Source organism: Ooceraea biroi, chromosome 14 (assembly GCF_003672135.1).
Source record: "Ooceraea biroi isolate clonal line C1 chromosome 14, Obir_v5.4, whole genome shotgun sequence".
NCBI classification, from domain to species: Eukaryota; Metazoa; Arthropoda; class Insecta; order Hymenoptera; family Formicidae; genus Ooceraea; species Ooceraea biroi.
This window is the reverse complement of record NC_039519.1, coordinates 5,278,292-5,566,649: the sequence shown is the minus strand read 5'-3', so window position 1 is coordinate 5,566,649 and position 288,358 is coordinate 5,278,292. Positions and strand designations below refer to the sequence as shown.

At 36.8% G+C, this 288,358-nt stretch overlaps 17 protein-coding genes, 3 long non-coding RNA genes, 1 other non-coding gene and 1 pseudogene across 30 annotated transcripts in view; 13 read left to right on the top strand and 9 right to left on the bottom strand.

The window, feature by feature from the left end:
* Positions 1-11,517, bottom strand: part of LOC105274802 (fructose-bisphosphate aldolase) — a 26,177-nt gene extending 14,660 nt beyond the window's left edge. Inside the window, exon 1 of one of the 2 annotated variants that reach the window (XM_011331238.3) lies at positions 11,389-11,517. The gene's annotated coding sequence lies outside the window, so the exon portion shown is untranslated. The remainder of the gene's footprint in view (positions 1-11,388) is intronic. The other variant, XM_011331240.3, reaches the window with a different exon arrangement.
* On the top strand, positions 9,194-12,386 carry LOC109610686. 2 transcript variants are annotated; one of them, XM_020030204.1, is made up of 3 exons: positions 9,194-9,431; positions 11,882-12,046; positions 12,116-12,386. In XM_020030204.1, exons 1-3 carry the CDS (start codon positions 9,393-9,395, stop codon positions 12,167-12,169), a joined length of 258 nt encoding a protein of 85 aa, XP_019885763.1. In that variant the 5' UTR covers positions 9,194-9,392; the 3' UTR covers positions 12,170-12,386. The 2 variants fall into 2 exon arrangements, with proteins under 2 accessions (XP_019885763.1, XP_019885762.1); XM_020030203.1 differs by having other exon boundaries at positions 11,882-12,386.
* LOC105274803 (fructose-bisphosphate aldolase) lies at positions 11,390-18,108 on the bottom strand. Its single transcript, XM_020030193.1, has 6 exons — positions 18,070-18,108; positions 16,431-16,643; positions 14,931-15,247; positions 14,498-14,720; positions 12,866-13,045; positions 11,390-12,665 (listed from the first exon to the last, which is right to left on the bottom strand). Exons 1-6 carry the CDS (start codon positions 18,106-18,108, stop codon positions 12,507-12,509), a joined length of 1,131 nt encoding a protein of 376 aa, XP_019885752.1. The 3' UTR covers positions 11,390-12,506.
* Positions 18,109-18,476: 368 nt separating this feature from the next.
* LOC105274804 (ADP-ribosylation factor-like protein 6-interacting protein 4) lies at positions 18,477-20,953 on the top strand. The gene is made up of 3 exons (XM_011331242.3): positions 18,477-18,658; positions 18,915-20,110; positions 20,584-20,953. Exons 2-3 carry the CDS (start codon positions 18,927-18,929, stop codon positions 20,702-20,704), a joined length of 1,305 nt encoding a protein of 434 aa, XP_011329544.1. The 5' UTR covers positions 18,477-18,658; positions 18,915-18,926; the 3' UTR covers positions 20,705-20,953.
* Positions 20,954-21,066: 113 nt separating this feature from the next.
* LOC105274799 (gamma-aminobutyric acid receptor alpha-like) lies at positions 21,067-55,555 on the bottom strand. Of its 3 annotated transcripts, none has more exons than XM_011331232.1 (9): positions 55,270-55,555; positions 42,141-42,285; positions 39,949-40,141; positions 39,543-39,766; positions 28,569-28,651; positions 27,971-28,111; positions 26,842-26,994; positions 26,160-26,419; positions 21,067-21,968 (listed from the first exon to the last, which is right to left on the bottom strand). In XM_011331232.1, the coding sequence occupies exons 2-9, from the start codon at positions 42,245-42,247 to the stop codon at positions 21,573-21,575; spliced, it is 1,557 nt and encodes a 518-aa protein (XP_011329534.1). In that variant the 5' UTR covers positions 42,248-42,285; positions 55,270-55,555; the 3' UTR covers positions 21,067-21,572. The 3 variants fall into 3 exon arrangements, with proteins under 3 accessions (XP_011329534.1, XP_011329536.1, XP_011329535.1); XM_011331234.1 differs by having other exon boundaries at positions 39,985-40,141; XM_011331233.3 differs by lacking the exon at positions 55,270-55,555 and adding an exon at positions 52,973-54,716.
* On the top strand, positions 42,292-47,377 carry LOC113563332. The gene is made up of 2 exons (XM_026974794.1): positions 42,292-44,466; positions 46,836-47,377. The coding sequence occupies exons 1-2, from the start codon at positions 44,323-44,325 to the stop codon at positions 47,082-47,084; spliced, it is 393 nt and encodes a 130-aa protein (XP_026830595.1). The 5' UTR covers positions 42,292-44,322; the 3' UTR covers positions 47,085-47,377.
* Positions 55,556-57,044: 1,489 nt separating the features above from the next.
* On the bottom strand, positions 57,045-58,894 carry LOC105274798. Its single transcript, XR_002192971.2, has 2 exons — positions 58,213-58,894; positions 57,045-58,117 (listed from the first exon to the last, which is right to left on the bottom strand). It is a non-coding gene; the product is annotated as an uncharacterized LOC105274798 (long non-coding RNA).
* Positions 58,895-65,401: 6,507 nt separating this feature from the next.
* Positions 65,402-67,383, top strand: LOC105274792 (farnesol dehydrogenase-like). The gene is made up of 5 exons (XM_011331221.3): positions 65,402-65,749; positions 65,957-66,083; positions 66,351-66,483; positions 66,781-66,921; positions 67,247-67,383. Exons 1-5 carry the CDS (start codon positions 65,446-65,448, stop codon positions 67,313-67,315), a joined length of 774 nt encoding a protein of 257 aa, XP_011329523.2. The 5' UTR covers positions 65,402-65,445; the 3' UTR covers positions 67,316-67,383.
* Positions 67,384-67,827: 444 nt separating this feature from the next.
* On the top strand, positions 67,828-69,954 carry LOC113563372 (farnesol dehydrogenase-like). The gene is made up of 5 exons (XM_026974890.1): positions 67,828-68,342; positions 68,534-68,660; positions 68,928-69,060; positions 69,358-69,498; positions 69,822-69,954. Exons 1-5 carry the CDS (start codon positions 68,039-68,041, stop codon positions 69,888-69,890), a joined length of 774 nt encoding a protein of 257 aa, XP_026830691.1. The 5' UTR covers positions 67,828-68,038; the 3' UTR covers positions 69,891-69,954.
* A 428-nt stretch (positions 69,955-70,382) lies between these two features.
* On the top strand, positions 70,383-76,293 carry LOC105274794 (farnesol dehydrogenase-like). 4 transcript variants are annotated; one of them, XM_026974893.1, is made up of 5 exons: positions 70,383-70,917; positions 71,109-71,235; positions 71,503-71,635; positions 75,314-75,454; positions 75,782-76,293. In XM_026974893.1, exons 1-5 carry the CDS (start codon positions 70,614-70,616, stop codon positions 75,815-75,817), a joined length of 741 nt encoding a protein of 246 aa, XP_026830694.1. In that variant the 5' UTR covers positions 70,383-70,613; the 3' UTR covers positions 75,818-76,293. The 4 variants fall into 4 exon arrangements, with proteins under 4 accessions (XP_026830694.1, XP_026830693.1, XP_026830692.1 ...); XM_026974892.1 differs by lacking the exon at positions 75,314-75,454 and adding an exon at positions 71,939-72,079; XM_026974891.1 differs by lacking the exons at positions 75,314-75,454; positions 75,782-76,293 and adding exons at positions 71,939-72,079; positions 72,413-73,051.
* Positions 76,294-76,470: 177 nt separating this feature from the next.
* Positions 76,471-78,772, top strand: LOC113563373 (annotated as a pseudogene).
* A 162-nt stretch (positions 78,773-78,934) lies between these two features.
* On the top strand, positions 78,935-81,589 carry LOC113561435 (farnesol dehydrogenase-like). Its single transcript, XM_026974889.1, has 5 exons — positions 78,935-79,253; positions 79,443-79,569; positions 79,829-79,961; positions 80,260-80,400; positions 80,724-81,589. Exons 1-5 carry the CDS (start codon positions 78,950-78,952, stop codon positions 80,790-80,792), a joined length of 774 nt encoding a protein of 257 aa, XP_026830690.1. The 5' UTR covers positions 78,935-78,949; the 3' UTR covers positions 80,793-81,589.
* Positions 81,590-81,598: 9 nt separating this feature from the next.
* Positions 81,599-89,057, bottom strand: LOC113563338. The gene is made up of 6 exons (XM_026974806.1): positions 88,935-89,057; positions 88,776-88,857; positions 87,796-88,458; positions 85,887-87,745; positions 85,436-85,812; positions 81,599-81,674 (listed from the first exon to the last, which is right to left on the bottom strand). Exons 1-6 carry the CDS (start codon positions 89,055-89,057, stop codon positions 81,599-81,601), a joined length of 3,180 nt encoding a protein of 1,059 aa, XP_026830607.1.
* Positions 89,058-91,635: 2,578 nt separating this feature from the next.
* On the top strand, positions 91,636-96,557 carry LOC105274796 (farnesol dehydrogenase). The gene is made up of 5 exons (XM_011331230.3): positions 91,636-92,102; positions 92,306-92,432; positions 94,010-94,142; positions 94,657-94,797; positions 95,943-96,557. Exons 1-5 carry the CDS (start codon positions 91,799-91,801, stop codon positions 96,018-96,020), a joined length of 783 nt encoding a protein of 260 aa, XP_011329532.1. The 5' UTR covers positions 91,636-91,798; the 3' UTR covers positions 96,021-96,557.
* A 101-nt stretch (positions 96,558-96,658) lies between these two features.
* LOC105274797 (farnesol dehydrogenase) lies at positions 96,659-101,577 on the top strand. The gene is made up of 6 exons (XM_011331231.3): positions 96,659-96,763; positions 99,278-99,665; positions 99,865-99,991; positions 100,182-100,314; positions 100,619-100,759; positions 101,097-101,577. The coding sequence occupies exons 2-6, from the start codon at positions 99,362-99,364 to the stop codon at positions 101,154-101,156; spliced, it is 765 nt and encodes a 254-aa protein (XP_011329533.2). The 5' UTR covers positions 96,659-96,763; positions 99,278-99,361; the 3' UTR covers positions 101,157-101,577.
* A 3,931-nt stretch (positions 101,578-105,508) lies between these two features.
* Positions 105,509-243,093, bottom strand: LOC105274790 (calcium/calmodulin-dependent 3',5'-cyclic nucleotide phosphodiesterase 1). Of its 3 annotated transcripts, none has more exons than XM_026975112.1 (13): positions 242,250-243,093; positions 236,392-236,914; positions 127,313-127,486; positions 123,343-123,559; positions 121,357-121,470; positions 118,681-118,833; positions 110,659-110,908; positions 110,076-110,333; positions 108,808-108,977; positions 108,255-108,500; positions 107,753-107,982; positions 107,576-107,671; positions 105,509-107,479 (listed from the first exon to the last, which is right to left on the bottom strand). In XM_026975112.1, exons 2-13 carry the CDS (start codon positions 236,558-236,560, stop codon positions 107,388-107,390), a joined length of 2,169 nt encoding a protein of 722 aa, XP_026830913.1. In that variant the 5' UTR covers positions 236,561-236,914; positions 242,250-243,093; the 3' UTR covers positions 105,509-107,387. The 3 variants fall into 3 exon arrangements, with proteins under 3 accessions (XP_026830913.1, XP_026830914.1, XP_026830915.1); XM_026975113.1 differs by lacking the exon at positions 118,681-118,833 and adding an exon at positions 113,804-113,857; XM_026975114.1 differs by lacking the exon at positions 118,681-118,833.
* Trnat-cgu lies at positions 120,451-120,522 on the bottom strand. Its single transcript has one exon. It is a non-coding gene; the product is annotated as a tRNA-Thr (tRNA).
* On the top strand, positions 138,779-144,973 carry LOC105274786. The gene is made up of 2 exons (XR_003407456.1): positions 138,779-140,683; positions 143,890-144,973. It is a non-coding gene; the product is annotated as an uncharacterized LOC105274786 (long non-coding RNA).
* Positions 151,493-167,610, top strand: LOC105274787 (alpha-glucosidase-like). The gene is made up of 9 exons (XM_011331212.3): positions 151,493-152,018; positions 153,103-153,262; positions 153,653-153,990; positions 156,113-156,238; positions 160,619-161,026; positions 161,482-161,737; positions 166,535-166,730; positions 166,944-167,081; positions 167,243-167,610. Exons 2-9 carry the CDS (start codon positions 153,112-153,114, stop codon positions 167,313-167,315), a joined length of 1,686 nt encoding a protein of 561 aa, XP_011329514.1. The 5' UTR covers positions 151,493-152,018; positions 153,103-153,111; the 3' UTR covers positions 167,316-167,610.
* Positions 175,053-185,161, top strand: LOC105274788 (maltase 2-like). Its single transcript, XM_011331214.3, has 8 exons — positions 175,053-175,722; positions 178,794-178,981; positions 179,091-179,357; positions 179,466-179,708; positions 179,868-180,053; positions 182,890-183,145; positions 183,592-183,931; positions 184,131-185,161. Exons 1-8 carry the CDS (start codon positions 175,524-175,526, stop codon positions 184,285-184,287), a joined length of 1,836 nt encoding a protein of 611 aa, XP_011329516.1. The 5' UTR covers positions 175,053-175,523; the 3' UTR covers positions 184,288-185,161.
* A 28,782-nt stretch (positions 243,094-271,875) lies between the features above and the next one.
* On the bottom strand, positions 271,876-275,564 carry LOC105287448 (forkhead box protein E1). The gene is made up of 2 exons (XM_026974805.1): positions 274,945-275,564; positions 271,876-273,198 (listed from the first exon to the last, which is right to left on the bottom strand). The coding sequence occupies exon 2, from the start codon at positions 273,145-273,147 to the stop codon at positions 271,876-271,878; it is 1,272 nt and encodes a 423-aa protein (XP_026830606.1). The 5' UTR covers positions 273,148-273,198; positions 274,945-275,564.
* Positions 275,565-280,797: 5,233 nt separating this feature from the next.
* LOC105287995 lies at positions 280,798-281,748 on the bottom strand. The gene is made up of 2 exons (XR_895531.3): positions 281,339-281,748; positions 280,798-280,982 (listed from the first exon to the last, which is right to left on the bottom strand). It is a non-coding gene; the product is annotated as an uncharacterized LOC105287995 (long non-coding RNA).
* Between the last annotated feature and the right edge of the window lie 6,610 nt (positions 281,749-288,358).

Here is a 288,358-nt window from a genome sequence, read left to right as displayed (position 1 = left end):
GTTAAGGAAAGCTATTCCAGGCATTGTACAACAGGATTACGAGGACGCGGGTCGTTTCGCGCGCCTGCACCAGAAATTATACCGATGCCTCTCTTGCGGCGCGTGTTGTCGCCGCCACGAAGGCTTCAAGCTATTTCAATCTGCAAAACCTTCTTCGGCCGTATAAAGTACCCGATCGTACACAGCCGGCCTCTTGTCTAATAAAAGAAACGCTATTTTAATTTACTCCAGCGGAACGACACGAGCGTGACCATTCCGTGCGAACCATCCGGACAGTCATCGAACGCTTTAAAACCTAATTAAATCCCTCAGTGGGATATTACGCCCGGGTGGAGCACGCGGGGGTTAACCTCTTGGCGGTCACTTAATTGCGATCTTGAACCCCAGTTTAAACTATCTCTAATTGGATTTCGCGTTATAAACGGACTGAATTCCACAGGGGAGGATCTCATAAAAACCGGTCCGCGTGGCAATAAAGAGCGCGGCGTCGTTTTTACCCCGATCTATTCGCGCCGATTCTAGCGTCGTCTCTCGCGAGACGGGTGGCTCAGACATTCCGCCGGAAATAGAGGGTAGAAACGCTTTCAGGAAATCCCTGACGGGTCTGCGCTCGCCTACGTCCTCGCGAAACCCGAGGAGAGCTCCTTTTGTTCCTTTCCGGTTTTCTACCCCTTTTCCGGCGGAAGTCGAGCCACCCGCTCTACGCCGAGAGACGACGCTAGCATCGCGCGAATAGATGCGGGGAAAAACGACCGCCGCCGACTCTTTATTGCCACCGCGGACGGTTTTTATTTGAGATCCTCCCTGTGGATATTTCAGTCGTTTATCGCGAAATCCAATTAGAGATAGTTTAAACTGGGTTGCAAGATCGCAATTAAGTGACCGGCCAAAGATACCCCCGTCGCGTCCACCGCGGCGTAAATCCCACTGTGAGGGATTTATTAGTTTTAAAAGCGTTCGATGACTGTCGGAATGGTTCGCCACGGAATGGTCACGCTCGTTCGTTCCTGCTGGTATGTAAATTAATAGCGTTTATTTTATAGACAAAGGAGGCGCTGGTTAACGATGTGGGTACTTTATCGCTGAGAAGGTTTTTGCAATTGAAATTAAGCCTGAAGCCTTTCGTTGCGCGACAACACGCGCCGCCAAGAAGCAATCGGTATAAATTTTCTTGGTCAAGGCGCGCGAAACGACCCGCGTCCTCGTAATCCTGTTGTACAATTCCTGCGCAATAGCTTCTCCTTAACAGGGTACAAGAAAACCTAGCGCGGACGTTATGGCCGGACCGCCGCACGTGCGAATCTAATGAATCGTATAGCGCCGCGCGCCAACTACAAGCGGTATTAAAAATTTCAGCGGGATTTCATTTTCACCGGGGAATGCGACGAACACAAAAAACACGGTAGCGGAGGCAATGAACTGGGTCGAGCTCACGGTGGTGCCACCGTCGACCTTCGCGAAAATTTTTGTCATCGTTAATTTCAATGGTGGCTCGTTATCTTGAATCATTTCCTTCGCGCGCTCATCGCGGATTCCATCTCGCGGCAGTTTTAATGCGAGAACTCGCGCATCTCGGCGGGGCAGAGTATGTTCGTCCGTTTTGATTTCGGCGCAGTTGCGCGCGATAGAATCAGTTCAGTCGCACAAAAAATGGGTCTCTTTCACGAAATGGCCTCTCCGTGGAGGATTGAAATTTTATTTTAACGTTCCGCGAGCAGTGGATCGCGCGGATTGCAATTGGAAAACTGCCCAGATTGCATCCCTGGTGAGATGAGTCGCCCTCGGAACCGGGCCACAAACGCTGTACCGCCCCTGAAGTGCAGGATGTACGAATCCCGTGCCGCCAAGCTTGATGGAATAAATATTATTTAATCTCCGCGCGCATCGGCGCCGAATGTTCTACAAATTGGAAAACCATCGAAACGCCGTTGCATTGGCCGATTGAACGGACGCGCAGAAACGAAGGAGTTCGCAGCATGAACAACGGTCGCAAATCATTTTTGCTGCAAATATAGACATCGAACAGAAAAACGATTGCCGATACCCTCCCATGCGCAACAATATTTTTCTTTCCATTAAACCTGAACAAAACAGAAATCACGAGAAAAATCTTAATCGCTATTGCTTTCACGACATATTTTACGATTCACTCGTCAACATCGCTACAATTACTTCAAAAAAAACATCTGACATGTACATTTAACAAGACTTCGACGATCCTACTCTCGAAATGCTCCACGAAGAGCACAACGGGCTACGTGCCACACACGGAGCTTGAAAGTTCTTAGAGGTAACGACAAAAGGTTCGACTCATTCATACGGCGCTCTTCACAGCCCGCAGCACGGAAGCGCAAAACGACGGAGAAACCCCTCAGCTCGCCTTCTTCCGCGGGCAAAATCCGGTTCCGGCGTAGTTGCCGGTTTTCCACGCGCGGATTCGACACATCGATCACACGTTGCACGCCTAATAGCTAGCACGGTTGGTTTGAATTACGTCTTGGGGACTGCGAGCTAGTCGAGCTCTAGGTAATTGCCCGAGCATCGCCTGACCGGCACGGCCACCCCTCGCTGGTCCGCCAACCCCTTTTGAAACCGCCGTTTCCCTCTCCCCTTTTCACTCTCTGTGATACGTTCGCATCGGCGAGTCCTCACACGCGAGACACCGTCGACGATTACAGGTCGCTGCACCCTCGGACACGATTGATGGTTACATGTCCGGTTCGCCTTGGCAGATGCGGCCTTGATTACATATCTCTCGGCAGAGCTCGTGGTTCACGGCCTTATCAGTTTCTCGAATCTACTTTCCTCCACTGGTTCAACGTAAAGCCTCGGCTCGTTCCCCTGGACTTCGGTTCCTTGCGCACGCCGTATCACTCAGAATGCAATATTAAACTGTCCCTCTCTTGCCGGTGCACGTGCATCCACTCTCGCCGCCGCGGGCGGAGCGGGAACGAGCGAATAGTCGTCGCGATTTTTACGCGCGTCCACATAATTGAAATACCCCCCATAACCCGTCGTCCACAGAGAGGACGGTTCCCGATGGCCATTACCCTCTTGCCCATCCCTTCCGCCGCGCCGCCTATTGTCAGATTCTCTTCTCTTTGCTGGTAATTTACTGAATCTCCCTTGGTCGCGGAATTTATGGTGGTTGTCCCTTTAATGCCGCTCTTCTCCGGCTGCTCGCGTCGCGAAATATGGTTTTCAATCCGCGTATTTCCCTCCCCCTGACTCGGCGAAGTTGAACGCGAATCTGCTGACGGCCAATTAATGCGCGGCCCGTTTTTCCGCCGAATATTTTTCTAACAAGGACCAGCGGTTGCGCCTTTTCCACGATAGAACGTATCGATCGCGGAACGGAATGGTGATTTTAAATTGTGTCCGCGAGCGGAATTATTTTGCTCCTTGAGATCATCATTCGTTGCGTTTTTTATCTCGTAACCCCCGGCGCATATAACGAGATATAATTCAATCCTTGTTAATGAATGCCCGTGTATTTATTGAAACGCGAGCGCGCCGGTGAACCAGCCGATTGCTTTTAATCTTTTCTGCAGGACGTATTTCGCCAGAGCCTCGGCAAACGTTGAGGGACGTAAGCTTTATTTGCCCAGGAGAGAAACGCGAACTTTTTCGCCAGTCCGACTTGCCGCTATTACTACCAACATAAGAGCGACAGCTCTCTCGTGCGCCAAAAATTTCAAGATCGCAAACTTTTATCGCAAACTTTTGATGGGATTTCTTATCGCGAGCCCAACGCGGATACGTATTTCGCACAATTGTAAAAACCGGCCGCTTACGTAACCGCTTCCTACAAAACTTTAAGAGGCGAATTTCCTGCACGCTACGGGGACACCGTTGCTTTTATACATCCCCATAGTACGTTTATTACGCAACGAATCGACAAAAGAAAACCGAAGTTTTTAATATTATAAGAAATTGTTACGCCGTCGAGCTTTTTTACAATCAGGATTATTAATGTATAGAGAAACTTAAAATAATGAGATGAACGACAGGTACAGATTCAACTGCAATCGTTTGCTCAACCGAATTCTCAGCAAAACACGATATCCTCGCGTTAAAAAGCTTTCGCTCGCCCGACAGGTGGAACACTCTCAAAGCCGCTCTCAAGCGCGGCGGCCGAAAAATGACACGCCCGGTCGATGCCCTCCGTGAAAGAAAGCGGAACGTCTCGATTCTTCATCGCGCCACCCCTTGTCACGCTTCACGGTGCCAAAGAGGGTGGCTTTCGTACGCGCTGGCTAAAGCGTAGCTGCATGCATGAACGATTGCCTTTGAAACGCGCACTATACTTGCCTCGCAAAAGGGGAGAGAGAGAGAGACAATAATACTCACCACTTTAGGCAGAGTTGCCTTGTGACCAGACAGTCGAAGGGGTTTTGTCTCGCGTCTCGCAGAGCTCGCTCTCCAGTTTCGCCGCGCCGTGCCGTGCCGTGCGGATGTTCACCCTTGCCACGATTTGCCGAAAAAGGAGAAAAAAGAAAAACACCGGCTTATGCATTATTCATGGCTATTGTGGGCACTCGCCAGCGGCGAGTTGTACGCGGCATCGCTCGTACGAGGGAGGACCGGACCGTTACAAGCGAAATATCCAACAACGACAGCGTTTGCACGCTTCGCGCTCCGAATCCTAATTGTCCTGGGAACGTTGCACGTCACCGTAAAATCTCACGTAAAAATTACGTGTATCCGTCGCGATCGCCGAAAACGGGCACGCTCAATTAAGACACCGCCGTCGAAGAGGGATATTTTACCTTGCCGCGAAACGCTGCGAGGGAGCGAGGCATATTTGGGGAAATTGCGGCGCGCAGAATTTCACGGATGTTACCCGCCTCGTAAAACCCTCTCGCCGGAACGCGAAAAACTAATTCCGAAGAAATGGCCCGGCCCTTTTCAATGTAGCGACCTTTACTCGCACGGCGCCGCTTTAATATTTGTAATAAAGGTACGTGTGTACTTCACTTTACTTTGGCGACCCCTCCGCGCCTCCGCTAATAATTCCAAACGATCGTTATGCATCGCGCTGCCCCGTTTCGAAAAGTACATACATCCTTAAATAAGGGGGAGAAGAAGGTCTGACTTCATTCCGCCAACCTTTATTGCCAGGCCTAGTGCCTCGGGTATCTATCTGTCATTGGCGAAACAGGCAAGGGAGAAGCCACGCACTCGAGACATCTTCTCAGTATCTGCAGGTTGAAAGCGCCGGGGATACCTTTACAAAATCGCGGGATCCCGCCGAGTCACGCTGATCCCCCATCGAGAGATATGGATAACCAATTTTAATGCCCCGTCTGAAAATAATAACGGCGAACGTTGGCGGCGCGATCTAGAAGAGAGATGTGCCTCCTCCATGACCTTTCAGTATTTAACGATTCTATGTCTCGGAGCTACCTACTACAGCGGTAGATATAGGCCACGGGAGTTGTTTTTTTTTTTTCTTTTTATTTTTTTTGTTTTAAGTTAGATCTCTTTTTTTTTGTTATGTTTTTTTTTATTTTTTAATTTTATATTATTTTTTTATGAGTTCTTTTCTTTTTTGTCGTTATTATGGAAAGATTACTTTCTTTTTTTTAGAGCTGGTGATTTTAACCTTAAAGACCAAGAACGCTCGAGCAGACCCTCTACTACTGATGATGACCAAATCAAGACACTGATCGAGAATAACCCGCGCTACACGACACGTGAATTAGCAGAGATACTGAAAATATCGAAAACCACTGTCCACGATCATGTAGTGAAGTTTGGTTACGTAAGTCGCTATGATGTATGGGTTCCGCATAATTTGGTCGAAAAAAATTTAACGGATCGCATTTTTATCTGCGACTCGCTGTACAAGCGCAACGAAAACGTACCATTTTTGAAGCAATTAGTGACGGGTGACGAAAAATGGATCATTTACAACAATGTAGAACGAAAAAGATCCTGGGGTAAGCGAAATGAACCAGCATTAACCACTCCGAAAGCCGGCCTTCATCCAAAAAAAGTCATGCTCTGTGTCTGGTGGGATTGGAAAGGAATCCTATATTATGAGCTCCTACCACACAACCAAACGATAAATGCAGATAAGTACTGCTCGCAACTGGACGAATTAAAGACAGCGATTCAGGAAAACCGTCCAGAATTAGCTAATAGGAAGGGCGTCGTGTTCCATCAGGACAATGCCAGACCTCATGTTTCTTTGACCACCCGACAAAAATTGTTGGAGTTTGGCTGGGATGTGCTACCTCACCCACCGTATTCACCAGACATTGCACCTTCAGACTTTCACTTATTTAGGTCTTTGCAAAATTCTCTTAGCGGCAAGAACTTCAACTCTTTGATCGACATAAAAAACCACCTTGAGGAGTTTTTCGCCGAGAAACCTAAGAAGTTCTGGGAGAATGGAATCTTCCAGTTGCGTGAAAGATGGACAAAGGTTGTGAAACAAAACGGTGCATACATAAGACAATAAATATTTATCGACATAAAAAAATGTTGTCTTTGAATTTTCCTTCAAAATCGGCACGAACTTTCCGGACGACCCAATATTATCGCATTAACGGTCATTTTCCGCGGTTCAAACCTGCCTCGGCGGTCAATAACGCTGGCGGAAGAACGCGCTGCGGTTAGCCGGCTGGAGGACGTTTGCGACACGCTTGCGCAATACCTTCCAGCTGATCCGCGTACAAGAATGTTGTTCACGTCGCGGAGCTTGCGCGAATCCGCAGGCAGTTCTACGCGCACCCGCTGCTCGGCACGTACTCGGGTGTATTGTTTACGGGTTTCGTAGTGTTAATTTAAAAGATTGGCTGAAGTATAAGACTTGCATTGATTTATCGAAATTAATAATTCGTTAACGATTAATTTAAAACTGCAGAATAAAAGTTGTGTGCTTTAAGGGGGGAGCCTGCTTTAGAACGCTGAAAATAAGGTATATTTTACGAATTGTTTTTGGAGAAACTATACAGCGGATCATTATAAAACTTTGATGCATTTATTAGTACATGTTTAAAGATAAAAAAAATTATTTTTTTATTTGAATATTCGCTTGTAGAGGTCGTCCTGGAGAAATCTTAGTGCAGCCGCGTCGCCGGCATTGCAAATTGGTGAGCATTCTCCTGCCTCCAAATTTCGTCCAAACTGAGAAATTGAAATATGTTCTCGTTATTTATGAATTCCCATCGTCGATGAACCAAAGAGAGGAGAAAAAAGTTGAAAAGTGCCAAAATGGTGGAGCTTAGAACACAAAAGTACGATTTTTAGGCACAGTTTTTGAACTTTTTCATGCAAAAATAATTGTTTAACTTAATGTTTTTATGAATATTAAAGGTTCATCGACGATGGGAATTCATAAATAACGAGAAAATATTTCAATTTTTCAGTTTGGATGAAATTTGGAGGCAGGAGAATGCTCACCAATTTACAATGCCGGCTGCACTAAGATGCCTCCAGGACGACCTCTACAGGCGATATATTCAAATCAAAAAATAATTTTTTTATCTTTAAACATGTACTAATAAATGCATCAAAGTTTTATGCAGTTATTAGTACATGTTTGAAGATAAAAAAAATTATTTTTGATTTGAATATATCGCTTGTAGAGGTCGTCCTGGAGAAATCTTAGTGCAGCCGCGTCGCCGGCATTGCAAATTGGTGAGCATTCTCCTGCCTCCAAATTTCGTCTAAACTGAGAAATTGAAATATGTTCTCGTTATTTATGAATTCCCATCGTCGATGAACCAAAGAGAGGAGAAAAAAGTTGAAAAGTGCCAACATGGTGGAGCTTAGAACACAAAAGTACGATTTTTAGGCACAGTTTTTGAACTTTTTCATGCAAAAATAATTGTTTAACTTAATGTTTTTATGAATATTAAAGGTTCATCGACGATGGCAATTCATAAATAACGAGAAAATATTTCAATTTTTCAGTTTGGATGAAATTTGGAGGCAGGAGAATGCTCACCAATTTACAATGCCGGCTGCACTAAGATACCTCCAGGACGACCTCTACAGGCGATATATTCAAATCAAAAAATAATTTTTTTATCTTTAAACATGTACTAATAAATGCATCAAAGTTTTATGCATTTATTAGTACATGTTTGAAGATAAAAAAAATTATTTTTGATTTGAATATTCGCTTGTTGAGGTCGTCCTGGAGAAATCTTAGTGCAGCCGCGTCGCCGGCATTGCAAATTGGTGAGCATTCTCCTGCCTCCAAATTTCGTCCAAACTGAGAAATTGAAATATGTTCTCGTTATTTATGAATTCCCATCGTCGATGAACCAAAGAGAGGAGAAAAAAGTTGAAAAGTGCCAACATGGTGGAGCTTAGAACACAAAAGTACGATTTTTAGGCACAGTTTTTGAACTTTTTCATGCAAAAATAATTGTTTAACTTAATGTTTTTATGAATATTAAAGGTTCATCGACGATGGCAATTCATAAATAACGAGAAAATATTTCAATTTTTCAGTTTGGATGAAATTTGGAGGCAGGAGAATGCTCACCAATTTACAATGCCGGCTGCACTAAGATGCCTCCAGGACGACCTCTACAGGCGATATATTCAAATCAAAAAATAATTTTTTTATCTTTAAACATGTACTAATAAATGCATCAAAGTTTTATGCAGTTATTAGTACATGTTTGAAGATAAAAAAAATTATTTTTGATTTGAATATATCGCTTGTTGAGGTCGTCCTGGAGAAATCTTAGTGCAGCCGCGTCGCCGGCATTGCAAATTGGTGAGCATCCTCCTGCCTCCAAATTTCGTCCAAACTGAAAAATTGAAATATGTTCTCGTTATTTATGAATTCCCATCGTCGATGAACCAAAGAGAGGAGAAAAAAGTTGAAAAGTGCCAAAATGGTGGAGCTTAGAACACAAAAGTACGATTTTTAGGCAAAGTTTTTGAACTTTTTCATGCAAAAATAATTGTTTAACTTAATGTTTTTATGAATATTAAAGGTTCATCGACGATGGGAATTCATAAATAACGAGAAAATATTTCAATTTTTCAGTTTGGATGAAATTTGGAGGCAGGAGAATGCTCACCAATTTACAATGCCGGCTGCACTAAGATGCCTCCAGGACGACCTCTACAGGCGATATATTCAAATCAAAAAATAATTTTTTTATCTTTAAACATGTACTAATAAATGCATCAAAGTTTTGTAATGATCCGCTGTATAGTTTCTCCAAAAAAATTCGTAAAATTATACCTTATTTTCAACGTTCTAAAGCAGGCTCCCCCCTTAATAACTCAAGCTTTCCATGCTCAAGAGAGGATATGTGGAAGAAATAAATCATCGAGAGTGACGTGATATCTTTTTTTAAATGAATTCTGTATTCTAATGAGCTTCTGGACGTGAAAATATTGAAAGCTCTTTTTAAGCGATGCATACACGAACACAACATTGCATCATTAGAACAGATGTATGTATATTTTAGCGCGACACAGAAATTGGTAGCTCGCCAGAACGCGATTTGCATAGTGATGCGATATACTTAGGCCAATGATAATTTTATGATAGTTGTTGCTATGTGAATGTCAGATTTGTCGAAAGAAAGTGTAGTGTGAAAGCGAGAACCACCGAACAAACCGCTTTCTATTGAAACTTGAACCTGCATACGTTATTAAGATAATGTGTGCGTGTGTGTGTGTGGTTTTCAGAATTTGTGTGATAAAATTTAGAGAAAATTGTAGAAAAAGATTTATATTAATTCTTGATTATTTCTTCTATTACAGATGAAATCGGGATAGTATAAACGTCTCTTGCTTAAATATTATACTTTTATTTATATAACTTATTTTTTCTTTTTTTAATGAAAAATTTTACAATATTAATTTGTTTTGTGCAATATTTATTACATGACAAATATTTTTATATATAAACGAATATATATTTATTTATTTATTTATGTAAAAATGTTAAGTGTTAAAATAACACCTTACAATTAGTTGCCATTTATATTTACGACCCAAAAGAATGATACAGGCGTGCACTTCGTTAATAATTCATCGTGATAGTTTCGTCATCTGTCAAAGTAATTCACCGGTCGTTTTAGCATATAGACAATAGATTGCATAAACGTTGTTGTTTATTCATATCGGATGATTGCAAAATCCGTAGGAATGTCTTTAAAATTTAAAAGCAAAATTTTTAAACTTCGTATAACGTTTTTCTATGTACATACGCTTTAATTCTAATAAAAAGTAGCATAAGTTTCGAGTTACACTTCGTTTAACTATGTAATCTGTTTTTTTTTTTTTGCATTTTATTCATTCTTGTAGGAAAACTATATTTAACGTTTAATGCATACGAAGTCAAATTATGTTCGTAATAATCTTCTTATCTAGTTATCTTAGAATATTCTAATTATACACGTTTCATCAGATAAGATCTTAAAAACTTGATAAACGTTTCATCGCGCATTTAATCCTTTTGAACTGTGACTTCACTATCAATCATCCATGCAGTTCAGAATATTTTGTGAATTTTGAAAATTGTAGTGTTGATATAAGTTTGGTGAACTTAGACTGTATTATAAATATACAAAACGCCGCTGCTTTATTCTTTGTAGCAAAATATTAATAAATAATATAGGCTACAATTTTTAATATATCTTTGCGTCGCACACATATTTTACGCTATGAGAAAATTAATATCAAAATTTTGCATGCTCGAAGAAAATTCTTCACTTTGCGCAATTTGATTCAACATTTGACGAGATGCACTTGTGCTGCAAAAATATCTTTTGCAGATTTGCGCCTAGTGAGTTACGCGTGCGACGTCTACATATATATATATATATATTTCTAATAAGTCATCTTATCATTTATCCAAGATTCCTTGATATATATATATATATATATATATATATGCAAAATTTTGATATTAATTTTCTCATAGCGTAAAATATGTGTGCGACGCAAAGATATATTAAAAATTGTAGCCTATATTATTTATTAATATTTTGCTATAAAGAATAAAGCAGCGGCGTTTTGTATATTTATAATACAGTCTAAGTTCGCCAAAATTATATCAACACTACAATTTCTAATAAGTCATCTTATCGTCCAAGATTCCTTGATATATATATATATATGAAGGAATCTTGGATAAATGATAAGATGACTTATTAGAAAGAATTCTAAAAATCCGACGAGATTAATGATGTCGACAATCGTCAATGATTAGCGAGCGAGTGTGCCGTGCGCGACCGTGGTGACGATCAAATGTCAGTCAAGGTCAAAGTTCGTTATAGATAGACCGAGCATAGAATTTCCGGTATTCTTCAAGATGGAGTAGGACGATCGATACTCCATCTTGGGAAAGCGCATTCCTACGGGAATTTTCTCACGCGATAACGGAGTAACACGTGGACTCACCTGGATGTGGATATGACCTGATTTGTGTCTGGGAACTGTGGAGCGCGCTTTCAACCGGCGTGAAACCCACCCAACGGTTGGAGTGCGACTGAGAGGAACCAGGCGAAACGACGTCGGTTTCAAAGTCTGATTGCGTGTTACTCGCGCGCATGCGTTCTCATGGATTGTTCTCACGCTGGTGCTCAACTGCTCTCGCGGAATCGCGTGAGCAAGCGCGTGATCAGCTGGTCGGCTTAGACCAATCGACCGTAAACTGAATGAAAAAAAAAGATAAGGAAAGTGAAAGTAATATTAGATGAATATGGAATTACGAAAAATACGTCTGACAAATTTGAACGTACAATTCAGTCAATATCTTGCTATTATTAAATTTATTTAAATACAGGCAATTTGCACTTATCATAAAATGCTTTACCACTAATTTGGTTTAAGAAGCTTCTGTTTTATAAATACGAGGTTTTCGGAGCAATTCCCTTGGGTCTTTCCCCTTTAGTGCTACGTTCCTGATGTATGCCACGTGGGGTTGACACGAACCCGTTGGGAGGAGGACGTTGGAACGTTGCCGGGTGGGGATCTGCCGGGAATGACGACATATCGACCAACAGACAGACAAGTTTCCGTATGCGAGAGCTCCGCGTTGAGAACCACCGTTTTAGAGGTCAGTCAAGGGCACCTTGCTCGACATTCACCAAAAATAGAGAGTGCATTTTTTAAAATATCGTCAAAGGTTGACGTACTCGTACGTTCGTGGTCATCATCGGACGTGCCTTTCTTCGCCTAATCATCGGGCTGGCCTATCGCGTGATTGCTTTATCCGCTGATAAAGTGGGCTCGACCCGTTTTCCTTCGTTCCGGCTCTTATCTCTTAAGTCGTAAACAGCGATACGATTATTTCGTATTTTTCAAGTCGTACATTTTTTATTATTCTTGTAACACTCCTAATTCTGTTAATAAGAAATGTACTCTTTAAGGATAAAAATAAAATAAAATGCTCATTCTTTAATATGTTAATTTTTCGACAATAAAAATAATATTGCATAAGTGACTTGCGTATATATGTGTAATAATATAAAATAAAATATTTGATTAATTTGATCATTTGCATAACGCTCTTACATTTAAACAATTTCGACGTCGTTTACGTTGCACGTATCATTTTCCTCAACCTGCAATTGTCCCAAAGACGCTTCGGCGCATAATTTACATCTCTTTAAAAATATCGCTTGAGCCTTTTCCGCGTTTTCTCGATTTCCACCCCAGGCTTTCATTGCTGTATTCTAAGGCAAAGTGGATGGCAAATTTCGAAAATGCTACATGATACAATAATAGAAGATATATTTTAAGCTCTTTCCTTTTTTACTATTCTTCTTTTCTCAAATTCAAAAAATTGTTATCGATATAAAAATAGTTAATTTCGATAAAGAGTCAATGAAAAATGCAATAAATTTTAATTGATATCCTGTAAATGGCAATATACCTGCAAGGCCCGTCCATAACAGAAACTCAGTCTCCACGGCTTTTTCGCAACATGTGCATTAATGGCGTTGAGATTTAACATGGAGTCTTTATCGCTTTGACCGCCGCTCAGAAAAAAGATCGCTGGGATTGCTACGGGGACTGTTCTTTGCAATGCTGTTACTGTGTACTCAGCAACGACCTGTAAAATAATAATAAATGGTTAATTTATCATTAATTTATTATTCTTCGTTTCAATTGCAAGTAAAGTATAATATTTTAACCAGAAGACTGATTTAACGTTACCCATACAGCACGCAAAGATTGCATATATATTGCAGGAATCTTCCACCGCAACGTAGCAACATTACAAATTCACTGCGAAATGTTTCTGCAGCATTGCTATGGGATTGCAGGAATGTGAAAATGTCCGCTTTTCGGAACATTGCAACGAAACATCATAATAATATTGCAATGTAATGAATTTGCAATAATTATAATTATTCATTATTATATACTTTAAATATTTTTATTTATATAACTTCAATATTTTTATTTATTAACATAAATAGACAATTATATGTAATATAACAATAGTAATAAAAAATGAAATAAACATTTTCTCTATTTTTCTTATAAAAAAGTAACTGTTCTTTATAAAAAAAAACTTAAAAATCCTCTTCTTGAGATATTATTTTTCCTTTAATTAAATAATTGAATCTTCTTCGTTTTTGTTTGTATGTTGCCTGTAAAAATAAAATAGGAATTAAAATTCATATATTAGCATAAAATTACATAAAAATATACATATACTGCAAGTATGTATAGAATTATATGTAAAATGACATACTTTGAACTCTCAATCCTAATTTCTGCATCAGTGGCATGATTGTGTATTTCACGAACAGCTTCTATAACAGAAAAAGTTATTAAAAATATTACAACTATTAATATGCAGTTTTCTAATGAATTTCCATAATTTTGAAGTTATAGTGATATAAACCGTGAGATAGGCAAATCGAGATTCTCTATTATAATTAATAGATACAAGATTTTAACAGCACACAAGTGCTATAATGAGACATAATATTATAAAAAAGTACTTACCCTGTTCTTTTACGTAACTACTTTCTTTTAGAATGATGCTCGCGTCATTCAACCACCATGTTCTTTAGACAGTCGAAAGAGACAAACACCGCATGCGCATATTACCGAGTTCAGATTCTGGTCATCATACATCATACATGGTCGAATAGATTTGGACGAATCTCGTTAGGATAGGAAGACTCCAATGTTTTAATAAAATTAATTATTAATATTAATTAATTACAAATTTTGATTGTGCGATGTTTCCGAAATATTAATGTCATGTTGCTACAAGTGTGCTGGCATTTTGCGGATATATATCTCTGCAATGTCTTTGTACCGTTGCATTGCAATTTGCAACGTTGCAACGTTGCTGCAATGTTGGTGCAAGCTTCTGTGCTGTATGGGTAAATCTAAAAGAGTTTTCTCATTAATTTGGGATATCCTAAATTATATATAAAAATAAAATAGGACATTAACTTGAATACCCAAATAAATAAACCTGTTATTAAGAAAGAGAAAAATGCAATATATGTGCTTTATTTTGTTGAAATATGTTGAAAGACACCTGCGGCGCGCATTTTATCGAGTTCTTCATTCCCGACAACACCATTGCCGGCTTCAAAACCATTCCCTCAAGGTATACGTGGTGCTCATTCAAAGTACGAAACAAGATGGATAACACCTCTTCGTGAACTTGCAGGGCCCGATCTATACCGTGCTCGTTGTTGCTCAGTATTTCCGGTTCTACTATAGGAACTATTCGTGTGCTCTGACAGATGCTGGCGAATCTGAATAAAAAGAACACTCAAAAGTAAGCCAGCAAATTTTCTAATGCACAACAGGACTCAATTTTACATAATAATAATTTTCCTAATTGTTTTTTTCTTCAGCAAGTTAGATAATTTAAAAAATAAAGATTTTATAAAGAAACAATTTGTTGCGCAACAAACGCAAATTTTTACAAAATCGTTGTTACAGCATAAATGTTAAGATCGCACCTCGCAAGAACATTCGCATTTGTAATCATTGCTAATTGACTCGGGCACCGTTCCGAGATCGAGAAAACGCATCGCCATTTGGCGAAGTGGCAGCCCTCCTTTTTGTATCGAATGCAATTCTCCCGTAAGTCGTCCAAGCCTTGCGTCGTCTTCTCATTCTCAGTACCGAAGAGTGGTACGAGGCCTCGATCAACCTTCACGCCGGCTACGATCTTCCTTCGACGCAGAAATTCGATAAACTCCACGTCTTCCGACGTTCTCTGATAAACCGTTTCAGGATGCAGAATAACGCCACTTATGTACTGCGAGAGTTGAGCCTAAAGATTTGCGAAATTTATCGTATTGTTGTTTGTCATAATTTTATCTCAATCATTTGTACAATTTTTGTAATAATAAATATTATAATTTTTGTAATAATAATAGAGGAAAGTCCCCGATTATGAGATACCATATCGATTTTGCCGAATGTAAGGAAATCTATAGGCAGAATTTAAAAATGTAATACGTTCTCTTGAAGAGAATTTAATAAGCTTTAGGTTGGTCAAATGAAAAATCTAATTTTAATATTATTTTTTCTGAAAATTAAACAAATTTGAAAAAACAGCTTTACGCAAGATCGCGGAAGTGTGCTCCTAATATAAGATACCTTGAGAAATCGGTGTTAAAAGTGCAAAATACATCAGTATTGCAAGTAAAAAACTTTATTAGATATTTTTATAAAAATACTGCTGCCACAGCCTTCGTCAAATCTTCACGATTCCACTGTCGACGCTTCCTCGTTTCTCTAACTTCCATAGTCAGATTCTATAAAAATTAAATACACAAAAATTCGTAATATAAATTCGTATTAACTTTTCTTTAACCTTAAGTAGTATTTTCTTTCTTTTTATTACACTACATACTCTTCATATTCGAGCAATAATTATCTCATATTAAGAGTACTCTGAATATCTCATTATACGAGCCACGCGCCTAGCGGTTCCGCGATCATGAAATCTAACCTCTACAATTAAGCAATTCAACAAATCGCGTATTTTCCTGTTACTACGATTCTACTCTATCATCGCATACTGAATTTATTGCCAACCATTTCTTTATTATGTAATAAACAAGGTTTAAAGACTTACCTTAAGTTCCTTTGACATGCTCACAATTTCACAAACCTTTTCTTGCAAAAGCTAAACGCAATAACGAACAATGAATTTTTCACTAAATACATTTTACACCAAGAGTAATAAGTTTATGGTGGAATTAACAGATAGTGCTCACTAGTTTAGCAGAAACTCCATTATCTCATAATAGGGGATTCTCCTCTAGTATTATAATAATTTAAACAAGATAATTAAATTAAATAAATTGACAAAAAAGATCTAAAAAATGTTTTACGCGTTGGTAATTGCTGTGCACTATAATGTCCTGATACTATTGCGGTTCAAGCTATATTTGGGCTCTGTTGCGCTATCTCTACATCGCAATCTATCTTTCTACCGCTATCTCGACCTTGTCCGCGGACAGCAGCATCTCCCGATAATCACGCCTTGTGGACTCGGTATTCTCTATACCGATTTCTTGGAACCTCTCGTTTAAACTCGACGGCGATTCGTCACAGGCCAACAATCCTTTTCCAGGCGCAGCTATCGTCTCAACAATTTTTTGTAGCTCCAGACAGAGAGCAAGGTTCAAGTCGGTGCATTTGATAACGGATGACGATATCTGTTGTGCGTTTTACAATCGGTATTGATATAAATCTTTGCGGGAGTCGAAATATTTAGAAATAAAATATTAATAAATAAGCTAGTTTTGGATGGATCTATAGTATCTGATAGCTGTACGCCGGACTTTATAAAATTCTAAAGTATATATGATACGCGAATAGTATATATGACACATAATGACATTAATTGATGACCTGATGACATACAAATCGTCCGACCGATTGGTGATATCTCCGAGAAAGTCCAAACCCATACAGCACGAAAACATTTCAGAAATATTTCAGAAGTATTTCATCTGACAGATGAAAGCATCTCATAAACATTGCAAAATGTTTCTGCAACAGTTATGAGACAACTCCGGAATAGCAAAATGTCCGCGACACTTGCATTCAAAACCTTATAGAAAGGTTGCTGAAAGGTACAGATCAATCTGCAACCTTTCTGAAATATTGCCGAAAGATGATTAAAATAGCTGAAATCTTTTTGATATATTACTGAAGGTTAATTGAAATAAGTTTGAAACTTTCCTATGATGTTGCACACAAATTACAAAGCTCTTATTCAAATCAATTGAAAATACTTCAGAAATTATATTTAAATTTATTATACAAGTATTCAGAAGATTGCAAATACTAAAAAGTTATAATAAAAATTATATATAAAATGTATTTATTATTTTTATTGTACGTTTTTATTTAATATTTGCAATCTAATTAATATAATAAATATGCTTAATGAAAAAAATACATAATATATATAAGATGTATATAGATATACACATACATAGCTAAACCAAGTATTCACCAAGTTTCCCTTTAAAAAGCGTCAATTGTTGGCACATTGACAAAGAGCCATTCTTATATTATATATTTCCCTTTTTCTTCCTCCAAACAGTTGATTAAAAGGAAAGAATTATATAGGTATATAATTCTCTGTTCAACCAACGCTTATATTTGAAAGAAAAAAAGGATACGTGAAGATAATGCATTTTTTGGTCAACTGGTTAGCTTCACTAAAGATCGAACACTTGGTCTAGGTATATATATATATATATAATTTTACTTTTTACAATATTCACATTTTTTCAAATTTATTGCACGTGGTAGGTTTTAGAAACATTTCTGTTGCAACATTTCGTATGACATATTGCGGAATCCTTTGAGAAATGTTGCATATGAAATGTGAAATCTTGAAATGATTTTAAAACCTTCCTGAAAGCTTTCTGTATTAATCGGTGCTGTATGGGAAGAACAAGATTTCTAAATATGCCAATTAATAAAATTGTCTCTTATAAAACCGAATTAATTTTATGCATATATCACTTTTTGAAATAATAGTTATTTATAATTAATTCTATTTTTATACTGCTAAACATACTATATTAATAAAAGACTATATATAATCGAGTATGTCTCAAAAGTTACTTTATCTTTACAGTTACATTCTGCTCCTGATTGCATCATTCTGCTATGTCGGTAAGCTATAATTGACTTTTTAATATATCCAGTTATACATATGTGTTCTTTTTCTCTCCATTATTTACATAGTGGCATTATTATTAGAAATTTGAAATTGAAAGGTTATTAAAAATACGAAAAACTTTTCCTCACACATCGCCGGAATTGTCAAATTGCACATTTATAAGTGCGCAATCGAAATTGCATAATATCGAAATAAACGATAATAATCGAAACTATCGATATTATATAATTAGAGCAAAAACGTATATCCGCGAAAATACTAAAGCTTCGTTCTCATTGCGTCGAAGAACAGCTGCTGCCAATAGAAAGGTAAACTTGCTCGTAAGACCCTAAATAACTCAGGTACGCGAGGCGATCCCCTAAACACCTAAGTTTCTTTTTTCAAGTTTCGTAACGGAACGATGAAGATCGATGAAGACATTATAATTTGATGAAATGCGGAAATTGACGTGTTTTTGCAACTGACAATTTTCCAGTTCTAAAATGATGCTGAGGAGTATCATCGGTGCTTGACGATCGACCGGTTTGCGCGGTAAGACATGGAAAGTTGATAAGTTTGATTGAGGTTATATTTTTGTAACAATCTTACAATGAATGAACATTAAAATTCTGGGAGGAGAAATCTCTTAAATCTTATAAACGATAAAGTGTATTTTCTTATAATAACATTTCGTTATGAATAATATTTTTTATCAATTCAACAAAAGTGCAATAACTTTATCGGCTCGATAACGTAAAGTATCTCGATGGATTTGATAATTGTTTTCAATTAGATTTCTGTCTGGCAGAGTTTTGCAGCGATGGATACCTTCGAGAGGCAAGTTGCGGAAATGGAGTCGTCTGTCAAAGCTAAGGAGGGCAGAGCGAGGCGACGCTCGGCCTCGGCCTACAGCAATGACTCTTCGAGGAACAAGAAGAGGCGAAACGTATGCAGTAAGGATAAGAGACGAAAGTCGAAGCATAGAAGTAGTTCGAATAGTTCCAGTTCTTCCAGTGTTTCAAGTGCGGACAGAAATGCACCGAATAAAGTAAGGAGAAGTACGGAGTACAAGAGTAAGAGGTGCGAGAACGGCATGGAAGTGCAGAGAAGGGGTGAAAAGTATGGCAACAATTATAGATCGTACAATAGGAGATACGGTAGTAACTTCCCAGATAATCAGAGGGGTCGTGACTATCCCAATTCACGTCCTTATAGATACTACAATCATTACGATAGAAATAAGAGAGATATGCATAACAATTATCGTTATCACAGATACAACAGCAGATATAATTCGAGAGTAATTAGCTACGACAGATCGAGGAGGCAGGATTACTACAGAAATAGTGGCAAAGATCTAACTAGTCAGTCCGTGAAAGAGGACTCGAAGGAGCACGTGAATCAAGTACGAGCCACTTCGAAGACTGATAGACCTGATTCGGTGAAGGATAACACGGAGGTGGAGCAAGAGAAAGAGAAGGGAAAATTGGAGAGTGTGCAGGACAAAGATCCGGCAGGCCGCAAGAAGTTGAAGAGGAAGAGGTCTTTGTCGAGTTCCAGTTCGTCCAGTATCAGCAGCAGTAGCAGCACCAACAGCAGCTCAAGTAGTTCCAGTAGCAGCAGCGACAGCACCAGTGATACTAGTAGCAGCAGCAGCACCACCACCACCGAGAGTTCCGAGGACGAAAAGAAGCGGAAGAAGGCGAAGAGGAAGAGCAAGAAGCTGAAGAAAGCGATGAAGAAGCGAAAGAAGAAAAAACGAATGAAGAAGAAATTGAAGAAGAAGCTGAAGAAGTCTGCGCACAAGAAGAAGGGGCACGGTAAAAGGAGGGCTGACGAGGACAAAGAGGCTCAAAGCAACAGGGAGACTATGAACAAGATTATACCAGAAATTAAAAAGCTGACGGAGAAAGCGAGAGCCATGGCACCCATGACGAAGGAAGAATGGGAGAAACGGCAGAGCATCATACGCAAGGTGTACGACGAAGAAACAGGGAGATACAGGTGAATATGTTACTTATGAAATAATTAAGCATTGGAAATAATTATTAATTAAGCTGATACACACCGAATTTTCTCTATCCATATTTGCTTGAACCGTTTGAGTACACTATACGCTATCGTGCTTGAAAACTATTTATTACCTCATTGCCCCTTAACTTGTGGCCTTAATGGCCACACTTACCCGATGGTGCGCGAGGATTCAGTTAATATTATAATTTGAAAAAGTGTTATTTTTTTAAATTGAAACATTTTCTTTCTCGTAATCTTTACTGCAAGAAAGTATAAGAAATCAGAACAACTTGATAGCCGCGCTATTTGATATTTCCTTGCATAAAACACAGAAACGGGATTGCTGCGCACGACATTTTTCAACGTGTATCCTGCAAGAACTCACGGTTAAAATTCTAAAATATCGTTCCTTATTTGATTATACATACATAGTTGTTAAAATGAATTTTTATGTTTTCATAAAGATTAATCAAAGGTGATGGAGAAGTTTTGGAAGAGATAGTAAGTCGAGAACGTCACAAGGAAATTAACAAACAAGCGACCAAAGGGGATGGCGAATACTTCCAGGCACGTCTAAAAAGATGAGAATGTAAAATATTTTTACATATAAAATACACTTACATTGTTACCTATTATTGGTATCTGATAATATACTGTTTTGTATTGCCAGTTCAAAAGCATTTATCTACTGAAAATACATGTGCTCGTACATTATAATCGTAATTATATTTGACAGCAGTGTGAGTGCAATTCAATATTAAGTTTAGATTTTTATATGGCTCACACATAATGTAACACGATATATTCGAAATAAAATTTTCTTATGCATGAGTAGCGAATATTAACTTGTTATACTCCTGAGAAAAGTATTTTGACTGAAACTTATTTAACACGCACTAACAATAATTTTTAGAAATAAGTATTTTTAAACAAATACTACAGAATGCTTTTTCAATTCAGTTTACTCTATTTTTATACAAGCGTGGCCTTTGGACGAGGATGAAGAAAGAAAAGTATAAATCAAATTATTTTATATATGCTTTTCATTTATTTCTTAAATACGTTTATTTGGCAGGAGTATGCTTACCTCATATGTATTTTATTTTCGTGTATCTTTCAATTTCGTTTTTCGCGTTTTTCGGAATAAATATTTAAACGCAGATTAGTGTGCCGATCATATCATGACCATCATGACGGTGAATGTGTTAAATAAATATCAGTATTTTCGCTCTTTTCCTTCGAATTATTTTTACGTTCTCCAATAAGATCTCATCACTTTGTACTAAGGGAAATTACGTGATTACAACTTTCGCACAAATTGCAATGTGGCGTTTTTCATTTTCCTTAGGTTTAGGAAGAAATTACACGTTTGACTTCCCTACTTAATGCACTTCACAAACTTTTAAGAAGCAAGATGTGCGTCCCTCTGCGTGTATCCTGTCTTTGACGAATCCTATCGCGCGGTATTGGAATTGTAAGAGTGAATCCGTTCGCTACGCGAGAGATACGCGTACCAGTAGAAGAGATTGATGGCCAGGAAGAAGACAGGAAACACCACACGGCTCGCGCGGTCGATCTTCGATACCGAATTGTATCGGGGCGTTCTTCGATGTCGTCTCCTAGACGTGGACGATGTTGCTCGTCGAGACGGCAGAGACGGCAGCGGTGGTGGCGTATGTCGGGGTGATGGACTGCAGGTAACGCAAGATATTTGCCAGTGGCCAGTTACAGCAGGATCCTTGTCAGGTATCGAAACGGCCGACAATGGTATCACTTCTATCATACCATCGTCGTTCACTGCGAAACTGCGGTCGCGTCCTCGAGAACTTGTGGAACCCTTCCGACGAGTCTAAAACAATTCTTATATGAATAAAATTGGAGCACTACATTTGTGGAGAAGTTATTGGGTTGGCCAAAAAGTAATTGCGTTTTTTTTATATAAATAAAAGGCGAATTTTTCATGGGAAACAAAAACTTTATTAAACAATATATTGTCCATTTTGTTTGATTATCATTTGCCATTTTTCAGGCAACTTCATGATTCCGCGCTCAAAAAAGTTCTTATCTTTTTCAGCAAAAAACAATTCCAACAACGATTTGATATCCTCATCAGCAGTCAAGGTTTTACCATTCAAGGCGTTTTGCAAAGAACGAAACGAATGGTAATCTGATGGTGCCAGGTCTGGCGAATATGGTGGATGTGGTAACACATCCCATCCAAGCTGCAACAATTTTTCACGAGTGACCAAACTTGTACGTGGTCTAGCGTTATCGTGGTGAAACACAACACCTTTGCGATTCACCAATTCTCGACGTTTCTGTTTGATGGCATCATTTAATTTATCCAGTTGACGACGGTATACGTCCGAATTACTGGTTTGATTCCTTGCAAGCAGCTCAAAATACACAGTCCCACCAGACTGACAGCATAATCTTTCTTTGGTGAATATCTGCTTTTCAAGTGCTTTCAGCAGGTTCATCACGCTTGCTCCATCATCTTTTTCGTTTGACGTTGTTGTAGACGATCCATTTTTCGTCGCCTGTTATCATCCGTTTCAAAAATGGATCATTTTCCTCACGTTTCAAAAGAGAATCGCAGATGTCAATACGCTTAGTGAGATGAATTTCTTTCAGCTCATGTGGTACCGAAATATCGAGCTTACTAATGTATCCAAGTCGTTTTAAATACTTTTCAACACTCGATTTCGATGTGTTAAGATTCTCAGCAATTTCTCATGTCGTTAAGCGCCGATTGGAATCGATCAGTGCCTTTATTTTGTCATCATCAATTTCGATTGGCCTTCCTGAGCGTGGTGCATCTTTCACGTTAAAATCTCCAGATCGAAATTTAGTAAACGAATTTTGACACTGCCGCAGTTTTAAAGCATCTTCGCCATATACATCACATAACTTTTTATGAGCTTGCACAGCGTTTTTCCCTTTTCGGAAGTAATAAAACAAAATATGAGGAAAATGTTCTTTTTGATTTTCCATTTTGAAATCGACGGCAAAGAAACAATTGTTAACGAAATCGTGTACTTTCTTTTTGTAAAACAGGCTTGAACTGTGAGTTGTTAACCTACATAATGAATTTGCGGTTTAGAATGAAGTTAGTTACATTTCAAGACAATGTATGTCTATCTATTGGAAAAAAATGCAATTACTTTTTGGCCAACCCAATATATATTAATATAATATATAATATATAATATATATAATATTGGGTTGGCCAAAAAGTAATTGCGTTTTTTTTATATAAATAAAAGGCGAATTTTTCATGGGAAACAAAAACTTTATTAAACAATATATTGTCCATTTTGTTTGATTATCTTTTGCCATTTTTCAGGCAACTTCATGATTCCGCGCTCAAAAAAGTTCTTATCTTTTTCAGCAAAAAACAATTCCAACAACGATTTGATATCCTCATCAGCAGTCAAGGTTTTACCATTCAAGGCGTTTTGCAAAGAACGAAACGAATGGTAATCTGATGGTGCCAGGTCTGGCGAATATGGTGGATGTGGTAACACATCCCATCCAAGCTGCAACAATTTTTCACGAGTGACCAAACTTGTACGTGGTCTAGCGTTATCATGGTGAAACACAACACCCTTGCGATTCACCAATTCTCGACGTTTCTGTTTGATGGTAATCCAGTTGACGACAGTATACGTCTGAATGAATGGTTTGATTTCTTGCAAGCAGCTCAAAATACACGATACCTTTAAAGTCCCACCAGACTGACAGCATAATCTTTCTTTGGTGAATGTCTGCTTTTCAAGTGCTTTCAGCAGGTTCATCACGCTTGCTCCACCATCTTTTTCGTTTGACGTTGTTGTAGACGATCCATTTTTCGTCGCCTGTTATCATACGTCTCAAAAATGGATCATTTTCCTCACGTTTCAAAAGAGAATCGCAGATGTCAATACGCTTAGTGAGATGAATTTCTTTCAGCTCATGTGGTACCCAATAATCGAGCTTACTAATGTATCCAAGTCGTTTTAAATGGTTTTCAACACTCGATTTCGATACGTTAAGATTCTCAGCAATCTCTCGTGTCGTTAAACGCCGATTGGAATCGATCAGTGCCTTTAGTTTGTCATCATCAATTTCGATTGGCCTTCCTGAGCGTGGTGCATCTTTCACATTAAAATCTCCAGATCGAAATTTAGTAAACGAATTTTGACACTGCCGCAGTTTTAAAGCATCTTCGCCATATACATCACATAACTTTTTATGAGCTTGCACAGCGTTTTTCCCTTTTCGGAAGTAATAAAAGAAAATATGAGGAAAATGTTCTTTTTGATTTTCCATTTTGAAATGGACGGCAAAGAAACAATTGTTAACGAAATCGTGTACTTTCTTTTTCTAAAACAGGCTTGAACTGTGAGTTGTTAACCTACATAATGAATTTGCGGTTTAGAATGAAGTTAGTTACATTTCAAGACAATGTATGTCTATCTATTGGAAAAAAATGCAATTACTTTTTGGCCAACCCAATATATATTAATATAATATATAATATATAATATATATAATATTGGGTTGGCCAAAAAGTAATTGCGTTTTTTTTATATAAATAAAAGGCAAATTTTTCATGGGAAACAAAAACTTTATTAAACAATATATTGTCCATTTTGTTTGATTATCTTTTGCCATTTTTCAGGCAACTTCATGATTCCGCGCTCAAAAAAGTTCTTATCTTTTTCAGCAAAAAACAATTCCAACAACGATTTGATATCCTCATCAGCAGTCAAGGTTTTACCATTCAAGGCGTTTTGCAAAGAACGAAACGAATGGTAATCTGATGGTGCCAGGTCTGGCGAATATGGTGGATGTGGTAACACATCCCATCCAAGCTGCAACAATTTTTCACGAGTGACCAAACTTGTACGTGGTCTAGCGTTATCATGGTGAAACACAACACCCTTGCGATTCACCAATTCTCGACGTTTCTGTTTGATGGTAATCCAGTTGACGACAGTATACGTCTGAATGAATGGTTTGATTCCTTGCAAGCAGCTCAAAATACACGATACCTTTAAAGTCCCACCAGACTGACAGCATAATCTTTCTTTGGTGAATGTCTGCTTTTCAAGTGCTTTCAGCAGGTTCATCACGCTTGCTCCACCATCTTTTTCGTTTGACGTTGTTGTAGACGATCCATTTTTCGTCTCCTGTTATCATACGTTTCAAAAACGGATCATTTTCCTCACGTTTCAAAAGAGAATCGCAGATGTCAATACGCTTAGTGAGATGAATTTCTTTCAGCTCATGTGGTACCCAAATATCGAGCTTACTAATGTATCCAAGTCGTTTTAAATGCTTTTCAACACTCGATTTCGATGTGTTAAGATTCTCAGCAATCTCTCGTGTCGTTAAACGCCGATTGGAATCGATCAGTGCCTTTAGTTTGTCATCATCAATTTCGATTGGCCTTCCTGAGCGTGGTGCATCTTTCACATTAAAATCTGCAGATCGAAATTTAGTAAACGAATTTTGACACTGCCGCAGTTTTAAAGCATCTTCGCCATATACATCAGATAACTTTTTATGAGCTTGCACGGCGTTTTTCCCTTTTCGGAAGTAATAAAAGAAAATATGAGGAAAATGTTCTTTTTGATTTTCCATTTTGAAATCGACGGCAAAGAAACAATTGTTAACGAAATCGTGTACTTTCTTTTTGTAAAACAGGCTTGAACTGTGAGTTGTTAACCTACATAATGAATTTGCGGTTTAGAATGAAGTTAGTTACATTTCAAGACATGTATGTCCATCTATTGGAAAAAAACGCAATTACTTTTTGGCCAACCCAATATATTGTGAATTAAGATTTTAAAAAGGAAAATATATCCGTTGTGTTTTATTATTACTTATTTTCAATTTATTTTAGAAATAAATTTCTTAGACTTCATAAATTCTAAATTTCTGTTTCTTAAAAAATTCTGAAAAAAGAGCCATCTTATACATCACATATATTTCTTAAACATGAATCGATAAATGTAGAAATAAATAATTTCCTTATTTGTTTAACGAGATTTACCGGTTGACTTTTCACCAGCCTTCTGGCTACGTCTTCTTCTTCGCTCGAGCTTTCAGTATCGCTCAGATCAGAGATGAAGTAACACTCGCCCGAGCCGTACTTGGTGAAGTAATGTACCACCGCAAATTGTATTATAGTGGCGAAAATGAAAGCAAATGAGAGAAAGACGAAAAAATCCAGAGCAGTCGGATAGGGAACTTTCGGCAGGTCGGTTCTAGCTTCCAGTCCTAAGAATGTCATCGTCAGCACGGTAGTTATGCCTGAAATAAAATGTGACAATTAAACCAAATATAAATTATTATGCTTAAGAATTTTCTATTGTCACAATTTAAATCGAGAATTTTGAAACATAACATCTATTGTATGTTCACATATCTTTTGAAGATATAAATTAAAAAAGCGGCATTACTCTTCGCTTTTGATGCATTGAAGTTACGAGCTTAATGAGAAATTGTTAGCGCGTTTGCGGTGCATGCTGAATTATACGGTTCACGTGCTTTCGCGCTTACAATTAATGTAAATTCCTTTTGATGCATTTTGTTCGCACCGGTATTATACATCGATTTACGCGTTTACGGTACACATCTCTCACGGGTGTACAAAGCGATGCTCATATAAAGTACACATTACAACGGTCGAAGTCTCAAAGCTTCTAATATTAATGGCAATGAACTACTCTTACCTAGTGACACTCGATCAGCGGTGGCTTCTCTGTTTAACCAGAAGGAGACCCAAGACAAGACGACCAGCAGAACGCAAGGACCATATACCTGTATTAGGAAGTTGCCCATGTGCCTTTGCAAGTGGAAGTACACGTGGAGTATCGAGTAGTTCGCTGAAACATATTGTATTTTAACGTGGCTGAGAGAAGTGGATTTGATAACAGATGAAAGAAGTTAAATACTTAAGAAAATCAGCAAATTATATGTTATACAATATATCTTTAAATATTTTAATAAATTTGTCGTATGCGTGAATGCGTACATGCGGCGTGTCTTGCTCTGTACGTATTTGTATGATTTTTCCAACAAAATCATATATGATTATTGTTGCGATGACATTCTTCCTTAACGCTATTATACGAATTCCTTTTAATTCGCGCATTCAACGACTTCAAGTAAATTTCCTCAATAATTGCACAATTGAATCATGAAGCAGTAGAGACCATGGTGGCTTGGCTGCTTGCCGTTTATTAATCGATAATAATCCAATTAAAATTTGCAGCCAGGTCTAAGGAGCTTCCGAGCTTTTCGGCCGTTCACTGACGCGAACGGACAATGAAAACTTGAGAATGAGGGACAAAGACAGAAAGAAAGAGAGAGAAAGAGAAAGAGGAAGTGAGAGAGGCAGAAGCCGTCTTTTAGAGAAGGGTGCAATTAGTCTACACGACTTTCGATGATACCTCGTTTGCCACGCTACCCCCGCACGTATTCCCTTCTTCGCCTTCGATATTTACGGGAATGCTAGGTGCACGAGGAACACATCCTCCTCGACCAAGCTTTCTATAGAATTTCGGGCTTTCGCCTGCATTTCTTGCTAAAGCTACTTTGACTTGGACTGATTGCTACTGATTCCTTCTCATGTTTTTAGGTATTTAATATAATATAATTATATAATAGTTAAGATACAATATCTCACATATATTAAATAGAATTATATGTGTGTTATAATTATGCATAAAAATTTGTACAGTATTTTATTTTTACCGATTCATGTTATTGTTCAGTTTTTATAATATGACGTAATTGAGGTTTTTGTTTTTCTTTTTGTACGAGAAGACACATTAATCAACCGGACATAGTTTCACTCACCATGTGAGAATCCCGGTGCAGTCGAGTGATTCGCGGTGGGATTGGCGACCAGATCAAATTGCGACAGTTTCATGTCCTCTGCTATAGCGACCTGTCTCGCACTGTTCCACTTGTAGATTACGTCGCGTGTCGTGTAACTAACTGCAAACAGATTACTTTTGTGTTTTGTGAAAAGAATACTCGACGTATTATCTTGCAAAAGACAAGTAGTAACTAAATGTTTCTGAGTATTATTAAGTCGTCACTTACAATTTTTAGAGTTTTATGTAAAATTTAATTTAGACACGGTTTTTTAAATTATTTTATCTCATATATAAATATACTAATATATGCAATATTAAAAAGTACATTTTTAATTCATGATCTTACGTTGTAATAGAGTATCAAATTGGTAAGGCAAAGACTTATGCTGCATAATTTTTTTAAGAAACTCGGGGGATGAATAAATCACTCTCGTTATCTCGACATCAAGATCTTCTTACAGCGTGGATCGATAAGGGTACGAGTGCCGTTGAGGAGAAAAGGTAAGGGATAAGGGAGAGGATAATGACATCCTTGAGGATCACGAAATAAATAAATAAATCTGTACTAAACTCACAGCTGCCGAATTGTAATGGACATCTCTGTGTATCCATCGGAAAGTCCTCGAGATTCATTGGACAGCCCGCTTTGATCGTAAGTCTGAAACAAGACAGAAAATTCAACAAAGCTCAAAATTATATGAGATCAATACATGTAACATCTTTAATTATTTAATTGTTTAAGTTTAGCTTTGCAATTAAGCTCCGAGTAAAATTCTTTGGTTCTGAAGATATATTTCAAGTTGAGTAAACTTTCAATTCAGGTTGCAATTAATTCAAAAACTATACTAATGCCCAATATCAAACAAATAATATTTTTCTTTGTTAGCCCGAATATAAACTTGATACAATTAATATTAATAATCACGACTTAATATAGTGACGTTTATTTCAAAATACTTTGATAGGAATTATTCCTCTCTCTCTCTTTCTCATCAGTTAATATTTGTTTTTGCGAAAACGATTTGAACGGAATTTCCTTTTACTTTGCAGACGAATGCAAATATAAACGCATGAGGGATGGTATCGTGAATCGATGCGAATTTGATCAAATTATCACACTACGCAGTTTAACTCCGTCGAGGAAGTTAGGATCGAAGTATGAGATGATCCGTGACTAATCGGATTCATCACCCTGATACTCTAGTAGTTCGCTCGATCGCTCAATTTGCAGCAGGCATGCGTTCCTGCACCTCAGCATGCATAGTATAAAGTTAGAACGCGTCAAGAATGCTTTCGTTATGTTCCCCCTTCGCGAGTCTTTGAATACTTAAATTTCTTCATTTTTTTCTTCTTCAGTTTTCATTTAATGCAATGTAAATCGTACGTAAGTCATACTTAATATAATCAGAATATTCTATCAATTTTTATACAAAAAGCCATATAAATTTTATGTTTAAAACAATTGGAGCAAAAACTATAATTAAGATCATTATATTTTATAAGAAATATCCTATATGTAATACAGTTTACAATACAGATCAATTACAATATTTTTAAATATAGGTAATAAGATCGCAAATTTACGAAGGATGCATTGTACAAATGGCTTCTGATGAAACTTAGGATTCCATGCTACAATAAACGCATTCATCGTCTCTCTCTTTTTTTCCATTGAGAATTTTAATGAGAAACAGCAAAAGCAAAAGTTTTATTCCTTTGTAATGACGAGTTGCCTCTGCTTCATGAATAACAAAAAGCACGGGGAAAAAAGCGTGAAGTAAAACGAAGACGGATACGACAAAATGAAAAAGAATAGAAATGGCCGATTTCACACGAAAACGCGAGAAAAGATTTAACTATGCAGTAAAGTTAACCGGCCCCGGAGTAAATACTTCACGGCAATTTTCAAGCCAGCAATCGCGGTACGTTCTCAGGACTCTTTTAACAAATTTCTTCGAGAAGACATTTTAAACATGAACAATTTAGCAAAACAAATTTTAATTTCTTCACATCGCAAACGATGTTACACGATAATGACGTAAACAAATTATTAAGTTTATTTCAAATACTTCCTTCGGGATATTTGTGTCCCAATAAATCCGAAAAGATTAAACGACAAGTTTTAGAACAAGTGGAGGCATACAAGAGCAAGTATTTGACATAAATGTGAACTGTCATAAGGAATTAATTCTGCTCAAATAAAAAATAAGAAATTTTATACTTTTCCTGTGCATATATTGGGTCGTCCGGAAAGTTCGTGCCGATTTTTAATAGATGGCGTTGGAACATGTCTGAATATATCAATGTTATTGAAAACATACGATTTATATACATATGCTTAAAGGTGACATTTCAACGCATCTTTAGGAAAAAAGTTGTTTCAGATAAATTGATTCGTATCAGTTTTTTACTCTTTTGAAGATGGAAGAAAACAAAGAACATTTTAGACACTTGATGCTTTTCTATTACCGGAAAGGCAAAAATGCCTCACAAGCAACAAATTCGATATGTTCTGTTTACGGAGAAGGCGCTTTAGCTGAAAGAACCGTACGTAAGTGGTTCGCTAAGTTTAGAGCTGGTGATTTTAACCTTAAAGACCAAGAACGCTCGGGCAGACCCTCTACTACTGATGATGACCAAATCAAGACACTGATCGAGAATAACCCGCGCTACACGACACGTGAATTAGCAGAGATACTGAAAATATCGAAAACCGCTGTCCAGGATCATGTAGTGAAGCTTGGTTACGTAAAGTCGCTATGATGTATGGGTTCCGCATAATTTGGTCGAAAAAAATTTAACGGATCGCATTTTCATCTGCGACTCGCTGTACAAGCGCAACGAAAACGTACCATTTTTGAAGCAATTAGTGACGGGTGACGAAAAATGGATCATTTACAACAATGTAGAACGAAAAAGATCCTGGGGTAAGCGAAATGAACCAGCATTAACCACTCCGAAAGCCGGCCTTCATCCAAAAAAAGTCATGCTCTGTGTCTGGTGGGATTGGAAAGGAATCCTATATTATGAGCTCCTACCACACAACCAAACGATAAATGCAGATAAGTACTGCTCGCAACTGGACGAATTAAAGACAGCGATTCAGGAAAAACGTCCAGAATTAGCCAATAGGAAGGGCGTCGTGTTCCATCAGGACAATGCCAGACCTCATGTTTCTTTGACTACCCGACAAAAATTGTTGGAGTTTGGCTGGGATGTGCCACCTCACCCACCGTATTCACCAGACATTGCACCTTCAGACTTTCACTTATTTAGGTCTTTGCAAAATTCTCTTAGCGGCAAGAACTTCAACTCTTTGATCGACATAAAAAACCACCTTGAGGAGTTTTTCGCCGAGAAACCTAAGAAGTTCTGGGAGAATGGAATCTTCCAGTTGCGTGAAAGATGGACAAAGGTTGTGAAACAAAACGGTGCATACATAAGTCAATAAATATTTATCGACATAAAAAAATGTTGCCTTTGAATTTTCCTTCAAAATCGGCACGAACTTTCCGGACGACCCAATAGAATGAAAAAGATCCTGGGGTAAGCGAAATGAACCAGCATTAACCACTCCGAAAGCCGGCCTTCATCCAAAAAAAGTCATGCTCTGTGTCTGGTGGGATTGGAAAGGAATCCTATATTATGAGCTCCTACCACACAACCAAACGATAAATGCAGATAAGTACTGCTCGCAACTGGACGAATTAAAGACAGCGATTCAGGAAAAACGTCCAGAATTAGCCAATAGGAAGGGCGTCGTGTTCCATCAGGACAATGCCAGACCTCATGTTTCTTTGACTACCCGACAAAAATTGTTGGAGTTTGGCTGGGATGTGCCACCTCACCCACCGTATTCACCAGACATTGCACCTTCAGACTTTCACTTATTTAGGTCTTTGCAAAATTCTCTTAGCGGCAAGAACTTCAACTCTTTGATCGACATAAAAAACCACCTTGAGGAGTTTTTCGCCGAGAAACCTAAGAAGTTCTGGGAGAATGGAATCTTCCAGTTGCGTGAAAGATGGACAAAGGTTGTGAAACAAAACGGTGCATACATAAGTCAATAAATATTTATCGACATAAAAAAATGTTGCCTTTGAATTTTCCTTCAAAATCGGCACGAACTTTCCGGACGACCCAATAGAATGAAAAAGATCCTGGGGTAAGCGAAATGTACCAGCATTAACCACTCCGAAAGCCGACCTTCATCCAAAAAAAGTCATGCTCTGTGTCTGGTGGGATTGGAAAGGAATCCTATATTATGAGCTCCTACCACACAACCAAACGATAAATGCAGATAAGTACTGCTCGCAACTGGACGAATTAAAGACAGCGATTCAGGAAAAACGTCCAGAATTAGCCAATAGGAAGGGCGTCGTGTTCCATCAGGACAATGCCAGACCTCATGTTTCTTTGACTACCCGACAAAAATTGTTGGAGTTTGGCTGGGATGTGCCACCTCACCCACCGTATTCACCAGACATTGCACCTTCAGACTTTCACTTATTTAGGTCTTTGCAAAATTCTCTTAGCGGCAAGAACTTCAACTCTTTGATCGACATAAAAAACCACCTTGAGGAGTTTTTCGCCGAGAAACCTAAGAAGTTCTGGGAGAATGGAATCTTCCAGTTGCGTGAAAGATGGACAAAGGTTGTGAAACAAAACGGTGCATACATAAGTCAATAAATATTTATCGACATAAAAAAATGTTGCCTTTGAATTTTCCTTCAAAATCGGCACGAACTTTCCGGACGACCCAATACTTGTTTGAATGCATCTGAGTAACCATGTGGGTAACCAGAACGCTTGATTGAGCACTCGGTTGAGCACAAAGCACTTCAAGAACTATATGCGAACAGACACAGTCTGAATTAGAGGAAGAATGAAAACGAAAATCGCTCTCGTGAAGTTCCTCGCGAATCAAGCGGGAATTACGGAAGAAGCACCTGACTTATTGAACGGAGCCTTCTAATCTCGCGACAAGTCACCGCAATGTTGTCTGGCTTTTGGTCTGCCAATTAAGGCAAAGCTGCGACCTTAATCTGCTCGTCAGACACTTCTAAAAATACGACATCAACTGCGAAATAGCACGTCGGCACGGAAGTTCCGGGAAATCATTTTCCCGATTCAGCGCGGACTTGGCATGCGCGAGGAGTGTTAATTGAATGTTTGGAAGGAAAATGGTGTACAATTGCATCTCTTGTATGAAAAAAACATCGGAAGCATGATGTAACTTATGCTGTGGCCACATTCGTACTTTATTAAAGGAACGTTGTATTCAAAATGATGAAAAATTATCTTATATAGGATTTTACAATGTTTTATATTCTAATATAAATTGTATTATGTCTACGAATCTATAATATGTATTGCGCCAATAACTAAAAGATATTTGAGTCATAATTTCATAGAACATAGCCCTTGCAAAGCTTGGTCTGCATTTATTAAAAGAATTTCGTGAATCTTTCATGAGTCGTTAATAACGCCATGAACAACTCAAGAATTTTTGATAATTCTTTTTGAGTCAGATCGGTTTTAAAATTGCGGTCATTAATCGTGGACGTATGACGAAAGAAAAACGTAACTTTTGATCATAGCACTTTTTATACCTTGAAGATTTGTGCAACTGTTTTGCCTGCATCGTTTATCTGCAAAACAAGTTGCGCACTACGATTAAAAAACAAACTACGTGTCCATTGTGATGGACATCTGAAATCATCCGATAAGCGGCTTTTGTTTCATCGTTCGTCTCCGGTATTGTCTACGGAAATCTCGACCGCTTTTAGATCGCGTGACGCGTGCACGGCGGAGCGTGAGGCATAATTTTAGAATCTCACAGAGTACGTATGCTAATCGAGCACGTTATTTTCATGCAAACGAGATCTCGTCGGCAAAAGCCGCTAACGTACACGTTAACGTTCGTGTAACTGGTACAGTGTGTCTCAACATTAACGCTTTTTTCCTCTTTTTCCTTCCATTGAATTAATTAGTCTCGTTTCGAGTATATCTACTGATGTGCAGCTAAGATCCATTGTTAACGGTTTTAAAATAAAGCGTTAATAAAGTCAAGGAAATTATTCTCAATCGTCCGGGCTCTCTTCCCATACAGCACCGATTAATACAGAAAGCTTTCAGGAAGGTTTTAAAATCATTTCAAGATTTCACATTTCATATGCAACATTTCTCAAAGGATTCCGCAATATGTCATACGAAATGTTGCAACAGAAATGTTTCTAAAACCTACCACGTGCAATAAATTTGAAAAAATGTGAATATTGTAAAAAGTAAAATTATATATATATATATATATACCTAGACCAAGTGTTCGATCTTTAGTGAAGCTAACCAGTTGACCAAAAAATGCATTATCTTCACGTATCCTTTTTTTCTTTCAAATATAAGCGTTGGTTGAACAGAGAATTATATATCTATATAATTCTTTCCTTTTAATCAACTATTTGGAGGAAGAAAAAGGGAAATATATAATATAAGAATGGCTCTTTGTCAATGTGCCAACAATTGACGCTTTTTAAAGGGAAACTTGGTGAATACTTGGTTTAGCTATGTATGTGCATATCTATATACATCTTATATATATTATGTATTTTTTTCATTAAGCATATTTATTATATTAATTAGATTGCAAATATTAAATAAAAACGTACAATAAAAATAATAAATACATTTTATATATAATTTTTATTATAACTTTTTAGTATTTGCAATCTTCTGAATACTCGTATAATAAATTTCAATATAATTTCTGAAGTATTTTCAATTGATTTGAATAAGAGCTTTGTAATTTGTGTGCAACATCATAGGAAAGTTTCAAACTTATTTCAATTAACCTTCAGTAATATATCAAAAAGATTTCAGCTATTTTAATCATCTTTCGGCAATATTTCAGAAAGGTTGCAGATTGATCTGTACCTTTCAGCAACCTTTCTATAAGGTTTTGAATGCAAGTGTCGCGGATATTTTGCTATTCCGGAGTTGTCTCATAACTGTTGCAGAAACATTTTGCAATGCTTATGAGATGCTTTCGTCTGTCAGATGAAATACTTCTGAAATATTTCTGAAATGTTTTCGTGCTGTATGGGTTCCAATTGCACTCTTCAGAAAAACTGAAGTTCTTATGAAGTCCTTAACTGAAGTTGTATATTTTTTTGCAAAACAATTGTTTTTATGAAATGACAGAAAGGAAATCCAATCTCTTAATAGGGAACTGAAGTGCAAGATCTACTGCCAGACAATCGATTATAAACATGGATCACTGCAATAAAAATAATTGAAAATGATTTTCAATTTTATATCCCTTTATTAATTCAATTTCTCGAGTAACTTGTGATATCGATTAAACTACAATTATCCTCGATCGATGTTTACGTAGGATGGTCTTACGCAAGATGTAAGACAAGTTTAGCTATTTTCTCGCAAGTGCTCGGACGATCTCGATCTAACGTTATACGTCTGGAAAGTGCCCGTGAAGACTTTGCTTTTCCCGTTCACCAACTCAGACAGGTCTAGCTCGCGAAATGTAGACGCATCCAAGAGGAAGTCTGCCGATCGGCGGACAGAGGGGGAGAGAAGGAGATCCACTACACGGCATAGTGTACACTTCATGCTCGACATATTCTCACGAAATTGGAGATCTTGCTTCTCTCTCTCTCTCTTCCTCTCTTTCAGAAATGCAACAGAATACTGCAACGATTCACTCTTCCGTTCATGCGTGCATCGTGGCCCGCCCTTGATGCGCTCTTCGATGCAATCCATCCCTTCTCGGACTAGAAAACACATTCCTACTATTCTTTCTCTCTCTTTCATTTGTATTTGCCTTGCCGATTAGTATACGATGCGCTTATTCTCGTGTTCTCATTATGATCCAAATGTATCAATATTGTTTTTCATCCTTTCAACAAAAAAAAATAGAAAACGAAATTAATAAGTATAATTCTGCAAAAAGGGTATAAATTTGTGAAGGAATAAAGAAGATGTGTACCTTGAAGGGTAAATAATCTTCGATTAGTCTGATGCCGCATGTTAATTGCAAGATTCCGCAAAACAGCTGGTCGTTTACTGTGGAAGATTAATTTAAATGCAAATCTCACAATCGCACTTGATTCTCCACGGCAGTCACGGCACAGTCACAGTGTAGAGTTCTTGATTTTTCATCGCTAGAACGCGAAACTTCGTTAACTCCGCTTTTAAGCGCGTGCTAGAACGAAAATTAATACTTTTTTTACTATATAAAAGAATGCAGTGGAAAATAGAGAATAAAATACGGCGAAAGTAAGGATGCCAGCTGCTTTAGTTCAACCGTGCGTTTATGAACAATTAACGTAATAAAGAAATGTATAATTACTGGTACCTTGATTGGAATTAAAGAAAACATGTTTGTTGTTAAATAATTTTCTTAAATTTAATTTTTTAATTTTCGTACGTGCATCGTAAAGAAGTATTAAATAAATACTTTTTAAAATTATTTTATTTATATATATATATGTCTTTCGTTCTTTCAATATCTATTATATTTTTTTATTATATAAAAATTGTATTATCCAGGAAATATATATGTATATAAAATTAATAAAAATATATTATTATATTTATAAATTCAATAATTTCCCTAGTTTTCTCTATTTTTCATTATACTTGACATTTAAAAATATTTCTTTGGTCGTGCTAAGCTGCAAGACTAATGCCGTTATTCGCGAATCAAGATCGAGGTATACAATACGCTGCTTTTTCTCCGTGAAATGCAAAGAATTCTGTGTATGAACGCGAAGTTCGATACGTCGGCATCAAACTAGGTCGATTATCTATCCACGTGACCTACATCGTCGGCTTGATATGTAAAATTCTTGTAGTCTATCTATGATGATAATACCAGTAACACGATATTTACATTAACAGATATAATTTATAAGATTTTCTTTATTTGATCAATATACTATCTACGGATCTTGGAAATAACAAAATCAGCGAATCCCGACGTGCTTCCATCATCGATAAATTTCGATGGCCAGATAAAGGCAGCAGCAGCTAATAAAGTGTCGGGTAAATAACACTGTGAACGTGATCACGTTTTACAGTCCAAATGGGTTCAGTTGGTCAGAGAAAGGTACACGAGACCTCGTTTTTCGAAGAACGCTCAGGATGAAGCAGAGATTTCATAAAAGCTCTTCTTTCTTTTCTTATCTCTCTCGTTTTGCGGTCCGCCGAAAGAAGTTCTCGTGTAATTATTTACAGACATCTTGTATTGTCTTTGCACTTTGCGCTCAATGTTTATCAAGTAACATTCAATTTCTTTCAAGAGCGAGACAGAAATTTGTGAAAATTCATTAAAACTAAAAATAAATAGTTAGCATGTATCTTGATGACAAAATTTTGATGAAAATCTTGATGAAAAATTTCTTTAAAGAGTTCTGAGTCTGTCAAAAGTCACAGTTCAATAAAATAAAGGTAAAATATCATTCTTAATTGCAATATTATTATTTTTTAGTAAATACTAGTAACATAATAAAAAATAGCAATATAATACCTGAGAATTTATTACATTAATATGTGTGACGTGCTTTATTTTATATTGAAAGTTATCTGGATGAAAAGACTAACACAATATTCAACATGTAACTATGAATTTCCTGGGAAATTAAACCACGTATATCGGTATTATTCCATTCATGTTCGTATTCAAAGCTAAATTATAATGTTATCGACGCGGCCAGTGCATCATGTTATCACAACGAACAGTCGCGTCCCCATAGCAGATATCAAAAATTAAAACTGCAAAACAATATTTTTCGCTTGAAAAATAAAACCACCAATTTACCATGATTACTGTTTCAAGCTTTCTGATCAGTTTTTTAAAAATTTCTCGATTATAGAAGAATACGAGAATAGAGCAAATCAACTCAATTATGATACTAAATTGGAACGACAAATATATGTAAATTAATCGAGTTTTTAAATCACTCAATAATTGGTACTTTATTCTATTCAGTCATGAACTCTTTTTCAAGGAAACTAAGTTTCCTTGAAAAAGAATTGTCGCAAAGTTTAATGAAGCCAAAATTAATGATGCACTTTTAGTATGAACCGCTCGATTTGACAGGATTAAGAGAGAGGGATGAGGTAATGCAAAATGCCAAGTTTCTGACATCGAGACTACACTTTGCGTTGTTGATACAAGCCAAGTATAGGATGCAAAATCGAGCGATTTCTTCTTCATTAATCCATTCTCTTCTCTTGACCTAGTCTTTCGGATTGACTCCATTGTGTATGGCAGAATTAACCCTCGAGTTCGAGATACCGCGAGACCTTGCATATGACACGTCATCGTGAGGAAAAGATGAAAGATTCATAGAGATTTGAGTAAACGTAGATAAAATAACAATCTTATCGCTTTATTCTGATAGTGAAATTAGAAATGATTAATTAATCGTAAAGGAATAATCAATCGAAATTTTAATCTTCCTTGGAATATATATATATATATATATATATATATATATTTCACTATATTACATATATATGCACACACACACACCTACATACACCTACACCCACACGCGCACACACCACATAAAAAGGATTTGGAGTATAAAGAATAATGAACGCAGCAGTTGGAATTATAAAAGAACTAAACGAACCGCAGGGTTTTCTAATTCCTTAGGCCTTGCTGAATCGACGATATTGCAAATTCGAAATTGAATATCTCGGTACCTAACTATCCTAGCACGAAATTTCAAAAACGATTTTAAAGCTTTGAAACCCTACTTTTCGCAATTTAAATCGAAATTGTGCACGACGAGTTTTTTAAAATGGCGGAAAGGGAGAGCATGCGAAATTGATAAATGAAGATTCGAGTTTGCGATGGCACATGGTGTAAAGTAGGTATTGCAGCCCAATGGGACTAAATGCATATAAAAGTATAGAGTTTTATCTTTAAAACGCTTTTTTACAAAGCTCGATGCGATCATTTTTTGTTGAGATACTCCAAATTTACTTAACAGAGTGTTTTCTTTTTTAAAGTTGCACAACTCGGCGAAAAATGATCGCATCGAGCTCGGTAAAAAGCATTTTAAAGATAACACTCTATATTTTCATTTGCATTTGGTCTCATTAGGCTGCGATATCTAATTCACGCCATGCACCGTCACAAACTCGGACTTTCGGTTATCACCTTTGCATCCTCTCATTTTGTCATCCGCCATTTTGAATCAAATGGCCGACCATAATTGCCATTCAAATATTCTTAAAGTGGATACTTGAAGCTTCATTTTGCATTTTTGAACATATTTTTATCTTCATTATTTACCAAGTTATGATCATTTGAAAGTTGGTAAATTTTTCCCTAAATTTTAGTGTACCGCTTTTTTTGGGAGTGAGTGTATATATATATATATATATATATATATCAAATACATTTGTGTGCTATTATTAAGTTTTAGCTATTATTATTAGTTTCAGAAATTAGATGAATTACATGTTTAAAAAGTTTGTAGTAATATCGAGATAATTGAATTAAATATGATCGTACGTACCTTGAACTGTAAAGTACTCTTCCGTCCTGATAAAGTCTGACAAACTTATTCGGACTAGTAATCGTGTGTAAGTAACTGTGCTTGCCGTTGTAGAAGTACGTGTCGGGTTTCCAAATTCTCGCCAACATAGAAATGCTCAATGCCAGTGTTTCTTTACCACCACCTTTAAACGCTAAACGCCTATCGACCCACGATTGCCGGAAGTAACAGTCCATCGAATACGTCTGCGGGGAATTTCAAAATTTGATTAAATCACCTTTATAATTGATATTGATACTAATAATATTTGAAAATCATAAATGCTTTGAACAGATTTTTATTTGCTGTAATCAATTAACTTATGGCTTCTAAATTACTGAAGCTTCGTTCTCGCAGATGTCACGAGATGTATAAAAACATGACTGACCATGTCCACCTCGGAAATGGGACCCATGCTGCGTACCATGATATCAACCTCAACTGTAGCCGGAGGTCCACCGAAATCCGGCCTGATACTGTTATCGTAACCGCGAAGCAGATTGTCCAGCAGGTCGCTAATGTTACTATGATTGTTACTTTGCGTCCGTTGCCTGGCGGAAGTCCTCACTCCCGCAGCCGTTCTAAAGCAAGAGTAATTACATCGAACAAGTAATTGCTGCTTGTTGCGAGATTAACACGCTAAAGAAACGGTCGCTCCGTAATACGAAAATTCCGCAGCGGCGAGAAACACTTTCAAACTTTCTTAAGCGTTCTTCCTACAACCACTGGATACTTGCGTTGTTTCGGCAGCGCTTTCTCAAGAAATTCACCGTTATGACAGCCACAGATGACGTGTAACAAGTGTATTAAGTGTATTAAGACACGTGAATAATAATTGTAACTGTTGCAATTACATTTGCAAAATAATAATTGTTCAATAAAGTAAAAAAATAATGGATAAAGTGCACTCCAATATCTTTATTAAAATAATGATTGTAATGATGATGGAAATGATTATAATGACGTTACGGTAAATAATTCAGTTGATGTGGACGGAAAATGTAGAGGCAAATTGCGCTTGGCAGTATTAATACAGCCGGCATTCAGTACACAAGACTCAACATGCGTGGTTCAAGATTTGAATCACTCCTCTCATAACGAGCAAATTGGCCGGTTCATTCACTCTGATGATACTTGAAGATCGAGTGATTTCCAACGTAAGAGGATGAGAACTAATCGGGAATCGTGCTCTAAATGCCCGAATTCTAGCGTGATCCTCCAATGTACGAATACACTTACCTATACATGCTTGAATATGTATATGCTTAGATGCGTACACAGTAAAAAATAAAATGTTAATTTTAACATTTTTTGCATGTCCCAGAAAGTCCACTCTAAATTTTAAGTTAAAGCAACTCATTCGTCATATGTTACTTCTTGACAAACTAGAAATGTTAAGTAATTAACACAATACTTTACATTTATTTTTGTTACTGTAACTTTAAGTGTGATGTAAAAATAACATACAAAGTAATTGAAAACTACATGGAAGAGAAGTTACAATAACTCATCGGAAAAGTTGATAGAACATTTTCGTTCGTACAATATGAACATTTACTTTTTATGTTATATTAACACATGATAGTAATTATTTCAACTTAAATTATTTTTGATAGAAACATTTAATTTTAGTAAATTTGACTATTTTATATGTCAAAGTTCATGATTATTTGAAGATTTACTTTAACTTCTTTTAGAATGTTAAACTGACTTTGTGACATGTTGATTGTTTAAAATTATTGTGTTAAAAGCATTTGAAATAATATTCCATTTCTAAGAGACATACACAAAATGTTAAGTTATGAAGTTAATGTAACATTAATGTAACATATAAAATTGTTATAAAAATAATAACATATCAGTTGTATGTTAATTTTACATTGAAGTAGTAATCAAAACATGGCAACACAAGAAAATTTTAACATATGGACGCACAATTTTTAACGGTGTATGAGGTAAATCATCGTTTGCCTTTACTCAACCGCGTACCGAATCCTTAGTGCACGCGATTCACGAATATCTCTATTCTATATGCACAAACATATAGCTGACGCAATTAAAGCGGCTGAAACTTGCCTCTGCGAGAGAGTAAATTATGCTGAGGAACTGTATTTACCGTATTTGAAGAGCGACGTAAAACAAAGCCGCGCTCGCGCAATACTTCTCGCAATGTAGCTGCATTTTCGAGATTTTACGGATTCAAATCTCAAGCAAAACAATATTTTTATTTTTATTTTGAGTTAATATTGAAAATTTCGATGCAATTTTGATTTTGAAACGATTAAATCCGAAATTTGAGATAAAAAAGAACACATTAAGACGATAAAGATATCGCTCAGAATATAAGAGTTTATTTGTATTAATATTAATAATACTTAATAATATTAAACATTATAAAACAAAACATAATGCAATGAATTATTCAAATCCGTGGAAATAATTAATTTTAAAACTGTATAAATTTATTTTACCAATTTAAATGAAAAAAGTACGCGCGGTTTGCTAAATAGATTACGTATAATTAATATCATCAAAATGCATAGAGTAAAATGTAATGGAGATCTCGTAGATTAAACTTACAGAAAGGAAGCATAAGAAGTGATGAGATTAGCAAGAGCGAGCAGGACTCTTCGCTTCATAATGTTCCAGGCCGGATCCTCGTTTCCTTCGTGTGGAAACTCCCTCATCAATCCGATTTAACAACAAGATCATTCGATATCTCGCGCTATAACAAAAATTAATAACGTCACTGGACGTAGATGAATGTCACAGCAAATTAATAATGATGTCTATATATTGTTTTAAGTAATCTTGTAAATAAACTTGTCTAGAGAGATTTCTCAAAGATTAGAAGATTGTATCAATAATATCACACAATTAACTTTAATCCGCGAATTAGAATGTCTTTAATGAAAGATCTCCAGGGGAAAACGGTGTCATAAATTTAATTATATATTTTATTATTATTATATATTATATTATTAGTTCATAAATTTTTATTCTTGTTTATTTTATCAAATTTTCATATTCTGGTCACGGCTCATAACGCAATGATGAGCCAATTCAATGATAATTTCTTATTGACAATGCGAACAAATAATCTGGTTTGATTGTGCTTCTGGCAACAGTAAGAGGTCACGTCGTGCGGAATTGTCGCAATTCGCGAATCGTCCCAGGAATTTAGTTATCGATTGTATGAATGACACGCTGATGACGTTTGTGCATAAAACGAACGTTTCTTCTTTAACGACAAACGAGGCGGAAAATAACGACGTGCTGCGAAGCTTCATAATGTCATTAAATTTCACATTACGCTTGCATGCATCGTGAAAATTCGCTCTTGCTCAATAAACATTCGGTGCATCGGACTGCTAAGATCGATCCATGAGAAGCAACATATAAATAGTCTGATAAAAATTGATACGACAAATTGCAACGATCGTAATAGGCACAGTAATTATTTTGTTTGTAAGTGACAAAACTTTACATATGTCTTAAATTTACGATAGCCACTAAACTACATCTCCAACGAAACTACCCAACGGACGCGGCAAAAGAGACCTTCTAAACTTCTGAACGTCTTTTGGGTGTCTTTTGGATTTCTAGTCTTCTGGATTTTCGCATACTTGTTTCGATTTGGGGCGTCGCGACGCGTCGCGTCGTCGCGCAATAACGCTTGATAGACAGACGGGTGTCGAATCAGCAAATCGGTAAATCTTGACGTTAACGCGGTGCATGCGTGTGAGGCACGTATGCGTGATACATCGCTCGCGCGCAACACGTATATATTCGTCCCCGAAAATAGTTTCCAGCGAAAGGCGACGTACGTTTGACATGCGAATAAACCGCAACGTACGCAAACAGTCATTCGTACGTACGTAAATACGGTATACGCTTTTTACCATTCGCAATGCCAGGACTAGCTTGATAATCAGCATCGTTTGCACACCGTAAATCGAGGATTTTAATTACACAACTCATCTCGGAAAAGCAACTGTTCCTGAGTAATTATTGAAATTATAGTTCACAGTCGTTTTCTAAACACATTTAGATAAAAAGCCTGCTGAGATATATTGGACAGAAACTGTAACATAGATGCGTGTAAAGATGGATGTATCCACACGTTATTCGTCAAAATTCTTTCAACTTTTTTAAAACTAAAATATCTTTAAAAACACTTACATGGATTGTCTTGGACAAACAGAAAAGTATATTTTAAAAGAGACGAAAATATTGTTTCATAAATATCTGCTGCGTCTCGATGGCGACTTGCCTGAGTCATTAGAATCGAGTGACGCGGTTTATGAAAACTGAACAGGGAAATAGATTCTCGGTCAATCTTGCTTAGAAAAAAAAAGAGGAACCTCAGAACAGACGAAGAGTATATTGCGTGGAAACAATGGACGACGTCTTGGCGACAACTTCGATGTGGAGTGGATGGTGACATGTCCAAACGAAATTCGTGGTGCTCGTAAAAGGCGGCCCGCATTTACGACGGGTCTATCAAGACATTATATCACAAGAGCAATCGGATGTTTCCTGGCTTTGAACAGTCCTCAGGTAATGCACAAACAAGTGCCACTGCTTATTTTAGAGAATGACGTTAAAAATTAGTGGTTTAATCCTCTCGGTAAATAATTTTATCGAGCGAACTTGAAGCAAAACATGAGATTGAAATTTAATCATCCAGTCAGCAGATTTAAATCCACGAAAGTAATACGGAGGTAGCGATCAAGTAGACTGTCGCTCAGAAAATTAAAAAATGGTGCGACCGTCAAACCCGCGACTTATGGCCCGTGTGCTGGACGCAGTGGCCAATCTTAGTGACACTAAAGGTTCATCAGCCCGCGACGTTCTTGCTTTCATCCGGCAGAGCAACATATCAGCGAAGAACCTGACGGTGCAGGTAATAAATGTATCTGCATGCCACATCGTGCTTTGCATAATCTTCGTCTGCGCGATGTTAATGCGATTCGCATATTAAATTCATGATTCGCGTGCAAAGCTCCTTTAGAATGCATCACATTCGTCCGCGTATGCATTTTAAATCAGCATCGCTTTGTATCTTACGTAAGTTTCCAGTTTAGTATTGAACAACTTAGAACTATTTCTAAAGCAACTCAATTATTAGGGGTGTGATTTAGTTTTGAGGGTTTTTTTGCTCAAAAACGCATGTATTTAAATATGATAATGAACGAATACCTTAATCCAAATATTTTCCTTCGTTTTCTATAACTTTTTCCCATCTTTCTGGCAAGAGATGGATTCCACCGCGATAAAATCACTCTTCTTTTCAGTTGATCCGTTCGTCGACGAATTTTCGCACTTCTTCCAAATTATGAAAGTGTGTATCCTCTAAAGCGTGTTGCATCGACTGGAACAAATAATAATCGCATGGAGCAATGTCCGGAGAATACGCGGGTGCGGTAAGACTTCCCATTCAAGCTCTAATGGTGTTTCTTTCACTGATAACGCAACGTGAGGTCGAGCGTTGTCACGAAGAAGAATCACTTTCCGTCCTTTACTCGCAATTGGTGGTCGTTTTTGGTCCAATGCTTGCTTCAACTTGTACAATTGGTGTCGATAACAATCAGCCGTGACAGTCTCGTGCGGATTTAACAGCTCACAGTACACTATCCCACCAAATACAGAGCATTACTTTTGAACCGTCAATATTGCGTCTCGGAGTGGATGTTGATGGTTCGTCTGGATCCACCCATGATTTTCTGCGTTTCGGATTATCAAAATAGATGCACTTTTCATCCCCAGTAACAATCCGAGACAAAAGACTCTTCTTTTTTTGCCTGGCGATCAACGAAATGCAACTGTTCAACCGGTTCGCAATGGCACTTTCCGATAATTGATGTGGAACCCATTTCCCTTCTTTCTGAATTTTTCCCATTTCATGTAAATGTTTGGCAACTGTTGTACGATCAACATTTAATGCTCTGGCAAGAGATGGATTCCACCGCGATAAAATGACTCTTCTTTTCAGTTGATCCGTTAGTCGACGAATTTTCGCACTTCTTCCAAATTATCAAAGTGTGTATCCTCTAAAGCGTGTTGCATCCACCGGAACAAATAATAATCGCATGGAGCAATGTCCGGAGAATACGCGGGGTGCGGTAAGACTTCCCATTCAAGCTCTAATAGTGTTTCTTTCACTGATAACGCAACGTGAGGTCGAGCGTTGTCACGAAGAAGAATCACTTTCCGTCGTTTACTCGCAATTGGTGGTCGTTTTTGGTCCAATGCTTGCTTCAACTTGTACAATTGGTGTCGATAACGATCAGCCGTGACAGTCTCGTGCGGATTTAACAGCTCATAGTACACTATCCCACCAAATACAGAGCATTACTTTTGAACCGTCAATATTGCGTCTCGGAGTGGATGTTGATGGTTCTCCTGGATCCACCCATGATTTTCTGCGTTTCGGATTATCAAAATAGATGCACTTTTCATCCCCAGTAACAATCCGAGACAAAAGACTCTTCTTTTTTTGCCTGGCGATCAACGAAATGCAAATGTTCAACCGGTTCGCAATGGCACTTTCCGATAATTGATGTGGAACCCATTTCCCTTATTTCTGAATTTTTCCCATTTCATGTAAATGTTTGGTAACTGTTGTACGATAACATTTAATGCTCTGGCAAGTTCTGAAGTGGATTGTGTTGGATTTTCGTCCAATAATGCTTGGAAATCTGCATTTTCAAGCTTTCTTGGTTGTCCCGAGCGTTCTTTGTCCTTCACATCAGTATCACCACTTTTAAAGCGTCTAAACCAGTATTCACAAGTCTTAATTGATGGGGCAGAATCACCATAAGTTTCCACAAGAATTCTATAACCGTCAGTCGCAGTTTTCTTTTGATTAAAAAACAAAAGCAACGCATGTCGAAAATGCTGTTTCGGAAGTTGCATTTTTACGATAATATAAACGTGACTGTTATTGCATCTATTGCTACAATGCTACTAAATGTCATGGATAATGTCAACACTGTAAGAAACAACAGTTATCGGAAACAGCTATTGGAACAAACTGACACTACAGCCATCTGTTGCAAAACCCTCAAAACTAAATCACACTCCTAATAATTAAAATCGAATCAATCAAAATTATGTAGCAAGGAAACCTTAAAACGCGTTCGAGAGAAGAATTAATTCTATTTACAAATGGTCGAAGTCGATTCAATATAATGCATATAATATCCATATTCAATGTAATGTACATATAATATCCAATAATACAAATCCAAGCAATTGACATTCTTGTTGCAGGTGCATCGAGCTTTAAAACACGCAGTGACCGCCGGGCTCTTACGGCACAGAAGCGGCCGCTACAAGGTATTGGCTACCCTAAACCCTATTTCTACCCCTGCATCACCTGCTAATAAGAATCCAGTTAGCAATGACCAGAAAACCAAGGAAAAGAAATTAAAACCCGACGTATGGGCACCTGAGAGTGACATGAAATCGTCTCATCAAACGCAAGAGCGCAAGTACGTAAAATTGTTTATGTGTGACTAACACCTGTCTTTTCTTGGATTCATTAGTGTGTTTGATGATGATTTACAAGTATTTCACGTTTGAATAAGTTCATTAGCCTCTATTGAAAGCTGATAATGATAAATTGTTTGAACAAAAAGGAGACTTATGATCGTAATGCAGAGTTTTCTAGAGAGAAATTGTAATAGGTCGTAATAGCTAATTTTGCTTCATATTCATAAATGTAGGAAAGGATCCACGTCACAAAAACGAAGTAACGGGCATCACAGCAAAGCGAAAAGAAAATCTCGTCGTTCGCCGTCTACTAGACGAGCAAATACAACCGCACGGAATCGAAAGGTGCGCTATCAAAGCTATTATAATATATAATCTCTTTACTGAATTTGAGGAAAACAATATAATATTAGAAATTCTAAAAACTGAGAATAACTGTTACAGTTGCTGTACAGCAAACCAATAATTCTTAAACGGAAAAGTGGTATGAGTTTTTTCATCTTTTGACTTGACAATCTGGATTTTGACATCCCAGCAGCGACAGCGGAAACGCAGGCACGACGACGAAGAATTCGAGAATCTATCATCTGGTCGCTATATTTTGTACGAGTCGCCCGTACCATTGAATCACAAGACGAAGCGTTCGAGAGTATCCGAGCAAGAGCTCGAATCTGACTTCTCTGATGATGAAAGCTATCATGAAAGCCGCGTGAACCGGAAGCGCATTTCTCGAGGTAATTTAAATCACATTAGAGCAGTAGAATTCGTAGTAAATTAGAAGAGTTATGCGCTGTCGCATTTCTTATGATCTTATGCTTCTTATGCATACTACTTGGCAATTGTTTTGGTTCCCAAAGGAATTGCATTTTAGTACTGTTATTTTTTCAAGGTTTTATCATGAACTCTTCTTAAGGGGGGAGCCTGCTTTAGAACGTTGAAAATAAGGTATAATTTTACGAATGTTTTCGGAGAAACTATACAGCGGATCATTATAAAACTTTGATGCATTTATTAGTACATGTTTAAAGATAAAAATTATTTTTTGATTTGAATATATCGTCTGTAGAGGTCGTCCTGGAGGCATCTTAGTGCAGCCGGCATTGTAAATTGGTGAGCATTCTCCTGCCTCCAAATTTCATCCAAACTGAAAAATTGAAATATTTTCTCGTTATTTATGAATTCCCATCGTCGATGAACCTTTAATATTCATAAAAACATTAAGTTAAACAATTATTTTTGCATGAAAAAGTTCAAAAACTTTGCCTAAAAATCGTACTTTTGTGTTCTAAGCTCCACCATTTTGGCACTTTTCCACTTTTTTCTTCTCTCTTTGGTTCATCGACGATGGGAATTCATAAATAACGAGAACATATTTCAATTTTTCAGTTTAGACGAAAGTTGGAGGCAGGAGAATGCTCAGCAATTTGCAATGCCGGCGACGCGGCTGCACTAAGATGCCTCCAGGACGACCTCTACGGGCGATATATTCAAATCAAAAATAATTTTTTTTATCTTCAAACATGTACTAATAAATGCATAAAACTTTGATGCATTTATTAGTACATGTTTAAAGATAAAAATTATTTTTTGATTTGAATATATCGCCTGTAGAGGTCGTCCTGGAGGCATCTTAGTGCAGCCGGCATTGTAAATTGGTGAGCATTCTCCTGCCTCCAAATTTCATCCAAACTGAAAAATTGAAATATTTTCTCGTTATTTATGAATTCCCATCGTCGATGAACCTTTAATATTCATAAAAACATTAAGTTAAACAATTATTTTTGCATGAAAAAGTTCAAAAACTTTGCCTAAAAATCGTACTTTTGTGTTCTAAGCTCCACCATTTTGGCACTTTTCCACTTTTTTCTTCTCTCTTTGGTTCATCGACGATGGGAATTCATAAATAACGAGAACATATTTCAACTTTTCAGTTTAGACGAAATTTGGAGGCAGGAGAATGCTCACCAATTTGCAATGCCGGCGACGCGGCTGCACTAAGATTTCTCCAGGACGACCTCTACAAGCGATATATTCAAATAAAAAAATAAGTTTTTTGATCTTTAAACATGTACTAATAAATGCATAAAACTTTGATGCATTTATTAGTACATGTTTAAAGATAAAAAAATTATTTTTTGATTTGAATATATCGCCCGTAGAGGTCGTCCTGGAGGCATCTTAGTGCAGCCGGCATTGTAAATTGGTGAGCATTCTCCTGCCTCCAAATTTCATCCAAACTGAAAAATTGAAATATTTTCTCGTTATTTATGAATTCCCATCGTTGATGAACCTTTAATATTCATAAAAACATTAAGTTAAACAATTATTTTTGCATGAAAAAGTTCAAACACTTTGCCTAAAAATCGTACTTTTGTGTTCTAAGCTCCACCATTTTGGCACTTTTCCACTTTTTTCTTCTCTCTTTGGTTCATCGACGATGGGAATTCATAAATAACGAGAACATATTTCAATTTTTCAGTTTAGACGAAATTTGGAGGCAGGAGAATGCTCACCAATTTGCAATGCCGGCGACGCGGCTGCACTAAGATTTCTCCAGGACGACCTCTACGGGCGATATATTCAAATCAAAAATAATTTTTTTTATCTTCAAACATGTACTAATAAATGCATAAAACTTTGATGCATTTATTAGGACATGTTTAAAGATAAAAAAAATTATTTTTTGATTTGAATATATCGCCCGTAGAGGTCGTCCTGGAGGCATCTTAGTGCAGCCGGCGTTGTAAATTGGTGAGCATTCTCCTGCCTCCAAATTTCATCCAAACTGAAAAATTGAAATATTTTCTCGTTATTTATGCATTCCCATCGTCGATGAACCTTTAATATTCATAAAAACATTAAGTTAAACAATTATTTTTGCATGAAAAAGTTCAAAAACTTTGCCTAAAAATCGTACTTTTGTGTTCTAAGCTCCACCATTTTGGCACTTTTCCACTTTTTTCTTCTCTCTTTGGTTCATCGACGATGGGAATTCATAAATAACGAGAACATATTTCAACTTTTCAGTTTAGACGAAATTTGGAGGCAGGAGAATGCTCACCAATTTGCAATGCCGGCGACGCGGCTGCACTAAGATTTCTCCAGGACGACCTCTACAAGCGATATATTCAAATAAAAAAATAAGTTTTTTGATCTTTAAACATGTACTAATAAATGCATAAAACTTTGATGCATTTATTAGTACATGTTTAAAGATAAAAAAATTATTTTTTGATTTGAATATATCGCCCGTAGAGGTCGTCCTGGAGGCATCTTAGTGCAGCCGGCATTGTAAATTGGTGAGCATTCTCCTGCCTCCAAATTTCATCCAAACTGAAAAATTGAAATATTTTCTCGTTATTTATGAATTCCCATCGTCGATGAACCTTTAATATTCATAAAAACATTAAGTTAAACAATTATTTTTGCATGAAAAAGTTCAAAAACTTTGCCTAAAAATCGTACTTTTGTGTTCTAAGCTCCACCATTTTGGCACTTTTCCACTTTTTTCTTCTCTCTTTGGTTCATCGACGATGGGAATTCATAAATAACGAGAACATATTTCAACTTTTCAGTTTAGACGAAATTTGGAGGCAGGAGAATGCTCAGCAATTTGCAATGCCGGCGACGCGGCTGCACTAAGATTTCTCCAGGACGACCTCTACGGGCGATATATTCAAATCAAAAATAATTTTTTTTATCTTCAAACATGTACTAATAAATGCATAAAACTTTGATGCATTTATTAGTACATGTTTAAAGACAAAAAAATTATTTTTTGATTTGAATATATCGCCCGTAGAGGTCGTCCTGGAGGCATCTTAGTGCAGCCGGCATTGTAAATTGGTGAGCATTCTCCTGCCTCCAAATTTCATCCAAACTGAAAAATTGAAATATTTTCTCGTTATTTATGAATTCCCATCGTCGATGAACCTTTAATATTCATAAAAACATTAAGTTAAACAATTATTTTTGCATGAAAAAGTTCAAAAACTTTGCCTAAAAATCGTACTTTTGTGTTCTAAGCTCCACCATTTTGGCACTTTTCAACTTTTTTCTTCTCTCTTTGGTTCATCGACGATGGGAATTCATAAATAACGAGAACATATTTCAATTTTTCAGTTTGGACGAAATTTGGAGGCAGGAGAATGCTCACCAATTTGCAATGCCGGTTGCACTAAGATGCCTCCAGGACGACCTCTACAGGCGATATATTCAAATCAAAAAATAATTTTTTTTATCTTTAAACATGTACTAATAAATGCATCAAAGTTTTATAATGATCCGCTGTATAGTTTCTCCAAAAACAATTCGTAAAATATACCTTATTTTCAGCGTTCTAAAGCAGGCTCCCCCCTTAATCGTTTCTTCATTTTAAATGATCGCATAGGCTCAATTTGACCGAAGCAACTTTTTTCGTTTGCATTTTTTATAAAGATGACTAAGAGTTTTTTCTACATATTCCTGTAATATTCCGCAATTCTTAAGTTCTAAGAATATAATATTCAATCTTCCTGAGAGAGAGAGGTAGTTAACGTCGCTCTCTATAACATATACTTGCGCCTTTCTTTATACCTTTCTTTACGCAACCACTTGAAGATTAACTCCATAAAAAATTAATTTTGTACATTACTGAGAAAGTATGGTCCTTGTCAGCCTGAACCATTACAGCCGCTTTGCATAATGACGGTTAGAAAATCCCGTAAAAGACCGACGATAACCAAAATTAGAAGTTAAATGCACATTACACATTAGAAAATATTAAATCACACTGTTATAAAATTCGTAATATCGAGAATACTATTTTCAATAATATCAATATTAAAATATCTTTCTCTACTAACGTATCTCAAAATGCAGCATATTTTTGCAAGAGAATTATTTGATATTTTGATGGCAGTATCGTACTTTTAATATTTATTTCAAGCAAACGAGTCGCTGCATCATCGGCAATCGAAGTGTAAAGAAACGCGGGCGAAGTCCAGGGGTAGATCGACATCGCGAGCTCGTACTCCGCTGCAACGGACGATGCAACCACGGCAGCATACGATCGAGGAAATCGGAAACGACATGTCGCGATACGAAGATGAAGATCACGGATCCACGGAGCGCGATGTGACGCATCAGGAAACGCACGAAGACGTTGAGGAAGCCCGCGAGCCAAACGACAGCAACAGCGGCTTGGAGAACTCGTGAGAAGCGATTGCACTTCTCTACTTCTGCTGTCCCACACTATCGACATGAATCTTCTATTTTCTTTTTGGCGATTATATGTTGATTTATTTATCGTTTTCTAATTCTGTGTACCCTGTCTCGCGCTGTGAGTAATAAATTTTTGAGCGTTTTAATCGTGTAACCATCTTGGAATAAACATCCACGCCTGTTGGAAGATCTTATATATTATGCAAAGTGTCCTACTTTGACCGAGTTGATTTTTAACGACTGATTTTCTGGGTAATTCGAGATCGATTTTCTGTAGCGAGAACGTCATGTCAGTATACAGAGAGATCAATATTCAGATATCTCTCTTCGACACTACTTTGCTTTCGACACTATACTTAATCATATTTTTAAGATAAATATCTGATTTTATATTTTGTTATAATAAATAACAATTAATTCTTCAATAGATACGATAATGAATTGCGTGAATCAAATCATTATGTAAATTATTTCTGTTGTTGCTAATGTAACAAGGAGATATATTTTTCCTAAAATTACCCGTTATTACGATGAGACGTATCGACTTGTTGTTATATATTATATTGTCAACGTACCTATTGCATTTCGAATATTATTCAAAATGCATTGTATGTCTGACCCAAACAATTTCAATTGTATTTCGGAGCAACTAATATTTTGAGAAGAGAAATTGCATTTCGTATTATATATCACTACAAGGTGCATTGTCTTACATTATCTACTTGTTGATATACTGTAGCGTATCCTTGCGTCAGCAATCGATTTATTTTCTCGCCGTCAAACGTGGAAATTAATTGAGAGATAAAAACAGGAACAAAAGTGACAAACTGAACCACCAAATGAACGGAAAACGAAAGGATTCTTCACGACTTCTTTATTTCTTTTCCTCCTTGACAACTTCTTAGCTTTGAAATTAATACTGTCACTTCCAAAATATATATTTTGTAAAAGATAATTCTGTAAAAAAATTACATCACTAGTGGTTACTTATCACTACTAATGCAGAAAGACATTTAAATTAAAAAGAATTAATACAGGATAAATTTATCAAAGCTTGACTATATAAATTCAGGATAAATCTCAAATTCGTTCGCATTATAATAAATGTCTGATAAGTAGCATCCTACAGGAGTTATGGCTTGATAGCATATTTTCACGTCTCTTTTAACGAAGAGACGATTTGTTGCCTAAGGGTGGATTGATATCAATATGATTTACGAAGTTCTTTGACGGAACGCATAAGGATGACTGCTCTGATCCATTCACGAATCTCGTTTGCAATACTTCTTCGTATCATCAAATCGAAGGATAAGCGTTCTCACTTTTGTCGTTGAGAGCCGATATAAATGTATGACAAGCAATGCCTGGAAATACTCGAACAAAGTACGGAAGCTCTCGCGCGCCGAGACGGGATGCTATCGCAAGCGTCACTTTTACGGGATTTTTCTCACTATACTCGACCGAAGCCTCGGTGCGGCGCATTTTTCAACATGACTAAAGCTTTCTGATGTTTATCGGTTTAGCCAATGGCGTTTTGCTAGAAAAGTTTTCCGCAGCGGGTACTTTGCGTTACCGTATTCCGTTCGCCTCTCCACACGGGATGCTGCGTAAGTTCCGTAAAATTTTATTCCATGAAGTTTCTCAGACGGCATTACTTTGTCAGCATCTATTCATATCGGTATACGGAGCAATATTCAAAGAAATCAATTGTTTCACGCGCGAGCAACGTGCAATTATTCACTCGATTAATTAAATAAGTCCTAAAGACTTTTACGATATTAATTATAAATAACTATAAGGAAGAAGAAGAATGATCTTCTTCCTAATTAAAAGAGACAAGAAATAATAACAGCTCCAGCAACAGAAAGAATAAAAAATTGAAAATAAAACGAACGTTGATAATAAAATTCGTTTGAGTTAAGACAAAAAAATAAATTTCATGACAAAACTTGTTTTGATTGAGAATTATTCTGTTGTTATTCACTTTTACTTCTACTGTGCATAGATTTTTTGAACTTAAAAGCTTTTGATATTTGAATATATGCATTAATTTATGCATTACTAATCTCATTTATCAAATATGATATGTTCGCCAAACTAATTTTTAGTACGCTGTAAGCACTCATAAATGCACATTTCCGCTATTTGATCACACGACGGCTAAAACTTTATAAGTAGGTTATAGCATAATGAATAATTAATAATAATATACAGTGAAAGAGGAAATATAAATAAACATTATTAAAGATATCCTAAATAAAAGTCTTTTCTATGAAATGTCAATCTTTAACAATATCTCGATAAAATGTGCAAACATTTTATGAGAAAATAGAAAATGCTCTTGAACGCCAAAACAATGAATAGCTCTTACAAAGCTTTCAAAATTTATTGCGTAGCTATCAATGGGGCCAACTTTGGTAGAATTTTGCAACATGATATTATTATAGATATATCTTCTCTACTTTTTATGAAATAAAAATGAATTTATTTATTACAAACTATGAATGAGTGCAATATATTTTATTTAAAATGAAATTTTTTACAGAATATATATTTTGGAAGTGACAATATTCATTTCAAAACTAAAAAATTGTTAAGAACGGAAAGAAAATAATACTATAACAATAAATATTAATTAATTAAGACTATTGAAACAATTTCCACAGTTAAGTATTTGTCTTCACTGTATTACTCTCACAAAATCAAAACTCTAAAAGTTTTTTTATAATATAAAAGAAGAGGGAAACAAAGAGCAGGAGTGTAAAAATATGATTTTAGCTCGTATATTTACCTACAATTCAAAATTCTTAGAAGAGCACATTTTCAAAAGTTTTGAGATTATCCAAACATTGAGTTTGCCACAGAAATTATTTAACTACCACTGTTTAAAATAAAATTTCACAAATAAAAATACATGTTCTATTTTTATGCTTATAATATCGACGAAAACTGAGAATCAAAATTCTATCAATTTTATTAAGTTTTAATCTCAAGTTTTACAGAAACTTACCAAGAACACGTGTTTGAGTTCTTGAGTTTTCAATATTCTGAAGTTTTCACGAAATGTATTTCGATACATATGATCACAACGATAATAAAGATATCATTTATACAGTCTATAAACTATTAAGACATTTATATTATTAAGGACTGGCTAAGGTACATTAGGCGGAACTGTCTTTGGGAAAAAAGTTATTGTCGATCATCGTCACGATGACATAGCAAACGATTTCGCGATCTCGACCGTACAGGTACCAAAGAATCGCGAGAAGCACGTGGCGGAGCCACGACGCGCACTGACTGCTTCGAACGGGACAGCTGACGAAGGGTGGAAACGCCGCGCCATCCGCTCTCTGCTATCAATCCCCACCAGCGTGCCCCTTTCTCTATCTTCATCCCTCGTGTTCTCAATCATTTACATTTTGCTGATCTTATTGGATGTACTTGGCAAGAATAAATCGGTCCGTAATATCGAACAAGAATACTGTTATTATGAGAATACATGATTTTTTACAAATTTTGACCCAGAATTAAGTCACAATCGCGCGTCTTAATCGATCGTGCTGGTAGTAATCATATTTTAGTAGTTATACTTCTTTTAATACATTTGCCTTACATTTTTTAATCTTTTGCGAAACTTGTTTTCCAATAATATTAAAATGTAACAAATAATTTGTAGCAGTAATGTTGGCGCAAGAAATAAAATATTAATACAACATTAATAATTAATCTTGCTTGCAAGAAAAAAAACATATATTTTGTCCATTATTCTTTAAAAATTATATGGTACAACTATACGAGTTTTTAACTTATCGTTTCTTATCAATCTTGCATTAATATTCTTTTATTTTAAAGACACGTGAAAGAAGGACTGAAAATGGTTTTGTACATGATACAATATAAAGAAATTGCTCCTGTAAGTAATCAATCAATTGGAAGCACTCGACCACTCTGTGGTCGAGAAGTGAGTGCAGAATGGCAGAACTCGTTTCATGACACCATCGCGACGCGGGACTTTGCTTTCGTTCCCAAGGATGCATTAAGGGATTCGCTGGGCTCCATTGAATCTCTGTAATCTCTCTGGAGAACTTCTGACAGTAATTTTGATGAACTTCAGATTTATCAGCGGATCTCGTAACAAATATCATAAATCTCACATTAATTTAAAACCTAAAAATGTTCATATTAAAATATCTTTTTTGTATTTTATTTTTTATAGTATAAACATGATGTAATTGAACATGAACGATTTACATGAAACGTGCATCTCAATCAAATGGAACACTTAAAAGTTCGGGATCCGCGTTTTAATAGTTCCGCTTGGCACGTGTATTTTACGAAGTCTACAAGAAAAACGAACAAAGAAGGATTATCTAAGATTAATGGTCTGTTTCCTAGAAGGACGGGAAGATTCTGTCAGTGAGTTTTCAAGTATACAGGCAGTACAAGTTTGCGGACAACTAAATTCGTACAGTAAGTAAACTGCGTCCGCTTGTCCGGAAGTGCATCGAACATTGCAATCATTTGTTGTCTGCCGGAAATATTGGCGACGTTGTTTCACCATCATTAAGTTGAAGCGTATCGATGATCGGAATAATCTGTAGATCCATTCGTCTTTGTCACGATTCTTTCAGCTGCAGAATAGTAATGTGACATATGCAACATTACACGCGCTTCTTTACATAACATAACTGCATCATAATAAAAATTCAGTAATAAAATAATTATATTTGTTCAAGAGTAAATGTCTTCACTCACAATATTACATAAATGTCCATATTTTTATGAGGAATATGTTAGATTGTATTACAATCTTATGTTTTATATAGAAACATATACATAACATTTTATTAAGTAAAAGTTTTTTTATTATTATGTCAAAATATCCAAAATTAAAATTAAGATACATTTAAGATAAATAAATAATTATACAATCATCTACACATATCTTATTTCTACACATATCTTATTTCTACTTAAAATTAAGATAAATTTAAAATTAAGATAAATTTAAGATAAATAAATAATTATACAACCATCTATATCTACACATATCTTATTTCTACTTTTCTTTTTTTTCTCTAGTGGTTTTTATGAGGAATATGTTAGATTGTATTACATCTTATGTTTTATATAGAAACATATACATAACATTTTATTAAGTAAAAGTTTTTTTATTATTATGTCAAAATATCCAAAATTAAAATTAAGATACATTTAAGATAAATAAATAATTATACAATCATCTACACATATCTTATTTCTACACATATCTTATTTCTACTTAAAATTAAGATAAATTTAAAATTAAGATAAATTTAAGATAAATAAATAATTATACAACCATCTATATCTACACATATCTTATTTCTACTTTTCTTTTTTTTCTCTAGTGGTAAAGATATCGAATTTAGTCCAGGCATGAAGTTTCGAATGGGATAATCGCGCTAGGATAACGAAGTGAGGGCGGAGGCCACTTTATATTGGGATTTCAGCAAAAACGGGTGTCATTCGTTTTCGCAGGATGACCACACGAGACCCGTTCCTGATAAAGCTGCGCGTTGTCTCAGAAGGATCAGAGTTTCCACAACGAAAAATCCCTGTGTAGGGATACCTCATAGGTGCACATATTACATACATATTTCTGTGTCATTCCGGTATATACAATCCCGGTAACAGATGGAGAATATACATTTCCTGTATTATTTATGTTAAATATATCATATATTATTTGGTGCAAAACAAATGCTGCCTCATAAAATTATATTACGCTACCATATTTTACGTGGTATTTTCGTGTTTTCGTTACTTAAAGCTGTTACGTGCCTTACGTCTATTATTACTCCTACATTTCGTGCCTATGGATAAAATATAAACATCAGATACACATTTTTATTATATTGTCAAGAATTTTTTTATTAAAATATAATGCAGTATATAATAAATTATGCACCTGAATTATTTTCTGTCATCTGGAATGAAACTGTTACATTTATTGTGATTTGTTGCTCGCGTGGGAACGAATCGGAATTATTAAACTGCTCGTCAACACTTGAAGAACTCCACTAGCCTTGATTACCGTGACGATGACAGATTCTATAACAGCAAATTTTCAATATGGGAGGATCGCGTTCGGACGTGATTTAATTGCGTGTCAATCTTTCGTGAACAAGGACTCTTGAATCGTACGGACTTCTCCAACGATCGATGCGTCATGCATATGTGCGTGTTAATATCTCAATTCATCTTGTTATGAATTGATTTCACATGATACTTGGGAGTAGTACTCATACAACACAGAGCAAAGAATGTAAGCCTTTAGAGTCTTCCTTGTTACATACGCTCTGCTTAGTAACAACTAGACGATTACATAATAACGTTACATAACAGTTACAGCATAAACAGCATTCTTGCGCATCAAACTTGCGCTTAGAAATTACTTGAAGATCGTTTCTCAATGAATTTGAAACAATGTTTTACTAAACACATAATAATAACATAAAAATAGTCTTTAAAATAAAAGAATATTAATGCAAAATTGATAAGAAACGATAAGTTAAAAACTCGTATAGTTGTAACCATATAATTTTTAAAGAATAATGGACAAAATATATGTTTTCTTTCTTGCAAGCAAGATTAATTATTAATGTTGTATTAATATTTTATTTCTTGCGCCAACATTACTGCTACAAATTATTTGTTACATTTTAATATTATTGGAAAACAAGTTTCGCAAAAGATTTAAAAAAGTTACTTTAGCATAAAGTAACTTCCTCTTTGCATTATCTTTTAAATATTTAAAACTATTTTTATGTTATTATTATGTCTATAAAGATATGTACAGTAATTAATATCTTTTTATATCATTAAGTTTGTGAATTCAATTTGTTATAGAGATACTTCAACTTACAGAGAAATAGTTCTTTCCGAAATAGAACAACAGTTCGTATTTATTATTGAAAAACATAATTTATAACTCTAAGTATCGATAATCTACTTGTAATGCGTGCGATAAGTCAGTTTAATTGACAACCATGAGTTGTCTAACTTGTTATTATTTTTAGAACTATGATCATGCGGTTTTCTTATTTATTACGTAGATTATTATCTACTGTGTGCCTGACACTCGTAGATAGCACAAAATACACAAGAGGTAAGTAATTTTCAAGCGCAATAATGTAATGTCATCTTTGAAATTATCAAAGCGTAAGAGTCATCTAGTTGTTAACTGAAACAATCTGCCGGCAGCATTTTTATTTGCAATCAGCACTTACTTGATCAAGTTCGATCATTTTCGCATAAAAGCGTCACGAGAACGTATTGTAACAATCCAATCGTGATTGCATGATCTCTTTGGCACTTATCCAAAGTCGGAAATCTCGAAAAAAAACTGACACGAACCACCTAAGACAATCACAAGCTTCCGTCATCGAGACTGTTTCTCGATCGGATCAGATGCGCTGGCGAAGCTCGTAATTTCCGGCATCGCCAATGGGGTGCGCAATAATACATTTCAATACACATCCTCGATACGAGTTTCATTTCGCATTACTTCATTAATATGTATATTGCATTTCAATTGTAATTCTAGTCACTGAGATGCATCACGAGTGGTTTATAACATGTTGCGTACTCTGTTTATTCAATTCGCTTCAATGATTCGCACATTTTGATAGACTGTCGTAACACTTTATTATCGTAAGATTGCGATATTCCCTCGAACAACTCTTCAAAATTAATTCAATTACATTGAAGTTGCTTTGGCTTTAAACATGTGATAAAACATATAAATTATAATAACAAATAATATTATAATAATAAAAAAGATATGCATTTTTTATTTTTAGTTGTCCTCTTATAATACTTAATATATTCAAAGTTTGTCAAAAAGAGCAAACCACAGTATATTTCGTATAGTTTCTTGTGAAATATATTAGGCTTAACTGTAATCGTCATAGATAATTAAAACGAAGACTGTTTACTTGAATCAAATTTTATCTAAATTCAGAATTTGAATTTCATTCCTACATAAAATACTTATTCAAAAGGTTTAGTCAATTGTGCATGTCTTATAAATCCTATTTTTCACGCAAATTGCAGAGAAGTTACATGCAAGATATCGAAAAACTAATCATTAATTCTGATCACAGATCACAGATGTATCCTTCATTTCACAAAACGTGCATTCTTTTGTTATAAAACTCGCGAATTTGCACATAAAGTGGAAGATAGATGCTACCATACATCGGACTTGGGGAAAGTAGGCAGAACTTTCTATATGAGAAGACGGCGAACGCGCTACTCTCCGGAACTTATCGGGTATCTCCCTTTTCCCGAATCGTATCGTGTTTCGAACAACAATACCAATCTCGACAAGTAGTATAATAATGCGGTTTGGGACGCAAAGGCAAGCGCAACAACGTATAAGGAAAGATGAATTCGACGAATTCCTTTACATTTGCATTATTATTTTGTAATTCAACGAACATTTTATCACGTGTATAGTTTATATGGATTCGATATTAATATTAATATAATTATTTAAAAAATGTAATTTTATATGAAACTTGTTTACAAAAATTTATCAGCGTACATCAGACATGTTTATTATTATATATTGTATTATTTATTTTATTAATTATGTTATCCTACTAATTAATATTATATTGTAGAGGAAAGTCCCCGATTATGAGATACCATATCGATTTTGCCGAATGTAAGGAAATCTATAGGCAGAATTTAAAAATGTAATACGTTCTCTTGAAGAGAATTTAATAAGCTTTAGGTTGGTCAAATGAAAAATCTAATTTTAATATTATTTTTTCTGAAAATTAAACAAATTTGAAAAAAGAGCTTTACGTAAGATCGCGGAAGTGTGCTCCTAATATAAGATAGCTTGAGAAATCGGTGTTAAAAGTGCAAAATACATCAGTATTGCAAGTAAAAAACTTTATTAGATATTTTTACAAAAATACTGCTGCCACAGCCTTCGCCAAATCTTCACGATTCCACTGTCAACGCTTCCTCGTTTCTCTAACTTCCATAGTCAGATTCTATAAAAATTAAATACACAAAAATTCATAATATAAATTCGTATTAATTTTTCTTTAACCTTAAGTAGTATTTTCTTTCTTTTTATTACACTACATACTCTTCATATTCGAGCAATAATTATCTCATATTAAGAGTACCCTGAATATCTCATTATACGAGCCACGCGCCTAGCGGTTCCGCGATCATGAAATCTAATCTCTACAATTAAGCAATTCAACAAATCGCGTATTTTCCTGTCACTACGATTCTGCTCTATCATTGCATACTGAATTTATTGCCAACCATTTCCTTATTATGTAATAAACAAGGTTTAAAGACTTACCTTAAGTTCCTTTGACATGTTCACAATTTCACAAACCTTTTCTTGCAAAAGCTAAACGCAATAACGAACAATGAATTTTTCACTAAATATATTTTACACCAAGAGTAAATAAGTTTATGGTGGAATTAACAGATGGTACTCACTAGTTTAGCAGAAACTCCATTATCTCATATTAGGAGCATATCTCATAATAGGGGATTCTCCTCTACATATAATCGATTTAGTTGCTTAGTTATGGGAAATGCATGCATATTTATTTATTTCCAGGTTTCGCGTGAAACATAAAAAAGAAAAGAACATTTTCTGACATCTCGTGTAATTCCACAGATATTCTAAAATTCACAAGTCATCGTTTATTACTCATTTTACTTTATCCTCTTTCCCATAACACTGATAACACAATAAATTTATTTAAAAAGATATTTCTGTTACTTGACGGATAAAAGAAACTTAATTTCATACATAAGAAACTTTCTGACAAACAAATGTAATATATATGTAATATATACATATTTCGCAGCAATACCATGCTTGTGGCTCTCCACGTTACATGTTTGCTCGTGTAATCCGACTTTAATCCCAAGCGAGCCACTCGTAGATCTTTAATCCTCTTGTCCGTGAGTAGAAATCTCCGCGCTATCGTTTCCTACCCGAATCTAATCTCCACGAGTCACCCATTTCTTACTCTCATTATATCACTGAACCTCGTCGGTCGAGTGGTTTGCGTTGTTTTGCGTCGTCACTAATTACTTTTCCCATTTCCTTCAGCTATCTTTCAGCCTCTATGACCTGCAAAAATCACACCTCAGGGAGAGTGAGTTAATTACAGCCTTCTGCAACATAAAGTGTTCTAACAAGAAAATATTTAGAACAGTCATTCTTTGATCTTGATAAACGTTAGATATATTTTAAGATAACTCAAAATAACAGACACGTATCTTATTAAATGCTTAAACTTAATTTTGTTTTAATAGTAGTTTAATGAAACGGCCGTTTGCACATTGTCTAAACAATAAATGTATTTATATAATTTAATACTTTTATGTACTAAAAATAATTTTAATAAAAGTTCGAATAAAATTTTAATAAGCAAAGAAAAAAATATATAGCTTTTTATTTATTACATGAAATTGATTATACATATATATAACAATTTCTCAATTCAACTAATATTTTAAAATAAGTTCTAATGTTTTGTTCAATTTTGTTATAATTAAATATGCTCCTCACTATCGTCAGCTGTAGATTATAAATTAGAAGAATAAGGAAAGCGAAGCGAGAGTGAGTTAGAGGTGGAAACTCATTGTGGAGAACACTTCAGACTAGCATCATCAGCAGTATTCAAAATCTTTCCTCTCCACCCACTATCATTGTTCGACCGTTTGGCGCTTTGACCGCGACCTCCACTGCTGTGCACCTGCTTTTTGACTCGAAACTTTGCCGATAACCCATATTCAGCATAGTTATGTGCCGCACGAAAAACTTTAGCCTTGCAACGTAAGCACTACACAGTCGAAACAACCAAGGTCAAGTGCACATTACAAGAAGCAATCAAATGCAAGTTGATTCCATCTCTTAACACTTGATATTCTTATAAACTTTTTATTACAGCATGTTATTAAAATACTGTAATTTTAATTTGATTTTATATATTTTTATGTCGATTTTTGTCAGTTCATGCACAAATAACTACACAGGTGAAGCCAACATTTCCTCTACGCAAAGCAATGTACTATACATTAATAGTAGCAGACCTACGGTCGTAGCCAACCGAGCTAACGAGTTTGCTAATCCCCCAGTAAAGGGATGTCTCCACCAAGCGACCCCATAGATCCTGTTTAAGTTTGCATCGATGAAAGAAGATGTCCGTTGCCAAGATCAGACAAAGACAATTACTTTATGGGATTTGTAAACTCCACGCTTTAATCCACCTATTACTATTACTATTTAAAATTATTTAACAATTTTTTAATTACTTTAAAGACTATCTTTCTTATATAATCATTAACTTTATTTAAATTAATTTCATAATATGTCGATGTTTTATTTCAATTTAAAAGTTCTCATTAATGTCACAAACTTGTAAAATACATATAATGAGCTATAACTATACTAAGCCATAAAGCATAAAAATCATTATCCTTTAGATAAGTGCTCACACACGTGATTAATACTAATATAACATTGTAAGCTATTATCTAAAAGATAATGATTTTTATTTCTTTATAGATTAGTATGTATTTTACAAGTTTTTGACATTAATAAGAACTTTTAAATTGCAATAAAACATTGACATGTTATGAAATTACACGTAACTGCAAGCAAAACATAATTGAACAACTCAGCTGCGTGTCCTTGTCAAACGTACTGTTATATGAAAAACCTGTGATTGCGAAAACGTAAGCTTCAATATCTGCGGATATTGCGGAAAATAAAATTAGTCACTTTGATTGTCCTCGGTGCATGCATAATGTAAAGTACATGTTTGTCATTACATATACGTGTATCAGGAAACGTGATGATTTCTAAGTTGCGCCGTTACATGTTTATGTTCCATAAGTGTAAATGAATTACGATAATACATAATGTTTCTATTATATATATATTTTTTATTTCACTTTATTTTTTACTTTAAAATATAATTTTTGACCTGTAATATAATGGGCCCAATTGCTTAGCTATTTCGTGTTCCATGCTGCAGCCTTCAAATTAGTTCGTCCATAAATTTCACTTGCGCAGTCCTAAAGAAGAGATTTGGACTCGATGTCGCAACCGCAGGCAAATCGCTAGTATGATGCGATCCTACTCGTAACATTGCTATCGTTATATCTCGCTACGCAGATAAAACGTAATAAAACAGTTGCGCAACGTAACGTGACTCGTAACGATAACGACATTGTCATTAAAAGGTAGAGAATCGCCATACTTCAACGTTTTTTTATACATGACGATAAAACATGGATACAACTACATTGAAGTAGTCAAACCGTCAGTTCTTCTCGCAACCGCCAATTATCAACACTAGAAATAAGTCTAGTCATCATCATTACATACCAAAATAAAATATCATTTTAACACTGCGAAACAGTATAGTCCAAAAGATGTTTGAATAATGTTTCTAAGTTATTCAATATGTCTGTGAAGAAACCTTCTTCATGTTATATTGAAATTTAAGTAATGGCATGGTTATTTTTCTTTTTTCTGTAAAACCTTTAAGAGAATCTTTTATGAAGCGATTGTTTTATGCGATCAAACTTCTAAAAGCTATTATAATTATAAATGTACGGCTTGACACAGCTATTATAATTAATTATAAATGTGCAATAGAAGATCGAACTGCCTAAAGATTCAAAGAGCTTCGATATCTTTTCAACAACTACCGTGAATGAAATCATCGTTTTACTTGAGCAATTCTTTTATCAATCTATTTTACAAGTTGTTTTGATTTGAGAGTGGTTCATCAAAAATCAATATACATTTAATATTGTAAGCACTTTTCTTTCTGATATCTCTCTAACATAACGTACATAAAATTGCATTAATTTGCAAAAGTATAATAACATATTTAAAACGCATCTTAATATACAGCAAATGCTTCTTCTGCATTAATATGCAATAAATGATTTTTTTAAATCACTATTTCTGATTTTTTAAATCTCTATAGCTTTTTGTTGTAATTGATTCCTTTCAGTCTCTTTGCTAGATCGACACAACTGAATTGCACTGCTGTCGATAGTGGTGAGGGTAAACGTTCAAAAGAGACTGCGGCACAGGAACTGGTGTGTAATCTTTCGTAGGAGTTTCATCGCGATGGATCGTTGGGTAGGGAAAGTCGCATTGGTCACCGGAGCGAGTGTCGGAATCGGCGCAGCGATCGTGAGAGAGCTTGCGAAAAATCGCATGAAAGTGATTGCCGTCGCGAGAAGATTAGAGAAACTGCAGGAATTGGCGGCAAATATCAAAGGCGAATACAAAACCGATATTTATCCAATGCAATGCGACGTCCAAAAGGAAGAAGATATTCTCAGAGTGTTCAAATGGGCAAACGAGAAACTAGGCGGTGTTGATGTATTAATTAACAATGCCGGCGTGGTATATCCTGAGCCGATTATAGGTAAAGTGCAATCTTTTCCTTTTTTTATTCATTCTTTTTCTTTTCAACATGATTTAGTCGCAAACCCTTTTCGCATAGCAACGAAATTCATAAAATGTCTAGATGTATTATACGTAATATCTCGAAGTCGCACCTTGCGACAATACAAATATTTAAGGTTGACTTTACTCGTAAAAATCTTTTATATTTGTTACTTATTGTTGATAGAGGGAAAAACGGTAAGCTTTCAAAACATTATGAACGTGAACGTGGTGGCAGCGGCAATTTGTTCACGAGAATTGGTGCAATCCGCCAAACGGCGCAAAACACCGGCTCATATCATTAATATCAGCAGGTATTGAACATGATAATCAATGCAATGCAATTAAGTTCATTCTATCCATTGGAATTTCGATGTGTGTAAGTTGTGTAATTTGTATCCTTATCAAATATGGTTTAGTGACCATCTTGTAATAGTTGCATGCGATTTTTCTCCTTTCTTATGTAAAACTATAATCTTATTGGTGTATATGTGTGCATACGTGTTATTAATTCTTAAATTTGCAAATAATAAACAAAATTATTCTATGGTATTTTTAATAGCCATTTTTGTTACTTGCAGCATGGCAGGGCATTGTCCTGAGCTAATTACTTACCCAATAAGTGTCTATCCTGCCAGTAAATCTGCTCTTAAGAGCATGGCAGCAACTCTACGTAATGAATTGATAAACTCCAAGCTTGACGTAAAAGTCACGGTAATTAAACCTTAACATTATCATAATATTATATAAATTATTACATTACTACTTGCAATTGAGTCTACAAGTATGCACTATAATGAATCAGATTCAATATAGTGTTATGCGACAACTCTTTATAGCTTTCTCTTAATTTAACTTATATTGAGACAAAAAGTTCATAATTTTATTTGATACTATTTGATAATATATATTTGATACATTACTTTTCTATTAAATATCGTATGATAATTGCTTTTTTGCAACAATGATAAAACCATGTGTCCTAAACTGTAATAATTCTTTTTTAAATAGAACATCAGCCCCGGAGGAGTAGAGACGGATATGATAATGAATGTTGAATCTTTTATTAAAAATCATAGTATGGGTCTTCTACTAGCTAAAGATATTGCAGATATGGTAGTTTGTGTTTTAAGTGCACCACACCACGTGCAGGTATGACTAGGAAAAAATACATAACTATCATATATAATCTGTTAATTTATAATTTTATTTATAAAATATGTTTAGTAACGAAATGAACATTATGTTTCAAGAAATAACAAATTTCAATGATGTAATTAATACATGATCTATTCTTGAATTATGTATGTAAAAATATTTTATGTCGCCATGTAGCTCAATTTTACAAACGCTAATATATTGTCCGAGGAATCCACATCAAATATTTTAAAAATTTCGCTTTTAAATTAATAGTTGTAGAAGTAAAGAATTTGGTTTCAGATAATTATTATATACACAAACATTTATTCTGTTTCAGATATGTGAAATGATTGTCATACCGTATAAACCTTCAACTAAAGCTTCACCGTTGGTGTTTAATAAATAATTGTACCGTGAATGTTTTGTTATGAAAGTGTGAAAAACATAAAATATATGAAGATTTTATTGGATTAATTCTTCTTTTATTTTATTACATTACAATATATTTATGATAGAAGAAGTGATGCATTTCGGCTAGCCTGGACACACGTTCGCACTTGCAACATCCGTATAATTAACGAGTGCTATCAAATATAATAAATTTTATAAACCCGCAGAACAATAAATAGTAATTAATAATTCGGCCTACTTAGTTATAAACATAAAAAAAACACAAAATTCATTATCGTTGCAAATCGAAAGTAGAAACAGTTTCGCATTGCAAAACAATGTAATGTAGAGATATGCAAATCTTTTAAAGTTGTTCAATAAAGAAATCTTCTTCATGCATAATCAATTTCCTGCATATTTCTAACATGTTTCTGCTATCCAAGCAATTTTTTTGCAAATAGTTGTCGCCAAAATATATTTATGACTTATTTTTAAGATATTTTCAACATGTATACCTGCATTAATTGCAAAGATCCTTATTGTTGGAATAAAAAGAACATTATAATAACAAGTAAATTTCGAAATGTCTACTTTTACATAATTTCACAACCGGTTAAAGTTTTAGTTTCCTCCATGAATAAATTAAACTTAATTACAATACCGTCGGCGTTGGTGAGGCTAAACGTTCAAAAGAAGCTATGACAGTCAGTATCTAATACTTGGAAGAATTGTCGCTGTGATGGATCATTGGGAAGGAAAAGTCGCATTGGTCACTGGAGCGAGTGTCGGAATAGGCGCATCAATTGCGAGAGAGCTTGCGAAAAATGGCATGAAAGTGATTGCCGTCGCACGAAGACTAGAGAAATTGCAGGAATTGGCAGCAAATATCAAAGACGAATACAAAGCCGATATTTATCCAATGCAATGCGACGTCCAAAAGGAAGAAGACATCCTCAAAGTGTTCGAATGGGCCCACGAGAAACTAGGAGGTGTTGATGTATTGGTTAACAATGCCGGCGTGGTACATCTTGAGACGATTATAGGTAAAGTGCAATCGTTTCCTTTTTCTTCTTCTTTCTTTTTCTTTTCAACATGATTTAGTCGCAAAAACTTTTCGCATAGCAACAAAATTTACAAAATGTCTAGATGCGTTATAATAGCTTAAAGTTGCACGTTGCAATAAAGTTGTCTTTACTCGTAAAAATCTTTTATATTTGTTACTTTTTGTTGAAAGAGGGAAAAACAGCAAACTACCATCACATTATGAACGTAAACGTGATAGCGGCAGCAATTTGTTCACGGGAATTAGTGCAATCCTCCAAACGACGCAAAACACCGGCTCATATCGTTAATATCAGCAGGTATTGAACATGATAATCAATGCAATGCAATTAAGTTCATTCTATCCATTGGAATTTCGATGTGTGTAAGTTGTGTAATTTGTATCCTTATCAAATATGGTTTAGTGACCATCTTGTAATAGTTGCATGCGATTTTTCTCCTTTCTTATGTAAAACTATAATCTTATTGGTGTATATGTGTGCATATGTGTTATTAATTCTTAAATTTGCAAATAATAAACAAAATTATTCTATGGTATTTTTAATAGCCATTTTTGTTATTTGCAGCATGGCAGGGCATTGTCCTGAGCTAATTACTTACCCAATAAGTGTCTATGCTGCCAGTAAATCTGCTCTTAAGAGCATGGCAGCAACTCTACGTAATGAATTGATAAACTCCAAGCTTGACGTAAAAGTCACGGTAATTAAACCTTAACATTATCATAATATTATATAAATTATTACATTACTACTTGCAATTGAGTCTACAAGTATGCACTATAATGAATCAGATTCAATATAGTGTTATGCGACAACTCTTTATAGCTTTCTCTTAATTTAACTTATATTGAGAGAAAAAGTTCATAATTTTATTTGATACTATTTGATAATATATATTTGATACATTACTTTTCTATTAAATATCGTATGATAATTGCTTTTTTGCAACAATGATAAAACCATGTGTCCTAAACTGTAATAATTCTTTTTTAAATAGAACATCAGTCCCGGATTTGTAGAGACGGATATGATAATGAATGTTGAATCTTATATTAAAAAGTATGATATGGGTCTTCTACTAGCTAAAGATATTGCAGATATGGTAGTTTGTGTTTTAAGTACACCACACCACGTGCAGGTATGACTAGGAAAAAATACATAACTATCATATATAATCTGTTATTTTATAATTTTATTTATAAAATATGTTTAGTAACGAAATGAACATTATGTTTCAAGAAATAACAAATTTCAATGATGTAATTAATACATGATATATTCTTGAATTATGTATGTAAAAATATTTTATGTCGCCATGTAGCTCAATTTTACAAACGCTAATACATTTGTCCGGGGAATCCATATCAAATATTTTTTAAATTTCGCTTTTAACTTAATAGTTGTAGAAGTAAAGAATTTGTTTTCAGACAATTATTATATACACAAACATTTATGTTTTAGATATATGAAATGATTGTCGTATCGCATAAAATTTCAACTAAAGCTTCACCGTTGGTGTTTAATAAATAATTGTACCGTGCATGTTTTGTTATGAAAGTGTGAAAAACATAAAATATATGAAGATTTTATTGGATTAATTCTCCTTTTATTTTATTACATTACAATATCTTTATGATAGAAGAAGTGATGCATTTCGGCTAGCCTGGACACACGTTCGCACTTGCAACATCCGTATAATTAAAGAGTGCTATCAAATATAATAAATTTTATAAATCCGCAGAACAATAAATAGTAATTAATAATTCGGCCTGCTTAGTTATAAACATAAAAAAAACACGAAATTCATTATCGTTGCAAATCGAAAGTAGAAACAGTTTCGCATTGCAAAACAATGTAATGTAGAGATATGCAAATCTTTTAAAGTTGTTCAATAAAGAAATCTTCTTCATGCATAATCAATTTCCTGCATATTTCTAACATTTTTCTGCTATCTAAGCAATTTTTTTGCAAATAGTTGTCGCCAAAATATATTTATGACTTACTTTTAAGATATTTTCAACATGTATACCTGCATTAATTGCAAAGATCCTTATTGTTGGAATAAAAAGAACATTATAATAACAAGTAGATTTCGAAATGTCTACTTTTACATAATTTCACAACCGGTTAAAGTTTTAGTTTCCTCCATGAATAAATAAAACTTAATTACAATACCGTCGGCGTTGGTGAGGCTAAACGTTCAAAAGAAGCTATGACAGTCAGTATCTAATACTTGGAAGAATTGTCGCTGTGATGGATCATTGGGAAGGAAAAGTCGCATTGGTCACTGGAGCGAGTGTCGGAATAGGCGCATCAATTGCGAGAGAGCTTGCGAAAAATGGCATGAAAGTGATTGCCGTCGCACGAAGACTAGAGAAATTGCAGGAATTGGCAGCAAATATCAAAGACGAATACAAAACCGATATTTATCCAATGCAATGCGACGTCCAAAAGGAAGAAGACATCCTCAAAGTGTTCGAATGGGCCCACGAGAAACTAGGAGGTGTTGATGTATTGGTTAACAATGCCGGCGTAGTACATCTTGAGACGATTATAGGTAAAGTGCAATCGTTTCCTTTTTCTTCTTCTTTCTTTTTCTTTTCAACATGATTTAGTCGCAAAAACTTTTCGCATAGCAACAAAATTCACAAAATGTCTAGATGCGTTATAATAGCTTAAAGTTGCACGTTGCAATAAAGTTGTCTTTACTCGTAAAAATCTTTTATATTTGTTACTTTTTGTTGAAAGAGGGAAAAACAGCAAACTATCATCACATTATGAACGTAAACGTGATAGCGGCGGCAATTTGTTCACGGGAATTAGTGCAATCCGCCAAACGGCGCAAAACACCGGCTCATATCGTTAATATCAGCAGGTATTGAACATGATAATCAATGCAATGCAATTAAGTTCATTCTATCCATTGGAATTTCGATGTGTGTAAGTTGTGTAATTTGTATCCTTATCAAATATGGTTTAGTGACCATCTTGTAATAGTTGCATGCGATTTTTCTCCTTTCTTATGTAAAACTATAATCTTATTGGTGTATATGTGTGCATATGTGTTATTAATTCTTAAATTTGCAAATAATAAACAAAATTATTCTATGGTATTTTTAATAGCCATTTTTGTTATTTGCAGCATGGCAGGGCATTGTCCTGAGCTAATTACTTACCCAATAAGTGTCTATGCTGCCAGTAAATCTGCTCTTAATAGCATGGCAGCAACTCTACGTAATGAATTGATAAACTCCAAGCTTGACGTAAAAGTCACGGTAATTAAACCTTAACATTATCATAATATTATATAAAGTATTACATTACTACTTGCAATTGAGTCTACAAGTATGCACTATATTAAATCAGATTCGACATTGGTTATGCGACTTCTTTATCTTTCTAAGAATTTAACTTATTTGGGAATCATGATTTTCTCATGATTAACTCATGACTGTATTTGATACTATATGTTTGATACATTATTAATGTTCTATTCAATATCGTATAATAATTGCTTATTTTGCAATAATAAGGGTAACAACATGTGTTTTACAATGTAATAATTTTTTTCTAAATAGAACATCATCCTCGGAACAGTAGAGACGGATATGACAGCGCATTATGCGTCCTATATTGAAGAGAATAATATATGTGTTCTACTAGCTAAAGATGTTGCAGATACAGTAGTTTGTGTTTTAAGTACGCCACATCGCGTGCAGGTATGACTAGGAAAACATATATGTATAATTATCATATGTAATCTGTTAATTTATAATCTCATTTATACAACAAGTGTAGCAAAGAAAGGAACATTATGTTTCAGTAAACAACAAATTTTAAGTGATATAATTAATACATAATGTTCGTGAATTATATATGTGGGAATATTTATGGGGCAGCTCAATACGACAAACTCTAATATTATTTGTCTGGGAATGCAAATCAAGTGTTTTTAACAGTTTGTTTGTAAATTAATAGTTGTGGAGGCAAAAAATTTGTTTTAAGATAATTAGCATTCCGTATTATTTATACAAACATTTATTATGTTTCAGATAACTGAAATGAGTGTAGTACCCCACTTACCTGCAAGGAAAGCTTCAGAGTTGGTAAAATAATTGTATTGCGCACGTTTTGCTATGAAAGTGCGAAATACAGAAAATGAATGAAGATTTTATTACATAGGATTTATAAAACCGCAGAACGATAACTAGTAATTAATAATGGGGCCTGCTTATTTATAAACATAAAAAAACGATATTACATTATATTTACATGCATTACTATTATAAAGAGAGAATATACAGGTACACACATGTATGTAAACCTACAATACAAATATTGTTGTCATTTACAATAAATTATAGTTAAATATAGTAAATGTAACCGTTTTTATCTCTCAGTGCATCATTGTAAAACGTACTATTACAAAAGAAATCTATGATTACAAAAGAAATAAGATTCTTCGACGTACATGATAGAAGATAATCAGTATATTTAGTTATCTTTCGTGCATACATAATGCGCCTTTGTCATTGTGTATGTATATAAGTGTCATTATATGATAAGATATTTTCTAAGATGCAGTATTACATACACATAATACATGACTATAAATAAATAATGATGATGTGTAACAATATTAAGAAACTGAGAAATCGTCGGTAAAGAAATAGGTATATAATAACAGGCCCTAAAATAAAAGTCAAAATAAAGGTAAAAGTAACAAAGACAATTAAGAAAAGTTTATCACAAGGATAAGATTTCACAATTTAAATATATTAATATTAAAAATATGTGGAGGTATGTAAAAATAATTTTACATACATTGTAAAAATAATTTTACATACCTTCACATATTTTTAATATTAATATATTTAAATTGTGAAATCTTATCCTAATGATAAACTTTTCTTAATTGTCTTTGTTACTTTTACCTTTATTTTGACTTTTTATATGTTTTTTTAGATTTACACACACATACACGTATAATCATTAAAACAATACGTAATGTGTTGCGCAAAATATGAAGCTCCTCTTTATACATATAAAAAAACAAACCTTCAACATTATTTGCATGATGAAACATAACTCATGCAACTACGTTGGTATACCGTCAATCGTGAAAACTGAAAAGTTCTATTTAACACAGCAACTTAACCATGAATAAGCACAAAATTCATTATCGTTGCAAATCGAAAGTAGAAACATTTTTGCATTGCAAAGCAATACAACGTAGAGATATCCAAATGTTGTAAGTTGCTCAATAAAACAATCTTCTTCACGCATAATTTTCTGTGTAATTTTATCGTTTTTGTACATAAACAATTGTTTTGGAAGTTGACACAAAAATATATTTATGACATATTTTTAAGATATTTTCAACATGTATACCTGCATTAATTGCAAAGATCCTTATTGTTGGAATAAAAAGAACATTATAATAACAAGTAAATTTCGAAATGTCTACTTTTACATAATTTCACAACCGGTTAAAGTTTTAGTTTCCTCCATGAATAAATTAAACTTAATTACAATACCGTCGGCGTTGGTGAGGCTAAACGTTCAAAAGAAACTATGACAGTCAGTATCTAATACTTGGAAGAATTGTCGCTGTGATGGATCATTGGGAAGGAAAAGTCGCATTGGTCACTGGAGGGAGTGTCGGAATAGGCGCATCAATTGCGAGAGAGCTTGCGAAAAATGGCATGAAAGTGATTGCCGTCGCGAGAAGACTAGAGAAATTGCAGGAATTGGCAGCAAATATCAAAGACGAATACAAAGCCGATATTTATCCAATGCAATGCGACGTCCAAAAGGAAGAAGACATCCTCAAAGTGTTCGAATGGGCCCACGAGAAACTAGGAGGTGTTGATGTATTGGTTAACAATGCCGGCGTGGTACATCTTGAGACGATTATAGGTAAAGTGCAATCGTTTCCTTTTTCTTCTTCTTTCTTTTTCTTTTCAACATGATTTAGTCGCAAAAACTTTTCGCATAGCAACAAAATTCACAAAATGTCTAGATGCGTTATAATAGCTTAAAGTTGCACGTTGCAATAAAGTTGTCTTTACTCGTAAAAATCTTTTATATTTGTTACTTTTTGTTGAAAGAGGGAAAAACGGAAAACTATCATAACATTATGAACGTGAACGTGGTGGCAGCGGCAATTTGTTCACGAGAATTGGTGCAATCCGCCAAACGGCGCAAAATCCCGGCTCACATCATTAATATCAGCAGGTATTGAATATGACATTATCAATGAAATGCAAGTAAGGTAAATCTATATATTGAAATTCCGATATACGCAAGTATTGTATATTTTGTGTCGTTATCAAATATAGTTTAGTGACGATCATGTAATAGTTTCATGAGATTTTCCTCCTTTCTTATGAAAAACTATGATCTTATTAATGTATATGTGTTACCACTTCTTAAATTTGCAAATAATAAACGAAATTATTCTGTAGTGCTGTTAATAGGCATTTTTTTTATTTGCAGTATAGCAGCGCATTGGCCTGAGATAATTAATTTCCCAATAAATATCTATGCTGCCAGTAAATCTGCTCTTAATAGCATGGCAGCAACTTTACGTAACGAATTGATAAACTCAAACCTTGATGTAAAAGTCACGGTAATTATACCTTAACTTAAAGTTCTAATATTATATAAATTATTACATTAATACTTACACTACAGTTGAATCTATAAGTACATACTATATTAAACCAGTTTGACATAGTGTTATGCGACTCTTTATATCTTTCTGATAATTTAACTTAATTTAACACTAATGATTAACTCATGATTGAATAAGCTCACGATTTAATTGAGACTATTTGATACTATATGTTTGATACATTAATGCTGTATTAAATATCGTATAATAATTGCTTTTTTTGCAACAATAATGATAAAACCATGTGTTTTAATATGTAGTAATTTTTTCTAAATAGAACATCACTCCCGGAACAGTAGAGACGGATATGATAGAATATTATGCATCCTATATTAAAGAGAATGATATCGGTGTTATACTAGCTAAAGATGTTGCAGATATGGTAGTTTATGTTTTAAGTACGCCACATCGCGTGCAGGTATGACTAGGAAAAAATATGTAATTATCATATGTAATCTGTTACTTTATAATCTCATTTATATAACATGTTTAGCAAAGAAATGAACATTATGTTTCAGTAAACAACAAATTTCAGTAATATAATTAATTCATAATATAGTCTTGAAATATGTATGTAAAAATATTTTATACGGCCATGTAGCTAAATTTTACAAACGCTAATATCATTTGTCTGGGAAATCCAAATTAAATATTTTTAAACTTTCGCTTTTAAATTCATAGTTGTAGAAGTAAAAATTTGTTTTTCAGATAATTATTATTTACACAAACATTTATTGTGTTTCAGATACATGAAATGATTGTAGTACCGCATAAAGCTTAGACTAAAGTTTCACCGTTGGTCTTTAAATACTTGCACGTTTTGCTATGAAAGTATGAAAAACATAAAATGATGAAGACTTTATGAGAACAATTTCCAAAATTGGTGTATGCGAAATTAAACGATATATGTAATATAAAAGGATCACATCGATAATCAGTCTATTTAGTTGTCCTTCGCGCATATATAATGTATACGCATTCATTATATATGTATATGTATATATCATTATGTATGATAAGATATTTCCACCGTTCTGTATGATAAGAAAATGCGCTGTTGCATATGAATATAAATGAATCATGATAACATGCAATAATATTATTAAAATCAAAAGTCGATGAAAAGATATTAGTAAATAATAACGGACCTTAAGAAATAAAAGTAAAAAAGGATAATTAAGAAATTCTTTCATAAGGATCACTTGTCACGATTTAAGAAATTAACAACAGGAAATAAAGTATATATTTTTACTTCCATCTATGGTTATAGCTCTACTTCTATATAACTTCACAATCGGTTGTACTCTCCCTTCCAGTTTCCTCGATAAATCCAACTTAATTATATGCAATATCGTCGATGTAAATGAGGGAAATCGTTTAAAAGAGATTGCGCTATGAAACCGACATCTAATACTTCGAAGGATTTCCACTGCAATGGATCGTTAGGAAGGAAAAGTCGCATTGGTCACTGGAGCGAGTGTCGGAATCGGCGCAGCAATTGCGAGAGAGCTTGCGAAAAATGGCATGAAAGTGATTGCCGTCGCGAGGAGATTAGAGAAATTGCAGGAATTGGTGGCAAATATCAAAGGCGAATACAAAGCCGATATTTATCCAATGCAATGTGACGTTCAAAAGGAAGAAGATATTCTCAAAGTGTTCGAATGGGCCCACAAGAAACTAGGAGGTGTTGATGTATTGTTTAACAATGCTGGCGTGGTATATCCTGAGCCGATTATAGGTAAAGTGTAATCTTTTCCTTTTTTATTCATTCTTTTTCTTTTCAACATGATTTAGTCGCAAAAACTTTTCGCATAGCAACAAAATTTACAAAATGTCTAGATGCGTTATAATAGCTTAAAGTTGCACGTTGCAATAAAGTTGTCTTTACTCGTAAAAATCTTTCATATTTGTTACTTTTTGTTGAAAGAGGGAAAAACAGCAAACTATCATCACATTATGAACGTAAACGTGATAGCGGCGACAATTTGTTCACGGGAATTAGTACAATCCTCCAAACGACGCAAAACACCGGCTCACATCATTAATATCAGCAGGTATTGAACATGATAATCAATGCAATGCAATTAAGTTAATTCTATCCATTGGTATTTTTATGTGTGTAAGTTGTGTAATTTGTATCGTTATCAAATATGGTTTAGTGACGATCTTGTAATAGTTTTATGTAATTTGTTTCCTTGTTTATGTAAAACTATGATCGTGTGTACATATGTGTTACTAATTCTTAAACTTAAAAATAATAATCGGAATTATTCTGTACTACTTACTATTAATAGCCATTTATTTAATTTACAGTATAACAGGACATCATGCAGAGCTAATTAATTTACCAATGAGTGTCTATCCTGCCAGTAAATATGCTCTTACTGGCATGGCAGCAACTCTACGTAACGAATTGACAAGCTCAAACCTTGACGTAAAAGTCACGGTAATTAATCCCTAAACCTTATCATAATATTATATAAATTGTTACATTACTACTTGCAATTGAGTCTACAAGTATGCACTATAATGAATCAGATTCGATATAGTGTTATGTGACAACTCTTTATTACATCTTTCTCATAATTTAACTTATATTGAAACAAAAAGTTCATAATTTTATTTGATACTATTTGATAATATATATTTGATACATTATGTTTCTATTAAATATCGTATGATAATTGCTTTTTTGCAGCAATGATAAAACCATGTGTCCTAAACTGTAATAATTCTTTTTTAAATAGAACATCAGCCCCGGAGCAGTAGAGACGGATATGGCAATGTATTTTGAATCCTATATTAAAGAGCATGATGTAGGTCTTCTACTAGCTAAAGATATTGCAGATATGGTAGTTTGTGTTTTAAGTACACCACACCACGTGCAGGTATGACTAGGAAAAAATACATAACTATCATATATAATCTGTTAATTTATAATGTTATTTATAAAATATGTTTAGTAAAGAAATAAACATTATGTTTCAAGAAATAACAAATTTCAATGATGTAATTAATACATGATATATTCTTGAATTATGTATGTAAAAATATTTTATGTCGCCATGTAGCTAAATTTTACAAACGCTAATACATTTGTCCGGGGAATCCATATCAAATATTTTAAACATTTCGCTTTTAAATTAATAGTTGTAGAAGTAAAGAATTTGTTTTCAGATAATTATTATATACACAAACATTTATTATGTTTCAGATATGTGAAATGATTGTCATACCGTATAAACCTTCAAGTAAAACTTCATCGTTGGTGTTTAATATATAATTGTACTGTGTATGTTTTTCTATGAAAGTGTGAAAAACATAAAATGATGAAGACTTTATGAGAACAATTTACAAAATTGGTGTATGCGAAATCAAACGATATATGTAATATAAAAGGATCACATCGATAATCAGTCTATTTAGTTGTCCTTCGCGCATATATAATGTATACGCATTCATTATATATGTATATGTATATATCATTATGTATGATAAGATATTTCCACCGTTCTGTATGATAAGAAAATGCGCTGTTGCATATGAATATAAATGAATCATGATAACATGCAATAATATTATTAAAATCAAAAGTCGATGAAAAGATATTAGTAAATAATAACGGACCTTAAGAAGTAAAAGTAAAAAAGGATAATTAAGAAATTCTTTCATAAGGATCACTTGTCACGATTTAAGAAATTAACAACAGGAAATAAAGTATATATTTTTACTTCCATCTATGGTTATAGCTCTACTTCTATATAACTTCACAATCGGTTGTACTCTCCCTTCCAGTTTCCTCGATAAATCCAACTTAATTATATGCAATATCGTCGATGTAAATGAGGGAAATCGTTTAAAAGAGATTGCGCTATGAAACCGACAGCTAATACTTCGAAGGATTTCCACTGCAATGGATCGTTGGGAAGGAAAAGTCGCATTGGTCACTGGAGCGAGTGCCGGAATCGGCGTAGCAATTGCGAGAGAGCTTGCGAAAAATGGCATGAAAGTGATTGCCGTCGCACGAAGACTAGAGAAATTGCAGGAATTGGTGGCAAATATCAAAGGCGAATACAAAGCCGATATTTATCCAATGCAATGCGACGTTCAAAAGGAAGAAGATATTCTCAGAGTGTTCAAATGGGCAAACGAGAAACTAGGCGGTGTTGATGTATTGGTTAACAATGCTGGCGTGGTACATCCTGAGCCGATTATAGGTAAAGTGTAATCTTTTCCTTTTTTATTCATTCTTTTTCTTTTCAACATGATTTAGTCGCAAAAACTTTTCGCATAGCAACAAAATTTACAAAATGTCTAGATGCGTTATAATAGCTTAAAGTTGCACGTTGCAATAAAGTTGTCTTTACTCGTAAAAATCTTTCATATTTGTTACTTTTTGTTGAAAGAGGGAAAAACAGCAAACTATCATCACATTATGAACGTAAACGTGATAGCGGCGACAATTTGTTCACGGGAATTAGTACAATCCTCCAAACGACGCAAAACACCGGCTCACATCATTAATATCAGCAGGTATTGAACATGATAATCAATGCAATGCAATTAAGTTAATTCTATCCATTGGTATTTTTATGTGTGTAAGTTGTGTAATTTGTATCGTTATCAAATATGGTTTAGTGACGATCTTGTAATAGTTTTATGTAATTTGTTTCCTTGTTTATGTAAAACTATGATCGTGTGTACATATGTGTTACTAATTCTTAAACTTAAAAATAATAATCGGAATTATTCTGTACTACTTACTATTAATAGCCATTTATTTAATTTACAGTATAACAGGACATCATGCAGAGCTAATTAATTTACCAATGAGTGTCTATCCTGCCAGTAAATATGCTCTTACTGGCATGGCAGCAACTCTACGTAACGAATTGACAAGCTCAAACCTTGACGTAAAAGTCACGGTAATTAATCCCTAAACCTTATCATAATATTATATAAATTGTTACATTACTACTTGCAATTGAGTCTACAAGTATGCACTATAATGAATCAGATTCAATATAGTGTTATGCGACAACTCTTTACATCTTTCTCATAATTTAACTTATATTGAGACAAAAAGTTCATAATTTTATTTGATACTATTTGATAATATATATTTGATACATTATGTTTCTATTAAATATCGTATGATAATTGCTTTTTTGCAGCAATGATAAAACCATGTGTCCTAAACTGTAATAATTCTTTTTTAAATAGAACATCAGCCCCGGAGGAGTAGAGACGGATATGGTAATGAATTTTGAATCCTATATTAAAGAGCATGATGCAGGTCTTCTACTAGCTAAAGATATTGCAGATATGGTAGTTTGTGTTTTAAGTACACCACACCACGTGCAGGTATGACTAGGAAAAAATACATAACTATCATATATAATCTGTTAATTTATAATTTTATTTATAAAATATGTTTAGTAACGAAATGAACATTATGTTTCAAGAAATAACAAATTTCAATGATGTAATTAATACATGATATATTCTTGAATTATGTATGTAAAAATATTTTATGTCGCCATGTAGCTCAATTTTACAAACGCTAATACATTTGTCCGGGGAATCCATATCAAATATTTTAAAAATTTCGCTTTTAAATTAATAGTTGTAGAAGTAAAGAATTTGTTTTCAGATAATTATTATATACACAAACATTTATGTTTTAGATATGTGAAATGATTGTCGTATCGCATAAACCTTCAACTAAAGCTTCACCGTTGGTGTTTAATAAATAATTGTACCGTGCATGTTTTTCTATGAAAGTGTGAAAAACATAAAATGATGAAAACTTTATGAGAACAATTTACAAAATGGGTGTATGCGAAATCAAACGATATATGTAACATAAAAGAAACACATCGATAACACTGGTCAACACTGATTTTGTTGCAAAAAACCTATGCTACATGACTTCACAGTATTGTCACATGGTTTTTTGTTTCATAACATTAAAGTTTAAAGTTCAAGCTTTAATTTGAGCCCACATAGAGTATTCTATCACGTCCCCGTTCCTTTGTGACAGAGGTTCAAAAAGTGCCAAAAACAGGTTTTTTTTAACTATGTGACCTCATTTTTCTCAAAAACGTAACGTGATGGAACATTTTGGGTTTCAGATTTGTAATCTACAGGAAAAATCCTATCGAAATGACCTGGCATTCCTTTTGTGACATAAAAATGGTCGAAAATTGTTGACCAGTGTAATCAGTCTATTTAGTTGTCCTTCGCGCATATATAATATATAATATATACGCATTCATTATATATGTATATGTATATATCATTATGTATGATAAGATATTTCCACCGTTCTGTATGATAAGAAAATGCGCCGTTGCATATTATATGAATATAAATGAATCATGATAACGTGCAATAATATTATTACAATCAAAAGTCGATGAAAAGACATTAGTAAATAATAACGGACCTTAAGAAATAAAAGTAAAAAAGGATAATTAAGAAATTCTTTCATAAGGATCACTTGTCACGATTTAAGAAATTAACAACAGGAAATAAAGTATATTTTTACTTCCATCTATGGTTATATCTTTACTTCTATATACAGGGTGTCCGATAAGTAACTTCTATTCCGAAAGAGGGTGGTAGATTGGGTCCAACTGAAAAGAAAAGTCGTATATCATTTTCTAAAATTCGCAATAATAACCGAGTTATTAACCGATTAATATTAACATATAAGAGCGCGAGGAGCGAGAGGCCGGACTCAGTAGGTATTTACTTCTTAGATCTCCTAGCGACGACGGACGCGTCCGATAGCGAGAGGCGGAGTAACGCGGCGGCGAGCGGTGAGCGGCGAACGGCGAGCGGCGAGCGATCATGACATAATAATACTGCGCCGAAAAAAGTGTCCTTCCGGTGACGGCAAGATGATGTGCTATCTTTTCCACACCACCTTGCGGTAGATAGCTTGGTGCGTTTTTTTATAGTGGTTTCCCCGGTAGGCCTAATCCACTCTCGTTATTTATCACTCTCGTTATTAATGATCATTAATATAAAAGTTGCTCAAAATGCCTCCCTCCTGCTTGTACACAAAGTTCGGCCCGATATGGCGCACCGTGCAACGCGCGACATTGTTCGAAGGGCCGAATTGTGTGTACAAGCAGGAGGAAGGCATTTTGAGCAACTTTTATATTAATGATCATTAATAACGAGAGTGATAAATAACGAGAGTGGATTAGGCCTACCGGGGAAACCACTATAAAAAACGCACCAAGCTATCTACCGCAAGGTGGTGTGGAAAAGATAGCACACCATCTTGCCGTCACCGGAAGGACACTTTTTTCGGCGCAGTATTATATGATCAAACTAACTCCTGGGTGAAGTTCGATCATAATTATGCGTATGCTTCGTCCGAGTAGATAATGTAGTCATGTTCCATGCTACTCCCTCTTCCAACAAGCATCTTTAAAGCTTCGCGCCAAAAAACAAAGATTCGCGCTCGCGATTGCCGTCGCATTAGCGCCACCTCGCCGCGCAGTGCGTCTTCATGGTTTAAAGCACATCACAAATCGAAAAGGGGGAAGAAACACGAAGTGTACAGTAGTCCCTGGGTGAGGGTGGGAGAGTCTACTCGGACGAAGCATGCGCATAATTATGATCGAACGTCACTCAGGAGTTCGTTTGATCATATAATTATGCTCTGCATTCGTCCGAGTAGATAATGTAGTTATTCAAAGCTGACGATTTGTGATCAGTTGAGTTTATTCCTGCGAGACAGCCGGGAATAGTTATACACGTATGTAACCCTGAGTATAGGGTTTAAAGAAGGGTACAAAGTATACATACATAATAATAACGCAAAACAGAACAGTAAACTCCGGAAAACAACAATGTTAACTTAAACATATGGAGAATACGAAAAGTAAACAGGTCAAACTAAATATAGCACGAAATGTAATCGTAAATAAAAGTTTTAACTGTTTAAGATAATCGTGCGTGCCACATCTGTCGATGGCATAACAGGCCTGTTATAAAAATTTGCGAAAGTGGAGGAATTCGGAGACCAGCCTGCCGTTTTACGAATATCCTCAATGCTAATACCTCGTCGAGCCGCCGCTGAAGAACTAGCATGGCGAGTGGTATGCGTAGAAAATATGGAGGTATCAATTCCTCCCTCAGAGAGAGTCAATCGAATCCACCGACTAATTGTCTGAGAGGATGCTCTCCGTACGGGCTTCTTGAAGGGAACAAATAAGGCCGAAGGAGGCTCTGCCAAAGAGCTTCCGGATTTTTCGGTGTATAAGCGTAGGAGTGGAACGATTGATAGGGCAGGCTGGTCTTCAAAATGATGAAATATCATGACCGGTTGACATCGGTTTATCCCCGAAGTCTTAACCCGGTCCGGCGCCTTAATAATAACGGAATTCTCTAGGAACTGTATATTATCGCGTCGTATGAGAGATAACGTCTGTACCCTCTGAACCGAGGCGAGAATTAATAGTGTGGCTAATTTACGAGTGAGCAGTTCTAAGCTCACGGTTTCATGGGGCCATAGCGAGGCCAAGTACGTAATAACAGGCGTTGGATCCCCTGTTAAGGGGGGAGCCTGCTTTAGAACGCTGAAAATAAGGTATATTTTACGAATTGTTTTTGGAGAAACTATACAGCGGATCGTTATAAAACTTTGATGCATTTATTAGTACATGTTTAAAGATAAAAAAAATTATTTTTTGATTTGAATATTCGCTTGTAGAGGTCGTCCTGGAGAAATCTTAGTGCAGCCGCGTCGCCGGCATTGCAAATTGCTGAGCATTCTCCTGCCTCCAAATTTCGTCTAAACTGAAAAATTGAAATATGTTCTCGTTATTTATGAATTCCCATCGTCGATGAACCAAAGAGAGAAGAAAAAAGTTGAAAAGTGCCAAAATGGTGGAGCTTGGAACACAAAAGTACGATTTTTAGGCAAAGTTTTTGAACTTTTTCATGCAAAACTAATTGTTTAACTTAATGTTTTTATGAATATTAAAGGTTCATCAACGATGGGAATTCATAAATAACGAGAACATATTTCAATTTTTCAGTTGGGATGAAATTTGGAGGCAGGAGAATGCTCACCAATTTACAATGCCGGCTGCACTAAGATGCCTCCAGGACGACCTCTACGGGCGATATATTCAAATCAAAAAATAATTTTTTTGTCTTTAAACATGTACTAATAAATGCATCAAAGTTTTATGCATTTATTAGTACATGTTTAAAGATAAAAAAAATTATTTTTTATTTGAATATATCGCTTGTAGAGGTCGTCCTGGAGAAATCTTAGTGCAGCCGCGTCGCCGGCATTGCAAATTGCTGAGCATTCTCCTGCCTCCAAATTTCGTCCAAACTGAAAAATTGAAATATGTTCTCGTTATTTATGAATTCCCATCGTCGATGAACCAATGAGAGAAGAAAAAAGTTGAAAAGTGCCAAAATGGTGGAGCTTGGAACACAAAAGTACGATTTTTAGGCAAAGTGTTTGAACTTTTTCATGCAAAAATAATTGTTTAATTTAATGTTTTTATGAATATTAAAGGTTCATCGACGATGGGAATTCATAAATAACGAGAAAATATTTCAATTTTTCAGTTTGGATGAAATTTGGAGGCAGGAGAATGCTCACCAATTTACAATGCCGGCTGCACTAAGATGCCTCCAGGACGACCTCTACGGGCGATATATTCAAATCAAAAAATAATTTTTTTGTCTTTAAACATGTACTAATAAATGCATCAAAGTTTTATGCATTTATTAGTACATGTTTGAAGATAAAAAAAATTATTTTTGATTTGAATATATCGCTTGTAGAGGTCGTCCTGGAGAAATCTTAGTGCAGCCGCGTCGCCGGCATTGCAAATTGGTGAGCATTCTCCTGCCTCCAAATTTCGTCTAAACTGAAAAGTTGAAATATGTTCTCGTTATTTATGAATTCCCATCGTCGATGAACCAAAGAGAGAAGAAAAAAGTTGAAAAGTGCCAAAATGGTGGAGCTTGGAACACAAAAGTACGATTTTTAGGCAAAGTGTTTGAACTTTTTCATGCAAAAATAATTGTTTAACTTAATGTTTTTATGAATATTAAAGGTTCATCAACGATGGGAATTCATAAATAACGAGAAAATATTTCAATTTTTCAATTTGAATGAAATTTGGAGGCAGGAGAATGCTCACCAATTTACAATGCCGGCTGCACTAAGATGCCTCCAGGACGACCTCTACGGGCGATATATTCAAATCAAAAAATAATTTTTTTGTCTTTAAACATGTACTAATAAATGCATCAAAGTTTTATAATGATCCGCTGTATAGTTTCTCCAAAAACAATTCGTAAAATTATACCTTATTTTCAACGTTCTAAAGCAGGCTCCCCCCTTAAGGCGTACTTCGGTTTAGAGGGCTTTAAGACGGATACTCCCTTGAAGAAGCGTCTAATTCTTTCGTCGGAGCCAATACTACTATTCGTTATCAGTGATATTGCTGATCGATATGAATTGAGGGTCCCGTAAGACGTAATATTATGAAATTGTGCGGCTAAAAACTTGAGAACTAGCGTTGTATTAGGCTGAAACCAGTCAATGTCGCGTTCGGCGCAGAAGGACCACCAGAGCCTGATAGGCTTATTATATTGGGCCAGAGTCGAATTAGCAAGAGACGCCAGGGCTACCTCTATCGACTCCTCCGGAAATCCTTTTCGGCGAAAAGCTTGCCGGACAATCTCCCTGCAATCAGGGGAATGTTGTGCCACGTTGGGTGTTGACTCCTGAAGGGAGAAATTAAAAGGTTAGGATCTGGTTCAAATGCAATTATGTCGGAAATACATAATTTATGAAAAACTGGGGACCACGGTTGAGCTGGCCATCTGGGAACCACTAAAACACCTACTGCTCCATCATTGACTATTTTCCGTAAAACTTTAGTAATTAATACGAAAGGTGGAAAGGCATAAAAATAAAATTCACTCCAATCTAGCGTAAAAGCATCAATGGCGGTCGCGAACGGATCCGGAAACCAAGAAACGAAGGTCTGGCATTTTGCGTTGATATAGGACGCAAAGAGGTCGATGTCGAAAGGACCGAAATGCTCTAAAATCCTGTCGAAAGAGCGGGAAGTGATCTCCCACTCGGTTTCAACCGAAACGATTCGAGATTCTCTGTCGGCCACGACATTATCGGCAGATCGAATGTAAGATGCAAAAAGATATAAATCGCGGGACTCACACCATTGCCAAATCGACTTTGCAAGAGCCGAAAGTTTCGGAAATCGCGAAGAACCGCCCCTGTTGATGTAAGCAATCGCTGTCGTATTATCGACCCGGAGTAATATGTCTCGGGAGTGGAGATTGTCCACGAAAGAACGGAGGGCGTATTCCACAGCCTGCAATTCGAGAAAATTGATATGCTCATCTCTATCCTGGTCGGACCACCAGCCGTGCGTTTGCTTCCTACCCATAGAGGCACCCCAACCGGAAGGTGAAGCATCTGAAAAAATTACGTGAGAAAATTTTCGTCTTAGTAACGGTCGTTCAATCGGTGGGGAGCGCAACCTGTGCAGCCACCACCTGAAATCAGGCTGGAGTGATGTGGGTAGCATCATACGAACGTCGTAATCATTATTAGAGTCTATGCAAGCGAGGAACTTTTTTCTCTCAAAGTCTCGAATGTATACGAAACCATAAGCAACTGTTCGGCAAATGGAATTCAGCGTTCCTATGAGCCTTGCAAAATCTCGAATCTTGCAAGATTGTTTATTGGAGAATTTGCGCAGATGTTCAAGTATAACTATTCGCTTGTCCTCTGGTAAGGATATAGTCATCTTGGAGGAGTCCAATATAAAACCTAAATACTTCCTCCGCCGGCTTGGGACGAGCTCGCACTTTTGCGGATTAATGAGAAAACCCAAATGAGCAAGCAACTGGAGAGTTGCGTTGACGTTCGCGGCGCAGTCCTGAAAGGTGTCACCGAACAGTAAAAGATCATCTAGATAAACGATAGACAAATAACCCCTCTCGCGTAATGTTGCGATCACTGGTTTCATTATTTTTGTAAATATGTACGGGGCTGAAGAAAGACCAAATGGTAAGGCAGAAAATTCAAAGATTTCCTCCTGGAACGAGAACCGTAGGTACTTCCGGTGGGTGACGTGAACTGGAACCAAAAAATAGGAATCTTCCAAATCGATCGAAGCCATAAAAGAACCCGGAGATAGCAATCGGGTGGCCGTCGTTAGGTCCTCTAGCTTAAAATGAGGTGCAAAAATATATTCGTTAAGAGGTTTGAGATTCAAGATAAACCGTTTGTCGCCGGAGGCCTTGTCGATCAAAAAATAGGAAGACAGATATTGGTCTGGTACAAAGTCAACGCGTTGAATAGCACCCTTCGTAAGAAGACGGTCGATCTCTGCTGCACAAAGAGAGCGTTCGGACGCGCTCAACTGTGGTTCCCGTAAATATGGCCGAGAAGGAGGGATTTGAGAAAAGGGAAGTTTGTATCCCGATATTGCAGTCAAGATCCTCTTCTCATTAGTAATTTGGGACCAGGCGTCTACGAATCTAGCCAGACGACCAGCAGTGCTCACCTCTAACGGTGGTATCGAGAGCTCCTCGTGCGAGACCTCGATCGGTGTCTCGTCGGTCGCGGCGCAGCCTTTGCCTCTCGACGAGACTTCGGTTTGTAAGCAAAGGCTTTCGCATTTCCCTGCGAAGAAGACCTTGGTTGAAATTGAGGTTTCGCCGCACTCGAAGTACCTGGTTTTGAAGCTGGTGGGTGTAGAGTAGTCAGGCCTTTCATTAATTTATTTGCCGCTGTAGCTTCCTTCATCTTGTTTAAATATTGCTCGCCAAAAAGCTGAGTATCAATAGAAGTCTCTAACGCGTTTCTGGCCGATGGAGTCAGCATCGGAGTAATCAAAGCACGTCTATTCCTCGAAACGTGATGTATATGCGAGAGCAAACGACCTGTATCGCTCGCCCACTCAAAAATGCGCTTGCCATCCCATTGCTCTTCCGGCTTCAAAAGTTCGGACACCAAATGTGCCTGAGCCGTTATAGCTGCTGCGACCATACCTTGCGTGATGACCTGGTAGTCGTCTCTCTTAACGGAAGTCGATGGCATAACCTGCTCCACTTCCGTGTTGAGTGTAGGAGCCTTAGCAAATGGCAAGTTCTGCGGAACGGGGTACTTCTTGCATAGCGCAAGAGTCGTCTCTTTGGGCAAGCCGCTGATAATAATGGCCGACCAAGTTTTCGTAATAAGATCATGGACGGATGGACCCGTAGCGGCACTATCGAGATTGGCGCCCATCAAATTCATTTTGAATGCGTCAACATCGTGCGCTGGATCTACCGGCACCGGAGCGGTGGAGGAATTCTCTGGAATATGTGGCAACTCTGGTTCGCCCCCCTGGAGAACTGCTGAAAGGAAATATCATACAACCGTTTAGACGTGTCTCCATGTACAAGCTCGTGATCATTAAATGATCCACGGACAAGACCATACTCCTGGTACTGGTTCGTAGTCCGAGCCTGAAGGGCATCAAACAGTCTCACAATCATTGAATGATCGACGGACAGGACCATACTCGTGGTAGTGGTTCATAGTCCGAGACTGAAGTATGTCATGCATGCCGGGCGTGTCTCTTGGACAGCCGCGTGATCATTAAATGATCGTTGGACAAGACCAAACTCGAGGTAATGGTTCGTAGTCCTGACATACAATATGTAATTACCCTGTGTGATGCCGGAAGTCTCCACAACCTCAGTCGGCGAATCGCTGATCGCCTCGATGTCCGGTCCCTCCGGAGAAAAAGACTGTGGGATGAGAGGTTAGAATGATGATCATGGATCTCTCGCCGCCTCTCCTGAAGCGGGCTGGACTGAGTGAGCACCTCTAACAACTTGTCCAATTTACCTTCCAAATCAGAAGCTCTCGGACGGTCCAAAGGACACGGGAGGGTCACGAAAACGCACGCGGGGGATTCCCCGTGCACGGTCTGACCGCGGAGATCCATATCGGCGATTTTCCTTGTAAGACTCGCACTCACTCTCGTAAGGGTGATCGCGTCTACGCGATTTGGAACGAGAATGTTTCCCCATTTTACGAAAATATGGGGAGCACACGCGGAAACGATGCGCGTTGTTCGGGAGAACAAGAAACACAATGAAGACGCACTGCGCGGCGAGGTGGCGCTAATGCGACGGCAATCGCGAGCGCGAAACTTTGTTTTTTGGCGCGAAGCTTTAAAGATGCTTGTTGGAAGAGGGAGTAGCATGGAACATGACTACATTATCTACTCGGACGAATGCAGAGCATAATTATATGATCAAACGAACTCCTGAGTGACGTTCGATCATAATTATGCGTATGCTTCGTCCGAGTAGACTCTCCCACCCTCACCCAGGGACTACTGTACACTTCGTGTTTCTTCCCCTTTTCGATTTGTGATGTGCTTTAAACCATGAAGACGCACTGCGCGGCGAGGTGGCGCTAATGCGACGGCAATCGCGAGCGCGAATCTTTGTTTTTTGGCGCGAAGCTTTAAAGATGCTTGTTGGAAGAGGGAGTAGCATGGAACATGACTATATTATCTACTCGGACGAATGCAGAGCATAATTATATGATCAAACGAACTCCTGAGTGACGTTCGATCATAATTATGCGTATGCTTCGTCCGAGTAGACTCTCCCACCCTCACCCAGGGACTACTGTACACTTCGTGTTTCTTCCCCTTTTCGATTTGTGATGTGCTTTAAACCATGAAGACGCACTGCGCGGCGAGGTGGCGCTAATGCGACGGCAATCGCGAGCGCGAATCTTTGTTTTTTGGCGCGAAGCTTTAAAGATGCTTGTTGGAAGAGGGAGTAGCATGGAACATGACTACATTATCTACTCGGACGAATGCAGAGCATAATTATATGATCAAACGAACTCCTGAGTGACGTTCGATCATAATTATGCGTATGCTTCGTCCGAGTAGACTCTCCCACCCTCACCCAGGGACTACTGTACACTTCGTGTTTCTTCCCCTTTTCGATTTGTGATGTGCTTTAAACCATGAAGACGCACTGCGCGGCGAGGTGGCGCTAATGCGACGGCAATCGCGAGCGCGAATCTTTGTTTTTTGGCGCGAAGCTTTAAAGATGCCTGTTGGAAGAGGGAGTAGCATGGAACATGACTACATTATCTACTCGGACGAATGCAGAGCATAATTATATGATCAAACGAACTCCTGAGTGACGTTCGATCATAATTATGCGTATGCTTCGTCCGAGTAGACTCTCCCACCCTCACCCAGGGACTACTGTACACTTCGTGTTTCTTCCCCTTTTCGATTTGTGATGTGCTTTAAACCATGAAGACGCACTGCGCGGCGAGGTGGCGCTAATGCGACGGCAATCGCGAGCGTGAATCTTTGTTTTTTGGCGCGAAGCTTTAAAGATGCTTGTTGGAAGAGGGAGTAGCATGGAACATGACTACATTATCTACTCGGACGAATGCAGAGCATAATTATATGATCAAACGAACTCCTGAGTGACGTTCGATCATAATTATGCGTATGCTTCGTCCGAGTAGACTCTCCCACCCTCACCCAGGGACTACTGTACACTTCGTGTTTCTTCCCCTTTTCGATTTGTGATGTGCTTTAAACCATGAAGACGCACTGCGCGGCGAGGTGGCGCTAATGCGACGGCAATCGCGAGCGCGAATCTTTGTTTTTTGGCGCGAAGCTTTAAAGATGCTTGTTGGAAGAGGGAGTAGCATGGAACATGACTACATTATCTACTCGGACGAAGCATACGCATAATTATGATCGAACTTCACTCAGGAGTTAGTTTGATCATATAATACTGCGCCGAAAAAAGTGTCCTTCCGGTGACGGCAAGATGGTGTGCTATCTTTTCCACACCACCTTGCGGTAGATAGCTTGGTGCGTTTTTTTATAGTGGTTTCCCCGGTAGGCCTAATCCACTCTCGTTATTTATCACTCTCGTTATTAATGATCATTAATGTAAAAGTTGCTCAAAATGCCTTCCTCCTGCTTGTACACACAATTCGGCCCTTCGAACAATGTCGCGCGTTGCATGGTGCGCCATATCGGGCCGAACTTTGTGTACAAGCAGGAGGGAGGCATTTTGAGCAACTTTTATATTAATGATCATTAATAACGAGAGTGATAAATAACGAGAGTGGATTAGGCCTACCGGGGAAACCACTATAAAAAAACGCACCAAGCTCTCTACCGCAAGGTGGTGTGGAAAAGATAGCACATCATCTTGCCGTCACCGGAAGGACACTTTTTTCGGCGCAGTATTATTATGTCATGCATCGCTCGCCGCTCGCCGTTCGCCGCTCACCGCTCGCCGCCGCGTTACTCCGCCTCTCGCTATCGGACGCGTCCGTCGTCGCTAGGAGATCTAAGAAGTAAATACCTACTGAGTCCGGCCTCTCCTCGCTCCTCGCGCTCTTATATGTTAATATTAATCGGTTAATAACTCGGTTATTATTGCGAATTTTAGAAAATGATATACGACTTTTCTTTTCAGTTGGACCCAATCTACCACCCTCTTTCGGGATAGAAGTTACTTATCGGACACCCTGTATAACTTCACAACCGGTTGTACTCTCCCTTCCAGTTTCCTCGATAAATCCAACTTAATTATATGCAATATCGTCGATGTAAATGAGGGAAATCGTTTAAAAGAGATTGCGCTATGAAACCGACATCTAATACTTCGAAGGATTTCCATTGCAATGGATCATTGGAAAGGAAAAGTCGCATTGGTCACCGGAGCTAGTGTCGGCATCGGCGCAGCGATCGTGAGAGAGCTTGCGAAAAATGGCATGAAAGTGATTGCCGTCGCGAGGAGACTAGAGAAATTGCAAGAATTGGTGGCAAATATCAAAGGCGAATACAAAGCCGATATTTATCCACTGCAATGCGACGTCCAAAAGGAGGAAGATATTCTCAGAGTGTTCAAATGGGCCAACGAAAACCTCGGCGGTGTTGATGTGTTAGTGAACAATGCCGGCGTAGTATACAATGACCCGATTATAGGTAAAGTGCACTTTTGTTTCTTCCTATTCTTTCTTTTTCTTTTTAACATAATCACTCAAACATCTTTCTCATAATAACGAAGTTAATAAGATATCTGTCACAAATGTATTATAAGATACTGAACCAGATCTTTTTGCAATATGAATAAATAGAATTAATTTCATTTATAATATTTTAATATATTTTCTCTTTTTTGTAAAAAGAGGGATCAACAAGAAACTATCGCAATATTATGGAGGTAAACGTGATAGCGGTGGCGATTTGTTCACGGGAATTCGTGAAGTCTATCAAACAGCGAAATACATCGGGTCATATCATTAATATCAGCAGGTATTGAATATGAGAACATCCAAAATATAATTGAAATAAATCTATCAAAAAATTCGGTTTATGCTTGTTCGATTTGAGTCTTGTAATTTGCATGATTATTATAATTTAATGATTTTATTTTACAGTGATTTACAAATTAAGAGGAGACTTTTGTTCATTCTTCCTTATTTATAATTATAATCCTATCTATATATATATCCCTATATTAATGAAGACGTCACTTGCTTGAGAATTATACTGTAAATGTTAATAACAATGAGCAATCCATGAAATTATTATTCACGGACCTCTATTACCCAGCATTTATATCTACATAATGCTTATATATGAAATTATTGCATATCATTATACATTATTACGTAAATTGTGACAGAGAAACAAAATTAACTGACAAATTCTAACTTGGATATTTCGGGAGCGACAAATTCGGAAAATGTTCCAGGACGAAATTTAAGCTAGCAACAACCTTTAATTCTTATAGTTAAAGGTACTCGTATCAAGGCCGTTCAATCGCTACTTGCAACTGATTATAGAATGACAAGTCATTCTACGATGAAAGAGAATTGGGGCGCCACACATGTGACGCTGATAGCGAACGTTTTAATGGTAGTATAAATTAAACTCGTTTTGTAAATTGAAGAATTAGGTCCGTTCTACATTAAGTCGTAAGTCGGAGTCAGGTGTCGCAAATTGTTTGTCGTATGTTGAATGTCAGATCCGATTGTAGAATGACTTGCCACTCCACAAGAGTGATTAGATGATTAGATTAGATTAGCTTGGAAATAACTGCAGTTATAATTGTTACTTGGTCTAAAGTTATGTCGCTATATTTCAACGCATTTATTAAAATTAATATTAATATTAGCGTTACCCAGTGTGCACCACGTGGAGGTTGCTGATCGGATTTGCACACCTTGTGGCCCTGAAAAGGGCCGGTTGCTTCGCTTTACACTAATCCATGAGATGTTCAAAATGTCCTCCAGCATTTTCTAAACATAATATACTTCTTCTTCTGAAATTACGTACTGCTTCTTAGTGTAAAGCAGAGCAATCGGCCCTTTTCAGGGCCACAAGGTGTGCAAATCCGATCAGCAACCTCCACGTGGTGCACACTGGGTAACGCTAATGCTGACGGTAAACAGTAAAATACTAAAAAAAAAACTTCAGTGTCTGTTATAAAGCGAGTTATTATCATTGGTCCACCAAAGGTTGAACCTGTGTTTTCGGGATGAGGAGGGCATTTAAAAAAAAATGTTTCCAACAAAAGTTACTTACTTTTCGACGGAGAATCAGAATCTGCAATAAAAAGTATGGGTTTCTGTTTAAAAAATTGGACTTGACCTTTAAATGACCTTGAAAATGACCACGAATGACCAATCTGTTACCTCCACTGAGTGGCCCCCTTCCAACCCTGCAACTTTTGTCTGAAACATTTTTCTCTAAAATGCTTCGTTTCCGAGATATAAGTCTGTAACACCTTAACTGCCCCACCCTGTATATAAAGCATGTCTGTAATGGTTTCCTTCTCCACGGCGCGATAGCGAACGTGTTAATGACCATTTTTTCTTAATTTGCAGTATGACAGGGCACCGTGCAGAGCTAATTAAGGTACCGGCAAGTCTCTACTGTTCCAGTAAATACGCTATCACTGGCATGGCAGCAAGCATACGCAACGAATTACTTGCCGCAAACCTTGATGTTAAAGTCACGGTATTTGAACTTTATGAATGCGCTAAATATTATATTAATATCTAATCTTATTATATTAATATCCACATTGCAGCCCTACATTGAATCAAACATGACATAGTATTTTGCAACATAACTGCTCAATTATTCAAACCTATGTATAGCCATGATTAACAAACTGTTATTATTCAGAATCCCCATGAGATCCTTTAAATAATATTGATTTCTACATTGGACTTCACTAAAAAACTTAGGATATGTTTGAAACTCTTAATATTTCTTTATTTGTGGAAATTAAGCTGTGAAAAATGTTAAATGGTGGCTCATTATTAATCAATAAGAGCAATCAAGAAATAAAATAAACTTATTTTGCCACCCATTATAACAAACAGTTAATTAACAATTAATTGTTAATGAAAATTAACAAAAAATAATTATTTAATAATGCTCTTCCAAATGTACAATAATTACATTTGTTGCAATAATAATAATAATAATAGTAAATTTTAAATATATAATACTTTTACAAAAATAGAACATCAGTCCCGGTGCGGTGGAGACAAAAATGCTATTGACTTGTTATCCCCAAGCCAAAAGGATGGGAAACCCAATGATGGCAAGCGAGGATATTGCAAAAGTAGTAATCTGTGTCTTGAGCATGCCACAGCACGTACAGGTATAATTACTGAAAAGATTTATAATAATTTTGAAACATTTTGTTAATTTGCAATCTCACTCATAAGCATGCAAGTAAAGAAATGAAAACCGTTATGGTTTAATGAATACGTCTCAGTAATTAATCGTTCGAGCAGTTTTACAGCCGAGACTGACAATTAGTCTCACAGTCGCAGTTCTACGTTTCATGTCAAAAAACGTTAAATGATATGATTGCGATTATCTAAAAAATTACCAAATTGCTCTGCTTTTTTGTGATAAAGATACGAAAGAAAGAATTTTGATTTAATAAAACTTTTTCAAGTTATAACACTAACTGTGCACTGCAATAGGATTGGAGCACATTATGAGCAAAATCTGTTAAAATAGTGCGATGGCATTTCTTAACGGAAAACGGTAGAATCGCGGTTATCCTACGTAGCACTCAAACGATTAATATATACAGGGTGGCCATTTTAATTTATACAGTCGATTTTTTAAAACACTAAAAGAGATACGAAAAAATGTTTCAGACAGACATGTCACGATTTCGAGGGGGACATAAGATGATACCATTGGTTTGACCTTGAATAGTCGTTTGAAGGTCACGCGAAGATCACCTTCAATTTCTTAAATTGAAACCCCAACTTTTTATTGCAGATTCTTATTCTCCATCGAAAAGTAAGTAACTTTTGTCTGAAACATTTTTCCGAAAAATGTCATCTTATGTCCTTAAAATGTCCTCAAAACTCATCTTGAAGATCATTTTAAGGACATAAGATGACATTTTTCGGAAAAATGTTTCAGACAAAAGTTGCATGTTTTCTCGCGTAGAATCCGAATCCGTAATAAAAAATACCATGTCTCATTAAAAAAAAATTTCAGACCGGAAGTTAGAATTTCGATAAACAATGACCCGTCTAGTTGTATCCACATTCTCTGTCGTGTATGGAGATCAACGTTCGAACAGTGTATTGTCGAATACCGATTTACGTAATCACGTTTGACATTGTCGATATTCGATATCATGTTATTAAATTGTATATGTGATAATATTTTACGTCGACTTGTAGCTCAATTTTATAGACACTAGTATGTCAAATATTTCAAAACGTCATTTTAAATTAAGTATTGCTCTGTATTATTAACACATTCGCAATGTTTCAGATATTGGACATACTAGTGGAACCACGTACTAGAACAGGTATTCCAGTGCTAGATTACACTGATGATACTGCGTCTTAACAGTCGCACGATACCAGTTCATGCAGAAGACGGAAGCCTAACGTGGAAGACACAAAACTTCAGTTGTCAATAACGGAGATCGGAAGGCATTATATAATATATTCAATTGCACATACACGCGTATACATTTATATGTATGCATCTATGGAACATGTAGCATGCATCAATTAAATAGTGAACGGTGTTCAGTTATATAATACTATATACTATTAATAGCAACAGAGCGTAGTCAACTAACCGAACGAGTTTGCTAATCCTTCAGTAAAAGATTTCATCGAGCAAATCATTACATTGCATTGATTTTATCCTTTATTCCCTTGATTCAAGGAAAGGGGAGATATCCGTAGTCAAGATCAGATAAAATAAATTAAAATAGATTAAATAAATTAAATAAGAATTAAAAATAAATTAAATAAGATAAAATAAATAAATTACATTTGATTACTATTAATTAAAGGTTCTGTTATATTTGTAGCCGAAACGTAAAGCGAAATGTAATATCTGAATAATAAATAAAGCCGGAAGGTTTGAGATTCGCAATGTTTATGAGATGGACATCCTACATGACAACAGTAATAATGCTAATATCTATTGGCTAATATCATCATTATCGATGACGGTGTTGGAGGGGAGCCGCGAAGAAAACTCGCAGTATGCGAGAGGAGACTGCATTCCTTGTGAGAATACGATAAGGAACAGTTGTGATTATAGATTTACGCGCGAAAGTGAAGAAAGATTTCGAGGTACGTTTTGTGATTACTGTGACTCCCGGGCTTTCTTTTGATTACTGTGTTACCAGACTTTTGACTTTTGGGTTTGCAATTATTTATCCTGGCATCACTATCCCTTACGCTTGTGAGCTACATATTTTACAAAGATAAAGTTGGAGCCTAGGTACCACATTATATATACGAAAATAACGTAATGCGCGTTATGATGATATATCGATTTCATGATATTTCGATTGCATTAGAATTATTGGGTCATTAAGTATGAAACTTTACAAATAGAACATAAACTTTTGCATTTTTTGGCACATGGACATGATTTATTTTCAATCGAAGTATGCGCCCATGTTATCTACACACTTCTGCCATTTTAGTGGTAGTTGGTCTGTGCCTCTACTATAGAAGCCAGGAGTACGGGAATCGATGAAGTCGCGGAAGGCTGTTTCGACTGCCTGTTGAGAATTGAAGAATTTTCCTACCAAGAAGTTGTCCAAATTCCGGAAGAAGTGATAGTCGGTAGGTGATAGATCTGGTGAATATGGTGGATGACGAAGAGTTTCCAATTCCAACTCCTGTAGCTTTGCCATGGTCAGTCGTGCAGTGTGCGGTCGAGCATTATCATGCAACAGGATTGGCATTGACCGATTGACCAATTTCGGTTGTTTAATAGCAAGTTGTTGCATCATTTCGTCCAGTTGCTTGCGATATACTTCAGCCGTTATCGATGTACCAGGTTTCATAAAGTTGTAGTAGATAACACCTGACCTGGACCACCAAACAGTCACCATAAGCTTCTTCTGTGTAACGTTGGGTTTCGCGTGATGTCTCGGTGGTTCATCAGCGTTCAACCACTGATGTGAGCGTTTACGATTGTCGTAGAGTATCCACTTTTCATCGCAGGTCACAATTCGATTAAAAAAAGATTCATTTTTGTGACGGGAAAGCAAAGAAAGGGAAGCCTCTAGACGTTGCGCCTGCTGCGCATCGGTCGATTCGTGCGGGACCCATTTGTCCAACTTCTTTATCTTACCAATTGCAGCTAAATGAACAATATGGTGGGTATAGAAACATTGAATATCGATGCCAATTCACGTGTACTTTGAGATGGATCGGACTCTACTACGGCTCTCGAGTGATCATTATCCACCTTCGTCTTTGGTCTTCCACGTGGCTCATTAGCGAGGCTGAAATCTCCACCTCTGAAGTTTTTGAACCAATTGCCAACCGTTGCTTTAGTAGTTGAACCTTCACCAAATACAGCGTTGATATTACGAGCTGTCTCCGACACTGTGGTTCCACGGCGGAACTCATATTCATAAATCACACGAATTTTGGACTTTTCCATAGTTCTATAAAAAAGAATCGACCAATAAAACTAATGAAGATATTTGAACAAACAAATATGACATTTGAAGAGCGAACATACATCTATCACACTAACCTAACCTGATACTGACGTCTGGCGCCAAATTTGAGATAACAAATGTTAAAGATGGCGCTTTTACATTTGTAAAGTTTCATACTTAATGACCCAATAGATTGCAGCCACGAGAAACTCAATGCGATTGTTCCAATCGAATATTCCGCAAGTTTTCCGCATAATTTGCAATTCGATTATTATCGACTACAAGTTAAACGTGCTGTTATTAAGAAAAACTATGATGATGAAATAAACTTCTTCTGCGGATATCACGGAAGATAATTAATTCCTTCGGTTGTCCTTCACGCATAATTTGTACACGTTTATTACATATCATCATACCTATCAAGATAACTACGGATAATAACTGATCGAAACGCTTATATAATTTTGGATACACAGTCACAGTCACAATTATGGCATAACCGCGTCAAGGTTCCAACTTACTCATTTATCTTGTAAAATATGTGGTAGCTCATAATACCTAGAGGCATTTTACGAAATGCGCCGTTACACATATTCCATAAATATCAACAAATTATGATATATGCAATAATGTTAGAATGAGAAATTATTAATAAAATAAATGGTAATAATTAAATGATAATAATAAAATATTGTTCTCGGATTGCACGAAGATTTTCATGTGACCAAACATGATTATTTCTTTGACTGAGAATACCTTGTGTAGTAATATAAATATAGTCTCATCTGTCTACAAAATGTTTTATGAAAATTATGGATCATTATTTCTTTGCAAACACAATGCCTGTTAATGACCTATGATCGTCAAAAGAAATGAAAAAGAAATTTCAACATTATTCATTCCTTTACTTCTATAATTTCAGAAGTCAATATCTTTTGAACGAAACATTTGTGAGCATTTCATTATTATTTAAAAATTTATTTTGAATTAAATTGTCAGGATAATTAATTTGAAAATAAATTTCTAATAAATTTCTAATGAATTGTGTAATAATACAATATAACAAGCAAGATATATTAATGCAATAAGTAATTCTCCAAATCTTTACTTCTGAAGAACATTTCACAATCGGTTGAGATCTCCCTCCTAGTCCGCTCACTGAATTGACTGAACTTAATTACAGTGCCATTGGTGTAGGTGAGGGTAAACGCTAAAAAGAGAGTGCGGTGATTGAACCAGTGTAAACCTTTGAAGGATTTTCGTTGCGATGGATCGTTGGGAAGGAAAAGTCGTATTGGTCACCGGAGCGAGTGCCGGAATCGGCGCAGCAATTGCGAGAGAGCTTGCGAAAAATGGCATGAAAGTGATTGCCGTCGCGAGGAGACTAGAGAAATTGCAAGAATTGGCGGCAAATATCAAAGGCGAATACAAAACCGATATTTATCCAATGCAATGCGACGTCCAAAAGGAAGAAGATATTCTCAGAGTGTTCAAATGGGCAAACGAGAAACTAGGCGGTGTTGATGTGTTGGTTAACAATGCCGGCGTAGTATACACTGACCCGATTATAGGTAAAGTGCACTCTTTTGCCTCTTCCTATTATTCTGTCTTTTTCTTTTTGACATGTATGATTCACATTTTTCGCATAACAACAGTTGACAAAATATCTATGTATGTTATATGCAATATATTGAATATCTTGCAATAGTGATATACATAAAATTAGTTTTATTTATAATCGTTTTTATATTTATTATATTTTGTTAAAAGAGAGTTCAACGCAGCACTATCAGAATATTATGAACATAAACGTGATAGCAGCGGCGATTTGTTCACGGGAATTGGTGAAGTCTATCAAACAGCGAAATGCATCGGGTCATATTATTAATATTAGCAGGTATTGAATATGAAAATAAGTAAAATATAATAAAATATAATAAAATAAATTTATGTAAATTTCTACTTACACTTATTGCGTAATTTACGTGTCCATTATGGTTTAATAAGTTTTGCAGTGGATTAACTATAGATTTCTGTTCTCTCATTTTTCTTTACATATAATTTCATTATTGTTTATAAATTTTCAGTATAGCAGGACATTATGCAGAACTGATTACTGAACCGGTAAATCTATACTCTGCCAGTAAATACGCTCTCACCGGCATGGCAGCAAGTCTACGCCATGAAGTGGCTAAGTCAAATCTTAATATAAAAGTCACGGTATTTAAATTTATTTATAAATTCGTTAATATCGTAATATCATCTTAAAATTTTATCATATTACCTTTATATTATAAATGTCAATTTAATATTAGTTAATCGAAAAGATTTGACTAATGAAAAGTAAACTTATCTTGCTATTGTAACTATGCTATAGTAACTTGTATTGATTATATAACTTCATAATTTTGTTCGGTATTATTTAACAAATACTCTTCTAAATGTCGGAATCGTGATTACATGTTTTGGAATAATTGTAATTAATTATATATTTTGGAATATCTAATAAAATTTTTCCAATTAGAATATCAGCCCCGGTGCGGTAGAGACGGATATGCTTTTGAATAACTATCCCCAACTGAAAGAAATAAATATTCCTATGATATTAAGCAAGGATATCGCAGATACGGTAGTCTATGTTTTAGGCACGCCGCAGCAGGTGCAGGTATATAATTATTGAAAAATAATGTCTAGTAACTTCGATCTAATTTAGTAATTTTGCTCAGTTACATTCTTGATGATGAATTTGTGAGCAGCATGCATAACATTATCTTTCGATGTATAACATGCCTAAATAACATAATTAATATATATTGTGTTATTAAATTATATGTACAAATATTTTATGCAGCGCTGTGGCTCTATTTTATAGGCAGAGGCACTAGTATTATTTGTTCAGACATGCATGTTGGAACTTTTTTACTATCGTTTCAAAATTAAGAATTATGAAGGCTGATTTTGTTTTAAGATAAATATTGATTCATACGTTTGCAATGTTTCAGGTTTGTGAAATGATTGTGTTACCACATAAGGTTTCACACAATCCACTTTCATTCAAGTAATTGTACCGTGCCTTAATACTCACATGAGGCTCATAAATGTCTTTTTATCAAAAAGGGAAAAGCAAAAAGGAATGAAGATTTTTGTAACTTCTCCATCCAACAAATAGAACAAACTAGGAAAAAGGATTGCAATTGTTATATTTATATATTTGTTATATATATAATAAATATTATATAATAACTGCATTTTATCAAATTAAATCAATAACGTTTAAGTAATCGAGTATTTTTATTTTTCCGTAGAGTTACGCAGAGTACAATGCTAATCATACACATGATGTGTCTTTGTGTAATATATTAATATATCTCTCGTTACATTTTATTACATCACATCGAACGGACATGGTGCTGGAGTAACCGGTTATGTACATATCTTTGTATTAAGTTGTGCTGGAAAATATAAACCGAGAATGTACAGTTATTGCAATTCGTGATGACACATATTTAGAAACAATTAGCGTCAGTGGCATGGCGCGTGCGTCACCACCCTCCGTCGAGATTTACAATAATCAGGATTAACGAGATTACGAACGGTGTACGGATGTATCGTATCGAAATCGGTAAAGGTTGACTCAGGAGAGAAGGAAAATTCATTGGGTTGTATTCAGCTTAATAATTAACGGAGTATTGGTCGAGTATTTTGATGTGTATATAACACTTCTTTGTATGCCGCTCGACAATTTTCGCGTAAGTCACGTTCGACTCGAATCACCCGATCAATAAATCGCTTACTTATATCAATGTATTCAATAGGTGCTTCGTATCAAGCGTAATAACGTGCACGTGACGCCGTGAAAATCCCGACGCCGCCTCTATCCTTCCTCTTTCATCGTTTTAGATTTCGAAATCGTGGTCTCGTATTATGCGCATATCGTATAAGGAAAGGCCAGTATCAAGTTAAAGAAAACTCTAGGTACAAACGACCGAGCTACGTGAATAAACGCAAATGGTTGACAATATGTGGCAAACTTAGTCATCGTTTCGCAAAATCGAGAATCGCGTGTCGCCACGCGTTCATTAACAACGATGAGCGACACGCGAGCACAAGCGAGCATGAACGTTAAATATTATGAGCAGCTTTATTCACGCGGCTGGTCGATAATTTTCTCTTAATACAATTGAATGATTCCTCAATGTACTTTAATCCTATCACGCGTTTTGGCCCCTCGTCCGCTGCAGGAAGAAAAATTCAACAATATACCGGCCGGCGCATAGCCGGTGATTAATATTTGCACCTTAGGAAAGAATTACACTAATATTACGATGCTTTATTGCCAATAATACACACATGACATTCGCGTCTTCGTAACAGAAAGCAGAAAAGATGTACAATAAGCCTCCAAAAGTCTTGCTTACTTAAGGGGGGAGCCTGCTTTAGAACGCTGAAAATAAGGTATATTTTACGAATTGTTTTTGGAGAAACTATACAGCGGATCATTATAAAACTTTGATGCATTTATTAGTACATGTTTAAAGATAAAAAAATTATTTTTTGATTTGAATATTCGCTTGTAGAGGTCGTCCTGGAGAAATCTTAGTGCAGCCGCGTCGCCGGCATTGCAAATTGGTGAGCATTCTGCCTCCAAATTTCGTCTAAACTGAAAAGTTGAAATATGTTCTCGTTATTTATGAATTCCCATCGTCGATGAACCAAAGAGAGGAGAAAAAAGTTGAAAAGTGCCAAAATGGTGGAGCTTAGAACACAAAAGTACGATTTTTAGGCAAAGTTTTCGAACTTTTTCATGCAAAAATAATTGTTTAACTTAATGTTTTTATGAATATTAAAGGTTCATCGACGATGGGAATTCATAAATAACGAGAAAATATTTCAATTTTTCAGTTCGGATGAAATTTGGAGGCAGGAGAATGCTCACCAATTTACAATGCCAGCTGCACTAAGATGCCTCCAGGACGACCTCTACAGGCGATATATTCAAATAAAAAAATAATTTTTTTGTCTTTAAACATGTACTAATAAATGCATCAAAGTTTTATGCATTTATTAGTACATGTTTGAAGATAAAAAAAATTATTTTTTTATTTGAATATATCGCTTGCAGAGGTCGTCCTGGAGAAATCTTAGTGCAGCCGCGTCGCCGGCATTGCAAATTGGTGAGCATTCTGCCTCCAAATTTCGTCCAAACTGAAAAGTTGAAATATGTTCTCGTTATTTATGAATTCCCATCGTCGATGAACCAAAGAGAGAAGAAAAAAGTTGAAAAGTGCCAAAATGGTGGAGCTTAGAACACAAAAGTACGATTTTTAGGCAAAGTTTTCGAACTTTTTCATGCAAAAATAATTGTTTAACTTAATGTTTTTATGAATATTAAAGGTTCATCGACGATGGGAATTCATAAATAACGAGAACATATTTCAATTTTTCAGTTTGGATGAAATTTGGAGGCAGGAGAATGCTCACCAATTTACAATGCCGGCTGCACTAAGATGCCTCCAGGACGACCTCTACGGGCGATATATTCAAATCAAAAAATAATTTTTTTATCTTTAAACATGTACTAATAAATGCATCAAAGTTTTATGCATTTATTAGTACATGTTTGAAGATAAAAAAAGTTATTTTTGATTTGAATATATCGCTTGCAGAGGTCGTCCTGGAGAAATCTTAGTGCAGCCGCGTCGCCGGCATTGCAAATTGGTGAGCATTCTCCTGCCTCCAAATTTCGTCCAAACTGAAAAGTTGAAATATGTTCTCGTTATTTATGAATTCCCATCGTCGATGAACCAAAGAGAGGAGAAAAAAGTTGAAAAGTGCCAAAATGGTGGAGCTTAGAACACAAAAGTACGATTTTTAGGCAAAGTTTTCGAACTTTTTCATGCAAAAATAATTGTTTAACTTAATGTTTTTATGAATATTAAAGGTTCATCGACGATGGGAATTCATAAATAACGAGAAAATATTTCAATTTTTCAGTTCGGATGAAATTTGGAGGCAGGAGAATGCTCACCAATTTACAATGCCAGCTGCACTAAGATGCCTCCAGGACGACCTCTACGGGCGATATATTCAAATCAAAAAATAATTTTTTTGTCTTTAAACATGTACTAATAAATGCATCAAAGTTTTATGCATTTATTAGTACATGTTTGAAGATAAAAAAAATTATTTTTTGATTTGAATATATCGCTTGTAGAGGTCGTCCTGGAGAAATCTTAGTGCAGCCGCGTCGCCGGCATTGCAAATTGCTGAGCATTCTCCTGCCTCCAAATTTCGTCCAAACTGAAAAGTTGAAATATGTTCTCGTTATTTATGAATTCCCATCGTCGATGAACCAAAGAGAGGAGAAAAAAGTTGAAAAGTGCCAAAATGGTGGAGCTTAGAACACAAAAGTACGATTTTTAGGCAAAGTTTTCGAACTTTTTCATGCAAAAATAATTGTTTAACTTAATGTTTTTATGAATATTAAAGGTTCATCGACGATGGGAATTCATAAATAACGAGAAAATATTTCAATTTTTCAGTTCGGATGAAATTTGGAGGCAGGAGAATGCTCACCAATTTACAATGCCAGCTGCACTAAGATGCCTCCAGGACGACCTCTACGGGCGATATATTCAAATCAAAAAATAATTTTTTTGTCTTTAAACATGTACTAATAAATGCATCAAAGTTTTATAATGATCCACTGTATAGTTTCTCCAAAAAAATTCGTAAAATTATACCTTATTTTCAACGTTCTAAAGCAGGCTCCCCCCTTAAATTGTGTATGACAATTAAAGAAGTTACCGGAATGAAAGTCTTGCTTTAGAAAAATCATACGAGCTTTACGGTTGAGCGTAGCACACAAAGCTAATTTTTTAATAGTCCCGGGGATTTCCCCCGCAGTAAACTATATGCTATCTTCTAAGTTTTTGATTTATTTCAAGTAGTCAGGCCACGCTGTAACGTTAGAAAAGGATGAAGTATTACGTATTTAGCAGCAAAACGTATTCACATAAATTCAATGAGGGGAATCAAATAAATAGTAGGACGGATATGTTCAACTTCGAAACTAGAGAGATTATTCTATACATTTTCTATATCAATATATATATGTATATAATATCTCTGTGACGATAAAACGCTTCATTCGAAAAAATCTGCTAATCTTGTTTTCTAGTTTACACAATATAGCGATCTCTCCACTGAATCTTATCTTAAGTCACCACGTACGTAGAATCGGAGTCAATTTCTCATCGGCAGATACTTTCTTTTATCAGTTGTTATATAAATTTAATAAGTAAGTAAAATTAGATTTATTCTGTTGTCTACGATCTGAGAAAGAGATTAATTATCATCTCTTCATTCCTACAATTTGATTAATATGTATGTGTCAAAAAAAGAGAAATATATATATATATATATGTACGTATATATTCATCTATAAATCACAATGTGAGACTTGCAAGAAAAATAGCAGCACCTTTTGTGAGTACAATGAAAATCGGAAAAGGCCAATGTGATCGAAAAATTTGTGACGGCACCGGAGGCTCCGATTCCCTTAATACGCATAGTATGGGATGACACAATGCGTCGACATGATAACACGCATGATTGTTTCATCATCGTGTCAAGAATTAACGCGCGCAATCACGACGCGCACTCACTCACAGATATGTTTAATTACAAGCTTACGTACGGACGTGCGCATCGTTGCACGCGCGCGTATCTACGGCCGCAACATCGCGAAAAGTCCAACAAAATAACGTTTTTTCTTTTTTGCCCAGGTACGTACACGGGCATGCGCGTGTATGCACGTACACGTACATGGAAATATAGTATACGTCAATTAAACAGTAGCCGCACTTAATTAATTAATTGTTCTTCTTTTTTACATTACATACATACACATTAAAGCTGCTGCACCAGTACACGTGTATACGGATACACATCTAACGAATATTATATACGATATATATACAAGGACGTTTCTACGATTCCGTTCTCTCACGGCTAATTAAGTAACACGTAAACGATCTCGTGCAAGCCACGCTCCCGGTCCCAAGCGACACGTTGCAAAGTGCCAACGTGACACCCCGCATTCTGCGTCTGCAGAGACCGCATCAAGGACGCAGAGGTTTCGCGTTATTCGCGGAGTCTTACTCATTTACGTAAAAATGATTGAACAAGAGTGTTAAAAAACAAGATCCTTGTGCAATACTTATGCTCTTGTGCGACGTTTGTCGGTAGCGGACGAAGAAAATTATTTACGTGAAATTTCTAATGTTTTTGTCCGATAAAGTTTTGTCCTATAATCACCATCGATAATTGTAATTAGTTTAAAGCGTGAGTTTATTTGTAGGAAAATTTAATCGTTACGTATTACTGATTATTGCTTCTCTGCCTGTCTAGAGAAATCAAGTTAAATACATCTTCGGAGAAATGCATTCGATATTCTTCGAATATTGAATCAGTCCAGTATTTAACAGCCAATAGGCAGACCTTGCTCGCTTGGATTAAGTGATAATCGCTTGTACCGCGTTAAAAGAAATCAAATGTACTTTGAAATAGTTTTCCGACATATCCGTTTCCACTGAACGTTCGCTGATATTAGGAAAATTTTCATTTTTCCATCGCTCGACGCTCGATTGCGCTTCGAACCGCTACGCTTTTCTTTTTTACAATGTGTGTGTCTTTCATAGTTCATATCTATTCAAAAGGATTATCTTATCGCATTATATACAATCCTCTCGCTTATAAAAAACATTTAACAGAATTTTCAGTTATAAATTAAGAATTAAAAATATCTTATTTAAATATTAGTAAAATACTAACGGAAACAATATTTTGCACTAACGTAAGCGCGAATAAAAATCTTGCAAATTGACAGGAAATGTCCAATCATTTACATCGACGGTGATTATCTTGGAAAACGAAGCAACTATAAACGAGATCAGGTGATTTTACGCATATTATCGCGTGAATCGTAAAACACAATTAGTTGAGATTGATCTACGCGAAGAGAGTTCTACCAGAGCAGAGGGATATAAATACGGGCCTTTGGTGCCAATCTAAACCAACTATTCTTCAACGTATTACGGAAATCGTCGTTTCCACTCATCTAAATGTGTACGACATACATACGTCTATTTGTACTACCGAATGACACTTTCGTAAGCGTAATAAAGAGTCCACAATAAGCTTATGATAGACGCCACCCGATGAAATCACAAGCGTCCGCGTCGCCTAAAATTACAGAGACTCTTCAGAAATATGATCGCCCGTTGTATCTTTCATTCCTCGGCGGCCGCCTGCACTCCCCCGCTGTCCTCGCGATTATCGCTGGCTTTTTGTTCTTGCTCCTTTTGCGCTTTCGCTTCCGCATCTGCAAGGAGAACGTCGACACGTCGTTGCGTTATAAATCATACCGGAATACAATAATAACCCTCACGTAATATCGCTGCATTTTGTAATAACGCACCTCGAACGGCTTGCTCCTTCCAGATCCTTTTATTTTCAGCGAGGCACGGGATCCAGGGCTTGCCAATTTTGAATCTCCTATTTTCTGCACTCGAACCTATAATATACACCATTGTAAGATCGCGAATCTGTTAATAGTGTAAATATTAATAACAATATGTATCAAAAATATTCTTACCGTTGCTGGGTTCGTCTCCCGTAGCTTCCTTCACAGTGAACGGCGCAAGGACGATTTCCAGCATGTCGCTGCAAACTTGCATACTAGGTTCGACGATGAATTCTATGAATCCTATTTGAGATTCGGCTACCAACGTGTTATTGCGATCGCACAGAGGAGAAAACGGCAATCCGAGTTCTCTCTCCTTGTCACCTTGCCTAAAGAACTCCTCCAGAAGTTGCATCGTCCACCTGTGTATCAGGGATTACGACATTACAAATTATGACAATTACATATCCATGGTTTTCTTTTATCAATATCCATAAGATTAGTTTTATTCTGTTTATTACAATATAATTTAATGAAGATAAGAATTTTTTAAAAAATTCTTAAATTTTTTTATTTAAAAGATACGCATAAAGATATTGCAAGGACAACTTTTCTTCGTTTCTTTTTCATGCAAATGAAAAAACTTCAAAGTGAAGAATAAAACGGTTAACGTTCCTCGTAAAAGAAGCCTCACCTGTGATGAAGATCCCATCTTTTAGCGGGATGCGAAATGTCGCAACAATGGAGGACCAAACTAACGGCTTTGCTTTTATCCACGCTTGGCTCTGCTAAACTTAGCAAATTCTTCATATTCTTTAACTGTTGAAAATGAAAACTCATGTCGGTTGCGAGAACCATGTCGATCACGAGCGATCGGAATTCTCGAAATTCCTCTCTTGACAGGTTCTGCAATATGTTGCAGTCATTCTCTTTAAGTATCCTGAAATATATAACACATTGAAAAGCACTAACAGAACCAGATAGGATAAAGTTATTAAAAAAAGGATTGTTTTTTGATACATGTTAAGAATTACAAAGATTACGTGTAATTAATTAAAAACTTAAATTACGGGCGCAGGTGTATGTATGTGTGTGTCTGTCTAATAAAAGTTATATAATTATTCTCACTTGAATAGAAACTTTTTCGCAACAACTTCTAAAAGATTATTATCATCTAAAATTTGATCTAAATTACATATTGCTTCGAGGAACAATCAATGCCGATCGGAAGTTGAATTTGCACGTACCGGAAACTAGCCGAGATGTGGTGATTTTCCAGTACCGCCCGATCGTTATACAGGAGCGCTGTATCGCTGCCGGACATTACGTGGAAATTGTTTGTGGTCCCAGTGTGCTCGTAATCATGAATAATCGCTGCCACGAGGGTGGCGAAAATTTCGAGATCGGTCAGCCAATTCTGCAACGAATAATATTCAGCCTAAGGCTGTATCACGTACAATGCGCGCCGAATAAAGCATCGTCAAGGAAAACGGCAGAGGATCTACTCGAGTAGAAAGAATCCCTCCTTTTTGTCGAGCTGGTCAAGGTTTCAGTTCTTAACAAGAGCGATAGAAATTTCGTTTCTATTATGCTGCATTTTTAGAAAGGACATTGCGAAACAAGATTTGTTAACACTACAGCGAAAAGATGTATACAGGGTGTTTCCTAAGTAAGTAGACAAACTTAAGGAGGCTATTCCTTGGCTTATTTTAAGAAGAAAAGGTCATATAAACGTATGTCCTAAACTGCTTTGTTTTCCAAAAAAGTACATCACTGTTTCGTTCACTTTTCGGATAGCGTGCTTTTGCAGTCGAGTCAACAGCGGTGGGGATGGAGTGGGGATGGTCTCGCGGCGCCGCAAGTGAGCACTCGTCTCAGACTGCGCCGCGCGGCCCGCTCCATCCCCGCCGCTGTTGACTCGTACTGCAAAAGCACTCTATCCGGCATCACCGCTATCACGTTATCTTCGACGCAAACTTTATTAGTTCCTATTAAGTTTAGTAATTTTATTAATTATGGTAAATTACACAAACGCCGAAATGGCAGATATGCATTTCGTATACGGTCTTGCTAATGGAAACGCTCGTCAAGCGAGACGTATTTACAATGACAGATACTTTTTTTTGGAAAACAAAGCAGTTTAGGACATACGTTTATATGACCTTTTCTTCTTAAAATAAGCCAAGGAATATCCTCCTTAAGTTTGTCTACTTACTTAGGAAACACTCTGTATATCTTTTCTCATCAATTAAATTAAAGAATAATTTAAACTTGTACTCATTCTGATACTTCAACTTTAAATTGAAATGAAGAAAAGAGATACTTGAGAATACCAATACGCGAAAAAATTTATTAATTAGTATAGCTGAATAAATAATTTGTCCTGTACACAATTGCAGTCAGAAAAATGGAAATACATTTAATATTTTTTCTTTTATATATTTTATATATTAAAAATTGAGTCGAATAATGTAACGGAGAGAAGTACTAAACGCGATTGCAAAGATACACTCACCATTAAGCCCGTCTGACACAGGATGTAATGCATCGTTTGCGCAACGTCGGCAGCATGTAGGTTGTTGTGGTATGGGTTCTGATGCCTGCAATAACCCTCCTCGACTCTTCCAAGAAAGCACTCCAAAACTGCGGGTGATACTTTAAACTTGTGTATCATACCGTATCGATTGAGGAGATCGTAGCCCAGGTATTTCACCGGCGTGCCCAGAGCGGCCTCGTTCAAGGAAAACAGGTCGAACGACCAGTCGTCTAAAGTCTTGAAAAAACGAGCAACTTGAAAATAAAGTTTGCCTCGCAGACGCATTCGAGAGAATCGTCGATTTTAATTTTGATAATAATTAGCTCTCTCTATAAATTTACCGAATTTACAGCTTCCTCTTTAATTGATACCCGCTAATTAATTTTTCCGAATTAATTGCTCGAGGTAACAACTTCTCATCGAAGATAAAGAGAGGAATTTTTTGCGACAACATCCAGATTTCTATCTCCTGTGACATTTTATTCCCGCTATTGAAAATCACTCATATTTCACAAGAGCGCGAACGCACGTTGCAGTCGCGGTTTGTCGCGGCGTGGATTACCTTAAGTACTTTCACGACTTCCGGCGGAAATTGCATGAGGGCGGTGTTCGTGACCCTCCTGTAGATCCGATCGACAAATATGCCCGCTCTGATAGCGTGGGCGACCGAGCGGAATTTCGGTTTCTCGTCCGCTTTCCGCCTGGTGGTGGCGAGCTGCCTCGTGAAAGTCGACGCCAGCCACTCGCGCACTTCCGGCGGGACCGCGTCCGGCTGCACTTCCGACAGCTCGTCGTCTTCGTCCGCCAGTCGCCTACAGGAGGAAATCGCGGGACGCGATGTTAGATCCACGACGAGCTGACATATTTCGACACGATCAAAACGCCTACCTTCCTTACGCTCGATCGAGCATCGAGCCGAAACACTCGATATCCTCGAAAACGAGCACTGTGCTAACTCGCTAAAACTCGCGTTTCTGGCTCGAACATGATCGTGAACGAGCCGTTCTACTTTTTGATATACTCCTACGCTGTCCCGCGATTTATGCTATTATATCTAGCTTTCAATCTCATATGAAACATATCGTGGGAAAAATCGAAATGATAGCCCGTCTAAAGATCGCTAATTTTCTGATTATTGCATAAGACGAATTCCGCGTGAATTAATTTCTCATTCATAAGGATCTATAGAAAATAAATCACGGTTACATCTGCGATATTTCGCATATTATGCTACTATACGCTCTATGAGCAAATGCTATATGCATACAGAATATCTTTAAAATTTATCAAAAAGTGTTACAACTATAATAAATAATATTCAAATGTATTGTAAAAATGTTTTATTACGGAATTTTTTAAATATTTTATTTTGTTGAAAATAGTATTAAAAGAACGCATGCTTTTTGATGTTCTTGAAATATTTTTTGCCGTATTTCGAGCGACTAACTAAATTCTCTGAATGTATTGTATGAATATTACTTTAGTCTGTATAATTTAAATTCATTCGCTAACTGTAATTAAAGTATCGAATTTTAACTTTCAACCAAAATCAAAAAGTTACACTACTTAAGTTAAGTGGACGAATTAAACAAGAACGTTGCATCAAAAATGAGATGGGTGGAATGAAGGGTTGTAAAAACTGAGCGGTTTAAATACACCACTGCAGTCTCTCGAGCGGTGTTCGTATCCTTGATCTTAAACCTGGCTCAGTGCACAAATAGTAAGAGTGATTTAATGAGATCTAGTATAGCTTGAGCGAAGCTGCGACAGTCAGGTCGGTCGACTTGCCAAGTGATTGTCGGGAGTGTTCTTCAGTGCCAACATCAGTGTGACGACAATAATAGCGCAAACAGCAACGTTACAAAGTGCACGATGTATCGTGGTTTCGTTTGAGAGTGCAGTCGCGACGTATCCATCGATTTGTGAATGCAGGTTACACAAAACACAAAACATCCGGAAAACGGTTGCCAGTGAGATAGGTGCGAGATTTGAATCAATCGATATCACTAACGATCACGACATTTAATTAAAAAGATACAGCTAGAGACAGAGTGGAGAAAGCGGAATGTGCACGTGTAGATATTCCGTGCACAGTCGATAAATTATGATAAACGTCACAGATAAAATCTCAGCATGAGTCACCTATGACTTTGGTCGCACGCCAGGAAGCTTTGCACGTCTGCATGCACATCGCTGCCAAAAGTCGCATTATGTGTGAAGTGGAGTATCCCTTGCAACTACGGCTTTTTTTCTTTTGGAATCGATTTATGGCAAACTTTACAAAACGTCTTTCTGCAAAACACTTGGATCGCTCGGCGAAATGTACAGGGTGTTTCCTCTAACTGTAGCGCTTAGAATATCTCTGCTTCCTTTGATGATATGAAACAAGTCGAAGGACGAAATTGTTCGATTCAAAGAGACTAGTACTCTGGTAAGAAAATTATTTTTTTTAGTGTGACCTTTCACAAGATATCAAGGTCATCAACATTTTTTTAAACGAGGTGGTATATTTTCCTTAACGAAATGATGTAGCTTGTAAAAAATCAAATTCAACCATACAGAATATGTTGACCTTCAAATGACTTTGAACCACAAAAATCACGTTTAGGAAAAGAAACTCTATTTATTGTATGTATAACTACAAAGATATACCTTTTTTACAGATGTTCGAAATGATCACCGTTTACTTCCATACACTTTCGAATTCGATGAATAAACGATTGTTTTACGTTTTTGAGAGATTCCGGAGTAATTGCGGTGCACGCACGCTGAATTCTTTCTCGCGTATCTTCAGGTGTTGTCGGAATATCGCGATAAACTTCAATTTTTAGGTGTCCCCAAAGAAAAAATCAAGAGGCGTAAGATCTGGTGATCGAGCCGGCCAAGAAATTCTTTCACCACGTCCAATCCAGCGATCAGGAAATGATTCGTTGAGTATGTTCCGTGCGAATGAAGGTCAACATATTCTGTATGGTTGAATTTGTTTTTTTACAAGCTACATCATTTCGCTAAGGAAAATATACCATCTCATTAAAAAAAATATTCATGACCTTGATATCTTGTGAAAGGTCACATTAAAAAAAATAATTTTCTTACCAGAGTACTAGTCTCTTTGAATCGAACAATTTCGTCCTTCGACTTTTTTCATATCATCAAAGGAAGCAGAGATATTCTAAGTGCTACAGTTATAGGAAACACCCTGTATACGAAATATATGCGCGCATCTAGGTACATTTAAATTTAATATATATTAGTAAGTTTCTCAAATTGAATCTAAAGTTCGGAATCTGAATCTCAAATCTGGTATTTTCATTAAAACAGATTTGCATTAAAATTGACTGCGACACGCGCAGGGCGCGTTTGTTGGCTATTTAGACTTTCTAGAATTTAACTTGCCAAGTCTTTAAAATTTTAATGTTAGCCGACTCCGTGGCTATCGATCACCGAAGCAACCGTCTTAGAGTTCAGCCTGTAATATTCATGACTCGAAAGAACCTCCTGGGGTCTGCTACGCCATGTGCGGTGTACGCAAACGCATCGTCGCGTATAGCTGGAGATAAAGCGACTTTTCATGCCAAGAGAGCTTGATGGCGGCGCAAGCTCCAAGAACGAGGTGCAAGAGGAAGAGAACGAGAGAGTGCGATCCCGCGTGTATGCATTTTCGCGGAAGCTTCACGCTCGGAAGCGGAAATTTTGGAGAAACGAACCTACGGCGTACACCCGGTCTGCTCGCAGCGGCTGACTCCACACGCTCGGCATCTCTATAATGTGAAAAAACACGAGGGAAAAACATATATATCACATGAATAGGATTCACATCGATCTAAGCGTCTCGCTACATCAAGCAAACATCCCCGCATGCCGTTCTCTGCGTGGGGTGACTTGAAAATATCCCTCCTCCTTTTCCGCACGGTCTCTCCGGTTTTATTCGCTTCAGCTGAAGATCAGCTTCCGGTGGTAGCCTTTCATCAGTATCCTCGCAGCCATTCTCACAATACTTTTCGAGTCACTCCCATATGTACACGTACACGCGCACACATACATGTACGCGACTGGCACACGGTATGTACGTCGCGATAGGTTTACGGAGGTTGTCCGTTATCGAGGATCACTCGGTGATAGACGGTCTCCTACGTATACATGCACCTCTTCCGACAAGACCAATGCGAGCCGGTAGGAAACGGTCGATTATCGAACGATGCATGTTGCACAGCAGGCAGATACGTCCGACAAATTGAGCGGATTACACCTAGGAGGAAAGTCTAGAAGAGCAAATAGATAGACTAGAGACACGGAATGAGAGACAGACAGGCAAATAGTAACGTTCTCATGCTGTGCCCGAGAAATATGTTACAATATCTCGTGTTTCCGTGATCAGTCATTCCCCTCGTCGATTTGTCCTCTCGACAGACTCAATCGTGTATCCAAGATGCAAAAAAAAATAAAGAACAGACAGAAAGACATGTACATCTACAGGGTGTCCCGGGTTTTAACCGACAAACTGCGGGAGCATATTCTACTAGTGGAAATAAGAAAAAATTCTTATATCGAGTTTGCTTAGAAATGCTTTATTACAAAGTTATAAACCAATATTGAAAAGAAATATGAGATAAGTAACAACGGAACATAGTGTAGAATTTGCAAGGTCGAAGATGTTTATGTTACGTGTATTCACGTGTATTCATGTTCACTATGGTGAACCGATTCAGTATGATTGTTACTTTCACAACAGTAGCTGTTAGATTTCAATCGTCGTGTCAACTAGCAATTACTATCAGAATGCCAAAAGTGTTTTCAAACGAGGAATACACCGATATTCATTTCGTGCACGGATTCTGTGACGGAAATGCACGAGCTGCCGTACGAGAGTATCAACGTAGATTTCCTAACAGGAGAGCACCAGATAGATTTAAAGCAACGAATTACTAATTCAGTTACTGAGATACAACCAAATTTTCAGGAATGTCGTACCGTAACAAATTCTGTACTACGTCGATGTCTAGCTTGTATCGATGCGCAAGGACAACATTTTGAAATGCATCACTAAATCATTGCGTAGATAATTTTTATTTTTGTGAAAAAATCCGTTGTTACTTATCTCATATTTCTTTTCAATATTGGTTTATAACTTTGTAATAAAGCATTTCTAAGCAAACTCGATATAAGAACTTTTTCTTATTTCCACTAGTAGAATATGCTCCCGCAGTTTGTCGGTTAAAACCCGGGACACCCTGTATATAATAAATATATATATTATTATATTTATTACATAATTATATACAGGGTGTCCCGGGTTTTAACCGACAAACTGCGGGAGCATATTCTACTAGTGGAAATAAGAAAAAATTCTTATATCGAGTTTGCTTAGAAATGCTTTATTACAAAGTTATAAACCAATATTGAAAAGAAATATGAGATAAGTAACAACGGAACATAGTGTAGAATTTGCAAGGTCGAAGATGTTTATGTTACGTGTATTCACGTGTATTCATGTTCACTATGGTGAACCGATTCAGTATGATTGTTACTTTCACAACAGTAGCTGTTAGATTTCAATCGTCGTGTCAACTAGCAATTACTATCAGAATGCCAAAAGTGTTTTCAAACGAGGAATACACCGATATTCATTTCGTGCACGGATTCTGTGACGGAAATGCACGAGCTGCCGTACGAGAGTATCAACGTAGATTTCCTAACAGGAGAGTACCAGACAGTTCTGTGTTTAGTAATACCCATTTGCAATTACGTAATTTGGGTTCATTTCGACCTATGAATGAATATGATGATGTTCGTTCAGCTCTAAGGCACCGACGACGCTCGGAAAGAATCTTAAATCTTTTTGATAATGCTCCTACACAAAGTGTTCGACGTGCTTCAGCTCTACTGCAGATATCACGAAACACTATTTGGAGAACATTGCGTGCTGATGACAGATTCTCATATCATTACACACCTGTACAAGAATGACTTCCAATCGATTATCAGAAACGAGTCGAATTTTGTAACCGGTATGTGAATGCAGTAGAAAGGGACAATCTTTTCTCATCAATGATATTATGGACAGATGAAGCGACCTTTACAAGACGAGGCATGTTCAATTCTCATAATAGCCATGTATGGGCTCATAATAATCCACATACTACCAGACAAAGAAACTTTCAACACGAATTTTGATGTAATGTTTGGATGGGTATGCTTCATGACCGGCTTATTGGTCCGTTCTTTTTACCTGACCGATTGAACGGAGAATCTTTTCGAAGATTCCTATCAAACGATTTACCAATTTTGATGGAAAATGTGCCACTGCAGTTTCGCCAAAACAGCTGGATACAGTTAGACGGTTGTCCATCGCACTATGCTAGACAAGTTAGAAACTGGTTAGACGAACATTACGCTCATAGGTGGATTGGTCGAGGAGGAGCGGTTTTCTGGCCTCCAAGATCGCCCGATTTAACGCCTCTTGATTTTTTTATGGGCAACTTTAAAAAATAAAGTTTACAGTACAGAAGTAATCTCGCTTGAAGATTTAAAGCAACGAATTACTAATTCAGTTACTGAGATGCAACCAAATTTTCAGGAATGTCGTACCGTAACAAATTCTGTACTACGTCGATGTCTAGCTTGTATCGATGTGCAAGGACAACATTTTGAAATGCGTCACTAAATCATTGCGTAGATAATTTTTATTTTTGTGAAAAAATCCGTTGTTACTTATCTCATACTTCTTTTCAATATTGGTTTATAACTTTGTAATAAAGCATTTCTAAGCAAACTCAATATAAGAATTTTTTCTTATTTCCACTAGTAGAATATGCTCCCGCAGTTTGTCGGTTAAAACCCGGGACACCCTGTATAAATGTGATTATACATGATGTGAGATGTGGAAGCAATATATGTTACATCCCGTGTTACACACCCGGTTATTTGCACGAATTCAGAAGTGTCGGCAAATAAGTGAGTATCTCGACGAACGTTCATATGGTGAAACCGCAGAACAACTAACTGTGTTGATTTGTGTTCACTCGTACGTAATAAGGCGCAAAATGTTCAAGTTGCGCATCAATTGCACTGTACTAATTGTGCCGATTTCAAACTCATGGCAGACTAGTAGTATTTTAAGAGAATCATCTAAAGTCTATTCGCAATATGATTTGTAGAAACATGCTAATTGTCTCTTCTATTGTATTTTCAGTGTCGAGCTATTAGAGAGTAAATTCCTGTACTACTGAAACAAGCTTATCGAAGGAAGGACTACGCGTAATGCGTTTTAATTTTTGTGCACACAAACTAGGCTAGATAGACAACGTACGAAAGAACTATCGACTAGAAATAACGCTGCGTGATTCCATTTTTACTCTATAATATATATATAGTATATCTATAGTATAGTTGGATATTTTACAGAGGAGAGCGACAACTCAGATAATAATTCCGTTTAAAAACATCTTTTAATAATAAAATTGAAAAGCGCAGAATTCTCCATATGATTGAGCAATCATACAATCCAATCCATTCACTGCGAAAAAGCTTCAAGTTATTTAAAACATCTTTTCTTAATTTTATTTATAAAAGAATAGATTTATCTGACTAGGAAATATTTAACAATTTTATCGCTATCACTTTTCCGCGATATTAATTATTTATTAATTGTATAAATCGCGTGCGCAAAATTTGAGTCAGTAACGAGTATTGGCAGATTGACATTTAGTGATTAAATAAATACCGGAAACTTGCAAATGACACGTAAATAATTATTATATGAAATACTATATATATCATAAAAATAAATATAAAATGAATAGGAGAATTGATTACGTAATAAAATTAGATTGAACTTTTATATAAAATTAACTTTTTTCGACATACTCTGTAGATTTTTCGATTTATTTACAAATCATCGTGCATTGTATAACAACAAAGGACTTAAATTATAGCCTGTACTCTCTCATTATCATAATTGGCTCAGAGCTCCCCTAAGTACTAAATTACGACAAATTTTCCATCCCTCCGTGTTAAGCAACCCTTGCCCGATGCTAACGTTCAGCATTAACTACAGCACTTTTGACATTTAACCTAATTTAATTTGCTAATGCAATATATTTCTAATTAGTTAATAATATCGCTCGTAAAACGATAATGACAGATCAGTATAATTTTATACATTTTCGGTAATGAAAAAGAGAATAATATAAATTTAATCATATCACAAATAACAATTAAATACCACCAACAATTATTCAAGTGACAAAAAACAAATTATAATTTGTCATTTGTACTCTTCCGTTCCATCTCTTGAATATTTTGGGAAACTCATTACACACCATTGTACAAACGAAGTTTCTTTTTCTCCAAGTTTGTCGCTCGTCCTCATAAGGGAAATATCTCGCCTCTCGGGACGCGCGAACGCGAACCTAACGTTCGATAAAAAGGGACGACAAACAGCATCGACGGCATGGAACGGACAATGAGAGAGTCAACGGGCGTGTGGCAGGAAACACGGGAGAGAAACGGGGTGGAAGGGTTGCGTGGCGGGAACGAATGTGTGGACTTGTAACGGGGGTCGGAAATGTGAATGTTTCGCAACCTTGCCCATACGGGGGTGCGAAGCTTCCGTTTCTGGGTTACCACCGCGTGGCCCTGTGGTCCGTCCGAGTCCAAGGTGCCCCCTAGGGATGAAGACGTCAGGCCCGCCCCCCTACGTGATGACCGAGCGCACTCATTCCCGCCTGAACTCACCCTGCGGTAGTGCTTGTTAGTTCATGTGTAAAAAAGATCAGGATAATACAAGATTACAGTTTGCTTTTTTTCTATTTCTTTCTTGTCTTTTCGCGCTCTCAGTATCATGATTCGTCACTGCATCGTCGCACTGCTGCGCTCTCATTGACACGATCGCCTAGTAATACGTAATACAGACGCTATATATACAGGGTGGCCCATTTTAATTTATACAGTCGATTTTTTAAAACACTAAAAGAAATACGAAAAAATGTTTCAGACAAACATGTCACGATTTCGAGGGGGACATAAGATGATACCATTGGTTTGACCTTGAATAGTCGTTTGAAGGTCACGCGAAGATCACCTTCAATTTCTTAAATTGAAACCCCAACTTTTTATTGCAGATTCTTATTCTCCAGCGAAAAGTAAGTAACTTTTGTCTGAAACATTTTTCCGAAAACTGTCATCTTATGTCCTTAAAATGTCCTCAAAACTCATCTTGAAGATCATTTTAAGGACATAAGATGACATTTTTCGGAAAAATGTTTCAGACAAAAGTTGCATGTTTTCTCGCGTAGAATCCGAATCCGTAATAAAAAAATATCATGTCTCATTAAAAACAAATTTCAGACCGGAAGTTAGAATTTCGATAAACAATGACCCGTCTAGTTGTATCCACATTCTCTGTCGTGTATGGAGATCAACGTTCGAACAGCGTATTGTCGAATATCGACAATGTCAAACGTGATTACGTAAATCGGTATTCGATTTAAGAAATTGAAGGTGATCTTCGCGTGACCTTCAAACGACTATTCAAGGTCAAACCAATGGTATCATCTTATGTCCCCCTCGAAATCGTGACATGTCTGTCTGAAACATTGTTTCGTATCTCTTTTAGTTTTTTAAAAAATCGACTGTATAAATTAAAATGGGCCACCCTGTATAAAAAAAAAAAGAAAATATCTAGTGGAACAAGAGATATGAATATAATTCGATGCGTCGTGCTTCACGGCTGCATAGTAATCTCGATGGCCGTCATTGCTGAAATTAAGGATTGCGAGACACGTAAGCGGGCTATTCGTTACCTCCGTTGCGATGCACATGGTCACAAGTGCGTGAGCGAAAAGTTAAAGGAAAGATTAAGCGTTCAGCTTGAAGCGGTATATTGTCGAAGACTTCTTAATAATCCTCGGGACGGAAATGTATACAAAGTGCAAGGTGGCCGGCCGCGTGCGATTTTTACGCACTCAATGCGCGGTGCATTTTGTACGTGCGTTGCTCGAATGACATACTATTAACAAATAAAAGTTTCTGATGGTGTCGTAAGAATGAAATAAAGACGCGGGAAACGTTGCGTTTCCTGAGAACCTACGCGGAAAAATGCAAAAATATATTAAAACAATTGAAATATCAGGATTGCAATTTTGCATAACTGTAGAACAATCTAATATTTTTACCACTCAAAACAAATAAAAAAATGCCCAGATAATAATAATCAGACGAGCCAATGGATAAATTAGCAGGTAAACTATAAAGTAATTAATTATTACAAAGATGCGGCTTCGACTGCCTTTCCGCATTAACCGAACAATTTGTATAGCAACCTGGAAGGCGGGGATAAAAACAAAAATATGTCTGCCTCCTGTGAGGATTGAACTCACGACCCCTGGTTTACGAGACCAGTGCTCTACCACTGAGCTAAAGAGGCATCGGTGTCGAGTCCTCTCAAGCGAACCCACAGGAATTACCCTGGAAGCGAAGAAGTTAGTTCCTTCGTAACTGCATTGCGATACTTTGTTTCGAGAGAAGTAACATCGACGCTCTTGCAGCGCGCGAAGCTTCGTCGTCCGTACGATTAATCCCCGTACACACGCACGTTTGGAATGGCGATCCTTTTGTCACGTACAACCGCGGCTGAGTCCGATCGCCGAGTAATTGGACAGGGGTCGTGAGTTTTATCCGGCACGATGCGAGAACAAAGGGCTCTTGTTACGCAATCGGAGACGCAATCAAATTTGAGTTGCGAGCGGTAATCGAAGCGGGATTGCGTCGTGCGTGTTAAAGGTCACATCACGGTGACCGAAATGGTGACGAAATGGACCGGGAATTAATAGTTAGTTCATAGTGAAAAGCCCGTTGTCGGAGAGCCACGTCTCGCAGAACAATCGAATCAAACGTTATTGATTACCGTGCAAAACGCAACACGGTCGGCTACACGTACGCATACCCGTACACATCCGATCGACACAACAGGTGCCGACAACAATTAACAAGTTACACCGCGACAGTCCTCCGAAATAATCTCATCCCCGCCGTGCTCGACTATGACGGTCAAAAAGTGCCTGTACTGAAAAAGAGCGATTATTAACCGCGAGACATTGGGTGGAGGTGCCTGCAAATTTCCCGGCAGAAAGAAACAGCAGCACTTTTGAAGTAATTTCAGGCAGCGATTATAAGTATAACGAACCATTGTGCTATCCGTTCGTCCATTCGTTCGTTCGTTCGTTCGTTCGCGTGAGAGAACTCTCGGGGAAGAACTTACTTGGTCTCGTCGATGAAAACAGCTTCGAGTACGCGAGCTGCGTAGTGCAAGTTTCGTTGGAGTAGTTCGGCGGATATCTCTCCATGTTGTAGCTGCCTCAATAAACACCTCAATCTGCAAAAGAGAACGGTATATCAGAGTCATTCCCTGCGCGCAAATAACGTGCTTTCTAAACTAGACATTTTCATTCAATCGCTTTCCGATAATTGCGCGACAAGTCGAGACTGCTAACGCAATTCCGTCTAACTCTTTCTTCAAAAGGGCAAATATATATATTCCCGGCGCGGTGCAATATTCAGCGCAAGGATGGATAAAATATTATACAGGGTGAGGCACCTAAAACAGGCCACTGAATATCTCGGCTGTTATTGGTGATAGAAAACAATGTGTCAGACCAAACTTGCATGGTTTCGAGGGACACATAACTTGTTCTAAATAGTTTTTTATTAGGGGGGCAATTGGCATATTGCCTAGAATTCTCTGCTATTGAAAATACCGTAAATTCAGAAATGAAAAAGTTCTAGCCCTTAGAAATGTTTTCTTTTCCGAGAAGTTCTGAGTTGTTGATATCTATATTTTTTATATTGCCTAGAGTTCTCTGCTATTGAAAATACCGTAAATTCAGAAATGAAAAAGTTCTAGCCCTTAGAAATGTTTTCTTTTCCGAGAAGTTCTGAGTTGTTGATATCTATATTTTTTATATTGCCTAGAGTTCTCTGCTATTGAAAATACCGTAAATTCAGAAATGAAAAAGTTCTAGCCCTTAGAAATGTTTTCTTTTCCGAGAAGTTCTGAGTTGTTGATATCTATATTTTTTATATTGCCTAGAGTTCTCTGCTATTGAAAATACCGTAAATTCAGAAATGAAAAAGTTCTAGCCCTTAGAAATGTTTTCTTTTCCGAGAAGTTCTGAGTTGTTGATATCTATATTTTTTATATTGCCTAGAGTTCTCTGCTATTGAAAATACCGTAAATTCAGAAATGAAAAAGTTCTAGCCCTTAGAAATTTTTTCTTTTCCGAGAAGTTCTGAGTTGTTGATATCTATATTTTTTATATTGCCTAGAGTTCTCTGCTATTGAAAATATCGTAAATTCAGAAATGAAAAAGTTCTAGCCGTTAGAAATTTTTTCTTTTCTGCGAAGTTCTGAGTTGATGATATCTATATTTTTTATGTTGCCTAAAGTTCTCAAGTTTAAAATTTTTTTCTTCTCAGAGGAGTTCTGAGTTGATGATATCATTATTTTTTATATTGCCTAGAGTTCTCTGCTATTGAAAATACCGTAAACTCAGAAATGAAAAAGTTCTAGCACTTAGAAATTTTAGCCTTCAGTGACCTTGAAAGTTCTAGCACTTAGAAATTTTAGCCTTCAGTGACCTTGAATGATTTTGACCCGTAGATCAATGTGCGCATCTTCAAACGCTCTACTAGATGGTACGTAAAAAAACATACCATTTAAAAAAACGAAGTTGACCTTCATATGACCTCTACGCGTCCACCTAATAAAAAACTATTTAGAACAAATTATGTGTCCCTCGAAACCATGCAAGTTTGGTCTGACACATTGTTTTCTATCACCAATAACAGCCGAGATATTCAGATGGCCTGTTTTAGGTGCCTCACCCTGTATACATATAAAGCAATATTAACATTCGATTAATAAATTATTATAGGCAGAGCGCATGCCGAACTTAACTCGGCAACGAATAATTCTTGCGGATAATTGTTTCATACATGCTAATTGAAATAAATAATGTGCAATGTGTATTCTTGATTCGAAATAATGATATGTACTCCGAAATCGAATCGTGTTCACAGATTAAACAAGAGATGTATGTTATCCTCAGCAATACTCGAGAAAGTACGTGAGATCAAAATTGTCGATTGCGATATCAATGACTGACCAATGATCAACCATCATCTAAAGCTAACGTGTATAGATCTGCGAGAAGTGTCATCGACATCTCTGTCGCGACAAATGTGATACCTGAGAGCAGCTTTGTCGCACGCGTCGGGAGTGTCAACGGCAGGAAGCGAGTCCGTCGTAAGATCGACATTATCGAGGATCTCTTCGAGATCAACGGAATGGCTCGATAAATAGGGGTTGTCGGGATTGTGCGGCGGCGGGGAACTTTCGAAACTCCCACCGCTGGCGGTTCTGCTTTTGCCAGAGCTCCGACGTACTATCGTCAAAGTGCCTTGTTCTGAAATACAATAAACGTAATCGTTCCAATTAATGCTACTGAACGAGGGAGGGAGCTGCTAAATTACGGAAACGTTTTCACGGTCAAAGAGAGCAGCAATGGCACAAATCGTTTGTAACGAAGGGATAACCAGTTAAAAATATTTAATTAAAAGGATCCTCATATTTTATTTATTATTTCATTACTCCAGACAGTATTCTGTACTTGGTTTTCGCCAAAGTAATTCTGCATCAAAGATTGAAGAAAAGCTTTTCTTTACAGATTCATGCGACCGTTCAAAAACCTTGTTTGTGTGCCGTATGTTAAATACGGTATTGTGACAAAAGTACCAAAGTAGCTTTGGAATTGTAATTGCAAAGAAAACCTTGTGATTTGTTTTATTAAACCCATACGTCGCACAATGGGGCCAAATCCCGAAAAGCTGGTCAAAATATGAAAGCATTGTTCAATTTGCACGAAACTTTGTATCCAAGGGTTTTAGAGGTCGCTGATTACGAATCCGAAGTCAAAATTGCAATAATATGCTGGCTCCAATATGGCCGACGTATATTTCAAAAATTTTTTAGAACGTAAAAAGTACTGTTAAACTTAGAACAATATAAACAATGCTCTACCGTTATATTTCGATATACAGGGTGGCCCATTTTAATTTATACAGTCGATTTTTTAAAAAACTAAAAGAGATACGAAACAATGTTTCAGACAGACATGTCACGATTTCGAGGGGGACATAAGATGATACCATTGGTTTGACCTTGAATAGTCGTTTGAAGGTCACGCGAAGATCACCTTCAATTTCTTAAATCGAATACCGATTTACGTAATCACGTTTGACATTGTCGATATTCGACAATACACTGTTCGAACGTTGATCTCCATACACGACAGAGAATGTGGATACAACTAGACGGGTCATTGTTTATCGAAATTCTAACTTCCGGTCTGAAATTTGTTTTTAATGAGACATGGTATTTTTTATTACGGATTCGGATTCTACGCGAGAAAACATGCAACTTTTGTCTGAAACATTTTTCCGAAAAATGTCATCTTATGTCCTTAAAATGATCTTCAAGATGAGTTTTGAGGACATTTTAAGGACATAAGATGACATTTTTCGGAAAAATGTTTCAGACAAAAGTTACTTACTTTTCGATGGAGAATAAGAATCTGCAATAAAAAGTTGGGGTTTCAATTTAAGAAATTGAAGGTGATCTTCGCGTGACCTTCAAACGACTATTCAAGGTCAAACCAATGGTATCATCTTATGTCCCCCTCGAAATCGTGACATGTCTGTCTGAAACATTTTTTCGTATCTCTTTTAGTTTTTTAAAAAATCGACTGTATAAATTAAAATGGGCCACCCTGTATATAACATTAATATATATTTTTCTTTCGTAATATGCTTCGATATATATTATAACTAAAAAACCTTAGGTAACCAAAGGTAAAAAAAAGTACGTCAAGTACATAAAAAGTCCCACCTTTTACGCAACAAACAGTTTAAAAAAACTATTTATAAAAATCAAAACTAAAATATGAAATCAATAGTTAACTAATCAAGTACCTCGAAGCAATTCAGTTTGAGTATTTTACCCAAACGTTTTCCATGCATACTCTCTTATCGCATGACGACATTGAAGTACTTGGCGTGCCAGGGTCATGTATTCTTATAAATTTGTACAGTATCTTGATAAGGTTCTGTATTTTGTATCTTGATGATTTTCAATAATGACTCGCAAATGATTGTACGTCTCTTATAGGTAGAACAGTACGTTTTAATGCGATTCTTATTACAAAAACGTGCGCGAAACCGAGTGGCACCTGGTGGCAGCTGGATTTTGTTTTTCTTATTACATAATATTGGGTCATTAAGTATGAAACTTTACAAATGTAAAAGCGCCATCTTTAACATTTGTTATCTCAAATTTGGCGCCAGACGTCAGTACCAGGTTAGGTTAGTGTGATAGATGTACGTTCGCTCTTCAAATGTCATATTTGTTTGTTCAAATATCTTCATTAGTTTTATTGGTCGATTCTTTTTTATAGAACTATGGAAAAGTCCAAAATTCGTGTGATTTATGAATATGAGTTCCGCCGTGGAACCACAGTGTCGGAGACAGCTCGTAATATCAACGCTGTATTTGGTGAAGGTTCAACTACTAAAGCAACGGTGGGCAATTGGTTCAAAAACTTCAGAGATGGAGATTTCAGCCTCGCTAATGAGCCACGTGGAAGACCAAAGACGAAGGTGGATAATGATCACTTGAGAGCCGTAGTAGAGTCCGATCCATCTCAAAGTACACGTGAATTGGCATCGATATTCAATGTTTCCATACCCACCATATTGGTTCATTTAGCTGCAATTGGTAAGATAAAGAAGTTGGACAAATTGGTCCCGCACGAATTGACCGATGCGCAGTAGGCGCAACGTCTAGAGGCTTCACTTTCTTTGCTTTCCCGTCACAAAAATGAATCTTTTTTTAATCGAATTGTGACCTGCGATGAAAAGTGGATACTCTACGACAATCGTAAACGCTCACATCAGTGGTTGAACGCTGATGAACCACCGAGACATCACGCGAAACCCAACGTTACACAGAAGAAGCTTATGGTGACTGTTTGGTGGTCCAGGTCAGGTGTTATCTACTACAACTTTATGAAACCTGGTACATCGATAACGGCTGAAGTATATTGCAAGCAACTGGACGAAATGATGCAACAGCTTGCTATTAAACAACCGAAATTGGTCAATCGGTCAATGCCAATCCTGTTGCATGATAATGCTCGACCGCACACTGCACGACTGACCGTGGCAAAGCTACGGGAGTTGGAATTGGAAACTCTCCGTCATCCACCATATTCACCAGATCTATCACCTACCGACTATCACTTCTTCCGGAATTTGGACAACTTGTTGGTGGGACAATTCTTCAATTCTCAACAGGCAGTCGAAACAGCCTTCCGCGACTTCATCGATTCCCGTACTCCTGGCTTCTATAGTAGAGGCATAGACCAACTACCACTAAAATGGCAGAAGTGTGTAGATAACATGGGCGCATACTTCGATTGAAAATAAATCATGTCCATGTACCAAAAAATGCAAAAGTTTATGTTCTATTTGTAAAGTTTCATACTTAATGACCCAATAGTATAAACTATAATCTCAAATAAGTTTCGTTGCAGAACTCCGCGGAACTCATACCTTTTTCTTTACATTTAAAAAATTTTTACATGCAATTTTACATTCAATTTCACTACAAATATTTGTAAATTGTTATTTTGTACATTGATTGTGTAATAGATGTTAATATTCTACTTACTACTAGCAAAAGATTCCAGTTTGCAGATTTAAAATTGGTTAATTTTACGAATTTTGACGTCCTCCTAAACAGATCAGTATTTGTGCGCGCTAGATGTTGTTTGTGCGAAGGTCGACTTAGTAGTGGATCATACACGCAAATATACACGGTCGACTCCTCTTAACTGCGTTATTTGACCTTTGACTTAGTCTATCGAACCTAATACTTTAAATTCCCGAAATAGAAACTTTATTTTTCGACTTTTGGCCAGCTTTTCGGGATTTGGCCCCACTGTGCGTCGTACAGATACAATCACGTTTCTTAAAGTCTGAAACTTGTGGTTTGGAATCCGCTTGTGCAGACATCTCGTCGGTAAATCGCATCGTCGATGAACGCGAGGGGTAAAGTCTGTCTGTTGAAGCATATCTCGGGGGGTAATACCTCGAAAACTTACTGGAGAGTTGGCCGTTCCGACCGGGGGAGGTGGAGGGATGGCGTGGTCTCGTGGACGTCGCGCCGCTCGCGCTGGTGCAGCCGGTAGCAGCCGCGTTGTTCGCGTTCGCCGCTACACCGGCCGAGGCCACCCCGATATCATCCCTCGTGACCCGTCTGTCCGGCGGAGATGCAACTGCAATTTCGAAAAACCAGAGAAAGGTAGCATATAGCTCGTTATCGTCATCGATTGGTTAACAGTTTTAATCGCGCGGTACAAATGCCGACAAAGCGCGTGGAAATGCACACGATGCGTGGTATGCTTGTACACACGCACGCATCCATCGATCAGCACGAGAGAGGAATTATAGTACGAGCGTACGTTTTTCGATAATTGAAGCTTCTCCTTGTTTTCGAGCGCATGATTTAATCACGCGTAATCTTTGTGTTCCGCAGCTCGTCAATCTTTTGCAGCGCGCTGACGTGCAAAGTGCCATGCGCCACACATAACAGCAATCCCTTTTTTATTTTATTTCCAAAAGAAACAAAAAAGTATCTATTTTATCAATATCACAAATAACAAAAATGCGAGATGATCTGTGGTAATTAAAACTGTTAAGTTGAACATCTCGAAACGAATAAATGGTTCTCTGCGAATGTTATTTGCCTGAAATTGCAAAATGTGTGTCAACAATCATAAAATGGATGGTTCCTCTTAAAGACCTAGAGTTATTAGCCATTTAAAACGCCGGTGTCCTTTTAGTGCAGTTTCCATACTGCAGAAAAATTTTATGTTTCATCATCCCGGGCTAGGAAAGTGCAGAAGTTATAATCGACTTGAGAGCCAGTTTTATTGCCTTATTCGGGCATAAATATCCAACCGTAAAAAGATTGCATGAGACGGAAATCTAGATAGTCGCGGAACATATTTGCATATCTAGGAATAACAAAGATATTCCCTGTACATCCACGTGCGCTTTTCACCACCCAGATTTTTCATACATTTTTTATCTTTATTTTTATTGGAGATTATTTTTATTACAGAGATTTTCTTATTTTTATTAAAAAAGGTTTACGTGGTGCACGTACGTTGCGTGAATACTGCACGATCAGAGCATGCATGAAATCATATCTAAGCGTAACACGTTCGCAGATGAAATCTCCAGATTAAAATCCTTCGATAAGTCGAACGTTTTCACGTGCACGTGGCGTGATTTCAACACCAGAATTGGCTTCTACGTGCAATGTAATCGTCATCCTTCTGCCTTCCGCGAGTAACGGTGCAACATCACGAGCGCGGATCGTCATAATTACACGAATCTGTCGAAAGCATTGCTACAAAGTGTAAGGCAGTGCCGCTGCAGTGAAACCGCGGCGGTGGAGCGACTATCGATCGGTAGAGTTTGTCTATAGTCTGCGAATTAGTCTCATAGCCGATCGATCCCACACGGGAGTTACCGTCCTATTATGCTAATCACAAGTTGAAGTGTTTCTAAGCGCGAGCCCTGCGTTTACCACACGATCTAACGCAACACGGGACGAACACGATCGGGCAAGCAACATCGCAGTGAATTATTTGGTGGAACACCAAATCCTACTCTGACATGTTTGGAGTAATTCGACATGGAATATAAAATAATATATTCATCTGTAAATGCGGCTTTAACGATTGGCAAAAGAGTAATATGAAATGGGGATTGTAGAGAGCGGTGTAATTTAAGGGGGGAGCCTGCTTTAGAACGTTGAAAATAAGGTATAATTTTACGAATTTTTTTTGGAGAATCTATACAGCGGATCATTATAAAACTTTGATGCATTTATTAGTACATGTTTAAAGATAAAAAAATTATTTTTTGATTTGAATATATCGCCCGTAGAGGTCGTCCTGGAGGCATCTTAGTGCAGCCGGCATTGTAAATTGGTGAGCATTCTCCTGCCTCCAAATTTCATCCAAACTGAAAAATTGAAATATTTTCTCGTTATTTATGAATTCCCATCGTCGATGAACCTTTAATATTCATAAAAACATTAAGTTAAACAATTATTTTTGCATGAAAAAGTTCGAAAACTTTGCCTAAAAATCGTACTTTTGTGTTCTAAGCTCCACCATTTTGGCACTTTTCAACTTTTTTCTTCTCTCTTTGGTTCATCGACGATGGGAATTCATAAATAACGAGAACATATTTCAATTTTTCAGTTTGGACGAAATTTGGAGGCAGGAGAATGCTCACCAATTTGCAATGCCGGCGACGCGGCTGCACTAAGATTTCTCCAGGATGACCTCTACGGGCGATATATTCAAATCAAAAAATAATTTTTTTTTTTTAAACATGTACTAATAAATGCATCAGTTTTATGCATTTATTAGTACATGTTTAAAGACAAAAAAATTATTTTTTTATTTGAATATATCGCCCGTAGAGGTCGTCCTGGAGGCATCTTAGTGCAGCCGGCATTGTAAATTGGTGAGCATTCTCCTGCCTCCAAATTTCATCCAAACTGAAAAATTGAAATGTTTTCTCGTTATTTATGAATTCCCATCGTCGATGAACCTTTAATATTCATAACAACATTAAGTTAAACAATTACTTTTGCATGAAAAAGTTCGAAAACTTTGCCTAAAAATCGTACTTTTGTGTTCTAAGCTCCACCATTTTGGCACTTTTCAACTTTGTCTTCTCTCTTTGGTTCATCGACAATGGGAATTCATAAATAACGAGAACATATTTCAACTTTTCAGTTTAGACGAAATTTGGAGGCAGGAGAATGCTCACCAATTTGCAATGCCGGCGACGCGGCTGCACTAAGATTTCTCCAGGACGACCTCTGCAAGCGATATATTCAAATCAAAAAATAATTTTTTTTATCTTCAAACATGTACTAATAAATGCATAAAACTTTGATGCATTTATTAGTACATGTTTAAAGACAAAAAAATTATTTTTTTATTTGAATATATCGCCCGTAGAGGTCGTCCTGGAGGCATCTTAGTGCAGCCGGCATTGTAAATTGGTGAGCATTCTCCTGCCTCCAAATTTCATCCAAACTGAAAAATTGAAATGTTTTCTCGTTATTTATGAATTCCCATCGTCGATGAACCTTTAATATTCATAACAACATTAAGTTAAACAATTACTTTTGCATGAAAAAGTTCGAAAACTTTGCCTAAAAATCGTACTTTTGTGTTCTAAGCTCCACCATTTTGGCACTTTTCAACTTTGTCTTCTCTCTTTGGTTCATCGACAATGGGAATTCATAAATAACGAGAACATATTTCAACTTTTCAGTTTGGACGAAATTTGGAGGCAGGAGAATGCTCACCAATTTGCAATGCCGGCGACGCGGCTGCACTAAGATTTCTCCAGGACGACCTCTGCAAGCGATATATTCAAATCAAAAAATAATTTTTTTTATCTTCAAACATGTACTAATAAATGCATAAAACTTTGATGCATTTATTAGTACATGTTTAAAGACAAAAAAATTATTTTTTGATTTGAATATATCGCCCGTAGAGGTCGTCCTGGAGGCATCTTAGTGCAGCCGGCATTGTAAATTGGTGAGCATTCTCCTGCCTCCAAATTTCATCCAAACTGAAAAATTGAAATATTTTCTCGTTATTTATGAATTCCCATCGTCGATGAACCTTTAATATTCATAAAAACATTAAGTTAAACAATTACTTTTGCATGAAAAAGTTCAACAACTTTGCCTAAAAATCGTACTTTTGTGTTCTAAGCTCCACCATTTTGGCACTTTTCAACTTTTTTCTTCTCTCTTTGGTTCATCGACGATGGGAATTCATAAATAACGAGAACATATTTCAATTTTTCAGTTTGGACGAAATTTGGAGGCAGGAGAATGCTCACCAATTTGCAATGCCGGCGACGCGGCTGCACTAAGATTTCTCCAGGACGACCTCTGCAAGCGATATATTCAAATCAAAAATAACTTTTTTTATCTTCAAACATGTACTAATAAATGCATAAAACTTTGATGCAGTTATTAGTACATGTTTAAAGACAAAAAAATTATTTTTTGATTTGAATATATCGCCCGTAGAGGTCGTCCTGGAGGCATCTTAGTGCAGCCGGCATTGTAAATTGGTGAGCATTCTCCTGCCTCCAAATTTCATCCAAACTGAAAAATTGAAATATTTTCTCGTTATTTATGAATTCCCATCGTCGATGAACCTTTAATATTCATAAAAACATTAAGTTAAACAATTATTTTTGCATGAAAAAGTTCGAAAACTTTGCCTAAAAATCGTACTTTTGTGTTCTAAGCTCCACCAGTTTGGCACTTTTCAACTTTTTTCTTCTCTCTTTGGTTCATCGACGATGGGAATTCATAAATAACGAGAACATATTTCAACTTTTCAGTTTAGACGAAATTTGGAGGCAGGAGAATGCTCAGCAATTTGCAATGCCGGCAACGCGGCTGCACTAAGATTTCTCCAGGACGACCTCTACGGGCGATATATTCAAATCAAAAAATAATTTTTTTTATCTTCAAACATGTACTAATAAATGCATAAAACTTTGATGCATTTATTAGTACATGTTTAAAGACAAAAAAATTATTTTTTGATTTGAATATATCGCCCGTAGAGGTCGTCCTGGAGGCATCTTAGTGCAGCCGGCATTGTAAATTGGTGAGCATTCTCCTGCCTCCAAATTTCATCCAAACTGAAAAATTGAAATATTTTCTCGTTATTTATGAATTCCCATCGTCGATGAACCTTTAATATTCATAAAAACATTAAGTTAAACAATTACTTTTGCATGAAAAAGTTCAACAACTTTGCCTAAAAATCGTACTTTTGTGTTCTAAGCTCCACCACTTTGGCACTTTTCAACTTTGTCTTCTCTCTTTGGTTCATCGACGATGGGAATTCATAAATAACGAGAACATATTTCAACTTTTCAGTTTAGACGAAATTTGGAGGCAGGAGAATGCTCAGCAATTTGCAATGCCGGCGACGCGGCTGCACTAAGATTTCTCCAGGACGACCTCTACAAGCGATATATTCAAATCAAAAAATAATTTTTTTTATCTTCAAACATGTACTAATAAATGCATCAAAGTTTTATAATGATCCGCTGTATAGTTTCTCCAAAAACAATTCGTAAAATATACCTTATTTTCAGCGTTCTAAAGCAGGCTCCCCCCTTAAGCGAGATTAAAGCGAAGCGGTTGATTCCCCCAAAATTAAACTGGCTTCAACCCCCTGCTATAAAATCAGGGATTCCCTCGCACGATGCTTCGCGCCTTGATCTGGCCCGAATAATATAATTCAGTGTTTGAATCGGGATTATTACGCACGGCACGGTGCGTTCCCATTTCCGTCACGCGGCAAGTCGCCGAATCTGCATTCAAACATAATTATGCATACACTACGGTCTGCAGTTAATCAAACAGCATTGTTCAAGTATTTAGTTCCACACACACACACGCACACACGTATCATTATTTTAAATTGTTATTTAATATAAACCATTTTTACTAGCCCTTGCGTTCTCACTTCAACGCGTATTGATAGATGGTGTGAATCAAAATTATTGTCTTGCTACAATAATATGATTATTGTAGATACGAGCATTTTATAACAAAATAGGATTGATTTCCAAACAGAGCAGCATTGTGCGAATAAATTGTCTCGTTCGAATATCGGTTCTGGGAAAATTCTACCATCCTCACATTCGACGACACGTGGCTATGCATCAAAGGGAATTTCGGCCAAAAATAATCGCCTACGTGAACAACACGAGATACAACCTCGCAGAATGCACGAGCTGCTAAAGCAAACGCACAGTGACCATATTTTCTTTAATCGAATCAAAGTCTAATAATAATATTAACAATGGCATTATTAACATATTTATGATCATATTCTGATTTGAAAATTTTATTTTCACTTTTCTCTTACAGCCTTGTTTTCTACAGTTTTAGAAAAATAAGACAATAACAGAAAAATGTAAACTTTTATGCCAAAGCAGTTATGCTTCATATCTAAGATATATGGTTTATTATCTCTGGTTTATGTCTGTATATTATCCAACGGCTGATATTTTACGACTTTTCCCTCGCTAAGAACACCAAAAGCTACCAGCTGTCCGGCATAAAATGACGCTCGAGTTAATCGACGCTGCGGAAGGCCATGACAATCTTCGTTCGCCTGTCTTGATATTAGAAAGGACGACTCGCTTTCAATTTGGATCTCATGTTTACTTTCATAAATTGATCGAGAATATTTTCGCGAAGTCCCAGCGAGCGCGCGGCTGCAAAAGTAATTTTATTTGAGTGAGTTTACAGAACGTGAAAACGTGCGCTCAAATTAGTAAGCGGAATTTCGTTAAAATTCACTTGTGAATCCCATTTACACTTCCGTCTTGTCATCGCGACGAGCACCACCAACGTGAACACGCATATTTTCGAATAATAATTCTGCAAGATTCCATTACTTTCCAAAAATCTTCCAACCTCAATGTATGAATGTTGTTGACGACGCCCGACGAGAGTTATGAAATTATTCGCCATAAGCGGATGAGCAAATATACACAGACACAGCTGGTACATACGTGAATTATTGCGTTTCGCTTGAATAATACACGAGGAGCGCTGCGCGGAGCAAATATATGCATTTGACGAAAGTATAGAGTGCGATATTTATATCCGTCTCTTTTTCAATTTGCATTTCCATTTTTATGGAGAGAGAGTGCACGGAGAGCGCGCTTGCATCCAGCGACACATCAGATGCGTATAAAATCGAAGTTATAACCGGCATCATCGACATGTACGTGCACGCGTTGCGCCAACAAATTGTAATCTAAGTTACACCCTCAGAAAGGATTTCTGATAACAAGACGAAAAATATTCTTGACTAATTTAATCGTATTACAAGTATAAAAAATATGAAAATAAAACAATTCTTAATTTAAATCAGTAATTTCTATTCTTCTCTCTCGAATTAAATAAGATTGTCTTACTGTCTCGAGACAAGAGTAACATGTACAAATTTATGCTCATATATTCTTGTATGTATTGGGTTGGCCAAAAAGTAATTGCGTTTTTTTCCAATAGATGGACATACATGTCTTGAAATGTAACTAACTTCATTCTAAACCGCAAATTCATTATGTAGGTTAACAACTCACAGTTCAAGCTTGTTTTACAAAAAGAAAGTACACGATTTCGTTAACAATTGTTTCTTTGCCGTCGATTTCAAAATGGAAAATCAAAAAGAACATTTTCCTCATATTTTCTTTTATTACTTCCGAAAAGGGAAAAACGCTGTGCAAGCTCATAAAAAGTTATCTGATGTATATGGCGAAGATGCTTTAAAACTGCGGCAGTGTCAAAATTGGTTTATCAAATTTCGATCTGGAGATTTTAATGTGAAAGATGCACCACGCTCAGGAAGGCCAATCGAAATTGATGATGACAAAATAAAGGCACTGATCGATTCCAATCGGCGTTTAACGACACGAGAGATTGCTGAGAATCTTAACATATCGAAATCGAGTGTTGAAAAGCGTTCAAAACGACTTGGATACATTAGTAAGCTCGATATTTGGGTAGCACATGAGCTGAAAGAAATTCATCTCACTAAGCGTATTGACATCTGCGATTCTCTTTTGAAACGTGAGGAAAATGATCCGTTTTTGAAACGTATGATAACAGGCGACGAAAAATCGATCGTCTACAACAACGTCAAACGAAAAAGATGGTGGAGCAAGCGTGATGAACCTGCTGAAAGCACTTGAAAAGCAGATATTCACCAAAGAAAGATTATGCTGTCAGTCTGGTGGGACTTTAAAGGTGTTGTGTATTTTGAGCTGCTTGCAAGGAATCAAACCATTCATTCAGACGTATACTGTCGTCAACTGGATCAATTAAATGATGCCATCAAACAGAAACGTCGAGAATTGGTGAATCGCAAAGGTGTTGTGTTTCACCATGATAACGCTAGACCACGTACAAGTTTGGTCACTCGTGAAAAATTGTTGCAGCTTGGATGGGATGTGATACCACATCCACCATATTCGCCAGACCCGGCACCATCAGATTACCATTCGTTTCGTTCTTTGCAAAACGCCTTGAATGGTAAAACCTTGACTGCTAATGAGGATATCAAATCGTTGTTGGAATTGTTTTTTGCTGAAAAAGATAAGAACTTTTTTGAGCGCGGAATCATGAAGTTGCCTGAAAAATGGCAAAAGATAATCAAACAAAATGGACAATATATTGTTTAATAAAGTTTTTGTTTCCCATGAAAAATTCGCCTTTTATTTATATAAAAAAAACGCAATTACTTTTTGGCCAACCTAATATTATATATATTATATATTATATTAATATATATTGGGTTGGCCAAAAAGTAATTGCGTTTTTTTCCAATAGATGGACATACATGTCTTGAAATGTAACTAACTTCATTCTAAACCGCAAATTCATTATGTAGGTTAACAACTCACAGTTCAAGCTTGTTTTACAAAAAGAAAGTACACGATTTCGTTAACAATTGTTTCTTTGCCGTCGATTTCAAAATGGAAAATCAAAAAGAACATTTTCCTCATATTTTCTTTTATTACTTCCGAAAAGGGAAAAACGCCGTGCAAGCTCATAAAAAGTTATCTGATGTATATGGCGAAGATGCTTTAAAGCTGCGGCAGTGTCAAAATTGGTTTATCAAATTTCGATCTGCAGATTTTAATGTGAAAGATGCACCACGCTCAGGAAGGCCAATCGAAATTGATGATGACAAAATAAAGGCACTGATCGATTCCAATCGGCGTTTAACGACACGAGAGATTGCTGAGAATCTTAACATATCGAAATCGAGTGTTGAAAACCATTCAAAACGACTTGGATACATTAGTAAGCTCGATATTTGGGTACCACATGAGCTGAAAGAAATTCATCTCACTAAGCGTATTGACATCTGCGATTCTCTTTTGAAACGTGAGGAAAATGATCCATTTTTGAAACGTATGATAACAGGCGACGAAAAATCGATCGTCTACGACAACGTCAAACGAAAAAGATCGTGGAGCAAGCGTGATGAACCTGCTCAAAGCACTTGAAAAGCAGATATTCACCAAAGAAAGATTATGCTGTCAGTCTGGTGGGACTTTAAAGGTGTTGTGTATTTTGAGCTGCTTGCAAGAAATCAAACCATTAATTCAGACGTATACTGTCGTCAACTGGATCAATTAAATGATGCCATCAAACAGAAACGTCGAGAATTGGTGAATCGCAAAGGTGTTGTGTTTCACCATGATAACGCTAGACCACGTACAAGTTTGGTCACTCGTGAAAAATTGTTGCAGCTTGGATGGGATGTGATACCACATCCACCATATTCGCCAGACCCGGCACCATCAGATTACCATTCGTTTCGTTCTTTGCAAAACGCCTTGAATGGTAAAACCTTGACTGCTGATGAGGATATCAAATCGTTGTTGGAATTGTTTTTTGCTGAAAAAGATAAGAACTTTTTTGAGCGCGGAATCATGAAGTTGCCTGAAAAATGGCAAAAGATAATCAAACAAAATGGACAATATATTGTTTAATAAAGTTTTTGTTTCCCATGAAAAATTCGCCTTTTATTTATATAAAAAAAAACGCAATTACTTTTTGGCCAATCCAATAGAATAATTTGATATTAGCGCCACTTTATAGTAGGCTTTGTCCATGTCGAGGCATCATTTTCTCACAGTCGCTCGTCGACTCGGCGCTCTGCGTCCTTTATTCCGATAAAACGGCCAATATTTATGTGTTGCAATCGAAAATCGGGAAAGTGTTTCTGTTATTTACAATGAATAAGTGCAATACTCTACAAGAAATATTAAAAGATATGGAAATGTAAGTAAGTATATACAATATACTTACTTGAGAAATAAGATTCGAGATAAGACATTTCCATATCTTTTGCACTTATTCATTGTAAATAACAGAAACACTTTCCCGATTTTCGATTGCAACACATAAATATTGGCCGTTTTGTGCAGATTCTACAAATTCTCTTAGAAGAATAGAATAAGATGTCTTTTAGATCTGACAATATTCTGAAATCAAGAATATTTTGAACTTGCTACAAATTTTTATCTAAATCCTTCTGAGAAAATTAATGAGATAGCACCAAGATTATTTGAATCTAGATTTTCGAATTTTCTATTCAAGATTAAAATATGCTTCTTTTCAATAATAAATATGATTGTCGTTATAGCGATCTTATTTTATGATAGATTAAAGAGTAGTAGCATTAAGTCCAGAAATCTTTTCTGTGGGTATACTCTCGCTGGATATTTTCAAAAGCGCTTCAAGTTGACCAAGTAATGCGATATTAGCGAGCTTGCACAGCGTCGGTTCGCTGGCCAGGCAAAGTCGGCGGAAACTAATTTAGCTGTCGGCGAAATATACTGGAAAGCCGCCGCAAATGTGCGATACAAACACAATCGATGTGCCACCACAGTAAATCGATCCATTAATCGCCATCAGTATCCGCAACCGCTTCTCGTGCCAACGTTGTGCCGTAATATAGGTACGAGTCGCGCGAAATGCTCGGCTCGGTACTCGGCGATCTCGCGATGATTCGTGGAGATATCATCGATTATACATGCGACACTTCTGTCACGCGACTCCCATCCATCTCGTTGTCGTTACCTCACTTGAAAAATGCATTAGCCTGATAGATATCCGTCGTACCAATCGTACTACAGACCCGGAACACCGGGAACTCGGAACGCCGGCGAAGCATCTTATGCAAATGCCGCCAGTCCGTAAAATGTTTATTGGCTACACAACGTTGGCGAAGCAAGTCTACGTAGTTCCATGTAGCTATACGTTTCAGCGGGTTGTATACGGTATACATATACTGCGCGAAATTTGGAACTGGTGTTCGAGGGTTCTTTTCCTCGCGACCGGTTCTCTAGCTTTAAGGGGATCCTGGAGTCGTCTGTATTACCGGCGGAATTGGTCGATCTTACTGTACTAATTACTCTTTAATGATTGTATAGAATGAAAAATCCTTCTCCACGATTAAAGTATACAAAGAAATATACCGAGCGAAACTCGACTTTATGTTAAAAACGACAAAAAAATTTACAGTTTTATTATCGGCTTATTGTGACGTCACCTCGTACATTAATGTTCTTAATATAAATGTTTTGCAGTTTGTGTGGCCAAAATTCGATAATCGCAAGGACGGAACAAAATGAAAGAATATGGGGAAGCTTTTAGAAATGAGTTTAGAAGCCTAGTGTAAAAGTAATTAGTGCAGAAAGATTCGTGATCATTTCGTGCCTACGTATGCCTGTGAAATCGTGGCTGAATAAAAAATTGTGATTTTTTTCCGTTTGGAAAGTTAAGTCCTGCTTTTCACATTACATTATTGTGTACTTTCATCGTGGAAAAGGATTTTTCATTCTGTGAATTCAATAAAAAGAAAATGCAGGAAAATCACCGATTCCGCCGGTAATTCAGACGCCGCGACGGAGTTCACTGGTCACTCCAGGATCCCCTTAAGTCGCCTCTACTGTTGGCGTTAAGGCACACGAGCGGAGAACAAAGTCTTCGTCGAACACGAATGTATCGCGCGTCGTCGCGCGAAAGTAACGAACGTTATTCAATTTTCAGCACACAACGAGAAAACTGAATTTCCGAAGACGCGATGAAACTCGGTTAAAAAGTTCGGATTTTAGAGGTATAAAGACGATTTTCAAGACACATAGGGGCACGTAGATCTCACGTATTAAATAAGGTAACGACAGATTTTGATGAAAGTCGATAGTCGATGTTAAAAATCGTTAAAGCTGTCTGAAGCAACGCCAAACATTTCAAATCATTCGAGCACCAGTGAGTACCGAAGAAATGTAACGATTGTAAATATATTTAAATATATTTAAGGAAAGAGATCATGATAATATTAAAAAAGCATATTGTGTGGAAATGTGCACCCTAATGATCTTCATAATCTTACACTTCCCATTGTTCGGAAGCATTTGAATGTCGCGCTCATTGTATTTGAACTGTGTCGCTACTGCATTGTGTTGCATTAGCAGTAAGGGAAAAAGACTAAGACAACATTAATGAGGATGGTGATAATAGAGCCAAATCTGTAGTGTTACCATTTGTAAACGGTCTTAGTGACATTCTCCACAGGGTTTTTAAAAGCTATAACATTAATGTAATACACGCGATAAATAAGAGATTAGACTGTATCATAAATTCTGGCAAAGACGCGTTACCCGATAGTAACAAAACTGGTGTAGTTTACCGCTTGAAATGTAAGGATTGCGATGCCTGCTACGTGGGCCAAACAAAAAGGCACCTGGCTACGAGGGTCAAGGAACATGGAAGCGATATTTCGAAACGTGAAGGTAATTGCTCAGTTGTCAGCAGACACAGAGCTTCCTTGTTCCATGACTTTGACTGGTCAAAGATAGACATTCTACACCAAGAACAACATTAACATAAACGCGGAGTGGCGGAAATGATTTTTATTAAAAGACATCACGATGCGATCAATCTACAGACGGACACTGATAACTTGCCGGGTGTTTATGATCCTATACTGAAAAATATTTAGAACTGTTTTGATTCGTCACCGAAAACATCATTCTTCGACTTGTCATCATCGAGTACGGACGTGATTCTTTGTCATTGTTCGATAGTTTATGCGATGTCCTTTTTTTGGTTAGTATGTTATTCTGTTGTAATTTATCGAGGTGAATTTTTATTGTAATCATATTGTGTGCCTGTTTAAGTTATTAAATTGTAGTGTAATTTGCGTTGTTGATTGGTTATAGGAAGAAAACGACATTGTAATTATTAACTGTATGTACTAACTTGAAACCTGAAGAGGGCCAGAAATTCTGGTCGAAACGTTGTTTTTCACTGAACAATAAAGTTGCCAGTGGTGTCGACATATCATAATTCTGTTAAAAAGACTAAGGTTCTCAGCGTCCACGGAAATGCAATATTTCTAGATTTTTAAGTCGTATTATATTATTCTTACGTTTTATGTGTAATCAATAATAGTGAAGATATAAAAACATTTTTTGGGATCCATCTAGCAGCCGGATACGAATCGCGCGTTGAGAAAGAATATTTGTTATAAGGCGAAAACTACATTGTATAACGCTAGTATTCTTGTATAACGCTAGAGGTTAGAAGTGTCTGTCGGTGCTATCTGCAACGAAGCATTATTAACAATGGCTCAGACTAAATTAAGTAAGTTAAAAAAGCGTTGGTATGATTAAGACAAGCTTGACAAGATTTAAAGCAGTTTTAGATAATTATTCACCACATCACGATTACAGTGCATTTAAAATTCATCGGAAAAGCAAAGTCTTTATTACCAGAGTTTGAGAACATTCATTTATACAGGGTGTCCCGGGTTTTAACCAACAAACTGCGGGAGCATATTCTACTAGTGGAAATAAGAAAAAGTTCTTATATCGAGTTTGCTTAGAAATGCTTCATTGCAAAGTTATAAACCAATATTGAAAAGAAATATGAGATAAGTAACAACGGATTTTTTCACAAAAATAAAAATTATCTACGCAATGATTTAGTGACGCATTTCAAAATGTTGTCCTTGCGCATCGATACAAGCTAGACACCGACGTAGTACAGAATTTGTTACGGTACGACATTCCTGAAAATTTGGTTGCATCTCAGTAACTGAATTAGTAATTCGTTGCTTTAAATCTATCTGGTGCTCTCCTGTTAGGAAATCTACGTTGATACTCTCGTACGGCAGCTCGTGCATTTCCGTCACAGAATCCGTGCACGAAATGAATATCGGTGTATTCCTCGTTTGAAAACACTTTTGGCATTCTGATAGTAATTGCTAGTTGACACGACGATTGAAATCTAACGGCTACTGTTGTGAAAGTAACAATCATACTGAATCGTTTCAACATAGTGAACATGAATACATGTGAATACACGTAACATAAACATCTTCGACTTTTCAAATTCTACACTATGTTCCGTTGTTACTTATCTCATATTTCTTTTCAATATTGGTTTATAACTTTGTAATAAAGCATTTCTAAGCAAACTCGATATAAGAATTTTTTCTTATTTCCACTAGTAGAATATGCTCCCGCAGTTTGTCGGTTAAAACCCGGGACACCCTGTATATAATTATATAATAAATATAATAATATATATATTTATTATATACAGGGTGTCCCGGGTTTTAACCGACAAACTGCGGGAGCATATTCTACTAGTGGAAATAAGAAAAAGTTCTTATATCGAGTTTGCTTAGAAATGCTTCATTGCAAAGTTATAAACCAATATTGAAAAGAAATATGAGATAAGTAACAACGGATTTTTTCACAAAAATAAAAATTATCTACGCAATGATTTAGTGACGCATTTCAAAATGTTGTCCTTGCGCATCGATACAAGCTAGACATCGACGTAGTACAGAATTTGTTACGGTACGACATTCCTGACAATTTTGTTGCATCTCAGTAACTGAAGTAGTAATTCGTTGCTTTAAATCTATCTGGTGCTCTCCTGTTAGGAAATCTACGTTGATACTCTCGTACGGCAGCTCGTGCATTTCCGTCACAGAATCCGTGCACGAAATGAATATCGGTGTATTCCTCGTTTGAAAACACTTTTGGCATTCTGATAGTAATTGCTAGTTGACACGACGATTGAAATCTAACGGCTACTGTTGTGAAAGTAACAATCATACTGAATCGTTTCAACATAGTGAACATGAATACATGTGAATACACGTAACATAAACATCTTCGACTTTTCAAATTCTACACTATGTTCCGTTGTTACTTATCTCATATTTCTTTTCAATATTGGTTTATAACTTTGTAATAAAGCATTTCTAAGTAAACTCGATATAAGAATTTTTTCTTATTTCCACTAGTAGAATATGCTCCCGCAGTTTGTCGGTTAAAACCCGGGACACCCTGTATATAATTATATAATAAATATAATAATATATATATTTATTATATACAGGGTGTCCCGGGTTTTAACCGACAAACTGCGGGAGCATATTCTACTAGTGGAAATAAGAAAAAGTTCTTATATCGAGTTTGCTTAGAAATGCTTCATTGCAAAGTTATAAACCAATATTGAAAAGAAATATGAGATAAGTAACAACGGATTTTTTCACAAAAATAAAAATTATCTACGCAATGATTTAGTGACGCATTTCAAAATGTTGTCCTTGCGCATCGATACAAGCTAGACATCGACGTAGTACAGAATTTGTTACGGTACGACATTCCTGACAATTTTGTTGCATCTCAGTAACTGAAGTAGTAATTCGTTGCTTTAAATCTATCTGGTGCTCTCCTGTTAGGAAATCTACGTTGATACTCTCGTACGGCAGCTCGTGCATTTCCGTCACAGAATCCGTACACGAAATGAATATCGGTGTATTCCTCGTTTGAAAACACTTTTGGCATTCTGATAGTAATTGCTAGTTGACACGACGATTGAAATCTAACGGCTACTGTTGTGAAAGTAACAATCATACTGAATCGTTTCAACATAGTGAACATGAATACATGTGAATACACGTAACATAAACATCTTCGACTTTTCAAATTCTACACTATGTTCCGTTGTTACTTATCTCATATTTCTTTTCAATATTGGTTTATAACTTTGTAATAAAGCATTTCTAAGCAAACTCGATATAAGAATTTTTTCTTATTTCCACTAGTAGAATATGCTCCCGCAGTTTGTCGGTTAAAACCCGGGACACCCTGTATATAATTATATAATAAATATAATAATATATATATTTATTATATACAGGGTGTCCCGGGTTTTAACCGACAAACTGCGGGAGCATATTCTACTAGTGGAAATAAGAAAAAGTTCTTATATCGAGTTTGCTTAGAAATGCTTCATTGCAAAGTTATAAACCAATATTGAAAAGAAATATGAGATAAGTAACAACGGATTTTTTCACAAAAATAAAAATTATCTACGCAATGATTTAGTGACGCATTTCAAAATGTTGTCCTTGCGCATCGATACAAGCTAGACACCGACGTAGTACGGAATTTGTTACAGTACGACATTCCTGAAAATTTGGTTGCATCTCAGTAACTGAATTAGTAATTCGTTGCTTTAAATCTTCAAGCGAGATTACTTCTGTACTGTAAACTTTATTTTTTAAAGTTGCCCATAAATAAAAATCAAGAGGCGTTAAATCGGGCGATCTTGGAGGCCAGAAAGCCGGTCCTCCTCGACCAATCCACCTATGAGCGTAATGTTCGTCTAACCAGTTTCTAACTTGTCTAGCATAGTGCGATGGACAACCGTCTAACTGTATCCAGCTGCTTTGGCGAAACTGCAGTGGCACATTTTCCATCAAAATTGGTACATGTGAATACACATAACATAAACATCTTCGACCTTGCAAATTCTGCACTATGTTCCGTTGTTACTTATCTCATACTTCTTTTCAATATTGGTTTATAACTTTGTAATAAAGCATTTCTAAGCAAACTCGATATAAGAATTTTTTCTTATTTCCACTAGTAGAATATGCTCCCGCAGTTTGTCGGTTAAAACCCGGGACACCCTGTAGAATAGGTGAAGATAGCGATAACAACTCTAGACAATTATCGAGGATAATTATTACGTTACAAATAGCGAGAGTGTTGGCAACTGTATCCAATACTTGCGTGTTAAGATGCGCAAGTAATGCAATTACACTTTTGCTGACAAATAAAAGACTTTATTCTTTACTGTTGCACAATGTGTACGTCATATCGACCAAGAAAAAAAAGAAAGAAGAATGTGCACATAAGAAGTCGAACTCAACAAAAGTAACATATCGATTCCTACGCCATCTGACTCATTTAAAGTTCAAATCGTCGACACTCATGTATGTCTAAGTTTAAATATTTTACGTACTTTTATACAGAAACGTTTGTAATAATTATCAACTGTATCAACTGTTGAATGCTGAATCATGATATACTTTATCAGATCGACTTTCTCTCTCAATATATTGGATCAAGCATATCGAATATTTCTATATTGTAATGTAATAATATAATATGTCAGAAGAAAGATATATGATGCAGTGAAACTTCATTATTTCAAAGAAAAATGGTTGTATCGATTCCACTCTTGTGATAATATCATTGGCTTAACACATTGCGAACTGCAAATTGTTTTTATACTGCTAATATCCAGCGGTTAGCTTCTTTTCTTGTGTTAGAATTTTTTCTTATTCTTTTTTGTTTAAATTATTTATGAGTGGTTAATAATTAAAAATCATTTTAAAAGTCATCATGTTAAATACTTATTTTCAACAAATATTGTAAAATTATATGCGCAATATGAAATGCGGGATATCTCGTCATCCGTCCGCAATGTGTTAAGATCGTAACGACAACGTAATGACTCTCGACAAACTACTCGTTTATTAAAAATGTCGGTGGCTTCTGGATAAATGTGATTAAAGGTGTAAGAGTTGATACGGCTTCGTTCCTCGGGCAACAAACCAGAGTCTCGCGAATTACGCGGCCAAGAGTCTTCCTTCTTCTCTTTCTTTTCTTATATCGCTTCTCTTCCCCTTTAGATCTTTAGATTATCTTATTATTAATCAATGCGCTTACGCTGCGAGATCCGAGATCCGAGAAGCGATAAACGTTGGCAAGTGATAAAACTAAATAGAACGAGTTTAATCGAATTCAAATCAAAATTGTTTTCGATGAAAAACAAAGTGACATATGTTACGGTTTATCAAAAAAATATTTATGTAGATGCAATCGGAGAAGCAGATTTGTCAAAACTTATCTAAATCTTTTAATATTTACGATAATAAGATATTATTATAGATAAAGAATTAAATTCGAGTTTCTCGGGGTGTTCTAGAGGTAATATCTTATTATGTAATATTCACTCTCTTTTATATGCATACTAGCAACATAGGCGCGCGCTACGCGCGCTATTTTATTTTTCAATATTAATAATGTTTTCGAATAATAATATTCTATTATTTATTATATAATATATAACACAAATCCTATTCTAAAAAAGGCGTTAAAGGTGTTATTTATTTCATCGTGTTTCATCAATACAAATTTGACAGAATTGGCAGCTGTCGTTTTCACGTTCCTAAAAAATAATAAATTAATATAACCGCACTAACAGCCACTATGACATTCTGACATTCGCAACGCGAAGTTCAAGTCACACGAAGTTCGAGCCAAGCGAGAGAACCAATCAGCGTCGCGGAAAAGAGGCCTCAATATTTGATAAAAAAGAACTTCACGAAGTTAACACGCCTTTTTTAGAATAGGAGATTAAAAGAAAACAAACGAGCAAATAAAATAAAATAAAATATATTTAGCTGATATGTAATTGCATGTTATATGTAAGACTGCATGTTCCGAAAATTGCGATCAGATTTCACGATAATTAAGTGTTGGACAATACCCAACCCTTGCAAATGCAAAGGTTATTTCAATTCCTCTCTCTCTCTCTCTCTCTCTCTCTCTCTGCAACGACCATTATGTTACACATATAATTGCTGGCATGTAGTGTAATTACGTTGCACATGGATAGAAACAGCTGAAGAAAATTATAGCTCGGAGATTGGCTTCAGCAAGTTCACCGTCATTTTCTTATTAGTCCAAAGTAACAAGTATATCTTCCTGGCGTCTGCGAGGCGTCTCACTAATGACAAGAGAGACTCGAAATATACGTGTTGTTAAGATCAATGAATAACTCGTCGTGGATTGTCTTACCGTTCGTGCAGTCATACTTCATACGTATGTGTAAATTATTTTTGACAGCTACATATATAAAATTTCACAGTGACAACTTTCTCAATACAAATAATTATGAAATTTGTACAATTATGAATTTATAAATTATACCTTTACAATTAAATTATAAATTATAAATTGATGAATTTGTATATAAATTGTAAATTTATAAATTTATAAATTACAAACTTATGGATTTATAAATTATAAACTTACAATTAAACTGTAATATAATTTATAAATCCATATACATTTTCGGTCGACGGTTTATTTCACGAGAGGATCAAGGTGAAGCATTTAATATCTTTTGATATGAGCATGTTCTCTTTTTGCAAAGTTAATGATATTATGATATAAACGACAGAAAATGATTTTTGATGAAAATATTATATATGTTTTGGAAGTGATCAGCCAAGAACTTTTCTCTCTAACTTCGTCTCGTTCAGAGAATTTCTTTTACTTCAACATTCCACAGTGGAATATCGTCGTCGCATAATCCTCTCGTAAGATCGCACACCAGGGACGCAAACTCGAACACGAAATCGTATATTGCGCAACGAGTCTCTCAAGATTTAAAATGTCCCTGCTTATCGACCGAAACAATCCATTATATTTCAATGTTATGTAATTATCACACCGCATATGTATGAATTTTTATTATATATATATTTTGTACATATATATAATATAAGTATATTAAACCAAGCGTGTAAAATGTATAGTAGAGTAATTCCCACGCGTAGGGCAATTTTTTTCATTATCTTAATGGGTGACTGTTATCGTAACGTTCTACACAATGCAATTTTTTTATGGAAGTAAATTACGTATATATGTTTGTATGTGTAGATAATGCAATTCTTTTATGGAAGTAAATTATGTATATATTTGTATGTGTAGATAATGAAAATGTTAGCAATCTACAAAAATGATGCTCTATGCTATTATTTAACAATACATAACGCGATTATAATATGCATATAATTATTTATAAAATAAATACAGCGCACATAATAAAAGAAATAACTGAAATGAATGCATTAATTACGCAACACATTAAACCGTATTAATTGACGCAGTAATCTATCCTGCAACCATTTTCCACGTAAAATTTTTAAACTTGATTAATTTTTAAATTTGATTCGAAATAGAAATCTGCCTCGATACCACGTTGATAATAATCTATAATTATCTTAAATGAAATAAATAAAGCTAAAGTCACATATTTTTGATATGAAAGTGAAGGATAGAAGATGTAGTATCGCGTCAAAGGTGGAAAACGCGAAACTGGGGAAAGCTTATCCCGTTCGTAACTTTCTTACGTGACGCGAAAGGTGAAAAGGGTCTTTCCTATTCGATTTTCATATGTTGAAAAGAATATGTCGGGGTTATGCCATCGGCTCAGGATATCGTTCTTCCTCCCGCACAAGAGACAAGAGACTTTTTCAAAAATATGTTTAAAATTTGTGCATCTAGCTTGTTAACATCTAATAAAATTAGTTGCGCGAAGGTACTAAACACTATTTTGATACTATCGGAATACAAACAGTGAACTACACGCCATCCATGGAAAAATTGATAATGACGGATGTACGATAACATGCTCGTCGACTGCCGGATGCAGAAACCTAATTCAAGTTAATTGGTAAGATGAGGAAGATAAGGCACGAAATACCTCTTTATCTGTTCTTCGCGAAAAAGCTATCCGGAGCTCGAATCTCATTCATTATCGATCGCTATTAATAAGTTAGCACTTAGTAACTCGCACATTGATAGCAAGTGAAAATTCGCATGTGCGGATATCAGACTGCTTAAAATGTCGCATCCGACACAGAAAAGCTCAAGCTAAATTGAGCAGTTTTAAATTCAATAATACTTTGGACAGATTTTAATACCTGAAAAATCTGAAAATATTACTATACACAAATCTGTATTAAATAACATTGAAAGGTTGAACCTCATTGACCTTTTCTTGTGATTGGAAAAATTTTATATAAGTAACTTTGATCGTTATCGCTTAAACGTCAGTGGAAAATTTTCAGTTTCTCAAGCTTGCGTCCGTTTGTCGATTTCACCGAGCCACTCGCAGTTGCTGGCTTTATCCCGCGAAGTTTAGCTAGAATCCGTGATCGGAATCAACTGCAGCAAAGCCAAAACTCAAAGAACTCGCGAATTCGCCGTTCGCGTCGGACGGAAATAAAAGATAAAGTAAAGATTGCTGGCAGCGGCTCTTTAGGAAACGCCGACAGCGCTCGGCGTACATACGTATTCACGTAACGCAAACGTGTACGTATACCTGGATTATTGATTATCGCACCGTGCAGAGCTTCCTGACGGAACGGAGCCTATGCCTGGACAAAGACCATAATTTCGAATGCCATTTCGTTCGCCCGTGTTTCATTGCCTCGCTTTTTCTTCCCTTCTGTCGCCCATCGTGCTATGCGAACCAGATAACATTCGCGGAGATTATATCCACATTGTTAAATTTAGCGACATTCAGGAAATCTGATTTCCAATCGGTTGCTAGATGCAAAATCAGATTGAGTATGATTATGTATTCCGCGCTCTTTTGTGCAGTATACAGGGTGGCCCATTTTAATTTATACAGTCGATTTTTTAAAAAACTAAAAGAGATACGAAAAAATGTTTCAGACAGACATGTCACGATTTCGAGGGGGACATAAGATGATACCATTGGTTTGACCTTGAATAGTCGTTTGAAGGTCACGCGAAGATCACCTTCAATTTCTTGAATCGAATACCGATTTACGTAATCACGTTTGACATTGTCGATATTCGACAATACACTGTTCGAACGTTGATCTCCATACACGACAGAGAATGTGGATACAACTAGACGGGTCATTGTTTATCGAAATTCTAACTTCCGGTCTGAAATTTGTTTTTAATGAGACATGGTATTTTTTATTACGGATTCGGATTCTACGCGAGAAAACATGCAACTTTTGTCTGAAACATTTTTCCGAAAAATGTCATCTTATGTCCTTAAAATGATCTTCAAGATGAGTTTTGAGGACATTTTAAGGACATAAGATGACAGTTTTCGGAAAAATGTTTCAGACAAAAGTTACTTACTTTTCGATGGAGAATAAGAATCTGCAATAAAAAGTTGGGGTTTCAATTTAAGAAATTGAAGGTGATCTTCGCGTGACCTTCAAACGACTATTCAAGGTCAAACCAATGGTATCATCTTATGTCCCCCTCGAAATCGTGACATGTCTGTCTGAAACATTTTTTCGTATCTCTTTTAGTTTTTTAAAAAATCGATTGTATAAATTAAAATGGGTCACCCTGTATAGTCGACTATAGTCATACGTGCAACTCGTTCTTCGATTCCTCTGAGAATGAGCCGCGCCCGATGTACACGTATTTGCAAGTTCTGAATAATAAAAGCTCGTAATTAACGCACATCGTTTTTTGTCAGATTGCCAAAACAAATATCGAACAAGTCATAATTACGGATTCGTGTGCAATCTTTCGTTGATTTAATATAATTTCGTTTGAATGCATATTTACTCTGAAACGCAACACCAAAAACGATATTTTTTATATGCAATTGCTTTTTATTTTAAGCAGTTTTATTATTTGCGGAAAACAGTGAAGTAAATCTTGAGAAACCAAACATGTGAACAAAATTCTGATCCGTCTCTGAAATATAAAAAGGAAAATCGCTTCGAATTTTTTGAAATAATAATTTACTTCAATAAATTCAGTTCAATTCAGAATTTAGAGTTCTGTTCATTAAAAAGTACCAAATCTCTTTTCGTGCAAGTACTGAAAACAAAAGCTGATTAGAATCATATTTTTGCGCACATAGCTTTTGAGAGGCGTACATAATTCACAATCTCTCTTTTCGTACAATAAGTCTATAACTTCATCATTCGTCATCCGATTAGTATACCCGACGACACAACACGGTACATTTTTAATCTAGTCATTAATGTTTAACGAAGTGAGGTTTCGTGCATTTTCGCGCTCTATACATGAAACATCCTGCAACCGTGCTAATGTTTTTAAATCAGGAAATTAAGTTTTTGTTTAAACCTCTGCTGCTGCGCTTGTAGCGTGGCGAAAGAAGAAATCTTTTTTATTCTTTTCCATGTGCGCGCACAAATGTTTGTTGCATTTTTACTTAGCAAACCAAATTTGCAAGTTGCAACAATGGTTGATATATCAGTAAAGGTTGCAACAAACCACTGTATTCGTACAAATGTATCCCAATTTTCGAGCACTCCGACACACATGAAATAATTTTTATACAGAATACTCGGAGCGTATAAACCGTCGATGTTCTCTGTAGAAAAATATTCAGCGAAAGAGATAGAGAGAGCTGAATAAATACGACGAACTGTAAGCGGCTTTAATTTGCGTTTTTGGATAAATTAATGTTACCTCGAAAAGAAACCTATAAATGTAAAATATCAATCATAACATTATTTTTCTTCTACAAGGAACTATTCTATTGTACCAGCTGTATGAATAAATGTAACAGGAGGATGAAAACAGATATTTTACGTTAATTATGTATAAAAATGAATATAAAATAAATTATGAACTTATTTTTAACCAGTGCTGCATCACGGGTTATATCATTTTGTTAACAATAATTGCTTACGTAACGCAGTATCGCTGTTGAATATTTCATCGCTGATAAATTTTTCGTTTCATGAAGCAGAACTGATAGCTCTGCTAAAGTTAATTCGGTTTTTATATCACATTATGTGTCAATAGCGATGGAGATATCATCGTTTGCATGTGGAAAATGAAAATCAACTACTTCGAAACGTGTAATGGCAAAATTTGTCAATAATCGTTACTTTTATCGGAAAGTTTAACAGAATGTCCTACAATTTCTACATCATTCTCTATTGCACATTTTGATACCATTTCATAAATGACTTTAATAAATAAACTTAATCGCATAAAATCATATTTTAATTTACGACGTCAATAACAAAGTCTACTTGTGAAAGCAAACCAGTTTAGTTTTTGAACAAGCATGTATAATTAAACACGTACAATCAAATTAATATAAAAATATTTTTCCATCTGTACAATAAATTAATGACTTCTCTTTCAACTTGAATATAAATTCGCTTTATTTCCTTGATCTAATGCTATAATATTATATTATAAGATATCATATTAATATATCATTATTAATAAATATAGAATTGATATTGATATAATATCATCCAACACATAATACATAAAAATCTAATCTAAATCTTTTGCAAGAATATTGTACACCAGTGTTTCTTAATCAATATTTCATCAATTATAAAATTAATAATATTTCTTTCAATATTTCTATTAAGTACTATTTTTATTTATATTTAATATGAAATAATAATTTTATTGAATAATTGTATACAGAATAATTTATTAAATTCATAAGCAATCAAGCATACAATGCATTAAATTATAATGATGGATTCTTTGAAACACATTTGAAAAAGTTACTCCATTAAAAAGATTACCTTCAAATGGATCAAAAAATCTGTCACGATAAAATTTAATACGTTTGGAGTAGAAAGTTCTGTATACGCACTTGTATTAAATTGTTTGCTTATTTTCTGCCGTTGAAAAAGGTTCGAGAATATAGTTTTGAAAAACACTGCTCCAGACTTTGTAGCATCGATAACTTTATCTTGAAAGAATTAGATAATAAACCAATTTTGCCAAAGATACGCATCAAATCTAACAAATCGATTACAGGAAACGTGTCAACATACACTTCACGCAGTATACATCTATTGTACACACGTAGAAACCCTACCCCAGGTTGAAATTATATAATACGCCTATAAAAGGGGAAAGATTAGTTTTTACTCTGCCACAGTAAATCTTACAGCAGGTGTAGGCGTGCCGAGCATCCTCCATTAGCTCGGGGATAACCATTCGCGCCAACGGATTGTTATAGTGAGTGTGCAAATTTATAGAAACGGCTTAGTTCGCGCTTAACTAGCACAACTTTTCGCAAATTCTTTAGTGACAACGTGAGAACGATCTGTTTTACTGTTGTTTTAACTTGCAGAGAAAACAATTGAAGAGTAATTTTACAAAATTTTAAAAGAATTTCTTATACATATAATTACTTTGCTTCTACCAATACTGAGCAAATTTTTAATGTGACTTTGAATTAATGATCGTTAAGATATGAGCAAAGTTACACAAACATCAAAGTGACAGATGTTTTGCACAAGGTCGTGTTGTTTTATAAATAGTATTATACAGGGTGGCCCATTTTAATTTATACAGTCGATTTTTTAAAAAACTAAAAGAGATACGAAAAAATGTTTCAGACAGACATGTCACGATTTTTCGGAAAAATGTTTCAGACAAAAGTTACTTACTTTTCGATGGAGAATAAGAATCTGCAATAAAAAGTTGGGGTTTCAATTTAAGAAATTGAAGGTGATCTTCGCGTGACCTTCAAACGACTATTCAAGGTCAAACCAATGGTATCATCTTATGTCCCCCTCGAAATCGTGACATGTCTGTCTGAAACATTTTTTCGTATCTCTTTTAGTTTTTTAAAAAATCGACTGTATAAATTAAAATGGGCCACCCTGTATATACGTGCGTAGTAAATATCGCGACTTCACAGTGACTGCATGTATTTGTGATAACAAGTGAAGAGTAATTCGAATCAAGAAACTCTTGATTTTCGCTTATTTTCAAAAATATTTCTAAAATTATTGCTATAATAATAGAATTATTTTATTATATGATTACGACGTATCATTGCGAAACTAATTTATTTAAATAGATAATCATTTTGGCTGTTGTATTAGAAACTGGGTGCTTTCAGGATTTATCATCTGAAATTATCTATATAAAATCTCTTGCTTGCTTACCCCACAAATATGATATTAAACTTTTACTATCTCTCACATTTTCGAAAAAAGTGTGGTTTCTTTTATCACCCAGGGACTCATCCTGCGTGTATGCGCATTATTACACATTTATACGGATAAATAATCCATAATCATTCATTTTTAAGATCCAGCTGATGATGAAGTGGATAATAACGTTTTGTGCAGTATTCCTATCGTCCAGCTTGGGACATAATGAACCAGAATGGTGGAAGTCAATGTCGCTTTATCAGATTTATCCCAGAAGCTTCAAGGATAGCAATGGCGATGGTGTTGGAGATCTTGCTGGTACGTAGCACTTATCATTAGTATCCGATTATCCATAAATTCTGTCAATAATTAGCCTAATTAATAGTAATATAAATATAACTTTCTAAACAATAAGATAATATATAATATTTTAAAAATATAACAATATACAATGGACGAAATAGATAATTTCGCAACAATTATTTATTGTAAATTTTCCGTATTTGACGTTAATCGCTTTGATAATTCAATTTCGGATTAAAAACCTGTGAAAATAGCGTCCATTTATGATGGGAAACTAAATTTTACAGTCAATAATAATGGACTAACTGATAACAGCTGATTGCCTAATCCTATTTCGAAAAATTAGTTCGTCGAGAAATACTGTGTTAAAATACGATGCGAAAGAACTGTAATTTTTGCGCGTAGGTATCACGAGCAAGCTGGAACATTTTACCGACATAAACGTCGACGCCTTTTGGTTATCTCCGATCTACCCCAGCCCGATGGTCGATTTTGGCTACGACATTTCCGACTTCATCAATATCGACCCAATATTCGGTACCATGGAGGACTTTGAGAAGCTCACGAAGGCCGCACACGACGCGTCTATCAAAGTCATCATGGACTTCGTTCCTAATCACTCGTCGGACAAGCATGAATGGTTCCAGAAGAGTCTGCAAAGCATCGAACCCTACACGGATTACTACGTGTGGCATAAAGGGAAGGTGTTGCCCAATGGAACGGCCACGGTACCAAATAATTGGGTAAGCATCGAGTAATCCGAAGCTGTGTCCGACAACGAACAACGAAAGACCATGCGGAAACTTTAATGACGCGAATGGTCGCCGTCGCTAAAAGCTGGCGAATTAATCCGAGCACGAACACGCGAGCTACCTCGTTATTCGGATTTCCGCTCTCCTTTCGCGCTTTCCCAGTGGATCTGAGTCCGGGTCTTATCATTAATCCTTTGTCTCGTAGCATTTCAAGTACGATGTAAGCAGCGGCTAACATTACAGAACTGTGTTAAAGCTAAGCTCGTAGCGATTGTGCTTCATGTAATGTGTTTATTAAATAATACGCATTATTTCTGAAACACGCGGACGATCTTGTGGCGCAGCAACGACTTCAAATTCTACATTCGGAGAAATTTCTTCAAATCCGGTTAACATTCTACAATAAAATTATACAGGGTGGCCCATTTTAATTTATACAGTCGATTTTTTAAAAAACTAAAAGAGATACGAAAAAATGTTTCAGACAGACATGTCACGATTTCGAGGGGGACATAAGATGATACCATTGGTTTGACCTTGAATAGTCGTTTGAAGGTCACGCGAAGATCACCTTCAATTTCTTAAATTGAAACCCCAACTTTTTATTGCAGATTCTTATTCTCCATCGAAAAGTAAGTAACTTTTGTCTGAAACATTTTTCCGAAAACTGTCATCTTATGTCCTTAAAATGTCCTCAAAACTCATCTTGAAGATCATTTTAAGGACATAAGATGACATTTTTCGGAAAAATGTTTCAGACAAAAGTTGCATGTTTTCTCGCGTAGAATCCGAATCCGTAATAAAAAATACCATGTCTCATTAAAAACAAATTTCAGACCGGAAGTTAGAATTTCGATAAACAATGACCCGTCTAGTTGTATCCACATTCTCTGTCGTGTATGGAGATCAACGTTCGAACAGTGTATTGTCGAATATCGACAATGTCAAACGTGATTACGTAAATCGGTATTCGATTCAAGAAATTGAAGGTGATCTTCGCGTGACCTTCAAACGACTATTCAAGGTCAAACCAATGGTATCATCTTATGTCCCCCTCGAAATCGTGACATGTCTGTCTGAAACATTTTTTCGTATCTCTTTTAGTTTTTTAAAAAATCGACTGTATAAATTAAAATGGGCCACCCTGTATAATATTATTTTAAATAATTGAATAATTTGTTATATCAGCGAAAGTACGTGTTGTAAGGAAGGAACTAAATTTCTCCCTTCTTTGTTTTAAATATACTATAATATTGTATATGTAATAATCGAGAGCTACGACGTAGGATAAAATTGTTAATTCATTAAACCGACAAGATCGCGAAACTTTGACAAAGAATTGTCGGCGCAGTGCAAAAGCTGCTCGCAATATTTTCTTTCACGACTCGTATCTTTCTTCTCAAAGTCGATTTTATTATTCTTTTCATTATTTGCGAACGGTTTTCCGCTAACAACGCACAGCGCGATCTTATTATTCTTTTTCCTCGACAAACGCGGGAGTCACAAACAGGACAAGTCACAAAATAATATATAAGCAATATAAATAACATTATCGATTACGTTTAAAACTGCTACAGTTATAAAAATATTACGAAAAAGATCATCTAATAGTATATCTCATTAAACATCGATGATTTCGAGAGAAATTAATCGTCCAGATCGATTTCAGCTACGACAAATGTCTTCAATAACGTTTAAATTCTGATTCGATGTCGACGGTCAATCTGACGAAACTCCCAAGAGAGTTTCGTTGAAGCGATTCTTCTTTCTTACCCGTCGCGAGCGGATTACGCGGGTTTCTAATGCTTGAAAAGTAGACCGCGTTGCGTGCTTGGCACTCTAGTTAACTGACAATCCATCATTGCGGTTATGAATGACGGTATGCGAGATATCTCGCCGGCAAAATTTCCGAAGCTGGCGCCGTCTACCTGTAACGCGGCATAGCGAACCGAGCAATATTACAGCAACATTCCGTACGCCACGTGAACGTCAGTTCGCAGCAACATTCTTCGGAACGTTTCGGAATGTACTCGACGTTCTGTGTCGGTACGCAGCCTTAAAGGTACAATCGGATAGCCGGAATGACTGAACAATTATTCGCACTTATTCACAGGTGAGCGTGTTCGGTGGACCAGCATGGACTTGGCGCGAGGAACGACAAGCGTATTATTTCCATCAATTCGCCCCGGAACAGCCGGACCTCAATTACGAGAACGAGAAAGTAGTGAAGGCTACGCAGGTACGTGCTATTCACGAAACAACCATAATCAAGTTTGCAACGACGCTCCATATCGAATTGTTCCGACGAGCGATTAACTGGGTTTTGTAGCATGAAATTCATCGCCATTTCGAGCTACTATGATACGTAGTATACAAGCTTGCAGCTTCGGCAGCATTAATCTACCATAAAATAGCACAAAAGTTCCGATTGAACGTAAAGAGCCCATTGACCAAAACAATTTCGGGTAATTATGTACTTTAACGGACCCAGCCCCGATGACCTTGACCTTGACATATGTTGTCTAGGTCACCCTCCTGAGTGACCTTGAAGAGGTTTTAGCCGTCGCTCGTTGTTTATTAAAAAGTTATTAACAAAAGAAGTTTAATAAGTTTGCACGAATTTTCAGCTGTCCACGCGAAACAAGGACTTGAGTTTGACATGTATTACAAAGGTCACCTTCCTGAATAACCCGCACTAGGTTTCACCCTTCGCTCGTTGTTTGTTGAAAAGTTATTAACAAAACTGTTTAATGAATAAAGCATAATTTTACGATACCATATACGTTTACGAAAGAGTATATTTGATGGAATTTTAGCTTTAAATCAGAAATAGGTTTGGGTTAGGTTATATTTTCCGAAACTGGAGCCCCGGACACATACGCTCGTTTTCAGCCCGCTTCGCGGGAGGGGCTTTGCCCCTCCCCCCGCCGGAATCCGTGGCGTGTACCAAATGATCAAAATCTGCACGGTGAAATCTGTTACACTGGCCCCGGCGGGGGGAGGGGCAAAGCCCCTCCCGCGAAGCGGGCTGAAAACGAGCGTATGTGTCCGGGGCTCCAGTTTCGGAAAATATAACCTAACCAGGTTAGGTTAGGTTAGGTCAAGTTAAAGCAGAGAATACTTTGTATTTAACTGTTTGTGCTTTTGGTTAAAGTGAAGAATACTTTGTACTTATATTAAAAGAAACTATTCTATATATTAACAATTCACTGCTTTAAATGACTTTCCTTTCTTCGTTCATGTACATATTCGTCGTTTATATCTTTCAATATTCAATATTCTTTCAAAATAACTACTATATTTTCGAAATTTCTGTTGTTAGTAACTTTTTCATAAACAACGATCGACGACTAAAACCTAGTGCGGGTTATTCGGGAAGGTAACCTTTGTAATATATGTCAGTATCATGTTCTTGCTTCACGTGGACAGCTACAAATTCGTGCGAAATCATTAAACTTTCTTTGTTTATAACTTTTTAACAAACAACGAGCGACGGCTAAAACTTCTTCAAGGTCACTTAGGAAGGTGACCTTGACAACATATGTCAAGGTCAAGGTCATCGGGGCTGGGTCCGTTAAAGTACATAATTACCCAATTTCGTGTCTAACAGATTTGAGGAAAATTCGATAAGAGGCTTGCTCGATCGTGGAGGCTCGATATGGAAAAACAGCGGTAATTAAACGTGCAGTCCCTCGCGATCAAAGCCGCGATATCGGATTATCTTGTTATCCCGTTGTCTCGGATAGCTACGGTGGCAAAGTAGGGGCGGATTACAGCATCGTCGATGTCATCGGGGGTGAAAATAAATCCGACCTATGTGCATATCGCGCAAGGACATCGCCTTTTCCGTCATCGTTCTATCCGCGCGCGCGCGCGGCAGATTTTCCACCCCCCGTGACATCGCCGGGCGGAAAGGAAACATCGTTCTATTATTTTCTTTCGGTTTTATCCCCCCGCACTCTCGGCAATCTGTTCGTGAAAATTATTCGGATTTCAGAGCAACCGTATGCGGTCGCAATCGGAAAAACGATCGACGATACAGCGCATTGTCGTGGAACACCGCACCATTGCGAGTTATTAACTCGCGCGATAAATCAACGTCCGTGCAAAATCGACGAACGAGTGTTTTCCTCGATGGTGGTCGCCGCGCGGAAAGCGGATGCAATTAGTCGCCCGTTGCGCGAACTCGACGAGCGTGAAATTACGCTCGCGCGGAACGGATCAGGAAGTGGACGCACAATTCGCCAATTTTTCAAAGACGCGACCGCTTAAAATGCTGCGCAACCAACGCGCGCTAATGCGACTTACCAGTGGAAGATGATCAATAATAATCGTCCGCCTGCACGGTGACAAATGTCCAGCGAGCGCGAAGCGTGATAATTACGATCAATTTAACAAAACACAAGCCTGCCGAGCCGGAATAATAACTTTCAAATGAAGTAGTTGCACGTAATTAAAGGCAAAAAGTCAGATTTTTCAATGTTTTTTTTCTATTTTTACTACAGGACTGAGAGAAATAGAATTTGAGTGCGTGATAGTTTCAGGATGTTGTAGAATGCATTTTGTTGTAGAATATATTCTACGACAAAATCCCGCGCGCGTAATACGAGAAACAACGAAATGACGGAATATATTCAGCCGTAATACTGAAAGTTGTAAAGTACACTGGCACATGCAATAAAACCTGAATTGGACAAACTATCATGCAACGAATAGCGCAGTGATGCTCGCGTGATGCAAACTGCAATAACTTGTGCGCTGGCCTTTAAAACTTTTGCGAAATTTCAAGTCGCGGAAGATACGCGGAGCGTACGCCGCATGTAATTTATTCGATAATTAGGAAAATATTTTTCGCTCGCTACATTCTTTTCCTTCAAATGTTACGGCAATTAAAAGTTATATAACGGAAATTTTGCTTGGCGCTACACCCATTACTTACGCATTCGGTAGATGTCGAGATTTTATTCAATTTTTCGCTGTTCCGCGCGAAATTGCTTCACGATGAGAAGCGTCTCCTTACCGTAGCCTCAATTCCCCCAAATCCCTTATGTCACAAAATTTTCCCGGTACGCGTCACGCTCATAACGTAAAGTCAGATGGAGCTGGGAAAGAATTATGGCGTTACTCCCCTTCGTAAGTCGGTATATCAACAGATTAGCTAAATAAAACCGCATCTTAAATTTATTTCGACATCATTCTTCAGTAGATCGATAATTTAATAAAACTCACTTTAAATTTGATTACACACTAAAATTGTTACATCGTCTAACATATTTCTTTTATCAATTCGATATGGAATTACAATGATAATCGCACAAATTGCTTATACTACTAGAACATGATTATAATTAACGCGTGACACAATTCTGAACGAAATAGAAAAAAACTTAGATAGAACAACAAGTTTTTTACACAAAAAATATATTGCGTCCGTGAATTTAAACAAGAACATTTACATTGTACTCAACAAAGCTTGCAGTTATAACATGTGCTCTAGTTCATCGTCGATTCGCATAACTAAACCGCATTATCTACCTATACATGCCTAGTGAATATCCTCTAACAGGTATTTATAATTTCGCAGAATAAACTGCCATATCGTATCTCGCTATTTGTCATTTGTTAAACATGAGTAAAGCGTAGTAGCATCTTCCCTCAATTGACAAATATTAATGCAATTGTCATTTGTGTAATTTCATATCGCTTCGATACTAATCTAAATCCTACACACGCACACATTTTCCTTCAAATTTTCATTTTCCAGTTCTATCCCTCTGCTTTCAATTATTTGCGCCGTATCACGCCGCAGATTGTATTCACATTTTCCATATTTTTGTGAATTCTGATACCTGTAAAGCGAAACTACAAAACAGTTTTAGATGTAAAACAGAGCGAAATAATTACACTTTTCTATACACCGCTTGTCATTGTTCCGAATGAATGGTGCAGCGTACAATATAATGGTTTAATACAGGGTGTTTCCTAAGTAAGTAGACAAACTTAAGGAGGATATTCCTTGGCTTATTTTAAGAAGAAAAGGTCATATAAACATATGTCCTAAACTGCTTTGTTTTCCAAAAAAAGTACATCACTGTTTTCGTTCACTTTTCGGATAGCGTGCTTTTGCAGTCGAGTCAACAGCGGTGGGGATGGAGTGGGGATGGTCTCGCGGCGCCGCAAGTGAACACTCGTCTCAGCTGCGCCGCGCGGCCGCCGCGAGACCATCCCCGCTCCATCCCCGCCGCTGTTGACTCGTACTGCAAAAGCACGCTATCCGGCATCACCGCTATCACGTTATCTTCGACGCAAACTTTATTAGTTCCTATTAAGTTTAGTAATTTTATTAATTATGGTAAATTACACAAACGCCGAAATGGCAGATATGCATTTCGTATACGGTCTTGCTAATGGAAACGCTCGTCAAGCAAGACGTATTTACAATGACAGATACCTTTTTTTGGAAAACAAAGCAGTTTAGGACATATGTTTATGTGACCTTTTCTTCTTAAAATAAGCCAAGGAATATCTCCTTAAGTTTGTCTACTTACTTAGGAAACACCCTGTATATTTTGCAGTAGAGCTTTGACGGAGCATATTGTGCTTTCTACTTTGCCCTCAGGACGTCCTGAGATTCTGGCTCAACAAGGGAGTGGACGGATTCCGTATAGACGCGGTGCCACATTTGTGCGAGGATTCCAAGTTCTTGGACGAGCCGCTCACGGGTAACCCGAATCCTAACGACTACGGCTATACGCATAAGATATACACGAAGGACCAGCCGCACACGTACAAAATAGTCAAAGGATGGCGAGAAGTGCTGAACGAGTACTCGAACAGAGTTATGATGATCGAGGCTTACACAAGCATGTCGATGACGATGAAGTATTACGTGTACGGGGCGCACTTTCCCTTCAATTTCGGCCTGATCACCGATACGGATAAGAACTCCAAAGCGAACGATTTCAAGAGGACGATCGATAAGTGGATGCTGAACATGCCCCTCCTGGACGGAACTGCTAACTGGGTGGTAAGTCGAGCGAGAGGAACGTCCTCGGCTCTCTCAGGCCTATTTCCAGATATCACCCGATTAGAGTCCCGACGTGTTCGAGCCAATCGAGATCCTAATCATTCATCGCCATGAGAGAGGTGTGACATTTTACGCCTGAAGCGCATAACTTGTCACCGAGCGGTTATTACCTCCCCCCCCCCTCCTTCAGATCTTTAAATGGTAACGTGGAGTGGAAACGAGGCTAAAATCATAAATCATTTCGGAACAAATAATATCTCCTGCGTGTATTTGCTTGTCGATCGCGTAAAGCCATCTTTCGTTTCTTATTAAACAGCTGTATTTTTACATTTAAAATGTTTCATGGTAAATGTTTCTGCTTTTCTTTAAGCATTTACAGTTAGATGTAAAGTTTTAATCTTATTTTAAAAAATGATCGTTAAGGCGGATTCTATTAAATTGAGTTCTCCCCGCAGGTTGGTAATCACGATAAATCTAGATTAGTGACCCGTTACGGAGAGTACCGAGCACAAGCTGTAACTATGATGGCACTATTGCTTCCGGGCGTGGGTGTGACTTATAATGGCGAAGAAATAGGAATGGAGGACACGTGGATCTCATGGGAAGACACCAGGGATCCGCAAGGTTGCAATGCTGGTAGAGAAGGTTTCGAAAAGGCGTCCCGGGATCCCGCCAGAACACCATTCCAATGGGACAATACTACCTCAGCTGGTAGGTCATGCTAGTAACTTGTAAGATCATTGCAGCAATCCACCGATTGTACTCGGTGGAATACAATTTAAGTTATCTTCGCGGGAAGCAATTACAAAAACTCATGAAAGTAATTCATAAGATGAACAATAAACTGGAAAACTTAAAATTAACTTTAGTCGAAAACAAAGGTAATTGCTTTACTTGAATTGTTGGCTGCGTGAAACAGTTTCACTTCTCAAGTCGATTAACAATTTAAAGGTATGAGAATGTTCTGCACTATTATATTGATTCTGGAATTTCAATATTGACAAAATTATTAGGAGTGTGATTTAGTTTTGAGGGTTTTGCAACAGATGGCTGTAGTGTCAGTGTGTTCCAATAGCTGTTTCCGATAACTGTTGTTTCTTACAGTCTTGACATTATCCATGACATTTTAGTAGCATTGTAGCAATAGATGCAATAACAGTCGTGTTTATATCATCGTAAAAATGCAACTTCCGAAACAGCATTTTCCACATGTGTTGCTTTTGTTTTTTAATCAAAAGAAAACTGCGGCTGACGGTTATAAAATTCTTGTGGAAACTTATGGTGATTCTGCCCCATCAATTAAGACGTGTGAATACTGGTTTAGACGCTTTAAAAGTGGTGATACTGATGTGAAGGACAAAGAACGCTCGGGACAACCAAGAAAGCTTGAAAATGCAGATTTCCAAGCGTTATTGGACGAAAATCCAACACGATCCACTTCAGAACTTGCCAGAGCATTAAATGTTATCGTACAACAGTTACCAAACATTTACATGAAATGGGAAAAATTCAGAAAGAAGGGAAATGGGTTCGACATGAATTATCGGAAAGTGCCATTGCGAACCGGTTGAACATTTGCATTTCGTTGATCGCCAGGCAAAAAAAGAAGAGTCTTTTGTCTCGGATTGTTACTGGGGATGAAAAGTGCATCTATTTTGATAATCCGAAACGCAGAAAATCATGGGTGGATCCAGGCGAACCATCAACATCCACTCCGAGACGTAATATTCACGGTTCAAAAGTAATGCTCTGTATTTGGTGGGATAGTGTACTGTGAGCTGTTAAATCCGCACGAGACTGTCACGGCTGATCGTTATCGACACCAATTGTACAAGTTGAAGCAAGCATTGGACCAAAAACGACGACTAATTGCGAGTAAACGACGGAAAGTGATTCTTCTTCGTGACAAGGCTCGACCTCACGTTGCGTTATCAGTGAAAGAAACACTATTGGAGCTCGAATGGGAAGTCTTACCGCACCCCGCGTATTCTCCGGACATTGCTCCGTGCGATTATTATTTGTTCCGGTGGATGCAACACGCTTTAGAGGATATACACTTTGATAATTTCGAAGAAGTGCGAAAATTCGTCGACGAATGGATCAACTGGAAAGAAGAGTGATTTTATCGTGGTGGAATCCATCTCTTGACAGAGCATTAAATGTTATCGTACAACAGTTGCCAAACATTTACATGAAATGGGAAAAATTCAGAAAGAAGGGAAATGGGTTCGACATGAATTATCGGAAAGTGCCATTGCGAACCATTTCGTTGATCGCCAGGCAAAAAAAGAAGAGTCTTTTGTCTCGGATTGTTACTGGGGATGAAAAGTGCATCTATTTTGATAATTCGAAACGCAGAAAATCATGGGTGGATCCAGGCGAACCATCAACATCAACTCCGAGACGCAATATTCACGGTTCAAAAGTAATGCTCTGTATTTGGTGGGATAGTGTACTGTGAGCTGTTAAATCCGCACGAGACTGTCACGGCTGATCGTTATCGACACCAATTGTACAAGTTGAAGCAAGCATTAGACCAAAAACGACCACCAATTGCGAGTAACGACGGAAAGTGATTCTTCTTCGTGACAAGGCTCGACCTCACGTTGCGTTATCAGTGAAAGAAACACTATTGGAGCTTGAATGGGAAGTCTTACCGCACCCCGCGTATTCTCCGGACATTGCTCCATGCGATTATTATTTGTTCCGGTGGATGCAACACGCTTTAGAGGATACACACTTTGATAATTTGGAAGAAGTGCGAAAATTCGTCGACGAATGGATCAACTGAAAAGAAGAGTCATTTTATCGTGGTGGAATCCATCTCTTGACAGAGCAGTAAATGTTGATCGTACAACAGTTGCCAAACATTTACATGAAATGGGAAAAATTCAGAAAGAAGGGAAATGGGTTCCCCATCAATTATCGGAAAGTGCCATTGCGAACCGGTTGAACATTTGCATTTCGTTGATCGCCAGGCAAAAAAAGAAGAGTCTTTTGTCTCGGATTGTTACTGGGGATGAAAAGTGGATCTATTTTGATAATCCGAAACGCAGAAAATCATGGGTGGATCCAGGCGAACCATCAACATCCACTCTGAGACGCAATATTCACGGTTCAAAAGTAATGCTCTGTATTTGGTGGGATAGTGTACTGTGAGCTGTTAAATCCGCACGAGACTGTCACGGCTGATCGTTATCGACACCAATTGTACAAGTTGAAGCAAGCATTGGACCAAAAACGACCACCAATTGCGAGTAACGACGGAAAGTGATTCTTCTTCGTGACAAGGCTCGACCTCACGTTGCGTTATCAGTGAAAGAAACACTATTGGAGCTTGAATGGGAAGTCTTACCGCACCCCGCGTATTCTCCGGACATTGCTCCATGCGATTATTATTTGTTCCGGTGGATGCAACACGCTTTAGAGGATACACACTTTGATAATTTGGAAGAAGTGCGAAAATTCGTCGACGAATGGATCAACTGAAAAGAAGAGTGATTTTATCGTGGTGGAATCCATCTCTTGACAGAGCAGTAAATGTTGATCGTACAACAGTTGCCAAACATTTACATGAAATGGGAAAAATTCAGAAAGAAGGGAAATGGGTTCCCCATCAATTATCGGAAAGTGCCATTGCGAACCGGTTGAACATTTGCATTTCGTTGATCGCCAGGCAAAAAAAGAAGAGTCTTTTGTCTCGGATTGTTACTGGGGATGAAAAGTGGATCTATTTTGATAATCCGAAACGCAGAAAATCATGGGTGGATCCAGGCGAACCATCAACATCAACTCCGAGACGCAATATTCACGGTTCAAAAGTAATGCTCTGTATTTGGTGGGATAGTGTACTGTGAGCTGTTAAATCCGCACGAGACTGTCACGGCTGATCGTTATCGACACCAATTGTACAAGTTGAAGCAAGCATTGGACCAAAAACGACCACCAATTGCGAGTAAACGACGGAAAGTGATTCTTCTTCGTGACAAGGCTCGACCTCACGTTGCGTTATCAGGGAAACAAACACTATTGGGGCTCGAATGGGAAGTCTTACCGCACCCCGCGTATTCTCCGGACATTGCTCCATGCGATTATTATTTGTTCTGGTGGATGCAACACGCTTTAGAGGATATACACTTTGATAATTTGGAAGAAGTGCGAAAATTCGTCGACGAATGGATCAACTGAAAAGAAGAGTCATTTTATCGTGGTGGAATCCATCTCTTGACAGAGCATTAAATGTTGATCGTACAACAGTTGCCAAACATTTACATGAAATGGGAAAAATTCAGAAAGAAGGGAAATGGGTTCCCCATCAATTATCGGAAAGTGCCATTGCGAACCGGTTGAACATTTGCATTTCGTTGATCGCCAGGCAAAAAAAGAAGAGTCTTTTGTCTCGGATTGTTACTGGGGATGAAAAGTGCATCTATTTTGATAATCCGAAACGCAGAAAATCATAGGTGGATCCAGGCGAACCATCAACATCCACTCCGAGACGCAATATTCACGGTTCAAAAGTAATGCTCTGTATTTGGTGGGATAGTGTACTGTGAGCTGTTAAATCCGCACGAGACTGTCACGGCTGATCGTTATCGACACCAATTGTACAAGTTGAAGCAAGCATTGGACCAAAAACGACGACTAATTGCGAGTAAACGACGGAAAGTGATTCTTCTTCGTGACAACGCTCGACCTCACGTTGCGTTATCAGTGAAAGAAACACTATTGGAGCTCGAATGGGAAGTCTTACCGCACCCCGCGTATTCTCCGGACATTGCTCCGTGCGATTATTATTTGTTCCGGTGGATGCAACACGCTTTAGAGGATACACACTTTGATAATTTGGAAGAAGTGCGAAAATTCGTCGACGAATGGATCAACTGAAAAGAAGAGTGATTTTATCGCGGTGGAATCCATCTCTTGCCAGAAAGATGGGAAAAAGTTATAGAAAACGAAGGAAAATATTTGGATTAAGGTATTCATTCATTATCATATTTAAATACATGCGTTTTTGAGCAAAAAAACCCTCAAAACTAAATCACACCCCTAATAGATATTACCATTTGAAAGTAATAATATCTACGAATGTAAATTCCAAACGTTCTCTCCTGCGAAGAGTAACGATTAATCTGTCAACAAATAGTGAGAAATTCCATTACATAACCGATTAAAACCGGTTCGTACTAAACGAAGTGCGTCGCTTCAACGTCAGTCTGGTGTCACGATCATATTAAGGATCAACGTGACATGTTTGTCAGGTCACGCGCGTCACATATCAAGATTTCGAAAAGAAAGTGGGTGACAAATTCGTGATGAAACAGGTTGCCTGCAATCACCTGCCATTCCGGATTTGTCACTCATAATTTTAAGAAAACAATTCATCAATTCTCAAGAAAGATCAGCATGTTGTATTATTACATGTAACAATGAAAACTTATTTAAACAAATGTAATGCAAAATTATATGAATTTGTCTGCTAGAAGGAACGTTTATTTATAATTTCAGGCTTCTCCACGAACCCGAAAACATGGCTGCCAGTTAACAAAAACTATGTGACACTTAATTTAGCGGCGCAAAAGGAACAAAGCAAGTCTTATTATGCTCTGTACAAAGCGGTTTCTGCTTTGCGAAAATGGCCAGCGATTAAACAAGGAACTCTGGTCACGAGATTATTAGGCGATAACGTATTTGTCTTTGCTAGGTAAGACGCCACGAGATATAGCGACAATAAAGAAGTATACAATTATCCAATAATACTTTTTTATAAAAATTTAGAGAAATAGGAAAATATTTTTATTTTCATTAACATATAATACTTTAACGTCTCACTTTTCGTAAGATATTGCAGCGGTAAAGCAAACATCTAAAGTGAAACATCAATAACGACAGCAAGAAACGCTGTTTATTATTCCAGGACAACCAGTGGAGAGCGATCGGTTTACGTGGTGGTGAACTTCGTAGATAAAGAAGAAACTATTGACTTGTCAACGCTTGTTCACGCCAATCGATTGAACGTTTATTACGCCACTACGAATGCTCATCATCTCATCGGGTAAACATACATTTTTTTATACACAATATATTGCGCACGCAACATGCGTTACTAAACCGTGCAAAAATCGAGAAAGTTTATTACCTTTTATTTAATAACTTTTATTACAGTTTTATCTATAAATATGTGACTAATCTCATTGTTTCTTTTGCAACGTTTAGAAACATCATTGAAGATATTACCACCTTGAAGATTCCCGCATCAGCAGCCGTGATATACACTACTCTAAACTAAAGTCGAGTGAGAAGTTATCAAATTTCTTACAGCTTGCCGCTCTTATTTCTTGCTTGTATTTCTATATCCACGTAACGTTGCTATTTTATTTATTAACGTTTTGCACAGAATAACGTTTCTAGACAGCTCAGAATCAAATATTAAAGAAAAAATAATAGACACTCATAAGGTGAAGATAAATGATATTATTATCAATTGTTTTAAACTATACAGATTCAGGTATATTATAATTATAATAAATATTACATTTTTCAACTAATATAAAATATGAATAAAGCTAAATTTAATTTGAAAAGTTAAAGAAAAGTGAGCATTTTGTATTTTATATTATTAAAAGCATTTTTACACTTGTCTTACCTTCACACATCGTTTGTACATGAATGCGCATACGCGATGATATCCGGTTAATACTGATCTCTAGTGGCCGATTTTATCGGCGTTCTGTGCGTTGAGCATCCCAAAGGTTGTAAATTGAAAATTTAATTTTCCATTTCACTTTCCTCAACATTTAGCGATGTCCACCGTCGACAGCTGGATTATACAGGGTGTCCCGGGTTTTAACCGACAAACTGCGGGAGCATATTCTACTAGTGGAAATAAGAAAAAATTCTTATATCGAGTTTGCTTAGAAATGCTTTATTACAAAGTTATAAACCAATATTGAAAAGAAGTATGAGATAAGTAACAACGGATTTTTTCACAAAAATAAAAATTATCTACGCAATGACTTAGTGACGCATTTCAAAATGTTGTCCTTGCGCATCGATACAAGCTAGACATCGATGTAGTACAGAATTTGTTACGGTACGACATTCCTGAAAATTTGGTTGCATCTCAGTAACTGAATTAGTAATTCGTTGCTTTAAATCTTCAAGCGAGATTACTTCTGTACTGTAAACTTTATTTTTTAAAGTTGCCCATAAATAAAAATCAAGAGGCGTTAAATCGGGCGATCTTGGAGGCCAGAAAGCCGGTCCTCCTCGACCAATCCACCTATGAGCGTAATGTTCGTCTAACCAGTTTCTAACTTGTCTAGCATAGTGCGACGGACAACCGTCTAACTGTATCCAGCTGTTTTGGCGAAACTGCAGTGGCACATTTTCCATCAAAATTGGTAAATCGTTTGATAGGAATCTTCGAAAAGATTCTCCGTTCAATCGGTCAAGTAAAAAGAACGGACCAATAAGCCGGTCATGAAGCATACCCATCCAAACATTACATCGAAATTCGTGTTGAAAGTTTCTTTGTCTGGTAGTATGTGGATTATTATGAGCCCATGCATGGCTATTATGAGAATTGAACATGCCTCGTCTTGTAAAGGTCGCTTCATCTGTCCATAATATCATTGATGAGAAAAGATTGTCCCTTTCTACTGCATTCACATACCGGTTACAAAATTCGACTCGTTTCTGATAATCGATTGGAAGTCATTCTTGCACAGGTGTGTAATGATATGCGAATCTGTCATCAGCACGCAATGTTCTCCAAATAGTGTTTCGTGATATCTGCAGTTGAGCTGAGGCACGTCGAACACTTTGTGTAGGAGTATTATCAAAAAGATTTAAGATTCTTTCCGAGCGTCGTCGGTGCCTTAGAGCTGATCGAACATCATCATATTCATTCATAGGTCGAAATGAACCCAAATTACGTAATTGCAAATGGGTATTACTAAACACAGAACTGTCTGGTACTCTCCTGTTAGGAAATCTACGTTGATACTCTCGTACGGCAGCTCGTGCATTTCCGTCACAGAATCCGTGCACGAAATGAATATCGGTGTATTCCTCGTTTGAAAACACTTTTGGCATTCTGATAGTAATTGCTAGTTGACACGACGATTGACATCTAACAGCTACTGTTGTGAAAGTAACAATCATACTGAATCGGTTCACCATAGTGAACATGAATACACGTGAATACACGTAACATAAACATCTTCGACCTTGCAAATTCCACACTATGTTCCGTTGTTACTTACCTCATATTTCTTTTCAATATTGGTTTATAACTTTGTAATAAAGCATTTCTAAGCAAACTCGATATAAGAATTTTTTCTTATTTCCACTAGTAGAATATGCTCCCGTAGTTTGTCGGTTAAAACCCGGGACACCCTGTATGTCTAATTATACAGGGTGTCCCGGGTTTTAACCGACAAACTACGGGAGCATATTCTACTAGTGGAAATAAGAAAACATTCTTATATCGAGTTTGCTTAGAAATGCTTTATTACAAAGTTATAAACCAATATTGAAAAGAAATATGAGACAAGTAACAACGGATTTTTTTAAAAAAATAAAAATTATCTACGCAATGATTTAGTGACGCATTTCAAAATGTTGTCCTTGCGCATCGATACAAGCTAGACATCGACGTAGTACAGAATTTGTTACGGTACGACATTCCTGAAAATTTTGTTGCATCTCAGTAACTGAATTAGTAGTTCGTTGCTTTAAATCTATCTGGTGCTCTCCTGTTAGGAAATCTACGTTGATACTCTCGTACGGCAGCTCGTGCATTTCCGTCACAGAATCCGTACACGAAATGAATATCGGTGTATTCCTCGTTTGAAAACACTTTTGGCATTCTGATAGTAATTGCTAGTTGACACGACGATTGAAATCTAACAGCTACTGTTGTGAAAGTAACAATCATACTGAATCGTTTCAACATAGTGAACATGAATACATGTGAATACACGTAACATAAACATCTTCGACCTTGCAAATTCTACACTATGTTCCGTTGTTACTTATCTCATATTTCTTTTCAATATTGGTTTATAACTTTGTAATAAAGCATTTCTAAGCAAACTCGATATAAGAATTTTTTCTTATTTCCACTAGTAGAATATGCTCCCGCAGTTTGTCGGTTAAAACCCGGGACACCCTGTATGTCTAATTATACAGGGTGTCCCGGGTTTTAACCGACAAACTGCGGGAGCATATTCTACTAGTGGAAATAAGAAAAAATTCTTATATCGAGTTTGCTTAGAAATGCTTTATTACAAAGTTATAAACCAATATTGAAAAGAAATATGAGACAAGTAACAACGGATTTTTTCAAAAAAATAAAAATTATCTACGCAATGATTTAGTGACGCATTTCAAAATGTTGTCCTTGCGCATCGATACAAGCTAGACATCGACGTAGTACAGAATTTGTTACGGTACGACATTCCTGAAAATTTTGTTGCATCTCAGTAACTGAATTAGTAGTTCGTTGCTTTAAATCTATCTGGTGCTCTCCTGTTAGGAAATCTACGTTGATACTCTCGTACGGCAGCTCGTGCATTTCCGTCACAGAATCCGTACACGAAATGAATATCGGTGTATTCCTCGTTTGAAAACACTTTTGGCATTCTGATAGTAATTGCTAGTTGACACGACGATTGAAATCTAACAGCTACTGTTGTGAAAGTAACAATCATACTGAATCGTTTCAACATAGTGAACATGAATACATGTGAATACACGTAACATAAACATCTTCGACCTTGCAAATTCCACACTATGTTCCGTTGTTACTTACCTCATATTTCTTTTCAATATTGGTTTATAACTTTGTAATAAAGCATTTCTAAGCAAACTCGATATAAGAATTTTTTCTTATTTCCACTAGTAGAATATGCTCCCGCAGTTTGTCGGTTGAAACCCGCGACACCCTGTATATATCTACCCACAAACCTTTAAGACATGTAACACCTTCTGAACCGTTTCTGAAGTATTCATTATTTCATGAAAGGAATTCCACGCATTCCGGGCGGGATCAGATCAGTTTCAGATTTCAAACCAAAAGTAACAATCGGTTACAACGTCCAAAACTGTAGCTAATATAATCTATATAGAGAACCTGATAAAAAACTTATTCCCTATATGAATATGCGAATATTTCAATTTATAAATGAATTTTATATTTGATATTTGACGTATTAAAGTATAATTAATTCCCAAAAAACTCGCACCAAAAAAAGTTATAGTTTTCTCTCCAACAGATATTTTAATTTATATCGTATTTTAATTTATTCATGCAATTATCTTTGATATTATAAATATAGTTACATGTTTGGCATTTAACGCATGGACAATTTACATTCTCATGTTCATTATAATTTAGACACTTGTGATTCATAAATAAGCAAGGAATCAGCCGAGTTACGCTCGAAGATTAACATGATTATCCAAATCGAATAAAGTGCCTTTCGCTTTGATCTAGAGCTATTAAGCTCGCGCAAAGTCTACGTGACACTCGTAGCGATCGTGAGTGGCATCTGCAGTCGCACATTTCAAGGTGAGGATCGCTCCAAACCGAAATGTAGATTAGCGGTCTTCGCATAATTACCACGAATAGAAGCCACCTCAAAGAGAGCGCGTTGCGACGTACTCGCGAATCTAATTTCGTCCGTCGTTTTTCCATTCTGCGTGCACGCATGATTCCTCGACGGAGAGCTCTTCGACTTTTAATCATAAATTTAAAATAATTCCGAGAGAGCAACGTAAAATAAATGTCTATACAGTCACAGATATAACCAATGAATTTTATTTAAAGTACTCCGTAATATTCAAACTCTGACATGTTAATTTTATTGCATTTTTGCATTGTTATTACCATTATTACACATCTAGTTATCTTTATATTATTTATTTAACTCAGTACTACAATAATCATATTTTAAGTACTGGGAAATATGCGAAGCTTAGTGTTTCTTATCTATTTCTGAACTAACAATGCAATCAGGAATTAATGGAACTCGTGACTACTCACACTTGGACGAAATTCACGTGTATTGTATCTCGAACTTTCTTCGCCTCCGCGCTACACTCGGAGAAAATTTAGTTCTCTCGAGTGAAAACGAATTACAACAATTCCAATTATTCAATGAAAACGAGATGAGATTTAGCGGAAGAAGATGGAAAGAATACAAAAAGTTTTGTCATTTGCTGGAATATGATTACTTTTGTCATAGTGATTAAAAAAACTGGATACTGATCATAACTTACGCAAAGTATGTATTATGCAAATCCAAACGAGCAAGGTTCACGAATTCACAATAAGCTAGCTGAATGTTTTGCAGAAATAAAAATCAAAACACCGCACACAAGACGTAGTATTATTAAGATAATATCATCTCATATCAGATTTTCTTTATCTATCTATTCTTTGCCTATCTGTTGCTTATCTATTTTCTATATAAAAATTAGAACAAATATCAAGTACCACTAAACGTGCAATATTACAATCCGATTGTTATGTTATCGCTATCTTTTATTGTATAAAAATCAAGTGTTGTATTTGAAATCTCTCAGACTTTTTAATGCGCGTTTAAAAATCTTTTAAAAATGTTTTTGCGTGATTTAGATAATTAATTATAATATCACGCATATTTTATATCCAAAAGCTGCTACAAAATATTATTACATTAAATCATATAAGTGTCTTTATACAAGTGCCTAATTCATTAAAGATATGGATATTATTCACGCGCATTGAAACGAAATAATACTTGCTGACTAATATCTAAATAATTTTTAAAAATCATTTAACAAGTATAGATAATATTAATGGTGTAAACAAGTATTTTCATGTATAATTGATAAACAGTACATACAATACATAAATTAACATAAAAATTCTACTGCTTATTGTCTTCAAAATATTTTCGAGTTACAGAAATGTGGTTATGTGAAATTAATCTGAAAAATATATATATATACATATAATAACGCTATGCATTCCACAATTATATTATAAAAACATGTCAATCAGTTGATTGGGCTAATGTTAATATCCTCCACCAACAGAAACATCTTAGAAAGCGTGAGATTGCTGAAATGGTTTTCATCAAAGGTCATAATAATTCCATCAATATCCAGAAAGATACTGAATGTTTACCCGGTATATATGACCCTTTTTGACAAATATAATATCTCGTTGACACACTTGCTTGTTGACTACCATCAACTGTAGACGTACTTCGCCGCAATTCCATCTTGGACAGATTTCTCAAGTCTTTTTCAGGCAGTAAGTTTTATATGTTTTTAAATGTTTGGTATTATTTTATTAATTTACATGTTACAATCTCGGTTTTAGAAAAAGACTGTGTTATACTCGATAAGGACCAGGTGAGTGGTCGAAACGTTGTGTATTTAATTGTACATTAATAAACTGCTAGGATTGGTCGACAAATTAACTTTTCGCTGAATGAATCAATGTTAAACAATGTCAATCAGTGTTAAACATCAGAGCCTGATACCGCAGTAGGTATCGCGTACGATTATCTATGTGTCATGTAAATAAAAGATAAATACTCAGTATCATGAACAAACGATAACTGCGCAAGAGTTTTACAATTTTGCCATACGCATTGTTTGCGTAATTAAAACCACCAAGAAAGTCAATAATTAAATCCTAAATTTTCTTTAAGGGACAATTTCCTCAACTTAATTAAAAATTAGATCCTTTAATTTCCAGTATACGGACCGGTAATATAAGCTCTAATTAGATTTCCTCGCAAGAAAAAAATGTAAGAAAAAATGCTTGACGGATAGAAAAGCAACCAAAATGGAATCATCGTTATTACTGCGCGCACATACACAGTAAAAAATAAAATGTTAATTTTAACATTTTTTGCATGTCCCAGAAAGTCCACTCTAAATTTTAAGTTAAAGCAACTCATTCGTCATATGTTACTTCTTGACAAACTAGAAATGTTAAGTAATTAACACAATACTTTACATTTATTTTTGTTATTGTGACTTTAAGTGTGATGTAAAAATAACATACAAAGTAATTGAAAACTACATGGAAGAGAAGTTTACTTTTTATGTTATATTAACACATGATAGTAATTATTTCAACTTAAATTAGTTTTGATAGAAACATTTAATTTTAGTAAATTTGACTATTTTATATGTCAAAGTTCATGATTATTTGAAGATTTACTTTAACTTCTTTTAGAATGTTAAACTGACTTTGTGACATGTTGATTGTTTAAAATTATTGTGTTAAAAGCATTTGAAATAATATTCCATTTCTAAGAGACATACACAAAATGTTAAGTTATGAAGTTAACATTAATGTAACATAAAATTGTTATAAAAATAATAACATATCAGTTGTATGTTAATTTTACATTGAAGTAGTAATCAAAACATGGCAACACAAGAAAATTTTAACACATGGACGCACAATTTTTAACGGTGTACGCGCGCGATGTTCCTCGGATTATCGCGACACGTCAGGAAGCTAGCACAATCCGTCCAAGTAGAAATGTTAAGTAATTAACACAATACTTTACATTTGTTTTTGTTATTGTAACTTTAAGTGTGATGTAAAAATAACATACAAAGTAATTGAAAACTACATGGAAGAGAAGTTTACTTTTTATGTTATATTAACACATGATAGTAATTATTTCAACTTAAATTATTTTTGATAGAAACATTTAATTTTAGTAAATTTGACTATTTTATATGTCAAAGTTCATGATTATTTGAAGATTTACTTTAACTTCTTTTAGAATGTTAACTGACTTTGTGACATGTTGATTGTTTAAAATTATTGTGTTAAAAGCATTTGAAATAATATTCCATTTCTAAGAGACATACACAAAATGTTAAGTTATGAAGTTAACATTAATGTAACATAAAATTGTTATAAAAATAATAACATATCAGTTGTATGTTAATTTTACATTGAAGTAGTAATCAAAACATGGCAACACAAGAAAATTTTAACATATGGACGCACAATTTTTAACGGTGTATTTCTATAATAGCCCTGCAAACTTCGCAGCGCTGCAAATTTAAAACTATCTTATAGTATAATTCCTTTGTTACACGCGGAGAATAAAATTCGTATTAAGATAAAGAAAAATGCAATTTTGAGCGTTCAAGTCGCTCTTTCTTAACATTTTTTTGCTGTTTCGCAAATGATAAGTCTGTCGGGTGCAATAGGAAACCGGGCCCTGATTACTTCTCCGCCCAGCATCCCGCCGGCGGCGGCCTCGGAAAAATCATGCTTTGCGGAATCTCATCCGCAGCGAACAAGGGAACGTCATTTACAATGCAGTACCAGCCAACCTTAGATAATTCTATCTTTCCCCCTTGAACGACTCCGCAACTATCGTGAGTCCGTGAGATTTTTCCTTACTTGCTCGATAAGTCATCCTCGTGAATTCTTTTTCCATGTCTGCTTCGCATATAAACCACGATGTCGTGGGAAACGCGCTACGTAATCGTAAAGATGCTCGAGTCGCAGCAACGCGTTATTCTCCTCGGTCTGCTGTTGACGGCCGCTCCGACCTTGGGAGACATCCTGAATCGAGGATGGTGGAACCATACGATTTTCTATCAAATTTACCCTCGCAGTTTTATGGACACCGACAACGACGGTGTGGGTGATCTCGAAGGTAAGAAAAACGGAAAGAATCAGCGGTTCGACGGGCGTCAGAGCCGCATTCTGTCGCTCGTATCTCGACTTCCAGCCATGTTGCGTCTTCCTCCATGTAATAAATAATTTTCATGATAAGCATCACGAAAAATACGTTGCGACACGCTCGTTCACACGTAATTACGTATAATTACACGTCATTTGAGAAGATGGAATGGTTTTGTAACGTGAGGACATAGATCGTTGCATTACTCTCGGGTATTATAGTTGAACCATTGTGTCCACGTGTCGCATATTCAATGTGCAGATAAGAGGAGAAACGTGCTTAGCGTAACTATTAGGTTGGCAAATAAGTTCGTTCGGTTTTTGCTTCGGTGCAACTTCTTTCCAATTCACTCTTGTTTTTCTCGATACTATCGCGCAACTTCAGAGTGCATTTAAAAGTACATGTTTCACATAACCTTTCTGTAAATTTTGGTTTGACTAACATCAATATTGTGTGTGCTGCGTAGCTGTAAAAATGGAAGTAAATAACGTGCATTATCGTCATATTTTGCTCTATTATTTCAAGAAGAGCAAACGAGCTGCAAAGGCTCATAAAAAGATATGCCGTGTTTATGGAGATGATGCCTTAACAGAACGCGTATGTCAAAAGTGGTTCGCCAAATTCCGTTCTGGAGATTTTGACGTCAATGATGCGCCTCGCTCCAGTCGCCCGATCGAGATTGATTCAAGTAATGTCAAAGCTATCATCGATAAAAATCCATCCCAATCGGTGCGAGAGATTGCTACAGCACTTAATATATCTCATATAAAGCGTAGAAAACAATTTGCGCCAACTGGAATACGTTTCTCGGCTCAATGTGTGGGTGCCGCATGAATTAACCGAGGCCAACTTGGCCACTCGCATATCCATCTGCGATTTGCTGCGGAAACGTCAAGAAAACGATCCATTTTTGAAGCGGTTAGTGACAGGAGATGAAAAATGGGTCGTCTATGAGAATGTAACGCGGAAAAGATCATGGGGACACAGCAGCGAGCCACCACAAACAACCTCGAAGGCAGGATTGCATCCGAAGAAGATCATGCTCTCCGTATGGTGGGATTTCAAAGGTGTCATTTACTACGAGCTGTTACCGTCAAGCAAAACGATTGATTCAACCATATACTGCTCGCAGTTAACAAAATTGGACCAAGCACTCCGCAAAAAACGTCCAGAATTGATAAATCGAAAAGGTGTTGTCTTCCACCACAATAACGCCAGACCTCACACATCATTGACAACTCGGAACAAATTACTCAGTCTTGGCTGGGATGTTTTGCCTCATCCTGCGTATTCACCGGACCTGGCCCCTTCCGATTATCATTTATTCCGGTCGTTGCAGAACTCTTTGAACGGAAAAATCTTCAAGGATGAAGAGAACGTCAAAAGACACCTGGATTGGTTTTTCGCCGATAAGCCTCGGATGTTTTACGAACGCGGCATAATGAAGTTGGTGGAAAGATGGCAAGAAGTCATCAATAAAAATGGTCAATATATAATTGATTAAAATTTATTTCGTGTATCAAAAAAATTGTATTTTATTCCACCTTAAAAAACCGAACCAACTTATTTGCCAACCCAATATATGTCTCGAGGGTTTTTATATTTTCAATCGTGTTCGGGGTCCGGACCACGGTCAAACCAGTTTTGTAATTAGACTTCGATTAAGATTTCGTCGAGTCTCGCGTGGCAAATCGAGCGCCGGATGTTCGCCGCGCGCTCTCCGGATCCAACACATTTGCGTCGTTCGCGATCGAAAATCGACCTCGTGCGGGCGCGACCCCGACGATCTCGCTCGCACGGCTTAAACCATCACGTGCGATGGACAGAGACGAAAGAGATCGCTTGTTTGGTCGCGCGTGCCTATTCTTCTCCACCGAAGGCGACAAACAAGAGACGTCGCTGTCGATCGCTCGTCGAGAACAAAGCCAGGTAAGATTCCGCCTCGTCCGCTAACGAATCGTAGTCGCGGACAGGACTCGTCTATTTCGCCCAAGTTCGGCCGCACGTTAAATCGTTCGAATTTCTCGAGATCGAGTTCGGAGTGCATCCGTGGAACAACGTCGCGTTCTCCGCTGTAGCAGATACGCGCGTTCCCGATCTTCGACGGACGATACACGCGCGCAGATTCGCGTTCTCTCGGGACAATCCGTGACTGACTTTTTGTTCATTTTTTTGACCGCGTTGCAATGAACTTGTTAAACGAGCATTCCGCGGAATTAGTGAACTCCTGTCACACGCCCCAGTCCTTGCCGTGATCACCGAGCGGTCACTTTTCACGTCGCACGTTCTCTCCCGAACGGAATCAGCAGTCAGTGCCGGAATCCGACCACGAAAGTTGGATCTCGCACAAATTGCAATCCTTAAATATTTATTTTTTAACGTTATGTTGCCTCTATATTTTCTCATCCAACCTGAGAAGACCAATTTAAATAAATAGTATTAAAATGTTATTAAATATTAAATGTTATACGAGTATATGCTACGTAGTATACGCAATAAATGCTACGACTGTAAGACATAAAGAAACATGGCATGGAATGTACATACATCATGTGATAGCAATTGCATTCACATGCGCTGCATGCGACTATTTTTATTTCGGTGTTTCAAGATTGGTTATCTCAAAGTGCATTCAGTAGTATCGTGACATCCATAAAAATATTCTACAACGGCTTTTATCAATCATTTTATATCTTTCTTTATCATGTATTTTTTAAATATTTATTATTAGTATATAATAATAAAATTGTAGCCTGGCTATCTAAGAATATTTAAAAATAAAAAAATATAAAGAAAGAAAGATAAATAAAACAATGTTGTTTTATTTATCTTTCTTTCTTTATATTTTTTTATTTTTAAATATTCTTAGATAGCCAGGCTACAATTTTTTACGTCATAACAAATGCTAACATATTGTTTTATTTATCTTTCTTTCTTTATATTTTTTTATTTTTAAATATTCTTAGATAGCAAGGCTACAATTTTTTTACGTCATAACAAATGCTATTGCAGATTTATTACATCAACTCCTTTTTCTATTACAGGCGTAACGAGTAAACTAGAACATTTTGTGGACTCTGGGATAGGAGCGATATGGCTGTCGCCTATCAATCGAAGTCCTATGGTCGATTTTGGATACGACATATCAGATTTTAAAGATATCGACAAAATATTTGGTACACTAGAGGATTTCAACAATCTTGTAAAACGCGCCAAAGAACTTGGATTGAAGGTAAATAACAGGAATAAATCGATCATCATATTCTCTAAGCCACATTTCATAGTAACAATTTTATCAAATTTTGTTAATATGTAATAAAGTAATATGTAATTCAATCAAGGTTATTCTTGATCTCGTACCCAATCATACTTCGGATGAACATTATTGGTTCCAAGAGAGCATAAAACGTGGCTCCAAGTATGAAGATTATTACATATGGGCAAATGGAAGAGAAAACAACGCACAACCACCAAACAATTGGAGAAGTGTATTTAGCGGATCAGCTTGGACATTCAACGAAGTTCGCAATCAATGGTACTTTCATCAATTTCACGAAAGGCAACCAGACCTGAATTACAGTAATCCCAACGTGCAAGAAGAGATGAAGGTATATTTACATTTCGCGAGATTTTATTAAGCTCTATCAATGGTTTTCTAAAAGTAAATGAAAAATGTAAATGCACGTGTATGTAATATATGCAATGTAAATACATAGGAAATCATCGAATTTTGGTTGAGAAAAGGGGTGGATGGATTTCGCGTGGATGCGGTGCCGCATCTATACGAGATAAATTACACTAGGGACGAACTTCGAAGCGGTAAGCCAGGAGCAGAACGAGACGATTATGATTACCTACGTCATACATTCTCAAAGGATATACCGGAAACGTACGAATTAGTACAAAGTTGGAGAAAAATTCTAGACGATTACGCCCATCAATATAACACGAGCGAGAAGGTATATATTTATCTTTAATATTTTTAATATTGTTAAACAATTTGAAATATATATGTTTGATATATTGTAAGACAATGTACACATTGTCTTAAAAATCCCAGAAATAATTTAATATAATACTCTAATAATAATAATAATATTCATTAATTTTATAACAAGGTGATGATGACTGAAGCATACACGTCGTTAGAAAACACCATCAAATATTACAATTACGGTTCTCACATTCCTTTCAACTTTAATTTTATCATGGATGTGGATAAAGATTCAAATGCTACTGCTTTTAAAAAGATAATAGACGAATGGATAAACGCAATGCCTGCAGACGGCGTCGCTAACTGGGTGGTAAGAAAACATTATTCTCATGTACTCTGTTTTACATCACGACGATGAAGATACAAAAATATTTAATTTTCCAACTTCGCATTTAACATATATCAAATTTGATTAACAAACATAAAGATGTTAATGTGGAAGCTCTTTCTCCTTAATGATGAAAAGCTTAAAGATAGATGATGACATGACAACTGCATAAACTTATTTATTGTTGTGTGAGAAGTTTGAGAATTATTACGCCCTATTGAATAATTCGCGATAAATGCTGTGTTATACAGGGTGTCCCGGGTTTTAACCGACAAACTGCGGGAGCATATTCTACTAGTGGAAATAAGAAAAAATTCTTATATCGAGTTTGCTTAGAAATGCTTTATTACAAAGTTATAAACCAATATTGAAAAGAAATATGAGACAAGTAACAACGGATTTTTTCAAAAAAATAAAAATTATCTACGCAATGATTTAGCGACGCATTTCAAAATGTTGTCCTTGCGCATCGATACAAGCTAGACATCGACGTAGTACAGAATTTGTTACAGTACGACATTCCTGAAAATTTTGTTGCATCTCAGTAACTGAATTAGTAGTTCGTTGCTTTAAATCTATCTGGTGCTCTCCTGTTAGGAAATCTACGTTGATACTCTCGTACGGCAGCTCGTGCATTTCCGTCACAGAATCCGTGCACGAAATGAATATCGGTGTATTCCTCGTTTGAAAACACTTTTGGCATTCTGATAGTAATTGCTAGTTGACACGACGATTGAAATCTAACAGCTACTGTTGTGAAAGTAACAATCATACTGAATCGTTTCAACATAGTGAACATGAATACATGTGAATACACGTAACATAAACATCTTAGACCTTCCAAATTCCACACTATGTTCCGTTGTTACTTATCTCATATTTTTTTTCAATATTGGTTTATAACTTTGTAATAAAGCATTTCTAAGCAAACTCGATATAAGAATGTTTTCTTATTTCCACTAGTAGAATATGCTCCCGTAGTTTGTCGGTTAAAACCCGGGACACCCTGTATGTCTAATTATACAGGGTGTCCCGGGTTTTAACCGACAAACTACGGGAGCATATTCTACTAGTGGAAATAAGAAAAAATTCTTATATCGAGTTTGCTTAGAAATGCTTTATTACAAAGTTATAAACCAATATTGAAAAGAAATATGAGACAAGTAACAACGGATTTTTTCAAAAAAATAAAAATTATCTACGCAATGACTTAGTGACGCATTTCAAAATGTTGTCCTCGCACATCGATACAAGCTAGACATCGACGTAGTACAGAATTTGTTACGGTACGACATTCCTGAAAATTTTGTTGCATCTCAGTAACTGAATTAGTAGTTCGTTGCTTTAAATCTATCTGGTGCTCTCCTGTTAGGAAATCTACGTTGATACTCTCGTACGGCAGCTCGTGCATTTCCGTCACAGAATCCGTGCACGAAATGAATATCGGTGTATTCCTCGTTTGAAAACACTTTTGGCATTCTGATAGTAATTGCTAGTTGACACGACGATTGAAATCTAACAGCTACTGTTGTGAAAGTAACAATCATACTGAATCGTTTCAACATAGTGAACATGAATACATGTGAATACACGTAACATAAACATCTTAGACCTTCCAAATTCCACACTATGTTCCGTTGTTACTTATCTCATATTTCTTTTCTATATTGGTTTATAACTTTGTAATAAAGCATTTCTAAGCAAACTCGATATAAGAATTTTTTCTTATTTCCACTAGTAGAATATGCTCCCGTAGTTTGTCGGTTAAAACCCGGGACACCCTGTATGTCTAATTATACAGGGTGTCCCGGGTTTTAACCGACAAACTGCGGGAGCATATTCTACTAGTGGAAATAAGAAAAAATTCTTATATCGAGTTTGCTTAGAAATGCTTTATTACAAAGTTATAAACCAATATTGAAAAGAAATATGAGACAAGTAACAACGGATTTTTTCAAAAAAATAAAAATTATCTACGCAATGACTTAGTGACGCATTTCAAAATGTTGTCCTTGCGCATCGATACAAGCTAGACATCGACGTAGTACAGAATTTGTTACGGTATGACATTCCTGAAAATTTTGTTGCATCTCAGTAACTGAATTAGTAGTTCGTTGCTTTAAATCTATCTGGTGCTCTCCTGTTAGGAAATCTACGTTGATACTCTCGTACGGCAGCTCGTGCATTTCCGTCACAGAATCAGTACACGAAATGAATATCGGTGTATTCCTCGTTTGAAAACACTTTTGGCATTCTGATAGTAATTGCTAGTTGACACGACGATTGAAATCTAACAGCTACTGTTGTGAAAGTAACAATCATACTGAATCGTTTCAACATAGTGAACATGAATACATGTGAATACACGTAACATAAACATCTTAGACCTTCCAAATTCCACACTATGTTCCGTTGTTACTTATCTCATATTTTTTTTCAATATTGGTTTATAACTTTGTAATAAAGCATTTCTAAGCAAACTCGATATAAGAATGTTTTCTTATTTCCACTAGTAGAATATGCTCCCGTAGTTTGTCGGTTAAAACCCGGGACACCCTGTATATGTTAATTAGATAGTTTTATGCAATGAACAATTTGAATGTTATATCTAAATCGTTAAGAGTAAACTATAAATTATATTTTACAAAGATACATGTACTAATTCCATAATGCAATTATCAATATACATGAATTTATGTATTAGCCTTTAACTATTACAGTAAATTTGTACAATTGCATGCTAATTAGTGTACTTTATAAATACTGAATGCAATGTGATTGTATGTGATAATCTACAAATAGAACAATATATTCATAGATGGGAAATCACGATCGCAATCGCACTGCTTCGCGTTTCGAAGGAAGAGCAGATCAAATGACGATGTTAGCCATGATACTGCCGGGTGTAGCGGTAACATATTATGGTGAGGAAATCGGAATGGTTAATAAAATGGACATAAGTTGGGAAGATACGCAGGATCCCCAAGCGTGTAACGCAGGCGAAGAAAAATATAAAAGTCGGTCCCGCGATCCAGTTCGCACACCATTTCAGTGGAATAACAACATAAATGCAGGTATGAATCAACCAATCACGAACAATTAGAGAGAAATGTATCTTTTCTTTAAAATTAGCAATTTTCCATCATTTAGAATTTTAGAACATATATATCATAAAAAGAGAGTTATTTTTTTATTTCACATATACAACGAAGTATCCCCTCGTTCATTAAAAGAGAATATTATTAAATTTGAAATTATAAAAAATTATTCGAGAAACTAAAGAAAGAAAGGAGGCAAATATATTATTTAATAAATTAGGGTTGAATATTATTAAAAAGTGATTAAGTATTTTCACTATATCTGTAACTAAGTATTTTGTAAAAAAAGATCATCGAATATTAGTAAATTAATTAAATATTTGCAAAAATAGATTAAAATAATGAGATCTACTCTTTAAATGATAATTACTTAAAACAATTACTTGACAAAAGTAAGTTATTAATGTTATTATATATAACAGGTTTTAGTAATGCCACAAAGCTTTGGTTACCGGTCCATGAAAATTATCGCAGTTTAAATTTGCTTCTACAAAAAAGTAACAATGACACTCACTACCATGTTTATCGCACTCTAACAATGTTACGTAATACATCGGAAGCGCTCAAATTTGGATCGCTATCTACTGAAGTCATTAATGACACCGTTCTATGTGTCCTGAGAAAAACGAAGAGAGAAGCCGTGACATTATTGATAAATTTCTCAGACAAAGACAAAAAACAGGTTGATTTAACAAAATCATTAGCGGAATTCGAGAATGGTGTAGTTGGAACAGCTAGCGTGGGCTCCGGAATAAAACAACAGTAAGTATCAATATTTGATGTTTCATTGATAGAGTAAAATTAATAATATATAAAAAAGAAGTAGCAAACAATACATTTTACATGAGGTTTAAAGTTATAGATTTATATAATGTGTTACACAACACATTATATAAATCTATCATTATATAAAACACTCTGATTATGGAAAGACTTTTCTTTTATCTCTGTGCATTTTCAGACATCCTGTCGAGTTGAAGAATATCACTCTTCCGGCGAATGCTTCGATAGTTCTTCTAACTAACGTCAAATCTTCCGATTCCAATTCAGCAATGCAATATGTTGTTTCTCTACAAACAATCCTATTACCGATATTTTTAATAATGTTATACGGATAAGAAATTCATAAAAATGATTTTGATCAACTCGCTCGCGTTACGATCACGATATTATAATGAAAATTGACTTCACTAATTATACCAAGAAAGTGTCGCGCGACTTGATTAATTATAATTATTAACAATGTTGTCGTTAAATTTGTACTTTATGTAAAGTGTTCTGTAGGAAACATTGAATACAGCAATACGGTAAGCAAACATCATGCCGGTTGCATAACATTCTCGTAGCGTAACAATTATTTTCTAACGTGCATGTCAATGTCGAAAGTTTCTCAATCCAGTACGTTCCTCTGAATTTAACGCGCGATCATAAGCTTTACTTCTGTTTTGTACACGAAAAAACATTTCGCAGAATACAAAGTTTATCTCGACCTCGCGCAAACAAATCGATAATTCGTTACACGGATGGCACAACTGGAGAACCAATTTTCGCATCTAATCCTGCCTGATGAAAAAATATCTGCGTACGCGGGAACCTTCGTGAGAGGTTGGCAACAGGATCAAACAGCGGATGAAGTTCGACAAAATAATCTGCCAAGACGTACTTCCTTCAACGGAATCACATTTTATCAACCCACAGTTCTAGATTCTTTCCTTTCACGGTGACATGTGATTGAACTCGATTAGACGGCGATATCTTGATTTTCAAAGAAACGCTATTTTTTAAGAATACACACTCCGACTCTGTAATCGAGCCGATTTTTTAAGTACAATCTTGATACACACGAATAGATGAATAATTGAATTATGTTCATCGAGAAATATTACAAATCTCAGTGACTAATATATGTGTGAAGGGCTATCCTGCACGGCAATATGTAAATATAATTATGTAAATTTTATATTATAATATAATAATAATTCATATTATAAATAAATGATAGTTTCTAATGTAATACTTGTAAAAGTTAAAAAGTGCGACTTTCCCTGCAAGTCTCTCTTCAAATATTTATATTAATATTATTTTATGGTCCACACGAAGAGAAAGGGAGGGATATATAAAAAAAACAGTAACGTTATTCCCAACTGCTGCCTATATCGATATTAAAATCCTCGTGGCTATTTTTTTACGTAATAACCAATTGTCAATGGTGCATACTATCCATTAAAAACGCCACTAACGAAAAATCGCAATAGCACTTCAAAAGTGTCAAATATTGATGTTCACGTGTCAACAAAATTTACATATCGGAAGTTGCAAAATTCGGTTGATACCGATTAAATACGCCGGAACATATGTATGAAAAACGATATGCACATAATATATAATCAATACATGTTATGACACACGTATCATGTCATATATTTTTCATATATATTATATCGGGTTGGCCAAAAAGTAATTGCATTTTTTTCCAATAGATAGACATACATTGTCTTGAAATGTAACTAACTTCATTCTAAACCGCAAATTCATTATGTAGGTTAACAACTCACAGTTCAAGTTTGTTTTAGAAAAAGAAAGTACACGATTTCGTTAACAATTGTTTCTTTGCCGTCGATTTCAAAATGGAAAATCAAAAAGAACATTTTCGTCATATTTTGTTTTATTACTTCCGAAAAGGGAAAAACGCTGTGCAAGCTCATAAAAAGTTATATGATGTATATGGCGAAGATGCTTTAAAACTGCGGCAGTGTCAAAATTCGTTTACCAAATTTCGATCTGGAGATTTTAATGTGAAAGATGCACCACGCTGAGGAAGGTCAATCGAAATTGATGATGACAAAATAAAGGCACTGATCGATTCCAATCGGCGTTTAACGACACGAGAGATTGCTGAGAATCTTAACGTATCGAAATCGAGTGTTGAAAACCATTTAAAACGACTTGGATACATTAGTAAGCTCGATATTTCGGTACCACATGAGCTCAAAGAAATTCATCTCACTAAGCGTATTGACATCTGCGATTCTCTTTTGAAACGTGAGGAAAATGATCCATTTTTGAAACGTATGATAACAGGCGACGAAAAATCGATCGTCTACAACAACGTCAAACGAAAAAGATCGTGGAGCAAGCGTGATGAACCTGCTGAAAGCACTTGAAAAGCAGATATTCACCAAAGAAAGATTATGCTGTCAGTCTGGTGGGACTTTAAAGGTATCGTGTATTTTGAGCTGCTTGCAAGGAATCAAACCATTCATTCAGACGTATACTGTCGTCAACTGGATCAATTAAATGATGCCATCAAACAGAAACGTCGAGAATTGGTGAATCGCAAAGGTGTTGTGTTTCACCACGATAACGCTAGACCACGTACAAGTTTGGTCACTCGTGAAAAATTGTTGCAGCTTGGATGGGATGTGATACCACATCCACCATATTCGCCAGACCCGGCACCATCAGATTACCATTTGTTTCGTTCTTTGCAAAACGCCTTGAATGGTAAAACCTTGACTGCTGATGAGGATATGAAATCGTTGTTGGAATTGTTTTTTGCTGAAAAAGATAAGAACTTTTTTGAGCGCGGAATCATGAAGTTGCCTGAAAAATGGCAAAAGATAATCAAACAAAATGGACAATATATTGTTTAATAAAGTTTTTGTTTCCCATGAAAAATTCGCCTTTTATTTATATAAAAAAAACGCAATTACTTTTTGGCTAACCCAATATTATATATATTATATATTATATATTATATTAATATATATTGGGTTGGCCAAAAAGTAATTGCATTTTTTTCCAATAGATAGACATACATTGTCTTGAAATGTAACTAACTTCATTCTAAACCGCAAATTCATTATGTAGGTTAACAACTCACAGTTCAAGCCTGTTTTAGAAAAAGAAAGTACACGATTTCGTTAACAATTGTTTCTTTGCCGTCGATTTCAAAACGGAAAATCAAAAAGAACATTTTCCTCATATTTTCTTTTATTACTTCCGAAAAGGGAAAAACGCTGTGCAAGCTCATAAAAAGTTATCTGATGTATATGGCGAAGATGCTTTAAAACTGCGGCAGTGTCAAAATTCGTTTACCAAATTTCGATCTGGAGATTTTTATGTGAAAGATGCACCACGCTGAGGAAGGCCAATCGAAATTGATGATGACAAAATAAAGGCACTGATCGATTCCAATAGGCGTTTAACGACACGAGAGATTGCTGAGAATCTTAACGTATCGAAATCGAGTGTTGAAAACCATTTAAAACGACTTGGATACATTAGTAAGCTCGATATTTCGGTACCACATGAGCTCAAAGAAATTCATCTCACTAAGCGTATTGACATCTGCGCTTCTCTTTTGAAACGTGAGGAAAATGATCCATTTTTGAGACGTATGATAACAGGCGACGAAAAATCGATCGTCTACAACAACGTCAAACGAAAAAGATCGTCGAGCAAGCGTGATGAACCTGCTGAAAGCACTTGAAAAGCAGATATTCACCAAAGAAAGATTATGCTGTCAGTCTGGTGGGACTTTAAAGGTATCGTGTATTTTGAGCTGCTTGCAAGGAATCAAACCATTAATTCAGACGTATACTGTCGTCAACTGGATCAATTAAATGATGCCATCAAACAGAAACGTCGAGAATTGGTGAATCGCAAAGGTGTTGTGTTTCACCATGATAACGCTAGACCACGTACAAGTTTGGTCACTCGTGAAAAATTGTTGCAGCTTGGATGGGATGCGTTACCACATCCACCATATTCGCCAGACCCGGCACCATCAGATTACCATTCGTTTCGTTCTTTGCAAAACGCCTTGAATGGTAAAACCTTGACTGCTGATGAGGATATCAAATCGTTGTTGGAATTGTTTTTTGCTGAAAAAGATAAGAACTTTTTTGAGCGCGGAATCATGAAGTTGCCTGAAAAATGGCAAAAGATAATCAAACAAAATGGACAATATATTGTTTAATAAAGTTTTTGTTTCCCATGAAAAATTCGCCTTTTATTTATATAAAAAAAACGCAATTACTTTTTGGCCAACCCAATATTTTACAATGTATTAGCATGTTATACTTTTTTCATAATCTTTCATGATCTTATAAGTATTTCTCTTCGTTTTAGATTATTTAGAAAGTCTCCCACTAACGCGACTAACGTTACGTAAAAATAGAAAGAAATCGATTTTATTCCGGTATACTTGAAACGGGCATTGCCCTGTAATATACGCGCGAATAAACTTGCAAAATTCGCAACAAGCCGACACACAATCGCGATTGGCATGAGCATGGACAATAAGCGGACCGCTTATCGGATGGAGTCGTCATCCCGCGGCATCCGTTCTCGACGCCGCGCTTTCAATGCATGAATTATGCATTTTGCTGGAAACGTCGATATTACTCTCGCACAGAAGACGTTCGAACCGCACTATCACAGCAGAAAATGATTTATTGTTCCCAATCCCTCCAGCATAAACTTAGAAACTTTCGTTGTAATTGAAGCGATCGCCGTCTGCAGATGCCTTCCGAATGGCTGATAAACCTTTAAATAATTCTCTACTTATTCTGATAAACCTTTAAATAATTCCTTCTACTTATTCTACTTTTATACATATTCAAAGCCGTTTTATTTTTAATTAAATCAGCTCCTGAAGCAATTTATAACTACATTGCAAATAAAATGAGATACGAGTAATTCTGAAAAGAATTACATCAATTTCCACGGGTTTTCTTAGTGTGCAATCGTATACAGAAAGCGGAGTGTATTTAAGAGAGGACTCTCTCGACCCAGACGCGGTATAATAGTGTCATACAGGCTTTCTAACTAGAACTCCATAATGATGCCGACCATATCTTCGAAGGAGAAAATCGCCTCAAACTTGCCAAGGATGCTGCACGTAGGACTTACATAATAAACGCCAGGAGGAAAACGGAATTCTCTCTAAGCCGATAAAGAAAAGTCCGTTAAACAAGCGTATCGCCTCTATAGATTGACTGGACTAGCTCTCATAAATGTTTCTGCACTTCCTCATGGTTTCAGAAGTAGACGAAGGTATTACGTCGAAAAACAAATTACCGTATCAAAGCGTCACCTTCCTACTATTGGCAATAAATCGTCCGTCGTGCTGGACTTCCGTTCGTTTAATTGCTAGTCTCCGAAAGTCGATGAGGTTTGCTGAGGACGATGACTGCCTTAAAAAGCCCGATACGTGCAATCGAACACGTAGGCGTTTTATTTCATCTCGCTCTCATCTTCTTCATCTTCCAAACACGCACGGAAAATGCAATGCATCGTACACTCGTAGAATAGCAGCCAAATCATGCAAGAGGAAGAACTCGGGAAGTTCGGATATCGTATTTCACAGATCTTTCAACTTTGCGCAAAAATACAATGTGATATTCGAGGCAAAATTCAACAAGTGTTCACGGCGATAGCGATTTATTTCATCGAGCAAAAACGTGATACGTATTACTCGCGAATAATACATAATATTACTCCACACTATATCCCGTAACTTTTATAACTAAAATAGCGCTTGCTTTAAATGGAGAAATTATTTAAGGATAGCTACCTCCAACATGGAAAAGAAACAAGTGTAACCGTAAAATAAAGTTCTATTGTGGCGTCATGGATTTTTTAAAGCATGGAACGTTGTCGCGACGGTAAAAGTTAAATGAGTTCCAGCTAAAAATCATAAATCCTGTTTCCCGTGAGATGAATCGAATAAAAGTTCATACATACATGGTACGACTGCTGCAGCGGTATTAATCTTACAACTTACTGCAAAGCCAGGTAATTATATAACTATCATAATAATAATAAATCGAAGGCTATTGATTCTAAAAGTTTAACTTGTACATACGTACTTTGTCATACTTTGGCGTTCTTATTGCTGCTGTTACCTCGCAGCCTGGTTTAAAAATTTACGGTGCTTACGCTTAACAGGCTTGAATTTAAATTGCCTTCAAATAATTTTGTATAACTTTATAATATTTTTTATGCCACCGCTACATAGACCAATCGTCAATTAGTTTGCTTTCGTTGGCAATATCATGGTAAAAAAAGAAAGTTTTGGTATAAAGTATTATATTAATAAAATGCAAATATACTTCTTATATTTTTTAGTAAGTTATTAATTGATCTCTGCTTCTCTCACGTATAATCTTTTATACAAAAACTTAAACTAAAGAATAATTTTCTTATAATTCCACAGAGGACCGTATCACAAATATTTTATTTTAAATCGTATAATGTCACAAATCTTATCACAAATATGATAACATTTTCTTATGTATAATTACCAAGTATTTAATACTCGAAAAGATTATTCAAAGTTGATGTATAAATGTTTGGACAGTGGAATCCTGCGACCCGTAACGTAACTGACAACGCAGAACAGAAAGTTTCAAGGTTGACTACGCCAAAGGAAGATGGACAATTTAAGGTTCAGTAAGATTTCTAACGAAACAAATCCCAATGGTGCGACCGACATGGACGAAATTGTTCTCCAAGTTTAGTCGTATTCTACGTAGTCGCTTTGCAGTCCAATGGGAGTTCGAAGCTCTTACCAGTATTTGGTCGATCGTCGAAGCCTCTTTCTGCTTATCCGAAAATTCGCAGTGACACGCCGCCGCATTGGCGGACATGAAAAACGGAGATAAGCTTTCGAAATGCAACGGCGATATTTATTCAATAAGCTTTTGCATGCTTTTCTTACGCGGAGTTATAAAATTGACAAGTACGATGTGCTTTTTAGAAAAATCATGCAAAATCACTACACAACGTCGGACATAATATGAGCAATTCAATCGTTGAATATTTAATATTTCAAGCATTTTTTCAAACTAAACACATCTCACTTATTAATTTATTTTAAAGAAGGATAAAAGTAAGAGATTTTTCGAACGTTGTTACTCAAACTCGTCGTTGCAATCCATTTCTAATGGATGAGTATCGTCCAATATCATCCAATTAACAGTTGGATGACAAATATATAAGCACGGCAGTGTCAATGCTATCTCGTACAATGGGTATCGCTAAACTGGCGGGAGTTTTATTTCTGAAATAATAGGAAGACTCACCGAACCGTGCCGGCACGTGCGCAGACCCGTAATCGCGGTGCTTCCCGAAACAGAGACGAAAACTAAATCTCTTACAATTTAAAACGAGGTCAGACGATTAGGACCCTTCCTGCATTAAAGCGGGCAGCTCTCGCGTCGTTGCTGAGCGACGGAAGACAAATAGTGAATCAAGATGCAAACGTGCCGGCCGTGTTGAATTATTTTGCGTGTTGCTAATTTTCGTTGACGAGCGGCACTGTTACCGGTCATTAATTTACGAGCACTCGTTAGAGAGAATTGGCACGGGAAAGCAATTTCGACGATTCGCCCTGTCGCATGCCAAATAATTTTTTCGATCGAAAATGACAATTCGGTTAAACCGACAATTATTTCATTTTCCAGGATACCGTTCTCTTTTCCCAAATTGCATTGCGTTGGCTTGAATATAAATTATTATATTCGTATATACGATGCAAGCAGAAGCATATTGAATAAGAAAATGGAGAAAAGCGTCCGCTATGAGGACGAGAACGGTGCTTGGAGTCTCCTCTTCTCAAAGAAAATGACAAATAAACTAGCTCGAGGAGATCGATGGTGCTTGTCTGCCGTTTTCGCGTTTCCTCCGCAAGACGTTGCCTCAGGACAATTTAACGAAGCTGGCAAAGTTAGAGGGAAAGTCAATATTCTCTTGCCCCTTTCTCGCGAGCTCGACGGCGTCGCACGCGCGCACGGATTTCGATTGGTTACGCACATCATCAGGAGAAAACGGTATCCCGAGTGCGAACGCAAACATCGACGGCTTTTTTCGAGCACGATTCGTCCGCACAATCATGTCTCTACTCGACGCACAAAAACAAGTGAGTGGAAAGTTAATCGACGGGACACATCGAAAAGTGGGTGCTCGAAACGTTACGCTACAAATACAGCCGCTTAATTACGAAGCGCGAGCGACGATTTTCTTTTTATCGACGAGGTGTAGAATTCAATAACTTGGCTGTCACGCTAATAACGTCCATCTGCTTGTTTTTTTTCTATTTCTCGATGATTTCATTAAGAAGTTTGCCACCATGATCGGTCACCGACTCCCGACATGCCAATAGACATTTTTAAGACGTGAATGATATTATAACATGCAATTATTTATATTTGCAAAATATAACGGTTGTTTGCTAACAATAAAAAAGCATAATGGACAAAGTGCATTTGTAGAGAACTTAATATTTGCATTTATCAAAGTTATGGAAATAATTATATGGACATATTACGGAAATCTTAATAATCCACTTGGCATAAATTAAAAGCTAGCTAAAATATTCGTCTAAATTATTCTTTTAAATTATAGTAAATCTGTTAATGTGTGATTTGATACCTTAAATTTTTCGAGATTAACACGAATGATGCAAAAATGAAAAAACGAGGTAAGCGAAAGATGTAACGTTCGCAGAAAATAACGAACTGCACGACAAGCTTCTACGCACTTTCTGAATGAGAGCACGTAATTTCGTATTCATTACATTCCGCGGATATAAATCATGCAAGAGTCGTGCAACACGCGGGCAATTAAGTGATCGGATAAAACGCGACGTTTATGTAAAATCGATCGAACAAGTGGACGTTAGCGGACACGCGTAAGCATGACCGTCATAATGATGCATAAGACAGGAGTAATTGACGTCATTCTACATGCTCGTAAAAAGAGCAAATACATTCGTGTATATTTTATATTTTACATAAGAGTCGTACATAACAGGATTTTCAGTTTATGCAGAATCAAATGTTTGTCGCAATGTTAAACAACTAGAAGTTTTGCACTGCTTTAGACTTTAGAGTAACGTTTAAAACCGTCGCATAGAGAGGCCGCAAAGCTTTTTTCTTTCCTTGTCGACGTAATTTAATCAACTGATTCACGCATTACACACCCATAACTACACGCTTCTGCGTCGCCTAGTGTCACGGGAAATTAATGGATGATGTAGCGATTCGTGCCTGATAACAGGGATCGCGCTAGGATGGAAATAGAACGTCAGCTTTCTCTTCTACGAAATGTCACTAGATTAATTAAACCCACAAATTGGAGACACCGCGTGGCAATTCTATTACATCCCTCGCCTCATATTAGGGTAAACGAATGGGAGCTGGAAGAAATTTAATCGCACAAATAATATCGTCGTAAGTAGCGGCCGGACCAATTTCCCGGGCAATAAGACGGCATGAAAGTCGTGTTCAGTCGAGTGTACGAGGAACAATGCAAAGATCGACGCCGATAAAAAGCATTAATCTCATTAAGTGGTACTCGTCACTGGCCCCGAACTTTGTAACCGGAGACCGCGCGGATCAAGAGATTTTCCAGAGAATATCCGCATTCAAGACGTTCTTCTGCACAACCGCGAAGAGGAGGAACAAACGTTTTTATATCACGTCCATATACAGGGTGTTTCCTCTAACCGTAGCACTTAGAATATCTCTGCTTCCTTTGATGATATGAAAAAAGTCAAACGACGAAAATGTTCGATTCAAAGAGACTAGTACTCTGGTAAGAAAATTATTTTTTTACTGTGACCTTTCACAAGATATCAAGGTCATCAACATTTTTTTAAATAAGATGGTATATTTTCCTTAACGAAATGATGTAGCTTGTAAAAAAACAAATTCAACCATACAGAATATGTTGACCTTCATTCGCACGGAACATACTCAACGAATCATTTCCTGATCGCTGGATTGGACGTGGTGGAAGAACTTCTTGGCCGGCTCGATCACCAGATCTTACGCCTCTTAATTTTTATTTATGGGCAAGTTTAAAAAATAAAGTTTACAGTACAGAAGTAATCTCGCTTGAAGATTTAAAGCAACGAATTACTAATTCAGTTACTGAGATGCAACCAAATTTTCAGGAATGTCGTACTGTAACAAATTCCGTACTACGTCGATGTCTAGCTTGTATCGATGCGCAAGGACAACATTTTGAAAGGCGTCACTAAATCATTGCGTAGATAATTTTTATTTTTGTGAAAAAATCCGTTGTTACTTATCTCATATTTCTTTTCAATATTGGTTTATAACTTTGTAATGAAGCATTTCTAAGCAAACTCGATACAAGAATTTTTTCTTATTTCCACTAGTAGAATATGCTCCCGCAGTTTGTCGGTTAAAACCCGGGACACCCTGTATACAGGGTGTTTCCTCTAACCGTAGCACTTAGAATATCTCTGCTTCCTTTGATGATATGAAAAAAGTCAAAGGACGAAAATGTTCGATTCAAAGAGACTAGTACTCTGGTAAGAAAATTATTTTTTTACTGTGACCTTTCACAAGATATCAAGGTCATGAACATTTTTTTAAATGAAATGGTATATTTTCCTTAGCGAAATGATGTAGCTTGTAAAAAAACAAATTCAACCATACAGAATATGTTGACCTTCATTTGCACGGAACATACTCAACGAATCATTTCCTGATCGCTGGATTGGACGTGGTGGAAGAATTTCTTGGCCGGCTCGATCACCAGATCTTACGCCTCTTAATTTTTATTTATGGGCAAGTTTAAAAAATAAAGTTTACAGTACAGAAGTAATCTCGCTTGAAGATTTAAAGCAACGAATTACTAATTCAGTTACTGAGATGCAACCAAATTTTCAGGAATGTCGTACTGTAACAAATTCCGTACTACGTCGATGTCTAGCTTGTATCGATGCGCAAGGACAACATTTTGAAAGGCGTCACTAAATCATTGCGTAGATAATTTTTATTTTTGTGAAAAAATCCGTTGTTACTTGTCTAATATTTCTTTTCAATATTGGTTTATAACTTTGTAATGAAGCATTTTTAAGCAAACTCGATACAAGAATTTTTTCTTATTTCCACTAGTAGAATATGCTCCCGCAGTTTGTCGGTTAAAACCCGGGACACCCTGTATACAGGGTGTTTCCTCTAACCGTAGCACTTAGAATATCTCTGCTTCCTTTGATGATATGAAAAAAGTCAAACGACGAAAATGTTCGATTCAAAGAGACTAGTACTCTGGTAAGAAAATTATTTTTTTACTGTGACCTTTCACAAGATATCAAGGTCATGAACATTTTTTTAAATGAAATGGTATATTTTCCTTAGCGAAATGATGTAGCTTGTAAAAAAACAAATTCAACCATACAGAATATGTTGACCTTCATTTGCACGGAACATACTCAACGAATCATTTCCTGATCGCTGGATTGGACGTGGTGGAAGAATTTCTTGGCCGGCTCGATCACCAGATCTTACGCCTCTTGATGTTTTTCTTTGGGGACACCTAAAAAATGAAGTTTATCGCGATATTCCGACAACACCTGAAGATACGCGAGAAAGAATTCAGCGTGCGTGCACCGCAATTACTCCGGAATCTCTCAAAAACGTAAAACAATCGTTTATTCATCGAATTCGAAAGTGTATCGAAGTAAACGGTGATCATTTCGAACATCTGTAAAAAGGTATATCTTTGTAGTTAAACATACAATAAATAGAGTTTCTTTTCCTAAACGTGATTTTTGTGGTTCAAAGTCATTTGAAGGTCAACATATTCTGTATGGTTGAATTTGTTTTTTTACAAGCTACATCATTTCGCTAAGGAAAATATACCATCTCGTTTAAAAAAATGTTCATGACCTTGATATCTTGTGAAAGGTCACATTAAAAAAATAATTTTCTTACCAGAGTACTAGTCTCTTTGAATCGAACAATTTTCGTCGTTTGACTTTTTTCATATCATCAAAGGAAGCAGAGATATTCTGAGTGCTACAGTTAGAGGAACACCCTGTATACTGGATATACGGCACACGAAGGAGAACTCTCCTGACGAAATAAATCTGTTAACATTTCACGTGGAAAGGATCTGACAACAAATAAGAGCGCAGGGGAAAACTGAAAAGAAAAAGAATAAGCAGTTCTCTTATTCTTTGTCTTAAAAAAAAGAATAAGTCCTTAAAACGAGACACTCCTTTTATTAACCGCGGGCGACCCGTATTTTTTATGAATGACCTATTTTAAATTCGCTTTAATATAACAGTAGTTTTCGAGTTGCATCGAGTTGCAGTAGCGGCGGCTGTACATGTACGCGTCTCATATTATAACATGCGTTCTCCTCTCTGCCGCTTCCCTCGTCCCCTCTCTCTCTCTTTTTCTCTCTTTTTCTCGTTTTATTTCTCTCGTATTCTCAGAGAAAAATAAGGCTAACCGGGAAGGGACGCAAACATGTTTCGCTCTTGTTTTCTGCCGCATTAATGCATGCAAAGCGTTCCACGCGGCGCGGCAGTCCGGCGACGGATTTACATAATTCTTAATAACTGCCCTCGCACATCGCGTGCGGTTTTTCGGTGGTGCGGAGCCCGATACGTTACACTCTCGGACACGCGATACTACGCTGCGACGAGATGCAACGAGACGCTGCACTCGAAATACGCAGTACGCGCGCGACGCTGCTCGTTAATTATTAATACCGAGATTATAATTGCAACGAGCCGGGACCGTGCCGGCCATCAAATGAGTCACGGAGGCGAACGCCGGATTAATTCTAAATTAAATTGTTAGCGAGTATTAATTACACCCGCCGAAGGATCTCGCCAGCGACGGATTAAACGCGGATGTAATCGTATCATTTTATACGTGGAGCAGCAGAAGAAAGACATCGAGACAATCCGTTCATGAATAATGTATCGCTGCCTAGAGAATCTCTGGTTTAGACGACCGTAAGTTCCGTCTAAAGTTCTGTGCAGCGCGGAGAAAGAATAAGAGAGCGAATTTCTGCGTGCGAAATCTGATATTATATAAAAAATGACGGTATACGCGATAGGTGTTTATAATATATGTGTAAAATAACGAAATGCACACTATATCAATTCAAACTCGTTTAACTGATCCGGTGCTACTCGGAAATAAAAAATTTAAATTTATGTTTCTTACATGTTTATTATCTCTTTTGTATCGTTTGTGAGTTTCATACTTGACAGAGACAAAAGGTACAAAAGACGCGAAGAATATTTTTTTTTATTGGTCGAAAGCCGTTTGCGAAAAGCATCAAAAATCGAAACAGCGCGTAGTAGAGAGATCAACTTTGCGTTGTTCAGAGATACAAGTACCGAGAAGGAATATTGCGTCCGATTTTTGCGTTGTTGCGCCATGTCGATAGTTTTGTTGGGGTCACACACGAATTTGCCAGCTTTTTTTATTTAAAATTACTTTATCTCCTTGATTGTATCATGTACCACGTCTCATTATCTTACTCTCACACTTGATTACTATATACATATACACATACAAAACTTAAAAGCAAGGAAAGAAAATTTTATCCAGTACCTTCTCTCTCTGCGTTAATCATGTGCGCAAAAATCATTTATTTTATTCAAAGTATTCAGAACATATAAAATATACATTGAATATAATACAATAATCAAGTAATGGATAGACTTCCGGAGATTTACTCTCAGAATCGCTCGAAAACTCTTATCACAGCTGCTTAGATAGCTGGAATATCATCGTATTATAATGTAAGCCCTTTTCAAAAATTTGAATTGTGGAAATATAATAAAAATATAATAGAGTTTCAAATAAATAATTTATCTGGTTCGGTTCCTTTTGCTTACTGCTGCGTTTTCATGTAGGAATTGTGAATCAAACTTGGCAGAAATATCGTAAATAATATTTACAAACCGCTTTAATAAGCTTCGCTATTAAATTACAGAACAATCAAACATGAAAATTCGATTTCACACATCTCGCAATTCAGCGATCTCATTTTTTTCACGATTTACGTTGCATATAAAATGAAGTAAAGCAACATGTAATGGAAAAACAATATAATGTCGAAATTTCCGTCGTAAATAAAAATTAAATGATTTCGTAAATTTTATCCCAGTGCAAATATTAAAAAATATTATTGTAAGTTTGTTAAAGAAAAAGCTTATCACATCGCCGGTATGTGCATGTGTGTTAAAATGCAGTCGATAAGGGATACACGATAATAAAGGAGATAAGATTGACGAGAGTAATATGATCTGCACGGAGATAGTGCAATGAATCAAAGCTGCGCGAGGTTCCTAATGCAGGAGTCTAGGCGGCCTATTTCGTCAGCAGATTACTGCCATGTGCCGCCATGGAATTGAAAGGATTTCATCATGCGTTCGTGAATGCATAATTTCAGCGCTAAAATGAAATAACAATAGAGTAGAAATTTTCAAAAAGTCGCGCTTTTTGCACACGTATTGTGTCAGCATATTAAAACTTAAAAGTTAAAAATTAACAGTTTCTTTCTCTCTAAAATAGAACATTTTTCTAATATATGTATATATATATTTAATATACAGTAAAACATTATATTTTATTATTAAATCTAAATGGAAAAATATTTATACACACAATGCGTGAGTAAGCAAGTAAGTTGCAGGATTCAAAAAGAGGAATAATGAAGCTCCATATCTGTAAAATAATTCAAATATCTTAAAAACATTGTAAAACTCTCAAAAACAAAGTGTAACAGTAACTTAACTTTTCGAAAGTAAAATGTGTTGAAATATTGATTTCGCCAAGAGTATCTAGGCTCGCGAGCTTTCCGATGCTTCGAGTTTAGCACATAGGAAACCTATAATTGGACCTGGAAGACCGATAGCTTTTTTGCAGGGTCACCAAAGTATAAAACTTCCACGAGAGTACACAAAGATCGATACTCAGGCAGATTGCGCTCAAGCAGATTTTAACTGGCTTAACTCGTTCAAAACCAAATTTTTATTCGTTAAGAGAAACATTTAAGTTTCTCGTGAACTATTTAACGAGGTGACTAAAAATGCATCAAAACAGCATTAAAAACTGTTATCGTAGTTGTATTTTTGTTCAATTCGCACTGTACTCAACGATTATCATTTAATAGTAACATAATATATGAATGTAATTTAAAAAATTAAGTATTTTATTTTTCCATAAATCTGGCACATCACAATCTTCAGATTTTTGGTGCTGGAAAAATGTTTGTCGAAAAACATTCAGTCAGATGATCGTGCGTGTGTGGAAAACGCACCACGGTGCAAGTAATGGCATTAACGCCGAACTCTGCGCGAGACTTGGCACGAATTTCGTAAAATTACAACAAGACCTCTCCAATATCCTTCACGTTCTTCGTACATGGCTGAATTAATTAAACCAGCGCACTTGAAACATAAAACTCCTTGCACACAAACGAGTTCTTCGTGTACATGCTGTGCGTCTACCAATTAACGCTACTATCTCAATTAAAAAGTTATCATTCATTGCAACTTTTGTTCGTTTGCAACCAAACGTGAATGGATAATCTCATAGCACGTTTCAGTTTTCACGCATAACTGACGTAATTGAAGTAATAACGCAATACAAATCACTGATTAGAAGCAAAACGTTATTTTTTCAAACATTGTTGATAACACGTTAATGATTGAGTCACGTTTTACACAATTTAAACTAAAATTGTTTTACTATGAAATTATTTCATTATTTTAGAAGTGCATTATGCTCAAGAACACGTTAAATTAATATCATATATCCTTCCAAAGTTATTATCACTTGAATAATTTATAATCCACGATTTATAATTAATTATCATATGGTTAACATTTCTATAATTATACATAGTAATGAAACGCGAGTTCAAGCACGCGCACAATCTTAAACATGACTAGACGTAAGACATTAATATGCGAGTACAACATCGCTGTAAAAGCGCGTAATGATAATGTAACTATATTACATGCGCTACATCTCTCACGCAAACTCTAAAACACTAATTATCCTTAGGATAACAAATGAAATGCCGCGTACTTCAGAGTTGTTTATAGAATATTTTCACGTTACTACAAATTTAATGCTCCTAGAAAATATGAAATGACAATAATTTAGCAAGAAAGAGAAAACTCGAGAGAATGAAAAAGAAATATATATATATTTATTTCTGTTTAAACAGAAAGGATAAAAAGAGATATAAACATAATTCAGTGCATTTTTAAATATTAGTAAAAATATACGACATAAAGAAATTTTGATTAAATTATTATATTGTTCGCCAACATTCATATTGGCTCGGTTACTATTATATCCACGAAGCATTCCACTGCTCTCTTCGCTTTCATTAAATTAATAGTTAAAACGTGTTACGAACATAAATTTTAAACCGCAAATTCGAGTTCAACTCACTGCTGCTGAACGTAACAATGTTCTGACTTTTGTCGGTACTGATTTGGATAAAATAAGATTAAATCTTTTTTCATTATTTTCTCCTTTTTCCTTTGATCCTCCATCTATTGAGCAAAGCAGAGATATATTCTACATCGCTCATAAATTTTGATACAAGATTCTTTGTTATACGAGCAATCATTCCTTCCATTTTTAAGACGAGAGCGATAAAAATATGCTTCATATAAATGTATTATATAAAACGATTATAGAGGAGAATCCCCTATTATGAGATATGCTCCTAATATGAGATAATAGGGTTTCTGCTAAACTATTGAGCACCATTTGTTAGTTCCACCATGAACTTATTACTCTTGGTGTAAAACGTATTTAGTGAAAAATTCATTGTTCGTTATTGCGTTTAGCCTTTGCAAGAAAAGGTTTGTGAAATTGTGAACATGTCGAAGGAACTTGAGGTACGTCTTTAAACCTTGTTTATTATATAATAAGGAAATGGTTGGCAATAAATTCAGTATACAATGATAGAGTAGAATCGTAGTAACAGGAAAATACGCAATTTGTTGAATTGCTTAATTGTAGAGGTTAGATTTCATGATCGCGGAACCGCTAGGCGCGTGGCTCGTATAATGAGATATTCAGGGTACTCTTGATATGAGATAATTATTGCTCGAATATGAAGATTATGTAGTGTAATAAAAAGAAAGAAAATACTACTTAAGGTTAAAGAACAGTTAATACGAATTTATATTACGAATTTTTGTGTATTTCATTTTTATAGAATCTCACTATGGAGGTTAGAGAAACGAGGAAGCGTCGACAGTGGAATCGTGAAGATTTGGCGAAGGCTGTGGCAGCAGTATTTTTATAACACTATCTAATAAAGCTTTTTAATTGCTATACTGATGTATTTTGCACTTTTAACACCGATTTCTCGAGGTATCTTATATTAGGAGCACACTTTCTCGATCCTGCGTAAAGCTCTTTTTTCAAATTTTTTTAATTTTCAGAAAAAATAATATTTAAATTAGATTTTTCATTTGACCAACCTAAAGCTTATTAAATTCTCTTCAAGATAACGTATTAAATTTTTAAATTCTGCCTATAGATTTCCTTACATTCGGCAAAATCGATATGGTATCTCATAATCGGAGACTTCCTCTATATTATTTTATTACATCATTATTATTGATTTACTGTATTACAGTTTACTGAAATATCTATTTCGATTTATCTTTGATGCTACGCATCGTTTACTTAACGCTTGATTAGGTATCACACATTCGAGACGTTATCGCGTCTCTTCGTGCGATCTCTACTCACCGATCACATAAAGCTCTTTTTTCAAATTTTTTTAATTTTCAGAAAAAATAATATTTAAATTAGATTTTTCATTTGACCAACCTAAAGCTTATTAAATTCTCTTCAAGATAACGTATTAAATTTTTAAATTCTGCCTATAGATTTCCTTACATTCGGCAAAATCGATATGGTATCTCATAATCGGAGACTTCCTCTATATTATTTTATTACATCATTATTATTGATTTACTGTATTACAGTTAACTGAATTATCTATTTCGATTTATTTTTGATGCTACGCATCGTTTACTTAACGCTTAATTAGGTATCACACATTCGAGACGTTATCGCGTCTCTTCGTGCGATCTCTACTCACCGATCACGTAAAGCTCTTTTTTCAAATTTGTTTAATTTTCAGAAAAAATAATATTTAAATTAGATTTTTCATTTGACCAACCTAAAGCTTATTAAATTCTCTTCAAGATAACGTATTAAATTTTTAAATTCTGCCTATAGATTTCCTTACATTCGGCAAAATCGATATGGTATCTCATTATCGGAGACTTCCTCTATATTATTTTATTACATCATTATTATTGATTTACTGTATTACAGTTAACTGAATTATCTATTTCGATTTATTTTTGATGCTACGCATCGTTTACTTAACGCTTAATTAGGTATCACACATTCGAGACGTTATCGCGTCTCTTCGTGCGATCTCTACTCACCGATCACGTAAAGCTCTTTTTTCAAATTTGTTTAATTTTCAGGAAAAAATAATATTTAAATTAGATTTTTCATTTTACCAACCTAAAGCTTATTAAATTCTCTTCAAGATAACGTGTTAAATTTTTAAATTCTGCCTATAGATTTCCTTACATTCGGCAAAATCGATATGGTATCTCATAATCGGAGACTTCCTCTATATTATTTTATTACATCATTATTATTGATTTACTGTATTACAGTTTACTGAAATATCTATTTCGATTTATCTTTGATGCTACGCATCGTTTACTTAACGCTTAATTAGGTATCACACATTCGAGACGTTATCGCGTCTCTTCGTGCGATCTCTACTCACCGATCACGTAACTATATCCGTCCAACGTTAGGACGCACTTGCGCGTATTTGGCGAGGACGGAATGCAAGGCACTTGCCTACGTGAGATCCGCTTGCCGGGGCTGCACGAAGTGCTGACTGCCCCCGGGTCCGAGTGGCACTTCTGCACCGGATCTTTGCCTGGTCTGGACATTATCGAAAATGTCCGAGTATCTTATTTCCTCAGCACCATTCTCATTTGCGTGAAAGTGTACAAGGCTCGCACATACGACACTTTAGTAACATGGATTTTGTATCCCTCATCACTGCCGCCATGATAAATGCACCCCCTTAAGTGTTTCCAGTCGACTCCGCTACAAGGGTGAAATCTTCTTTTTATTCAATTCACCGTGATTCAATACTATCAGACACGATGTTACTGCAACCCGTCGCAAAATTTACATTCAGAGTAGCTTAGTTTATATATAGAGGCCGTTCGGTTCATCGCCCACAGCGCGGCGAATACGTCCATGAAGCGGTTTCACACGAATTTCAGACTCTCCCTGATAAACCGTTGCACCAGTAGAGGCTTTTGTTGAGGTTCCATCTATCGTTACACCGCTTGCAATCCAGAAATAGTCAGAAGTAGTGTCAACTCGATATCTTCATACCAGCATCGCTGCATGTGCAGTTGGATTTGCTGAAGCGCATACGAAGTGCGAAATATTATTCATTCTCAAAGTGACGACAACATATTCATTTCGGTTCCATACTCGTGGGAGGAAAGCCACCACTTTCTCTTAAAAGCGCCTGAAAATCGTATCATATGGACAGAATGCACCTTGTCCTTATTTCTCTTTCCCGACACCGTTGTCTGTTGACATCGACGCCCTGGAGGCTAGCTCACCACGTATCATTGCAGTCCTTTTGATTCCAAGTCTCCACTACCAAAGACTGTCTTGTTTTAGCGTTCGAGTGACAAAGTTCCATACGACCCGTCCGTCGTCGTACGGAAGCAGGAACGAGCACGCAATGCAATTCCGCCAAAATGCCGGTCGAAGAACGCGTCCTCTAATCACTCTTCTGGTGTTCCAGTCGACGGCGCGCAATTGCCGGCCGGGGTTCCTCGAGACGACGTTTTCACGAGGCAGCGCAGTCAACCCCCACGCGTGCCCTTGACATCCTCGAGGAACCTTCAAGGAAACCCTTCGGAAGAGCGGTGCCTCGCAGAGCTGACTGTAGAGCGATCGCGTCAACGTCGTAAAAAATTCACGAGGAGGAACTTCGGATACACCTCGTCCAGACTCGTGCCGGCGGCGGATTCACCGGCACCGCTCGTGACGTGCATGCGAGTCCGCGCCGCGGCTTTTGCCGTGACAGATGGTACGGAGGAAGAACGGGCATCGGACGATCGATTCACGTTACCATAACGTTAACCCTCGCGGGCTGGTTACCCGCACCAGTGCACCGGCGCGCCCAGGCCGACTCGCTTCCGGTCGTGCGGCACGCACGATTCCTCGCGTACGGGCGCGATCGGAAAATGCACGGTAGTTGGAGTCATCGTGCCTCTACGTCACCATGCCCCTCCTCTGAACGCTGAACTCGTGTGCGGATGAACTTTCGGTTCGCTGCACCGGGACCGTAACCCGCGAAGCAACTTCCGAAGTTCTCCGCTCGCGGCTTTGTTCGTTGAACCCGGGTCACGTCGAAACGCTCCCCTCGTTATCGCGGGAACGAGAGCACGTACGTTTTTCCGAAAGTATCTACACCGTGAGTGTAACAACGAAACGAGTAGCTGGCTAAACCCTGCGCGACAATAAGTCGGACAATCGAGTCGTCGAGAAGCAATGACTGATACCGCAGATGCCGCGAGTGGTGCTCTTCTTGCAGCCGGCGTTCCTCGCGGTGCCGGCCAGCAGTGGAAACCCGCAGTGGAAACGGAAAGCCGGAGGCGGGCGCGCTGCACCGGTGGACGATCAGTGGAGGAAGCGCGCGCTTGATCGGCCACCGGGTCAACGACGGTAGCGTGCGAAGGGCGCGAACGGAACGGAAGTCGCGCGCGCGATTAGCCGGGGGAACAGGTACGCGCACCCGACCTCAACCACGGTGCCGCTACAACTGAACCACTCGAAACCTCCACCTCTCGTCGCCGTCCTCCCTTCCCTCTGCCGCGTCCCGCTCCCGACACCCCGATGGCTCACTCGGCCTCTCTCTATCCGACCACCTATCCGTCTTCGTATCTCATTTTCGCTCTCCGCCGTGGCTTCTCTCCCCCATTCGCGCCTTCCTCTTTTTCCCTCCCTAGCTTTCGCATCTCTCGGCTTTGCCCTCTTTCTCGTGATTAAGGTCCGCTTTGCTCCTTCTCCGCTCCACCTGACGTCTGATCTCTTCGCCCTGAGGTACGCGTGCGTGTCTACGCGTCTCCCGACACTTTCTCTGGCGTTTACCTCGCCATCGGTCCTACGTAACGATGCCCGAAAGCAACGGGCGACCGATCCCGTCCGCCGCATGCCTTCTTCGCTTTTTGTTACCTTCATTTATCCATCCATCCGCCACTGGCGTAGTCTGGAGGGTAGCCGAAGTGGGCAACCGCAATCTAGACGTCTAGAGTATTAAGGCCGTACCCTGTGTGCCTTCAGTCTTGCCAAAAGCGATTTAATAACATCGCTGAATTTCTCTCTCCTATACCTCCCCCATTTTCATCAAAAGTTTAATATTATATTACAAAGTGTCTAAAAATCTCGCATAGAGAAAGTCTAGTGACAAAGAAATATTCTAATGAAAATTTTTGTTAATTTCATCGAAAAAGATCGGCCTCTATGTAGCAAAGTAATGTGACATAAAGGAATTGCAACGCAACATAAATGAGAAATTATCGCGAGAGATTGGACACGCACTCAAACACGTGGAATTATCTATCATTTATACGTCCTTTGGTTCTTTGACAGAAGAATCCATTGGCGTGATAATTTGATATTCAAAGAACCGACACACGTGACCAAAAATTCGTGGCTATTTTAACTCTCAATCTCCTACTTTATGGTCGTAAAAAGCTGGAAAGAATGCTATGTACTCATGTGAACATTTTCAGCGTAAAAGTACGCTTGCTTTAACTCTATGCAAATGTAGGGTTGAAAGTTTCAAGAATACAAAAATGTACTTAAATTCTTTTCTTTTCTCCTTCAAGCTCTAAAAGCCTGAGAGAAATTAAAAGTGAAAAGAATATTCAACAAATATAGTTTTATATTATTTAATGATTTCATTTTATTAATAGATTTTGCGACAAATTCGAAAGAAGCCAATTCAGATAAACTAAAGAAAGAACGAACGAACAAGATTCTATTTATCCTTTCAATTTAACGGAACAGATCGCCCGAATTCTTTACAACTGCCATCAATATCGCGCTACAAGAAGGCTTCAAAGGTCGGAAGTGCAGCAACTACCACCGTCAGAGCTCCAGGGTTTTTTTGACGCAAGATGTCTTTCCACCGACTATCGCTTTCGCGCTTCTTTTGTGGCGCAGCGTTCACTCGTACCCGCTCCCCATTCTCTTTTCCGCACACGATAACTCTTTATCTTGCTCGTGCGATGACCGAAATATCCAGGGACATGTGAGTTTCACGTGATTAGCCCGTCTGCGCGACACCACCATCCATGAAACGTCCCCTATTATGCCACAGATTAACCGCTTATCAGAATACATCTCCAGGGAAAACGAGCAGGCACTGAAAATCTTACTCTGCAAAAGGAAATTTTTTTCTGAAAGATGATTCGTGATCGTCATATATCTTGCGATGCTGAGTCCAAATGTGAAGATAACACGCCGAATAAATCAGACGGCAATAAAAATTAAGTAGGCTGAAACGCACAAAGTGGAAACTGTCTCAGAATAATTAAATGTTGTCTGGACAGGACGAATCGAAAATCGAATAATCGAAAAAAATAAAGCTATTTGAAATTGTGACGGATGTAGATTAAATAATTATTGCACAGTCATGTAAGATATTGTCTTAAAGCTTCATGTACAAGCAATTCTACGTTGAAAATAATTCACTGTACTCAAGTGCTCGTAGTCGCGGCAATAACAGTTCTCAACAATTTTTCGAGATAACAAATTCTTTGTGGCGGACGTCTTGGCACGCGAATTTACGATTTCGCGGAGTCCTACGAAACCAATCCCTCTCGCCCTTTCTTGCCGTCAAGATTACAACCCTAAGGGGAACAGCGAATTATAATGAAACGGTATAATAGCGGGCCAGACAGGTTGTGCAGTAGCCAACGTTTATTATGAATGCAAATGCATTCTGCTCGCGATATTCTTACCCTGACAAGAGAAAGGAGGGGGGGGGAGAAGAGAGAGGGAGGCAATTTCGATTACAGCTAGTCGCGCGTGTCTGCGAGGACGTCAATTTAGCGAGAAGATAATCCTGCTGTCGAGTGCCGGCCGTACCGACCCTCTTCAACACGAGCCCCTGCCTCAAGAAACCCTTCATCGTTCCCCCTTAGGTGTGTGAGACCATCACGACTCTCATCCGCCGTCTCTTTTCCTCGCTCCTTCCTCTTTGCCCTATCTGGTTCCTCTTCCTTGTTACAAACGTCGGTAATTATGTACTTTAACGGATCCAGCCCCGATGACCTTGACCTTGACATATGTTGTCAAGGTCACCCTCCTGAGTGACCTTGAAGAGGTTTTAGCCGTCGCTCGTTGTTTGTTAAAAAGTTATAAACAAAGACAGTTTAATGATTTCGCACGAATTTTTAGCTGTCCACGTGAAGCAAGAACATGATACTGACATATATTACAAAGGTTACCTTCCCGAATAACCCGCACTAGGTTTTAGTCGTCGATCGTTGTTTATGAAAAAGCTATTAACAAAAGAAATTTCGAAAATATAGTAGTTATTTTGAAAGAATATTGAATATTGAAAGATATAAACGACGAATATGTATATGAACGAAGAAAGGAAAGTCATTTAAAGCAGTGAATTGTTAATATATAGAATAGTTTCTTTTAATATAAGTACAAAGTATTCTTCACTTTAACCAAAAGCACAAACAGTTAAATACAAAGCATTCTCTGCTTTAACTTGACCTAACCTAACCTAACCTGGTTAGGTTATTTTCCGAAACTGGAGCCCCGGATACATTACGCTCGTTTTCAGCCCGCTTCGCGGGAGGGCAAAGCCCCTCCCCCCGCCGGGGCCAATGTAACAGATTTCACCGTGCAGATTTGATCACCTGGTACACGCCACGGATTCCGGATTAAAAAGTTATTAACAAAAGAAGTTTAATAATTTTGCACGAATTTTCAGCTGTCCACGCGAAGCAAAGACTTGAGTTTGACATATATTACAAAGGTCACCTTCCCGAATAACCCGCACTAGGTTTTAGTCGTCGATCGTTGTTTATGAAAAAGCTATTAACAAAAGAAATTTCGAAAATATAGTAGTTATTTTGAAAGAATATTGAATATTGAAAGATATAAACGACGAATATGTATATGAACGAAGAAAGGAAAGTCATTTAAAGCAGTGAATTGTTAATATATAGAATAGTTTCTTTTAATATAAGTACAAGGTATTCTTCACTTTAACCAAAAGCACAAACAGTTAAATACAAAGCATTCTCTGCTTTAACTTGACCTAACCTAACCTAACCTGGTTAGGTTATTTTCCGAAACTGGAGCCCCGGACACATTACGCTCGTTTTCAGCCCGCTTCGCGGGAGGGCAAAGCCCCTCCCCCCGCCGGGGCCAGTGTAACAGATTTCACCGTGCAGATTTTGATCACCTGGTACACGCCACGGATCCGGCGGGGGGAGGGGCTAAGCCCCTCCCGCGAAGCGGGCTGAAAACGAGCGTATGTGTCCGGGGCTCCAGTTTCGGAAAATATAACCTAACCCAACCCTATTTCTGATTTAAAGCTAAAATTCCATCAAATATACTCTTTCGTAAACGTATATGGTATCGTAAAATTATGCTTTATTGATTAAACATTTTTGTTAATAACTTTTCAACAAACAACGAGCGAAGGGTGAAACCTAGTGCGAGTTATTTAGGAAGGTGACCTTTGTAATACATGTCAAACTCAAGTCCTTGTTTCGCGTGGACAGCTGAAAATTCGTGCAAAATTATTAAACTTCTTTTGTTAATAACTTTTTAATAAACAACGAGCGACGGCTAAAACCTCTTCAAGGTCACTCAGGAGGGTGACCTTGACAACATATGCCAAGGTCAAGGTCATCGGGGCTGGGTCCGTTAAAGTGCATAATTACCCAAGCGTCTTTTTGCCCAGTCGTCTCAAGCACATCCGCACGCTTTCATTTTTCCTTTCCGCTATTCCGCTCGGCGGAATCATCTGCGTGTCGTACAAACGCGTGCATTAATTCGACCGGATGTACGACGCAATGGAGTAACTCGTCGAACGTGTTCGCGTCTGACGAATTGATGTGCTCGTCTGTACTCGCTGGAAACATGACCACACTCGGTTTGCTCGCAGGTATACAGTCGATGCGGGTGGCTCACGTACAACGTAAGCGCAGTTCGTCGCCTACGCAGCAGTGGCACAGTATAGTCCGATAAAGGAAAGAAAAGCGACAGTGGAGAACGCTGTCTTCGACACACATTCGACGATTGATTGATTTTCAAGCCAGGCCGCGCACTATGTGCAAACACCACGGAGCAGCGCGCGAAATTTATTCCACGCTCGTTCCAACAATTTCCTTTGATGTTGCTCTGTGTTTGACGCGTAACGATGCACTTTTCGATGTTGTTTCGCTCGCTTTTCAAACAAGCTTTCCCTCTCCGTGCTCTTGTAGTTTTAACAGAACAATACACAATACGCAATATTATTATAGGAATTAATCTACATCATGCAATGCGATAAATTTATTTCAATTATCAAGTTGAGAAGTAATAGCGCATGCAAATCAGACTAAATCCACAATTTCGTATTCTATGATGAGTAGCCTTGTAAATAAGGACTTGTTTTCTAAAAAAGTTTTATGATGTTTTGCGTTCTCTAAAACAAATTTGCGATGTTTTTCACCTTAAGTCATCGATCCTGTATGCAGAGACCAGTTTAATTTCCTGAAACAATGAAATCCTTTACAAGGCAATATCATCCAAGGTACCGGCGACTGATCGTCGCCACGAGTAATCGTAAAGTCGCGCACGGACGATTAAATCAATTCACGGGAGGCTTTAAATCCCGCGACGATATAAAGACGTTGCGATGCTGCGCGAGCGACGCATAATCCACCCGATGCCACGACTGCCGCCGATATTCCCGCGATAAAAACGCCACGAGTCGCGATAATGCAAGGTTTACCTCTATTTATCACACGGTGCACTTAATGGCGACGGCTATGTACCCATCAATTAATATCTTGTGTGCCCGTCAAACGGTTAGAAGAGAAATGCAATGGCGGATCAGCGAGTTAAACCGATGTCGGAGAGAACCAGCCAACTATGCGCGAGACTGTATATTCCCCTCCGCAAACGCGCGTACGTCCTTTACCGACTTAATGTCGCGCCAATTATCGACTACCACCATCGGCCCCGATAATAGACGTTACATAATAGCCGGATTCGTCGGATGGTATTGACGACGATCTTGCTGATGGGGATACATCCGTCAGCAACACGGTAAAATTGATATGATCGCGGTTCTCTTCATATCTTGAGTCGACGTATTAATTTCGCGAGCACACACACCGCTCGTGGCAGCAACAACTTTTATTGAGATACGCCGCGGAGATACTCCTTAAGGGGGGAGCCTGCTTTAGACCGCTGAAAATAAGGTATATTTTACGAATTGTTTTTGGAGAAACTATACAGCGGATCGTTATAAAACTTTGATGCATTTATTAGTACATGTTTAAAGATAAAAAAATTCTTTTTTTATTTGAATATATCGCTTGTAGAGGTCGTCCTGGAGAAATCTTAGTGCAGCCGTGTCGCCGGCATTGCAAATTGCTGAGCATTCTCCTGCCTCCAAATTTCGTTTAAACTGAAAAGTTGAAATATGCTCTCGTTATTTATGAATTCCCATCGTCAATGAACCAAAGAGAGAAGAAAAAAGTTGAAAAGTGCCAAAATGGTGGAGCTTAGAACACAAAAGTACGATTTTTAGGCAAAGTTTTTGAACTTTTTCATGCAAAAATAATTGTTTAACTTAATGTTTTTGTGAATATTAAAGGTTCATCGACGATGGGAATTCATAAATAACGAGAAAATATTTCAATTTTTCAGTTTGGATGAAATTTGGAGGCAGGAGAATGCTCACCAATTTACAATGCCGGCTGCACTAAGATGCCTCCAGGACGACCTCTACAGGCGATATATTCAAATCAAAAAATAATTTTTTTGTCTTTAAACATGTACTAATAAATGCATCAAAGTTTTATGCATTTATTAGTACATGTTTAAAGATAAAAAAATTCTTTTTTTATTTGAATATATCGCTTGCAGAGGTCGTCCTGGAGAAATCTTAGTGCAGCCGCGTCGCCGGCATTGCAAATTGCTGAGCATTCTCCTGCCTCCGAATTTCGTCTAAACTGAAAAGTTGAAATATGTTCTCGTTATTTATGAATTCCCATCGTCGATGAACCAAAGAGAGAAGAAAAAAGTTGAAAAGTGCCAAAATGGTGGAGCTTAGAACACAAAAGTACGATTTTTAGACAAAGTTTTTGAACTTTTTCATGCAAAAGTAATTGTTTAACTTAATGTTTTTATGAATATTAAAGGTTCATCGACGATGGGAATTCATAAATAACGAGAAAATAGCACGGGTGTTTACTGGCAGTTAAGGAGACTTTTAAATGCTTTGTTCTTCATTATCAATAATTTATGATGCGCGCACGCGCGCGTGTATGTGAGAGAATATATTAAAATAAATATTGTTATACAATAAAATTATTTCAGTAGTAAAAAGTAATTTCTATAATATATTCGATTAAAGGGGGAGCCTGCTTTAGACCGCTGAAACTAAGGTATATTTTACGAATTGTTTTTGGAGAAACTATACAGCGGATCGTTATAAAACTTTGATGCATTTATTAGTACATGTTTAAAGGTAAAAAAAATTATTTTTTGATTTGAATATATCGCTTGTAGAGGTCGTCCTGGAGAAATCTTAGTGCAGCCGTGTCGCCGACATTGCAAATTGCTGAGCATTCTCCTGCCTCCGAATTTCGTCTAAACTGAAAAGTTGAAATATGTTCTCGTTATTTATGAATTCCCATCGTCGATGAACCAAAGAGAGAAGAAAAAAGTTGAAAAGTGCCAAAATGGTGGAGCTTAGAACACAAAAGTACGATTTTTAGACAAAGTTTTTGAACTTTTTCATGCAAAAGTAATTGTTTAACTTAATGTTTTTATGAATATTAAAGGTTCATCGACGATGGGAATTCATAAATAACGAGAAAATAGCACGGGTGTTTACTGGCAGTTAAGGAGACTTTTAAATGCTTTGTTCTTCATTATCAATAATTTATGATGCGCGCACGCGCGCGTGTATGTGAGAGAATATATTAAAATAAATATTGTTATACAATAAAATTATTTCAGTAGTAAAAAGTAATTTCTATAATATATTCGATTAAGGGGGGAGCCTGCTTTAGACCGCTGAAAATAAGGTATATTTTACGAATTGTTTTTGGAGAAACTATACAGCGGATCGTTATAAAACTTTGATGCATTTATTAGTACATGTTTGAAGATAAAAAAAATTATTTTTGATTTGAATATATCGCTTGCAGAGGTCGTCCTGGAGAAATCTTAGTGCAGCCGCGTCGCCGGCACTGCAAATTGGTGAGCATTCTCCTGCCTCCAAATTTCGTCTAAACTGAAAAGTTGAAATATGTTCTCGTTATTTATGAATTCCCATCGTCGATGAACCAAAGAGAGAAGAAAAAAGTTGAAAAGTGCCAAAATGGTGGAGCTTAGAACACAAAAGTACGATTTTTAGACAAAGTTTTTGAACTTTTTCATGCAAAAGTAATTGTTTAACTTAATGTTTTTATGAATATTAAAGGTTCATCGACGATGGGAATTCATAAATAACGAGAAAATAGCACGGGTGTTTACTGGCAGTTAAGGAGACTTTTAAATGCTTTGTTCTTCATTATCAATAATTTATGATGCGCGCACGCGCGCGTGTATGTGAGAGAATATATTAAAATAAATATTGTTATACAATAAAATTATTTCAGTAGTAAAAAGTAATTTCTATAATATATTCGATTAAGGGGGGAGCCTGCTTTAGACCGCTGAAAATAAGGTATATTTTACGAATTGTTTTTGGAGAAACTATACAGCGGATCGTTATAAAACTTTGATGCATTTATTAGTACATGTTTGAAGATAAAAAAAATTATTTTTGATTTGAATATATCGCTTGCAGAGGTCGTCCTGGAGAAATCTTAGTGCAGCCGTGTCGCCGGCATTGCAAATTGCTGAGCATTCTCCTGCCTCCGAATTTCGTCTAAACTGAAAAGTTGAAATATGTTCTCGTTATTTATGAATTCCCATCGTCGATGAACCAAAGAGAGAAGAAAAAAGTTGAAAAGTGCCAAAATGGTGGAGCTTAGAACACAAAAGTACGATTTTTAGACAAAGTTTTTGAACTTTTTCATGCAAAAGTAATTGTTTAACTTAATGTTTTTATGAATATTAAAGGTTCATCGACGATGGGAATTCATAAATAACGAGAAAATAGCACGGGTGTTTACTGGCAGTTAAGGAGACTTTTAAATGCTTTGTTCTTCATTATCAATAATTTATGATGCGCGCACGCGCGCGTGTATGTGAGAGAATATATTAAAATAAATATTGTTATACAATAAAATTATTTCAGTAGTAAAAAGTAATTTCTATAATATATTCGATTAAGGGGGGAGCCTGCTTTAGACCGCTGAAAATAAGGTATATTTTACGAATTGTTTTTGGAGAAACTATACAGCGGATCGTTATAAAACTTTGATGCATTTATTAGTACATGTTTGAAGATAAAAAAAATTATTTTTGATTTGAATATATCGCTTGCAGAGGTCGTCCTGGAGAAATCTTAGTGCAGCCGCGTCGCCGGCACTGCAAATTGGTGAGCATTCTCCTGCCTCCAAATTTCGTTTAAACTGAAAAGTTGAAATATGTTCTCGTTATTTATGAATTCCCATCGTCGATGAACCAAAGAGAGAAGACAAAGTTGAAAAGTGCCAAAATGGTGGAGCTTAGAACACAAAAGTACGATTTTTAGACAAAGTTTTTGAACTTTTTCATGCAAAAATAATTGTTTAACTTAATGTTTTTGTGAATATTAAAGGTTCATCGACGATGGGAATTCATAAATAACGAGAAAATATTTCAATTTTTCAGTTTGGATGAAAGTTGGAGGCAGGAGAATGCTCACCAATTTACAATGCCGGCTGCACTAAGATGCCTCCAGGACGACCTCTACAGGCGATATATTCAAATCAAAAAATAATTTTTTTTATCTTTAAACATGTACTAATAAATGCATCAAAGTTTTATAATGATCCGCTGTATAGTTTCTCCAAACAAATTCGTAAAATTATACCTTATTTTCAACGTTCTAAAGCAGGCTCCCCCCTTAAGTCGTAGCTCGTTACGGAAGTTGAGCTGCAGCGAAGCTCTCTGACCTCGCGGAAGACATGGCTTTTGGCCTTTCTCGCTAGCTGAACGTATACGGCTTATCTTTGTGACCAAAGCTTAATCTTCTGTAAAAGCGTGCTTCGCTTTTGTTTGTCAGAAACGCCTACGAACGGCAGATCGTGCCTCCGGCTATAATCACGAAGATGCTTAGCGACTGTGAAACCCTGTCGAAATAAATCGATCAGTTCAGAATATATATGTAATCACCTGTAGCGAACTATGATCGTGAAAATTTATTAAATTGACAGTATCAATACGTAAAGATATTTTAAGTGACGAATATTTTAAGTTAACGAGAAAAGGTCGAGCGAATAAATTGGCGATATTGTGCTGCACAATGCATTGTTTGATTAATAAAGGCTCGGTACGATAATGTCGCGAGCATGAATATATTATAATTATGACATTTACATAGAGGCATAGACGTACATTAATTTCTTGATTGACATATAATTAATATACGTTAATTAATGTTAACACGCAACACGTCTTTGAGTACATACACCGCACATAATTTCTTTTTGCGTGAGCATTTCTGCGTGCGTACGTGAAATTAGATCAATTAATACAATTACAGAGAGCTGCAAACATTAATTCTTTTCATTCGTTCGTCTACGATTGTATTATATATTAATTTAATTTAATTTTAAACGCGCGCGCCGTCATAATCTGATTAAACGTAACGTCGGAAAGCATCTAACGATGTTATAACTTTTTCACATGCTCCGCAATTAATTAGATATTGAAATTAAAGTGGCTCACCGTTCTCCGTGCCGCAAGAAACTACTGCCGAGTAGAATTAACGCTCAAACACGAATGCAATTCAACGCTCGTACGTAGAACAGTGGCGCGAGTTTAATATTCCTAAGTCGCGCTGATTTTCAATGAAAAAGATAAGCGCCAATTATACATGGAAAATTGTGGTAAGTAATCGTATTATCATGCATCAGATTAATATTAATTTGCTATTATAATAACTTACCATGCAATTTACTATGTGCAAACATTAATTCTTTTCATTTTGCTGCATCATTCGATATCCAAGCAGCAGAGAGATTTACTAAACTGATTCCGCGTTTCATGATAGTCGCGATCGTATCGGAACGAACGCATTTTCGTTGCCGTTGCAATGTTCATTTTTTAATGCACATTTAACTTTGCCAATCGCGATCTAACACGCAAAACGATAATATTTTTCATATTTTCATTTCTTATTTGATGCAGTATTTATGAGACTACGGCACACACGACTGCATTTTCTACTTGTTCGCTTATTGTCGTAACCGCGATACGTGCCGCAAGAACATTAAGTGTGCACGACGAATTTTTCAAGCCACGCAAACACTCACAAAGATCAACGGTCTTTAATGTTATCTCATCTCGGTGCCCGGGCTTAAGTGAAACTACACCGCAAACGCGTAAACTCCGGCCTAATTTTGCGCAACCCGAATTCAATCAAGATTTAGTAAGCTCTCTCGTCGCTAACCGCTTCAATTTAAGACCAGCGGGTATCCCGAGTATCCCGAACTATAATCCACTGTAAAAGGACACAGCAATTGAATACCACACCCTCAGAAAGGATTTCTGATAACAAGACGAAAAATATTCTTGACTAATTTAATCGTATTACAAGTATAAAAAATATGAAAATAAAACAATTCTTAATTTAAATCAGTAATTTCTATTCTTCTCTCTCGAATTAAATAAGATTGTCTTACTGTCTCGAGACAAGAGTAACATATACAAATTTATGCTTATATATTCTTGTATGTAGAATAATTTGATATTAGCGCCACTTTATAGTAGGCTTTGTCCATGTCGACGCATCATTTTCTCACAGTCGCTCGTCGACTCGGCGCTCTGCGTCCTTTATTCCGATAAAACGGCCAATATTTATGTGTTGCAATCGAAAATCGGGAAAGTGTTTCTGTTATTTACAATGAATAAGTGCAATACTCTACAAGAGATATTAAAAGATATGGAAATGTAAGTAAGTATATACAATATGCTTACTTGAGAAATAAGATTCGAGATAAGACATTTCCATATCTTTTGCACTTATTCATTGTAAATAACAGAAACACTTTCCCGATTTTCGATTGCAACACATAAATATTGGCCGTTTTGTGCAGATTCTACAAATTCTCTTAGAAGAATAGAATAAGATGTCTTTTAGATCTCACGATATTCTGAAATCAAGAATATGTTGAACTTGCTACAAATTTTTATCTAAATCCTTCTGAGAAAATTAATGAGATAGCACCAAGATTATTTTAATCTAGATTTTCGAATTTTCTATTCAAGATTAAAATATGCTTCTTTTCAATAATAAATATGATTGTCGCTATAGCGATCTTATTTTATGATAGATTAAAGAGTAGTAGCATTAAGTCCAGAAATCTTTTCTGTGGGTGCACGTACGCATCCGCGCGAGTATGCGAGCCACATTTGCTGCTCGGCGCGGGCGAGTTCCATCGGTTGCATCAGCGAAGCGGATTGCAACCGCGTTCGTACGGTTTCGTCGCTTTTTGGCAGAGACACGTATATACTGACGTGTCTCTGGGAGAGTTGAGGCTTGTTGCATAAACGGTGCGTTAATGAGTGAATTTATGATTAATTGTGAACGTCACATGTCTTCTTCCCACGCGAGAATTCTTCGTTATCGATGTAGAGAGATAAAAATGTTGTTACGTATAATGCATGACAATACACCCTCAGAAAGGATTTCTGATAACAAGACGAAAAATATTCTTGACTAATTTAATCGTATTACAAGTATAAAAAATATGAAAATAAAACAATTCTTAATTTAAATCAGTAATTTCTATTCTTCTCTCTCGAATTAAATAAGATTGTCTTACTGTCTTGAGACAAGAGTAACATATACAAATTTATGCTTATATATTCTTGTATGTAGAATAATTTGATATTAGCGCCACTTTATAGTAGGCTTTGTCCATGTCGACGCATCATTTTCTCACAGTCGCTCGTCGACTCGGCGCTTCTGCGTCCTTTATTCCGATAAAACGGCCAATATTTATGTGTTGCAATCGAAAATCGGGAAAGTGTTTCTGTTATTTACAATGAATAAGTGCAATACTCTACAAGAAATATTAAAAGATATGGAAATGTAAGTAAGTATATACAATATGCTTACTTGAGAAATAAGATTCGAGATAAGACATTTCCATATCTTTTGCACTTATTCATTGTAAATAACAGAAACACTTTCCCGATTTTCGATTGCAACACATAAATATTGGCCGTTTTGTGCAGATTCTACAAATTCTCTTAGAAGAATAGAATAAGATGTCTTTTAGATCTCACGATATTCTGAAATCAAGAATATGTTGAACTTGCTACAAATTTTTATCTAAATCCTTCTGAGAAAATTAATGAGATAGCACCAAGATTATTTTAATCTAGATTTTCGAATTTTCTATTCAAGATTAAAATATGCTTCTTTTCAATAATAAATATGATTGTCGCTATAGCGATCTTATTTTATGATAGATTAAAGAGTAGTAGCATTAAGTCCAGAAATCTTTTCTGTGGGTGCACGTACGCATCCGCGCGAGTATGCGAGCCACATTTGCTGCTCGGCGCGGGCGAGTTCCATCGGTTGCATCAGCGAAGCGGATTGCAACCGCGTTCGTACGGTTTCGTCGCTTTTTGGCAGAGACACGTATATACTGACGTGTCTCTGGGAGAGTTGAGGCTTGTTGCATAAACGGTGCGTTAATGAGTGAATTTATGATTAATTGTGAACGTCACATGTCTTCTTCCCACGCGAGAATTCTTCGTTATCGATGTAGAGAGATAAAAATGTTGTTACGTATAATGCATGACAATACACCCTCAGAAAGGATTTCTGATAACAAGACGAAAAATATTCTTGACTAATTTAATCGTATTACAAGTATAAAAAATATGAAAATAAAACAATTTTTTATTTAAATCAGTAATTTCTATTCTTCTCTCTCGAATTAAATAAGATTGTCTTACTGTCTCGAGACAAGAGTAACATATACAAATTTATGCTTATATATTCTTGTATGTAGAATAATTTGATATTAGCGCCACTTTATAGTAGGCTTTGTCCATGTCGACGCATCATTTTCTCACAGTCGCTCGTCGACTCGGCGCTTCTGCGTCCTTTATTCCGATAAAACGGCCAATATTTATGTGTTGCAATCGAAAATCGGGAAAGTGTTTCTGTTATTTACAATGAATAAGTGCAATACTCTACAAGAGATATTAAAAGATATGGAAATGTAAGTAAGTATATACAATATGCTTACTTGAGAAATAAGATTCGAGATAAGACATTTCCATATCTTTTGCACTTATTCATTGTAAATAACAGAAACACTTTCCCGATTTTCGATTGCAACACATAAATATTGACCGTTTTGTGCAGATTCTACAAATTCTCTTAGAAGAATAGAATAAGATGTCTTTTAGATCTCACGATATTCTGAAATCAAGAATATGTTGAACTTGCTACAAATTTTTATCTAAATCCTTCTGAGAAAATTAATGAGATAGCACGAAGATTATTTTAATCTAGATTTTCGAATTTTCTATTCAAGATTAAAATATGCTTCTTTTCAATAATAAATATGATTGTCGCTATAGCGATCTTATTTTATGATAGATTAAAGAGTAGTAGCATTAAGTCCAGAAATCTTTTCTGTGGGTGCACAGAGAAGATTCATCGGAGAGATGCAAACCGTTCTGCATGGACGTTTTACCCCGAAATTGTGTTTGTACGATAAAATCCAGAACCAACTTTTTCACGCAGAAGATTTTCCTCACTCGCTGCAGTTGATTAAAATTCACCAACTTCTAACTCGGATTCGGTCACGTACACCTCGAAATTTGCGTGAGGAGCTCTACTGCACACTAATAGAAAAACTTGGCATGAAAATTCAGTTTGGTTTATTTGCACATTTCGAATGACTCGATCATCGCAGGAAATGTCCTCAGCGCGTGCTTATTCCTTTGTTGCTCAAGAAAGGTATGACGGATCTCCTTCAGCACAGAAGTTTGCAGCAACATTGCAGTATTACTGCAAAGCTTCTGTGCTATAGGGGATGTACCGTTGACTTGCACCTGTACCTGTACCTGAAAACGACAGCCTCTTGGTATATTTCGGAGAAATGTTGCAGGTGTTACTCAACACGTACGTCAAGCCTGCACCGTTAAAAATTGTGCGTCCATATGTTAAAATTTTCTTGTGTTGCCATGTTTTGATTACTACTTCAATGGAAAATTAACATACAACTGATATGTTATTATTTTTATAACAATTTTATATGTTACATTAATGTTAACTTCATAACTTAACATTTTGTGTATGTCTCTTAGAAATGGAATATTATTTCAAATGCTTTTAACACAATAATTTTAAACAATCGACATGTCACAAAGTCAGTTTAACATTCTAAAAGAAGTTAAAGTAAATCTTCAAATAATCATGAACTTTGACATACAAAATAATCAAATTTACTAAAATTAAATGTTTCTATCAAAACTAATTTAAGTTGAAATAATTACTATCATGTGTTAATATAACATAAAAAGTAAATGTTCATATTGTACGAACGAAAATGTTCTATCAACTTTTCCGATGAGTTATTGTAACTTCTCTTCCATGTAGTTTTCAATTACTTTGTATGTTATTTTTACATCACACTTAAAGTCACAATAACAAAAATAAATGTAAAGTATTGTGTTAATTACTTAACATTTCTAGTTTGTCAAGAAGTAACATATGACGAATGAGTTGCTTTAACTTAAAATTTAGAGTGGACTTTCTGGGACATGCAAAAAATGTTAAAATTAACATTTTATTTTTTACCGTGTGGAATCAGACTGACGGTGACTAGTTGGCTTCCCCGGCACCGGACGAGCGTTCTGACTTTCGATCAGAGGCTGACCGTAACCAAAAGCGTGCGCGAGGCGTTACGGCGTTATAAACGGCGATCTGAAATCGTCACGCAATTTTCGCGGCGCGCGCGCCGCTTCCCTATCGCTGTGAAATATCGGATAACACGTTATATGTAGCGGAGGCCGGGTTTATTCCCGTTTTTCGTCATTGCCACGTTATCGCGCGCACGGCTGGGAGCGTACGTAGACGGGTCGATAGATAAACACCCCGGTACACCCCGTCCGAGAGCGGACAGCCCCAAGACATCATTCAAGATGCAGGCGATCCGCATCGCGATCGCATTTTTCCCATAATAATCGGCTGCGCTTGGGATTTCATCACGTTCGCTCATCGTGCATTTCGCGCTGGCGATGCAATGGCACAAAAAACGCGGGGCAAGGAAAGAATTAAAGGAATCCTACGGCGTGAATGCACGTCCAGAACAAGTCATTAAGTCGCGAGGTGATTCCATGAGCGATTCCCCGAGTCCCGGAGGACACCCGCTCGTTTCACGGACGCGCGGGATTAAATTGGGCGCTTAATTGAGGTTTAAAACGAAAGTGGGTGTGGAACGAACTTCGATTCACACCGGTGCAGTTCCCTGCAATATCCTGGTGTGTGCCCTACCGAGAGGCTTCCAGCGTACACCGTCTGCTCTCAAACGAAATGCCAGACAATGCGATCGATTCCCGTCAAGCTCTGCTTTACCGACCCTCACCGGAAATTACAGCAAGCTACGACATTTCCGGTTAATTCCACGGGCATTAACAAAGGGGATATTAACATTCGACAGAATTAAAACCGCGCGTTTCCCCCAGTTATCTGCTCTTCATTACGGGCTTACCGCCATTCCGCCTCGCCCCGATGGCAAGTGACGAAACTCTCCTCAGAATACCAACTCTAAATCAATTTTATATTTACCCCAAAGTAAAAATAAAATTCAACCGCGCATCCAAGAATGTAAATGTCAGCTGTACACGCGTCACATATCCAGAAAACGGCATTGCACAACTAAAAAAAAAGAAAAAAAGCATGACATTTGTCGAGGGTGCCAGCGCGAGTCAAAGAAATTTTTATTGTCCTTTAATAATCCTACGGTGTCACTATTGCTTGCAAAATGTAGTGTCAAGCGACTTGATTATTAATTCAATGTTCGGTAAACGCGCGGCGATGCGCGAATGGCGGTCTATTTGCCATCAAATCAACCCCCGAGCGCGACCCTCTCGATGGCCATATTGCTCACGTCGATAGTATCATTAAACGATTAGATAACCGAATGCTCCAGCGGCGAATGCTCAAAACGTCCGCTCTATCGAGTCCGACAGCGCCGGAGCGTGGCGGAGAAACGCGCATCCGCAATGTCTTCTGTCGCGAATAAACTCCGACTGAAATCAGCGTGCGAGCGATGACGACACACTTTATTTGTCCAAGCACGATGATGCGGCACGCAAGAACGCGGCCTTCACCTTTTAAACGCAGCGGAAGATACGTCAATGTCTCCGACAAATGCATCGTTCGCGCACGTCAGCAAATACGCGCGCACAGATAATTCATCGCGCGCGACACGTTTATTGCCGTTTGCCGCTCTAGTTTTAAAGACAGGCATATTTGTAGCCGAGGACTCCGTCCCGCGTGTACGCATTTTTTTATTGCCAGCTGGGCGCTTTAACGGCGCGCATACTCGTCGCTATTGTGCATGGTTCCTTCATCAGAGGATATTTCGCATAGCAGGGCGAATATTCAGCGCGACCGTGAATATTTTATTGCTCTAGGTATATTCTTGTGCACACGTGTGTGTGTTTGTACTGTGTGTGATGCCCGGTAATAAGTGGACACGTGTACATCGCACGAACAGAGACGAACGTCCGAAAACGACCTTCTTCCGAAACGACTTCTCTTCCATCAAGATTGATTGACGCCTTTTAATTAATTTCTAGAGCTTCAATATAGTCAAGATATTAAATAGGACGTAACTCTCAGACCAAAGTAAAATCCTTTTGCTTAAATAAAAAATGAAAACCATAAAACAATTAACTGTAACTTTAAGATTTTAGTCTAGCAATACTCTTACATTTTTTAAATTATTGATATCCTGATATTTAAAAAACTCGTTTCGGTTTGTGGTAAATGACATAATTACATATGTGGTCTTCAAATACTTATATTTTGAAAATCGGTATGTACGAAACGACGAAATGTCCAATGTGACAGAATGACGGCGTATATTTCATATAAATATGTCTGATTATTAATCAGGTAGCAGAAGCGTCAAATTAACTGAGGAACGAGAACAATATATCGCGTCGAAACGCAAAACCCGTAATATCGTGGTGAACAGAGCACTGTTCAGTATCGATCGAGAAGGACGGAGTCGGAGAAAGCTCTACCATCGACATTTTAACTGGCAAGCGGCCAGTCCCTGCATTTTGCGAAGAAGAGAAATAATGACGCGTCTGCGAAAATATAAGCGCAGACTTAAAGTTCGTCATCTTTCATATTGGCTGTCACGACTGGAGATTTCTCGATCGAACGTCCTTTTTATCAAGAAGACACCTTAGTACTCCAATAAATAACTGCAAGTGCAAGACACTGCAGGTTACTTAAGATAGATAGCTATTTGTGAACGCTCTGCTATAAAGGATCTTATAAAGAAGCTCCTTTATAAAGAATCTAGAACAAAAATAAAATATCACGATGGGAGAATGTCAGGCAGACTCTCTGAATGGCGAATTGCACTCGCATCGTGATGGAAAATTAAATATTATGATCAGCTCGAACGTAACGTGCATCAACGCACATTACATCCGTTAACGTATTTAGCGAGCGCGAATGTCGCTCATTATCACTAGTCACGTATTAATGTTCACTCGGAATCGATGACTGGGTGTTTGTAAAAGACTCCATTAAAATTCATCAACCACGTTTTGGTCAAGGTTTCGGCCTAGATTGTTCAGCTGGTCTCAACAAACGCGGTGTCAATTTAGATCATTAATCTCAGCACGCGCGTACTCCTTAACGTAAGCTGTCTATCTCTTTTCTGAGAGAGAGAGAGAGAGAGAGAGAGAGAGATTCTGTGTTCGAAGCAATTTATAATTATCTACACAGACAAATCTCCTTATATTATAATTTTGAATAATCAATCAGGAACATGCAGCGCACGCAACTACAGCATCGAGATTGCTTGAAGATGTACACATCAGCTGAATATTTTGTTACTTCTATCTAATTTCTAACGAGTACCAGCCTGAGGCGTCTTATCTGAAACTTAATTACCCCGCACCGTCCCATCAAACTAAAGTTATTACGGAAGGCCTATCTAACATGAACGATCTTGACTATCACGATAATATTGTACGATGCATACCCGTATAGTTGCACTGTGTGGCACATGTATCCCACCATTACATATGTTATATGCATCTCACTATTCTCGAATTATCACTGCAGAGATGCACCGTTGTCACCTGGCGCAATCTGCGTCGCGGAACAGTTAATAGTTAATTATGGAGTTGGTTAAGTTCCTATGTGCATCGCAGCCGGTGTTGTTGAACCTGATGAGCCTTCGCCGTAGAGTGAGGTACTAATTAGGATCCCCCTTTGACCCTGTCGTTCCTGAGTTCTTGAATCATGAAATCCCTCGCGGCAAATTTCGTAGGATACTTAACGATGGGAAGTGCGCAAAAAAACCTCCACGAAAGTAGGACAATTCTAGTATTTCGGAGTAATGTGAACGCGGATTTTACGAAACGTTTTTGCTGAGAGACTATAAATCACTGGAGTAAAATGGAGCAAACTTTTCCGCGCCTTTATTTACCGCGAGAATCATGCTTTGAACAATCAGATGGAGATTATTATTCAATGAATGGCGAAACTCATTATAGGCCTGCAGTATAGACGAATTAAATATAACCGAGAGAAATCTACAAGGATAAAATATTATTCAAAATTCTTCTCTTATGGTCCGACTCTTTAACAAGAGAATGACGGTTATGATCAATAAAAGTAACCTCTTTATAAGGTAAAATAAAACACGCCATTCTCACGAGAAATACGAAGGTAAACATTATTTAAGGACTCTAATGGGTCCTCTTATCTTATAGCCATCTTGACAGGAAAAAGCGACGCAAAGGATTAAACGATCGATTATGACAATTTCAGCATTAAACACATGTGTTCAGTATTGCATACTTTATACGTTTTTTTTTTTCAATATTGCCATTTATCATGGAAAATAAAGTTAAAGTTTTGTTAAAATCCAAGTATGAATTACTTTTAGTTCATTGTTCTTTAAACATCATGATATTATATAAACGTAGAGGAAAGTCCCCGATTATGAGATACCATATCGATTTTGCCGAATGTAAGGAAATCTATAGGCAGAATTTAAAAATGTAATACGTTATCTTGAAGAGAATTTAATAAGCTTTAGGTTGGTCAAATGAAAAATCTAATTTAAATATTATTTTTTCTGAAAATTAAACAAATTTGAAAAAACAGCTTTACGTGATCGGTGAGTAGAGATCGCACGAAGAGACGCGATAACGTCTCGAATGTGTGATACCTAATTAAGCGTTAAGTAAACGATGCGTAGCATCAAAGATAAATCGAAATAGATATTTCAGTAAACTGTAATACAGTAAATCAATAATAATGATGTAATAAAATAATATAGAGGAAGTCTCCGATTATGAGATACCATATCGATTTTGCCGAATGTAAGGAAATCTATAGGCAGAATTTAAAAATTTAACACGTTATCTTGAAGAGAATTTAATAAGCTTTAGGTTGGTCAAATGAAAAATCTAATTTAAATATTATTTTTTCTGAAAATTAAAAAAATTCGAAAAAAGAGCTTTACGTGATCGGTGAGTAGAGATCGCACGAAGAGACGCGATAACGTCTCGAATGTGTGATACCTAATTAAGCGTTAAGTAAACGATGCGTAGCATCAAAGATAAATCGAAATAGATATTTCAGTAAACTGTAATACAGTAAATCAATAATAATGATGTAATAAAATAATATAGAGGAAGTCTCCGATTATGAGATACCATATCGATTTTGCCGAATGTAAGGAAATCTATAGGCAGAATTTAAAAATTTAACACGTTATCTTGAAGAGAATTTAATAAGCTTTAGGTTGGTAAAATGAAAAATCTAATTTAAATATTATTTTTTCTGAAAATTAAACAAATTTGAAAAAAGCTTTACGTGATCGGTGAGTAGAGATCGCACGAAGAGACGCGATAACGTCTCGAATGTGTGATACCTAATTAAGCGTTAAGTAAACGATGCGTAGCATCAAAGATAAATCGAAATAGATATTTCAGTAAACTGTAATACAGTAAATCAATAATAATGATGTAATCAAATAATATAGAGGAAGTCTCCGATTATGAGATACCATATCGATTTTGCCGAATGTAAGGAAATCTATAGGCAGAATTTAAAAATTTAACACGTTATCTTGAAGAGAATTTAATAAGCTTTAGGTTGGTCAAATGAAAAATCTAATTTAAATATTATTTTTTCTGAAAATTAAACAAATTTGAAAAAAGCTTTACGTGATCGGTGAGTAGAGATCGCACGAAGAGACGCGATAACGTCTCGAATGTGTGATACCTAATTAAGCGTTAAGTAAACGATGCGTAGCATCAAAAATAAATCGAAATAGATAATTCAGTTAACTGTAATACAGTAAATCAATAATAATGATGTAATAAAATAATATAGAGGAAGTCTCCGATTATGAGATACCATATCGATTTTGCCGAATGTAAGGAAATCTATAGGCAGAATTTAAAAATGTAATACGTTCTCTTGAAGAGAATTTAATAAGCTTTAGGTTGGTCAAATGAAAAATCTAATTTAAATATTATTTTTTCTGAAAATTAAACAAATTTGAAAAAACAGCTTTACGTGATCGGTGAGTAGAGATCGCACGAAGAGACGCGATAACGTCTCGAATGTGTGATACCTAATTAAGCGTTAAGTAAACGATGCGTAGCATCAAAGATAAATCGAAATAGATATTTCAGTAAACTGTAATACAGTAAATCAATAATAATGATGTAATAAAATAATATAGAGGAAGTCTCCAATTATGAGATACCATATCGATTTTTCCGAATGTAAGGAAATCTATAGGCAGAATTTAAAAATTTAACACGTTCTCTTAAAGAGAATTTAATAAGCTTTAGGTTGGTAAAATGAAAAATCTAATTTAAATATTATTTTTTCTGAAAATTAAAAAAATACGCAGGATCGAGAAAGTGTGCTCCTAATATAAGATACCTTGAGAAATCGGTGTTAAAAGTGCAAAATACATCAGTATTGCAATTAAAAAACTTTATTAGATAGTTTTATAAAAATACTGCTGCCACAGCCTTCGCCAAATCTTCACGATTCCACTGTCGACGCTTCCTCGTATCTCTGACCTCCATAGTCAGATTCTATAAAATTAAATACACAAAACTTCGTAATATAAATTCGTATTAACTGTTCTTTAACCTTAAGTAGTATTTTCTTTCTTTTTATTACACTACATAATCTTCATATTCGAGCAATAATTATCTCATATCAAGAGTACCCTGAATATCTCATTATACGAGCCACGCGCCTAGCGGTTCCGCGATCATGAAATCTAACCCCTACAATTAAGCAATTCAACAAATCGCGTATTTTCCTGTCACTACGATTCTACTCTATCATTGCATACTGAATTTATTGCCAACCATTTCCTTATTATATAATAAACAAGGTTTAAAGACGTACCTCAAGTTCCTTCGACATGTTCACAATTTCACAAACCTTTTCTTGCAAAGGCTAAACGCAATAACGAACAATGAATTTTTCACTAAATACGTTTTACACCAAGAGTAATAAGTTCATGGTGGAACTAACAGATGGTGCTCACTAGTTTAGCAGAAACCCCATTATCTCATATTAGGAGCATATCTCATAATAGGGGACTCTCCTCTACATAAAAACATAATTAAAAGGAAAGCACGATATCTAAAAAATACCTATAAAGTAATCAGTAATCATCGCATCTGTATATTAATCAAACTGTCTCGACATCTGTCAACGGAATAAATAATAAATCTAGTCGACAAGTTGCATAATTCTAAGCGCGCAATGACTATCAGGCCGCTCGGCGCAGTATGCTTCTATTATTATCTCTGTTATTATTCAAGACAAATACTTGTCCGTTCACTCGGTTCGCCGTTTCTTATTTACTTACGATCCGACGATCATGTTCCTTTACTAAAGCTCGCTCTAAAACGTTCCGTTTCCATTACGAACACGCATTCGCGGTTTACGACGCGATCGACGAGCAGAGTAATACATATACATGTATAGCGAGCGAATACGCGAAGTGGATTGCAGGGAAAATCCGATGCGTTTTTTCCTGTTAAACGAACCAGTATTGTATCGACATGCGGCTAATATGGGAATGGAAAAATGTCGATCCAATAATATCGAGAGAGCGATATCGCGCAAATACGCATCGCTTGCGTGCGGCCGATGGCTTCCGATGTCGCCGAATGACGTCGTCGCTGGCACGTAATCCCATTCATCTTGTCACCGAGTCTCTAAATTCCTGTCGATATTTACCTGGTTCAACTGCCGTCATCGTGAATAGATGCATCAACAATGTGCACCCCCGCGTTCCAATTCTATTTTATTACTTGACTACCGTCATGGGACTACGTGCCCTCCGATACATTATATCGCGACTACGTCATCGAGGAACCGACTGTTCCCTGTGTCCAAGTCCGAATAAAAAAAATAGTCGAGGCCTGCGGTCCGCAAAAAAACGACGGCGCGAAAATTACCGCGGGCTCCCTCGTCAATTAACTTATCTCCAACTTAATTAAACGGAACGCCGATTTTCATCGGGAAAATCAATGAGACCGCCGGCTGCACCGAAAACGATGAGCGCCACAATGCTGGAGATAAACTCGGTGTTCATCGAAACAGGAAAAACGTATAGATAATAACTAGTGAACTGTAAAAACTGGCAAAACCAGCACACGTTATACGGATTATTTTGGAATCGAAAACGATTGAATCCAGCGGTGATGTATTTTCAACCAGAATTTCCAATAGAAATTAGTATCACAAATATCGTATTTTTTGTAAAGGGTATATGGAATAGTATGAGAAGGGGATGTAGAGAATAGTTTTTATAAATCACGTAAAATCCGTAAAATAAAATGAAGCTTCTTATTTTAAATCTGAGAAATATCAGATATACTTGGCGTCGCGACGCTGCCGCGTCGCTTGATATATTCCTACACAAGTATTTTGCTATTAATACGTACTAACCGGAATCGTGTTAATTTGCTCAATTGCTAGAATTAAAATAAATTAAATTCCACAGATTAAAGTATTCCATAAAAAAGCATGCAGCTCTTTGTTACATCTTTTATAATAGATTATTTTCATAAAATTTAAATTCAATAATAGTTTAGTCTTTTCGTCAAAAGCACGGATCATTTTCCGTATCAGTTGCACAGGATAAAAGATTCTCGCGTACTGCTCAGTGGAAGTAGACTATGCACCGTGCATTGCGCGAATCCTATCTCAAAGAAATGCCACAGGAAGAAACCGAGAACAACTGAAGCTTTTTTATTAAGCTTCCATCTCTCTGCCAGAGTCCTATGGCATTCCAAGACTGAAACGATATTTTCTACAGTTGCAACGCTCAGCCGCTTATCAAGCTTATTTCTGTTGAAACGGATCTCTCCAAGTAATTCCGAGTTTCACACGGATCACACATAGATATCTAAACTAATGACAGAGAGATCCCGAGATCCGCGGGAAACAAGGTCGATGAGAAATTTCGTTTATCAAGAGAAATGGTACTATTATCGTCTCCGGAAGAAGGGACCGTATGAAACGGTGCGAACCGGAAAAGCACGAGACGCCAGTATATTCGTCCAAATGATAAAAATAGCGTGTTCTACCGTAACAGAAATTGGAAATCAATATTTAAGCCCATTCTTAAGGTGTCGTGACCAAGCTGGATTTGCGTGCGCCACCGAATAGATAAGAAGCCCCCCAGAATGATGTTATACGCGAAATCGTGCATCCTTATCGAACGAGAATATGTAGTGGATTACTCACTGCCGTAGCCTGCACAGTAACAAACACGCCTCGTCATCCGTTCATTCACGTGATCGGAGTTGATGCACTACATAATTATCGAAAACTCATTGTAAAAGTGTCCATAACTTTTTCTCGAGTCTATTGAACATATCGTTTCAATTTCTGTAATCGTTGCATGCCGTTTTGCGGTTTCCAGCAGCGGAAAATAATGTTGAAAGAAAACGGAGCGCTTTTAGAAAAAGAGAGAAGAGAGAGAGAGACACGACAGGATAATTATGAATAAAATCGTTTGGATTTGGCACGCGTAATGCGATCAACCGTATGTAACCGCGGAAATAGAATTTGAAGATAATAAAATGCGGTTAATGAAGAGCGCGATGACAAAGCTTTTAACATCAAGAGGTGATTTTTATCTGTCCTCTTGTAAAATGGTGCAACCGCATCGCGCACGCGGCAAAATGTAGTTGAAGTGTTGGGACAACGACTTTACGTGATTAATTAGTTTATACCTCGCATACATCCACACACTGTACATTTAACATTTCGTATACCGCACTTTGCCGCTCACCGCTGGCATTTGCATCCGAGAAGCTAAAGAGGTGATTTCATTCACAACTCGCAAATACATTTTGCGATATTATTTCCCCACGGAAGAAGCAAAACGGTCTCTTCTGCACTTTTTTCGAACAAATCAAATAAATCCGATCATTCCCTAGGCAAATAAACGTAAAATACGATGACATTGCGATGACAATGACGTTGAATTATAATGAGAATATATTGGGTTGGCCAAAAAGTAATTGCGTTTTTTTCCAGTAGATGGACATACATGTCTTGAAATGTAACTAACTTCATTCTAAACCGCAAATTCATTATGTAGGTTAACAACTCACAGTTCAAGCTTGTTTTACAAAAAGAAAGTACACGATTTCGTTAACAATTGTTTCTTTGCCGTCGATTTCAAAATGGAAAATCAAAAAGAACATTTTCCTCATATTTTCTTTTATTACTTCCGAAAAGGGAAAAACGCCGTGCAAGCTCATAAAAAGTTATCTGATGTATGTGGCGAAGATGCTTTACAGCTGCGGCAGTGTCAAAATTCGTTTACTAAATTTCGATCTGCAGATTTTAATGTGAAAGATGCACCACGCTCAGGAAGGCCAATCGAAATTGATGATGACAAAATAAAGGCACTGATCGATTCCAATCGGCGTTTAACGACACGAGAGATTGCTGAGAATCTTAACGTATCGAAATCGAGTGTTGAAAAGCATTTAAAACTACTTGGATACATTAGTAAGCTCGATATTTCGGTACCACATGAGCTGAAAGAAATTCATCTCACTAAGCGTATTGACATCTGCGCTTCTCTTTTGAAACGTGAGGAAAATGATCCATTTTTGAGACGTATGATAACAGGCGACGAAAAATCGATCGTCTACGACAACGTCAAACGAAAAAGATCGTGGAGCAAGCGTGATGAACCTGCTGAAAGCACTTGAAAAGCAGATATTCACCAAAGAAAGATTATGCTGTCAGTCTGGTGGGACTTTAAAGGTATTGTGTATTTTGAGCTGCTTGCAAGGAATCAAACCATTCATTCAGACGTATACTGTCGTCAACTGGATAAATTAAATGATGCCATCAAACAGAAACGTCGAGAATTGGTGAATCGCAAGGGTGTTGTGTTTCACCACGATAACGCTAGACCACGTACAAGTTTGGTCACTCGTGAAAAATTGTTGCAGCTTGGATGGGATGTGATACCACATCCACCATATTCGCCAGGCCTGGCACCATCAGATTACCATTCGTTTCGTTCTTTGCAAAACGCCTTGAATGGTAAAACCTTGACTGCTGATGAGGATATCAAATCGTTGTTGGAATTGTTTTTTGCTGAAAAAGATAAGAACTTTTTTGAGCGCGGAATCATGAAGTTGCCTGAAAAATGGCAAACGATAATCAAACAAAATGGACAATATATTGTTTAATAAAGGTTTTGTTTCCCATGAAAAATTCGCCTTTTATTTATATAAAAAAAAACGCAATTACTTTTCGGCCAACCCAATATTATATATATTATATATTATATGTTATATTAATATATCTTGGGTTGGCCAAAAAGTAATTGCGTTTTTTTCCAATAGATGGACATACGTGTCTTGAAATGTAACTAACTTCATTCTAAACCGCAAATTCATTATGTAGGTTAACAACTCACAGTTCAAGCTCGTTTTACAAAAAGAAAGTACACGATTTCGTTAACAATTGTTTCTTTGCCGTCGATTTCAAAATGGAAAATCAAAAAGAACATTTTCCTCATATTTTCTTTTATTACTTCCGAAAAGGGAAAAACGCCGTGCAAGCTCATAAAAAGTTATCTGATGTATGTGGCGAAGATGCTTTACAGCTGCGGCAGTGTCAAAATTCGTTTACTAAATTTCGATCTGCAGATTTTAATGTGAAAGATGCACCACGCTCAGGAAGGCCAATCGAAATTGATGATGACAAAATAAAGGCACTGATCGATTCCAATCGGCGTTTAACGACACGAGAGATTGCTGAGAATCTTAACGTATCGAAATCGAGTGTTGAAAAGCATTTAAAACTACTTGGATACATTAGTAAGCTCGATATTTCGGTACCACATGAGCTCAAAGAAATTCATCTCACTAAGCGTATTGACATCTGCGCTTCTCTTTTGAAACGTGAGGAAAATGATCCATTTTTGAGACGTATGATAACAGGCGACGAAAAATCGATCGTCTACGACAACGTCAAACGAAAAAGATCGTGGAGCAAGCGTGATGAACCTGCTGAAAGCACTTGAAAAGCAGATATTCACTAAAGAAAGATTATGCTGTCAGTCTGGTGGGACTTTAAAGGTATTGTGTATTTTGAGCTGCTTGCAAGGAATCAAACCATTCATTCAGACGTATACTGTCGTCAACTGGATAAATTAAATGATGCCATCAAACAGAATCGTCGAGAATTGGTGAATCGCAAGGGTGTTGTGTTTCACCACGATAACGCTAGACCACGTACAAGTTTGGTCACTCGTGAAAAATTGTTGCAGCTTGGATGGGATGTGATACCACATCCACCATATTCGCCAGGCCTGGCACCATCAGATTACCATTCGTTTCGTTCTTTGCAAAACGCCTTGAATGGTAAAACCTTGACTGCTGATGAGGATATCAAATCGTTGTTGGAATTGTTTTTTGCTGAAAAAGATAAGAACTTTTTTGAGCGCGGAATCATGAAGTTGCCTGAAAAATGGCAAAAGGTAATCAAACAAAATGGACAATATATTGTTTAATAAAGTTTTTGTTTCCCATGAAAAATTCGCCTTTTATTTATATAAAAAAAATGCAATTACTTTTTGGCCAACCCAATACATATTGCATTTCTTCTCTGACACGTCTGGCTACCGCTTAAACGCGCAACCAAATAATGCAGATGCATTTCTTTGTCGCTCGTATGCAGTCGACCTGCGACCTGGAGAACGATGCACACAATGATAGTCCATAGTATCTTATTTTACGCTACAGTAAATATTGACAAGACGCGACTCTTTAAATTCCGCTTTCGCATTCGCGCCATAGCGAATTTATCTTCGCGCCTGGCAGCTCGTGAAAACTCTCCGAGAGAAGAAGTGACCCGTGATACTTGACGTCGACTCCTTTTATTCATTTTGCATCAGTTTTCGACCCTTTCTTCGCGTAACTACTTGCCGATAAAGTAGCAGTTAGAAACTACTGGAAATTCTTCTGGACATAGTTCTAAACTGTGTTTAAAGTCCGAGTATTATTCACATTCGCGATCTATACACTCATTTTTGCTGTAATACTCCTTGCAATAAAGTAAAGAATCTGTACATAATTGAGATATAGAAATATTTTCAATTCAATAATGATATATAAGCTGAATATTTCAAAGTTGCGAAAAATTAAGAAATTTTATGTAAATACTGAATATTCAGCGCAAATTTAAGAAATCTTGCAACACTGTAAACTTAAAAATGTTATTCCTACACACTTGAAATGTATCTTCGCATTGTTACTCGATTCATATATGTTAAAATAAAATAAACGCGTTATTTTCAAACTACACATTTCAAATGCATTACATAACACACTTAGGTTTGCAGAAATTAATAAAGAAAAGATTTGCATTAGAGATGCAAAACTCGTTAAAAGTTTTATCATAAAATTTAATATGATGAGAATAAATCCGCATTGATACACACCAACAATATATTTCTTTATTAATGTCTCATTTTCGTTGAAGGCATTAAATTATACATTGATACGATTTAAATACTCATCATAAAACGCAAATTATACATTCAAACACTTATATGAATTTATTTTATGGCTTATCGGTATTATGTATCTGATAGGACAAGCCTGTGATATTAATATCTTTCTCAAGTTGCAATGAACTTAGAGTTCACAATGTGCGGAAAGATACCTCTATATAATACAGTACACGTTGTAAATTAAAGTTTCACGACTTGGCGACTATTGTTCGCCGATCAATGGATTCGCTGAATCCTACGTCCCACATATACGTTCATATCAACGTAACGTTGGATTTGATTTCCCATAAAGGATTCTACGCCCGTTCGATAGTTGACGAACGATGTTCTCATTGGTATCTGTAACGCGCGTTCGAGAATGCTCTTTACGCATCCGCATAATAAAATATGCGGTGCACAGTTAACGGTTTTATTTAACAACGGTATGAAAACGATAACATAATCGCTGTATGTATAAAGAAAACACACCCTCAGAAAGGATTTCTGATAACAAGACGAAAAATATTCTTGACTAATTCAATCGTATTACAAGTATAAAAAATATGAAAATAAAACAATTCTTAATTTAAATCAGTAATTTCTATTCTTCTCTCTCGAATTAAATAAGATTGTCTTACTGTCTCGAGACAAGAGTAACATGTACAAATTTATGCTTATATATTCTTGTATGTAGAATAATTTGATATTAGCGCCACTTTATAGTAGGCTTTGTCCATGTCGACGCATCATTTTCTCACAGTCGCTCGTCGACTCGGCGCTCTGCGTCCTTTATTCCGATAAAACGGCCAATATTTATGTGTTGCAATCGAAAATCGGGAAAGTGTTTCTGTTATTTACAATGAATAAGTGCAATACTCTACAAGAGATATTAAAAGATATGGAAATGTAAGTAAGTATATACAATATACTTACTTGAGAAATAAGATTCGAGATAAGACATTTCCATATCTTTTGCACTTATTCATTGTAAATAACAGAAACACTTTCCCGATTTTCGATTGCAACACATAAATATTGGCCGTTTTGTGCAGATTCTACAAATTCTCTTAGAAGAATAGAATAAGATGTCTTTTAGATCTGACAATATTCTGAAATCAAGAATATTTTGAACTTGCTACAAATTTTTATCTAAATCCTTCTGAGAAAATTAATGAGATAGCACCAAGATTATTTGAATCTAGATTTTCGAATTTTCTATTCAAGATTAAAATATGCTTCTTTTCAATAATAAATATGATTGTCGCTATAGCGATCTTATTTTATGATAGATTAAAGAGTAGTAGCATTAAGTCCAGAAATCTTTTCTGTGGGTGTAGCGAGAGGGTTGACAATCGTCGTGTACCAGTTATAAAAGACACTGGTCACGTAATCGCGTAAACTATGTCTAAACAAAACAGGAGGACAAAACAGTTTAATCAAACAAGCTTGGAGTTATGATCGATGCCAATGGTAAGTATGAAAATGGAAGGCCAAGTGATAATCAATGATTACATCGCGATTAATCCGTGCACCCTCAGAAAGGATTTCTGATAACAAGACGAAAAATATTCTCGACTAATTTAATCGTATTACAAGTATAAAAAATATGAAAATAAAGCAATTCTTAATTTAAATCAGTAATTTCTATTCTTCTCTCTCGAATTAAATAAGATTGTCTTACTGTCTCGAGACAAGAGTAACATGTACAAATTTATGCTTATATATTCTTGTATGTAGAATAATTTGATATTAGCGCCACTTTATAGTAGGCTTTGTCCATGTCGACGCATCATTTTCTCACAGTCGCTCGTCGACTCGGCGCTCTGCGTCCTTTATTCCGATAAAACGGCCAATATTTATGTGTTGCAATCGAAAATCGGGAAAGTGTTTCTGTTATTTACAATGAATAAGTGCAATACTCTACAAGAGATATTAAAAGATATGGAAATGTAAGTAAGTATATACAATATACTTACTTGAGAAATAAGATTCGAGATAAGACATTTCCATATCTTTTGCACTTATTCATTGTAAATAACAGAAACACTTTCCCGATTTTCGATTGCAACACATAAATATTGGCCGTTTTGTGCAGATTCTACAAATTCTCTTAGAAGAATAGAATAAAATGTCTTTTAGATCTGACAATATTCTGAAATCAAGAATATTTTGAACTTGCTACAAATTTTTATCTAAATCCTTCTGAGAAAATTAATGAGATAGCACCAAGATTATTTGAATCTAGATTTTCGAATTTTCTATTCGAGATCAAAATATGCTTCTTTTCAATAATAAATATGATTGTCGCTATAGCGATCTTATTTTATGATAGATTAAAGAGTAGTAGCATTAAGTCCAGAAATCTTTTCCGTGGGTGCACGAGAGCTAGAATACATTAATTTCTCTCGGCTTTACTCTGTCCCGCTCTACTTTAATTATTATAGCCAGTAGCTGATACGATCATTTTACGAGCAATTAGAGCACGACACAATTAGAGCGTTTGGTATTCGCCCAGTTTCAAGCAACTGCTAATTGATTTAATTTGAAGCAGGCAGACTTCTCCTGTCTTTTAGTGCGAAAAGGGCTCACATTGTGTGACAATTACCTATAGTGTACGTCGCGCCATCCAGCTGAAACGTGGCACTCTTGCATTTCTTGAAGAGCTTTTGATGCGAGAAAGCCGGAAGCTTCGGCAAAGGGGGTGGCGGCGGCGGCGGCGGCGGGGGTGGATCTTTAGGACCGTGTCTCACGGCTCTCCTTTCACTCTGGCTCATTTCTTAGGCGTAAAAGAAATGCAATCACTATCTTCTCGCCCGATATTCCCGACAACAAAGCACGACAAGCAGTCGAGCAGCTTTAACTGTTGGATCAGTGCATGACTCAGAACACAGTCCCTCGGGATTCACGGAGGATTTTCAATCGCCGACCTCGATACAATCCGATTGTGACGACGCATGGATTATCCTTCCTCGATCCTTGGAATCGTCACTTCTAATTTCTCCCCCTACGTCGCTGAAGCTACTTTTCTTTCATTTTTAAAGTCGTCGCTCTGTTCCATTAACGCGATTATTTCAAGAAAGTTTTCTTCAATTCCAGTATAAAAACGTTTATTCAATACTATCAATTTTCTGCAAAAGAAGGGAAACTTTCTGTCAAATGAAATTCAATCTGTACAAGATTTTTGCATGATCGATCAATCAATTATCAAGGAGTCGAAAGTTGCTATTTCAATTTATAGCGTTAAAATTCCTGTTAGTTCTACGATACAGAGGAGGCGATTTGAAGTAAAGGTGACAGATCAATATCGGCAAAGTTGCATTTACTGAAAACCGACAGATGTATGCTAACAAGCAAAGTTACATAAATTTTACGGTGAGCACACGTGTCTAATATCACTATAACAAAATTAGTATTTGCGTTTAAATATATGTATAGCTCAACATGCTTCAAGTACCCTGATTGCTAAAGCGTGCTCTCGACGTAGATAGTAAAGGACGCGAGTATTCATGTACTTTGGAATGCTTGTACCTTAGAACAATCCAATTTGTGCCCGATACACAGCCATCTGCGCGGTATTGCAATTATTAATGCGTTGTACGGTAGCTATTATATTAATTAAAATAGTAACGTTATTCATGCGTGCGCCACGTATGCCTGTATTAAACAACGCGGAAATGATTTCAAAATATGAAATTATACATTAATTAAAAATGCAAAATGTAGAATAACGGTTTCATAGTTCTCATACTATGAGCAAGAACAAGAAAAAATAGATTAAAATATAATTCCACGATCAAAACAATGTTTATTAGTTTTTATTTCATTTTATTGTTATTACTATTATTATTTTATTTTATTATATTAATTTGTATTGTTTTATGCGTTGCGCACGTACATGTAAAAAAAGGAAAGGAAGCGATATGCAAGACAGCGATAAGAATGAATTACACGAGATTAAAAAACCCGCTGAAAAAACTAATCTCGAGTAATTCCATTATGGTCTTCAGCGGGAAAACTGCATTAGCATATAATTGTATACATTTAAATTAATACAGCATCACTCTCATATATTATCGTCCAAAGATAGAAGAAGAACATTAAAGATAAAGAGAAGCGCGCGGATCAAACGCGCTAGTGTTCCAGAGACGAGGCGTAAATCGCAGCGATTTGAGATTGTCGATCGGTCAATTTATCTGATGCGCCCTGCGGCGTCAAATTCATTCGCAAGCCCAATCCCAATAAACTCGTTCCTCCCTTGCCCCGTTATCTTTTACCTCGTTTTACCCCGTGCTCGATCCTCATCGCGGCAAAAAAGAGAAACGAATCAATCGCATCGGCGAGCGAATCGATCATCTGTACACTCGCGCAGCGAATGATCACGCGCAACCACGGTTTTCTTCCCTTTCGTTTTTTATTGTGTCGCAGAATTTACGATCGAGACGTGTCTGCGCGCACGGGATACAAATACCCGGATGCGATATCCGCGTTTTCGCGTTTCTCCGCCGGGCCAATTTAAATTTCCACTACATTCCGCGGAACGAGCCGGAAAATCTCCCGGCTCGTCTCGCGCCGTCCTCGCCGCATTCGCCGAAGAATTTATCACGTGTTACGTCGGTTATGGCACATTTTGGAAAGCCGGGGAAAGCGAGCAAATTCCCGCGCGGTAAACGTATCCACGATGGTGTACGATATAGGCGATATAACGTCGTATAAACGAGAAATGCGGCCGCGATCCTAATTAGATGCGTGTTTCCGTACTGATAGCTACTTAACTTTGTTCCTTGACTTTAGTTATTTGACTTGAGCAGCATCTTCTAGATAGAAAATGCATCGTATAATTGTATATTATACAGGGTGTCCCGGGTTTTAACCGACAAACTGCGGGAGCATATTCTACTAGTGGAAATAAGAAAAAATTCTTATATCGAGTTTGCTTAGAAATGCTTCATTACAAAGTTATAAACCAATATTGAAAAGAAGTATGAGATAAGTAACAACGGATTTTTTCACAAAAATAAAAATTATCTACGCAATGATTTAGTGACGCATTTCAAAATGTTGTCCTTGCGCATCGATACAAGCTAGACATCGACGTAGTACAGAATTTGTTACGGTACGACATTCCTGAAAATTTGGTTGCATCTCAGTAACTGAATTAGTAATTCGTTGCTTTAAATCTTCAAGCGAGATTACTTCTGTACTGTAAACTTTATTTTTTAAACTTGCCCATAAATAAAAATCAAGAGGCGTAAGATCTGGTGATCGAGCCGGCCAAGAAATTCTTCCACCACGTCCAATCCAGCGATCAGGAAATGATTCGTTGAGTATGTTCCGTGCAAATGAAGGTCAACATATTCTGTATGGTTGAATTTGTTTTTTTACAAGCTACATCATTTCGCTAAGGAAAATATACCATCTCATTTAAAAAAATGTTGATGACCTTGATATCTTGTGAAAGGTCACATTAAAAAAATAATTTTCTTACCAGAGTACTAGTCTCTTTGAATCGAACAATTTTCGTCCTTTGACTTTTTTCATATCATCAAAGGAAGCAGAGATATTCTAAGTGCTACAGTTAGAGGAAACACCCTGTATACAGGGTGTCCCGGGTTTTAACCGACAAATTGCGGGAGCATATTCTACTAGTGGAAATAAGAAAAAATTCTTATATCGAGTTTGCTTAGAAATGCTTCATTACAAAGTTATAAACCAATATTGAAAAGAAGTATGAGATAAGTAACAACGGATTTTGTCACAAAAATAAAAATTATCTACGCAATGATTTAGTGACGCTTTTCAAAATGTTGTCCTTGCGCATCGATACAAGCTAGACATCGACGTAGTACGGAATTTGTTACGGTACGACATTCCTGAAAATTTGGTTGCATCTCAGTAACTGAATTAGTAATTCGTTGCTTTAAATCTTCAAGCGAGATACTTCTGTACTGTAAACTTTATTTTTTAAAGTTGCCCATAAATAAAAATCAAGAGGCGTTAAATCGGGCGATCTTGGAGCCAGAAAGCCGGTCCTCCTCGACCAATCCACCTATGAGCGTAATGTTCGTCTAACCAGTTTCTAACTTGTCTAGCATAGTGCGACGGACAACCGTCTAACTGTATCCAGCTGTTTTGGCGAAACTGCAGTGGCACATTTTCCATCAAAATTGGTAAATCGTTTGATAGGAATCTTCGAAAAGATTCTCCGTTCAATCGGTCAGGTAAAAAGAACGGACCAATAAGCCGGTCATGAAGCATACCCATCCAAACATTACATCGAAATTCGTGTTGAAAGTTTCTTCGTCTGGCAGTATGTGGATTATTAGGAGCCCATACATGGCTATTATGAGAATTGAACATGCCTCGTCTTGTAAAGGTCGCTTCATCTGTCCATAATATCATTGATGAGAAAAGATTGTCCCTTTCTACTGCATTCACATACCGGTTACAAAATTCGACTCGTTTCTGATAATCGATTGGAAGTCATTCTTGTACAGGTGTGTAATGATATGCGAATCTGTCATCAGCACGCAATGTTCTCCAAATAGTGTTTCGTGATATCTGCAGTTGAGCTGAGGCACGTCGAACACTTTGTGTAGGAGTATTATCAAAAAGATTTAAGATTCTTTCCGAGCGTCGTCGGTGCCTTAGAGCTGAACGAACATCATATTCATTCATAGGTCGAAATGAACCCAAATTACGTAATTGCAAATGGGTATTACTAAACACAGAACTGTCTGGTACTCTCCTGTTAGGAAATCTACGTTGACACTCTCGCACGGCAGCTCGTGCATTTCCGTCACAGAATCCGTACACGAAATGAATATCGGTGTATTCCTCGTTTGAAAACACTTTCGGCATTCTGATAGTAATTGCTAGTTGACACGACGATTGAAATCTAACAGCTACTGTTGTGAAAGTAACAATCATACTGAATCGTTTCAACATAGTGAACATGAATACATGTGAATACACGTAACATAAACATCCTCGACCTTGCAAATTCTACACTATGTTCCGTTGTTACTTGTCTCATATTTCTTTTCAATATTGGTTTATAACTTTGTAATAAAGCATTTCTAAGCAAACTCGATATAAGAATGTTTTCTTATTTCCACTAGTAGAATATGCTCCCGCAGTTTGTCGGTTAAAACCCGCGACACCCTGTATAACCGAATTTCTCTTTGTCACGAGCACATCTTGAAAACAGATTAACGCCGTCAAGTGCAAGTCTGAATCAAATAATGTAAATACGACGACGCGCCGCTAAAACAAAGCACGTTATCGGATATGAAAAGTCGAGTTCACGTAGCGTCACAAGCTGTCGTTTTAAAGAAATTTAATTCACGAGGGCAAAGCTTTTGCTTTTAGCTAATTTAGGTCGAGTGTAATGACAGACACGATTATAAAACGAATGAAGCGAGCGATGCATTGTTATGCAGCAAATACTTTCGAACGCGAAAATAATCATTGCTTTCCCATTTTTTTAAGATTATTACTGTGACTGTGTGGTAAATCGGTGTGTCCATATGTGACGAATTCTCCACTTACGGCTATTTGTTTTAATCATGTAGCATATCAAATATTCTTTAAAGTATTAGGAATCGATTAATATTTAATGTTTCATAATACGATCAAGAGTGTGTAATTAATATTAATTTTGCATTCATCAATAAAGTTTTAGATTATTTTTCCGATACTAGAGAGGATTTCTTTATATATTTACATGAATCTATGAAAATCTATGAAAGATACATGAAAACATTCATTTTATTATTATTTAGATACAAGTAAAATTTGTTATCAAAAGCAACATGTTATAAATCAAAGAAAATATTGGTTTATCAACATCTGTAATATTTGCATCATTAATATTAAATCCATTACTGCAAATTCATGATTAATGAATTTCTTGCTTATGTAATAGCTAGAAATATGCGTCTGTAATTTTAACATACCAGCATCCAAAATTACGGGGAATTACCGCGCAAATTACAGAGTCGCAGGTTAATGAGCATCGTATGACTGATGAATAATTACTCGACTGAGATAAATAATTACAACGAATAATGAATATAAGTCGGTTAAATCGTAGAACTCAACAGAAATTTTTCGACAATCGCTCGGATAAATCGCCCGCTTGAATAATTACACATTATAAGATTTTCTTTTTCGTTAATATATCCATTCAACTTCAATGCAATCAGAAAATATTGTGAAATATAAACCAGTTTTGAAATTTTTCATCCACAAGATTACGGAGAAACCAACTCTGAGGATTACGTCTTTATTGTCCTAATTATTAAAAATTAAAAAGCAAGTGGCGCGAGAGTGAGTTCACAAATTGTAGAAAAGTTCTGCAAATGTAGAACTTTTGTAAAAAGTTAACGTGCATCACAAAACGTGATAAATTTTATGTCAATACGCTATTTATTATACTATCAAGTATCTTCCTTCATATCTTACACTTCACTCGCTCGCACTATTAGTATCAACAGACAAACGGCGGCTAACGTGTTCGCGCGTGACGCGCAGAAATATTAGAACTGTCGATGTCTCGTATCGCGCTCGCAATCCGACCTCGCTATTCTTTTTTCTTGACAGTCGCGTGCAAGTTTTGCGCGACATTTCCGCACGGGGCGCGCGAAAAATCGGCGGAAAGCACGGCGGAGCTTTTTCCGACGCGAGATCGCGGAGGAGACTCCACGTGCCCCGATCCGCGGTGCGACTCGGACGGGACTCGAAAGCTCGCCTCGAAAATCTCGCGCAAGCGTGCGGTGATGCGGCTCGATGAAAGCCAATCCGCGTAAGCGCGTCTCTCTACAAAGCGGAAAGGAGAAAACGAAAGCGAGAGCGAGGCGGGAGTGCGCAAGTGCGAGCTCGGCGACTCTCGTTGACGGGCACTGTCGTCGATCCTCGCGAGAAATTTCGAGTGCATATATTTTTCGCGAGTGGAGACGAATGCGAGCGGGGCTCTAGGCTGACCTTCCTAAGTGGCGCGCTAAATCTCCCGACTGTCGGCGTAAGTAACGAATCGCTTCATCACGTCGGCCGCCTGATTTTAGATTCGCGCTTAATAAAGGTTTCTTCAAAGGCCTACGTGGACAGATTTGGAACGATTTTTCAGGAAGTTTCCTTACTGCGTAGAAGGAATAGACAGATTTACTGAATCTCGCAACAAGCGCAATAAAATTTGCATTATGCTTAAAGTCTTTTCGCAATCCTCGCAAATGCGTATGTATTGGGTCGTCCGGAAAGTTCGTGCCGATTTTTAATAGATGGCGTTAGAACATGTCTGAATATATCAATGTTATTGAAAACATATGATTTATATATATATGCTTAAAGGTGACATTTCAACGCATCTTTAGGAAAAAAGTTGTTTCAGATAAATTGATTCGTGTCAGTTTTGTACTCTTTTCAAGATGGAAGAAAACAAAGAATATTTTAGACACTTGATGCTTTTCTATTACCGGAAAGGCAAAAATGCCTCACAAGCAACAAATTCGATATGTTCTGTTTACGGAGAAGGCGCTTTGGCTGAAAGAACCGTGCGTAAGTGGTTCGCTAAGTTTAGAGCTGGTGATTTTAACCTTAAAGACCAAGAACGCTCGGGCAGACCCTCTACTACTGATGATGACCAAATCAAGACACTGATCGAGAATAATCCGCGCTACACGACACGTGAATTAGCAGAGATACTGAAAATATCGAAAACCATTGTCCACGATCATGTAGTGAAGCTTGGTTACGTAAGTCGCTATGATGTATGGGTTCCGCATAATTTGACCGAAAAAATTTAATGGATCGCATTTCCATCTGCGACTCGCTGTACAAGCGCAACGCAAACGTACCATTTTTGAAGCAATTAGTGACGGGTGACGAAAAATGGATCATTTACAACAATGTAGAACGAAAAAGATCCTGGGGTAAGCGAAATGAACCAGCATTAACCACTCCGAAAGCCGGCCTTCATCCAAAAAAAGTCATGCTCTGTGTCTGGTGGGATTGGAAAGGAATCCTATATTATGAGCTCCTACCACACAACCAAACGATAAATACAGATAAGTACTGCTCGCAACTGGACGAATTAAAGACAGCGATTCAGGAAAAACGTCCAGAATTAGCTAATAGGAAGGGCGTCGTGTTCCATCAGGACAATGCCAGACCTCATGTTTCTTTGACTACCCGACAAAAATTGTTGGAGTTTGGCTGGGATGTGCTACCTCACCCACCGTATTCACCAGACATTGCACCTTCAGACTTTCACTTATTTAGGTCTTTGCAAAATTCTCTTAGCGGCAAGAACTTCAACTCTTTGATCGACATAAAAAACCACCTTGAGGAGTTTTTCGCCGAGAAACCTAAGAAGTTCTGGGAGAATGGAATCTTCCAGTTGCGTGAAAGATGGACAAAGGTTGTGAAACAAAACGGTGCATACATAAGTCAATAAATATTTATCGACATAAAAAAACGTTGCCTTTGAATTTTCCTTCAAAATCGGCACGAACTTTCCGGACGACCCAATAGTATAATATTCGGGTGATTGGAAAACGTATACGAGGCTACGATGCGCCGAACGGAAAACAAAAAGCGAGCGCGTGACCGAGCGAGACCGCGAAGCCGCGACGGCGGGGCAGTTCTCGTATGGCGAGCGAACGGATAAGACGAGTTAAGGGCGCGTATTGTTTCCTACGATCCTATTTAAGAATAATTTGTGTAACCGTATCATTGCGCAATCAAACTTTGTTCTTACGCATTCAAATAGAAATAAAGATTCCACACGTATTTCTCAAAAGATTAGATTTTCCACAATTTTGTTATCCTTCATTGTTTATATTAATAGATGCCAAACTTTTCAACGATAGGGAACAATGCAGTTTGAACGATAAACTGCGTCGCGTGAAAATATCATTCTTAATGTTAAAGGGATACCGTAATTGCACTCGTGCATGCCTCTAGTTCGAAATAGCACTTGGCTTTATTTTAACGGCGGCGTTCTATAAACCCCCAGCTCGATATTATTATCGAGAGAGATGCTCGAGCTGCGTGAAGCGCAAGAGTCGCAGACAAATAAACCGTTTTAGAAAACAGCGCGCGGAACGATTGCCAGAAATTTGAACGGTTAACCTTGAATAGTCGTCGCCAGTTTTGTATTACGTGCCAAGCACGGAAATAATGAGCGCGATAAATGCACGATGAAAGAAAAGTGCTGCGGAGTGGCACGAAGCGACGATTCGTTCAACGACCGGATTCTCCTTTCGGCTACATCCTACCCACCCGCTATTCTTGCTAGTATCGATCTAACGTTTATAGGACAAAACGTAACCCTCATTCACATCTAACACCTTCCCTTCCAACAGCGAAGTGTACGTGTTACTCGTATGTATTTCTTCTTCTATAAATGCACGGAATTAAATAAAATACGAAGCGAATCAATTCGCGATATCATCCTTCTTGGGCGCAACTAAGCGAATGCAGATTTCTCATCGAGTAAATCCGATTATTTTTAATCGCGCCATGATGACGATTAAATCTCTCCCTCTGTCCCCTTCAAAAATTGTAACAATCTTTCATTCTAAAAACTATTTCAAATAAATGCTCCTTTTGCGTGAGATGCATCATATCGATTTGATACGCCTGGCAGACACTATATCATCACTTTAATGAAGCTGGGGAATTAAGGAGAAATCGGATAAGTATAGGCGACTGGCAGTTGATATAAAATTGTGCGGCCAACCAGATAGGTGAATGGCGGTATCATCGCGGTCGAGGCGGACGACAGGACGAGCGTTGCGGCCGGCCTATAGCTAGCTGGTCGGGTAAAGTCGTCCGACCTCCGGGGTGTAATTTAATTCAAGGGTCGGATGAGCAAAGATAGATACAGGGGCGAGGGTAGACGAGGTAGAAGCGTGGTAAAGAGGCCGAGTCAGAACGAGGGGTTAGTGGGTGAGAAAGGGGAGCGCTAAGTGACCGTGTCGGAGGAGGAAAAGAGAAAACGCCGAAAGACGGAGGCGGAGAAAAGAAGCGGCAGAAGCCGCTGCGAGAAAGAAAGCGGCCCGCGAGCGGCGGGCAAAGTGAAGGCAGACGAGAGGAATATCGAGCCTGCAAAACAGCGTCGACGGAGACACATCGAGGGTGGAGGATGATGTTTGGATTCGCGCTATAATGGAGGAAACACTTGGTGATGTCGAAGGTCATGAGGAGATATTTCCCTCGATCTCTCAGAGCCTACCCTCCATCTTTCCGTAAGATGGATCGAGATCTGAACTGGGAGCGGAGAAAATCTGAAGAGAGGGCCTGATCAAAGAATACATTTCGCGAGAGCCGCGATGATATTTCGATTTAAGAATCGTTATGTTTCATGGAATTGGCACAGCTAGATTTATCTAGGCGTCTGTTTCGATTTTTATATGATCACATATTAGGAGTGTGATTTAGTTTTGAGGGTTTTGCAACAGATGGCTGTAGCGTCAGTGTGTTCCAATAGCTGTTTCCGATAACTGTTGTTTCTTACAGTGTTGACATTATCCATGACATTTAGTAGCATTATAGCAATAGATGCAATAACAGTCGCGTTTATATCATCGTAAAAATGCAACTTCCGAAACAGCATTTTCGACATGCGTTGCTTTTATTTTTTAATCAAAAGAAAACTGCCGCTGACGGTTATAGAATTCTTGTGGAAACTTATGGTGATTCTGCCCCATCAATTAAGACGTGTGAATACTGGTTTAGACGCTTTAAAAGTGGTGATACTGATGCGAAGGACAAAGAACGCTCGGGACAACCAAGAAAGCTTGAAAATGCAGATTTGCAAGCATTATTGCACGAAAATCCAACACGATCCACTTCAGAACTTGCCAGAGCATTAAATGTTGATTGTACAACAGTTACCAAACATTTACATGAAATGGGAAAAATTCAGAAATAAGGGAAATGGGTTCGACATGAATTATCGGAAAGTGCCATTGCGAACCATTTCGTTGATCGCCAGGCAAAAAAAGAAGTCTTTTGTCTCGGATTGTTACTGGGGATGAAAAGTGGATCTATTTTGATAATCCGAAACGCAGAAAATCATGGGTGGATCCAGGCGAACCATCAACATCCACTCCGAGACGCAATATTCACGGTTCAAAAGTAATGCTCTGTATTTGGTGGGATAGTGTACTATGAGCTGTTAAATCCGCACGAGACTGTCACGGCTGATCGTTATCGACACCAATTGTACAAGTTGAAGCAAGCATTGGACCAAAAACGACCACCAATTGCGAGTAAACGACGGAAAGTGATTCTTCTTCGTGACAAGGCTCGACCTCACGTTGCGTTATCAGTGAAAGAAACACTATTGGAGCTCGAATGGCAAGTCTTACCGCACCCGCGTATTCTCCGGACATTGCTCCATGCGATTATTATTTGTTCCGGTGGATGCAACACGCTTTAGAGGATACACACTTTGATAATTTGGAAGAAGTGCGAAAATCCGTCGACGAATGGATCAACTGAAAAGAAGAGTGATTTTATCCATCTCTTGACAGAGCATTAAATGTTATCGTACAACAGTTGCCAAACATTTACATGAAATGGGAAAAATTCAGAAAGAAGGGAAATGGGTTCCCCATCAATTATCGGAAAGTGCCATTGCGAACCATTTCGTTGATCGCCAGGCAAAAAAAGAAGAGTCTTTTGTCTCGGATTGTTACTGGGGATGAAAAGTGGATCTATTTTGATAATCCGAAACGCAGAAAATCATGGGTGGATCCAGGCGAACCATCAACATCCACTGAAAGATCAACTGAAAAGAAGAGTCAGTTTATCGTGGTGGAATCGATCTCTTGCCAGAAAGATGGGAAAAAGTTATAGAAAACGAAGGAAAATATTTGGATTAAGGTATTCATTCATTATCATATTTAAATACATGCGTTTTTGAGCAAAAAAACCCTCAAAACTAAATCACACCCCTAATACATATTAATAAAGATCATTGAAGTAAACTGGCACACGTCGCGCACCTCATATCGCCATGTGCGATGCGTTGAGTGTATCGCTGCAGGCGTTGAATAATCGGAGTGATAATCTGACGATCCGTCGCGCCTAATTAATGGGGCATGACAAATGCTGATCCGATGGCACGTGTCCTCACGATACGTCGTGGTTGATGAGTATTAAGTGGACGGTAGCAGATCGGCCTGGACAGGCATTAACCACGTATTATAGTGCAGCGCAAAACCATAAACTACCGTGTATAAAAACTGCATATGAATTTATGTAACCAAGCTGTTCCTTGATATAAATATTCCTCGGAGTAAATACGAGGATAATAATGATGAGCTTAAAACTCACTCGGAGGGTACTTTTCAATTGATTGCACGGACGAAAACGTCATCAAGCAGATATGCATGTATTTTTACCGCTAAACGACGCGTGCATGTACAAAAAGAAACTCTATTTTCTGCATTTGCATCCTCGGAAATGAGAACGTGACACTTGTGGGCGGAACGTAAATTATGTGGACGAAAAAGGCGGCGGTTTGTGCGGTTATTCCATTACGCGATATATTACGATATATTATACGTGGATGTAAAAAGTGGAGCACCTCGCGATCGATCATAAATAATGTTATGCTTCACCGAGAGTTTTATCTCGCAAGAATAGATGTAAAAGTTTAGATGCGCCACTTCGCAAAAAATATATTCGCGATATCGATATCCGAAGACGAACATGCACTCTGCGACACGTATCATTAGTGACGTAAGACGATTGTTCTTCCGAACATTTTTCACTCGACGTGGTTCTCGGCTCTCCGCCAGCCAGAGAGCGCAAGAAACGGCTCTGTCATCTTTATTCTGTCGAATTGGTGACCGCGCGACAATAATTCTGGCGTGGAATACGCTTACGCGTCCGCATGACCTTAATACCACGACTGCATGTGACACACGAAATAAAAACATTGGCTAAATGCATGCGTTAAAAAAATGGGTATTAAATAGAGGAACGGATGCGCGAGAGGAGATATTAAATCATTACTTTGTTCGCTACTTACACAAAGCAAATACCAATCAAAATATCAATTCCGCGAAAATAATTACGAAATAAATTAAATCGCATCGAATGTAATAAAACTCCAAACATCGATACTGTGTTCAAATATAAAAAAGTGCAATCCATTTCCGAAATGTAAATGTAAAAGATACAGCGCATTGTTGCGTTTCATTTTATCCCGTTTATTTGTTTATGTATAAAGAATCACGCGGATTGTCATCCCTGACAATCGGCGTCAACGTCACGTATATACAGGGTGTTTCCTCTAACTGTAGCACTTAGAATATCTCTGCTTCCTTTGATGATATGAAAAAAGTCAAAGGACGAAAATTGTTCGATTCAAAGAGACTAGTACTGTGGTAAGAAAATTATTTTTTTTAATGTGACCTTTCACAAGATATCAAGGTCATGAACATTTTTTTAAATGAGATGGTATATTTTCCTTAGCGAAATGATGTAGCTTGTAAAAAAACAAATTCAACCATACAGAATATGTTGACCTTCATTTGCACGGAACATACTCAACGAATCATTTCCTGATCGCTGGATTGGACGTGGTGGAAGAATTTCTTGGCCGGCTCGATCACCAGATCTTACGCCTCTTGATTTTTATTTATGGGCAAGTTTAAAAAATAAAGTTTACAGTACAGAAGTAATCTCGCTTGAAGATTTAAAGCAACGAATTACTAATTCAGTTACTGAGATGCAACCAAATTTTCAGGAATGTCGTACCGTAACAAATTCTGTACTACGTCATGTCTAGCTTGTATCGATGCGCAAGGACAACATTTTGAAATGCGTCACTAAATCATTGCGTAGATAATTTTTATTTTTGTGAAAAAATCCGTTGTTACTTGTCTCATATTTCTTTTCAATATTGGTTTATAACTTTGTAATAAAGCATTTCTAAGCAAACTCGATATAAGAATTTTTTCTTATTTCCACTAGTAGAATATGCTCCCGCAGTTTGTCGGTTAAAACCCGGGACACCCTGTATACAGGGTGTTTCCTCTAACTGTAGCACTTAGAATATCTCTGCTTCCTTTGATGATATGAAAAAAGTCAAACGACGAAAATGTTCGATTCAAAGAGACTAGTACTCTGGTAAGAAAATTATTTTTTTTAATGTGACCTTTCACAAGAATCAAGGTCATGAACATTTTTTTAAATGAGATGGTATATTTTCCTTAGCGAAATGATGTAGCTTGTAAAAAAACAAATTCAACCATACAGAATATGTTGACCTTCATTTGCACGGAACATACTCAACGAATCATTTCCTGATCGCTGGATTGGACGTGGTGGAAGAATTTCTTGGCCGGCTCGATCACCAGATCTTACGCCTCTTGATTTTTATTTATGGGCAAGTTTAAAAAATAAAGTTTACAGTACAGAAGTAATCTCGCTTGAAGATTTAAAGCAACGAATTACTAATTCAGTTACTGAGATGCAACCAAATTTTCAGGAATGTCGTACCGTAACAAATTCTGTACTACGTCGATGTCTAGCTTGTATCGATGCGCAAGGACAACATTTTGAAATGCGTCACTAAATCATTGCGTAGATAATTTTTATTTTTGTGAAAAAATCCGTTGTTACTTATCTCATATTTCTTTTCAATATTGGTTTATAACTTTGTAATAAAGCATTTCTAAGCAAACTCGATATAAGAATTTTTTCTTATTTCCACTAGTAGAATATGCTCCCGCAGTTTGTCGGTTAAAACCCGGGACACCCTGTATACAGGGTGTTTCCTCTAACCGTAGCACTTAGAATATCTCTACTTCCTTTGATGATATGAAAAAAGTCAAACGACGAAAATGTTCGATTCAAAGAGGCTAGTACTCTGGTAAGAAAATTATTTTTTTTAATGTGACCTTTCACAAGAATCAAGGTCATGAACATTTTTTTAAATGAGATGGTATATTTTCCTTAGCGAAATGATGTAGCTTGTAAAAAAACAAATTCAACCATACAGAATATGTTGACCTTCATTTGCACGGAACATACTCAACGAATCATTTCCTGATCGCTGGATTGGACGTGGTGGAAGAATTTCTTGGCCGGCTCGATCACCAGATCTTACGCCTCTTGATTTTTTTCTTTGGGGACGCCTAAAAAATGAAGTTTATCGCGATATTCCGACAACACCTGAAGATACGCGAGAAAGAATTCAGCGTGCGTGCACCGCAATTACTCCGGAATCTCTCAAAAACGTAAAACAATCGTTTATTCATCGAATTCGAAAGTGTATGGAAGTAAACGGTGATCATTTCGAACATCTGTAAAAAAGGTACATCTTTGTAGTTATACGTACAATAAATAGAGTTTCTTTTCCTAAACGTGATTTTTGTGGTTCAAAGTCATTTGAAGGTCAACATATTCTGTATGGTTAAATTTGTTTTTTTACAAGCATCATTTCGTTAAGGAATACACCATCTCGTTTAAAAAAATGTTGATGACCTTGATATCTTGTGAAAGGTCACAGTAAAAAAATAATTTTCTTACCAGAGTACTAGTCTCTTTGAATCGAACAATTTTCGTCGTTTGACTTTTCTCATATCATCAAAGGAAGCAGAGATATTCTGAGTGCTACAGTTAGAGGAAACACCCTGTATACGTCAGTCTGATATAATCTGCATCGCTCTACTTCTGTTTCCCACGCATTCGACGATGCATTACGCGCCGGATCCTGTTTGCCGTGATGCATTCGTGATTGCGCCATAAAGACGGCGATATGCATAATGCCATCCGTCTCGGTAGCAACAGTCCGGCATCGGTGATCGTAAATTTGCAAAACAGCAACTTCGTCGCTTACTGCAGCAATCTTGGAGGATGCATAATAAATGTAAGGGAGAGGCACAAAGCAACATCGCGCCGAGAGAACTCGCGTGGGCGGCGAATATGTTGCGAATCGTATTTTTGCAAGATTCAAGTTGGCATGAAATCACCAACGGACAAAGCAAGGCGAGTAACATTTGATGTGAGATTTGGACTTGGCCGATATTCTCTCTCTCTCGAAATGCACTATATTTCATCAAGAATATATCGATTGTATACACATGTAAGTACACACTATATATTCGACGTTTGGTTAAATCCACGTAAAATAGAGATCCCCGGAGACATTGAAATGGGAACGCCCGCTTTTAGCTTTCAGAATTTATTGGTAAAGTAAAGGAAAAAATCCAAAGGAGAAGAGCCTTGAATAAACGCCGGCACCGGCATCGTAAACTTGCAAATATTTGACTCGAAAGGTGAAATTCAACGTAAAATCAATATCCATTACGTTTTCACCCGGAATCCCTTCGAACGTCACCGACCACTCACGCATTCATCGATCAAAATTGCATATTACCTCGCGTACTTTCATCCGGTGGATCGCAAAGATCTCGCGCAATAATATTAATCGTTCTCCGGTTTTCGCAGCAATGCGGTGAATGCAGTTCATTAAGTTACGTAGATTGCGAAATTATTTTCCTCTTCCTAAAGAGCCAGCGCGCTAAACAGCAATAACTCGTCAGGAAAGGCAGAGAGATCTTATCGCGCCAACGTCTGGCAGAAATCGCGATCGAGGATAATGAAAGGCGAGGATAACGATCTTCTTTGGTACGATAATATCACTGAAAGCGAAAAACGCTGTTAGTCTCAACTTCCGATATACCTAACTATCGTTCGTCGTCGTTGCATGTATTACACTTGTCCGACGCGCTAGTCCTCGGTCGTTGGTTACAGCATCATGTACCAATTAATATTGAATAAACTTTGCGTCTTAATAATCTGACATCGTATTCAATTTCACATTCAGACTTAGCGAATTTCGCCTTATTCTGCGACCAAATTTTGTCGATTTCGAACTCGAGCCAACGAGTACTTGGCGAAGAACTGCAGTAAACAACATGTATATCTAGAGGAGCATATCTTCGAGGCGTCCTTGCAAGATGAACAAAAGAGGCAAGCTGATATTATCGGTGCCTGTAAAATATCTGATTGCTCCGTACAACGAGAAATGAAGATAGTGCAACGGTCTGAATGTTCGGTAAAACTTCCATATCTGCGCGTCGTTTATAGCCGAAACGATGCGATGGTTTATGGAACAGCCTCCTACCGCAAACAATTTAAGGGGAAGCTGGAGTTGCTAGTGAACTATTTTTTCACTATAGCGATGGTAATTGCAGTTTCGAAAATTCTCTTTATTGCTTGTGCAGAATAAAAAATCCTTTTCCACAAATGAAGTATAGATAGAAAGAAAGCCCGCTCTACAGGACTTTATACTCAAAATGGAAAAAAGTTAGAAAAGACAAATGCAAGTTTTTAACTTTTTTCCATTTTGAATATAAAGTCCTGTGGAGCGGGCTTTCTTTCTATCTATACTTCATTTGTGGAAAAGGATTTTTTATTCTGCACAAGCAATAGAGAGAATTTTCGAAACTGCAATTACCATCGCTATAGTGAAAAAATAGTTCACTAGCAACTCCAGCATCCCCTTAAGGGGAAGTGAACTATTTTTACACCATAGCGATGGTAATTGCAGTTTCGAAAATTCTCTTTATTGCTTGTGCAGAATAAAAAATCCTTTTCCACAAATGAAGTATAGATAGAAAGAAAGCCCGCTCTACAGGACTTTATACTCAAAATGGAAAAAAGTTAAAAACTTGCATTTGTCTTTTCTAACTTTTTTCCATTTTGAATATAAAGTCCTGTGGAGCGGGCTTTCTTTCTATCTATACTTCATTTGTGGAAAAGGATTTTTTATTCTGCACAAGCAATAGAGAGAATTTTCGAAACTGCAATTACCATCGCTATAGTGAAAAAATAGTTCACTAGCAACTCCAGCATCCCCTTAATGCAGTTATCGCACGTACGTACGTATGTAGGTGGAACAGACCCGTACTCGTGACTTCACGTGGGTGTACAAAAGGACGAACGATGCGGAAGATGGCGATTCAGTACGTACGCATCCTCGAGATGCAATCTACATGGGTGCAATAATGGCGTTTAAGCATGGTTTATTGACCAAATGTCGTAATGGCTTATATTCGAAATAATGAAGACAAGAACAAATAGTAATTTACTATTACGTTACTATCAAGCTTGATTGCTCAACAATTGAAGAAGATCACGGAAAAACATGTCGTATTGTTGCACTATTTATGATAATTATTGACCAATCAATATACCTTATATCTTTTCTTCTTTAAGTAACGTGATCTCTTGGACCATTATGCTTAAATTAAAGTAACAAGGATGAAGCAATAGTTACGGTTCCATAAAATCGCTGCATATCAATTAAAGATTAATGAAAGATAATTATTTAAGAAAATTTCTCTTAAATTGTTTGGTATTATATAACTTGTATCTTTCAGAAGTACAATCTGTAGTATTAGGCCCTTTTGCCATTTATTCTGAATCGAATTTTAAACGTCCTTTCGTCTGTGTTATTTCCTATCTTGTATTTTGAATAATATAATGGCCTCATAAATAATTCAGCATTATCAGGACGTGTTGGATAAACGGAACGGCCAAGTGTTACCCCAAGAATGTGATCATTCCGACCTTGGCAAGGGCTCCTCAGCAGGGTCGAATTCAACGCGAATTCTTCGGAAGTTTATCGCACGGTCAGGACCATCTGCGATTGCAAGAGCTTTATTAAAATATCTCGCCTTCGCCTAGCAATATTCTCTTGGAGCCCTTTGCGACCCTAATAGTACAAATACGTGGAGTGCCATCGGCAAAGAACGTAACCAAATTATAGAAAATCGCCATAATTTTTATGAAAGTTCTCGTTGCAAAGAAAAAGCCATTTATGTCATAATAGCGTCGCAGAACGTGAAAGAACGAAGCAGATAGGAACAAAAATGTAAAAACTTGGATGGGAGAAAAAATAACGGAAAAAACAAGAAATCTTTTTCACAAAAGGCTGCTGAAACGAAATTGGATAACAAGAAGGAAATCTGATAACAAGAGTAAAGCAAATTTGATACTATTGCGCACAGCGCCCATTAGCCTTATGATCATGCTTGAACTATGGTCCCTTCTTCCTTATCATCCGGCAGAAATGATAAAATACAATACAAAACCTGATAATGATTGCAGTTTCAACGGTGGGTAATTTACCGACCTAAACTGTGGGGATGGCAAATGATTTTGCCCAGCAAAGAAGAAAGTCTCTCATAAGGGAATACTGGCGCCCACTGGATAGTCGTCTTGGGCAACCTCAGTGACATTATTGATTTTCTTACAGGCTGTGCAAGATATAATATAAAGCGCGAAATTTGATTGGAACGAATAATAATAAAATTTAAATTTTCTCAAATACAATTTGAGAAATGTGCATGTGAAAATAGAAAATGATAGAGACATTAAAAATTATCTATTTTATAGACTTTATTAAGCAATATTCTTTTTTCTTTCAAAAAATATAATGCAAACAGAATAATGTAATTTAACAATAAATGCAATCATCAGAATTTGATAACTTTATCATTTTGGGAGTTGCTTATCCTTAATCGTCACATCGATTATTTTAGAATATATCTTTAATAATCCTCTATCATTTTACATTCTTATATTATATATATCTTGTCACGAAAAATTAATTTCTATCATAAACGGGAAAAATTTACATGTTTTTAGCTCATAAATTGTCGCTATAAATAAAATGTATTAAAATGTTCGTTAATATAAGCTACTGTAGTTGTGCGATATATGCAAATGCTTATAGGTACTGCGCATTTGCGGGACATACCGATTGCCATTTACATAACGATGATTACATTAGCGATTTACAAGCGTTTGAATAATCCATAATCACATTTGGTAATATGTGGGCTCTTTCACATTATTCAGAAAGCCAATTAGGAAACAAAGAGCGGCCAATAGCTAGGAAAATTTCAAAGTTTATCAAACATTCCAAAAATAGATGTGATCATGATTTGTAAATTTTTTAAATTTTTAAATTGCCAAAAAGTATGACAAATATTATCTTCATACAATTTACTCCGTAATGTTGCAATTTATTTTGCATGTTTCAATTTATCAGAACTAAAGCTATTACTTTAATTAATTAATTACTTAATTATTGACCACAGAAGAGATTTTTAACCAAAGTATATAATTATCTCGACATAATCGCAACCACATTAATTTTATTTTATTAAATATCGAATACTGGTATTAAGGACTTAGAAAATTAATGTTTCGTGCATCAAATTGATTGTCATCGATTGAGACATTCTCGACAGCATCTCAGAGTGAGATCTCGATATATTTCATACTACCTCGCTTCTCCGGAAATAAAATATCCGTTACGTGGGATTCCATTATTAAAAAATATTCGATATTCGTATTAAAAGCTAACGCATGTAACTCTTAACGTTTCATTTATCTGTGCGTTTTTAGCTAGCGGAATCACGGTAGTTGCAATCATATTCATTCAATTGAAATGGAATTCAGTAACACAAAGACACGTCGCTTGAAAAGTTAATGCGTTATGCGCCAAGTTGACTGCGGTTAATTGGAACAACCTCGATAACTCTCGGCGTACTGTCTCAACGATCCTTCCCTGCAATTATCCAAGTCCTAGTGCAATTTCCTTTGTTCCCGCGAAACTGCGGGAAGATCACAGATATCATTATCACGTATTTATTTAGTACTACGGTACGTCGTTAAAGAAATCATTTCTAATCAACAAAAGCTTTTCCGACAATTATGAGTTCTTTAACATGGACAAATAAGGAAACGCGAAACGGATGGAACAATAAATGCAATCTCACAAAATGTATAAGTTTCTCATAAGCAATAAGAAGAACGCGTATCTGTGTAACTCACAACTATCGGAAGTCGAATTTGAAATCTTTTGTTGAGCAGATTTTATTTATGAAATATATTAAATATATGAAAGTAAAGATTGAAATATCTAGAGCTATTTGCCGCAAATATCGAAATTACCAACTCCTGATTCAAAGCGACAAAACTATTTCTCCTATATACAAATTTGTCTTTATTAATTAATTAATCCCTTTAGATCCGATTAATATTATGGACCAATCGCATTATTTGTTGCAGGAAAACGTACCACAGAAATGATGTGGACAATAATGCTGAATACCGGAAAATATATTACACTATGACGATATTAGCAACATTTTCCAAATTCGAAATTGCATCACGTCAAAATAAATGATTCACGCGAGTCGGTGCAAGTCTTCGATCGAGTTTCGAGATATCTTTCTCCCGTAGGTCACTGCAAACACGTTTTACGATAATTCCAAATGAAAGGATGGAGTATTTTTATATTCCGAATCGCAGATCTCAGTAAGATACGTACTATTTTTAACAAGATTGAGGACTATCTCCAATTAAAATACGGATACGTCACAATCAATTTTCACTATATCTTCAGCTGTACATACAGGGTGTCCCGGGTTTTAACCGACAAACTGCGGGAGCATACTCTACTAGTGGAAATAAGAAAAAATTCTTATATCGAGTTTGCTTAGAAATGCTTTATTACAAAGTTATAAACCAATATTGAAAAGAAATATGAGATAAGTAACAACGGATTTTTTCACAAAAATAAAAATTATCTACGCAATGATTTAGTGACGCATTTCAAAATGTTGTCCTTGCACATCGATACAAGCTAGACATCGACGTAGTACGGAATTTGTTACGGTACGACATTCCTGAAAATTTGGTTGCATCTCAGTAACTGAATTAGTAATTCGTTGCTTTAAATCTTCAAGCGAGATTACTTCTGTACTGTAAACTTTATTTTTTAAACTTGCCCATAAATAAAAATCAAGAGGCGTAAGATCTGGTGATCGAGCCGGCCAAGAAATTCTTCCACCACGTCCAATCCAGCGATCAGGAAATGATTCGTTGAGTATGTTCCGTGCAAATGAAGGTCAACATATTCTGTATGGTTGAATTTGTTTTTTTACAAGCTACATCATTTCGCTAAGGAAAATATACCATCTCATTTAAAAAAATGTTCATGACCTTGATATCTTGTGAAAGGTCACATTAAAAAAAATAATTTTCTTACCAGAGTACTAGTCTCTTTGAATCGAACAATTTTCGTCCTTTGACTTTTTTCATATCATCAAAGGAAGCAGAGATATTCTAAGTGCTACAGTTAGAGGAAACACCCTGTATACAGGGTGTCCCGGGTTTTAACCGACAAACTGCGGGAGCATATTCTACTAGTGGAAATAAGAAAAAATTCTTATATCGAGTTTGCTTAGAAATGCTTTATTACAAAGTTATAAACCAATATTGAAAAGAAATATGAGATAAGTAACAACGGATTTTTTCACAAAAATAAAAATTATCTACGCAATGATTTAGTGACGCATTTCAAAATGTTGTCCTTGCGCATCGATACAAGCTAGACATCGACGTAGTACGGAATTTGTTACGGTACGACATTCCTGAAAATTTGGTTGCATCTCAGTAACTGAATTAGTAATTCGTTGCTTTAAATCTTCAAGCGAGATTACTTCTGTACCGTAAACTTTACTTTTTAAACTTGCCCATAAATAAAAATCAAGAGGCGTAAGATCTGGTGATCGAGTCGGCCAAGAAATTCTTCCACCACGTCCAATCCAGCGATCAGGAAATGATTCGTTGAGTATGTTCCGTGCAAATGAAGGTCAACATATTCTGTATGGTTGAATTTGTTTTTTTACAAGCTACATCATTTCGCTAAGGAAAATATACCATCTCATTTAAAAAAATGTTGATGACCTTGATATCTTGTGATAGGTCACATTAAAAAAATAATTTTCTTACCAGAGTACTAGTCTCTTTGAATCGAACAATTTTCGTCCTTTGACTTTTTTCATATCATCAAAGGAAGCAGAGATATTCTAAGTGCTACAGTTAGAGGAAACACCCTGTATACAGGGTGTCCCGGGTTTTAACCGACAAACTGCGAGCATATTCTACTAGTGGAAATAAGAAAAAATTCTTATATCGAGTTTGCTTAGAAATGCTTTATTACAAAGTTATAAACCAATATTGAAAAGAAATATGAGATAAGTAACAACAAATTTTTTCACAAAAATAAAAATTATCTACGCAATGATTTAGTGACGCATTTCAAAATGTTGTCCTTGCGCATCGATACAAGCTAGACATCGACGTAGTACGGAATTTGTTACGGTACGACATTCCTGAAAATTTGGTTGCATCTCAGTAACTGAATTAGTAATTCGTTGCTTTAAATCTTCAAGCGAGATTACTTCTGTACTGTAAACTTTATTTTTTAAAGTTGCCCATAAATAAAAATCAAGAGGCGTTAAATCGGGCGATCTTGGAGGCCAGAAAACCGCTCCTCCTCGACCAATCCACCTATGAGCGTAATGTTCGTCTAACCAGTTTCTAACTTGTCTAGCATAGTGCGACGGACAACCGTCTAACTGTATCCAGCTGTTTTGGCGAAACTGCAGTGGCACATTTTCCATCACAATTGGTAAATCGTTTGATAGGAATCTTCGAAAAGATTCTCCGTTCAATCGGTCAGGTAAAAAGAACGGACCAATAAGCCGGTCATGAAGCATACCCATCCAAACATTACATCGAAATTCGTGTTGAAAGTTTCTTCGTCTGGTAGTATGTGGATTATTATGAGCCCATACATGGCTATTATGAGAATTGAACATGCCTCGTCTTGTAAAGGTCGCTTCATCTGTTCATAATATCATTGATGAGAAAAGATTGTCCCTTTCTACTGCATTCACATACCGGTTACAAAATTCGACTCGTTTCTGATAATCGATTGGAAGTCATTCTTGTACAGGTGTGTAATGATATGCGAATCTGTCATCAGCACGCAATGTTCTCCAAATAGTGTTTCGTGATATCTGCAGTTGAGCTGAAGCACGTCGAACACTTTGTGTAGGAGTATTATCAAAAAGATTTAAGATTCTTTCCGAGCGTCGTCGGTGCCTTAGAGCTGAACGAACATCATCATATTCATTCATAGGTCGAAATGAACCCAAATTACGTAATTGCAAATGGGTATTACTAAACACAGAACTGTCTGGTACTCTCCTGTTAGGAAATCTACGTTGACACTCTCGCACGGCAGCTCGTGCATTTCCGTCACAGAATCCGTACACGAAATGAATATCGGTGTATTCCTCGTTTGAAAACACTTTCGGCATTCTGATAGTAATTGCTAGTTGACACGACGATTGAAATCTAACAGCTACTGTTGTGAAAGTAACAATCATACTGAATCGTTTCAACATAGTGAACACGAATACATGTGAATACACGTAACATAAACATCTTCGACCTTGCAAATTCTACACTATGTTCCGTTGTTACTTCTCTCATATTTCTTTTCAATATTGGTTTATAACTTTGTAATAAAGCATTTCTAAGCAAACTCGATATAAAAATTTTTTCTTATTTCCACTAGTAGAATATGCTCCCGCAGTTTGTCGGTTAAAACCCGGGACACCGTGTATATTCAAGTAATCCAAAGCGTTCAATTGAATCGAGGAAAAATAGCCGTACGTGCCAAATGCACCGTACATACGTGTATCCCACAAATATGTGCATCAGACTGGTATAACCGATGCGATTATTGATACGAATGACACCCATTGTTCGCCGAACGTACGAATCGACCAAATGCACCGATTTAAAAAATAGCTTTGGTCGATAGAACGGTCGCTTCAGCTGACCGAACAAACGAATAGGACGCGGGACAATCGATCTACTCTACAAAAGGGACGCTCCACGTGTGATGCTCGCGATAATTCCGATAAAAATTGCTGTTCTTTTCTACATGTTAACCGGTGGAAATGTTCGCGCGACGGCCTTTCAACGTTTCTCAGGAGCGCTTTGCTCCATGTAACGTCGGTCAAAGTACCTCGCTATCTGCACAATCCCGCAATCTCCGAAATTCGCTTTTAAGCGACCGCAGAGCGATCTTGGCGTTCGACCACGCGCACGGAAGCGGAGATGCATAATGATTTGATTTGCGCACATGCAAAATCACGAGTGCGAGCTAATTCCGGAAACGAGTTCCGTCGACGTTTGCCTCGACGGGCGGTTACAACGTTAGTTCACCATTAGTACGGGTCGATCGAATGACCCCGAAAACTGCCGACCATCCAATAACTTCCTCACGATCACCAGCCTTGCTTTTATCGGCCTCATTTGCAAGTCTAAAATCCCTTAACCGCCGTGAACAATTGAAATGTTGTGTTTATCGGAGCGTTTAGAAAATCAATTCCTTGTTGGTGAAAAACCGATATTGCAAAGCATGCGGAAATATTGTATTCCCTGCAGACATCCAATGACGATACGACTTATTCGCTGAGACATTACGCCGCGTGGAAAATCATTTTTATTCCATAGAATCTCTGCTTCTATTGGGTTGGCCAAAAAGTAATTGCGTTTTTTTCCAATAGATAGACATACATGTCTTGAAATGTAACTAACTTCATTCTAAACCGCAAATTCATTTTGTAGGTTAACAACTCACAGTTCAAGCTTGTTTTACAACAAGAAAGTACACGATTTTGTTAACAATTGTTTGTATGCCGTCGATTTCAAAATAGAAAATCAAAAAGAACATTTTCCTCATATTTTGTTTTATTACTTCCGAAAAGGGAAAAACGCCGTGCAAGCTCATAAAAACTTATCTGATGTATGTGGCGAAGATGCTTTAAAACTGCGGCAGTGTCAAAATTCGTTTACTAAATTTCGATCTGCAGATTTTAACGTGAAAGATGCACCACGCTCAGGAAGGCCAATCGAAATTGATGATGACAAAATAAAGGCACTGATCGATTCCAATCGGCGTTTAACGACACGAGAGATTGCTGAGAATCTTAACACATCGAAATCGAGTGTTGAAAAGCATTTAAAACGACTTGGATACATTAGTAAGCTCGATATTTCGGTACGACATGAGCTCAAAGAAATTCACCTCACTAAGCGTATTGACATCTGCGATTCTCTTTTGAAACGTGAGGAAAATGATCCATTTTTGAGACGTATGATAACGGGCGACGAAAAATCGATCGTCTACGACAACGTCAAACGAAAAAGATCGTGGAGCAAGCGTGATGAACCTGCTGAAAGCACTTGAAAAGCAGATATTCACCAAAGAAAGATTATGCTGTCAGTCTGGTGGGACTTAAAGGTATTGTGTATTTTGAGCTGCTTGCAAGGAATCAAACCATTCATTCAGACGTATACCGTCGTCAACTGGATAAATTAAATGATGCCATCAAACAGAAACGTCGAGAATTGGTGAATCGCAAGGGTGTTGTGTTTCACCACGATAACGCTAGACCACGTACAAGTTTGGTCACTCGTGAAAAATTGTTGCAGCTTGGATGGGATGTGTTACCACATCCACCATATTCGCCAGACCTGGCACCATCAGATTACCATTCGTTTCGTTCTTTGCAAAACGCCTTGAATGGTAAAACCTTGACTGCTGATGAGGATATGAAATCGTTGTTGGAATTGTTTTTTGCTGAAAAAGATAAGAACTTTTTTGAGCGCGGAATCATGAAGTTGCCTGAAAAATGGCAAAAGATAATCAAACAAAATGGACAATATATTGTTTAATAAAGGTTTTGTTTTCCATGAAAAATTCGCCTTTTATTTATATAAAAAAAACGCAATTACTTTTCGGCCAACCCAATATTATATATATTATATATTATATGTTATATTAATATATCTTGGGTTGGCCAAAAAGTAATTGCGTTTTTTTCCAATAGATGGACATACGTGTCTTGAAATGTAACTAACTTCATTCTAAACCGCAAATTCATTATGTAGGTTAACAATTCACAGTTCAAGCTCGTTTTACAAAAAGAAAGTACACGATTTCGTTAACAATTGTTTCTTTGCCGTCGATTTCAAAATGGAAAATCAAAAAGAACATTTTCCTCATATTTTGTTTTATTACTTCCGAAAAGGGAAAAACGCTGTGCAAGCTCATAAAAACTTATCTGATGTATGTGGCGAAGATGCTTTAAAACTGCGGCAGTGTCAAAATTCGTTTACTAAATTTCGATCTGCAGATTTTAACGTGAAAGATGCACCACGCTCAGGAAGGCCAATCGAAATTGATGATGACAAAATAAAGGCACTGATCGATTCCAATCGGCGTTTAACGACACGAGAGATTGCTGAGAATCTTAACACATCGAAATCGAGTGTTGAAAAGCATTTAAAACGACTTGGATACATTAGTAAGCTCGATATTTCGGTACGACATGAGCTCAAAGAAATTCACCTCACTAAGCGTATTGACATCTGCGATTCTCTTTTGAAACGTGAGGAAAATGATCCATTTTTGAAACGTATGATAACAGGCGACGAAAAATGGATCGTCTACAACAACGTCAAACGAAAAAGATCGTGGAGCATGCGTGATGAACCTGCTGAAAGCACTTGAAAAGCAGATATTCACCAAAGAAAGATTATGCTGTCAGTCTGGTGGGACTGTAAAGGTATTGTGTATTTTGAGCTGCTTGCAAGGAATCAAACCATTAATTCAGACGTATACTGTCGTCAACTGGATAAATTAAATGATGCCATCAAACGGAAACGTCGAGAATTGGTGAATCGCAAAGGTGTTGTGTTTCACCATGATAACGCTAGACCACGTACAAGTTTGGTCACTCGTGAAAAATTGTTGCAGCTTGGATGGGATGTGTTACCACATCCACCATATTCGCCAGACCTGGCACCATCAGATTACCATTCGTTTCGTTCTTTGCAAAACGCCTTGAATGGTAAAACCTTGACTGCTGATGAGGATATCAAATCGTTGTTGGAATTGTTTTTTGCTGAAAAAGATAAGAACTTTTTTGAGCGCGGAATCATGAAGTTGCCTGAAAAATGGCAAAAGATAATCAAACAAAATGGACAATATATTGTTTAATAAAGGTTTTGTTTCCCATGAAAAATTCGCCTTTTATTTATATAAAAAAAAACGCAATTACTTTTCGGCCAACCCAATATTATATATATTATATAGTATATGTTATATTAATATATCTTGGGTTGGCCAAAAAGTAATTGCGTTTTTTTCCAATAGATGGACATACGTGTCTTGAAATGTAACTAACTTCATTCTAAACCGCAAATTCATTATGTAGGTTAACAACTCACAGTTCAAGCTCGTTTTACAAAAAGAAAGTACACGATTTCGTTAACAATTGTTTCTTTGCCGTCGATTTCAAAATGGAAAATCAAAAAGAACATTTTCCTCATATTTTGTTTTATTACTTCCGAAAAGGGAAAAACGCTGTGCAAGCTCATAAAACTTATCTGATGTATGTGGCGAAGATGCTTTAAAACTGCGGCAGTGTCAAAATTCGTTTACTAAATTTCGATCTGCAGATTTTAACGTGAAAGATGCACCACGCTCAGGAAGGCCAATCGAAATTGATGATGACAAAATAAAGGCACTGATCGATTCCAATCGGCGTTTAACGACACGAGAGATTGCTGAGAATCTTAACACATCGAAATCGAGTGTTGAAAAGCATTTAAAACGACTTGGATACATTAGTAAGCTCGATATTTCGGTACGACATGAGCTCAAAGAAATTCACCTCACTAAGCGTATTGACATCTGCGATTCTCTTTTGAAACGTGAGGAAAATGATCCATTTTTGAGACGTATGATAACGGCGACGAAAAATCGATCGTCTACGACAACGTCAAACGAAAAAGATGGTGAGCAAGCGTGATGAACCTGCTGAAAGCACTTGAAAAGCAGATATTCACCAAAGAAAGATTATGCTGTCAGTCTGGTGGGACTTAAAGGTATTGTGTATTTTGAGCTGCTTGCAAGGAATCAAACCATTCATTCAGACGTATACTGTCGTCAACTGGATAAATTAAATGATGCCATCAAACAGAAACGTCGAGAATTGGTGAATCGCAAGGGTGTTGTGTTTCACCACGATAACGCTAGACCACGTACAAGTTTGGTCACTCGTGAAAATTGTTGCAGCTTTGATGGGATGTGTTACCACATCCACCATATTCGCCAGACCTGGCACCATCAGATTACATTCGTTTCGTTCTTTGCAAAACGCCTTGAATGGTAAAACCTTGACTGCTGATGAGGATATCAAATCGTTGTTGGAATTGTTTTTTGCTGAAAAAGATAAGAACTTTTTTGAGCGCGGAATCATGAAGTTGCCTGAAAAATGGCAAAAGATAATCAAACAAAATGGACAATATATTGTTTAATAAAGGTTTTGTTTTCCATGAAAAATTCGCCTTTTATTTATATAAAAAAACGCAATTACTTTTGGCCAACCCAATATTATATATATTATATATTATATGTTATATTAATATATCTTGGGTTGGCCAAAAAGTAATTGCGTTTTTTTCCAATAGATGGACATACGTGTCTTGAAATGTAACTAACTTCATTCTAAACCGCAAATTCATTATGTAGGTTAACAATTCACAGTTCAAGCTCGTTTTACAAAAAGAAAGTACACGATTTCGTTAACAATTGTTTCTTTGCCGTCGATTTCAAAATGGAAAATCAAAAAGAACATTTTCCTCATATTTTGTTTTATTACTTCCGAAAAGGGAAAAACGCTGTGCAAGCTCATAAAACTTATCTGATGTATGTGGCGAAGATGCTTTAAAACTGCGGCAGTGTCAAAATTCGTTTACTAAATTTCGATCTGCAGATTTTAACGTGAAAGATGCACCACGCTCAGGAAGGCCAATCGAAATTGATGATGACAAAATAAAGGCACTGATCGATTCCAATCGGCGTTTAACGACACGAGAGATTGCTGAGAATCTTAACACATCGAAATCGAGTGTTGAAAAGCATTTAAAACGACTTGGATACATTAGTAAGCTCGATATTTCGGTACGACATGAGCTCAAAGAAATTCACCTCACTAAGCGTATTGACATCTGCGATTCTCTCTTGAAACGTGAGGAAAATGATCCATTTTTGAAACGTATGATAACAGGCGACGAAAAATGGATCGTCTACAACAACGTCAAACGAAAAAGATCGTGGAGCATGCGTGATGAACCTGCTGAAAGCACTTGAAAAGCAGATATTCACCAAAGAAAGATTATGCTGTCAGTCTGGTGGGACTGTAAAGGTATTGTGTATTTTGAGCTGCTTGCAAGGAATCAAACCATTATTCAGACGTATACTGTCGTCAACTGGATAAATTAAATGATGCCATCAAACGGAAACGTCGAGAATTGGTGAATCGCAAAGGTGTTGTGTTTCACCATGATAACGCTAGACCACGTACAAGTTTGGTCACTCGTGAAAAATTGTTGCAGCTTGGATGGGATGTGTTACCACATCCACCATATTCGCCAGACCTGGCACCATCAGATTACCATTCGTTTCGTTCTTGCAAAACGCCTTGAATGGTAAAACCTTGACTGCTGATGAGGATATCAAATCGTTGTTGGAATTGTTTTTGCTGAAAAAGATAAGAACTTTTTTGAGCGCGGAATCATGAAGTTGCCTGAAAAATGGCAAAGATAATCAAACAAAATGGACAATATATTGTTTAATAAAGTTTTGTTTCCCATGAAAATTCGCCTTTTATTTATATAAAAAAAACGCAATTACTTTTCGGCCAACCCAATATTATATATATTATATAGTATATGTTATATTAATATATCTTGGGTTGGCCAAAAAGTAATTGCGTTTTTTCCAATAGATGGACATACGTGTCTTGAAATGTAACTAACTTCATTCTAAACCGCAAATTCATTATGTAGGTTAACAACTCACAGTTCAAGCTCGTTTTACAAAAAGAAAGTACACGATTTCGTTAACAATTGTTTCTTTGCCGTCGATTTCAAAATGGAAAATCAAAAAGAACATTTTCCTCATATTTTGTTTTATTACTTCCGAAAAGGGAAAAACGCCGTGCAAGCTCATAAAAACTTATCTGATGTATGTGGCGAAGATGCTTTAAAACTGCGGCAGTGTCAAAATTCGTTTACTAAATTTCGATCTGCAGATTTTAACGTGAAAGATGCACCACGCTCAGGAAGGCCAATCGAAATTGATGATGACAAAATAAAGGCACTGATCGATTCCAATCGGCGTTTAACGACACGAGAGATTGCTGAGAATCTTAACACATCGAAATCGAGTGTTGAAAAGCATTTAAAACGACTTGGATACATTAGTAAGCTCGATATTCGGTACGACATGAGCTCAAAGAAATTCACCTCACTAAGCGTATTGACATCTGCGATTCTCTTTTGAAACGTGAGGAAAATGATCCATTTTTGAAACGTATGATAACAGGCGACGAAAAATGGATCGTCTACAACAACGTCAAACGAAAAAGATCGTGGAGCATGCGTGATGAACCTGCTGAAAGCACTTGAAAAGCAGATATTCACCAAAGAAAGATTATGCTGTCAGTCTGGTGGGACTGTAAAGGTATTGTGTATTTTGAGCTGCTTGCAAGGAATCAAACCATTAATTCAGACGTATACTGTCGTCAACTGGATAAATTAAATGATGCCATCAAACGAAACGTCGAGAATTGGTGAATCGCAAAGGTGTTGTGTTTCACCATGATAACGCTAGACCACGTACAAGTTTGGTCACTCGTGAAAAATTGTTGCAGCTTGGATGGGATGTGTTACCACATCCACCATATTCGCCAGACCTGGCACCATCAGATTACCATTCGTTTCGTTCTTTGCAAAACGCCTTGAATGGTAAAACCTTGACTGCTGATGAGGATATCAAATCGTTGTTGGAATTGTTTTTTGCTGAAAAAGATAAGAACTTTTTTGAGCGCGGAATCATGAAGTTGCCTGAAAAATGGCAAAAGATAATCAAACAAAATGGACAATATATTGTTTAATAAAGGTTTTGTTTCCCATGAAAAATTCGCCTTTTATTTATATAAAAAAAACGCAATTACTTTTCGGCCAACCCAATATTATATATATTATATAGTATATGTTATATTAATATATCTTGGGTTGGCCAAAAGTAATTGCGTTTTTTTCCAATAGATGGACATACGTGTCTTGAAATGTAACTAACTTCATTCTAAACCGCAAATTCATTATGTAGGTTAACAACTCACAGTTCAAGCTCGTTTTACAAAAAGAAAGTACACGATTTCGTTAACAATTGTTTCTTTGCCGTCGATTTCAAAATGGAAAATCAAAAAGAACATTTTCCTCATATTTTTGTTTTATTACTTCCGAAAAGGGAAAAACGCTGTGCAAGCTCATAAAAAGTTATCTGATGTATATGGCGAGGATGCTTTAAAACTGCGGCAGTGTCAAAATTCGTTTACTAAATTTCGATCTGCAGATTTTAATGTGAAAGATGCACCACGCTCAGGAAGGCCAATCGAAATTGATGATGACAAAATAAAGGCACTGATCGATTCGAATCGGCGCTTAACGACACGAGAGATTGCTGAGAATCTTAACGTATCGAAATCGAGTGTTGAAAACCATTTAAAACGACTTGGATACATTAGTAAGCTCGATATTTCGGTACGACATGAGCTCAAAGAAATTCATCTCACTAAGCGTATTGACACCTGCGATTCTCTTTTGAAACGTGAGGAAAATGAACCATTTTTGAGACGTATGATAACGGGCGACGAAAAATGGATCGTCTACGACAACGTCAAACGAAAAAGATGGTGGAGCAAGCGTGATGAACCTGCTCAAAGCACTTGAAAAGCAGATATTCACCAAAGAAAGATTATGCTGTCAGTCTGGTGGGACTTTAAAGGTATCGTGTATTTTGAGCTGCTTGCAAGGAATCAAACCATTCATTCAGACGTATACTGTCGTCAACTGGATAAAGTAAATGATGCCATCAAACAGACACGTCGAGAATTGGTGAATCGCAAGGGTGTTGTGTTTCACCATGATAACGCTAGACCACGTACAAGTTTGGTCACTCGTGAAAAATTGTTGCAGCTTGGATGGGATGTGTTACCATGATGTTACCACATCCACCATATTCGCCAGACCTGGCACCATCAGATTACCATTCGTTTCGTTCTTTGCAAAACGCCTTGAATGGTAAAACCTTGACTGCTGATGAGGATATCAAATCGTTGTTGGAATTGTTTTTTGCTGAAAAAGATAAGAACTTTTTTGAGCGCGGAATCTTGAAGTTGCCTGAAAAATGGCAAAAGATAATCAAACAAAATGGACAATATATTGTTTAATAAAGTTTTTGTTTCCCATGAAAGATTCGCCTTTTATTTATATAAAAAAAACGCAATTACTTTTTGGCCAACCCAATATTATATATATTATATATTATATTAATATATATTGGGTTGGCCAAAAAGTAATTGCGTTTTTTTCCAATAGATGAACATACATATCTTGAAATGTAACTAACTTCATTCTAAACCGCAAATTCATTATGTAGGTTAACAACTCACAGTTCAAGCTTGTTTTACAAAAAGAAAGTACACGATTTCGTTAACAATTGTTTCTTTGCCGTCGATTTCAAAATGGAAAATCAAAAAGAACATTTTCGTCGTATTTTGTTTTATTACTTCCGAAAAGGGAAAAACGCTGTGCAAGCTCATAAAAAGTTATCTGATGTATATGGCGAGGATGCTTTAAAACTGCGGCAGTGTCAAAATTCGTTTACTAAATTTCGATCTGCAGATTTTAATGTGAAAGATGCACCACGCTCAGGAAGGCCAATCGAAATTGATGATGACAAAATAAAGGCACTGATCGATTCGAATCGGCGCTTAACGACACGAGAGATTGCTGAGAATCTTAACGTATCGAAATCGAGTGTTGAAAACCATTTAAAACGACTTGGATACATTAGTAAGCTCGATATTTCGGTACGACATGAGCTCAAAGAAATTCATCTCACTAAGCGTATTGACACCTGCGATTCTCTTTTGAAACGTGAGGAAAATGAACCATTTTTGAGACGTATGATAACGGGCGACGAAAAATGGATCGTCTACGACAACGTCAAACGAAAAAGATGGTGGAGCAAGCGTGATGAACCTGCTCAAAGCACTTGAAAAGCAGATATTCACCAAAGAAAGATTATGCTGTCAGTCTGGTGGGACTTTAAAGGTATCGTGTATTTTGAGCTGCTTGCAAGGAATCAAACCATTCATTCAGACGTATACTGTCGTCAACTGGATAAAGTAAATGATGCCATCAAACAGAAACGTCGAGAATTGGTGAATCGCAAGGGTGTTGTGTTTCACCATGATAACGCTAGACCACGTACAAGTTTGGTCACTCGTGAAAAATTGTTGCAGCTTGGATGGGATGTGTTACCATGATGTTACCACATCCACCATATTCGCCAGACCTGGCACCATCAGATTACCATTCGTTTCGTTCTTTGCAAAACGCCTTGAATGGTAAAACCTTGACTGCTGATGAGGATATCAAATCGTTGTTGGAATTGTTTTTTGCTGAAAAAGATAAGAACTTTTTTGAGCGCGGAATCTTGAAGTTGCCTGAAAAATGGCAAAAGATAATCAAACAAAATGGACAATATATTGTTTAATAAAGTTTTTTGTTTCCCATGAAAGATTCGCCTTTTATTTATATAAAAAAAACGCAATTACTTTTTGGCCAACCCAATATATTGTCATCACTTTTTTTTATACAGAGAATAAGTGTTTCATCATCAAGTGTTTTATCGTCGTTACTTAAAGCACGGTGCTAACGAGCATTTTATTCGCTGTCGTTGTAAGAGACATGCTGATGGCTAAATTAATCTCACGAGAAAAGGAAACGCCCCAACGCCTCCATGTTTTACGAGTTACATGTCTCAGGTTACGAGGTACAAGTTACGAGCCCGAAGCGTCGTACAGACATGACAGGAATGTCGGTTCGGGTCACACGCAATCTCTGTCAACGACAATTTGCTGTATCTACCTCTTTTTCTCTCCCTATTACGTGATAGTTCTGTTTACGAATGTGATTTATTATATATATATATATATATATATATATATATATAATGTTACAAATATTATATTATAATGTTACAAATTTTACAAAAAGCATTTCAATATAATACTACAAATTTATTCAGCATATCATTAGCAAAAGACAAATTAAATTAATATAAAATGTTGTTATTTATTAATGATGAGTTAAAATACTGTTGTAGATATTTGTTAAAGCATAATACACATTAAATAATTTTGAGTTGCTTAATTATATCAAACGAAAATCATATTCTTCTAAACAAAACTATCTTTTATATAAAAGAGTAACTCTCAGAGGATCTGTGTGTTGTGTGTATGTGTTTTCTTCTTTTGAGAAACTTCTTTATCAATGCATAGCTAAACTTCTTTTAAATAGCACAAATGAGTATTATATTTTCTAAGGTTTGCAGTTTTTAATTAAATAGATTTAAGCAAGTAGTATCAAGTTAATTCTAAATTAAAAGTGAATTGTTTACTCCGCAAGAAAGTTACTTGACGAGAAAAGTAAATGTAGAAAATATTTGATTCTGATTTGCAACTATTTTACACATCTCTTTTATATAAAAGCATAATTAATCTAAACAATTAAAGTTTGGTTTAGCATATCCACGAAATTCTAAAGAAAGGATGGAAGACTCGAAAGAGTAGTCATGCCGTGGTTTCACTTTGCAGGATACGGCGCCTGAAAGGTCGTAAACTGTCTCCAATTTTCCAGATGGCCCCTACGTGACGTCGCGACCCCGTTAACATCGTCCTCGCGATGCAAAGACAGACACGACATTTCGTTGCATTTATCATTAAAGCACGTTCTGCGGTTTTATTTTGTTAAGCTTATATTTTCAGACTTTGCAGAAAAAATATTATCGAAGCGATGTTATAAATTCTCTCTAGTTAAACGCATGCTTTTTCACTTATTTGCATTCGACATTTTCAAACTGTAGAGAGAGAGAAATCAATGAGTTAATTTGCAACCTGATAATTAAGAAGATTGATTATATAGAAAATTGATAAGAGTAAATTAAAAATATATTTCGCGTAATAAAAAAAGTTCTTAAGGGTCATCGCGACTCACCGTGATCCGCGACAGGTGTCTGACATCCGCTGTGCGGCGAGTTGACGTTGGCCGCGGGGCTGCTGTTGCCACCCGGCTGCTCTTGCATGGGTTGCATAGCAATGTTGACGCCGTGACTCGCGGCATTGTTGACTCCCCCGAGACCATAACTGACGTAATAATCCTGTCCGGGCGCTTGCGTGGTGGGCGTCGAATTGGCACACTTGTAGCTCATCATAGCTTCGTCCTTGTAATCAGCGTGATGCTGTTGCTGATGATGATCCTTCACCGTCGGGAAGGCGTCGGTCGGAGGCCTGTAGGCCGTCAGCTGATCCTGACTCCTGCCGGCAAACCCGGGTTCGCTCTTGAACGCCACCAATTCGCCGTTTCTGTACACCGACGACGCCGGCTCACTGCCGGTCTTGTACGTGACCTCGGTGGTCTTGTAGGTGACCTCGGCAATCGGCGGGCCCGACTTGTACGCCGCCGGGCTGTCCGCGTACGCCCAATCGGCGGGGACCGCCGCGCTCGGCGCGTACATGGCGTACTCCTGATAATTCTGATACTGATTCTGATAACCGTTCGCGTACTCGATGCCAGGCCCGGCAGCCAGGTTCTCGTAAGCACCGGGCGTTTGCACGCCCACGGGACCAGCGCCGGCGTAGTACTGCGGGTACTGCGGCTTCAGAGCCTGGCACTTGCGCCGGAAGCCGCGCGGTCGTCGCCGGAAGCTACCCTCCTCGAACATGTACTCGGTGGACGGATCGATGGTCCAGTAGTGGCCCTTGCCGGGCCGGCCCAGGCCTTTCGGCAGCTTGATGAAGCACTCGTTCAGGCTGAGGTTGTGGCGCACCGAGTTCTTCCAGCCCTGGTAAGTGCCGCGAAAGAACGGGAAGCGTTGCTGCAGGAACGAATAGATCTCCGACAGCGTCAGCCTCTTGCCCGGGCTCGACTGGATAGCCATCACGATCAGCGCGATGTACGAGTACGGCGGCTTCTCCTGGCGTCGAGCGCCGGGTTTCCGCGGCATCTCATTGCTCGTTGGGTTGCACATCAGCGGTTCCAGGCTCGTCTCCTGGGACAAACCGCTCGTCGCACCGCTCATCGACAGGACTGCCGAGCGCGCGGTCACCGTCGACGAGTTCGAGTGCACGGGCACAATCGTCTGCTCCTGATGCTGATGGAGGCCGGAGTCCGACTCGTTCTTCGTGTTCGCCAGCCTATCGGCGCCAGCGCCGACGTCGCGCGGCACCGACGGCACGATCACGCTCTGGTCCATCGAGCTTCCGGTTGCCGAAGAAGATCGTCAGAGTCCAAGCATGGCGAACATCTTACACAGTAAAAAATAAAATGTTAATTTTAACATTTTTTGCATGTCCCAGAAAGTCCACTCTAAATGTTAAGTTAAAGTAACTCATTCGTCATATGTTACTTCTTGACAAACTAGAAATGTTAAGTAATTAACACAATACTTTACATTTATTTTTGTTACTGTAACTTTAAGTGTGATGTAAAAATAACATACAAAGTAATTGAAAACTACATGGAAGAGAAGTTTACTTTTTATGTTATATTAACACATGATAGTAATTATTTCAACTTAAATTATCTTTGATAGAAACATTTAATTTTAGTAAATTTGATTATTTTATATGTCAAAGTTCATGATTATTTGAAGATTTACTTTAACTTCTTTTAGAATGTTAAACTGACTTTGTGACATGTTGATTGTTTAAAATTATTGTGTTAAAAGCATTTCAAATAATATTCCATTTCTAAGAGAAATACACAAAATGTTAAGTAATTAACACAATACTTTACATTTATTTTTCTTATTGTAACTTTAAGTGTGATGTAAAAATAACATACAAAGTAATTGAAAACTACATGGAAGAGAAGTTACAATAACTCATTGGAAAAGTTGATAGAATATTTTCGTTCGTACAATTTGAACATTTACTTTTTATGTTATATTAACACATGATAGTAATTATTTCAACTTAAATTATCTTTGATAGAAACATTTAATTTTAGTAAATTTGATTATTTTGTATGTCAAAGTTCATGATTATTTGAAGATTTACTTTAACTTTTTTTAGAATGTTAAACTGACTTTGTGACATGTTGATTGTTTAAAATTATTGTGTTAAAAGCATTTGAAATAATATTCCATTTCTAAGAGACATACACAAAATGTTAAGTAATTAACACAATACTTTACATTTATTTTTGTTATTGTAACTTTAAGTGTGATGTAAAAATAACATACAAAGTAATTGAAAACTACATGGAAGAGAAGTTACAATAACTCATCGGAAAAGTTGATAGAACATTTTCGTTCGTACAATATGAACATTTACTTTTTATGTTATATTAACACATGATAGTAATTATTTCAACTTAAATTATCTTTGATAGAAACATTTAATTTTAGTAAATTTGATTATTTTGTATGTCAAAGTTCATGATTATTTGAAGATTTACTTTAACTTTTTTTAGAATGTTAAACTGACTTTGTGACATGTTGATTGTTTAAAATTATTGTGTTAAAAGCATTTGAAATAATATTCCATTTCTAAGAGACATACACAAAATGTTAAGTAATTAACACAATACTTTACATTTATTTTTCTTATTGTAACTTTAAGTGTGATGTAAAAATAACATACAAAGTAATTGAAAACTACATGGAAGAGAAGTTTACTTTTTATGTTATATTAACACATGATAGTAATTATTTCAACTTAAATTATCTTTGATAGAAACATTTAATTTTAGTAAATTTGATTATTTTATATGTCAAAGTTCATGATTATTTGAAGATTTACTTTCACTTCTTTTAGAATGTTAAACTGACTTTGTGACATGTTGATTGTTTAAAATTATTGTGTTAAAAGCATTTCAAATAATATTCCATTTCTAAGAGACATACACAAAATGTTAAGTTATAAAGGTAACATTAATGTAACATATAAAATTGTTATAAAAATAATAACATATCAGTTGTATGTTAATTTTACATTGAAGTAGTAATCAAAACATGGCAACACAAGAAAATTTTAACACATGGACGCACAATTTTTAACGGTGTACGCGCGCGATGTTCCTCGGATTATCACAACGACACGTCAGGAAGCTAGCACAATCCGTCCAAGTAGATGCACCACAGTTTATGACGATTTTTCCGAGCGGCGTTCGACGCACGGAAGCATCCAAGCGAGATGTCGCACGAAACGAAGTGTAACTGTCGTCGTACAACGTCGTGAGCGACGTGAAAATCTCGATCCGCAGGTCGATCAAAATTCCACGGTCCCGCGGATCAACGAACCCGCCCGGGACCTTCACCGCCACCGATGAATCGCGACGCCGAGGTCGCGGATATTTACACGACCGGATGTAAATTGTTTGCGCGATTCCACCGTGCGCGCGGAGGGGTCAATTATTTAGACTCGCCTCGCGGACGGCTTACGGAGTCGCTGTGATGCGCCGCTAAGTGTTTTCGGATGACTGCTGTTCGCTCGCCCGGCACCAAAGCGGAATCTCGACCGCGTCGATGACGTTGATCGCGGCGTGACAGCATCGGGACGATTCTCTCGTGGGCGTAGCCGACGGGGTCGGGAACGTGGGATCCGTATTGGTTGCACGCTGACGTCTCGGATGAAAGCAGGATGCTGCGACCAATGGCGTCTCAAATTGCCTCCGCATGATCGCAGCTCCAACATGTTCTTCTTTATCGTTGAATTATGGGGAAGTGGATTGCGTAATGGCGTTATTTGGATTCGTCTGTCTGGCATCACATGGTTCATTATGTTCTAAGATTGCAACTATCATTGATGTTGTATAAGAGGAGGATGTAAGATTTATTAGTCGTTGGAGCAACTTTTAAAAATGAAGATTTGTATTGAATATTTATAAGAACTTAGTACAAAATCAAAGTAACGCAAATTAGAAAATATTGTAAGTATTTCACTAATTTTAGTGAGTTTTTTAAATATCATAATTTGGAATCAACATTTTACGAAAATATTAAGAAAAATTGAAAAGATTTAGATTTTTATTTTTAGTATTACTTTTAATTTTTAGTATTAAATTTCTTTATAATTTATAATTAATCTTGAAATTACCCTAAATCTGTTTAAATTTAAAAGTTATATTAAAAATTTCAGAATACAAGGAAGATACTTTAAATTTTATTACATATTTTGTTCTTTACGGTTCTTTTCTTTCTCAAAACTTTTTTATTTCTAATTATTTAAACACATTTAGTAACTTAAGAATTAGTGGCACGCGATAAACCTGAAATACTTCATATATTATCTCCAAGAGATATTGCACATGAATACATTAATGCTAATGCTTATTGTTATACGTAAAAATACCTGCAAGAGTCACAGCAATGTAAGTGATGCTGAAACGCTCATCAATGTCTTTTATACAAACAACTTGTACTTATTTTGTTTGAAAATTGCAAGTATCGCTTGGCGAGATATCTGTGGTATGCTGACTAATGTATCCGTCTTCAGATGCACAGCTCTGTGCTAATGTTGTACATGACGGAGAAGTTCGAGAGAAGCTATTGGTTATCTCTTAGCCAACAGGAAACTGAACGTTTGCTCCGCCCATTCATGGAACCGCCTTACTATTTTCTCCAGACAAAGTCTCGTCGTCGCACAGTGCAATTTTTTCTTGAGGAAAGACAACTTTTCTCAAGGATCTACAGTTTTAACACTGATTTTAAAGTCCGATTACTTGATTTTCACATGCAGCTTCTCTTAAAATTCGGAATAGAAGTATTATTATAATTGTCAAAAAGGCAGATCACCAAAAGTTTAATATTATTGGAAGATATGCATAATTAAATTAATTTTATGTACATTGAATTATAAAGAACAATATTAATATTGTAATAATTAATAAATAATAAATAAATCAGTACAAACTTTTCATCACTTTTTCTTTAAACAAATGAGTTTATTATTATTTAATTATGAGTGAATTCAAATTAAAATTATTACATATTACAGTTTACTACGGTTACATAACAGTTTATGCTTTACAAATTAATATGCAAATGAATATATAAATATATTTTAGACATCATGAGCGTGTCATCAATGTTTCTTTCTTGCAAAGAAAATATCGGATAAAACTTGTTATGAATTTCTGACAATCGTAAATATTATAAAATAATTTTATATCACAGTAAAACACTATCTGTGCGCGTCAGCGCGTGTGGAAATCTTCGAAGGTCTTCTAACGATGTTCGCCGGGCAATCGTCACTCGATACCAAAGACGACATCAGTGATCGAAGTGTCAATGACGACCAATCGGGAAGAAATGTTTATTCGGCTTCATGCGTGATCGAGTGTCAGATGACCAGAGATAGAAAGAAAGAGTTCATGCCTTATCATAACGGCGTCCAACGTGCTTCAGTTTATTGCGATCCTTGAGAGATCGGTCTCGAAAGGATGCCACTTTCGAGAGCTCGTAAAAAGGAATTTTACTCGTAAAATACGAGACTTTGTTGAAATCTCATCAAGAAAAAATGTATTTGCTAAGGAAAGACAAGTACCACGACATTCTATAATGCATCTAGATAAATTAATTTTTATCAAATTGACTTTTAGTTGTAATTATAATATAACAATTGCACAGAATTCTTTAAGAGTAACGCGCACATAAAATCATCGCATAAAATAATTTCAACTTTTTGAAACATATTTCATCCAACGCCAGTAAAAAAGATTCTCATGTTAGATATATAATACTTTTTAAGAAATTGTCTTTTTAACAGTCTTATATAATTTTAATATCACATCTTCGACTTACGATATTAATAACAAAGATCTAATTGTGTAAGAAAATTTTTCCTCCAACTATTGCGTGAGGAAGCTGGTACAAAATAAAAATATATCCATTTTGTCATTACGTTGCTTGTCACAAATGAAATTAGACACTAGAGAAATGATGACCAATTGCGCACGAAGATGTAGACCACGCGGTGAATGCTGCAGACCACGAATTCTCAGGAGGAGTTTGTTTGCCTTGGAGCAAACGAGCCGACGAAAGAGAAGCAGCGCAGCCATCTTGTCTCTGTCTTCGTACTTCCTCTCTGCAACGCTCGTCGGTTGCACGATCTTTTCTCTTCAATCTCTACGTTATTGAATTATTCTCTTAATTTCTATCTCTTTGCTTTAATCAAAATTATAAACAATAAAATACGTATCAAGCTCTTTAAAATCCAAAAGAGAAATAAATACTATGAATGCGAAACAGAAACCTATTTAATACATATTTCTTTCTTTTCTTCAACTTTTTTTATCTCAATATAATTTATTACATGAATAATGTTCTTTTCTCTTCAATCTCTACGTTATTGAATTATTCTCTTAATTTCTATCTCTTTGCTTTAATCAAAATTATAAACAATAAAATACGTATCAAGCTCTTTAAAATCCAAAAGAGAAATAAATACTATGAATGCGAAACAGAAACCTATTTAATACATATTTCTTTCTTTTCTTCAACTTTTTTATCTCAATATCATTTATTACATGAATAATGTTCTTTTCTCTTCAATCTCTACGTTATTGAATTATTCTCTTAATTTCTATCTCTTTGCTTTAATCAAAATTATAAACAATAAAATACGTATCGAGCTCTTTAAAATCCAAAAGAGAAATAAATACTATGAATGTGAAACAGAAACCTATTTAATACATATTTCTTTCTTTTCTTCAACTTATTTTATCTCAATATCATTTATTACATAAATAATGTTCTTTTCTCTTCAATCTCTACGTTATTGAATTATTCTCTGAATTTCTATCTCTTTGCTTTAATCAAAATTATAAACAATAAAATACGTATCGAGCTCTTTAAAATCCAAAAGAGAAATAAATACTATGAATGTGAAACAGAAACCTATTTAATACATATTTCTTTCTTTTCTTCAACTTATTTTATCTCAATATAATTTATTACATAAATAATGTTCTTTTCTCTTCAATCTCTACGTTATTGAATTATTCTCTGAATTTCTATCTCTTTGCTTTAATCAAAATTATAAACAATAAAATACGTATCGAGCTCTTTAAAATCCAAAAGAGAAATAAATACTATGAATGTGAAACAGAAACCTATTTAATACATATTTCTTTCTTTTCTTCAACTTTTTTTATCTCAATATCATTTATTACATGAATAATGTTCTTTTCTCTTCAATCTCTACGTTATTGAATTATTCTCTTAATTTCTATCTCTTTGCTTTAATCAAAATTATAAACAATAAAATACGTATCGAGCTCTTTAAAATCCAAAAGAGAAATAAATACTATGAATGTGAAACAGAAACCTATTTAATACATATTTCTTTCTTTTCTTCAACTTTTTTTATCTCAATATAATTTATTACATGAATAATGTTCTTTTCCATTAATATTCCTTTATTATATGTTTTTGCATAAAGCTTTTTGTATCTTATTTAAAGATTCATCATCCTAACTTTTAGAATGAATTTTATCCAGTCTTCCGATATTATTTCTGTGCTATTCCTGTGTTATAATTTATTCTATGGAATTATGATTTAATTTATTGAAAAGATTGACAAAATCGAAAAATAGTACAAAATTCAATAATATTATTATTGCATAACAGAAGTCTAACTTTTTACATCTGTAACATGAAATATAATGGAAAGATTTCAGGAGAAATATGTATATGTAGAAAGAAAATACACAATATCTATCTAAAATGTTATGAAAATGCAATCTTCATTCACAAAGTTTTAGATCTTTGAAGATAAATGTATATACTCTTCAGAATTAGTGAAGGCTGCTTACCCAGTAATGGGCCTCGTGTCTTAAGGGTTGAAAGTCAAGTGCTTTGGTCCTCGTGATGATTGTTGCTCTCTTCTTCCTGGCTTCTTCAGGCCGAGAGCAACCCTCATAGATAGTGGCACTGCCTGTTTACCGTTTTACTACTTTCGAGTCCTCCCGTGACATTTTCTGCGACAGCTTTAAGTGCCTCTCCTTCAGAGAAAGTAATTGGCTTCTACCGTAAAAACCGGAGAAAAGTGGGAAGATGCGTGGCGCATCTCGGGTGGCAATCAAATATTTGTACACAGAACTGTGAGACTGCTGATTTTAATGTTACACGCCTGAAACATTGATACATATTTCTGTAATGCACTATTTATTTTATTCATTTAGTTTTTGTAAATAAATAATATATTGTTATTATAATAAATAATAACAATATATTATTTATTTACAAAAAATATAATAATATTGTTATCGTGTTTATTACATCATAGATAAGAGTAAGCTCTTATCTATGATGTAATGAACACGATAACAATAAAACTATAACATTTTTATTTTCGGTGTTTTATAGTTTCTCTTGATAAGAAGCTGTGATCGTAGATAGTTGCATAGGAACTGGAGCCATCCCTGGAAAAACCGTATCGGTCGCACGTGTGTTCATAGGAAAACCGCAGACTAGGAACCACTGAAATTATGGGGAGCGTCTGAATGTCTTCCGCACGTTTATGTACGTATAGGGTAGAATAGCCCTTTTAATTACTTCGGCTGCGTTCCCGAGCGATCATGACACACCACCACGTCTTTCTGACCTACGACTGTAAATTTAATTTAAGGAACATTTGAATTTTTTCAAAACTAAAAGAAAAAATTCTTGCCTAATGTATTGAAATTTCTCTTGAAGTTTTTACACTTTTTTTAGAAAATGACCAATTTTCAGAATAAGCGTACATAATATAAATTCTGGTTTATCTATAATACCTACACATTCTTTGTTTACTAATGTATTAAATATTTATAGGTAACGGGAGGATAATTGAAAACCTGGAGATTAAGGGGGGATTCTCATGTAAAGAGCCAAAAAGAAGCCGATTTTTCGGAATTTTTTTTCAAGAACGTATTTAGTCAAAGGATCTCAAACTTTAATAGTACATCAATACATGTAAAGAGAATATAAAAATATTTTTTTGGTTAAAAAAAACATATATATAGATATAGGTATGGACGCCGCCTTCAGCGGCTTCGGCGTCGCAGGCGTCAAACGGTGTGCAGTCTAGCATCCGCTGTAATGGTCTGAAACAGAATATTCAACAATATTTATTAATTATAGATCATTACGCATCGTTTGAACCTCATGAAGCAAGAAAAAAAACCAAATTGAAAAGAATGGCGACATTTGAAAAAAAAATGCTGTTTTTTCATTAAAATTTTCATTGTTATTGTGAAATAAACATTATCTACTTTAAAAATTTGTGTTGCTTTTGAGGTTCATACGATGAACAATATAATTGTCTACATGTAGAGCCCCGAAAGAGCCCAATCGGTCTAATATTTTTTTAGTTATCCTGCACACCAGTTTGAAAAAAGTGATTTCGAGAAAAACGCGTTTAAAGTTTTCGGTTAAAAAAGTAATGCTTTTCAATACTTACAGTCCTAATCGGCGATTCCAGGGCCATATAGTAGGCCTTCTGCATCCTCGTATAATTGCTGCTGTTGTAAATTCAGTTCTTTGCGAGCAGTTCGAGCTTCTTTCGAGCTACTGAGGCTTCGTCGCTCCCGTTGCCGTATTCGCGCGGCGTCATACGAGTCTGCATACCCCTTACAATGGGTACCGATCTTTAGTTCTAATGTGTCCATAATTTTTAAAACGGCGAAATAGCCTTCGTTGAATAATCCTGCAGCAATATATGCGGCTATTTCCACTGTTCGGATGCCACAATATAAATATTTCGGAGCCAAACGCCAAACACACGAATTGAAGCTCTCGTAAAAATTTCCTGCCTCAGCTATACAAGTACGCGAAGGTACATCACAACAAAAGAAAACCATTAGACGTATACCTGCGAAGCTGTTTGTTATGGACGAGTGCATGAGTGAGGACAGACGAGACGCGTGTCTCCGCTCCGAGCGCTCCCAGCTACCCACTCAGCGCGCGGTCGAAAACTCGACTATAACTATACGTAGAGGTCGAATATCGATTTGTAACTGGAGGAACATATTTTCCACATGTATTAGAGTTGATTTAAGGAAAAACAATTTTTTGACTCGTTACATGAGAATCCCCCCTTAATACGATGCAATTTAAAGAACTAAGCGTTCTTAATTGAAATGTATTAGGTTGTTCATTAAGTTCTGCGGTTTTCTCGATAGATAGCGTTTGTCCATTGAAAAAGATAGCATGCATCGCCTGAACCGCGGATTGCCGCATACTCCGTGACGGGTTAGACAACGCTTGACATTTCGCCAGTCTTTGTTGTGTTTTGACGTGTTGTGTATACGCGCTATTCATTGAAAATGGAGGATCAAAAGGTGCATTTTCGGCACATTTTGCTATTTTTCTTCCGCAAAGGAGTAAAAGCGACGGACGCGCAACGTGAGATATGTGGCGTGCACGGGGACTCGGCCATAAGCGCTGACACTCGTCAGCGTTGGTTTGCGCGCTTTCGTTCCGGAGATGTGAACGTCTCCGATGCTGCTCGCTCCGGTCGTCCATCCACCACTGACGACGACCAAATCGTGGCCGCAATCAAAGCAGACCGACACCTGACGACGCGGGAGATCGCGGAGCGCTTCGACATCGCCCATACAACGGTTGCGCAGCGATTAAAACGGCTTGGGATGTCGAAAAAAGCAGATGTTTGGGTCCCTCACGAGCTCACCGAAAAGAACATTTTGGACCGCGTCATGATCTGTGAATCCCTGCTGAAATGGAACTCGCTGGAGGTCTTTCTCAAACGGGCGGTCACGGGAGATGAAAAATGGGTGGTACATAACAACATTCGAGGCAAGCGGTCATGGTGCGGTCCGGGTGAGTCGTCACAATCGGTTGCCAAAGCGGATTTGCATCCGAAGAAAGCGATGCTGAGTGTGCGGTGGGATTGGCGAGGCGTCCTGTACTTCGAGCTGCTTCCGCGCGGTCGGACCATCGACGCCGAGAAGCATTGCGCTCAGTTAGAAAAATTGAAGCAGGCAGTGGCGGAGAAGCGACCGGAATTGGCGACCAGGAAGGGCGTTGTCTTCCACCACGACAACGCCAAACCACACACTGCTTCGGTGACCAAGAAGAAGTTGAAGCGCTTTGGCTGGGAAGTCATGCAGCACCCACCGTACTCCCCAGACCTTGCGCCGTCGGATTACCATCTGTTCCGGTCACTCCAAAACAATCTCGACGGGCAGCGCTTTAATTCAGTGGACGCTATTCAAACGTACTTGAAGGACTTTTTCGCGCAGAAGTCGCGCGACTTCTACAAACGCGGCATTATGTCCCTTCCAGAACGTTGGCAGAAGGTGGTCGATCAAGATGGACAATACATTCTAGATTGAATAAATGTGTAAGTACATTAGATTTATGTTTTAATTTAGGGCAAAAAAACCGCAGAACTTAATGAACAACCTAATATTATATGAGATGTACGGTAAAACGACACCGTTAACAGGTGCATTAGTGACCGACCAAATGCACTCGAAACGCGGACGTGGTGCACGCGTATCGGATGCGCGCTAAAAGACGGAGAGAGGGTCTCGTAAGGCGGCGTAGCAGCCGCGATCGGCGGCGACGGTATAAAATTACTGTATCGTGTAAACAGAGAATCCGTCGGCGCGTCTGATGACGGCTTGGGTGGCCGTCGGTCCGTAGCTTCACGTGTTCTCCGCAAGCACGGAGGCTGCGAGCGAGTTTCTCGGCGACAATAGCTCCGACGAACGATCATGCAACGGTCGTATTTATAGTGCTCGTAGCTTTTCCCGATGCCTCAGAAAATGGCGCGCAATGACCAATTATTCTTCACCCGGTAATCCACTTTTAGCCCATTTAGCATTCGCGGCTTAATTTATCAATTTATAATAAATACTTTTTCGCAATATCTCCATAATTTATGTGTGAAGATCGCTAAGATTCAGAAATTCGTAAATTCTCGTGTTATTTGCACACTCAATTGCGAATCTTTACACAAATAAATACTTCAAGAAGTTTACAAATTCAATGATTTATGCATCATGTCTCCAGATACATGAAAGAATCCGCAAAATCCACAAGTAAGTAGTTTCATAAATAAAAAAAGTATCACCGAATAGGCGAATGTATAAATCAGTTTATCCTTATTTAAGTAATTAATAAATAAATTACTGCAAATGTTATTTGTTATTGCTATCTCTTAATTTTTAATCATAACATAGTCTTTGTTCTGCGGAGAAATAAAGAAATGAAGAGTTTATGGAAGTGTGCAAGAGATGAATTAAGAACTTCGAATAGTCATCATTAGATAGTAATACAAAATAACTTTGCTAGAGTTGGATACACGATTATTTATGGCGCAACCCCACAATTTTCCACATAAATCCGCGTGTAGAAGAAGAACCCTACGCTTTCCGAAATAACCAACATGGCTACGTAAACGTGTCTTATTTTGAGAGCCAGGCTTTCCTCTCTCTCTCTCTTTCCGATCTTAGTTTCACCATCGTGCCTCGATCTTACGCAAAAGAAACATTATCCAGATACTGCGTGTGCCGAAGGCGGGCTGCAGAATTGAGGGGAATTACGGCGTTCAAGGAGAACGATACACGTCGTAAGAATTCATGATCCTCACAAATCGATTTGTTTCTAATTCAAATAGATGACATCTTTTACAAAAATCCTTAATTTATAAAAATCCTTGATTTTCTACGTGAATTTGACTTTAGTATGCATATAGACAAATTTATACTGTAAAGGCATAAAATATGCTATCAATTATTTACTTCGACGACATTTAAAATTAGACTATAACATTAGTCGCAATTAAAAAGAAAATATATATGTTATACTTAACAAATAAATTAGTATTAACATTTCCATTCGTATACGTTGAAGAAAAAGTCAATCCGCAAGGAATGTAACAATTTATCAATTATGTTTATTATTTTCAGAACAAATTAAGTGATTTAATTAAATCGTATTTCATGATGCCCTAAAAACGCGTTGAGATTTTTCACTATTCGTGGCTGCACCCCCGTAGAGAGCTCTTGGCTGTTTATGCAACATGTGTACCCCACTTAATCCCATGTTTTACTGTTTAGATCTTGGCTACCGTAGGGGGTTGTTCCGACACGACCTCTCTGATGTTCCATCTCAAGTCTTCGTACTTTGTTTTCTGGTATCTTTCTTTTTTAAATCGTAAAAAGCAAGTCTTTATAAATGTTCTTATGGTAAAAGGTATTTTTACTCTGGATAAATTATTTTGATAAAAAAAATCTGTGATCTGATTAAACTCGTTGCACAAGTGATATCTTCATAAAGTTTTATCTTGTCGCTCAAGACACAGACATGTACATACGCGTGCGCGAATTCCAATATATTTAAATTATTCTCAATTTTATATGTCTAATTATACAGGGTGTCCCGGGTTTTAACCGACAAACTGCGGGAGCATATTCTACTAGTGGAAATAAGAAAAAATTCTTATATCGAGTTTGCTTAGAAATGCTTTATTACAAAGTTATAAACCAATATTGAAAAGAAATATGAGATAAGTAACAACGGATTTTTTCACAAAAATATAAATTATCTACGCAATGATTTAGTGACGCATTTCAAAATGTTGTCCTTGCGCATCGATACAAGCTAGACATCGACGTAGTACAGAATTTGTTACGATACGACATTCCTGAAAATTTTGTTGCATCTCAGTAACTGAATTAGTAACTCGTTGCTTTAAATCTATCTGGTGCTCTCCTGTTAGGAAATCTACGTTGATACTCTCGTACGGCAGCTCGTGCATTTCCGTCACAGAATCCGTACACGAAATGAATATCGGTGTATTCCTCGTTTGAAAACACTTTTGGCATTCTGATAGTAATTGCTAGTTGACACGACGATTGAAATCTAACAGCTACTGTTGTGAAAGTAACAATCATACTGAATCGTTTCAACATATTGAACATGAATACACGTGAATACACGTAACAAAAACATCTTCGACCTTCCAAATTCTACACTATGTTCCGTTGTTACTTATCTCATATTTCTTTTCAATATTGGTTTATAACTTTGTAATAAAGCATTTCTAAGCAAACTCGATATAAGAATTTTTTCTTATTTCCACTAGTAGAATATGCTCCCGCAGTTTGTCGGTTAAAACCCGGGACACCCTGTATAATTAGACATACAGGGTGTCCCGGGTTTTAACCGACAAACTGCGGGAGCATATTCTACTAGTGGAAATAAGAAAAAATTCTTATATCGAGTTTGCTTAGAAATGCTTTATTACAAAGTTATAAACCAATATTGAAAAGAAATATGAGATAAGTAACAACGGATTTTTTCACAAAAATAAAAATTATCTACGCAATAATTTAGTGACGCATTTCAAAATGTTGTCCTTGCGCATCGATACAAGCTAGACATCGACGTAGTACAGAATTTGTTACGGTACGACGTTCCTGAAAATTTTGTTGCATCTCAGTAACTGAATTAGTAATTCGTTGCTTTAAATCTATCTGGTGCTCTCCTGTTAGGAAATCTACGTTGATACTCTCGTACGGCAGCTCGTGCATTTCCGTCACAGAATCCGTACACGAAATGAATATCGGTGTATTCCTCGTTTGAAAACACTTTTGGCATTCTGATAGTAATTGCTAGTTGACACGACGATTGAAATCTAACAGCTACTGTTGTGAAAGTAACAATCATACTGAATCGTTTCAACATATTGAACATGAATACACGTGAATACACGTAACAAAAACATCTTCGACCTTCCAAATTCTACACTATGTTCCGTTGTTACTTATCTCATATTTCTTTTCAATATTGGTTTATAACTTTGTAATAAAGCATTTCTAAGCAAACTCGATATAAGAATTTTTTCTTATTTCCACTAGTAGAATATGCTCCCGCAGTTTGTCGGTTAAAACCCGGGACACCCTGTATAATTAGACATACAGGGTGTCCCGGGTTTTAACCGACAAACTGCGGGAGCATATTCTACTAGTGGAAATAAGAAAAAATTCTTATATCGAGTTTGCTTAGAAATGCTTTATTACAAAGTTATAAACCAATATTGAAAAGAAATATGAGATAAGTAACAACGGATTTTTTCACAAAAATAAAAATTATCTACGCAATGATTTAGTGACGCGTTTCAAAATGTTGTCCTTGCGCATCGATACAAGCTAGACATCGACGTAGTACAGAATTTGTTACGGTACGACATTCCTGAAAATTTGGTTGCATCTCAGTAACTGAATTAGTAACTCGTTGCTTTAAATCTATCTGGTGCTCTCCTGTTAGGAAATCTACGTTGATACTCTCGTACGGCAGCTCGTGCATTTCCGTCACAGAATCCGTACACGAAATGAATATCGGTGTATTCCTCGTTTGAAAACACTTTTGGCATTCTGATAGTAATTGCTAGTTGACACGACGATTGAAATCTAACAGCTACTGTTGTGAAAGTAACAATCATACTGAATCGTTTCAACATATTGAACATGAATACACGTGAATACACGTAACAAAAACATCTTCGACCTTCCAAATTCTACACTATGTTCCGTTGTTACTTATCTCATATTTCTTTTCAATATTGGTTTATAACTTTGTAATAAAGCATTTCTAAGCAAACTCGATATAAGAATTTTTTCTTATTTCCACTAGTAGAATATGCTCCCGCAGTTTGTCGGTTAAAACCCGGGACACCCTGTATAATTAGACATACAGGGTGTCCCGGGTTTTAACCGACAAACTGCGGGAGCATATTCTACTAGTGGAAATAAGAAAAAATTCTTATATCGAGTTTGCTTAGAAATGCTTTATTACAAAGTTATAAACCAATATTGAAAAGAAATATGAGATAAGTAACAACGGATTTTTTCACAAAAATAAAAATTATCTACGCAATGATTTAGTGACGCGTTTCAAAATGTTGTCCTTGCGCATCGATACAAGCTAGACATCGACGTAATACAGAATTTGTTACGGTACGACATTCCTGAAAATTTGGTTGCATCTCAGTAACTGAATTAGTAACTCGTTGCTTTAAATCTATCTGGTGCTCTCCTGTTAGGAAATCTACGTTGATACTCTCGTACGGCAGCTCGTGCATTTCCGTCACAGAATCCGTACACGAAATGAATATCGGTGTATTCCTCGTTTGAAAACACTTTTGGCATTCTGATAGTAATTGCTAGTTGACACGACGATTGAAATCTAACAGCTACTGTTGTGAAAGTAACAATCATACTGAATCGTTTCAACATAGTGAACATGAATACACGTGAATACACGTAACATAAACATCTTCGACCTTGCAAATTCTACACTATGTTCCGTTGTTACTTATCTCATATTTCTTTTCAATATTGGTTTATAACTTTGTAATGAAGCATTTCTAAGCAAACTCGATATAAGAATTTTTTCTTATTTCCACTAGTAGAATATGCTCCCGCAGTTTGTCGGTTAAAACCCGGGACAC

Bases quoted from the DNA above. Each gene is read 5' to 3' on its own strand.
- LOC113561435 (XM_026974889.1), top strand. From the start codon at position 78,950: ATGGATCGTTGGGAAGGAAAAGTCGCATTGGTCACTGGAGCGAGTGCC. The intron at 79,254-79,442 runs GTAAAGTGTAAT...TTTTGTTGAAAG, and splicing joins ACATCCTGAGCCGATTATAG to AGGGAAAAACAGCAAACTAT. The intron at 79,962-80,259 runs GTAATTAATCCC...TTTTTTAAATAG, and splicing joins ACCTTGACGTAAAAGTCACG to AACATCAGCCCCGGAGGAGT.
- LOC105287448 (XM_026974805.1), bottom strand. From the start codon at position 273,147: ATGGACCAGAGCGTGATCGTGCCGTCGGTGCCGCGCGACGTCGGCGCT.
- LOC105274794 (XM_026974891.1), top strand. From the start codon at position 70,614: ATGGATCATTGGGAAGGAAAAGTCGCATTGGTCACTGGAGCGAGTGTC. The intron at 71,236-71,502 runs GTATTGAACATG...TGTTATTTGCAG, and splicing joins CATATCGTTAATATCAGCAG to CATGGCAGGGCATTGTCCTG. The intron at 71,636-71,938 runs GTAATTAAACCT...TTTTCTAAATAG, and splicing joins AGCTTGACGTAAAAGTCACG to AACATCATCCTCGGAACAGT.
- LOC105274788 (XM_011331214.3), top strand. From the start codon at position 175,524: ATGTCGTGGGAAACGCGCTACGTAATCGTAAAGATGCTCGAGTCGCAG. The intron at 178,982-179,090 runs GTAAATAACAGG...AATTCAATCAAG, and splicing joins CCAAAGAACTTGGATTGAAG to GTTATTCTTGATCTCGTACC. The intron at 183,932-184,130 runs GTAAGTATCAAT...GTGCATTTTCAG, and splicing joins GGCTCCGGAATAAAACAACA to ACATCCTGTCGAGTTGAAGA.
- LOC109610686 (XM_020030203.1), top strand. From the start codon at position 9,393: ATGCATACACGAACACAACATTGCATCATTAGAACAGAT. The intron at 9,432-11,881 runs GTATGTATATTT...TTTCCCCTTTAG, and splicing joins ATTGCATCATTAGAACAGAT to TGCTACGTTCCTGATGTATG.
- LOC105274787 (XM_011331212.3), top strand. From the start codon at position 153,112: ATGATGAAGTGGATAATAACGTTTTGTGCAGTATTCCTATCGTCCAGC. The intron at 153,991-156,112 runs GTAAGCATCGAG...ACTTATTCACAG, and splicing joins CCACGGTACCAAATAATTGG to GTGAGCGTGTTCGGTGGACC. The intron at 156,239-160,618 runs GTACGTGCTATT...CTTTGCCCTCAG, and splicing joins AAGTAGTGAAGGCTACGCAG to GACGTCCTGAGATTCTGGCT.
- LOC113563332 (XM_026974794.1), top strand. From the start codon at position 44,323: ATGGTGCGACCGTCAAACCCGCGACTTATGGCCCGTGTGCTGGACGCA. The intron at 44,467-46,835 runs GTAATAAATGTA...TTCTTGTTGCAG, and splicing joins CGAAGAACCTGACGGTGCAG to GTGCATCGAGCTTTAAAACA.
- LOC113563338 (XM_026974806.1), bottom strand. From the start codon at position 89,057: ATGGATCTCCGCGGTCAGACCGTGCACGGGGAATCCCCCGCGTGCGTT. The intron at 87,746-87,795 runs GTACTTCGAGTG...TCTTCTTCGCAG, and splicing joins CCCACCAGCTTCAAAACCAG to GGAAATGCGAAAGCCTTTGC. The intron at 81,675-85,435 runs GTACGCCTTAAG...TTTTCTTTTCAG, and splicing joins TTAAAGCCCTCTAAACCGAA to TTGGACCCAATCTACCACCC.
- LOC113563372 (XM_026974890.1), top strand. From the start codon at position 68,039: ATGGATCATTGGGAAGGAAAAGTCGCATTGGTCACTGGAGCGAGTGTC. The intron at 68,661-68,927 runs GTATTGAACATG...TGTTATTTGCAG, and splicing joins CATATCGTTAATATCAGCAG to CATGGCAGGGCATTGTCCTG. The intron at 69,499-69,821 runs GTATGACTAGGA...TTTATGTTTTAG, and splicing joins GTACACCACACCACGTGCAG to ATATATGAAATGATTGTCGT.
- LOC105274797 (XM_011331231.3), top strand. From the start codon at position 99,362: ATGGATCGTTGGGAAGGAAAAGTCGTATTGGTCACCGGAGCGAGTGCC. The intron at 99,666-99,864 runs GTAAAGTGCACT...TTTTGTTAAAAG, and splicing joins ATACACTGACCCGATTATAG to AGAGTTCAACGCAGCACTAT. The intron at 100,315-100,618 runs GTATTTAAATTT...TTTTCCAATTAG, and splicing joins ATCTTAATATAAAAGTCACG to AATATCAGCCCCGGTGCGGT.
- LOC105274799 (XM_011331232.1), bottom strand. From the start codon at position 42,247: ATGAGGGAGTTTCCACACGAAGGAAACGAGGATCCGGCCTGGAACATT. The intron at 40,142-42,140 runs GTAAGTTTAATC...CTCTTGCTTTAG, and splicing joins ACTTCTTATGCTTCCTTTCT to AACGGCTGCGGGAGTGAGGA. The intron at 26,420-26,841 runs GTAAGAGTAGTT...ATTTTATTTCAG, and splicing joins CGCTGATCGAGTGTCACTAG to GCATAACTACCGTGCTGACG.
- LOC105274790 (XM_026975112.1), bottom strand. From the start codon at position 236,560: ATGAGCCAGAGTGAAAGGAGAGCCGTGAGACACGGTCCTAAAGATCCA. The intron at 118,834-121,356 runs GTAAGTTCTTCC...GCACTACCGCAG, and splicing joins GTTTTCATCGACGAGACCAA to GGTGAGTTCAGGCGGGAATG. The intron at 110,334-110,658 runs GTAATCCACGCC...CGTTTTTTCAAG, and splicing joins AAGTCGTGAAAGTACTTAAG to ACTTTAGACGACTGGTCGTT.
- LOC105274804 (XM_011331242.3), top strand. From the start codon at position 18,927: ATGGATACCTTCGAGAGGCAAGTTGCGGAAATGGAGTCGTCTGTCAAA. The intron at 20,111-20,583 runs GTGAATATGTTA...GTTTTCATAAAG, and splicing joins GAAGAAACAGGGAGATACAG to ATTAATCAAAGGTGATGGAG.
- LOC105274803 (XM_020030193.1), bottom strand. From the start codon at position 18,108: ATGATGCAATCAGGAGCAGAATGTAACTGTAAAGATAAA. The intron at 15,248-16,430 runs GTCGAGATAGCG...GCAAATCTTTAG, and splicing joins TGCTGCTGTCCGCGGACAAG to GCTCAACTCTCGCAGTACAT. The intron at 12,666-12,865 runs GTATATTGCCAT...ACTTTGCCTTAG, and splicing joins GTTATGGACGGGCCTTGCAG to AATACAGCAATGAAAGCCTG.
- LOC105274796 (XM_011331230.3), top strand. From the start codon at position 91,799: ATGGATCATTGGAAAGGAAAAGTCGCATTGGTCACCGGAGCTAGTGTC. The intron at 92,103-92,305 runs GTAAAGTGCACT...TTTTGTAAAAAG, and splicing joins ATACAATGACCCGATTATAG to AGGGATCAACAAGAAACTAT. The intron at 94,143-94,656 runs GTATTTGAACTT...TTACAAAAATAG, and splicing joins ACCTTGATGTTAAAGTCACG to AACATCAGTCCCGGTGCGGT.
- LOC105274792 (XM_011331221.3), top strand. From the start codon at position 65,446: ATGGATCGTTGGGTAGGGAAAGTCGCATTGGTCACCGGAGCGAGTGTC. The intron at 65,750-65,956 runs GTAAAGTGCAAT...TATTGTTGATAG, and splicing joins ATATCCTGAGCCGATTATAG to AGGGAAAAACGGTAAGCTTT. The intron at 66,922-67,246 runs GTATGACTAGGA...ATTCTGTTTCAG, and splicing joins GTGCACCACACCACGTGCAG to ATATGTGAAATGATTGTCAT.